General features: G+C 42.5%; 3 protein-coding genes across 8 annotated transcripts; all 3 read left to right on the top strand.

Moving 5' to 3' along the window:
- Window positions 1-2,626: 2,626 nt before the first annotated feature.
- Window positions 2,627-205,936, top strand: mgat4b (alpha-1,3-mannosyl-glycoprotein 4-beta-N-acetylglucosaminyltransferase B). The gene is made up of 15 exons (XM_029770807.1): window positions 2,627-2,961; window positions 105,752-105,931; window positions 109,737-109,880; window positions 114,338-114,471; window positions 122,403-122,449; window positions 125,184-125,297; window positions 144,848-144,923; window positions 163,978-164,092; window positions 184,084-184,214; window positions 186,469-186,576; window positions 191,574-191,767; window positions 192,350-192,428; window positions 197,845-197,932; window positions 203,442-203,554; window positions 203,810-205,936. Exons 1-15 carry the CDS (start codon window positions 2,865-2,867, stop codon window positions 203,831-203,833), a joined length of 1,644 nt encoding a protein of 547 aa, XP_029626667.1. The 5' UTR covers window positions 2,627-2,864; the 3' UTR covers window positions 203,834-205,936.
- A 1,197-nt stretch (window positions 205,937-207,133) lies between these two features.
- canx (calnexin) lies at window positions 207,134-230,357 on the top strand. 4 transcript variants are annotated; one of them, XM_029770811.1, is made up of 14 exons: window positions 207,134-207,215; window positions 215,999-216,226; window positions 217,064-217,137; window positions 217,483-217,541; window positions 217,784-218,007; window positions 218,214-218,406; window positions 218,620-218,809; window positions 219,003-219,116; window positions 219,804-219,960; window positions 220,322-220,537; window positions 226,732-226,851; window positions 226,983-227,097; window positions 227,264-227,402; window positions 227,575-230,357. In XM_029770811.1, the coding sequence occupies exons 2-13, from the start codon at window positions 216,002-216,004 to the stop codon at window positions 227,389-227,391; spliced, it is 1,815 nt and encodes a 604-aa protein (XP_029626671.1). In that variant the 5' UTR covers window positions 207,134-207,215; window positions 215,999-216,001; the 3' UTR covers window positions 227,392-227,402; window positions 227,575-230,357. The 4 variants fall into 4 exon arrangements, with proteins under 4 accessions (XP_029626671.1, XP_029626668.1, XP_029626672.1 ...); XM_029770808.1 differs by having other exon boundaries at window positions 227,264-227,376; XM_029770812.1 differs by having other exon boundaries at window positions 227,267-227,402.
- Window positions 230,358-236,055: 5,698 nt separating this feature from the next.
- On the top strand, window positions 236,056-265,976 carry maml1 (mastermind-like transcriptional coactivator 1). 3 transcript variants are annotated; one of them, XM_029770814.1, is made up of 5 exons: window positions 236,056-237,852; window positions 255,762-257,177; window positions 261,588-261,818; window positions 262,318-262,456; window positions 263,593-265,976. In XM_029770814.1, the coding sequence occupies exons 1-5, from the start codon at window positions 237,529-237,531 to the stop codon at window positions 264,660-264,662; spliced, it is 3,180 nt and encodes a 1,059-aa protein (XP_029626674.1). In that variant the 5' UTR covers window positions 236,056-237,528; the 3' UTR covers window positions 264,663-265,976. The 3 variants fall into 3 exon arrangements, with proteins under 3 accessions (XP_029626674.1, XP_029626675.1, XP_029626673.1); XM_029770815.1 differs by having other exon boundaries at window positions 255,768-257,177; window positions 261,585-261,818; XM_029770813.1 differs by having other exon boundaries at window positions 236,059-237,852; window positions 261,585-261,818.
- The last annotated feature ends 3,784 nt before the right edge of the window (window positions 265,977-269,760 follow it).

The raw sequence follows: 269,760 nt of genomic DNA on the forward strand, positions 1-269,760 counted from the left end.
ATGTATGTATGTATGTATGTATGTATGTATGTATGTGCAGCTGTAGAAGGATAAGTGTGTTGATGAACTATCTCACCCCAGGTTTAATGGAGTGAGATAGTTAGAGCATGGGGAGCTCAGCCTAGTAATACAGTACGATACAGGTTCTTAGATCTGGTGTGATCTCACACTGTTTCACCCAGGGAAGAGGCTGCGATTGGGAATAGCTTTCTGGAATTTGTTTCAGACAAACAGTATTAATTTCATCAACAATAAATTACACCGTTTGATTAAGCTGATCTGCCCGGCTCTCCAAGACAGCCCCTAGTCGGTCACTTCAGTCACTATATATTTTTTACTGGTGCGAACCCAAGTCCCAGGACACTTGACTTGTACCTAACCTCAACTAGAAACAATGTTTACTCGCACTCTTACTTTCATGTAGGCTATTTTCGATTTGATCACATCAGAAGCTCTATTTTCCTATGTGCTCATTCATCTGTGTGGCAGCTCTTGCACCGCGGTCCACAAATGCGAGTTGCGGTTGCTTTTTCCTATGGGAAAAACTGCTATTTGTTGATTTTTAGGAATACAGTAATACGTCTGGCATTTAGGGAAAGTGAAAATTCTCCCCTGTTCAAGAAACCATTTACCCCCCTTGATGATTATGATGGGGAGAAAATCAGATCTGTAAATTGTTTAAGCTGTAGCCATATGGTTAATTATGGCTGGCATTGGTAACAATATGCCACAATATCAATGTTGCCAACTAAGGTATATGAGAGGATAGCAGACCTAGTTGGACAAAGCTATCTGAGTGTATGTAACAGTGTAGGTTCCGTCCCTCTCTTCGCCCCAACCCGGGCTCGAACCAGGGACCCTTGCACACATCAACAACTGTCACCCACGAAGCATCGTTACCCATCGCGCCACAAAAGCCGCGGCCCTTGCAACGCAAGGGGAAACCCTACTTCAAGTCTCAGAGCGAGTGACGTCACCGATTGAAACACTATTAGCGCGCACCACCGCTAACTAGCTAGCCATTTCACATCGGTTACATGTACACATGATGGAAGTTTGAGGTAACCTAAATATTCATTATTTAATAGAAAAACTATTATGTGACAAATGGTTGTGACTTAAACTAGACTAAAATTGTCCAGAGTTTAAGTTGACTGATTAATTTTATGACATTCCCCCTGGGTTTTTATATTTTTATTGAACTGAAATAAAATATGCATAAAAATACATACATGACAAATCAAGGTACTATTATTTTGAAATTGGAAATAGCAGGATTTATTTTAGCATGACAAATCGAGGGACTTTTATTTTGAAATTGGAAATCGCTGGATTTTTATATTGGAATGATAAATTGAGGGACTCTTATTTTGAAGTGTTTCATCCAGCTCAGAGATACATCCAGCTGGATGTAACTCAGAGTCAGATGCTGGATATAACTCTGAGCTGGATGTTACTCAGCTCAGCTGGATGTACAGTTGAAGTCAGAAGTTTACATACACCTTAGCCAAGTACATTTAAAAACTCAGTTTTTCACAATTCCTGACATTTAATCTCCGTAAAAATTCCCTGTCTTAGGTCAGTTAGGATCACCACTTTATTTTAAGAATGTGAAATGTCAGAATAATTGTAGAGAGAATGATTTATTTCAGTATTTCTTTCTTTCATCACATTCCCATTGGGTTAGAAGTTTACATACACTCAATTAGTATTTGGTAGCATTGCCTTTACATTGTTTAACTTGGGTCAAACGTTTCAGGTATCCTTCCACAAGCTTCCCACAATGAGTTTGGTGAATGTTGGCCCATTCCTCCTGACAGAGCTGGTGTAACTGAGTCAGGTTTGTAGGCCTCCTTGCTCGCACAAGCTTTTTCAGTTCTGCCCACAAATGTTCTATAGGATTGAGGTCAGGAATTTGTGATGGCCACTCCAATACCTTGACTTGGTTGTCCTTAAGCCATTTTGCCACAACTTTGGAAGTATGCTTGGGGTCATTGTCCATTTGGAAGATCCATTTGAAAGACCCAATATATCCACATAATTTTCCTACCTCATGATGCCATCTATTTTGTGAAGTACACCAGTCCCTCCTGCAGCAAAGCACCCCCACAACATGATGCTGCCACCTCAGTGTTACAGCCCCTACTGCTAATTTGTGTAGCCTATAAAACAGGTGTTCCAGTCAGGTGTGGAGAGAGATGCACTGCTCCTGCTGGCCCTAAAATGGAAGTGGTAGTCAGAATCCCCTTTAACTGATTTGATTGTTATTATGGGCCTACGAAAAACCGTTGATTTAAGTTTATCTTTTCTTTCGGACAAATGTTCTAGGTACGCTAAATAACTCTATGGATTTGGGAATATGGTTTGCTTTCCATGTTATAGCAGAAGTCAAATGAAATGTAAAGATGCACTGTGCACCCCGTCAGGATCCGAATATGGAGAAGCAGTTGTAGGCTACCTCGGCACATATGCCATTCAATCCATGAGCGAAATCTGAAAATTCATGAACGGATATGAAGGTAAACCTGGAACTGCTGCCTCACACGTTTCAACGCCCACTAGCAGAGTCGCAACACTACATGGCATGCCTCTTAACCACTCCGTCCGCACTGACTCGAGGAGGATCAGAGAGAGAGAGAAAACACCCCCCTCCTCCTCTTTTCTGCCAACTCCTCCCCAAGCACTCCCTGCTTGTGCAAATGAGTAGTCAACCCGAGAGCAGAGCGCCGCGCAATAACAAACTCAGCCTCCGCTCTGACTGCCAGGCGTGAAGAGGCATTTCTATACTGGAAGTGCAGCAAACGAGCTGAGAGAGCCCAGATACCCCCGCACTCAAGTTCGGACATGAGCCCGGGGATCCGGAGATGAGGCTCCGAAATGGCACCTTCCTAACGGTCGTATTGTTCGGTTTATGCGGACTCATTTCGCTCTCCTGGTACACTGCATTCAGCAACTCCAAAGGTAAAGTAGCTGCTATATCACACCACGAGGCGGGGGAGTGTTGAGGCGATTTGGTAGATTTCGTCTGATGTTGGAGACGAACTACACAAAACATCGGTCTGATCTCGTGTAGCTGTGTTTGGAAATACGATTCTGGTGTTGGTGTTTGACATTTCAATTTCCTGTTATCCATCGACCATGAGGAATAGTCTGTTTTCACCGGGTGGCACCAGTCAGACCCCTCTACCTTTTGTCATGCGTTTATTTTGCAACATTTGCCTACATTGAACAGATTGTTGATAAATACATTTTAAAGGCCCCCAAGACATGCGTCTTTATATTCCTCAGCCTGCATGGACAGGGTCATTTTGGTATATTTTCCTCTGTATGAACATAATGTTGACATTATGAATCAGATGATTGCTCAAAGTGCGCATCTCTAGCAGCAATATTGAAACAAAGTAGCTGTAGATTATGATTGCTGATACAATGTTTGTGAGGAACTTGCAAAAATGTTACCTCAAGCTTCAAGTGCCAGTGCATGTAGGCTAAGGATGAATCTTTTCCCCTTGGTTTGAACATGTATGGTGCTTTGTGTTTTGAAGTTGCTGGGCAAGGAGACGTGCCCGTTCCAAGGCGGATAGGCTGCTGTTTACACAGGCATCCCAGCTGACAGGGCAGCCCAATTCTGATCTTTTGCCACTAAGTGGTCTTTTGACCGATCTTATCTTTTGCCAATAATTGGGCAAAAGATCAGAATTGGGCTGCCTGTGTAAATGCAGCCAGAATCCCTCAAAGTGCTGTCTGGTATACAGTATGTATTGACAGTTCACAGACAGGTCTTTCATCAAGCCCCAATAGTGTTGGGAGCCTTGCACTCCCCTTTGGTCCATGCCAAGTGTTGCATAAACAACGGGAGAATATCACAAATATTAATATATTCCTTTTTTTCCCTCATCCAATTCTGCACAGAAGACACTTGATTAAGTCTCTATACATATAAAGAGGGACTTTTCAAGCCACTGCCTCACAATGTTGTTGGGAACTCCAATGTATGATTAATGATTTAAACAAATCATGCAAATGTCTTAAAAAAAAAAAAAAAAGTTATGAGGAAAAATTCCTAATCGATTACTACAGTAGATCTGGAATTCAGTCGGTTGTCCTTATTATGATGCAGCTGCCAAATTCCCTGGACATTGGTGCCAAATTTCAGAGAAACTTGATAGGGTCATGACTCATGCCTATTTCTAGTTGGTTTCACACAGATTGTATAGACCCTTTAGAAAACCTGCAGACCCTTCTTCTCAGGAGCCAATACAAACGATTAGCACCACAATGGAAGTGCACCTTCACTGTGTTGGGTGTGTGCAGTGTGCCCCTGAGCTTTTTTTGAAACCTTTATTTAACTAGGCAAGTCAGTTAAGAACAAATTCTTATTTTCAACGACGGCCTAGGAACAATGGGTTAACTGCCTTGTTCAGGGGCAGAATGACAGATTTTTACCTTGTTAGCTCGGGGATTCAATCTTGCAACCTTTCGGTTACTCGTCCAACGCTCTAACCACTAGGCTACCTGCCTCCCCTTTGGATGCGTCTTCATTTTTTCATTCTGATAGGACCCTGCACATGAAGATTAAAGATGCAATATGCAGAAATCGCTCCGCCATTTCCTGGTGGCTGATATTCTAATAGTTTGCCAAATTTCAGTTTGTGACAAACAAGCAGTCATTGTGTAGAGAGTCATTGTACCATCTAAACCTCTTGTGAAATATCTATTCCAAAACCAAACATATTGTATATTCATCTATTTGAAGTTGGTGTTCAAAATTAAAATATTAAAAAACTAAACTTCAGAACGGGAATCATAGAAATGGCACACATAGAACAGATCTACTCCTTAGACTTTCTTTCAGCGAGAATGAAAGATCTATAACTCACCTTTCTATGTGAATTTGGTTGGGTCTCCCAAAAAGTTGCATATTGTAGCTTTAATGTTTGCCTATCAAACACATGCCTTGGGAAATGTTTTTGGACACACTGCACATTTACCTTAACAAATACCACAGTTAGGATGGCAGACTGAAGACAGCAGAGCAGAATGCCTCAAGATTAAAAACCTAATATTAAATATCTGTAAATCTGACTAAATATTAGCACTTCGTATACTCGTGGGCAATATGCTTAAATCTGGATAACAACACAAAACGAATTATAAGGCTAGAGAAATTTATCGACCAACACAATCAACACCAAACCAAAACAGCATGGAGAACCAATTCCCCAAAAGAAAACGAGACTCCTCGTCTGACACAGATGATTTATGCTTTTCACCACCTGAAATGGTAAGTGTAGAAACCCACTTACTAAAGAAGATAAATGGTAAATTGGGCATACTTGAACTAGTCAGTAAAGGAGTTGAAGGCAAGCCTTGAGATGAGTGTCGAAAAAGCCGCGTCAATGGAGAAAAAAGAAACAAGCTAAAAGGTACTGTCAATACTATTGAAACAGACGTTAAAGAACTTAAAAAAGATTACATGTTTCTGAGAGAAGCCTTACTTGAAATACAGACTAGATTTATGCGAGAAAATCTGGTACTTTTTACCGGTATTAAAGATAATGAGGGTCAAGATTCAGAGTGTGGTGAAAGATTTCCTGGTTAAAGCGCTACAGATCCCAGGCGACACTGTCGACCAAAATCAAACTCGAAAGTGTACATCGTTTCAGACAGCGATACGAGTGCCAAATTTGCATTCTTTTAAGGATAAAATAATGGTTAAAAGCCTGGGCAAAAGACTTGCTGGCACGAAAATAGTTATCAGTTCCCGAAGGAAATTGCAGAATGGCGCAAAGTTCTGAACCCACTCTTCAAAGTGAATAGATTAAAAGGGAAACGTGTAGCTCTCGTAGTCGATAAACTGTACATTGATAACCGACTGTTCCGAGACTACTCCATGACTATTCTAAATATTACAAAGTTCCCATAGAGGAGTCGAATAATGGAACACCCAATACAATCCATGGTGGGGATTGTAATAAAAAAGGGAAAACGATCAAATACAACTGTAAATACACTATACCATTCAAGATAGGGAATGTTGTAAAATAATTTGTATTGGACTTTCTATTTATAGCAGTAGAAGAAATTATTGAAATAATACATCTTCAAATATAAGTAACTGGAACACAAAAGTACTTAAAAGCTCGAAATTAGGTAGGAATCAACATGGTAGAGATAAACAGAGGACATTGAAGGCACAGTGTGTGTGTGGGGGGGAGTGTGGTTGTGATGGAAGATGGGGGTGTGTGTTTTTGTGATTGGAAAAGTGTGGTGAGTTACAGTGCATTTGGAAAGTATTCAGACCCCTTCACTTTTTCCAAATTTCGTTACGTTACAGCCTTATTCTAAAATTGATTAAATCGTTTTTTCCCCCATCAATCAACACACAATACCCCATAATGACACTGCAAAAACTGTTTTTGTGACATTTTTGGAAATTGAAATATCACATTTACATAAGTATTCAGACCCTTTACTCCGTACTTTGTTGAAGCACCTTAAGCTGCACGGCTATTTTCTGGTCTCCCCAGAGATGTTCGATCGGGTTCAAGTCCGGGCTCTGGCTGGGCCACTCAAGGGCATTCAGAGACTTCTCCCGAAGCCACTCTTGGCTGTGTGATTAGGGTCGTTGTTCTGTTGGAAGGTGAACCTTCGCCCCAGTCAAAAGTATGGACACAATACAATACAAGGCAAAGGGTGGCTACTTTGTTTAACAATTTTTTTGGTTACTACATGATTCCATACGTTTTATTTAATAATTTTGATGTCTTCACTATTATTCTACAATATAGTAAAAATAAAAACCCTTGAATGAGTAGATGTGTCCAAATTTGATAGAAGCCGCAATCTATTTGCAATGTTGAAGCTGATCCACCCCTAAAAGATTATCTAATAATAGCAGTCCAAATATCACAGTTTGGCAATTTATCCTGGGGTCTTTACACTTTCCAGATGGCTATGTTTAGGTTGTGCTACAGAGAGGATACATTAGGTTCAGAGACTAAAGCATAGACTAATGTGAAGAAAGCTGTATTCTGTATTCTGAAATCAATCAACTCCAACACATTCACTGCATCATATCACAATATTTACATGTATTCCCCAACAACTCTATGATTACCAGGGGAGGGGGGAGGGGGTGTTATTAAGACTGAGAACATGCCTCCTATTCTGACTTAATTGTTGAATAACTGCGGCTCCTCTCTGTAACCCCCCCCCCTGCTATTTCCTGCCAAGACATCATCCTCATTCTCTCCTCAGTGTCATCATCATCATCATTATTATTACCAGTTTCCTCTTGAAGGCCTTGTTTCTGGCTTGTGCATCCTGTCTACTGTCATGTGCGGTTGACTGGAGTGTGTGTGTCTTCGATATTGACTCCCAGACTGATGGCAATTACCTCGGGAGCGAAACGGGGAGAGAGAGAGAGAGTGTGTGTGTGTGTGTGTGTGTCAGTATTCCTTGACGTGCCCCTCTGAGCCAGCCAGCACTCTAGCAAATTAATTCAGTCAAGCAAACAGCTAAACGTGATTGCAGAAGCTTGTTTGATACATTTATTCCAATGGGGGCTGAGGGCTGTTTCAATCTATCTGAGATGGCCGAATAACACTGCACCTTGCCACTCAGCAGATGCCAATTTAATATCAACAGTGTTAGGTCAATGTTCCCCAGCAATGAACGGATTGAATAAGAAATGATTATTGATAAACAAATGCATGAATCAGTTGGTAGATCGATCTCACAGGAGAGAGTGTATGAACACATTAGGTAATGGGAAAGTGGTCGATTGACTCAAGATGAAGTCAAGGGCTTCTCTCCTTATAAAGCTAGTTAGGTAGATCTGAATTTATTCTTATGAACAGACATCTTTCCCCAGAAAATTCTGGAGAATCTTTCGTTTTCTTTTTCAAACACCAATTCCCTGTTTAGTTCCTCAGTGGCTTTCTGTCTGATGCGACTTGGCTCACGGAATTCCCTGGAGCACGGTGACTCTTGGGAGATGTGAAAGTTGGTTTGTCACTGCTGGGCTACCACACACACACACACACACACACAAAAGATACACACATACCCACTCCAGGTCACACACATGCGCACAAAATCACAGCGGGCATACAGCTCATACAGTAGTTTCTTGGTGACTCATGTCCAGCACACACACACACACACACACACACACGAACTGTTCGCTGCCTGTTAGACTTCCTTGCAGTCCCGTGCTCTGTTTTACTTTTGTTGTGGTTTTGTATAGCCTAATCTAATTTGGTGTGCAAATTGAGTGTTTCAGAAAACAGAGACTGGTCTTATAAAGGTTAGTGTCGTTTTCCAAGCTGTAGTGCACGCATAATGTGTGCTCTGTGTCATCCACACCGCTATCAAGTGTACACTTGCCTTTGTCCACTCTTAAGCACACACAGATGAGGGATGATTCCGAGAGCGATGGAAATCATTGTCTCTCCTCTTTTTCTCTCTCGTTCCAGTGGGATGCTGAAGGTCATATACCACGTTGCTCTGTACATCTGAGGAGACACTTATAATCCTCCACTTCCTTTAGAGGTCCCACACAGAGTCCATGCCTAGATAAGAGAGGGGGACACAAACGTGTGTGTGTGTGTGTGTGTGTGTGCACACGCGCGCACACAAACACTGCCTGCAGGGAGAGATGGGGGTTTTCTTTTGGGAAACTGGGTAACCAGTTTCCCATGTCTGTCAGTTTCATCAATATTGGGAAAACAGATAGCAAAATAACAATTTCTCTCTCTGTGGGTGTGTGTAAGCAAGCTTCCAAATGAAGAAGCCTTAAATGGGGGGGGGGACAGACGACAACAGTAAGAGTCTTGGTGGTTGTCGCTTTTGGAAGTGTCCTAATGCTGTATCATTAACACATTTACCTGCCTTTTGATACAAAAATGTCTATCTGGTTTCAAGTATTCACCATGGTTTCATGTGCTTGAAGTCCTTTGGAGAAAAAGAATGATGGAATGAAAAGGGAGAAACTGAAACACCTGTTATGGAGGAGGACGAGGCGTTGTTCTTTAGTGTGGGATGTTAAGGCTAGTGACCAGGTAAGTTCTTTTCCCAGCTGGTCTCAAACACTCTGGGCCCGGTTTCCCAAAAGCATCTTAAGGCCAAGTTAATCTTTAGAACCTTCGTAGGAGCATCGTTTGAGCTGTTTCCCAAAACTGTCGTTGTTAACGTTGCACTTAAAACGCTTGTTATTCACAGACTGCCTCAGACTACTCGTAGAACAGCGAGGTGTGTCGTTTGATGCTTATTTTTGCCCTCCCACGTCAATTTATACACAGAAGGTCTATGCTAAACATGGTTTCTGTCTCGCTGTGACAGCCGATTAACTTCATAACAACATTTACTACAAATACAAAGTTGTTAATGCCTTTGCAATTGATACAAACAAGCAACGTATAAAAAAAGATGCTTCAAATGAAAACTGAGATGACTGCATTAAAATATAAACAGTAGGCTATAGGCCTATTTCAATCATATTGACATACATTTCATGATTAAGAAATTATATTTTGCTACTTATAGGCTACTGTCTAATTTTGTCTCAATATACACAGTGTACAAAACATAAGGAACACCTTCCTAATATTGAGTTTCACCCCCTTTTGCCCTCAGAACAGCCTGAATTTGTCGGTGCATGGACTCTACAAGGTGTCAAGCTTTCCACAGGGATGCTGGCCCATGTTGAATCCAATGCATCCTACAGTTGTGTGAAGTTGGCTGGATGTCCTTTGGGTGGTGGACCATTCTTGATACACACGGGAAACTGTTGCGCGTGAAAAACCAGCAGCATTGCAGTTTTTGACACAAACCGGTGCGCCTGGCATCTACTACCATACCGTGTTCAAAGGCACTTAAATCTTTTGTCTTGCCCATTCACCCTCTGAATGGTACACAATCCACTTCTCAATTGTCTCAAGGCTTAAAAATCCTTCTTTAATCTGTCTCCTCTCCTTCATCTACACTGATTGAAGTGGATTTAACAAGTAACTTCAATAAGAAATAGCTTTCACCTGGTCAGTCTGTCATGGAAAGAGCAGCTGTTCCTAATGTGTTTTTTACACTAAGTGTATTTCATGATGTGCAGCCTAACGTGCAAAATCAGTGATTTAGTACATTTTTATTGGGTAAGTATTAGAATAAGCCACCTCAATATTTGCAGCCATAGTTGATAATATTGCTCTAGGAGCTGATCCATCATCAGTATTGTGAAGTAATTCTAATGTTCTAAGGTGAGATGTGAATTGAGAAAGCTGATCCGAGAGCAGTGATGCCTTTCTTTCGATCCTATCAGTATCGACACGTACTCCCAACGACGCACTTAGCGACTGTTTTTTTCTCTGCGTGGTGTTTTGGGAAACGCGTGTGACTTCTTCGGCGGGTTGTAGGAAAGATGCATCGTTAAAACCACATGCAAACCGAAGTTCCATCACTATTGGGAAACCTGAGTCTCCAAAAAAGACAGAACACAGGACAAGTAGGCTTTTGTGTTCCCACTGTTTTCTCTATACACAGTCTAGGGAATATGGGTGACGGTTTGGTCAGTCACATGAAGGTTAGTCTTGTGTGTTGTTATGGCTTTATTTAGACCTAGAATCGTATGGTCTGTAAATGAACGTCTTTGCATGACCTTCAATTGTCTGTCATTCACACAAACACACCAAGCTGGGTGTCAGGATGGTCAGGGGTTGATATCACACAGCAGTTGGTGAGTCTGTCTTTTGGCTTGCCACACACACTGCATAAGTGGCATTGTTTACTAACAAAGCTGGCAAGGATCTAATTGGCAGGATTTGGACAACCTGCATACCCTTGCCAAGCCCTGCCCCTAACTCACAGCCTGCCCACATCAGAGAACCAGACAAGGGGAGGGGAAGGGAAATGTTTTCAAAATGTGTGCATAATGGCTGGGTAGTATCATTCTCATGTCAGTCCATACATCATTGAATTCCTTAAATGAGCGTGCTAAAATTCACACTTAGTAGTTTTTATCAGAGCACCTCTCAAAGTCTTTGGGCTTTGGCTTTCAATGTATTGTTTTGAGCAAGTTTGACTGTGAATATTGATGTCCCATGAGTTGTAGATTCTACTGTCTTGACTTGGAAGAAGGTTCGAGTTTGAATTATGTGTTTTGGGCTCTTGGTGTAATTTTGTGGTGGAGTTGGTCCGATTTTTGCCTATGTTCTTAGTTCTTTCCCCCCCTGGTCATAGTTGATGTGAAAGACTGAGACAGGAAGTGCTGTTTTTAGGCGCCACCATCTCCTCTGCCACACTCACACACAGGCCTGTGTGTGTCAGCCCTCCATGTCCCCAACCCCTTGCTTGCGTGCAAACTGCAGTGGTAACCTTGACAATTACTCTGGCCTTGGGGGGTGGGTGGCCCTCTACATACACATGCAAAGTCTGACGCTGTTGGCCATTGTCATGGCACTAGTCATAAAAACATGCCCCATGGGTGGGTTTACGGGATGTAGTGCAGTAAGGGGGGGATCAGGTAAGAGGAAAGGGGTTGTTTCCTCTGTGCATTTAACAGGTTATATTTACTGAGCTTTTGTGCACTAAACGGTGTCTAATTTGTGGCAATGCATCAAGGTAATTTACTAATTAGAAAGCTGTCATCTGAAATGGATTCCCTATTGTTCGGGGACAAAATGAAACTGTGGTTTTGGTGTTATACTTTGTATTGCATGTTATAGAGGGGCTTCTCAGGAAAACCAAAAACTCTATTTCATGAGGATGGGACTTACTATTGCTTAGATCTTATTTTCAAGGGATTGACCTGTCCGCAATATTTTTGACCTTTTTCAATGTTAATCCCTTGTCCATAAGGCACCAAATCACCTGTCTTTTTTCTTAAATTCAATACTTTTTGTCCAATAACTCAAGATAGGGTAGTCATAATATTATGAAATTCTCAGGGTTGATGATTCACAGAGATGATTCAAATATAATTGTATTTATGGAATGACAATTCTATATTATGCAAATTGGGCACTTAATATGCAAATTGGCAGTATGGTATTCAATTACAGTAATTTAAGATCAATAATTTAAAGGAGTGTGGTCATTAACAAATCTTCATGCTCTATGAAATTAGAATACAATTATTTATACTGAATGCAAATTAGATAGTTAATATGCTAATTTGTCTGTACGAACCAAAAAATACAGCATGTTAAGCCCATTAGTTTAAGGTAAGGTGGTCATATTTTTTATTATTATAAAAAAATTTGTTTAACTGCTGTATTGAATGTTTCAAACACAATACACTTGCAGTGAAGCCGCTCAACAACTACACTACCGTTCAAAAGTTTGGGGTCACCTAGAAATGTCCTTTTTTTTTTAAAGAAAAGCACCTTTTTTTGGTCCATCACAATAATACCAAATTGATCAGAAATACAGTGTTAATGTTGTAAATGACTATTGTAGCTGGAAATGGCTGCTTTTTAATGGAATATCTACATAGGCATACAGAGGCCCATTATCAGTAACCATCACTCCTGTGTTCCAATGACACGTTGTGTTAGCTAATCCAAGTTTATAATTTCAAAAGGCTGATTGATCATTAGAAAACCCTTTTGTAATTATGTTAGCACAGCTGAAACTATTGTTCTGATTTAAAAAAAGCAATAAAATGGACCTTCTTTAGACTAGTTGAGTATCTGGAGCATCAGCATTTGTGGTTTCGATTAAAGGTTCAAAATGGCCAGAAACATAGCACTTTCTTCTGAAACTCGCCAGAAACTTAGTCTGAAACTTCAATGCGAGAAATTGCCAAGAAACTGAAGATCTCGTACAATGCTGTGTACTACTCACTTCACAGAACAGTGCAAACTGGCTCTAACCAGAATATAAAGAGTGGGAGGCCCCGGTGCAGAACTGAGCAAGAGGACAAGTACATTAGTGTCTAGTTTGAGAAAAGGATGCCTCAAGTCCTCAACTGGCAGCTTCATTAACCTTTTACGGCTAGGAGTTACGCTAGCGGAATGTTTCGACAACATCAGGTGAAATGGCAGAGCGCAAAATTTCCAAAACATTATTAGAAATATTTAACTTTCATACATTCACAAGTGCAATACACCAAATTAAAGCTTAACTTCTTGTTAATCTGGCCACCGTGTCAGATTTCAAATAGGCTTTACGGCGAAAGCAAACCATGCTATTATCTGAGGACAGCACCCCATCAAACAAACACATGACAATCATAATTCAACCCACCAAGCGTGACACCAAACTCAGAAATAATGATATAATTCCTGCCTTACCTTTGAAGATCTTCTTCTGTTGGCACTCCAATATGTCACAAACATCATAAATGGTCCTTTTTGTTCGATAAATTCGTTGTTATATCTCCAAAATGTCCATTTATTTGACGCGTTTGATTCAGAAAAACACCGGTTCCAACTCGCGCAACATGACTACAAAATATCTAAGTTACCTGTAATCTTGATCCAGACATTTCAAACAACTTTCCTAATACAACTTCGTGTATTTTTTTTACGTAAATAATAGATAAAATTTAAGACGGGATAAACTGTTCAATACCGGACGAAAACAAAGTGGAGCGAGCTTTCAGATCACGCGCCCCAACCACAACAGTACACTAGACTCGACCCTCGTTCTGAACAGCCATACTTCTTCATTACTCAAAAGAAAAACATCAGCCAATTTCTAAAGACTGACATCCAGTGGAAGCGATAGGAACTGCAAGCAAGTGCCTTAGAAATCTAGATCCGCATAGAAATGCCATTTTAAAACACTCACCTCAACAAACAAAAAAATCCTGGATGGTTTGTCCTCGGGGTTTCGCCTGCCAAATAAGTTCTGTTATACTCAGACATAATTCTAACAGTTTTAGAAACTTTAGAGTGTTTTCTATCCAAATCTACCAATTATATGCAAATTAAAGCTTCTGGGCCTGAGTAGCAGGCAGTTTATTTTGGCCACGCTTCTCATCCAAAATTCCGAATGCTGCCCCCTATCCTAAAAAAGCAAAATATTACCCGCAAAACACAAGTCTCAATGTCAACAGTGAAGAGGCGACTCCGGGATGCTGGCCTTCTAGGCGGAGTTGCAAAGAAAAAGCCATATCTCAGTCTGGCTAATAAAAAGATTAAGATGGGGGGAAAAAGAACACAGACATTGGACAGTGGAACTCTGCCTAGAAGCCCAGCATCCCGGAGTTGCCTATTCACTGTTGATCACTAGAAAACATCAATCAGCCTTTTAAAATGATAAACATGGATTAGCTAAGACAATGTGCCATTGGAACACAGGAGTGATGGTTGCTGATAATGTGCCTCTGTACGCCTATTTTTATTTATTCCATAAAAAAACTGCAGTTTCCTGCTACAATAGTCATTTACAACATTAACAATGTCTACACTGTATTTCTGATCAATTTGATGTTTTTTTTGTCCATTAAAATGTAGCTTTTCTTTCAAAAACAAGGACATTTCTAAGTGACCCCAAACTTTTGAACGGTAGTGAACAGTTGTGCCCAAAAGTTTTGAATAACACAAATATACATTTTCACAATGTCTGCTGCCTCAGTTTGTATGATGGCAATTTGCATATACTCCAGAATGTTATGAAGAGTGATCAGATGAATTGCGATTAATTGCAAAGTCCCTCTTTGCAATGCAAATGAACTGAATCCCCCAAAAACATTTCCACTGCATTTCAGCCCTACCACAAAAGGACCAGCTGACATCATGTCAGTGATTCTCTCGTTAACACAGGTGTGAGTGTTGACGAGGACAAGGCTGGAGATCACTCGGTCATGCTGATTGAGTTTGAATTACAGACTGGAAGCTTCAAAAGGAGGGTGGTGCTTGGAATCATTGTTCTTCCTCTGTCAACCATGGTTACCTGCAAGGAAACACGTGCCGTCATCATTGCTTTGCACAAAAAGGGCTTCACGGGCAAGGATATTGCTGCCAGTAAGATTGTACCTGAATCCACCATTTATCGGATCATCAAGAACTTCAAGGAGAGCGGTTCAATTGTTGTGAAGAAGGCTTCAGGGCACCAAAAAAGTCCAGCAAGCGCCAGGACTGTCTCCTAAAGTTGATTCAGCTAAGGGATCGGGGCACCACCAGTACAGAGCTTGCTCAGGAATGGCAGCAGGCAGGTGTGAGTGCATCTGCACGCACAGTGAGGCGAAGACTTTTGGAGGATAGCCTGGTGTCAAGAAGGGCAGCAAAGAAGCCACTTCTCTCAAGGAAAAACATCAGGGACAGACTGATATTCTGCAAAAGGTACAGGGATTGGACTGCTGAAGACTGGGGTAAAGTCATTTTCTCTGATATATCCCCTTTCCGATTGTTTGGGGCATCCGGAAAAAAGCTTGTCCGGAGAAGACAAGGTGAGCGCTACCATCAGTGCTGTGTCATGCCAACAGTAAAGCATCCTGAGACCATTCATGTGTGGGGTTGCTGCCTGCTAGCTAGCTGCACAGAAATGGGACACATTTTCAATTCACTGGTAGTTAGCTACGTTTTTAATCAATTTATATGGTTGTAGCAACTGAATTGTCGTTTTTACTTGAAAGAATAAAACCATCAATCACAAAAAAAATCACCATTGGCACAATACAGCCAATGACGCACAGCGGTGCCTCTCGCTCGGCTCGTTGCCTCAGCGATCAGCGTCAAGCACTCCCACACAACTAGCAAGCTAGCACTCGTCATGGAAATGGGGGTGTCAGAATGTGAATTAGACCAATCCCTGACAACCCATACATCAAAACTTAGCTACGAAGCTCTACTTTGTAACCTGCTAGTTTTTTTTTGTGTGTGTCTCTGAAACATTTTAATGACAGAGCCGAAATGTTTTGCCTGATATTTCAGTCCAAGGATGTCTGATGACCGTAAAACACACTCAGGACTTTCCCATACTTCATGGTAATACAATGTTACATCGATCATACTCTGGTAGATAGAGGAATACCTTCCGCTAAGAGGAAATTTGAGCACACCGATTTTTGCGGGTTTCACTAAAAGAATTTAACATTGTTAGTACGGCACTTGCTTTAAATTTGGGCTCATATCGCGTAAATATAATGTACAGTATTGCAATTTTGCAACTGCCACATTGTTTTCAATGATTTATGTTTTTTGACATTTAGTGAGAACTGATTTGTTTACTAAAGTGTTGTTTTTTTTAAGACTTCTCGCATAGCGTCAATTGTTGCGTTACCTAAGGCTCTACTATTGTGCTTAATGGTACACAGATTAACACAAAGGATCACTATTAAATAACTTTAAAGTGTTACTAACTAGACCAGGATTTCTCAAACTCAAATAATCAACTAATCATCAAGCTTTGATCATTTTTATCCGCTGTGTAGTGTTGGGGCAAAAAAACAAAAATGTTCACCCCTTGGGGTCCCGAAGACTGAGTTTGGGAAACGCTGGTCTATAACTTGGGTCAGTTCATTCTCTACTTTCAACAACTTAAGCTTGAGAAAATGTATTCATAAATTAACCTTACAATTTAGTATACGCGATTTAGCGTTTTGAGAGAAAAGATTAGCATAATACGCTCTTCATTTTGAAAAATAATTGTTCAGCTGAAGTACCTGAGGATAATGTTAGCTAAGCTGGACATAGTTTTCCCTGTCATGTTTTTTTTTATGTACAATGGTGACTCCAGTGAATTAAATCATTATAAATAATGAGTAATGCATGATGCAGCCACTGGAATATGTTGCCGGCTAAGATGATTCTCCCCATTTGATGATTTGATCAGATTGTTGTTAAACATTGACATAATACCGCCAAGATATTCAGGACTTGATTAGGGAACAGTTTAATCATTGATACTGGACTTGTCAACCTGTCTCTCCGGACAGCCTTCAAACTGACTAGCCGTCTAGATTGTGTGTGCAAGAGTCTCTGACTGTGTACGTCTGTGTGTGTGTGTGTGTGTGTGCACGTGCCAGGGGCGTAGGAGCGACTGACATTGGGGTCGACACATTTTGCCTACGGGGGACCGGGAGTATGCGTCTGGATTTTTGTTGTTGAAAAACAGGTTTTATATGCTCATTTCTGGTGACTTCTAAGAAAAGGATGCATACAAATCTTAATTTCCAAATTGGCTAATTTACAATGTTTAGGGGGACCTTGTAGAGGGGCATTAATCTAGTACTGTCCAATCAGTCTTAAGGCCATTGCCATTCATACTGTACTGAATACCAGTGTGACTGTTAAAGTGGATAAATTCGATTAATAAGCATTTTGTACTCTCAGTTATTGTATGATTTTAATTTCGTAGTGTTTCTCACTTCTCCTTTTTCAGGTTGTTACTACTGCTGCTCTACATACTCTATGGTTTGAAACTTAACGTACAGTTATTATACTGTAATAACCAGCAACATACACAGTTGAACTGTTAATAATACATTTTAAAAAAGTAGGCATGAAAGTTAGATTAATTTCAGTTTTATCTCCACTACACAACTATCAAAAACAAAATATAATCATAGCTGCTACTCTCCTGCATGAAGTTCTAGGCACTTCTCGCTATCTTACCTGTTGGTTTGTGGCCGCTCTCTCTCTCTCTGCCTGTCTCTGTTCATGGCTGTCACTCTCCTACCATGATCCGATAGCACCAAACAAAGTCTTTATACATGGAACACACATGGACATTCCTGCAGTGATCATGCTAATCGCAGACTCCGTCAAAACTTGAGACATTTGTGGCATTGTGGGACAAAACTGCACATTTTAGAGTGGCCTTTTGTTGTCCCCAGTACAATGTGCACCTGTGTAATGATCATGCTGTTTAATCAGCTTCTTGATATGCCACACTTGTCAGGTGGATGGATTATCTTGGCATAGGAAAAATGCCCACTAACAGGGATGTAAATACGTTTTTTGTGTATATGGAACATTTCTGGGATCTTTTTCAGCTCATGAAACATCAAACTCAAACTTTACATCTTGTGTTTGTTTGTTCAGTATTCAGTGCATACGGGAAGTATTCAGGCCCTCTTCAACTTTTCCACCTTTTGTTACATTACAGCCTTATTCTAAAATTGATTAAATTGTTTTTTTCCCCCTCATTCATCAATCTACACACAATACCCCATAATGACAAAGCAAAAACTGGTTTCGATTTTTTAGCCAAAAAAGAGAGAAAAATAACTCAATTTTACATAAGTATTCAGACCCTTTACTCAGTACTTTGTTGAAGCACCTTTTGGCAGAGATATTACAGCCTTGAGACTTCTTGGGTAGGAATGCTACAAGCTTGGCACACCTGCATTTGGGGAGTTTCTCTCATTCTTCTCTGCAGATCCTCTCAAGCTCTGCCAGGTTGGAAGTTGAGCGTTGCTGCACATCTATTTTCCAGAGATGTTCAATCGGGTTCAAGTCTGGGCTCTGGCTAGGCAAATCAATGACATTCAGAGACTTGTCCCGAAGCCACTCCTGCGTTGTCTTGGCTGTTTGCTTAGGGTCGTTGTTTTGTTGGAAGGTGAACCTTCGCCCCAGTCTGATGTCCTGAGTGCTCTGGAGCAGGTTTTTCATCAATGATCTCTCTCTGTACTTTGCTCCAGTCATCTTTCCCTCAATCCTGACTAGTCTCCCAGTCCCTGCCACTGATAAACATCCCCACGGCATGGTGCTGCTACCACCATGCTTCACCGAAAGGATGGTATTGGCTAGGTGATGAGCGGTGCCAGGTTTCCTCCAGACGTGATGCTTGGCATTCAGGCCGAAGAGTTCAATCTTGGTTTCATCAGACCAGAGAATCTTATGTATCATGGTCTGAGAATCCTTTAGGTGCTTTTTGGCAAACTCCAAGTGGGCTGTCATGTGCCTTTTACTGAGGAGTGGCTTCCGTAATGGCCACTCTACCATAATGGCCTGATTTGGTGGAGAGCTGCAGAGATGGTTGTCCTTCTGGAAGGTTCTCCCATCTCCACAGAGTAACTCTGGAGCTCTGTCAGAGTGACCATTGGATTCTTGGTCACCTCCCTGACCAAGGCCCTTCTCCTATGATTGCTCAGTTTGGCCGGGCGTAGGAAGAGTCTTGGTGGTTCCAAACTTCTTCCATTTAAGAATGATGGAGGCCACTGTGTTCTTGGGAACTTTAAATGCTGCAGACATTTTTTGGTACCCTTCACCAGATCTGTGCCAACACATTCCTGTCTCCGAGCTATACAGACAATTCCTTCGACCTCCTGGCCTGGTTTTTGCTTTGACATGCACTGCCAACTGTGGGACCTTTTTTATATAGACAGGTGTGTGCCTTTCCAAATCATGTCCAATCAATTAAATTTACCACAGGTGGACTCCAATCAAGTTGTAGAAACATCTCAAGCATGATCAATGGAAACAAGATGCACCTGAACTCAATTTTGAGTCTCATTGTGAAGGGTCTGAATGCTTATGTAAATAAGGTATCTGTTTTGTATTTTTAATACATTTGCAAAATTTAATTTTTTATTTGTTTATTTTGTCATTATGGGGTATAGTGTGTTGATTGATGAGGATATATTGGCACGGTTTGCCAGCCCTCGACGAACAACACCCATGCCATTATATCCTCAACACCAGCTTCCAGGGCAGTATTACTTAAATATACACAGAGTATACAAAAAGTATGAGTATAAGAAAACCTGCTCTTTCCATAACATAGAATGAACAGGTGAACCCAGGTGAAAGGTATGATCCCATATTGATGTCTCTTGTTAAATTCACTTCAATCAGTGTAGATGAAGTGGAGGATGATTTTTAAGCCTTCAGACAATTGAGACATGCATTGTATATGTGCCATTCAGAGAGTGAATGGGCAAGACAAAATATTTAAGTACCTTTGAACGGGGTATGGCAGTAGGTGCCAGGCGCAACGGTTGGTGTCAAGAACTACAACGTTGCTGGGTTTTTCACGCTCAACAGTTTCCCGTGTGTATCAAGAATGGTCCACCACCCAAAGGACATCCAGCCACAACTGTGGGAAGCATTCGAGTCAACATGGGCCAGCATAGCTGTGGAACGCTTTTGACACCTTGTAGAGTCCATGCCCCTACGAATTGAGGCTGTTCTGGTGGCATTGCGGGCAGGTGCTAAAAGCCTTACTTGCACTCCTTTGAAAAAAATGTACTCTAATGTACTCTTAATTTTTAGATATTTTTTTTACTACTGGCACATCCATTGCTAACTTGCCGACCCTATGATGAAGACTAAGACAGTGATTGTGCAAGTCATTCTGTAGCTAGCAAGTATGCTTGGCTTCAAAACATTGACTATCAGTTTTTCACACAGCCAGCTAGTTCGATAAAACCTGACACCGCTAAAAATGACTACTGTAAAGCTAACTAGCTTCTAGCCAGGAGAAAGCTTATAGTTGCTCACATTCATTGTAACGTATACATTCATACTTACTACTTAAAATTACTTTGTTGTTGCCAACTAGAAGTTGACAGGGGAACAGGACTCCTGCGGGATTCTGTCAGGAATGGGAGGGAAGTTCTAGAATCAAGTTCGGGACAGGATCAACAGACCACAGGACCAGGCAGTATAGGATTAGTAAAACTGAGTTTTTGAGATGGAAATATGTTGTGGAGCATTTAATAAAAACGACTGTAAGCTAGGCCTAATGTAGTTTACTTAATAAAAAGCTATTAAAAAAGTCATTTTTCCCCGCCTTCCATCTCCTCAATCTTGCGCCTCACTCCAGTTGTAGCCAGTTACTTGGCTACCTCAGGTTGTCAACCTATGTCGGTAGGCTAACTGATGAAGCCTTCAATAAAGGAATTGCAACAACTTTACCATTAAGCCCAATTGTTAGCGTATTTAACTAAACCGGTGCCATCTGAGGTGAAGAGTGAAATAAAAATAGATTGACCTCTGCAGTACTGCTGCTCAAGTATTTATTTTTTATGTTCATGTTGTAAATTGTATGTGCGCAGTGCTCAGCAGTAGGGTAGTTTTATGCTGGTGCTGTGCTGAGCAGACCATTCTGCCGGGGTCTCTGTCCTCATCCTCCAGCCTTAATCGATCTACATTTAACTAATTTATAATACGCTTTTATCCAGAGCAATTTAGGACTACGGTCAGTGCCTTTTAACTAAAATAGGTAAGACAACCACATATCACAGACGCATTACTGAAATGATTTTCAATACAAACACATTAGCCTACATATTTCTGACCGCAAAAATGAGCACGGGACAGGAAAGTTCTGGGGATCTAGAACTATTGCGGGATCAGGACAGTACAGGGGAAAAAATGACTGCACAAGACGGGACAGGAATTTTCACACAACCTCTATTGCCTACTTTACCTGGTGTGGTGCTGCACAGTGCTTTTTCTCACAATCACACACTGCTTGTAACAACTGAGAGTGAGAACAATGCAGTCATGTGGGCGGGGGACGTGATGGAGCGCTTTTCAAAACAAAAGTCCCTCAACGAATCTGGTGACTCGTTTTTCAAAATAAGTCTTGCAGATTTTTTTTGGGGGGGGGGGGGCATTTTACCTACTTCTAACATTGGGGGGACATTTCCCCTCTGTCCCCCAGGCTCATACACTCTTGGTGTGTTTTTTTTCCCTGAAAAATGCTGAGCCTTCAAGCCGAACCAAAACTTCAGACGTGTTAAAAGACATGGTTACTTATTCATCAGTGAAGTGGCCTGTGTCGCCCGTTTCACAACAATTGAGGAACGTTAGTACGGCAATAGAAGACTGGGAAGCGGATGTTTTATTAACGTGAGCCTCCTAACCTACCCCAAACCCCTACCGGCTGCTCCCCGGGGCGCCAATAAATAAAGCATTTTATTTAAATATTTCATAAAAAGATTTTGTATGGGATAAAAAAACCCTTGAGGTAAAATATCATTTTTTCAACAGGGACACAATGGTAGAACAATGACTCATACAGAAGATCATACCAAGGAACCAATAAACCACTCAATGCATACAGAAGTTAATTGCCCACAAACGGAAATTCAATTTTTTTTCACCAGAAAAACGATGATGTTGCACAACGATTTTAAGTCAAGTATTCGTTTTAGTCAAAGTAGGATATATTTAGGGTTGAAGTGGGAAATCCAAAATGGTAACTTCTGATATTTTCTGTGCCAGTGCTGTGTGTTTCCCAAATGCTATGATGTGCTAATACTTTTTGGTCTGTTTTCGGTCTCTTTTCAGGACTGGGTTCTATTTGAATGTTAACACCTACCAGCATGGCATTGTTTATTAATCAGAAACATCTGGAGTTCTTCCTCTTCAGGAGTCGCGACTGAGCTGAGCGATCGCCTACGCTTGGCCGTCTGAGCCAAATTCAAATTGTGGTTGTAAACTTGTGTTTTTGCACCTCCACTTTTTTTAACAGAAAATTATCCAAATCCTTTGGAACCCCGTACCCTTCGTCGCCCTAAGATGTTTTTGACCACGCTCCACTGCTTTGATTGGTGCAGCTAGAAATCACAGGTCTTGTTTATCTATTTTGTGCTGTTACATTTGTGTTGGTGTTTCGTTTAGTGTCCGATGCGCTTGGGGTGTTTATATATCATTTGCGGCATTTATCATGAACAAGGTCATTGTAACCATTTCACTTCCCCTAGCTGTGAGAACCATAGCATGAGCACGGGCTGACTTGGCGTTGCTGTAGTGCAGCCGAATAGTCAGCCAGCAGCCTACCAAACGTTGCATCATGTCCATTACACTGTAGAAAAACACGTCTCTAGTCCAAACCATTCAATAGTTCGGCTATCCATATTACCGGAGCTTCATCTTATTCTTTCTATTTCTATGGCAGATTCCGCAATTTATTTAAAATGCCAAAACTTTGGAGGTAACAATAGGTGGCAAAGTCAAAGATATGCTGACTTGTTTTCCCTAACTTATGAGAAATCCAGCTCCAGAACCAGACATACCCAGCTGGCTAATCTTTTGAATACGTTTTTAGCTACAACAGATACCATTATCAAGCTAGATAAGGTTAGGATGCTAGCTAGCTACACTCACAGCTGTCAATAACTTGTTATTTCTCCACTCTACGTGGAAATCACCACAATGTTTCCACCCCCAAATTGTGAATATGTATTAGCAGCCTGCGTCATTCTTCGGAGATGGAACCTAAATGAGAATGTCTGCTATATGACTGGAATTATGTTGATATAGAGGCCTGCCCTCTGGTGGGGCCCTTTTTAAGAAAAACCATAGCAACCATGGCAAAACAGAAAGATGTTTTGTCGACACCTTGCAGACCGTATCACCTCTTGCAAGGGCACACAAGTTACCATGGAACTTCCACCATCATGGACTAAGCGGTGTTATGGGATTTTGTGCCTGTGGGCAGCTGGAATAGATTACCATGTGACCTTACGTCAATGACTAATTTCATGGCTTCCTTTTTAAACTCGCACTGTGCAGAGTAAGCCTTGTCTGACTGTCATGCTCTTGTGAGCTAACATTGTGTTTCGCTACATGGATTCACAATGAGGTGAAGTGAAACGAAATCAGAGTGTCGCGGTCAGGATAGTGGATCAAGCTAGAGTAGGCCTTGGGTCAATTTTGCATTTCCCCCTGTAATGGTTAAGGTTAGGATTCGGGAGGGGGAAGCAGATCCTAAATTCACCCCAGAGCTGCAATTTATAAGCAGGAAAAAGATAGCAGTTGATGCAAGGTTGACTGCAGCAGATGGGTACGTTTTGCTGATAGAAAAAGCAACAAGGTGAGAAATGACTGCTGCAACCTGATTGATGGTGCGTGTTGTCTATCTCCTAGCTGCCTTTTACACCAGCCAGTCTTTGATGAGCAACACTTGCAGCATCTGTACCACATTCGCAGTGAAGAGTAATATCTTGAGTCTGGGAACATCCGACTCACTCGGATGACACATCCGGTGCTTGGGAGACATATGACTTCCTTGAAGGGTGTCATGAGGTAATTTGGTGGTGCGAGATCTAGCTAAAGGAGTAAAGAATCGAGTCACGCTCTCTTGCCCCATAGCGTTAATGATTTGATAATTGCTGCAACGTTGATATAACATTTTCGTCAGGGTTTCCCAGACGACATTGGAACATGGTTTAAAATTGTTTCTTTATCGTCATAAGTGGGTAGGGGGGCCTGGCTCCCAAGGCAGAAACCTACTTGTCCCTCCTAATTTAGCCACAATGTCGCACATCATCGGGTCTGCTGTGTTTGTCTCTCATTATGCGAGCTGGAACGTGGCCAAAGGCCATATTATGCAACACACGCACGCTTGATATCCATATGAATAAAAACATCTATGCGTGTGCGTGCACTCCACCACACACATAAAAAGCACATGGAAGGACAAACTCTGTGTGAACAATTTCAGGACATGCGTTTGTCTGCAAAACTTGTGATCAGGAACTTTCGTGTCTGTGAAGCAGTATGCTAATTTGCAATGCGTATTGATGAAGTGAGCCTATTTCTGTGTGAGGGAATCTCTCTCTCTACTATATTGGGTTATGATAGTGTGACTGTGTGGGTCATTGAGTCATAGTCCTGTAAGTGCAGGTTTCTCATCGAAGCACGAGGTGTTCAGTGTGTGGTCCATAACACTGCCAGGTGTGTGTGTGTGTGTGTGTGTGTGTGTGTGTGTGTGTGTCACACTACAGCTTGCTGCCAGAGATGTCAGGAGGAAAGCATGTGACTACATGGGATAGCATGTGATGCTTCTGTCTCCTCACTCTCTCTCGCTCTCTATCACTCTTCTTCAGACCTAAAGGTCTAGTAGGTGGATAGCTTGTTGCTGAACCCCAGGAAGAGCAGCAGCTAATGGGGATCCTTAATAAATACAAATATAAACAGTCCTGTGTAGGACACAGTAGCCTGTCTCCTGGGTGTCTTTCTGGAAAATGTGTGTTCCTCCCTGTCACTGACACGCAATGGCATCCCCTCCCTCATCTCCAAGCACCAACTACAGCACTGTTGGCATTAATGAAGGATAATTAAAATGACAGAACAAATACAGAAGAAAATTCAGAAAGTATTCATACCCCTTGGTTTATTCCACGTTTTTTTGTTACAGCCTGAATTCAAAATTTGATTAAATGGATTTACCCCATAATGACAGTGGAAATAGGTTTTTAGACATTTTAGCAAAATTGATTGAAAATGAAAAACTTTCTCTCATTCTTCCTTGTGGATTTTCTCAAGCTCTTAAATTAGATTGCAGTCCCCAATCTTCAAGTCTTTCCACAGATTTTCAATGGGATTCAAGTCTGGGTTTTGGCTGGGCCACTCAAGGACTTTCACATTCTTGTTATGAAGCCATTCCAGCATTGCTTTGGCTGTGCTTGGGGTCATTGTCTTGTTGGAACGTACATCTTTGCCCCAGTCTGTTGTTTGCACTATGAAGCCGGTTCTCATCAAGAATTTGCCTGTATTTGGCACCATTCATTGTTCCCTCTACCATATCCAGTCTCCCAGTCCCTGCCACTGAAAAGCATCCCAATAACATGATGCTGCCAGCACTATGCTTCATGGTAGGGATGGTGTTAGACGGGTGATGAGCTGTGCCTGGTTTTCTCCAGACATAGCGCTTTTCATTCAGACCACAGAATCTTTTGCTTTATGCTCTGTCATCCACAAATCCATTTTTGCAAATTCCAGGCGTACTGTCATGTGCCTTTTTCTCAGAAGTGGCTTCCACTTGGCCACTCTCCCAATAAGCCCAGATTGGTGAAGTGCTGTAGAGACTGTTGTCCTTCTGGCAGCTTCTCCCATCTCAGCAAAGGAACTCTAGTTTTGTCAGTGGTCATTGGGTTCTTGGTCACCTCCCTGACCGAGGTCCTCCTTGCCGGTTTCTCAGTTTGGATGGACAGTTCAAGGCAGAGTCTGGGTAATTCCCTATTTTTTTCAATTTCCCAATGATGGAGAGCACTGTGCTCTTGGAAACTTTCATCATTCTAGAAGTTGTTTCATACCCTTCCCCAGATATGTTTCATCACAATTCTGTCTCAGAGATCTCCAGACAGTTCCTTGGACTACATGGTTTCATTTCTGCTCTGACATGCATGGTCAACTGTGGGACCTTTATATAGAAAGTTGTTTCTTTCTGACTCATGTCCAAACAATTGAATTGGCCACAGGTGGAGTCCTATCAAGTTATAGTGACATCTCAAGGATGATCAAAGGACATGTGATACACCTGAGCTCAATTTGGAGTGTCATAGGAAAGGGATGTGAATACTTAAGTAAATTGGATATTTCTGTATTTAATTTTCAATACATTTGCAAACATTTCTAAACATTTTTTCACTTTGCCATTATGGGGTATTCTGTGTACATTAGGTGAGATCTGGAGCTCTGTCAGAGTGACCATCGGATTCTTGTTTTGTAAAGTGGTTGTTCTACTGGATATTATAGGTGAATGCACCAATTTGTAAGTCGCTCTGGATAAGAGCGTCTGCTAAATGACTTAAATGTAAATGTAAATTGGTCACCTCCCTGACCAAGGTTTGGTCGGCCAGCTCTAGGAAGAGTCTTGGTGGTTCCAAACTTCTTCCATTTTAAGAATGATGGAGGCCACTGTGTTCTTGGGAACATTCAATGCTGCATAAATGTTATGGTACCCTTCCCCAGATTTGTGCCTCGACACTATCTTGTCTCGGATCTCTACGAACAATTCCTTCGACCTCAAGGCTTGGTTTTTGCTCTGACATGCACTGTCAACTGTGAGACCTTATATAGACAGGTGTGAGCCTTTCCAAGGATCTGAATACTTATATAAATAAGGTATTTCTGTGTTTTTATTTTTACATTTTCACCCAAATAATCAAATCCTGTTTTCCCTTAGTCATTATGGGGTATTGTGTGTAGATTGATGAGGAGTTGTTTTTATTTAATCCATTTTAGAATAAGTCTGTAGCGTAACAAAATGTCCTCTCTCACACATCGATGTTATTCAGCCTGGCATTAGCTCGCTGACCCCTAATCAATATGATCAGATTGACTCCTCCCACTGTCACGCTACACAAGAACCCATTGCATGTACTGTTGATGACCCTCTATTTACACGTTTCACCGATCCTAATCTCAGACACGCAGAACTAAAAACGTGTTATTTCTTCAGATGCTCGATTCGGTTCTTGGGGCAGACGTGTTAGAAAAGAGTAGAACGAGGAGCGGAAACGGAACGAGGAGCTCCACCCCCTCTCTTTGCAAGGGCTGGGTGTTTAGCAACAAAACGGACGGGTGCGCAGCTAAGGGCCAAAACAGATGGGGTTGGCTTAGACTGTTGACAACATGTAAACTGTATTTTTTTTCTCCAAATGTTTATTGAAAACATAAAGATATTTTCACAATGAGCTATTGTTGTATCATACATCGTTACAGATAGCTAGCGAATGTTAGCCATATTATAATAGACATGACATCAGTCAAAATACCTCAAAACAAGACATGGTATCAATAACAAGATACAACGAGCTGAAACGAGCCACCTACGATTCCCCACATGCCAGCATCTTGTCATTGTTGCTTGCTATTTGATTGTTCAGAATCATAACAACACACATCTTCTGGCCACATCGATGCACGCTCATCATTTTCATGATGTTGTCAGCCAACCCGGCTATGGGCCAAAAGTCCCCTCCCCTTCCGAAATTCAGAATATGCTGACACCTGCAAAATAATGATTTGTCAAAATAACCAGTGAGAAATCTGCGCACCCAAACAAAATTCCTTGTTAGCTGTCACATCTGTCTGTTGACAGATGCTGCGATACCAGTTATGTTACGTGCATCTGTCCACGAGAGATTACACAGATCTTAACATCACCTGTATTGGTTAAATCCAATCAAGCCTAGCACATGTACATTAATGGAATCGTGCAGCAACGATTTCACTGCAATGTACGTGAAAGTTGATTCCTATAACAATCATGGATTGGCCACAGTTAACGGAGAGCGCACAGGCTTCCTTCACGTCAGTGTAAAGTTTGGTCTTGTCATCTGTTGATTGTGGGTTATCTTGGCAGCGGTGACAGAAATGAGTGATTTGTCAGGGGGTAGAGAGTGGGGCTGGATCAGACCAGTGGTGCAGAGATGCAATTATTCCTGGTTCCCCTCAGTGTGCTAGCCATCTGCTGCTGGAAAACTGTTGTTCCACTCTGACAGTTTGCGGAGAGTCAAGGATGAGTGTCTGAGGGAGTGACTGATTGAAGAGGTGATGGGTGTGTAATTGCTTATGACGCTCAGAGAGGTTGGGATATGTTGGCTCAGCTTGTCTATGCTGGGCTTTTTATGGCACTTTGAGAGTTTGGGATAGTTTTGACTGTGTGTGCACATGTGTAAATGTGCACATTACTTATTTTGTCTTCCTTGTAGGCTTGGGCGGTATAGCTTCTTCCAAAATCAAGTTTTGCTTGGTAACAGCAGAGAATCCCCTCCTGGATCAAAGAGCCTTGTTGTCTAACATTTGTTTTGTGTGTGCAGAAAACTGTGGTTAGCATTTTTATATTATGAGCTGGGATGTCTGTCCTGCAAATACTTCAGAGACTGTATAAGATGTTCGAAATGCACTCCTTAGCATTTAGTTAACATTCTCTATGGGATTGTACTTGTTAGCATTGCTATCCTTCGGATTACAATAGCACCCCTTGTGCTCAGTGCCGGTATTACGGATATCCCGGTATGGCACAAGGTCGGTTTGACAATCTGGATACCGCCAAGGCCTACTTCATTACTATGTCTCTTTTCCCTAAAAGTACATAACTGTATATTCTTTCCAATACTTCCCAGTTTTCCTCTCCACCTCCTTCACCGTAGCTGTCTTCACAGGTCCAACAGACCTGAAATTCCATGATCCAACCCGGGACCTAAAGGGTCCGGGTCCTAAATTCTGACTTTTGTCTTGGACCTGGGTCAGGTCTGATATAATTGCCACGTGTCTCGGGTATGTGCAATTAACAAGTATTTACCGACTGGACCCGATTGGACCAGTCTTCTGTTAATTTACTGTTTGTGTGACGAGAACTGCGCGAGCTTGTCATCTGCGTCAGCCAATTGCAACTCAATGAAATGTATAGCTAATGTCCAGCTGAAACTGGTTCCAGCTGCTCACCTCATGTGTGCCTGCTGCTGGGGGGAGGGAGAAGGAGTAAAAGGAGCCTTGTCCTAGGCTACTGTTGATTACGAAGATGGAGTTATTTTTCATTTAAGTTAAATGAAAGTTAGAGGAGTATAGTGAAAATAAGCTGACAAGGGGAATGTCCTCGAGGATTCTACAAGGTGTCGAAAGTGTTCCACAGGAATGCTGGCCTATGTTGACTCGAATGCTTCCCACTGTTGTGTCAAGTTGGCTGGATGTCCTTTGGGTGGTGGACGATTCTTGGTACACACGGGAAACTGTTGCGCGTGGAAAAACCCAGCAGCGTTGTAGTTCTTGACACCAACCATTGCGCCTGGCACCTACTACCATACCCCGTTCAAAGGCACTTATCTTTTGTCTTGCCCATTCACCCTCTGAATGGCACATATACAATACATGTCTCAAGGCTTAAAAATCATTTTTTAACCTGTCTCCTCCACTTCATCTACACTGATTGAAGTGAATTTAACAAGTGACATCAATATGGGATCATACCTTTCACCTGTTAATTTCTTGTTACTTACAACCTCATGCTAATTGCATTACCTCAATCGTCCCGTGGAAGGGACACCGATCCCAAAGAAGAGTGACATCAATAAAGGATCATACCTTTCACCTGGTCAGTCTGTCATGGAAAGGAAAGGGGGATACCTAGTCAGTTGTACAACTGAAATGTGTCTTCCACATTTAACCCAACCCATCTGATTCAGAGACGTGCGGGGGTCTCCCATAATCGGCATCCACGTCTTCGGCGCCGGGGAACAGTGGGTTAACGGCCTTGCTAAGAGCACGAGTTCCTAATGTTTGTACACTCAGTGGAAACCTGATTTTAAAACTTTTTTGAACGTTTCATTCTGTTGAGCCATTTTCGTTGGTCAACTTAGTTTCCAGCTGTAATGTTGTGTATGCCGCAATATAATAGAATTACCGGTAGGCCTACTATGCTACTCACACTCAAACCATGAAAAGAAAAAACCAAAGAGAGCAAGATGCAAAACTTTATTTAATGCTGAAAAATATAACCGGTTTTATTTTCCCTATAAACAATGACTTGACATACTTTTGATATTACCTTAATAAAGGTAAGCAAATATTTGTGAAGGTTTGGTATAGTATTGCTATTATTAGGCTTAGCCACTGCAGGGCTATGAAGGCAGTGCACACCGGCACTCCAAGTTACTCCAGCAGTGGAACTTGAGGTGAGGAATAATGTTTTAGGCATACCAGAGTTACTCCTTTAATCTATCAATATAATGTGTGTCTTTATTACAAGTATTCTGATCGAAGATGAACTACCGTAATTTCCGGACTATTTAGCGCACCTGAATATAAGCCGCACCAACTGAATTTGAAAAAATATATTATTTTGAACATAAATAAGCCGCACACGTCTATAAGCCGCAGGCGCCTACCGGTACATTGAAACAAATGAACTTTACACAGGCTTTAATGAAACACGGCTTGTAACAAAAATAAATAGGCTTTAACGAAACATGGCTTGTAACAAAAAATAAAAAATTAGCAGTAAACAGTAGCCTACCAAGAAAGTCATTGCTCCAGACCAAGCTCCCGTGCAGCAGCCAGATCAATCGCCTTCAACTTGAAAGCTGCATCATATGCATTTCTCCGTGTCTTTGCCATGATGAGGGTGACAAAATGACTACCGTAATCAGAATGATGGGAAGTTTGAGCGCGCTCGATTTAATCTAAACAGTAAACAAAAAAGCTGTTTGACCTTAACCCGTTTGGCAATTTCATTGGTCTAATGAAAGCTTTATGCCGCCAAAAAACTGAGCACGTCACAATGTGTTTTTTTTATTTTTAATTTGAAAGCGGGAAAAATCCATATATTAGCCGTTTAAGCCACGAGGTGGGAAAAAAGTAGTGGCTTATAGTCCGGAAATTACGGTAATTAACCTCCTGTACGCAGCTATCTGTACTACTGCTATCTGACGAGTATAAAGAAATCCATGTCAATGTCGGGAACATGGCTCTGGCATATCTCTATATTTCTCTAGGGCTAGGCCTAAGCTTCTCGCCCTTAATATATATATTTTTAAATATGAATATCATGCAGTGGACGCCTATGCCTATATGCATGCAATTCTCTGATGCATTTAGTGCTTAAATCTCCAACAGATTAAAACCGTGAGGTACACAATTATTGTTTTAGGAAAGTAAAAACCAGTTAAACAATAGACTGTAAAGTTTTTAATATGCTACACATCATAACACAACGGATAGTTTTTTGGTGATTTGTTATTGTCAGTTTACGGACACAACTGTGGATCATTTGGACAATATTGCAGCGCCCAGTTGGAGGCTTTTTTTCTACTCTCGGATCTGAACAGGTCTTTCGGATCTGAACCAGCACGGGTCTGTTTGGGTCTGTTTTCCACAGTCCTTTTCAGAAGGGGTCTGATTGTCCTCGGGTCCAGTTGTAACGGATCTCCGTAAAATATATATATATATATATATGCAATGCTGTTTTGAGATTGAATAAAAGTAGAGACTCAGAGCTAGAAAATGGTATATCATACGCTGCAGTTGTGGAACAAAGGGAAAGTAATTCTGCTTTGAAAGTTGATCAACTTGTAACCCCACTTTTGAGAAAATGGCCCTTGAATGTTTTGGTACACCTACTGGAGAGCTCTTCTTTGTCTACATCCATTCAGCGTCGTTCACACCCTCTTAAGACTTAGCCCAACCCATGTCTTTAAGGATTCAAATGTGAGGTCATGTGCTACACACAGTGAGTAGTTTAGTAAACAACCAAAGATTTCAAGACTAAAGTGGGTAAAATTAGTAGCCTACAGTAAGGAAAACCTCCAGGTAAAAATGCACTTTATCCTTGGCCTATATCCTAATCTGACTTTGGTGCAGGTCATGTTGTTCTTCACATTACCATCTCTGGTAAAAACACACTATATAAAATAAAGTCTAAGTTTGTGTCACATGCACAGGATACAGAAGATGTAAACAGTAGAGTGAAATGGTTACTTGCATAGTAGCAATATCAAAATGAAGTGTCCAGATGATAAAAAAATATTTAATAATTATTAGATGATGCTTACCAGGCACACTTGTCAAAATTGATGGGTCATGTGAAGGAAATGCTATAACCCCCCCCCCCCCAGCCACATCTAGCTAAGTGGATGGGTCACTATTGTCTGCACATATTCATGAAATACAATAGATGGCCGTAATCACCCCCAGACACACCTGGCTAACTTGATAGGACATGTTGTCATCTGGTGTAGTGGAGTCTTTTGTTTAGACATGTAGGTAGCTAGCTCGCTAAACAATGAAACGGCATATTCCCAACTCATACTACTACCAATACAAACATTTTCTTAGCTGCAATATGAACCTGCAGGTAGCTAAAGAGCTAACCAACTAGGTTCAATGTTTGCTAGTTATAGCCTAATGTTAGCTAGCTATGAAAATGGATTTCTGATTCCAATAATATTACTACACAGATCATCAGTGGTGCAAAAAGTACTCAATTGTCATACTTGAGTAAAAGTAAAGATAACTTGGTAGAAAATGACTCAAGTAAAATACTACCTAGTAAAAGTCAGTGTTTGGTTTTAAAAATACTTAAGTATCAAAAGTAAATGGAATTGCTCAAATATATTTTAAGTATTACATGTAAAAGTATAAATAATTTCAAATTCCTTATATTAAGCAAACCAGATGGCACAATTGTTATTATTTTTTATTTTAGATTGATAGCCATGGGCATACTCCAACACTCAGACATTATTTACAAAGGAAGTATTTGTGTTTAGTGAGTCCGCCAGATCAGAGGCAGTAGGGATAACCAGGGATATTCTCTTGATAAGTGCATGAATTGGACCATTTTCCTGTCAAAATGTAACGAATACTTTTGGAGTAAAAAGTACAAAAAGTATTTTCTTCAGGAAGGTAGTGAAGGAAAAGTTGGTAAAAATATAAATAGTAAAGCAAAGTACAGATACCCCAAAAAACTAGTTAAGTAGTACTTTAATGTATTTTTACTTAAGTTCTTTGCACCACTGCAGATCATACATGTAATGTTAGCTAACAGTACGCTTTAACATGCAATGAATATGACTTTATGACAATTTGAAACTTATATTTGAAAGTGTAGCTACTCCCTTACCCTGATACATGGATGGACGCTTCAAGGCAGAGTGGAACCATTTTATCTCCATTTTGTTTGTAGCTACATCTTGTTTGGTCAGTGTTGTGTCAAGTCACTTCGGTTCACACTGACCGTAGCATGTGCAGAAAGTAGCCCATCGTTTTTTTCCAACTGATCTGTTGATAGCACCTGCTAAATTCAGGGTATCAATGTTGTTGGGAAAAGTGGCAAAAAAATGTAGGTCTCGATGGCTAACATTTATATCTTTCAAACGGCGCGGTAGAAAGGACTATCAACACATACTGAGCAGCTCGCGTTCTAGACAGAAGCATGCTACGTGACAGACCAATCCAAACTCAGCTCCCGGCATGTCCAGCCCATTCAATCATAGCTAGCGGGAAGGTTCCTTCCTTTTTCTGTGGCTAAACCAAGTAGGCTCATAATTGAACAATTTTATTTGTATTTACAGATTAAATAGAATTTTTATTAAAGCACATGAAAGTTCATGTTCCAGAAGGCATTTCTGCCAAAAAACACATTTTGATAAAAAATAAATGTTTACTTTCAAATGCCTCTCCTGTGAAGTAGTGACGTGTGACATACACCAAGTTTCATGAAACAAATCACATGTCGGGTGTGAAAGCCATGGATCCATTTCGCAACGGGTCCAACTTTTTGGATCCGTGAAGATCTCTACTTCACCGTAGAGGAGTTACGTAATTGGAGTGAGGTGAGACCCCCTCATTATCCTCTTTGTGATCCGCTCTCTCCTATCTGACAATGAACCTAGATCCATAACTGGAAATGGTTAGCTTTTGTGTAACTGCTGAAAAACATGGTTTCTCCCACTTGCTAGCTTTCTCTCGCTCTTTCCCTCTCACTTTTACGCTCAATGTCCCACTCTCTCATTCTCTCTCACACTCAATCTCCAGCTCTCCTCTCTCCCTCTTATTCCCTCTTTCGTTCCCTCTCCCCATCCTGCTGGTTTTGTGGGCCTCAATTACCGCTGTTTCCCCACACTGAGACAACCATCTGCTACCAGTGGACTGTCATTCTGACACACTCAGTTAGTGGGAAATTGGTTGTGTGTGTCCTACTGTGTATGTTGTTGAATGGTGCTCTGTATGAGTGTGTAGGTGGTCTTTGTTGGCACCATCAGTAAAGAGGACCTGCCATGTTCAGTCATGTGAGCTCGACTGTACATTAAATGCATTTTGGGCTAGACGCCTACTTATGCACTGTATGGCATTTGTGATCCACTGTCTCTCACACACACTATGGTTTGGTTGGCACATGTAAATACACACACCCTCTCAGTATAAAAATGGACAAGTCGGTAATTTCTCAGGTTTTTCCTCACAACACCATAACACACACACACACACACACACTCTACTCCAACCACGAAGACACAGGTACTGGTTATCCTGTGCATTGGTTCGCGAGTCCTGGGAGGGACAGTGACATCTTAGACGAGTCTAGACATGCTTTTGCCAGAGGTATTTATATCACCCTGTCTCCTGTGTGTAATCACCTGTTGTGGGCGCACTCAGCCATTGTCATCCCCATGCTCATAACACCTAGTTGACTCTGCGCCAGCTTAAAAACAGTGCAACTGAGCCAAAATAGATTCCATTGTATCATCTTGCTTGCTACATTGTCTCAAAGCCAACATAGATAGGCTGAAGACGAGAGCAACAGAGCCTAAATGGATGCCATACCCGTTGACTCGGAGCCCTGCTAGACCCAGTGCGAGGCAGACATTGTCATCCTCATCCACCTAAAACCTCATTAACTCGAGGCCAAGAACCTGCAAATGGACACCACGAGAGACTTTCAGGACAATCACGACTGACCTAAAGCAACACGGCTAAACTTTAAGCCCCAATCTTGACAAGTACTCTATGTAGTGACATGCTGAGCCAAAAATGGCTTCTCCATTGACACCTCCAGTGGCTTTGTACCAACTTGCTGATTTCAACAGCAATTGTAAGACATTTTTTCTGGGCATCAGCTGAGAGCAGGCGCAGCATAGACCCACCATTCTCTACAAGAGTGATTCATCTATCAAGGGGGAAAACTGTTAAACATTTAAGACGATTTATAGTGTGGTGATATGTAGATCTCCAGCGCGCTAGCTAGCTAGCCCACTCCCCCAATGCATGTGAGTGAGCAGTCTGTCTCAATCACAAATAGATGTTACTCTAAATGACAGAAACGCATGAAACCCCAGCCATTTCACATCATCGTCTCCCTTAGCCAGTATTGTGTTTTCAACGTGGACTACTCCAATGAATTCCTCTGCTTACACGTGTAAGAGCTACCTCAACCCGAAGTGGCCGAATTCAAAGTCCACTGCTACTCCTATGACTCCCTTAGTTTCTTTTCATCATATTCTGGGCTCGCCGACGCAATCTATCATCCTTCAAGCCGTCAGTGGGCTAATGTAGGCTCTAAAAGGAGCATGGTTGGATTGCTCTGTGTTCGAGGTGAGAGAGAGAGAGAGAGCGAGAGCACTCTTCTCTTTAGCCGCCGCGAGACGACAGGTACGTTAATGACACCTCGGGCACTCACGAGCACCGATAATAAGGTCTGAGTCACTGACCGCTCATCCCACACTCTCTAAATGGGGAAAAAGAGGGAGGGGAGGGAGAGAGGAGGGGAAAGTGGAACTATGCGAAATTAGGGTGGGGAGGGAGAGAGAAATTGGGAGAGAGGGGTAAAGAGAGCAGTAGGGAGGTGGAGAAAGAAAGAGGGAGGGAGGCTAAGGATAGTAAACCTGAGGGAAGGAGGAATGGGAGTGAGGCAGAAAGGGGAATCTGTAAGAATGAGAAGGGGGAGAGGTTTAAAAGAGTGACAGAAAGAGACAGGCAGAGGCAGACCGATAATGATAGAGAGAGGGGGAGAGAGGCTGACATTCATTCTTACCTACTCCTGCTAATCACACTGAGCTGCTACAAAAGGAGAGCAACATCCTGTTTAGAACCACTCATGGGAGCTCTCGCCCTAAGGCAGCAATGCACTGTGGGATTGAGGAAGTAGTCAGCCGCTGTCTTTGTAGGCTGCTGGTCTCATCGCCACAAACCTGACCCTTGACCCTGCAATATACTAAGAGGCTTTCTAACAGTATGTGCTCTGAAAAAACACTGCACTTGTCGAATGGAGTGGGATAAAATGGAATTGGATGAAGTGGAAGAGCCTACCGCATGGAATGTTATTGAACGTGCCAATATCAGATGAGATAATTATTGTGATACCCATAGCATACACATGTGTATGGTATTGTACATGTTTGAGCCATAGAACAGTGTTTTCTCATGTCATGAACAGAGGACAACAGTGGACACTGTACACCGTTTGTGACCCATCCATGTTTTCTAAATACCCCGTCTCATTTGGCGCTGCATTAACTGCGGTTGCGACAGTTTTAATGGTGGTTTTATGACTGCATCGTCTATCGACGATGTTTAACAGCCAAACGATGGTTTAGCATATGGACTTGACTGCACCGCCAAAGTCTGGCAGTGCACAGCAGGGCAGCACAGTGAGCACACAGCAGGGTGACATGCCAAAAGGCCTATTCCCTTATTGCCATAGCCGAAATTGTCAATACATATGTGGTAGTTGGACTATTAACATAATGCAAGAGAACAAAGTAGATGTTGAAAGGGCGGAGAGCATCAAAGCAGCACAAAATGTCAGATGTGGCCTAACGTGATCATAGGCCTTTTGCAGCGGACCAAAGCTTTACTTGACCAAAGTAAATTGTGCCGCCCGAAAATCCCTCCTTGCAAACCAAACAGCCAATAATATAGGCCTACACATAGGCTACTGTCAATAAAAGGTGCAGTAAACGTTACTTTGACAAGTTAAACTTATAAGCTAATATTTATATTGTCAAATCAAAGTGTTTATTAATGACCTTGAATTGCGCAACGGGCAAAAGCTCTAGCAGAAGCACTTTCAATAACTGGGAACCAAAAATAAATGAACGAGTCGGTGTCGGAGTTGTCTCACAAAAACTTTATTTTGAATAGCTTACAAATTGTGCATTTTATATAAAAGTCAACAACAATCCGATAAAACAAATGATTAGTTAGCCTATAACATTCTTTATAACACTTGAATGAACATTGTCTTAGCCTAAAATCAAACAGGCCGATTATCCATAGGCTATGCCTTTTGCCAATCCTAAATATACAATCAGATGAAACCAAATGATTATTTCTAACATTCTTTATAACAAGGAACACCACCATGTTCACCCCCAGAGTATTGAACTCAGCAGGATGATGGAGGTTTGCAGTCTGTCCATCCTTTGCCCTGATAATCTTTTTGCGTATTCTGCAAGTGACTGCTGGCTCACATTTATCATTCGGCCTGAAACCGAAGAACTGCCACAGGCGAAGAAGTGCTCTTCTTTCCCATCAATTTCTGATTTAGATAAGCTGGCTATACTATAATTACTAAGTGAAATCCTGTTAATTCCTCTCTTTTTTCTGTCTGAAACTGTCAGAAAGTAGCCTAAAGGAAGAACAAATGTTTCAAATGTGCTAACCCAGATGATCTAGATAGAATAACAATAGACTACACTAGATACAGCAATAATATTTGTTTTTAAAAGGTAGACTAATATATCAGAATTTTTATGGACAAGGGAAACATAGCCCTACCAATTTGAAAATCCTTCTGCAGCCGGGACTAGATACAAAATAACTAGGCCTAACAATGTTTTGTTTTCAACAATGATTTTGTAGCTTTTTCAGCATAATAAGAAGAGTGACATTATGCACCAAATCATACTTCTGGTATAACCAATGTGTCCTTTTTATATTGCGCTCTTCCCGCCAATTGACCCCTCCGTGCATAACTTCCCCCTCCCGAAGAAGAAAATAGACTACAATCGTATATCAATGATGTTTGGACAGGACGATGTGTCAATCCAGACATCGGCCAACCCTATTGGCTACTATAAATAGCTGTTTTTAGACGGCCAGTGTCAGGTTAGGTTTAGTTTGAGGAGCTGTGTGAACGTGCCTTTTGTGTACTAGTTTTGAAGTGTCCGTGTTTGCATGCGTGCGTCTTTGCATGCGCGGCATGTTTGCGTTTGCGTGTGAGTTGTTGATTTGTGTGTGCCCTATATATTTGTGGCGGGTCCTGACCACATCTTGGAATCTTTAATATTCCATGTGTGTGCGCAGCTCCACTGCAACACATTAGGGGGAAGGAGACGTGTGTGTGTGTGTGTGTGTGTGTGTGTGTGTGTGTGTGTGTGTGTGTGTGTGACAGGCCGGGACCCTCAGACACACACTCTATATGTAGAAACACACCCCAACTAACCTCCATACAACTCTACCTCCACTATTGGCTCTGGATCACTGCTGGCCATACCATCACGCACACTTCTCAATCTCTCGCTCGCTTCTTGTTTGTTTCTCTAACAAAGCAACAAAACATTGTGTTTTTATAGTAAACCTAATGGTTATGGGTATGACTGTGTTATTGTCTGTGCGTGTGTCTGTGTGCGTTTGTGTCTGTGTACATGTGATACATCTGTCTATTTTTGAGGGAGTCAGACAATAGCTTTATGTTTTTTATTATTGATCTCACCATAGCAACAAGACATTCTCAAAGCGGGTTTGAGTAGTCTGGACTGTCTCGATAACTGAAATAGCACACATTAGACACAACAAAATGTGGACTAAGTCAAGGACATCCAGTGAACAGCCCCTTTCCTGAACCTGCAAAGTATTATGATTTGGGGTCTGAATATTGACAGATATATTTAGCATAGTTTCAATGTACTTCTGTCTCGTCAATAGACCCAATGATGACACAGTTCATTTTCTGTCCTCAAACAGCGGAGGCTTTGAAGTTCAAACAGAATGTCTCTCCTTTTTGCCAGTGTTGAAATTCCTGTGTGCAGTCTCCTCTCTACTGTGAATATGCATAGGAGCCAAATCAGGCTCAGAGGAATGTGGGCACATCATTTAGACTAGCTTCAGCCCGGGCATGATTTTCTGGATCCAGTGCTATTAATTCCAGCTATGTGACTGCCACTCCTCTCTCCCCCTCCCTTTCTCCCTCAACCACCACCACACACTTGTTCTGTCTTGAATCCTAATGTGAAGAGGCTTCACATGAAGTGTTACCCAGCTCTCACTCAATCCACTTTCTTCCCTGGGTTGTTATTGGACAAGTTCAGGTAGTCCCTCCCTGTTTCAGTACCTAATGAATACCTCCCTGGTCCTAGTCAGAATGTCACCATTGTGTACAGTCCGTTCCCCCTCCCCCCTCTACTTGTCCAAGGCGGTGCTGGTTAAATAGGTTGGTATTTAAGTGGCCCTCCAGACCTGACCTCCGTCTTAAATGGCTGCTTTGTGTCATGTCAATACCAGAAGCGTCCTGGACAGGGGCTTGGCTAAGGGAGGGAAGGAGGAGGCAGCTCCCTGTATTACACAATTCCAGCCATTCACCAAAGGTAACTGTTACCTGAACTGTTACCCCTCAACTTGATCTCAGATGGGGGAGGGATAGAGATAACGAGGGGTGAAGTTTCCGCTTGACATTGATATCAGGACAAGCGTTGCGGTTTTCCTAATGGTTAATATTTGTCAATGGGGAAACTTCTATCCTGAGGGAGGAAAGAGAGAGGGGGGAGAGAGGGAGGGAACACCAAAGTGTCAGTCTGCAAAGACCTCTTTTAAAATGCTCTGAGATCGGTTTGCCGTCTCGACAATTGAGCATCCTGTCTGTCAAATGTGGGTTCCCACGGAAACAATGATTCCCCTGTTCCCAGCCTCGCCCTTGAAAGAGCTTCAAAGTTTGTCTGATAAGTTCAAGCTATTCTCGTGGCTCCAGGGTATGTATGTATGTGTGTGTTTGTTTGCATGGTACCAGTCAACCCAGCCAGCCAAACTTTTAGCTGTTTCTCATTCAGCTGCACACCTGTATCATTGTTAAGCAACAGCGTAATTGGTTCAAGGGGCACAGTTAAATCAATCATGTCAGAGAGAATATACAACACTTTTCATCAAAACTGATAAACCTCAGGACAATCCCATATCATATGTTTGTATGTGCTAAGTGTATTGCGGTTACGTAGGTCACAGTATGGGCTTTGAGCCTTGTTTTGCATGAAATCTTACAAGTGGTGTCCAATACGATCTATGACAAAGTTTCAAATGAATTAATTGATGGTTTGGGTTCTTTGATGAGTGAAATGTATTCTCCCAATCAATAGCCTCATCATCGACAGCCAAATCATTTACCCATGCTTTAACCATTGAAAGATCTTTTTGCTTTAATCGTTGAAGATGAGAATAAATAGCAGACACAAAACCTCTGGTCTCCGGGTGCCTTTCCAAACTTGTACCCCATGGGACCCAATAGGTAGTGGCGCTGACCGTAGTCTAAGATATAGAAAGAATGACGACCCTGGCAAATCAAAACGAAGACGAAAACAGTTGAGTTGAATATATGCCCTAGATTATTAACCCCTTTTGCAGACCAGGCTCTAGATTCAAAAGGTTCTGTTTGTGCATTTTGAGTCGCCATATTCCAGTATACACTTTCTTAAAATAGTCAGAATTAATCTAAGATAACTCAAGAAGTCTGTCATAAATTGACGTTTTTGCCACTATTTTTCAATAAATAAATGTGCATGAAAACAAGTCGTCTCTAATTGACTGACATCAAAGACTTTATTGAAGAATCCCTACTGTTGACCAATCACCGACAAAGACCATAAAAAAATTGGTGGGCAAAAACGTCACCAAATGTCGTCATAATATATGCACAAACTCTACTGACCTATTTCGGCTGGGAAGCATGCGGACGCCTTTACCTTACCCCCATAGGTACATACATTACATGACCAAGAGTATGTGGACACCTGCACATTGAACATCTCATTCCAAAATCATGGGTAATAATATGGAGTTGGTCCCCCCCCCTTTGCTGCTATAATAGCCTCCACTCTTCTGGGAAGGTTTTCCATTAGATGTTGGAACATTGCTGCTGGGACTTGATTCCATTTAGCCACGAACATGAGTGAGGTCGGGCACTGATGTTGGGCGATTAGCCCTGGCTCGCAGTCGGCCTTCCAATTCATCCCAAAGGTGTTCGGTCAGGCCAGTCATGTTCTTCCACACCGATCTCGACAAACCATTTCTGTATGGACCTCGCTTTGTGCATTGTAATGCTGAAACAGAAAAGGGCCTTCCCCAGACTTGCAATAAAGTTGGAAGCACAGAATCGTCTAGAATGTCATTGCATGCTGTAGCATTAAGATTTCCCTTCCCTGGAACTAAGGGGCCTAGCCTGAACCATGAAAAACAGCCCCAGACCATTATTCCTCCTCCACCAAACTTTACAGTTGGCAGTGTGTATTCGGGCAGGTAGCATTCTCCTGGAATCTGCCAAACTCAGATTCATCCGTCGGACTGCCAGATGGTGAAGCATGATTCATCACTCCAGAGAACGCGTTTCCACTGCTCCAATGGGGGCGAGCTTTACACCACTCCAGCCGTTTCATGAAAAGCCATTTCATGAAAAGCTCCAGACGAACAGTTCTTGTGCTGACGTTGCTTCTAGAGGTAGTTTGGAACTCGGTAGTGAGTATTTCAACCGAGGACAGACAATTTTACCCACTACGCGCTTCAGCACTCGCCGGTCTCGTTCTGTGAGGTGCGGCCTACCACTTCACGACTGAGACATTGTTGCTCCTAGATGTTTCCACTTCACAATGACAGCACTTACAGTTGACCGGGGCAGCTCTAGCAGGGCAGAAATTTGATGAACTGACTTGTTGGAAAGGTGGTATTTTATCACAGTGCCACATTCAAAGTCACTGAGCTCTTCAGTAAGGCCATCGTTTCCGTGTGTGTGTTCCGGTGCCCCAATGGGCCATTGACAGTAGAACATCTGGATCTTTTGAAATTGTTAAATTGTTTGAATTAAGCAAGTTGTTAGTGAGATTAATAAGTGCAGGGAGGACAGATGGAGAGAGAAAGGAGGCCCTCTGTAGTGGACAGATGCAAGCCCACCTACAGAGAGAAAACACACACACAATTATCTATGTTGACATTGCTGCACGAGCTCACACACACACACATACAGTACACCATTGTAAATATACACTCATACTGTGAATACATAATCATACTCCCTCATGCGTTCTATCTGCCACACACACACAGCAGCAAAGTTACGACCTTCTGAATGAAGGTACAGTGGTGGTGTTTTTGGAGAGAGCCTGAGCTCTGATCTGGGTATACCCTCGGTGAACCTGGCACACAGGACAGAGCATGTACCAGTCCTCTGGCCAGCCCACACAGCTGGGGGGGTGTAACAGTGGGGCTGCTGAAGTTCATACACTCACTCTTCTCTTCTGTCTCTCTCAATTCAATTTAAGGGCTTTATTGGCATGGGAAACGTATGTTTATATTGCCAAAGCAAGTGAAATAGATAATAAACAACAACAAAAAATGACAGTAAACATTACACTTCCAAAAGTTCCAAAAGAATAAAGACAATTCAAATGTCATTATGTGTGTATATATAGTGTTGTAATGATGTGCAAAAAGGGAAAATAAATAAATATAGATTGTATTTACAATGGTCTTTGTTTTTCACTGGTTGTCCTTTTCTTGTGGCAACAGGTCACGAATCTTGCTACTGTGATTGCACGCTGTGGTATTTCACCCAATAGATATGGGAGTTATCAAAATTTGATTTGTTTTTTAGAGTTCTTTGTGGGTCTGTGTAATCTGAGGGAAATATGTGTCATACATTTGGCAGGAGGTTTGGAAGTGCAGCTCAGTTTCCACCTCATTTTGTGGGCATTGTGCACAAAGGCAGACCTGGCTCTCAAGAGAAGACGGGCTTCGGCGGACTTTCTCAATAGCAAGGCTATGCTCACTGAGTCTGTACATAGTCAACGATTTCCTTAATTTTGGGTCAGTCACAGTGGTCAGGTATTCTGCCAGAGCAAACTAGGATGCTATTTGGCCCAAAACAGAGAGTACACAGTGGCAGAATACCTGACCACTGTGACTGACCCAAAATTAAGGAAATCTTTGACTATGTACAGACTCAGCGAGCATAGCCTTGCCATTGAGAAAGGCTGTCGAAGGTAGACCTGGCTCCCAAGAAAAGACAGGCTATGTGCACACTGCCCAAAACATGAGGTGGAAACTGAGCTGCACTTCCTAACCTCCTGCCAAATGTGCAGTCGTGGTACCTTGGTGTGTTCAGTAGTGGGGAGTGACTATCCTCGTCTGCAGGACAGTTAGAAGAGGTTCACCGAGAACTTTTCCTGCTGTGCTCTCTCTTTGATCCCATAAAAGTCCTGCTGGAACTGCATGAGGATGCCCTGCACCATTACTGTACCAGATTTGTGAAGGTTGACAGAGGTTGTTTAATTTCCTCAACGTCTAGTATTCTAAGTTTCCACCCTGGGCCAATACCCTCTCTCTTGACATAGGGGTAGTGTGCTCTTATAGCACTGTGCCATGCCAGGGGATGGTCTGTGTGGGAAATTAAGTTGCTTACGTTCACCTCTTTGTAGCATTCCGCAAACAGTGTCTCTGGATTGTCGTTGAGGTGCTTTTTTTTGTAGTTATTCCTTGCGGTGTTATTTTTAATATCTATGGAGTACTGTATTCTACTAACCTCTACATTTGGTTTGGGGGGGGGGGTTGTAGAACTCTCTTGCCATTGTTAGGCTCAAGAGTTTTCACACCTCTCACTTAAGTGCTTATTGATCAGGTCAGTTTCTTTCCTAGCAGCTTGGTGCTTTGTAGCCTTATTTATTAAGCTTTATATAACAAAATTCCCGAGAGATTTTCTTTTACTTTTAGCCTTCGGAAATAGGTTCAGACTGAACTTTACTCACTCAGTGTTGTTGCGGATGGTATTTCCAGGTTTCGCTGTGTTTCTTCTGCAGGTTTTGGTTTGTTTGAATTTTTTTTCTTGATAGTCTTTGGTTGTAATAGTCCATTAAGGTAATTTTGTCCGAAATCAAGGTTTTAGGTATGGAATTGTGATTTGGATTGGATTGGAATGTGAACAAACATTCTCTCTCTGTCTCTCTCTGTCTCTCTCTGTCTCTCTCTGTCTCTCTCTGTCTCTCTCTGTCTCTCTGTGTCTCTCTGTGTCTCTCTCTCTCTCTCTCTCTCTCTCTCTCTCTCTCTCTCTCTCTCTCTCTCTCTCTCTCTCTCTCTCTCCTCTCGTTGTCCTCTCTCTCTTCTCTTCTTACTCTCTCTCTCTCTCTCTCTCTCTCGCTCTCTCTCTATCTCTCTCTCTCTGTTGTCTTCCTCTCTCTCTCTCTGTTGTCTCTCTCTCCTCTCCTCATGTGTCTCCTCTCTCTCTCTCTCTGCTCGGTCTCTCTCTCTCTCTCTCGTGTCTCTATCTCTCTCTCTCTATGTCTCTCTTCTCTCTCTCTGTGTTCTCTCTCTCTCTCTCTCTGTGTCTCTCTCTCTCTCTACTCTGCTCTCTCTCATCTTCTTCCTCTCTCTCGTGCTCTCTCGCTCTGTCTGCTGTCTCTCTCTCTCTCTCTCTGCTGTCTCTCTCTCTCTCTCTCTCCTCTCTCTCTCTCTCTCTCTCTCTCTCTGTGTCTCTCTCTCTCTGTCTCTCTCTTGTCTCTCTCTCGCTCTCTGTGTCTCTCTCTCTCTCTCGCTCTCTGTGTCTCTCTCTTCTCTCTCTCTCTCTCTCTCTCTCTCTCTCTCTCTCTTCATCGTGTCTCTACTCTCTCTCTCTCTCTCTCTCTGTGTCTCTCTCTCTGTCTCTCTCTCTCTCTCTCTCTCTCTGTGTCTCTCTCTCTGTCTCTCTCTCTCTCTCTCTCTCTCTCTGTGTCTCTCTCTCTGTCTCTCTCTCTCTCTCTCTCTCTCTGTGTCTCTCTCTGTGTCTCTCTCTCTCTCTCTCTCTCTCTCTCTCTCTCTGTGTCTCTCTCTGTGTCTCTCTCTCTCTCTCAAGAAAACTATAGACTATTACACTTATTTAACATTACCACAATTCAGACTATAAGTGTAGGCCTAATGAGAATCTCAGAATGTCATTTACAGTACACGTTTAGTTGTTTTTAACAGATGTCTCTTTCCATTCATCAAACAACACACTGTTTGGATGCTGGACTTATTGTGTGAGTGGACTAATGTGCGCGGGCAGCTTACAGGAGCACTTTTTAGAAGTGATTATTTGGCAATCAGATGAAAACAATGACCGGCACATCTGATTGCCTTTGCTCTATAACCAAGACTAGGCTTCTGTTGCGTATCTGCACACTAACTAAGGAGAAAAGAGTCCCCGTATCAGCAAAAATCTTGAACAGCAGAGTACAGAGGAGCGAGTGAAGCAAATTGCCATTCATAATTTTTTTAATCATTTTCAGGGGCCTAAATGTTCTCAGAATTAGAAAGAGCCTTGCTCAGAATGTCCTGCTGTGTGTAATGAGTAAAATACTGTCAGTTACATTACTGTCTTGGTCCCTCTTGTTCAGTTCTATTTCTTTCAATTCGATATGTTATTTTCCTCATTGACATTGCCAAAATCAATTCATTGTTTGATTAGGTTGAGCAGAAATGTAACGGAGAGAGCTTTAAAAGAACACTGTAACTGTCATTATAAAAGTATGCATGTCCCTCCTTCCCTTTTATAGTACATACAGTAGCATCACGAAAGAAAATTATTTCAAACCCTCGTCATGATTAATGGTGTCCTATCGACACCTGCCTCTCTCACACTGTCCTGTGTCAGCAGCATGATATATGTGTGTGAACAGCCCCTCAGGTCCTCTGCAGTAGTTATATCTTTATGGAAATTTGCTCTCACAGGCTTTGAGTAGAGGACGGGATGGGGAGGGGGTGAAATGTCCACTCTGGTCACCGCAGCACTCTGGGTTCAATCTGCATCGACCGTCTAGCGTCTGTGGTCATCTGCGGTCCCCGGCAGGGTCAAGTGGTTCTGAGCTCTGACAAAACCACAAGATGTGAACCCTGACCCCATCATCCGGGATCAGCCTCTCTCCCAGACTGCCATCGCCGCTGCTGTCTGTCAGCACTTTTCTTTTTTCTCTTGCTCTTTGTCATACATTGTTTTTCTGTATCTGTCTCTCACTTGCTTCTTTTCTCTCTCGATCACTCAATTGCTGTTTCTCACTCACTCGTTTTCAAATCAAATCAAACTTTATTTGCCACATGCGCCGAATACAACAAGTGTAGACCATACCGTTAAATGCTTACTTTACAAGCCCTTAACCAACATTGCAGTTCAAGAAGAGTTAAGAAAATATTTACCAAATAAACTAAAGTAACACAATAACAAGGCTATATACAGGGGGTACCGGTACCAAGTCAGTGTGCGGGGGTACAAGTTAGAGGTAATTTGTACATGTAGGTAGGGGTGAAGTGAAACTGCATAGATAATAAACAGCGAGTAGCAGCAGTGTACAAAACAAATTGGGGGGCGGAATGTAATAGTCCGGTGGCCATTTGATTAATTGTTCAGCAGTCTTATGGCTTGGGGGTAAAAGCTGTTAATGTCTTATGGGCAGGTGGGATGGTGGCATCCCACCTGGCCAACATCCGGTGAAATTGCAGAGCGCGAAATTCAAAAATACCAAATTCAAATATTTAACATTCTTGAAAATATATGTGTTATACATCAAATTAAAGCTTACCTTCTTGTTAATCCAGCCGCGGTGTCAGATTTCAAAAAGGCTTTACGGCGAAAGCAAACCATGTGATTATCTGAGGACAGCGCCCCGCATACAAACACATGAAAATCATATTTCAACCAGGCAGGTGCGCCACAAGTCAGAAATAGCGATATAATTCATGCCTTACCTTTTGAAGATCTTCTTCTGTTGGCACTCCAAAATGTCGCAGAAACATCACAAATGTTCCTTTTGTTCAATAATGTCCTTCTTTATGTCCCAAAAATGTCAGAAATACACCAGTGTCAACTCGCCCAACATGCCTACAAAGTATCTAATAAGTTACCTGTAAACTTGGTCCAAACATTTCAAACAAAGTTCCGAATCCAACCTCAGGTACCCTAAAACGTAAATAATCGATACAATTTAAGACGTAATGAATTGTTTCCAATACCGGATAAAAACAACGTGTTCACGCGCTCCAGTTCACGCGCATCACAACAGTAGAGTCCACCTGGAGTGACATTTACAAAGAATAACACTACTTCATTTCTCAAAAGAAAAAAATCGAACAATTTCTAAAGACTGTTGCCATTTAGTGGAAGCCATAGGAACTGCAACCAGGTTTCTAATAATAAGGGTATCCCATAGAAAACAAATGGAATAGCCTATGACCTAAAAATAAAAATTCCCTGGATGGTTTGTCCTTGGGGTTTCGCCTGCCGTATTAGTTCTGTTATACCCACGGACATTATTTTAACCGTTTTAGAAACTTTAGAGTGTTTTCTATCCAAATCTGTGGATATGTGGTAGCAGAGAAAACAGTCTATGATTTGGGTGACTGGAGTCTCTGACAATTTTATGGGCTTTCCTCTGACACCGCCTATTATATAGATCCTGGATTGCAGGAAGCTTGGCCCCAGTGATGTACTGGGCCGTACGCACTACCCTCTGTAGCGCCTTACGGTCAGATGCCGTGCAGTTGCCATACCAGGCGGTGATGCAACCGGTCAGGATGCTCTCGATGGTGCAGCTGTAGACCTTTTTGAGGATCTGGGGACCCATGCCAAATCTTTTCAGTCTCCTGAGAGGGAAAAGGTTTTGTCATGCCATCTTCACGACTGACTTGGTGTGTTTGGACCATGATAGATCGATGGTGATGTGGACACCAAGGAACTTGAAACTCTCGACCCTCTCCACTACAGCCCCGTTGATGTTAATGGGGGCCTGTTCGGCCTGCCTTTTCCTGTAGTCCATGATCAGCTCCTTTTTCTTGCTCATATTGAAGGAGAGGTTGTTGTCCTGGCACCACACTGCCAGTTCTGACTTCCTCCCTATAGGCTGTCTCCTCGTTGTTGGTGTTCAAGCCTACCACTGTTGTATCGTCAGCAAACTAAATGATGGTGTTGGAGTCGTGTTTGGCCATGCAGTCGTGGGTGAATAGGGAGCACAGGAGGGGACTAAGTACACACTTCTGAGGGGCCCCAGTGTTGAGGATCAGCATGGCAGATGTGTTGTTGCCTACCCTTACCACCTGGGGGCGCTCTGTCAGGAAGTCCAGGTTCCAGTTGCAGGGGGAGGTGTTTAATCCCAGGGCCCTTAGCTTATTGATGAGCTTCGTGGGCACTATGGTGTTGAACGCTGAGCTGTAGTCAATGAACAGAATTCTCACATAGGTGTTCCTTTTGTCCAGGTGGGAAAGGGCAGTGTGGAGTGCGATTGGTGAGTGGGTTTGTGAATTGGAGTGGGTCTAGGGTATACGGCAGGATGCTGTTGTGAGCCATGACCAGCCTTTCAAAACACTTCATGGCTACCGACGTGAGTGTTACAAGGCGGCAATCATTTAGGCAGGTTACCTTTCCTTCCCTGGGCACAGGGACTATGGTGGTTTGCTTAAAACATGTAGGTATTACACTCGGTCAGGGAGAGGTTGAAAATGTCAGTGAAGACACTTGCCAGTTGAGTACATATCCTGGTAATCCATCTGGCCCTGTGGCTTTGTGAATGTTGACCTGTTTAACGGTCTTGCTCACATTGTTTACCGAGAGCATTATCACACAGTCATCCAGAACAGCTGGTGCTCTCGTGCATGCTTCAGTGTTGCTTGCCTCAAAGTGAGCATAAAATGCATTTAGCTCGTCTGGTAGGCTCACATCACTGGGCAGCTCGCGTCTGGGTTTCCCTTTGTTGTCCGTAATAGTTTTCAAGCCCTGCCACATCTGACGAGCATCAGAGCACGGTGTAATAGGATTCAATCTTAATCCTGTATTGACGCTTTGCTTGTTTGATGGTTCATCTGAGGGCATAGCGGGATTTTTTATGGGTGTCCGGATTAGTGTCCCGCTCCTTGAAAGCGGCACCTCTAGCCTTTAGCTCGATGCAGATGTTGCCTGTAATCCATGGGTTCTGGTTGGTATATGTACGTACGGTCACTGTGGGGACTACGTCGTGGATGCACTTATTGATGAAGCCGGTGACTGAGGTGGTATACTCCTCAATGCCATTGGATGAATCCCGGAAAATATTCCAGTCTGCGTTAGCAAAACAGTCCTGTAGCGTAGCATCCGTGTCATCTGACCACTAGTTTTTGCTTGTAAGCAGGAATCAGGAGGATAGAATTATGGTCAGATTTGCCAAATGAAGGGCGGGGGAGAGCTTCGTATGCATCTCTCTGTGTGGAGTAAAGGTGGTCTAGAGTATTTTTTTTCTATGGTTGCCCATGTGACATGCTGGTAAAACTGATTTAAGTTTGCCTGTATTAAAGTCCCCAGCCACTAGGAGCACCGCTTCTGAGTGAGCATTTTCTTGTTTGCTTATGGCCTTATTGAGTTGGTTGAGTGCGGTCTTAGTGCCAGCATCGGTCTGTGGTGGTAAATAGATGGCTACGGATAATATAGATGAGAACTGTCTTGGTAGATAGTGTGGTCTACAGCTTATCATAAGGTACTCTACCTCAGGTGAGCAATACCTTGAGACTTCTTTAATATTAGACATCGCTCCCCAGCTGTTATTGACAAAAAGACAAACAACCCTACCACTCGTCTTACTTTCTGCCGGTGCATTGAATATCCCTACAGCTCTATATTATCCGTGTCGTCATTCAGCCACGACTCGGTGAAACAACATAAGATATTACAGTTGTTAATGTCCTGTCGGTAGGATAATCGTAGGTCATACATTTTATTTTCCAATCATTGCATGTTAGCAAGTAGAATTGATGGTAGTGGGAGTTTACTTGCTCGCCTACGGATTCTCAGAAGGCAGCCTGATCTGTGTCCTCTTTTCCTCCGTCTTTTCTTCACGCAAATGACTGGGATCTAGGCCTGTTCCCGGGAGAGCAGTATATCGTTCTCGTCGGACTCGTTAAAGGAAAAAGCTTCTTCCAGTTCGTGGTAAGTTATCCCAGTTCTGATGTCCAGAAGTTATTTTCGGTCATAAGAGATGGTAGCAGGAACATTATGCACAAATTAGTACAAAAATAAGTTACAAACAATGCAAAAAAACAAACCTTGTTCTGTTCTCCACATTGTGCAGTAGCTGACAGCAGGTAATGTTCCTTTAGTGGAGAGGTTGATGTGGAACTAACATCGGTTTAGCAACATTAAATCAGATGTTTTTGTTTTACAGTTTCTGACAAGCGAGCACTTAGATATGGGCATTTTCAAGTGTTCATAAATTCATAGAATGTTTGGGAACGACATATAGTACGGAATTTGTGATTTTAGTTTTTAGTAATATAGAGTGTGAAAGCGGCCGTGTGTTTGGACAACTAATAGACACCGCAGTAAATAAAAACCTAACAAAAACATCTGTCTGGACCAGGATCGGAGTCTACGCATACCTGTGCGCCATGGCCAATCGGTGCTTAATCTCTCTAGGGTAGGGGGCAGTATTTGCACGGCCGGATAAAAAACGTACCCGATTTAATCTGTTTATTACTACTGCCCAGAAACTAGAATATGCATATAATTGTTTGATTTGGATAGAAAACACCCTAAAGTTTCTAAAACTGTTTGAATGGTGTCTGTGAGTATAACAGAACTCATATGGCAGGCAAAAACCTGAGAAGATTCCTTACAGGAAGTACCCTCTCTGACCATTTCTTGGCCTTCTACACTCTCTTTATTGAAAACTGAGGATCTCTGCTGTAACGTGACACTTCCTACGGCTCCCATAGGCTCTCAGAAGGCGGCAGAATGTTGAATGATGACTTTGCAGCCCATTGCTGAAAAACAGTAGCGCATTTGGATAGTGGTCGATCAGAGAACAATGAGACTGGGGGCGCGTGCACGAGACGACTCCATGTTTTTATTTTTTTGTCTTTGAACGAAAACAGGGTTTCCCGGTCGGAATATAATCGCTTTTTTACGAGAAAAATCGCATAAAATTGATTTTAAACAGCAGTTGACATGCTTCGAAGTACGGTAATGGAATATTTAGACATTTTTGGTCACGAAACGCGTCGGGCGCGTCACCCTTCGGATAGTGTCTTGAACGCACGAACAAAACAGAGGATATTTGAACATAACTATGGATTATTTTGAACCAAACCAACATTTGTTATTGAAGTAGAAGTCCTGGGAGTGCATTCTGACGAAGAATAGCAAAGGTAATCCAATTTTTCTTATAGTAAATCTGAGTTTGGTGAGTGCCAAACTTGGTGGGTGTCAAAATAGCTAGCCCGTGATGGCGAGCTATCTACTCAGAATATTGCAAAATGTGCTTTTGCCGAAAAGCTATTTTAAAATCGGACACCGCGATTGCATAAAGGAGTTCTGTATCTATAATTCTTAAAATAATTATGTTTTTGTGAAAGTTTATCGTGAGTAATTTAGTAAATTCACCGGAAGTTTGCGGTGGGTATGCTAGTTCTGAACGTCACATGCTAATGTAAAAAGCTGGTTTTTGATATAAATATGAACTTGATTGAACAAAACATGCATGTATTGTATAACATAATGTCCTAGGAGTGTCATCTGATGAAGATCATCAAAGGTTAGTGCTGCATTTAGCTGTGGTTTGGGTTTATGTGACATTATATACTAGCTTGAAAAAAAGGGTGTCTGATTATTTCTGGCTGGGTACTCTGCTGACATAATCTAATGTTTTGCTTTTTGAAATCGGACAGCGTGGTTAGATTAACGAGAGTCTTGTCTTTAAAATGGTGTAAAATAGTAATATGTTTGAGAAATTGAAGTAATAGCATTTCTATGGTATTTGAATATCGCGCCACGGGATTCCACTGGCTGTTGAGTAGGTGGGACGATTTCGTCCCACATACCCTAGAGAGGTTAACTAGACCTATATGCAAACAAGCCATTTGCCATTTCACTTTGAACTGGATTGTGTGTTTACAGGCAGTAGCGTGACTTTAGATCATTAGAATGCATTCGCCAAAATCCACAAAATACACCTGAGTGGACTCTGCAAATATCTAAATACCACAGGAGTCCTCTTATATTTGGGAACTTCACAGTCCTATTGATCAAAAAACCATGAAAAAGGCTTTCTCTCCCTCAGTTGCCTATGCACATTAGCAATAACAAGATCAACAACTAATGCTAGCCAGAGCGAGATGAGACAAAATCTAACAAGGGAACATTGGATAAATCCTCTCAAACTTTTTAAAGCTAGTTGGCTGTTAAAATTGCATTGAAACGATGGGGAATAGTAGCCTGCTCGTCCTTCTGCCGCTTGCCTGCCAAAGCAGTTAGCTAGCTTGCAAAGCAATTCACATTTCTTGCTAGCTAACAAAATGACACATGCATCACCAAAAAACAATGAGGGGAAAAAATTGGTCACTCACTCACCCACTCCTCCAATGACATGACATACTCCTAGCTAGTTAGCTAAGTAAATAGCTAGCTACATAAATAGATATGCTAGCCCATGGGGTGTCAAACTCAATCAGCACATGGGCCATATTGAAAAAACACAACACATTTGTGGGCCAGCCAAAAAAAAATGGCAACTGTGACCCAAACTGGCCATTGTTTTATTAGAAAAAAATATGGTATTTTATAATGTCCACTTCTGTACATAAGATGCTGTAGCATTTTAACATATTAAAACTAAAGAAGATATACATAATATTATACCAGCCTTTGCTGCTATGCTTGCAGATGTGCATAATATGCTGCGATCCTAATCAAAAAGTATTTAATAACTCCAAATAACAAATGTAGCTATAGGTTTGTTGTAACATTTAAACTTAACATGTTTTTTTTATTTTTTATAATCACTGCATGGATCACCGGTGCAGTTGAATGCAGCATTGCTGTATGGTGCACTCAAAATGTATTATAGTGAAGTAGCCAGCCTAGGCTACTGCTCAAATGTTGCTGCAATAGGCCGACATGTTTCTCCTTTGCATGATGTTTTGTTGCAGGTTTTGTTTTTTGGTTATTCATTGACAAGCTTTAAACAATGCCAGACTGCAACATTTTAGTAGCCTAGCTAGGAATGTGACACGTGTCTGTACACTTTACCTCGGCTGCGTGCTGTATACTGTACTGTCACACGAAAGCAGCACAATAGAAGTTGAATTGACCTATGCGAGCGCATCAAGCTGTAATTTCATGAAGTAGATTACTCAATTGTTGACTCATTTATACTTGCTTGTGTGTCCTATTCGGCCCGTGGGCCTTGTTTGTCACATGTCTATTAGCCACGTTATGACTGACTTGTGATCACTGCCCATGCTAGTTTGATTGTATTGACATCCCCAACCTTAGGTACAGCTGTCTGTTTTTATTCAAAATATTGAGTCATTGAAACTGAAACAGTGCACCCCGAATGGGTGGATGCAGCAAACAATGTACCAGGCCAGCTGTGATTTACAACCTGGTGGCAATATCTTTTGGACTACCAAGAAACATATTGGTGAATTATATTAGTCATGCATTGTACTGCATCCATCTAGTCTGCTACCAAGGCATTACTGTACGGCATGGAATTTTGAGTCAAATAGAACCTCATTTTAAAACATCTTATAAACTCTTATTTACAATGACAGCCTAGGAACAGTGGGTTAACTGCCTTGTTCAGGGGCAGAACGATAGATTTTTACCTTGTCTGCTCGGGGAATTGATCTAGCAACCTTTCGGTTACTGGCCCAACGCTCTAACTATTAGGCTACCTGCCACCCCTATTAACAGCCTCCACTCTTCTGGGAAGGCTTTCCACTAGATGTTGGAACATTGCTGCGGGGACTTGCTTCCATTCAGCTTCAAGAGCGTTAGTGAGGGAAACCATTTCTTTATGGACCTCGCTTTGCTCACGGAGGCATTGTCATGCTGAAATAGGAAAGGGCCTTCCCCAAACTGTTGCCCAAAGTTGGAAGCACAGAATCATCTAGAATGTCATTGTATGCTGTAGCATTAAGGTTTCCCTTCACTGGAATAAGCAGCCTAGCCCGAACCATTAAAAACAGCCCCAGACCATTATTCCTCCTCCACCAAACTTTACAGTTGGCACTGTGCATTCGGGCAGGTAGCTTTCTCCTGGCATCTGCCAAACCCAGATTCATCCGTCGGACTGCCAGATGGTGAAGCATGATTCATCACTCCAGAGAACGCGTTTCCACTGCTCCAGAGTCCAATGGCGGCAAGCTTTATAACACTCCAGCCGACGCTTGGCATTGTGCATGGTGATCTTAGGCTTGTGTGCAGCTGCTTGGCATTGGAAACCCATTTCATGAAGCTCCCGATGAACAGTTCTTGTCTTGCTTCCAGCGACAGTTTGGAACTCGGTAGTAAGTGTTGCAACTGAGGACAGAGAGCTTGTTTGGCCTACCACTTTCCGGCTGAGCTGTTGTTGCTCCTAGACATTTTCACTTCACAATAACAGCACTTACAGTTCACCGGGGCAGCTCTAGCAGCAATTTGATGAACTGACTTGTTGGAAAGATGGCATCCTATGACGGTGCCACGTTGAAAGTCAATGAGCTCTTCAGTACGTTTGTCTATGGAGATTGCATGGCGGTGTGCTCGATTCTATACACCAGTCAGCAACGGGTGTGGCTGAAATAGCCAAATCCACTAATTTGATGGGGTGACCACATACTTTTGGCCGTGTAGCATATTAATCATGCATTGAACTGCATCCATCTATTCTGCCAACAATGCCTTACTGTGCATCATGGAATTTTGAGTCAAATAGAACCTATTTTTAAAAACATTTAAAACCGTTTTGTTGCATAAACTAGGAATTTGATATTTTTACTGATATTATGATTGTCTGTTTGTTATATATCTGCAAAGTAGTTAAAATGCTGTCAGTTCCACTTTAACGGTTTAACTAAAGGCTTAATGGTTCACACTTTACTGGTCATGAATTGCATGAAGATGTTGTGTGTGTGGAGGCGTTAACCCATCGTTGTTTAGGTACTGTCGAATCAGTACATTTAGTTTTAGATGACATCTACTCTCTAAAAGTTAATGATATCTCTCTTTCCTGGTAGAAAGTAACTATACGTTGCTCTGCAGGCATTACATGTTCACCTGACTCACTTTGGGACCCTGAACTTCCAAAGTTTACCCTTATATTGTCTCCTACCTCACCTGGGGTATTTGTCTGTCCCTCTTTCTCCTCTATTCCTCCATCCATTATTTACTGTTGCTCTGATGGCATGTTGCCAGATCATCTGTAGTGTCCATATGCACTCTTATTGGTCCCATCGCCCCCTGGCTAAGGCTCTGATTGGTTCCATTGGGTCTCCGTAATGGCTGTGTGTTGCCATGGGTTGTAAGTTGTGGATGAGTCTGTCTGAGACCACTGTGCTGGTCGTAAAGTACATACGTGCTTTTCCACTTAACATTCGTCCTGCGTGTTTTAGGGCCTTTAGGGCTCTCAAGCATTTCACACACACAAACTAACACAACAAACCTTTACACAAGCCATTGCTGTCTAGCAGTTGTCTAGCAGCATCGGCAAATAATGCAATACGAAGCTTGGGGAGGTACTTGTTCTACTACTGTAGTTGTCTGGTCTTCCCTGGTATCAGATGATGTCTAAAGGGAAGGCTATGCTTCTGGTGAATCTACTGCATCTGTCAATCACTTTCATTGGCGCCTTTCATCTGTTGCATCTGCCTTGACGAAGAAGCCTAGCAGTATGGTTCCCTTTCAGCGCCCTCAGCTTCCCGACTGGAGATGTCTGCCATGCACACTGGTGTCAGAGGTGGGATTAGTGGAAAGCTTGGTGTCATTCAATGATAAGGCCAGACAGACACAGGCATGACAACGACAATGACGGGCTATACCATGTGGACACTCTCAGGAGGTGGTTTTGGAAGAAGCTGTGTGGCAAACAAGAAGGAATGACCCACAGGTCAACAGCAAGCTGTCGGCGATAGTAGTACGCCAGTGCTCTTTTCAACATCCTGTGTGCTTTTCACCTCTGACTACAGGGCTCCTGTCCATTTGTTCTGACAGGAAATGTCAGTTGGAGTTATTTTTATTTTTATAACAGCCAAGTAGAGAACACGGCTCCAGATATTAGCTTGCGGGAACTGCCATCCATGCCTGTGTAGCTTGGCCCTTGTTTACGTTGCGTAATTTGTGCATATTTGGTAATGAGGACTCGCAGGTCTGCTGAAAAGTCCTGTTTGGAGAGGCTGACTTCATAGGCCTCCCTGAGCACACATGGCCAACTCTGTTCAAACTCTGTTCAAACGTTCTGGAGAGTTCACTTTCACACCTGAGCCAAACAAGATTAATGCTCTAGACAGATGGTTTTTGACTCACAAAAGCACTGCAAAAGCTCCTTTGTGAGCATTTTGAAGTGTTGTATGAAATAATTCTCTCATTGTGTAAATACTGAGTAACTCCAAGGTTGGATAGACAGCCTTGATGCAAATCTGTTTTGGTATTTCCATATAGGGATTGTATCAACAGTGACTCAACAACAGACTGGTAGATAACTTGTCTGATTTATCATCTGTCTATAGCTATCAGAAACAAGACAAAACTCAGACTCTTCAGAAAACACTTAAAACACAGTTTATAAGAACACCACACGAACAGACTTCATCATAACAGAATAACATGGACAACGTAACAGCCTCACCATTGACTTACTACTATCGTTCCACTCTATAGTTTGACCTGTCGTTGACCTCAACTGTGGTGGTTGCTGGGAATCTGTGTCTCAGTTGGCTGTGGATCCCCATACCCGGACCAATTTAGACATGCAGGCGATTTAGACATAAAGACACAGCCCATATTGAGAGACAACAGTTCTGAGCTATGGTGTCACAATCAATATGGACTCAGAGTAGCGAGGCAAATGCCAATATGTCCAAATAGTTTGGTTCTGTTTTTACATCTTAACTATGACGGTTGTTGCCTTGCATGGCATCCATATCAGTCATCAGCTTGGTCAGGGGTGCCTGATATTGGACAACACCAAGTCTTGTGGCCTAATGGCCCAGTTTCTGGGATGAAAATGACCATTAGAGGCCTGGCGATTGATGTACTTGATATGATACCGGTGTCGGGATTTGTCCCAGTTGTTTATAACATTATGTTTCTCCCTACTGAGTTTGTGGGCCATAAACAGGGTTTAGGGGACGTTGGGATCGGCCTATAATGTTGCCCCAGCTAATGCGTGGTTCCTTGGTAAGCAGAACTGTCAGCGGTGTTACACCATCCAGTCACGCAAAGAATACGGGTTGGACTGTGTTTGTTTGACTCTGACTCTGCCCCCCTGGTGTTGACTGACTGAATACTAGATACAAAACATGTTTTTTACACCTCTACTTTGGCAGCATTGTCTGTTTGCTGTGCCTCGTACTATCACGTAACAGTGAACCTGTGTCCGTGCGCTGTCTTGAGAATGAGAGAGGGCGAGAGCTCACGTCATCCATTCCAGACAGAATCATCACACTATAAAGAATAAGGGTTCCCTGCATCAACATCAATTCCATGCATCCCTGATCCTTCATGTCTGTCAAGGTTGTAGAAATGAAACGGCAGCATAGAATCCTGCACGCACGCAAGCACACACACTCGCATGTGAAGCATATTCGCTCTTCACGCATGGTCAGCCCACAGAGTCAGTGGAAACAGCACCCCTGTCTGTCTCAGTCCCTCAGTCCCTGCGGTGAGGGCTTATGACAACGACATCCTGTCGAAAAGGAAGCCTAGTTACCTCCTCCGAGGCACAGCAACCCATCTAAATGTACTGTCCCAGGGTATGCCCAACAAACTCTGTGACCTGAGGAAGTGAAAAAGAATGGATAAAACTGCCTGGTCGAGCATTTTTTACACTCCATTTATCAGAATGGGTCTTAGAGGAAAACACCCACAAGTCATAATTAAGAACAGCAAACCCCCTTGATACCATAGAGCAATGGATTTCTCCACAGATAAGTGACCACAACAAGCAAGTCTAACTAACTCGCCCCTTTGAAAGGAAACGGTGGCTCTATTTTCCTTTTAGCATTTGTCTGAGCTTGCATTCTTCTTATCTTCATGGTTTGTGTAGTCTGTCTCTGAGGAGAGTACAAACAACAACACCGTAAACAGGAAGTAGGCCTATAAGCCCAGGCTCAATCATCTGCCACCTTTGCTTCCAGTGGGAATTCTAGGAAACTGAGTTTGACCCCCCCCCCCAATGTGTTTCCCTCCCACTCTCTCGTCCTTTATGTTCAATTAGCACCAATTATAGACTTGGTATGTTTACGTTACCGCTCGCTGTATGTTAAATTCTAAATGGCGGACTAATTATGGAATGGAAAAGGTGTAACGCATAAGCAATTGTTTACTACTTAGGGAAAAGCAGTGGAAAGAGGTTAATAATCACAAACACGATATGAGCTAATTAATGGGAGGTATCCATAAACACAATTGTTTTTAAAAGGGCACATGATACACTTACGCTATCATGGGAGTATTTTGGGTGGAGGAAGCCTGAAGCTAAATGTCTTTTGCAAAGACCTTTTAGATAGTCTGTAACTTCAGGAGAATTCAGTTATTCTAGCTCAGTTTGTACATTAACGTCAGGTAAGGTACAGTTGTTGAATTTGGGAAAAGAGATTCGCTTTATGTTGAGTTGCATATTATATCTACAAGGAGGACATTTTCGCCCATTCATTATTTTTGGTTGAGGCCGAGCCTAGGGAGCTCTGACAGTTTGAGTGACTGACAGACGCCACTTTGGGAAACCAGAAGGGGGAGCTCATTGGAGGAAGATGGAGTCTGTCAGGCAGTCGCTGCTAGTCAATCAGTCACTTAGAGTGGATTTACATTGACTCAGATTGGGACGATTATTATGCATCTGTGAGATTTGTGGTTGTTTTTATTGTGTATTGAAAGTGGACTATCAAAATAAAGGCTGTATAAGATTAAATAAAGGCTAATCCTGTGCACAAGTTGTCCTTTCATACTGCCAGTCCCTTTTGTAATACGGTTATAAACTGTTTTCACATGGGGTGATATGATGGGGAAAACAGGGTTTGATGACCTCTCATTGGGTGGGACCGCCAGTCCCTTCCAGCCATTTCCTCATGTTACCCCATGCTACCCAATGCAGCTCTTTTCAACCTTTACCTCAAAGGCCTTTTATTGGGGTAAAATAGTCAGGGCTATGATTGACATGATAACCTGGCCCATTATGGGGCACTGAACCCTAATTCCACCCCTATTGCTCTATCAACAACTGTAATTGAGTGCATTTAAACATGTCTCATTGGAGCTGCTATGGCCGCCATAGAGCTGTTAAGCGATGCGCCATCACCATTAGATCAGGTTCCAGGCATTTCCATTTTGGAGGCACGCCCGCTCTCTCCATTTCGTAGAGTCGAGCTGTTGTTTGCCAGAGGAGCAGGTGGGTTGCCAGAGGGCTTCAGTGCCAACCAAGCCAATGCCACCTGCAACCAGCATGCAAAACTGGCCTGCTCCCATTCAAATGTGTATCTTTCATGCTTGTTTGACGCCCCCCCCCCCCCCCCGTGAAATACAGTGCATTCGGAAAGTATTCAGACCCCTTGACTTTTTCCACATTATGTTACAGCCATATTCTAAAATCGATTAAAAATCCTAATTATTCTCATCAATCTACACACAATACCACATAATGACAAGTGAAAACAGGTTTTTCGAAATGTTGGCAAATGTATTAAAAATTTAAAAACAGAAACCTTATTTACATAAGTATTCAGACCTTTTGCTATAAGACTTGAAATTGAGCTCAGGTGCATCCTGTTTCCATTGAGCATCCTTGAGATGTTTCTACAACTTGATTGGAGTCCACCTGTGGTATATTCAATTGATATGACATGATTTGGAAAGGCACACACCTGTCTATAAAATGTCCCGGAGTTGACAGTGCATGTCAGAGCAAAAACCAAGCCATGAGGTGGAAGGAAATGTCTGTAGAGCTCCAAGATTAGCACTGATATCACATCAAGATGGCGTCGATGGAGATGGCAGCTTCGCTTCTAGTCCTTAGGAAACTGTGCAGTATTTCATTTGTTATGTATTATTTTTCACATTGTTAGCCCAGAAAACCTTAAGTGTTATTACATGCATACATTTCACGGAAACATGGCTAGCTGGTGACGTGCTGTCGGAGTCAGTACAGCCAATGGGGTTTTCAGTGCAGGAATAAACATCTCTCCGGTAAGAAGGGCGGGGATGTATGTTTCATGATTCGTGACTCATGGTGTAATTGTAACAACATACAGGAACTCATGTCCTTTTGTTCACCTGACCTAGAATTACTCACAATCAAATGCCGACCGTAGACAATAACAATGACCTATGCGCGGACTCTGTGTGCGAGTTTATAAGGAAGTGTATAGAAGATGTTTTACCCACTGTGACTATTAAAACCTTCCCTAACCAGAAATTGTGGATTGATTGCAGCGTTCGCGCAAAACTGAAAGCTAGTTGCATTTAATCATGGCAAGGCAACTCGGAATATGGCCAAATACAAACACTGTAGTTATTCCCTCCGTACGGCAATCAAACAAGCAAAGCGTCAGTATAGAAACAAAGTGGCGTCCCAATTCAATGTCTCAAACACGAGACGTATGTGGCAGGTTCTACAGACAATCACAGATTACAAAAAGAAAACCAGCCACATCGTGGACATCGACGTCTTGCTTCCAGAAAAATTAAACAACTTCTTTGTGCCACCGATGCGAATCGCTGGCAAAGACTGTGGGCTCTCCTCCTCCGTGGCCGAAGTCAGTAAAACATTTAAACGTGTTAACCCTCGCAAGGCTGCCGGCCCAGACGGCAGCCACGTTCTCAGAGCATGCGCAGACCAGCTGGCTGGTGTGTTTACGGACATATTCAATTAATCCCTATCCCAGTCTGCTGTCCCCACATGCTTCAAGATGGCCACCATTGTTCCTGTTCCCAAGAAAGCCAAGGTAACTGAACTTAATGACTATCGCCACGTAGCACTCACTTTTGTCATCAGGAAGTGCTTTGAGAGACTAGTCAAGGATCATATCACCTCCAGCTTACCTGTCACCCTAGACCCACTTCAATTTGCTTACCGCCCCAATAGGTCCACAGACGATGCAATCGCCATCACGCTGCACACTGCCCTATCCCATCTGGACAAGAGGAATACCTATGTAAGAATGGTGTTCATTGACTACAGCTCAGCATTCAACACCATAGTACCCTCCAAACTCATCATTAAGCTTGAGACCCTGGGTCTCGACCCTCGCCTTGTGCAACTGGGTCCTGGACTTCCTGACGGGCCATCCCCAGGTGGTGAAGATAGGAAACAGCATCTCCACTCCGTTGACCATCAACACTGGGGCCCCACAAGGGTGTGTTCTCAGCCCCCTCCTGTACTCCCTGTTCACCCATGACTGCGTGGCCATGCACGGTTCCAACTCAATCATCAAGATTGCAGACGACACTACAGTGGTAGGCTTGATTACCAACAACAACGAGACGGTCTACAGGGAGGAGGTGAGGGCCCTCGGAGTGTGGTGTCAGGAGAATAACCTCTCACTCAATGTCAGCAAAACAAAAGAGATGATCGTGGACATCAGGAAACAGCAAAGGGAGCACCCCCCTATCCACATCGACGGGACAGCAGTGGAGAAGGTGGGAAGTTTACATATCAGTGCCTCTTCAAACTCAGGAGGCTGAAAAAATGTGGCTTGTCACCAAAAACCCTCACTAACTTTTACAGGTGAACAATTGAGAGCATCCTGTTGGGCTGTATCACCGCCTGGTAAGGCAACCGCACTGCCCACAAACGCAAGGCTCTCCAGAGGGTGGTGCGGTCTGCACAACTCATCACCGAGGGCAAACTACCTGCCCTCCAAGACTCCTACACCACCCGATGTCACAGGAAGGCAAAATGATCATCAAGGGTAATAACCACCCAAGCCACTGCCTGTTCACCCCGCTTCCATCCAGAATGCGAGGTCAGTAGAGATGCAACAAAGCTGGGACAGAGAGATTGGAAAAACAGCTTCTATCGCAAGGCCATCAGATTGTTAAACAGCCACCACTTTAAAAATTGAACACTAGTCACTAATAATGCCACTTTAAGAATTTTTTTACATATCTCACATTTACTTATCTCAAATGTATATACTGTATACTACACTATCTATTGCATCTTAGCCGCTCTCACTGCTCATCCATATATTCTTATCCCATTTCTTTTACTAGATTGTGTGTATTAGGTTCTGTTGTGGAATTGTTAGATACAGCTGCGCTGTTGGATCTAGAAGCATAAGCATTTCACTACACTTGCATTAACATCTGCTAACCATGTGTATGTGACCAATAACAATTTGATTTGAGACAGGATTTTGTTGTGGCACAGATCTGGGGAAGGGTACCAAAACATTTCTGCAGCATTGAAGGTCCTCAAGAACACAGCATTCTGAATGGAAGAAGATTAGAACCACCAAGACTCTTCCTAGAGCTGGTCGCCCCTGCCAAACTGGGCAATCCGGGGAGAAGGGCCTTGGTCAGGGGGATGATGGTCCAGAGTTCCTCTTTGGAGATGGAAGTTCCTCTTTGGAGATGGAATAAGAACCTTCCAATAGGACAACCATCTCTGCAGCACTCCACCAATTAGGCCTTTTATGATTGAGTGGCCAGACGGAAGCCACTCCTCAGTACAAGGCACATTACAGCCCACATGGAGTTAGGCAAAAGGCACCTAAAGGACTCTGACCATGAGAAACAAGATTCTCTGGTCTGATGACACCAAGATTGAAAATTCTTTGGCCAGAATGCCAGGTGTCACATCTGGAGGAAACCTGGCACCATCCCTACGGTGAAGCAAGGTGGTGCCAGCATGATGCTGTGGAGATGTTTTTCAGCGTCAGGGACTGGGAAACTAGTCAGGATTGAGGGAAAGATGAAATCTTGCTCCAGACCACTCTGGACCTCAGACTGGGGCGACGGTTCACCTTCCAAACAGGACAACGACCCTAAGCACATAGCCAAGACAATGCAGGAGTGGCTTCGGGACAAATCTCTAAATGTCCTTGAGTGGCCCAGCCAGAGCCCAGACTTGAACCCGATCGAACGTCTCTGGAGAGACCTGAAAATAGCTGTTCAGCGATGCTCCCCATTCAAACTGACAGAGCTGTAGAGAAGAATGGGCGAAACTCCCCAAATACAGGTGTGCCAAGCTTGTAGTGTCATACCCAAGAAAACTCAAGGCTGTAATCACTGCCAAAGGTGCTTCATCAAAGTACTGAGTGAAGGGTCTGACTAATAATGTTAAAATAAATGTATAAACTAGTTAACATTTCTAAAAACCTGTTTTTGTTTTGTCATTATGGGGTATTGTGTGTGTAGATTGATGAGGGGGGAAAAACCTTTTTCATCCATTTTCAAATAATTCTGTTACTTAGCAAAAGGTGAAAAAGGTCAAGGGGTCTGAATACTTTCCGAATGCACTGAATGTGGAATAGTGCTGAGCAATTCACTGAAATGTCGGTTATATTTTCATTTTTTAACAACTGACAGTTCGGTTCAATTATTTAAATTACATTTTTGTTCTGTTTTATCAGTGATCTAAATTCACACATTGCGCCATTTCTCTAGCGATGAATCGGATCAAACCGAACAGTGCGGTGTAGGTGAGGTTTTCCACAGGCCAATATTCTTCATAATTACCACGTTTTTTCTGTGTTAAACTAACTACAATGACCATAATCCATTGTGCACCTACTTGTCTGGTCTGTGTGTTTATTTTATACCTGCTACATTAGGTTCAGCCTGGTCTCATAGACTTGACGTAACATAGTTAAAGTAAATCCAGAACACTCAAATCAGTATGATATGTTGCTTTTGGTATGGCTACATAATACAGGCGGATACTTAAGGCAGCATAGGCAGCAACTCTATAGAGATGAGATGATGACTTAGAATAAACTAATGAAATAAAACAAATGTAATATTCACAACAAATGTGAATAAATGGTGATTAGTAAGTGATGACCAGTAATGGGTCACTACCATCATGGGACTTTTATTCATTGTTTTATTCTGTGTTGCAGCATTCCACCCACATAATGCACAGTGCATGTAAGGTGTAAAATTATCAAAATCGAAAAACGTAAACTTTAATAATCGAACTGAAACTGTACCGACCTCAAAAAGCACAAATCGCTCAGCGCTAATGTGGGATGGATCGGTACTTTTCAAACGTCTAGGATTGGGCATTAGGGTCTTACCACAAAGCCACTCTGTGGGGGTGATGACAAAGACAGTGATAGAGTTTTGTACTTGGTTATGTATTGCCAATTTTAGACTTAAGTTTGGATGTAATACTACACTTACAGGGGGTTATAGGGAAAAGAGAAAGGTAGCCAACCACCGAGCACTTCAACGGGCTATAAAAGATGACGGCATAAGGTTGTTAATTTTATTACAGGGGGGGGAGTATACAGAGCCAGCAAAAAGTATTTAAATGTATAATCGCCACAAAATACAAGCATGCAGTTTGGTTTCACCTTGCTGAAAATAGGCAGACGATTACCCTTGACATTTTTGTGTCCGCTGAAGTGCAAACTAAAGCTGTGTCCAGTTATTTTTGGTGCAGTGTGCACTTAGTTGTAACTTCCAAAATCGTGTCTGTGGTTTCCAACGTTGTTTAGAAATATCTTGATGATTAACTGAATCAGGTGTGTTTGTGCTGGGCTGGCACTAAAGCCTGCACACACTGCAGACCTTGACGATCAGGATTGGACGGTTTCATAGCTTTGGGTCAGATTTTGGGTTGGGGGAACAGGCAAATACAGGTTACATAGGGTTTATGTAGGATTATGTAGCGTTTATGTACTGTAGGTCCAGGTGTATTGAAGTGAGACCTTTTTAAAGTGTGAACTGTACTTTACCCTAATCTTATCGCCACAGCTTTCGTGTGATATTCTTGTCAGTCTCCACCAATCCTTTATAAGCTCTAAGACACACACACACAAAATTGGGAATGAGGCTTCCCTTTATAGTAGCTTGTTTGTTGGAGGCTTTGTGATGGCTTAATACATACTGTCCTTTATTCTCCTTTGACTTCCTTTTTCATCAATCACCCATCCATTCTTCCTCTTCTGTAATACTATTCCATCTCGTATCCTCTCTCTAACTCTCTCTCTCTCTCTCTCTCTCTCTCTCTCTCTCTCTCTCTCTCTCTCTCTCTCTCTCTCTCTCTCTCTCTCTCTCTCTCTCTCTCTCTCGTGTCTACTCTTCATCAGAATTCCTTCCTCTCATAGTTAACTGCCTCTGTCATCTCTCTGAAATGAGGGAGAGGGAAAGAACGCGAGGGAGGGACGAGTTAGCGCTAACCCCCGGCTTCTCCTCACTTTGTCCAACCACAAGACCACGAGCAGCCACTCCCACAGCGGAAGAGACAAGCCATTGTCAAAGCCCTTCTGCCTCCTGAAGCTCTAATTGCTGCTCCAATAACATTAACTGTCTGCTTTTTATTGAGTCTGGCCTGCCTCTGTCTTCTCTCATCTGTGCCGATGGGTCGCTCCCGTAAGCGCGTATTAGCCCCGGCCCATAAAGAAAATTAAATGTAATCTCTTTTAACTGAGGGAGGGAACACATTTTGGGAGGAAGAGTAGAAGCGATTTGAGAGAAGAGAAGGGGATTAGAGAGGGTATGTTGTGATGAGGGAGTGAAAAGTGGGGGAGAGGGAGAAAGGGGAGAGTGACGGAGAGAGGGAAAGAGTGATTGTAATGGGAGATCTGGTTTCTAAATGGGTTTTTCATGGTCTGTCTGGAGGACGGAGGGGTGGAGGGATGGAGTGGAGGATTGTGGACCCCCAAAACCCTTCTCGCCCCCTCCCACTCTAGTCAGTCATTACTCATACACACAGATCTATATAGGATCAGTGTACCCTCCCAAAATCCATACCTTAACCTGGTAACAAAACACACTTTAGATCAGTGTCTGGGAGCAACGTCTTACTACCAACCCTCCACAAAACAGGCCCCTCGACAGTAGTAGCAGAGGAAGGCTTCGTCGTATGAGACAGAAATCGGACCGCAATCCCTAAATATTGTTCTACCCATAGTTATTTTTATGTGCTCCATGTCATTACGCACAGCCTTTTATCCACGACAAGTCCATTTGGTGGAAAACCTTCTCTGGTGGGAAAATTAGCATAATGTTTTTATGCAGAGCTTTGAATATTCGTGTGAAAATCTGTCGCCAATTGAATGTAAACCTAGCTAGTGAGCTGGAAAAATAGCCCGCAGTTTTCTCTATTCCTCTTTTTTCTGTCTGTCTGTCGCCCATTCTTTACCCAATGTCAAGCAGAAATACTTGAAAACGATGAAACATCGGCTCTAAGCCGAAAGTAGGTTAAAAAAAAGATAGGAAATTAAAATGTTTGACAAAATAGTGAAGGACGGGAGGGGAGCACTAAAGGGGTGTTGTAATTACGGTGTGGTATTGAAATGGCGTTTCACCGCAGTTACGCTACACTTCACCCAGGCCACACAGCACAGGACTGAAGTCCCATGAGGCACTGGGGGGAAACTGTGCCTTTGCTACCTGCCTACTGCCTTGTGCAGGGAACCGCAGCGTTGCCTTGCCACCGGCCACCTGTGATTCCAACACACACACACACACACACACACTCACTCACTGACTCACTGTGTGTATAAAACATTAGGAACACCTTCCTAATGTTGAGTTGCACCAGCCTCTTTTGCCCTCAGAACAGCCTAAGTTCGTCGGGGCATGGACTCAACAAGGTGTCGAAAGCGTTCCACAGGGATGCTGGCCCATGTTGTGTCAAGTTGGCTGGATGTCCTTTGGCTGGTGGACCCTTCTTGATACACACATGAAACTGATGAGCGTGAAAAACCCAGCAGCATTGCAGTTCTTGACGCAAGCTGGTGTGCCTGGCACTTACTACTATACCCTGTTCAAAGGCACTTAACTTTTGTCTTGCCCATTCATCATCTGAATGGCACACATACACAATCCAAGTCTCAAGGCTTAGAAAATCCTTCTTTAACCTGTCTCCTCCCCTTCATCTACACTGATTTTGAAGTGGATTTAACAAATTACATCAATAAGGGAAATGCTTACTTACAAATCCTTGTGTAATAACAATATGTTTGTCAGTCATACAGTGTGCATAGAGTATTATTTTGACCCTGAACAGCCATGACCTGTCATTGATCTCTTAACCTTAAGAACCCACCAATAGGTTTTGAGGGGAGTTGAGAAAAAAAAATCCTATTGATTATTCCCCAATGCGGAACAGAACTAGGGCAGAAGAATGTCAGCATTGTTTTTCATTATCTCTCTCGGGGCCTGTATGGAACGGGAAGGAGTTTGTATACAGACCAACTGTACCGTGGACAGGAGAGGAGAGAACAGAGACTCTAGTCTACCTTTCTATCAACTAATCTCCTATCTTGGCAGCTGTATAGTCCCTCTGTGACTGTGGTTTGTATTCTACTGAGCTCAATCTGTTTGACATTAAAGGTGCACTGTGGACCTTTTCTACCTGCATTTCTGTAGTCAACAAGGAATAAAATTCATTGAGGGGAAAAATGCCATGTTTGTTTACTTTATTCCAAGTTTTTTAAGCTATATTCTTATTTTTCTTTGAAGTTATCCTTAAAAAGCTGCATAGTCAAACTTTACCTAACCAGTAAGAGACCCTTTGCGTTAGGCAATTGGTTTTTCTTCATGACCTTTGTCTTTAGAATAGGATTTATTTAGCCATGTCAACATACATTCTTCCTTGACTGCCTCATAGTTGAATGCCTTGTAAAGGGACTCTAATAATCAATTTATATCCTTTCATTTCTCATTCACTCCGTTCTATCATTTCCCATTCATTCAGTTCAGGGAAGCGACAACAAGGAAGGACACCGATGATTTGAAAGATGAACCGCAAGTCATTATACTGCACCCAGCCAGATGAATGCCCCTCTTCAGCCTCTCTCCCTTTCCTTATACCCACTATCCCCTTTTTTCATAAACCGCAGTCGCGCGTCTCGATGTTTGCACTGTTTTGGATCATGTTTACATTTCCTGTAGTGTGTCCACATTCATGTTATTCGTTTTCTGAGAAAGGAGTACGACATTTTTGGTGTTGTTAATTTGCCTAAGATACAGGCGTATCTGTGATGGCTTGGTTTATTTGCATTATACTACACAGGTCGTTACTAACTTGAAGTGATTAGATCAAGGTCAGTTTGAACAGAGCCGTACAGCCTCCCACTCAAGGACACAACGGCAGTAGGCCTACAGTATTTGTCCCGTATGAACCCGGTTTGAGTTAAATAACGAGTTCCTACTGTTTCCGGGTTGTCCTCTACGGATGTTTCACACATGCCCAGACTAATACAGACTGCCCATATGATTTGTTAATGGTTAACTGGCACTCTGTTGACATGGAGTAACATGCTTACTAACCATGTATCATGGTACATGTTATAGCTAACTATCTTTAGCTACAAAACTACAAATGTAGTAGTTGCAGTTGACCATCAAACTGAAATCACGTGTTCAGTTAGTTGAACACCTATAGATAATTTGTAGGAAACAAACAGAAAACAAAAAACCGTTTAGTTATACAGTTTTCCAAAACTCCACTTCCCACGATGCATCACTCAGCCTTATGGAGGAGCAAGGGTTAAGTAGATTCCGTCCAAGCCCTTTCATGTCCCAGACTTCTAAAGGAATGACATTGTCTAACAAGAACAAGATGTGAGGCCAGGTCATTCTAAATGGGACCGAGGTTCACGAAGGAGAGTTAACGAACGCAGTCATAAGGCTCAGACAGTCACCCGAACGAGAGTATAATTAATGAACTCCATTAACAGAAGCCCAAAAAAGTATTTTAATTAAAACGAGAGACATAACTTACCTGGAGTCTCAGATAGTGACACACAAGCTACGCTTGCTCTTTCACACTATTTCTCCACAGCCCCTCAAATGTGTCTCACTCCATTGCTTCCTGTCTCTCTCTCTCTTCCTGGTTATGATGTATTGGACCTAGCAGTAGTTTCTCAGAAGTGTGTGTGTGTGTGTGTGTGTGTGTGTGTGTGTGTGTGTATTCACAAGCAAACCTGTGCATGCACATGCAATCGTGTGCTTGTGTGTGCATGTGCAGATTTCTGCTTGTGGTCGTGCACGTAAGGGTGTGCCTGTGTACATACCTGCCTGCACCACACACTGTTCCCATGTCTTCATTTGGCAGCATTCCCAGTGATGGTCTGTGTCATCTCAAGCCCCTCAGAGTATTGTTCTAATGTGTAAATCAAGGGACAATGAAATACGGAGCACTCAGACATATTTGACTCTGATTGACTTAACTATTAGCAATGCAAATTATATCCTTCTTTACTCATAAGTACTGATGGAGGAAATTACACTTTTGAACCCCGTGATTGGCTGGCATATCATGAACTGCCAATCAGTGACCCATGAACTAACTCAGTGACCCAATGAGAGCGGTAGAGATGCTCTCAAAGATCGGCTATGAAAAAGCCAACTGACACTCTTGTGTTACTGACTTGTTGCACCCTCAACAACTACTATGATTATTATTATTATTTGACCATGCTGGTCATTTATGAACATTTGAACATCTAGGCCATGTGCTGTTATAATCTCCACCCGGCACAGCCAGAAGAGGACTGGCCACCCCTCATAGCCTGGTTCCTCTCTAGGTTTCTTCCTAGGTTTTGGCCTTTCTCTGGAGTTTTTCCTAGCCACCGTGCTTCTACACCTGCATTGCTTGCTGTTTGGGGTTTTAGGCTGGGTTTCTGTACAGCACTTTGAGATATCAGCTAATGTAAGAAGGGCTATATAAATACATTTGATTTGTTAGCTATTAGAAGTTTCCATTGGCCCATATCCATTTGATTGACAGCTCATAGAAATCCTATATAGGCCTGTCTACATGTACCATTAGTTAGATTCAGAGGCCTCATTATCCTTTTCATTATTCATGACCACACAGCACTTCACTGCTGGTTATAAAGTTATTGCTATTAATATGGTTAACCTTTGAACCTTAAGCATACAGTACCAGTCAAAAGTTTGGACACACCTACGCATTCCAGGGTTTTTCTTTATTTCTACTATTTTCTACATTGTAGAATAATAGTGAAGACATCAAAACTATGAAATAACACATGGAATCATGTAGTAACCAAAAAAGTGTTAAACAAATCAAAATATATTTTAGATCCTTCATAGTAGCCACCCTTTTCATTGATGACAGCTTTGCACACTCTTGGCATTCTCTCAGCCAGCTTCATGAGGTAGTTACCTGGAATGGATAACAATTAACAGGTGTGCCTTGTTAAAAGTTAATTTCTTTCCTTAATGCGTTTGAGCCAATCAGTTCTGTTGTGACAAGGTAGGGTTGGTATACAGAAGATAGCCCTATTTGGTAAAAAAACAGTCCATATTATGGCAAGAACAGCTCAAATAAGCAAAAAGAAATGACAGTCGATCACTAGTTTAAGACATGAAGGTCAGTCAATATCGAACATTTCAAGAACTTTGAAAGTTTCTTCTAGTGCAGTCGCAAAAACCATCAAGCGCTATGATGAAACTGGCTCTCATGAGGACCGCCACAGGAAAGGAAGACCCAGAGTTACCACTACTGCAGCGGATACGTTCATTAGAGTTATCAGCCTCAGAAATTGCTGCCCAAATAAATGCTCCACAGAATTCAAGTAACAGACACATCTCAACATCAACTGTTCAGAGGAGACTACGTGAAACAGGCCATGGTCGAATTGCTGCAAAGGAACCACTACTAAAGAACACCAATAAGAAGAAGAGACTTGGTTGGGCCAAGAAACACGAGCAATGGACATTAGAACGGTGGAAATCTGTCCCTTTTGGTCTGAGTCCAAATTTTTGATTTTTAGTTCCAACCGCTGTGTCTTCGTGAGACGCAGAGTAGGTGAACAGATGATCTCCACGTGTGGTTCCCACCGTGAAGCATGGAGGAGGAGGTGTGATGGTGTGGGGGTGCTTTGCTGGTGACACTGTCTGTGATTTATTTAGAATTCAAGGCACACTTAACCAGCATGGGTACCACAGCATTCTGCAGCGATACACCATCCCATCTGGTTTGCGTTTAGTGGGATTATCATTTGTTTTTCAACAGGACAATGGCCCAAAACTCACCTCCAGGCTGTGTAAGGGCTATTTCACCAAGAAGGGGTGCTTTGCTGGTGACACTGTCTGTGATTCATTTAGAATTCAAAGCACACTTAACCAGCATGGCTGGCTACCATGGCTACCATTCTGCAGCGATACGCCACCCAATCTGGTTTGCGCTTAGTGGGACTATCATTTGTTTTTCAACAGGACAATGACGCAACACATCTCCAGGCTGAGTAAAGGCTATTTTACCAAGAAGGAGAGTGATGGAGTGCTGCATCAGATGGCCCTGCCTCCACAATCACCTGACCTCAAACCAATTGAGATGGTTTGGGATGAGTTGGACCGCAGAGTGAAGGAAAAGCAGCCAATAAGTGCTCAGCATATGTGGGAACTCCTTCAAGACTGTTGGAAAAGGATTCCTCATGAAGCTGGTTGATGGAATGCCAAGAGTGTGCAAAGCTGTCATCAAGGCAAAAAGGGTGGCTACAAATATAAAATATATTTTGTTTTGTATAACACTTTTATTGTTTACTACATGATTCCATATGTGAGATTTCATAGTAAAAATAAAGAAAAAATGTAAGTGAAGGAGTGTGTCCAAACTTTTGACTGGTACTGTACGTTATATCATTTTTCATTGAATACTTTCAGAACTAGAAATCTAGGATCCCATATCCTCTCAACTCTGAACCTATAACCGTTTCTTATTGAAATCCCCCAATCCAAACCTTAACCAGTAGGCAAAACAGAAAACGGGTTTTGGATCAGTGTCTAGGGGGAAACTTAATGTATTTCTGTCCTACTGTGGAAAAAACAGAGCTAGGTTGTGGTCAGGGCTGTAGATGAATGGTTGTGTTCATCTCAGGTTGTGAGTTATCGGAGCGTAGTGCTACAGTGTTTTTATCTGGGAGTGTGGCGGGGACCAGGGGAGATAGCAGGGGGGAATAAGGACATGCGTTGGAGTCTAGAGGACATCTCACCGCTTGCAGAGAGAGAGAGAGGGCGAGAGAGATGAGGTTACTAATGCACATGGTTGTCTTGGATACCCTAATAAAAAATAGAGGATACAGGCTAATTGAAATCTTTTTTGAGAGCTTACTGTCAATGACATGATAACATTGTTCTCTGTACACCACGTAGCCTCTTTTTAAAATGCATTTCAAGTCATTTGTGGGCTTGGAAAAAAATGGGGCCCGACATATCGCATCTTGCCATAGTGTGTTGGACTTGCTAATGAAAGTGCTATCATTTAGAACAAGAGCATGTGCATCCATAGCCACTAATACACACATTACAGCCAAGTGAGCTGCAGTGAAATCCTGTTAAATGTTTTGGTCAGTATAAATTGGTAGTACAAATTGAGAATGGTCTCGCTTATACCCAGAAACAACGGAAGATGAGGTGATTGACAGAAAGTAATGAATTATGCTTTGTTAATTTCAGTATTGTGTTATGACATAAGCTTGATGTCTTGTATGTGAATCCATACATTTTACAATGTTATTAAAGAATACTTGAGTCAGATAAACATTTTAAATAGGAAAATCACAGGTCGAATGTGAGGTACATATAGAATATGCTTATAAGATCAATATTACCACACTACACTTGTATATGGACCACCAGTCACAGACCACCAGCTTGTTATCTTAATAGTTTGTGTGTGTGTCTTCCTGCATCTGTGTGTGTTTGTGTTTGTGTTTGTGTGTCTTGAGCCTATTAAACTGCTCTTAGTAGTCCTCTCCCCCACAGTGACGCTCTCACTGTGAAACATAAACACTTCAGTCAGAGTGCAGTTTTTTTACCCTGTCAAGCTAGGGATGTGAACTGTTCAGTGTGTCACAGTAGAATCCGATCTACGCACGGTGTGTGACTGTGTGGTTTAGTAGAACTAGGACTAGAGTTGTCCTCTGTTCTGACTGATGATAACGGTCCCAGTGTTCAGTGAGGTGTGTGGTGGCACCTCACTGCTCTATAAGGAAGGGGAAATCCCCCTGCGGCAAGGGAACTACAAAAGAGGGAAGGAGTATTGAAAGAGGGATGGAGACTGGGGGAAAAAAAGGGAGTGAGGGTTCAAAAGGAGATATGGTGCTGGTTCATGGGGAGAGATGGTGAAGGAGAGAGACAAGATTCAAGAGGATAGACCAAGAGAGACTGTCAGAGAGAGAGAGGCGGTTTCAAAAAGAGAGTGGGGATTTAGTTGCTAAGTGTATTTGGGAAGAGGGAATGTTCAAGAGAAGAAAGGGAAAAGGAAAGCATTGCCCACATTGACTGTGACTGCGGTGTTGATCCAGCTGGATCTCTCCAAACCAATCAGAACCCCCCATTTCCTTCATCTCTGTCATCCTGGCCAAAAGCTGTGGTTTTCCTCCACACCATGGGGCTCCGGGTAGAAGTTGTCCTTAGGCACAGATCTCGGATCAGATTACTCTCTCCATTTGCTAGCTGCAACCACAAGGGATTGAAAATGGGCCTTTGTGACTGGTGGTCCATATACAAGTGTAGTGTGGTAATATTGATCTTATAAGCATATTCTATATGTACCTCACATTCGACCTGTGATTTTCCTATTTAAAATGTTTATCTGACTCAAGTATTCTTTAATAACATTGTAAAATGTATGGATTCACATACAAGACATCAAGCTTATGTCATAACACAATACTGAAATTAACAAAGCATAGTTCTAGGCATATTGATCCTAAGGTTAACTTACAGGACAAAGCATGAAGAGATGCCTACTAGGCCAGAAGCCTAGGTAATTAGAAAATATCATACAACCTTAATCCAATGGACACGATAAGAGAGAGAATAACAGGCCTTCATTCCATTTCTACCAGATCTGACTTGTTTGTATCCAAAATCAATTGTTGACCAATCCATAGACCAAACCAAAGGTAGTAAAACTAAGATATCCAATCAAACCAGCCAACATCCTCTGGGAAGGGCGTCACATCTATGTGGGGTGGGCTGGGTACAATGGAGATAATACCACATTCCTTAGAGGACAATTGCATACAATGTTGTCAAAGTTCACTCTGAACAACTACAAGTAACCACAGAGATCATCCATCCATATATACTGAACAAAAATATAAACACGTATAGTGTTGGTCCCATGTTTCATGACCTGAAATAAAAGATCCCAGAAATGTTCCATTTGTACAAAAAGCTTATTTCTCTAAAATGTTGTGCACTAATTTGTTTACATCCCTGTTCGTGAGCATTTCTACACCCGCAATAACAGCTGCTAAATATGTTCCTGCGACCAATAAAATGTTCAAGATAATCCGTTTTAAGAAGCTGATTAAACAGCATGATCATTACACAGGTGCACCTTGTGCTGGGGACAATTAAAGGCCACTAAAATGTGCAGTTTTTTCACACAACACAATGCCACAGATTTTTCAAGTTTTGAGGGAGTGTGCAATTAGCATGCTGACTTTAGAAATGTCGACCAGAGCTGTTGCCAGAGACTTGAATGTTAATTTCTCTACCATATGCCACCTCTAACATTGTTTTAGATAATTTGGCAGTACGTCCAACCGGCCTCACAACCACAGACCACGTCTAACCACGCCAACCCAGGACCTTCACATCCGGCTTCTTCACCTGCAGGATTGTCTGAGACCAGTCACCCGGTTAGCTGATGAAACTGTGGGATTGACCAACTGAACATTTTCTGCACAAACTGTCAGAAACCGTCTCAGTGAAACTCATCTGTGTGCTCGTCATCCTCACCAGGGTCTTGACCTGACTGTAGTTTGGTGTTGCAAACGACTTCAATGGGCAAATGCTCACCATCGATGGCCACTGGCACGCTGGAGAAATGTGGTCTTCACGGCTGGATCCCGGTTTAAACTGTACCAGGCAGATGGCAGACGTGTGGCGTCGTGTGGGCAAGCGGTTTGCTGATGTCAACATTGTGAACAGAGTGCCCCATGGTGGCGGTGAGGTTATGGTATGGGCAAGAATGAGCAACAGACAACGAATACAATTGCATTTTATCAATGACAATTTTAATGCACAGAGATACATTGACGAGATCCTTAGGCCCATTCATCTGCCGCCATCACCTCACGTTTCAGCATGAAAATGCACGCCCACATGTCCCACGGATTTGTAAACAATTCCTTGAAGCTGAAAATGTCCCAATTCTTCCATGATCTGCATACTCACCAGACATGTCACCTATTGAGCATGTTTGGAATGTTCTGGAACGACGTATGACACCGTGTTCCTGTTCCCGCCAATATCCAGCAACTTCGCACAGCCATTGAGGAGGGATGAGACAATGTTCCACAGTCAATAGCCGATCAACTCAGTGCAAAGGAGATGAGCATGACTGAATTTAAATAGGCAAGTCAGTCTTGTTTACCAATACGGCCTAGGAAGAGTGGATTAACTGCCTTGTTCAGGGGCAGAGCGACAGAGTTTTACCTTGTCAGCTTGGGGATTCGATCTAGCAACCTTTCGTTTACTGGCCCAACGCTCTAACCACTAGGCTACCTGCCACCCCACCGCATCATTTGGATGAGGCAAATGGTGGTCACACCAGATACTGACTGGTTCTTTTATCCACACCCCTACTTTAAAGAAAAAAGTTATCTGTGACCGACAGATGCATAACTGTATTCCCAGTCGTGTGAAATCTATAGATTATAGATTAAATTGACTGATTTCCTTATATGAACTGTAACTCTGTGAACTCTGAAATTGTTGCATGTTTCGCATTTTATATTTTTGTTCAGTGTAGATGGCATAAACGTTCTCCTCCAGAGGACGAGTTTTAGATACCATACGTGGGAACTATATAATAATTCTATCACCCATTCAATAGTCAGTCCTCTGGATACTGTAACAGAGATATCATGTAGTGTATGTGGACACCTGCTCATCAAATATCTCATCTTAATATGGAGTTGGTCCCTCCTTTGCTGCTATAACAGCCTTCACTATTCTGGGGCCTAGCCCGAAGCATGAAAAACAGCCCCAGACCATTATTCCTCCTCCACCAAACTTTACAGTTCGCACTATGCATTGGGGCAGGTAGCGTATCTGCCAAACCCCAGATTTGCCCGTCGGACTGCCAGATGGTGAATCGTGATTCATCACTCCAGAGAGCGCATTTCCACTGGCGGTGAGCTTTACACCACTCCAGCGGACGCTTGGCTATGCACATGGTGATTTTAGGCTTGTGTGCAGCTGCTCAGCCATGGAAACCCATTTCATGAATCCCGCGACAAACATTTATTGTGCTAACATTGCTTTCAGAGGCAGTTTGGAACTCGTTAGTGAGTGTTGCAACCGAGGACAGTCGATTTCTACACACTTCAGCACTCGGCGGTCCTGTTCTTTGAGCTTGTGTGGCCTACTACTTTGCCGCTGAGCCATTGTTGGTCATAGACGTTTCCACTTCCAATAATAACACTAACAGTTGACTGGGGCAGCTCTAGCAGGGCAGAAATTTGATAAACTGACTTGTTGGAAAGGTGGTATCCTATGACGGTGCCACGTTAAAAGTCACTGATCTCTTCATTAAGGCCATTCTACTGCTAATGTTTGTCTATGGAGATTGCATGGCTGTGTGCTTGATTTTCTACACCTGTCAGTAACGGGTATAGCTGAAATGGCCGAATCCACTAATTTGAATTAGTGTCCACATACTTTTGTATATATAGCCTTCCCTGTAGCTCAGTTGGTAGAGCATGGTGTTTGCAACACCAGGGTTGTGGGTTCGATTCCCCCGGGGGGCCAGCACAGAAAAATAAATAAATAAATAATGTATGAAATGTATGCATTCACTACTGTAAGTCACTCTGGATAAGAGCGTCTGCTAAATGACGTAAATGTAAAATGTATAGTGTACATTTTGGGGCTGAGTGGTCCCTGGGCATTGTCTTGAGCAATTTGCTATGCAGACGGTGGTGACAGAAAGCACAATTTGGGGCTGAGCCTACACAAGGATGGACGGCTTTTTACAAACTCGTTCTTCTGAGCTTCTCACAAGTGCCTCGTCTCTGTCTCTCTGTCTCTCTGTCTGTCTGTCTGTCTGTCTGTCTGTCTGTCTGTCTGTCTGTCTGTCTGTCTGTCTGTCTGTCTGTCTGTCTGTCTGGTGTCCAGTTAGTGTCTACTCTTCATCAGAATTCCTTCCTCTCATAGTTAACTGCCTCTGTCATCTCTCTGAAATGAAGGAAGAGGGAAAGAAAGAGGGAGGGGGGAAGAGGGAGTTAGAGCTAACCCGCACCTGCTCCTCCTCTCTCTCTCTCTCTCTCTCTCTCTCTCTCTCTCTCTCTCTCTCTCTCTCTCTCTCTCTCTCTCTCCACTATCTTCTCTGGTTGCCCTCTTTTCCCCTTCTATCCATTTTTCTCTGTTTAGTTGAGGCAGTGTTCTCTCTCTGTGTGTGTGTGTGTGTGTGTGTGTGTGTGTGTGTGTGTGTGTGTGTGTGTGTGTGTGTATGTGTGTTTACGTCCTTTTTTGTGTGTGAGGTGAGTAGGCCTGGCTGGCAGACTGGGGCGGGGTTTTGTGGTCTCTGAGGAATAGCATCTCCAGTGTGTTGAACTTTCCTGGACACAGACTAGAGGAACCGTACTGTAGGCCCCAGAACCAGACTGTAGGAAAACAGAAAGGGACTGTCTGTACTAGTTGGTGGAATGTTCTGGACTTGACTGAAATTATTTCTTAGGCTACAGCACTTGTGGTGAATGTCTTTTGAATTAAATTACCTTAATGTTAGGGAATTATTTTCATATTGAGGGCGACATGTTCAAAGTGCAAAAGAACACCGATTTGTGCCAAACAATATTGTAAACCTCATAATCTGGCAGCGTGATTCCGTATGAATGTTTGCACCACGAAAATGTCGCCCAATGTCCAGTGTATGGACGTAATTCATACTTTTACCCATAAATACCACCCAACAAGGTCCATCAACGGATACATATACGCTGAGTGTACAAAACGTAAGGAACACCTTCCTAATATTCAGTTGCAACCTCTTTTGCCCTCAAAACCGCCTTAATTCGTCGGCCATGGACTCTTCAAGGTGTCGAAAGCAGTTCCACAGGGATGCTGGGCCATGTTGACTCCAATGCATCCCACAGTTGTGTCAAGTTGTCTGGATGTTTTTTGGGTGGTGGACCATTCTTGATACACACGGGAAACTGTTGAGCTTGAAAACCCAGCAGCGTTGCAGTTCGACACACTCAAACCGGTGCGCCAGGCACCTACTACCATACCCCGTTCAAAGGTACTTAAATATTTTGTCTTGACCGTTCACTCTCTGAATGGCACACACACACAATCCATGTCTCAATTGTCTCAAGGCTTAAAAGTCCTTCTTTAACCTGTCTCCGCCCCTTCGTCTACACTGATTGAATTGGATTTAAGAAGTGGTATCAATAAGGGATAATAGCTTTCACCTGGATTCACCTGGTCAGTCTATGCCATGGAAAGAGCAGGTGTTCCTAATGCTTTGTGCACTAAGTGTATATTTCTTTAGTTATTTGTTCTGAGCTTAGTTTTTATATATATATATATATATATATATATATATATATATATATATATATACTTTGTTTTTACTGAGGAACAGAAAGAAAGGACAAATAAAGTAAAGTAAAATAACAACAAAAAAGATCTGGTGGTTACAGTGCACGTCATAACTTCATCATATTAGTTACATTGACATCTTTGAATTATACCTTTTCCAAGTACGAAACCCATTTTTACCAGTGTTCCTGACCCCTCTTCTCTTGTGTTCTTAAAGCAAAGGTCATACGCTCCATGTGGTGTATTTCTTTTACGATGTCTATCCATTGTGTCACTGTGGGAGGGTCTTTTTGTAGCCATTTCCTAGTGATAGCCTTTTTACTGGCTGCCAGTAGGACCTTCAAGAGGTACTTTTCTCTATTGTGTAAGTTGTCAGGTATTTCACCCAAGTGCAAAGAAATGAGTGTTTGTTCTATGTCAAATCCCATTATTTTTCCAATGTTAGATCTTATTTCTCCCCAGTATGTTTCGATTGCGGGGCATGTCCAAAAGATATGAGAGTGATCCAGACAGCCAGTCTGTTTTGATTTCAGTTTAGGTGTTATGAAGAAACGTACAACATTCTTCCAAAATAATTCTCTGAATGACCTTGAGTTTGTGGCGCTTTGTTGAGTCTCTAATATGTTCAACCATGTTTCATCAGTTATTTCAATGTTAAGTTCCTCCTAATATAGTTTGTAGAATGTTTCTTTGAGGATTGAATACCCAAGTAGAGATTTGAAATAGTTTTTTGTTACTCCCCAAGTTGTATGCGTTAGTGAATACTTTGATACATTTTTGAGGTGCTCGAGGGTCAATCACTTTTATCTCCCTTAAGAAATAGTGTCGAACTTGTAGGTATCTGTAAAAATCGTGTTTATCCAAGCCATGTTTTTTACTCAGGTCCTGGAAGTTATCTAGGTCCCCATTCCTTATAATTGTACGGAATGATGTGATGCCTTTCTGCGTCCATTGTTTAAATCTGCTGTCCTGAGTTGCAGGGATGAAGCTGGGATCGTATGTGGGCCAACTCAGCAGTTTGATCTCTCTGTCTAAATGATTTTGCTTAACTACCCTAAACCATGTCTTTAGAGAGAAATTAATCCACAGATTTTTTCTACTGTATATTTCTATTACCATTTCCTTATTTCCCAAAACTGACTGTATGGGTGTCTCTGTCAAAGTAGTCTCGATGTCTTTCCATTTGGGTTCGTATTCTGAATTGCACCAACACACCAGAGGTCTCAACTGGGCTGACACATAATAATCTTTTAGGTTTGGTAAGGCCATACCCCCACAGTGTTTTGGTAATTGTAATGTTGTATATCTCGTTATTGGTCTCTTACTGTTCCAGATAAACCTTGATATCTGTTTATCCCTAAACTCTTTAGGCGGGATTTCTATGGGCAGTGATTGTAACAAATACAGTAACCTCGGCAGGATGTTCATTTTGATTGTTTCAATTCTACTACTGAGATCTAAGGGAAGTGAATTCCACCTGTCTAGGTCACCATATATTTTCTAGTTGATTTTATCGTAATTCATGCAATAAAGTTTGGGTGTATCTTTTGGTAGATATACTCCAAGATATTTAATGGATGAAGTGGTCCAGTGGAAGTTATACCTACTCTTCAGCTCTTCCTGTGGGGTATAATTATATACTAGGGCTTGGGTCTTGTGTACGTTAAGCCCATACCCTGAATATGTTCCAAATGAATGTAAAACATCCATCAATCTAGGTCCACTTGAGCCTGGGTCTTTAAGGAATAACAGAACGTCCTCAGCATACATGCACATCTTATGTTCACTGACTCTTATTGTTATTTCCTCTAAGGTTGGGTCCTGTCTTATTGCCTGCGCTAATGGTTCGAGGTACAAGGAGAAGAGCGTGGGTGAAAGATTACAGCCTTGTCTTGCCCCTCGCTCTAATTTTAGCGTTCGTGACAAATGTCCATTTATCTTTTATTCTAGCGGTCGGACATGAACACAGTGTTTTGATGCACTGTATCAAATAAAATGTATTTATATAGCCCTTCTTACATCAGCTGATATCTCAAAGTGCTGTACAGAAACCCAGCCTAAAACCCCAAACAGCAAGCAATGCAGGTGTAGAAGCACTTCTTTATTGAAACCAAATCTTTCCATAACTTGGAATAGGTAAACCCATTCCACTGAATCAAATTCTTTTTCTGCATCTAGACTGATTCATATTGCACTTGTCTTATTCTGAGTAATGTGGTCCATGACATGTAGTGTTCTCCTTATATTGTCCTGTGTCTGCCTATTTTTTTATGGAACTAGTTTAATCTCGGTCAGTCAATTCTGGGATTATGTTCTCCATTCTTTTCGCTATTATTGATGCATATAGTTTATAATCCGTGTTAAGAATTGCGATAGGTCTACATGAACTGCATTCCTTCTTATCTTTACCCTCTTTTGGGATTATAGATATGATGGCCTCTCTCCATGACGGTGGGAGACGCCCCCTCCCGCAGAGTCCAGTTAAAACAGGCCTTAAGTAGAGGTGTTAGTTGTTCTCTGAAGGTCTTGAACCATTCTGAAGGGAAGCCATCAGTGCCTGGAGACTTGTTGTTTGCCTGGATACTTCCCCGTTATCGTTCTTCTCCAGATAGATGTTCAAGTATGTTTTTATTGATTCCTTGAATGCTGGATCATTCAGCATGCTTCTATTAAGTCTCCATAGAGTATTTCTTGGTTTGCTATCAAGGTTTAGAGTAAGGTAAACTCCATTATGATCTGATAAATCGATCTGCTCGATCCTACAATCCTTAATCCTGTGTCTATCTGCATTGTACATGAAAAAGTAGTCTAACCTGGAGTATTCAGTGTGGCGGGCTAAGTAAAAAGTATATTCCTTATCTGTCTTGTGGATGTCACGCCATACATCGAGCAATCCTAGATTCTGCAATATCCTATTGATCTTTTTAGCAACTAGACTCATTTTCCTATTTGACTGAGTTGAGTTTTGTATGTGTTTCACCAAGTGTTAGTTTTGTAGATGACAGCATTTGAAAGTATATTCAATGAACGTTTGACGCAGGTCTTGTCTCCATGGAAACCGGACTGATAAAGATGCTCGGCCAGACAGACCCACACACGCACAGTCTTGTACAGCTAACCTTGTGGGGACACACAATTCAGTCCCATTCAAAATCCTATTTTCCCTAACCCTAACCCGTACTCTTACTGTTAACCTGACCCTAACCTTAACCCAAAACCTAACCTAACCCTAGCGCCTAACCCTGACCGTTAATGTAATTCTAACACTAATTCTAACCTTAACCCCTTAGAAATACCATTTGACCTCATGAGGATAAACAAAATGTCCCCAGTTGGTCACATTTTGTTTACTATTCTTGTGGGGACTTCTGGTTAAACATGTCCACACACACACACTACCAGTCTGGGAATCAATTTGGCCCAGAGTAGACATTTTCACATCTCTCTAACTCAATTTGACCTTGTCACAATGAAAAGAGTAAAAGCAAAGGGAGTGTTAAAAAAAACCCCACAGGTGGGTGAAAAAATTGTTCATTGACAAGCTCAAAGAGGCTAGTCTTGTCCTAAATCCACCTGACGACTGGCCAAAACAAATCCATTTAGGATCTCAAATAAGGCTTGATTTTGTGCCAGTTTTCACACTCTTGCCTTATTCCCAACCTTGTAAATGTGGGAAGAACAATACGCAGCCCATTTTATTAAAATGCCCAGGCCTACATTTGACATCTGTGTTACAGTAGTTTCCCCTTGGTTTTAAAAATGGAATTGGTGTTTTTTTTAATGAGCGTTTTGGCCTTTCTAAAAGTCTTTCATGGGTACGCTCTCAAACTCTTCTCTCGCTCTCTGTTCAATGAGCTTTATTAGAACAAATGTTGTAAATATTGGCAATGCAGTTTTACACATGCATTGTTTCTCTCTCCCTCCTTCGGTTTGACACAGTCTAAGGGGCTGAGGGAGAATTTGAGTGCTGCTAAGCTTTCCCCCAGCGTTGGTCATTAGAGAGAACAGACCGAAACTCTCAGATTGTTAAAGCAGCCGGGAGTTAGTCCCCCCCCCCCCCCCCCGCCCCCCGGCTATCCCATTAGGTTTTATTAAATTGGAAGCAGATAACTCCTTCCATTATTTTGTCCTCTACACTGTTCTGATTTGAATGGGGTTAGTTGGGATATTGCAATTTAGTCCATAACTTTTTTCTTTTTTCTCTCCTTTTTTCCATTTTCTCAGCTTTCCGTCAGTCTCTTAGCTCTGTCCGTCTCCATCTTGCTTTCTCTCGTCTTCGTCTCTGTCTCTCACTGCTTTGTCCGCCCATCTCTCTCACTCTCTTAATTTCTTGAGCATTCTATGCAATCATATATACCAAAACATATAAAACTTTAGGGGTTGAGGAGTTTGATGGATGATGGCACAACTAGAAGCTGCTGTTAGGTTTGTATGGGAGGGCTCTATATCTGCACCTATTCATGTAGGGGGGCTAATACTGGCCATTTAGTGTGTGTGTGTTGTCAGCCTATTTGTTCCCGCTTCTTCCTCACTCGTTTTCTGAAAATGTCACTGAGGGGTTTCTGGCCTGCTCCGATGACCTTCCCACTGATTCTTATTACCCTGTTCAATGGGTTCTGACTTGGGTTCCCTGGAGCATCAAACCACCCAACAATATTAAAGGCTAGGATGGATTTTATGAAGCATTTATAAAATGCTTTAAGGGTTGATTGGTGTACATTAAACTTCCTCAATTTCCGTAGAAAGAACAGGCGTTGTTGACATTTTGAGCGAATGTGATCAGTGTTTCTTTTGAAGGAGAGCTTGTTGTCGATTATGGTTCCTATGGTATTCGCTCAATGATCTGTCCGTTGATCTCTAATGCTGGGATGGTAGGTTGGTCTCTTCTGAAGTCAATGACCAGGTCTTTGGTTTTGGTTGCATTGAGGTCCAGGTAGTTTTGACCATAGTGAAAACATCTGAGTTGCCTGCTGTTTCCAAAATTACTGTGTCATCCTAGTGCTTAATGAACATCATCTCTGGGTCTGAGCTCCTGCAGTCGTCAGTGTTCAGGGTGAATAACACACACGCGAGATGGCAGAGCCATGTGGTGATCCTGTAGAGATGAGCTGCAGTGACCATTGAATCTGACCAGCAGGACTCTATTTGTCAAGAAGGAGAGAACCCAGAGAATCAGATGTGGCTTGACATTCATGTTCTGCCGCTTTTGACCCATTGAGTCTGGACTGTAGAAAAATCCACACATACCATTGTGAAGTAGAGTACCAGTCAAAAGTTTGGACACACTTACTCATTCCAGGGTTTTTCTTTATTTTTTACATTTGTAGAATAATAGTGAAGACATCAAAACTATGAAATAACACATATGGAATCATGTAGTAACAAAAGAAGTGTTAAACATATCAAAATATACACTGCTCAAAAAAATAAAGGGAACACTAAAATAACACATCCTAGATCTGAATGAATGAAATAATCTTATTAAATACTTTTTTCTTTACATAGTTGAATGTGCTGACAACAAAATCACACAAAAATAATCAATGGAAATCCAATTTAACAACCCATGGAGGTCTGGATTTGGAGTCCCACTCAAAATTAAAGTGGAAAACCACACTACAGGCTGATTCAACTTTGATGTAATGTCCTTAAAACAAGTCAAAATGAGGCTCAGTAGTGTGTGTGGCCTCCACGTGCCTGTATGACCTCCCTACAACGCCTGGGCATGCTCCTGATGAGGTGGCGGATGGTCTCCTGAGGGATCTCCTCCCAGACCTGGACTAAAGCATCCGCCAACTCCTGGACAGTCTGTGGTGCAACGTGGCGTTGGTGTATGGAGCGAGACATGATGTCCCAGATGTGCTCAATTGGATTCAGGTCTGGGGAACGGGCAGGCCAGTCCATAGCATCAATGCCTTCCTCTTGCAGGAACTGCTGACACACACACATTGTCTTGCATTAGGAGGAACCCAGGGCCAACCGCACCAGCATATGGTCTCACAAGGGGTCTGAGGATCTCATCTCGGTACCTAATGGCAGTCAGGCTACCTCTGGCGAGCACATGGAGGGCTGTGCGGCCCCCCAAAGAAATGCCACCCCACACCATGACTGACCCACCGCCAAACCGGTCATGCTGGAGGATGTTGCAGGCAGCAGAACGTTCTCCACGGCGTCTCCAGACTCTGTCACGTCTGTCACGTGCTCAGTGTGAACCTGCTTTCATCTGTGAAGAGCACAGGGCGCCAGTGGCAAATTTGCCAATCTTGGTGTTCTCTGGCAAATGCCAAACGTCCTGCACGGTGTTGGGCTGTAAACACAACCCCCATCTGTGGATGCCGGGCCCTCATACCACCCTCATGGAGTCTGTTTCTGACCGTTTGAGCAGACACATGCACATTTGTGGCCTGCTGGAGGTCATTTTGCAGGGCTCTGGCAGTGCTCCTCCTGCTCCTCATTGCACAAAGGCGGAGGTAGCGGTCCTGCTGCTGGGTTGTTGCCCTCCTACGGCCTCCTCCACGTCTCCTGATGTACTGGCCTGTCTCCTGGTAGCGCCTCCATGCTCTGGACACTACGCTGACAGACACAGCAAACCTTCTTGCCACAGCTCGCATTGATGTGCCATCCTGGATGAGCTGCACTACCTGAGCCACTTGTGTGGGTTGTAGACTCAGTCTCATGTTACCAGTAGAGTGAAAGCACCGCCAGCATTCAAAAGTGACCAAAACATTAGCCAGGAAGCATAGGAACTGAGAAGTGGTCTGTGGTCACCACCTGCAGAACCACTCCTTTATTGGGGGTGTCTTGCTAATTGCCTATAATTTCCACCTGTTGTCTATTCCATTTGCACAACAGCATGTGAAATTTATTGTCAATCAGTGTTGCTTCCTAAGTGGACAGTTTGATTTCACAGAAGTGGGATTGACTTGGAGTTACATTGTGTTGTTTAAGTGTTCCCTTTATTTTTTTGAGCAGTGTATTTTATATTTGAGATTCTTCAAAGTAGCCACCCTTTGCCTTGATGACAGCTTTGCATTCTCTTGGCATTCTCTCAACCAGCTTCACCTGGTATGCTTTTCCAACAGTCTTGAAGGAGTTCCCACATATGCTGAGCACTTGATGGCTGCTTTTCCTTTACCCTGGGGTCCAACTCATCACAGACCATTTCAGTTGGCTTGAGGTCGGGTGATTGTGGAGGCCAGGTCATCTGATGCAGCCCTCCATCACTCTCCTTCATGGTCAAATAGCCCTTACACAGCCTGGAGGTGTGTTGGGTCATTGTCCTGTTGAAAAATAAATGATAGTCCCACTAAGCGCAAACCAGATGGAATGGCGTATCACTGCAGAATGCTATGGTAGCCATGCTGGTTAAGTATGCCTTGAATTCTAAATAAAATCGTTGAGTGTCATCAGCAAAGCACCCCCACACCATCTCCTCCATGCTTCACTGTGGAAACCACACATGCAGAGATCATCCATTCACCTACTCTGCGTCTCACAAACAAATGCATTCCAGGTGACTACCTCATGAAGCTGGTTGAGAGAATGCCAAGAGTGTGAAAAGCTGTCATCAAGGCAAAGGGTGGCTACTTTGACAAATCTCAAGTATTACATATATTTAGATTTGTTTTAACACTTTTTTTGGTTACTACATCATTCCATATGTGTCATTTCATAGTTTTGATGTCTTCAATGTTATTGTACAATGTAGAAAATAGTAAAAATAAAGAAAAAACCTGGAATGAGTAGGTGTGTCCTAACTTTTGACTGGTACTGTATGTCTTTGGCTTCTCCAGGTGGGTGTTGGCAGAGTGCAGTAGAGACAGAACCGCATAATCAACACCCCTGTCCTGCTTTAGGTAAACTGGAGTGGGTCTGTATAAGAGCATACCAGCTTATGTAGCTGGGGGACAATCAGTCTTTCAAAACTCTTCATCACTAAATGCTAAAGCTACAGGGCGGTGGTAGTCAATGTATCAGGATGGGTTGCTCTTTTTAGGTATTGGGCATATGGTGTTTTGCCAGAGCGTTTAAAAATCTCACAGAAAACACTTCATAGTTGGTTATGGCAAACCTTTAATTGACAATCACTAATGTTGTCTGGCCCAGGTGATTTTTGTTTTGATTTGTCGTTTAAATGCAGCTTCCACATCTTTTGGTTGCACCGCAACATTTGTTACAGTTTGTGACATGTTAGGTCAGAGTTCAGCTCCTCCCTTTCATTCGCAAAGGTCAAGTTTACAATAAAAACAGATTGCTACGTTCTACTGAATGATTTTTACTTTCTCTCTGTCTCAGGAGACTGCTATGAGCTTTGTATTACGCCATGCTCTTAGATGCCCATGGCAGCTCTCAGTAAAGTATACAGACCTCATTCAAGAGGTAGTGGCACTTTAACTGAAACCTGTCCCAGCAATTGATTTAAGCCGCCACTTTCAATTCTAGTATCACTATAGTTACTAGATTCTCTACTATAGGATACTTCATTGGCGTTTCTGAGCCCATTTGAGTTACATTTCAGATAGAATGGACAGACACTGACAAATGGAGGGCCCCAAACCTTTGTTAGAGGTTGGAAAAATCTACCATTGCTTTTCCCCTTACAATTTCCTAATGGACTCTGCACAACTCCCGTCCCCAAGTGCTATTCTCAACACACTTTTGTTATTGTCGGTCTTTCTGTCTGTCTATCTGGAAAGCAATCTGTTAATGTCCATAACAGCCTCTAGGTATGTGATCTCACAGACTTCGAGAGAAGGAAGAATGGCCCTTTGTGTTATTCTCATTCAGTTCTGTAGTCGTTTTAAATGTTTTGTTCATCATTTGTTCAGCCATTTGGCTGAATGTTATCCCCTCCATCTGGTTTCATTCTGGTGGCTAGCGGTGCTTCTGTAGTGTCTGTGATTTCTGTGTACTTCTTCAATTAGGTGTTAACAATAAAGGGCTTTTTAAGATGTGTGGTTGAGCTAAGGCTTCTAAGGTGGTTTTTGCCTGAAAACAGTGGGGAGCCTATGGCCCGCACTAGTTTAGCAGCGCTAGCTGGAAGCGTGAATGCCAGCGAGCAACGGTTCACTCTAGTTCAGGCTTTACTGCCGCGGGAAGAGATGGAGCCCAGATGTGTAATTACAGTAGCGCTGCTGCTTCAATCCACACTACAGAATATCTGCCCTGGTACTATGACAGAGATGGGGATAGAGATGGAGGTAAAAAAGGGGGGGGGGTGGAGAGGGAGGTAGAGATAAATAGAGAGAGAAGGGGAAAGAGGGAAAGAGAGGGAGAGAAGAGAGAGTGTTAACGTGTGTATGCGTGTCTGCTATTTTTCTATTCTCTGATGTGCTTACCACCTCATTTGAGCTTGATGACAGCTTGATGGAGGATGGACACCTTTCTCACTTTCACCTCTTTCCCTCGCCTTTCGTCCTTCTCCCTCCTCTCTCTCTCTCCTCTCATTGACCTTGTAAAGGGATGAGCTCACCAAGGCAGCTCTGCTGACGTCATCCCCAACCTGCGATCGCTAGATACCACAACCCCCTGATGCCTTCAGCTTCAATAATCACATCACTCTCCTTAGAATCAACCACTCACAGTGCTTCACTCCAACTCCAGGGAAGATAAGGGAGGCTTTCTTCCGCAGCTAGCACATAACGTTCTGAGAACCATATGTTTTTTCGAGCTTGACGAGAGCGCAGTTTTCCTATGGTTATTTTGCATCCAACCTTCCCACAATTATCTGGGAAAATGGTGCACAATACTTGCTAGGCTTTGGAAAATTCTCAGCACATTTAAGAATATATTTTTTTAATTGGTATTTCATTACTTTAACAGCAGGCTTCCTAAAAGTTCAAACATGGTTACATTTAATTCTAGGAATGTTTTCCTACTGGTTTGACGTCGGGAATGTTCTCAAAAAGTTCGGAGAACATTTAAAAAAAAAAAAGTTATCCTTTGGGAATTTCAGTACTTCAGTGAAACGTTTCCTCTTGGTTCTATTTAGTCATGTTATTAAATTATTCCAAGAATGTTAAGAAAACTTTACATAAAAGCCACAAGAAATCTTAAGTAACATTCAGAGAATGTTCTAAGAATGTTATTTAAAAACATACATTCCATTCCCAGCATCAACAAAACTCTCTCTATCCTCTATTTTGCTGCGCGTTCAGGTGTTGGCTGCGCCCACTAAATGGCCACACACTGAAGCAATTAGCGGTTTCAACAAGAGATCTTCCAAGTACCTCAAATTTCTTCGAAGAACGGGGTTCTTGGCACTGAAAATGGCCCCCAAAAGGTTCTTCCAAGAACCCCATAGAAGGTGGAGTTCATCGAGGAACCTCCTTGGTTGGTGGGGGTTCTTGCAGGAACCTAACTGCCCAACTTAAACATTTCAATTTGAAAGGACATCAGGTGCAGGCACTTAACTGAAAAATGTCAAGTTCTCCTCAATTTGAGGTAAGGTTTGTCCCTTGTATGATCTACATTCATATTGTTGTATGATGATGCCATCTATATTTTCATATTTGTGACAATCTTTCTAAAACAGAAAATGGACACAATTCAATGGATATCAATCAACAACAAGGTAAGAATATGTAGGCTATAAGAATATGTTGAAGGCAAGCTCTATTGCGTGCAGATGACTGAACTGCTCACTTTTTTGTCTGTAGTTCTACAGACGGGGAGGCACACAAAGGTATGTCATTTGGTATTGGTATGGTATGCAGGTCACAGATCACAAGGAATGTGAATGAACACCATTATCAATACTTTTTTTTCCATTCACATTCTCCACAAAAAGCAAGGTATGAATTCTGCGTGTGCATGTTTTGTTAATCATCTGTATAATTACTATTTTTGGGATTCACAGAATTCACCCTCCCTACACCACTGCAAAATCATCCTGGCTATGGATATGGAGAACATCAACACATTAACATCAACACGCCAGAGGATATAACCATTGGACTTGGGGCTCTGCTGGGAGTTAACCTCATTTAGATTTTATTTCTTCTGTGTTTGCCACTAAAAGCATAATAACCACTGAGAACTAAAATAGTGACTTATTGTTATGCATATTAATAGTATTATTAATAATAATAATAAAGGGGGGGGTAGTTAACACATTTACCCCATAAGGTTCTTCAAAAGGTTCTTTGAGGATCCATTAAAATAGGTTCTGTGAAGAACTTTTAGGGGTTCCTCTACAGTTTCAGTTTGAAGAACCCCTAAAGGATACTCCAGGAAGTTTTTCTTTTTTAGAGTGCACCTGATCATAATGAGTGCTTGTTTCATTTGAAATGGGGTCTGTTTGAATAGACAAACATTTATAACTGTGTCTGCATTAAAAAAACATGGCACGCTATCAGTGGACTAGTTCCATGGATAGAGAACAAAATATTATAGGTTTGAATCGCACTGATGCTGTGTCACAATAAAAAAATATATGATTAATGCCTAAGGAATTACATTTACATGTGTCCTATCTGTGCTTGTAGTTCAAAAATGTAACCCCCCCCCATTTTTTTTTTTGTAATATTATTGAAAAATTCAAAAACCTCCAAATAACCTAATAATTTCCTTTCTCGGAGCGTAAGTTAAACCTCCCAGGAAAACTTTCTGGGAACCATAATAAAACGTTCTCCGAACTTTGTTCCCAGAACAGGTGAAATGTTAACTTTCGTTCTCACAACGTTTAGTTCTTTCTTTTATTTCCTTCTCTTTCTTCGTTCCATCTTCTTCCGTTCTCTCCGTCTTTCACTCCGTCTCTCTGTCTGGCCTGTTGTCTTCTCCACACTAGGGCCATGTGTTGTGGAGATCAAGGCCTGTTAGCAAGATTGAGGAGTGATCCAGAAGTTTCCGAGTCTGGTGTGTGTCTCTCATTTACACATACACACATGGGTGCACACACACACACTGAGACCCCTTTTTCTGGTGGCAACCAGAGCATTGACCTCAGAGTTCCACATTGCTGAATGCAACAGTTGTTATTTTAGGGGTTTAGGGGCTCTGAAGTCCCTCTGTCTGCCATTTAGCTGATCTTAGATCTGTGCCATTGCAGTGGATCATACTCCAGGCTCTCACTAGTCTCGTTAAAAGTTAGGGCACAGGGTGGTCATCACCTGCTTGTCTGACTATGTTCATGGGTTGCACCTCCGTTCTACAGATGCCACAGCCATATTGGTGCCCAAAAGTCCAGTGATGCCCAGTCATTCTGAACAGGGGGCTAATGACCGTTTCATCAAATATAACACTATAGTCGCTTGGAAATACAATGACATGGGCAAATATTTAGTAGGAATCAACTTTGCCAGCATTATCATGTCATCAAATTTACTTTAGACAGATGGCAATGTTTTCATTAGCTAGCAAAGTTTGTCAAAAATATCAAGCAATGCTAAAAATCTGATGGTCTCCCCTCAATCTTGGCTAGCTAGCATTATACTGCATCTAAAGTCAATCTGGTGACATCACAATGATGACAAAAGTTTTTCCTACTAATTATTTTCCTCCTTTAGAAATGTAATTGTATTTCCAAGCCACTGTAATGCACTTTTAATGAAATCTTCATCAGCGCCCATTGACAACGCACCGAGTAGAACGCTCAGTCGGGCGTCAGTCCTAAAATTATTGTTCAAAACAGGTTGTACGTTTTGTCACAATTCTATGAATAGTGTTGTGTGCCATCTCGCGTTGTCATCCCATTTCGTGTGTCTGTGTGTGTTTTTCTATCTGCCTGTGTGTCTGTCTATGTATGTGCACAAGAGATATGGACTTCTCAGCCATCTGCAGACGTCAGTTTAGGTGGACCTGCAGCAGCCACTGGAGCTCCTATGCCTTGTTAGCGCGATATGCTATTAATTAAAGCTGTGGAGTGGGCCTCAAGCTACAGAGAGAGAGAGAGAGGTGAAAGAGGATGAGGAAAGGGGAGGAGGAAGAGGGGAGCGGTTGATGAGTGTGTTTGTATCAAAGTCACGCCGTGCTGTGACGCAAAAAACCTTTGGTCTAATTCTCAGGTGCTGCATGAGTTAAAACAAATACACTTTATTTGGATAGTCCACGTTAGATGCAGTAACACGTGAATGACGAGTGCATTTCTGTTGACTTGCATGACTTGATGTCAAGCTTATTTTCCAAAGACTGTCCAGTTAAATACAACAGAATTCAACTATTGGGATTTATTTACCCAAAAAGTGACGTTTTTGTTAACTGGCTCCTCTTCAGTACGTGCCAACACACTTTATTCTCACCTCACTCTCTCCATCGTCTATCAATCAATTTCCCTCATTTTCCCCATCAACTCCCTTCCTGTATTGTCCGTGCAGCCTTTACATCTCTCTTGCTAGTTAGTATTCTCGACTTCCAACTCCTCCTCTTTTTCTCATTTGCACAGATGGGGTGTGAAATTCCCAGCGCACTAACTTAGCATCTCGCTCTCTCAATTTAAGGGCTTTATTGGCATGGGAAACATATGTTGACATTGCCAAGGCAAGTGAAATAGATAATAAACAATAAAAAAATGAACAGTAAACATTACGCTCACAAAAGTTCCAAAATAATAGGTGTTTCAAATGTCATGTCTGTCTAAAGTGTTGTGATGTGCAAAAAGGGAAAATAAATATAGGTGGTATTTACAATGGTGTTTGTTCTTTACTGGTTGCCCTTTTCTTGTGGCAACAGGTTCACAAGTCTTGCTGCTGTGACTGTGGTATTTCACCCAATAGATATGGGAGTTTATCAAAATTGGATTTGTTTTCCAATTCTTTATGGGTCTGTGTAATCTGAGGGAAATATGTGTCTCTAATATGCTCATTCTCTCTCATTCTTACTTAGTAGACATGCCTCATTTACACACACACACACACCCTTACTTTACTACTAAAGCCTTACAGATGTAGGATCTTAATTTGAGCCAGTTTGCTACAGCAGGAAAATAATCTCTGCAGCAATAGGAAATGTGAAGCTTTTTTTAACCTGAAATGCACTATGTTTAAAATGTCACCTGTAATGGGGATCCTTGAGTACTCTGCTATCCAGATCTAAGCCATACTTTCCATTATTTGGGGCTTCCATAGCTTAGTGTTTTTTATTTTCACTAGTAGCCAGGTTGTTCCATTAGATTTCAATCACTTTTTTAATTTAATGCTTTGTACACTCAGTGTACATGGCCTTAGGCTAGCCTCTTCTCCACGTTGTTCTATGAGAATCACCACTCCTAGATCAGTCTTCTAAGTTAAGCCTTTCTGAAGGTCCATTAGAACACATTATGCACAATTAGTTTGAAGCAAGAGCTACAAGAAGCTCTTTTGATTTGAACAAAATCTTCCTTACATTTTTGCCCATGGTAGAAGGGGTCAGAAAGTGGCTTTTTGGACCTGAATGCCATAACATTCAGGAGATTGAGGTGCCCAAAGTTGACCAACCATGAGATATACATGTGGTCATCTATAGAAAATAAACGGTTGAGTTTAATATAATTTCAAAGTGAATAAAATCAAATGGAACAACCCAGCTGCTAGCCACACAGCTTCTGTTAGCTTCTTAGTGCTTCTTGTAGCTCTTGCTTCAAACTAAATGTGCATAATGTGTTCTAATGGACCTTCAGAAAGGCTTAACTTAGAAGACTGATCTAGGAGTGGTGATTCTCATAGAACAACATGGAGAAGAGGCTAGCCTAGGGCCATGTACACTGAGTGTACAAAGCATTAAATTAAGGTTAAATAAAATGCAATTAAGAACACCTGCTCTTTCCATTACATAGATTGACCAGGTGAAAGCTATGATCCCTTATTGATATCACTTGTTAAATCCACTTCAATTAGTGTAGATGAAGGGGAGGAGACAGGGTAAAGAAGGATTTTTAAATGGTTTGATGAGCATGACGACGATGTAAACCATATGCCATGGCTGTCTAGTTCACATACCTCAACCCAATTGAACGCTTATGGGAGATTCTGGAGCGGCGCCTGAGCATTTTCCACCACAGTCAACAAAACACCAATTGCTGGAATTTCTCAAGAAAGAGTGGCGTCGCATCCCTCTAATAGCTGCAGACACTTGTAGGATCTATACTAAGGCGCATTGAAGCTGTTTTGGCTCATGGTGGCCCAACACTGACACTTTATGATGGTGTTTCTTTTATTTTGGAAGTTACCTGTATATCCCGATGGTTCACTCACACAAACACCAATATAGACTAGGTCCTGTTCAGTTATTTCCCAGAAGCGTCTTTGTGCCTGGGAACCACAGACTGTTAGTATTTGTCCAGGAGTAGGAGATGAAAGGAAGAGGAAAGAGCGAGAGAGAAAATGAAAGGATGAGATGAGAGGGCACCGCGGGCCCTAGGGATAATACCGGCCAGTCTGCTCTTCCTCTCCAGATTACAGTCAGGTTTAATTTAACACTGGGGACCTGAGGCTTCCCAGGTAATTCTGCCATTAGGTTTCCCCTAGATAGAGACTTTTTCCTAACACTACTGTAGCTTCTTGGATGGATTTTAATGGCTGGAGGCAAAAGAAACACACCTGTTTTGGTGAGGTGCTGGCTAGTGGAGTAGAACACACAAAAAAGGAGAGCTACTTTAGGAGCTCAGATGCAATCATTTTATAACCAACGTTTCGACAGCCAAGCTGTCTTCATCAGGGTATAATGTCAGCAGTTAGAAGACACGTTGGGCGATAGGTCAGGATATCCATTTTGCGGTCCATGCTAACTACACCGGGCACGCACATGTTGATTTTTGTCCGTCCACACCAGACGCGATCAGGACACGCAGGTTGAAATATCAAAACTAACTCTGAACCAACTATATTCATTTGGGGAACAGGTCAAAACTCATGAAACATTCATGGACATTTAGCTAGCTAGCTTGCTGTTGCTAGCTAATTTGTCCTGGGATATAAACATTGGGTTGTTATTTTACCTGAAATGTACAACGTCCTTTTTTTTTTTCTGGATCTTTCTATATATTTTTTTACAATTTTGAGTCAGAAAACAATGTGTGTTCTCTACACCGACAAGTAATCCACAGATTAAAGGGGACATTAATTTGTAAGTCGCTCTGGATAGGAGCGTCTGCTAAATGACGTAAATGTAAAAAAAAAAAAAAAAGTTGAATTAGTTTCAAGTACCTCCTTCAGTAGTAGTCCTGTTTTTGTTCTTCTTTTGTGGACTTTATATGGCGGTTGGCAACCAACTTTAAGGTGCATTACCACCACCAACTGGACTGGAGTGTGGACCTCAGTTCATCTTTCAATCACTGACGAGGGTATGTGCTCCTATAAACCAATGAGGAGATGGGAGAGGCGGGACTTGCAGCGTGTTAAGCATCAAAAATAGAACCAAGTTCGATTTTAGTGCCTGGCTACGCATACGCTTGTTGACACGCTAGCGGTTTAGATGAAATTATCGAATAACATGTATGTATGTATGTATGTGCACATTTATTTTGCAACGCTCGCGCATGCAATGTGAGCGGTGTGGTCAGCATGTGAGCCCAACTTCTTTGGAAGTCTTGGGCAACATCTGAATAGTCTAAAGTGGCTTCCTCTCCTTGTCTTCAGTCCTTCTTGAGCAATGATAGTGTACAGACTTCAAGAATTTCCATTAATTAGTTTTTAGCTAATAACGTCTACACTTGGCCACACTTACCTTAAGTGCATGACCAACTTCTAGGACTAGGAAAACTCATGATTGACTAAACGTAAACCACACCAACCCAATAGTCTTATGTATGATGATGTTAACTGTGGTTGTTGCAGGAAATGAGTTCTGGTTTATAAGGATGTGATTTCTGATAAATGCGGAGATTAGGCTGTGGCTGCAGTAATGGGATGGCATCCAACTGGCACCATTGGTCTGGCACCGAAGGCACAGCTGGCACCAGTCTACCCAGACACACTCGGAGACTAGGATCTGGATAATTACTGCTCTCTTGTGGAGTGTGTGTGTGTGTGTGTGTGTGTGTGTGTGTGTGTGTGTGTGGTGCAATGGGGCGCGCGCATACACAGACACACATAGACACTTTATCTCTCGCAAACATAAACATACTCTTGCATATGCACCGCACCCACATAGGCACTCATATACACAAACATGCAACACTCATTACATTACTCATACACTCACCTCCTCAAATTGCACATTCACTTTTCAGCTTCAACTTCCCTGTTATGCAAAACAAAACTATTAGTCAGTACAAACACATTTCCACAAACCAACATGTCATTTCACAATGCAATTCAATTGTGCTGAATCCTGTTTGCTGGAAAGCACCTACTGTTGGCTTATCTCTCGTGTGGGTCAATGACTGTATATGTTAATGGTCAAAGCCATTGATCACGTGACAACATTCCTATGTGAAGTCAAAAAGCACATTGAAGCCAAATGAAGTCTGTTTAAGATGGTAAATGTTAAGACATAGTCTGTCAAGACTTAGCATGCGCAGTTTGAGCTACACCAGGAAGTGACGTTGCAGGCTAGCTTAGCGCTGCCCCCTCTCATTGACCAACTCAATTTGACGACCAACCGGGGTACTGCAGGCTGCCATTTTAAAATAATTGAGTATATTAGAAGCAATTATTGGTGTCATGATTGTCTTCCAAAATGTATTTTATTTAGTCGACGATTGACCATGAAGAGCGTCATTTTTCCATTCACTATAATGGTGGACCTTGTTTTCTGCTTACAATGCCTGCTTTACCGCGTTCAACCTTAAACATCCGTGGCTTCAAAGAGAGGGGGCAGTCATTCTCCCCCGGTGTTTTTTACATCCCGCCTGCCCTATAGTAACCCCTCCTGCTCTCTGTCTCCCAGGCATGGCCTGTTGACTCTGATAACTCCATTTCCTATCCTCTCATCTCCTCTCGTTTATTGCAAATTGCACTTTTGCTCCAAACAAATTCATTTTTCACCGTAAAGTGGTAGTGGTGGTGGATGGTTATCTATTCTGGTCTTGGTCGGCCTCTGTTACCGCAGATCTATGTAACTTTATTTCTTTTTTCTTTCCTGTTACCTTCACTCTGTCTCTCGCGCTCTCTTTTTCTCTCCCACTCACACACACACACACAGACTCTCCCCCCCTCTGTCCCATCTCTCTCGCGTTTTGCTCTCTGTCTCTCACACAAACGCCCACATCGCCCCTGACCCTGTATTCAAGGAGACCCCCTAGCAGCTGAACAAATGGAGAGAGGCAGAGGGACTGAGTGAGCACCATATGCCGTAGGCCTCGTTAAGGGATACTTGATAGGGGACACTCGTTGGGGACACTCGTTAGGGACAGCCAGTTAGCCAGGTCAATCTGTGACCATGTGAGGAAGCAAAGCCATGGGGATGGAAATGTGGACATGGTGGGCGTGTTTGTTGGGGGGGTGCGCTCTTTCCTTCTCTTATCCGTGTGCTCTATCAGTCTGCCCTAGGATAATTTGATTCCCCACTTCCTACCTTCCTTGACTCCACCCCTATGCACCGTCCCCCCTCCCCTCTATACCTCTATCTCCCTCCAGGGAAAGGTATTGATCCCTCCATCCAGGATGCCTGTGCAGAAATGTGATGCAAGGATAACAGGCCTAATGGCATTATTCAGGAGCCACCATGGCCCCTTTTTCTCACCACAAACACGCACGCACGCACACACCACTGAGACTCGTAGGCTCTGTGTTGGCTTTGTCAAAGTGAATGTAACTTCAGGGTGTCAATAAGCATTTGGCTGTACGGTCACAGTGTGTTTTTTTTTAGGAGGTCTTTGTTTACTTGTTTGTATGTTTTTGACAGATGTGTGCTTGTGTCCATGTGAGTGAGTGAGTGAGAGAGAGTGCAGGTGCGGACAATTTAGCTGGACAGGCTGCAGACTCTGTAAGAGTGGTGTATAATAGCATTAGTGTCCCATTACAGTTCTAGTCTGTTCTGAATGTGTCCTGTATCATGTTCTCTCTCTCTCAAACACACACACACACACACACACACACACACTCTCTCAAACACACAGACACACACACTCTCAAACACACAGACACACACACTCTCAAACACACACACACACACACACACACACACACACACACACACACACACACACACACACACAGTATTCTCTTACGCCTGGAAGTAAAACCACACCACAGGCATCTGCAGTGCAATCACAAAGTCCATTTGGAGTAGGGGGAGAGACTTTGTGTGTTTGTGCGTGTGCTTGCATCCGTCCATGTGTGTGTTTGTGTGTGCCACTTGGTGCTCTATTCTCTATGTCTAAATGGATGGGGGACACACACACAATTCTCTTTTCGGATGGATCTTAACCATGTCATGTGGAAACTTGAGGAATATGCAACAGGACACCAGATTCCAATGGCAACCAAACACTTACCCTTCCTCCCACCCTTGCCTTATCATTGGCCTTGACAAGACTCTTTCATAGTCCAAGCCCCCTCTTTGCAACATTCATTTATACCCTGACTTTCACGAGGGTGAAAAGTCATTCACTCACTCACTCACTCACTCACTCACTCACTCACTCACTCACTCACTCACTCTCTCTCACACACACACACACACACACACACACACACACACACACACACACACACACACACACACACACACACACACACACACACACACACACACACACACATCCTCGAAGCTCAGAGGGGTAGACTTCACAAGACTCTTCCTCTCAAGTGAGGAAGAGGATGAGGAAGGCTTTGATCAGAGTAGCTTGGTGGGCCATGATCCGACAGCGCACCGACACTCCCTTTATTCATATTCGCTCTCCCACAAGTGGCGGGGAGATGGACTGCATTCACACCCAGGCACATTCACAGGCATTTCCAATCCGCTTCCTTACGGGAAGAATGTTCCAGGGGACAAAGGATTACTGTGACAGTGTGTGACGTGGGGTGCAGTATTCAGGCAACAGATTTTGGTGTGTGTGCGTGTGTGTTAGATGGCTGTTCTTTTAGTCAGTGACTGAGCCAGGATTAGGTATGGCTGTGTTTCTTGGCTCAGAACCCCGAGGTTGGGGTTGGTTGGTTCTTCTATCCTTGTGGGGGCCGAAAATCTCAAGTCCCCACAAGGATAGTTAGACAAAGAAAATTCTCCTTGGTGGGGACATTTCCCACTCACTCATTAAGTTTAGGGGTTAGGTTTAGGGTTAGAATTATGGTAATGGATTAGGGAAAATATAATTTTTTATGGAAATCAATGTTTGTTCCCCATGATGAAAAAAGAACGAAGTGTGTGTGTGCTTGTGAGTGAAAGTGCAAAGTTGAGTGGGTTTGGGTGCTTTAGTATTGTGTGGGTTCGGTTAAGTGTTATTCTGAGTTGAACATGTTGGGGTAGGTCTATGCCTTTGCCGAGTGGGTTATGTGACATCAGTCTTTGTTGATATGTGTGTTTTATGGACCACTAATCTAGGATTAGTGTGTAATTAGAGTATCAGGCTGAGTACATAGTGACTTAGTTTGTCGCTTTGTTGGTGTAAGTGTTTCAATAGCAAAGCTTTCAGATGATTAAGGTCTTTCAACCATGCTATGACTATTCGTCCATGTCTTTTTGAAATCATCAGTTATAGGTCTGTGTGTAAACGCAACTGTTGTCTTTTAAAATGTGAACAACAGGAACAGGAGAGACGGGTTTTAGAGCACTACGCCGATCTCACCGCACATCATCGCTACCAGGCTCATGTTACTGTTCGACATACACATTCCATGTCCTGAAATGTGACTCTCTCTTACTACCTTGGCATGATGTGTCAGTCCTAACGTCGATACGTGTGGCCTCTGGTACTCCTAGTTTCAAGTAGTTTATGGTTGGTTTGGTTTTCAGTTTTTTTTTCTAATTTTAGCAAACTACTGGGTTTTGATGGACAATCCTCATGAATTCAGAGGATTTTACTGCTCGGATCCAATGGGAAAAGAGGCGGGACAAATGTCTCAAGTCTTCATAAATCTCTTTTGGTATTCAGTGAATATTGCATATATCGACCTGATCTGTTGAATATAGAGAGAAAGCATGCCCAAAGCTTGACACTCCCCAATGTAGTGGTGTGTATGCACTATGCTGTAGATTGTATGTACACATTTGACCTGATGTGGATGCTGACATCAGTTGCTTAGTGATTTATATAATTTGGATGATTGATTGTCTATGGTGAAGAAAGTATGCATATTAGCTGATAGGGTCCTATTGTGGACGGCTTTTGGCGAGGTCTTTAAATTCTAGTCACTGCATGCACAGGCGTGCACACACACACACACACACACACAGACCACGTCCATACATACACAGCTATAGTTCAAACTGTTCTCAACTGAAATATCACATTTACATAAGTATTCAGACCCTTTACTCAGTACTTTGCCTATGCACCTTTGGCAGCGTTTACAGCCTCGAGTCTTCTTGGGTATGGCACTACAAGCTCGGCACACCTATATTTAGGGAGTTTCTCCCATTCTTCTCTGCAGATCCTCTCAAGCTCTGTCAGATTGGATGGGGAGTGCCGCTTCACAGCTATTTGATGAATGATGGAGGCCACTGTGTTCTTGGGGACCTTCAATGATGCAGACATTTTTGGTACCCTTCCCCAGATCATTGCCTCGACACAATCCTGTCTCGGAGCTCTACGGACAATTCCTTCGACCTCATGGCTTGGTTTTTGCTCTGACATGTACTTTCAACTGTGGGACCTGATATAGACAGGTGTGTGCCTTTCCAAATCACGTCCAATCATTTGAAGTTACCACAGGTGGACTCCAATCAAGTTCTAGAAACATCTCAAGGATGATCAATGGAAACAGGATGCACCTGAGCTCAATTTCAAGTCTCGTAGCAAAGGGTCTGAATACTTATGTAAAAAGGGTATTTCTGTATTTAATTTTTTATACATTAGCTTTGTCATTGTGGGGTATTGTGTGTAGATTGATGAGGAAAAACATTTATTTAATACATTTTAGAAAAAGGCTGTAATGTAACAAAATGTCGAAAAAGTCCAGGGGTGTTAATACTTCCCGAATGCACTGTATATATGCTCTGACCCCTCACGCCCCACAGTTTGGGAACTACTGCTTTTAAGGCGCCAGACCTGAAAACCATCAGATATGGGAAAGTAATCATCTCTGCTTGAATGACGCACAATCACAAGCTTATATATGCATAGACACATGCATGCACACACATACACAATCACATAATATGTGTAACATAATGCATACACACACACCTACAAAATAACACGCATAGTGCATTTACACACATTCTCGCTCTTTCGCTCTCCCTCACACACATACAAGCAAACAAAACAGGTCTTGATGAGGTTGGCCCTTTTCATAATGCAATATTCCATAGCCATGTATTATGCATTATGCGATTTTGTTTTGTTTTGCAGCAATGCAGCATGCAGCCTCCCATCTAGATGGGCTCTGTAATCAGTTAATACACAACCGTCCAGTGATTTAAATAATTAAGCTAACGGAGATAAGCTATTCTGCAGAATGATAATTAAAACTCCACATTAGGAAGGGGAAAGTGTGTGTTTGTGTGTCGGTGGGGGGGAAGATTGTGTGTGTGTTTAGACTGGGAAGTGCTGTAGCATTTTTGATCAGCCAAGCAGACGTGACCGGGGAACTATTGTGTCTCGCTAATGAGTGTCGTAAAAATAAACATGCCATAGACCCAGGCATAAGTGTGTGTGTTTGCTTCCTCTGTCTTTCCATCTGTCTGTATCTGCATCTACACAACAGACACACAACCCAAAATCAGTAAGAATTAGGACAAGAAATGAAAACTTACTCTGTCACACACACACACACACACACACACACACACACACACACACACACACACACACACACACACACACACACACACACACACACACACACACACACACACACCTTCCTTTAGGATCCCTCATAGTTGAGTATGATTCCCTGCCAGGTATCACGGGTCCAGGGTGTGGGTCTGGCTGACACACACACACACACACAAGTACTCACTCTTCTTCACCATACCACATTTGGGCAAGACCTTCTTCTTTGAGTGACCACGCATGCTGTTTCTTTGGTGGTGTGCCACACTTGAGAAAAGGGGGAAAAGGAGACCTCCGATGGAGAGGGGAAAAGGAGACCTCCGATGGAGAGGGGAAAAGGAGACCTCCGATGGAGAGGGGAAAAGGAAACCTATTCCCCCTCAGGAGACTGAAAAGATTTGGCATGGGTCCTCAGATCCTCAGAAGGTTCTACAGCTGCACATCCTAACTGGTTGCATCACTGCCTGGTATGGCAACTGCTCAGCCTCCAACCGCAAGGCACTACAGAGTGTAGTGCGAATGGCCCAGTACATCACTGGGGCCAAGCTTCCTGCCATCCAGGACCTCTATACCAGGCGGTGTCAGATGAAGGCTCCCCCCCCGGTTCCTTTTTCGCCAGAGCTGAAGATCCGAATCACGTTCGGCGCATGCGTTTCTCTACCTCTACTTTACGCACACCTTTTTGCAGTCCTCCCGTCACATCGCTCACTATCAGTCGGGAAGTTTTACCGTGAAACGTCCATGCAGCATCTGCATGCCAACCATTTGATCTCAATCAGTTTCAGGGGAGTATGCAAGAACTTATTGAGGTATATAGCCTAAAGTGTTTTGAATTAATTTGAACGATTTTTAGAGCAGATGGTGTTAACAAACTATAGCACACCTGTGTTTTGTTTCAATCAAAGCACATGCAGTTTGGGACTGTATCAACAGTGGGCTAATGAAACAAATGTCAAAGGATAGTTTTTGAGCGGAATTTTCCTTTTAAGGTCTCAAAATAGCCTAGAACCCTCAAATTCAACTCTAGACTTTGAAGCCAGTTCCACTGCTTTTTTTCCTGGTTCTGGGTCTGATTTAGACCTGGGACACCAGGTGTGTGCAATGAATTATCAGGTAGAACAACAACAAAAAACAGCAGGCTCTGAACCTCGTAAGAGTTGAATACCCCTGTCCTAGAACATACTGTATCAATGGTAAATGAATAAGCACACAACACAGGATGTCTAAGGAAATGTATTTGACCGTTTTATTAACAAACTGTTGTAAAACAGCTGTTGCAAGAACGTGAGAAACAGTTTTAATACAAATGTTTTGCTAATGTTGTTAACCTCGCAAACTTGAACTTATCATAAAACGGGGAGATGTAGCCGACACACTGGCCAGACCGGACAGTTTTTCTCTAGTGTATTTTTATTCCTTCATGACTACTGATGTGTGATTGAGGTAAAAACTATTACACCTTTAAAAGTCTCCAGTGCTTCAGTCTTTCAACCGCAGACTATTTTCAGACTTTGCTTTGTTTGTCGCCACTTTTACTGGGCCTTTAAGGGTAGTAATCCTTAAAACATGATGGGACAGTTCAGCGGAATTATGAATTCAGATATTTGTTTCCTTTCCTCTTAAGCAGTCTATGGACTGCTGTAACGGGTCACTGCAATCCACACTTTGGTTTTGGTAGAAAAGCCACTGCGAAACAAACGCTAACGTTAGCCTTTTTTCCAACCAAAAACATTACTTTACTCAGCATACAGTGTCTGAAGTTACACATCACACTAATACAACAGTGTGACTGTTTTGGATTAACATGTTCAATATATTTCCTTAAAAATACTCTATTATGTGCTTATTGTTTAACCATTGATATGTTCTCGACCATTTTGAGACCTTAAGGAACATTGGGTACTGCTGGAATATCTACGATCTTATGAGTCATTATTACATACTTTTAAAAGTTGTTTATAAATGTGTGCGAAACTAGCTTACTAGCATTTACAAATTTGGGAGTAATGATTCATAAATGATGAATAAACTATTTACTAATCCAGTGGTTCCCTAGGACCCCTGGGGGTTCTTGGGGGAAGTCATGTGGCCAAAGGCCTACTGGTAAAATGCACATGAGGAGGTACTTCAGGGGTATCCCGGGCAGAGCAAAACTCAACTGGTGGTACAGTAAGCGAAAAAGGTTGGAAACCACTATACTAATCCATTGTAAATGTTTTATTACTAGGTGTTTATTATAAAGTGCTTCCCTCGTTGGGTTTGTGTTAAGCTTTAGTCCAGATGCTGTCAGTAGATATTGCATTGTCCTTGTGCCTTTTCACCTTTCTACCTTTCCAGTTATGCAATATTAAAAGTGCCTGCTGTCAGATGTATCCGTCTCTAGTCCTGGGTTGCTTTAAGGCTAACGTTTTGTGTATCAGGGCTAGGTGCTATCAGGGATTACACCGGGATTTGGGTTCAGATAGCATTAGTGAAACAGGAGTCCCATGTTGTTTCCTGGGATTTAGCTTTTTTCCGAACTCGCTCCCACCTGCTTCGATGTGACGCGATGTCCAGAACTGTGTGTGTGCGCCCTTATGCAAGTGTGTGTGTGTGTGTGTGTGTGTGTGTGTGTGTGTGTGTGTGTGTGTGTGTGTGTGTGTCCATTCCAAGGTGTGTATGTGCATGTATTTTTTTCCCCTCTGTAGAGCTTAGAGAACTCTGTAATGAAAAGCGCTGTACAAATAAAACGTATTTTTATGTTCCGCACTGTGTATCCATGGGTTGGCATGTGCATAGCCTACAATGTGTGTGATTGCATGTATGTGCCAAGTCGGTCCGCAGTGTGTGTGTCCGTATAAATATAATCCTGTGAAAAACAAATCCAGGGACAGTGTTTTTCTCTTTTACTGGAGAGCAGTGGGAAGAGGAAGAAGGAGAGCAGTGGGAAGAGGAAGCAGTGGGAAGAGGAAGAGGAAGAGAAAGAAAGGAGGAATGGAGGTGGGGAGGAATATCAGGCAGAGCATCTTAGAGAGGGGTCAGTGACCTGGAAATACCTGCACTCTGTCCCAAATGGGCGGCAGATAGCCTAGCGGTTAGAGTGTTGGGCCAGTGACTGGAAGGTTGCTGGTTCGAATCCCTGAGCCAAATAGGGGGGGAAATCTGTACATGTTCCCTTGAGCAAGGCACTGGTCAAATATAGTGCGCTATGTAGGGAACAGGGGGCTATTTGGGATTCAGCTCTGGCCTGTCCCTAGCAGATTTATAACACGCAGAGAAATGAACCTGTTGTTCCCAGACTATCCCTACAACATACATGTACGTCCATAGTAGTTGGCAAAACGGCACAAACAGATCTGGGACCAGGCTACTGTCGATTTCGTCCAACAATCTATGGGTTAAGTGGGGTGATTCGTCCACTAGGGTCGATGCATATCAGTCCACAGCATAGTGCCTATTGATCAAGCTGTTAAGAAGGGTAATGACTTGAAAAGTGCTCCACGCAAACCACGGTAAATCACTCCTTTTAAATTCACCAAGGACGGACTACCTATGTGCTGTATCTGTTCTGTCTGTGTTCCTCATAAAGACCATGTCAAGATGCTGTAGAGTGACATTTATGTTTATGGTGTGTAGTTGATGTGTTTGTGTTAAATTACTTTGTCATCCTGTGTCCCTCTGTAACGGTCCGCTCTTTCTTCCCTCTCGCTCTCATGTCTTCCTCTCTCTCTCTTCTTATTCTCTCTCTCTCCCTCTCGCCATCATTCCCTCTCCCCCTCTCAAATTAAAATTTGAACATACCTTATTGGCATGAAACGAGCAATGAATGTATTGCCCTTCAAGCAGTTGAAACCATGCAATACTATGCAAAATAGCAAATCACAGAAGAAAGTTATTAAGACTCAAGATAACTGTTAAGACTTTCACAAACCTCTCTCTTCTCTGTAGGTGATGTGGTGGACATTTACCAGCGGGAGTTTCTGGGCCTGAGGGAGCGTCTGCACTCTGCCGAGCAGGAAAACCTGAAGCGCTCCAAGGAGCTCAACCTGGTGCTGGACGAGATCAAGAGGGCCATCGCCGAGAAGCAGGCCCTCAGGGACATCAACCGCACCTGGGCCAGCCTCTCCGGTTAGACCAACAGACTGGAGGGAGGAAAAACTAGTTAGAACCAGTCCGAACTAGTCAGAACCAATTACAACCAGTCAGAATGAATCAGTCAATAAGGTTGCTAGATTTTACAACAATCAGTTACAGTTTAAGTAACTGTAAAGCCACGTCTACAGTGCCTTCAGAAAGTATTCATATCCCTTGACTTATTTCACATTTTGTTGTGTTACAGCCTGAATTCAAAATGGATTCATTTGTTTTTTTTCTTAGCCATCTACACACAATACCCCATAATGACAAAGTGAAAACATGTTTTCAGAAATTTCTGCTAATGTATTGAAAATTAAATACAGAAATATACCATTTACATAAGTATTTACATCCTTGAGTCAATACTTTGTAGAAGCAGCTTTGGTGGTGATTACAGTGGTGAGTCTTTTTGGCATGTCTGTATCAGCTTTGGGGATCTTCTCCCATTCTTTGCAGATTTTCTCAAGCTTTGTTAGGTTAGATGAGGAGTGGTGGTGAGCAACAATCTTCAAGTCTTTCAACCGATTTTCAATGGGATTCAAGTCTGGGCTTTGGCTGGGCCACACAAGGACTTTCACATTCTTGTTCTGAAGCCATTCTAGAATAGCTTTGGCTGTATGCTTGGAGTCAGTGTCCTGTTGGAATGTAAATCTTTGCCCCAGTCTGTTGTTTGTATTCTGAAGCAGCTTCTCATCAAGAATTTGCATGTATTTGCCTCCATTCATTGTTTGTTCTATCCTTACCAGTCTCCCAGTCCCTGCCGCTGAAATGCATCCTCATAGCATGAATCCACCACCACCATGGTGATGAGCTGTGTGTGTCATGGCGCTTTGCATTGAGGCCAAAGAGTAAAATGTTTGTCTCATCAGACCACAGAATATTTAGCCTTATTATCTTAGTCCTTCACATGCCTTTTTGCAAACTCCAGGCATGCTATCACGTGCCTGTTTCTCAGGAGTGGCTTCCGTCTGGCCAGATTGGTGAAGTGCTGTAGAAACTGTTATCCTTCCCGTCTCAGCCAAGGAAATCTGTAGTTCTGTCAGAGTGGTTATTGGGTTCTTGATCACCTCCATGACCAAGGTCCTTCTTGCCCGGTCGCTCAGTTTGATTGAACAGCCAGCTCAAAGCAGAGTCTGGGTAATAACATATTTTTTCTGTGTATCATTGATGGAGACCACTGTACTCTTGGAAACTTTCAACACTCTAGAAATAGTTTTATACCCTTCCCCAGCTCTATATGCCTCATCACAATTCTATCTCGGAGATCTAAGGGCAGTTTGTTGGACATGGTATAGTTCTTACTCATGCACTGTCAACGGTGGGACCTTGTATACACAGGTGTGTTTCTTTCTAAATCATATCCAAACAATTGAATTGGCCACAGGTGGACTCCAAAAGTTGTATTGACATCTCAAGGATGATCAAAGGAAATTGTATGCACCAGAGCACAATTTGGAGTGTCGTAGCAAAGGGGTGTGAATACTTATGTAAATGAGATTTCTGTATTTAATTTTCAATAAATGTTAAAACATGTTTTCACTTTGTCTTTATGGTGTGTGTGTGTGTGTGTGTGTAGATGGCTGGGGAAAAAATATATTTAATCCATTTTGAATTCAGGCTGTAACACAACAAAATGTGTCAAGGGGTATAAATACTTTCTGAAGGTGCTGTATAAAAACACCATACACTGTTTTTAAACTATTGCATAATTTTACGACTCTCTGTAAGGGTGGATGGTCCAGAATATGTGGGCGCCACTATTTGGGTGAACCTCACAAGAGTATCTAACCATTCAGAAAGATGGGTTGCACTCTAAATGAACCTCTCTGTAATCATTAAGCAATGTACTGTGGGTAGTAATGATATAACTAATACATGAGAATGGAGGGCAAATTGGCTATATATATACAGTTGAAGGCAGAACTTTACATACTTAGGTTGGAGTCATTAAAACGAATTTTTCAATCATTCCACAAATTTCTTCTTAACAAACTATAGTTTTGGCAAGTCGGTTAGGACTACTTTTTTCCAACAATTATTTACAGACAGATTAATTCACTTATAATTCAATGTATCACAATTCCAGTGGGTCAGAAGTTTACATACACTAAGTTGACTGTGCCTTTAAACAGCTTGGAAAATTCCATAAAATGATGTCATGGCTTTAGAAGCTTCTGATAGTCTAATTGACATAATTTGAGTCAATTGGAGGTGTACCTGTGGATGTATTTCAAGGCCTACCTTCAAACTCAGTGCCTCTTTGCTTGACATCATGGGAAAATCAAAAGAAATCAGCCAAAAATGGTGGACCTCCACAAGTCTGGTTCATCCTTGGGAGCAATTTCCAAACGCCTGAAGAACCACGTTCATCTGTACAAACAATAGTACGCAAGTATAAAAACCATGGGACCACGCAGCTTTCATACCGCTTAGGAAGGAGACGCGTTCTGTCTCCTAGAGATGAACGTACTTTGGTGCGAAAAGTGCAAATCAATCCCAGAACAACAGCAAAGGACTTTGTGAAGATGCTGGAGGAAACGGGTACAAAAGTATCTATATCCACAGTAAAACAAGTCCTATATCGACATAACCTGAAAGGCCGCTCCACAAGGAAGAAGCCACTGCTCCAAAACCAACATACAAAAAGCCAGACTATGGTTTGCAACTGCACATGGGGACAAAGATTGTAATTTTTGGAGAAATGTCCTCTGGTCTGATGAAACAAAAATAGTACTGTTTGGCCATAATGACCATCGTTATGTTTGGAGAAAAAAAGGGGATGCTTGCAAGCCGGAGAACACCATCCCAACCGTAAAGCACGGGGGTGGCAGTGTCATGTTGTGGGGGTGCTTTGCTGCAGGAGGGACTGGTGCACTTCACAAAATAGATGGCATCATGTATTACTATATTATGGACTGTATGTTTTGTTTATTCTATGTGTAAGTCTGTGTTGTTGTATGTGTCGAATTGCTACGCTTTATCTTGGCCAGGTCGCAGTTGCAAATGAGAACTTGTTCTCAACCAGCCTACCTGGTTAAATAAAGGGGAAATAAAATAAATAAAATAAAAAATCATGAGGGAGGAAAGTATGTGGATATATTGAAGCAACATCTCAAGATATCAGTCAGGAAGTTAAAGCTTGGTCACAAGTGGGTCTTCCAAATGGACAGTGACCCCAAGCATTCTTCCAAAGTTGTGGCAAAATGTCTTAAGGACAACAAAGTCAAGGTATTGGAGTGGCCATCACAAAGCCCTGACCTCAATCCTATAGAAAATTTGTGGGCAGAACTGAAAAAGTGTGTGCAAGGAAGGAGGCCTACAAACCTGACTCAGTTACACCGGCTCTGTCAGGAGGAATGGGCCAAAATTCACCCAACTTATTGTGGGAAGCTTGTGGAAGGCTACACGAAACGTTTGACCCAAGTTAAACCATTTAAAGGCAATGCTACCAATTACTAATTGAGTGTATGCAAACTTCTGACCCACTGGGAATGTGATGAAAGAAATAAAAGCTGAAATAAATCATTCTCTCTACTATTATTCTGAAATTTCAGTAAGGATTAGGTTGAATTATATATGAATGGTATATCCAGTCAGTAAGAACAGATTGCTACTCAAATATACTGTACATGAATGACCCCTTTTAGTAGCATCCATTCTATTTTTTATCCACAATAATAATAATAATGTGTGACTTCTGATAAAACATTTTAATCTCCTTCTGACCCCTGTGTGTGTGTGTGCTCCGTGTCTGTGTGCATGCATTCTTCCGTGTGTGTGTGTGTGTGTGTGACAGACGAGACCAAGCTGAAGCTGTGGAATGTGACGACCAATAAGAATGTGCTCCAGCTGCCCAGTATCTTCCACCACCTGCCCCATCTCCTGGCCAAGGAGAGCAGCCTGCAGCCCGCTGTGCACGTGGGCCAGGGACGCACCGGGGGTCAGCACGCGCACACACACACACACACACTTAGGAGCATACTACACACACAGACAAGCACAGCCACGCATGGACGCAGACACACGCACACATTCTCTCTCTCTCTCTCTCTTTCTCTCTTTTATCTCCATCCTTTCTTACTTCCACCTCTTCCCTCCCCTCAGAACAGTAATAGTGTCTTCTGTCCAGACCATTTTTTTCATCCTCAACCTCCCCTCTGGCTCTCTGCCCCACTGTGGCTGTGCCAGTAGCCCATTTAGACTTCACCCTCTGTCGGGAGCTAGCCCCCCCCCCTAAACCTCCACCCCCCTGGAGAGGACATCCAGACTCTCCAGACAGCCAGCTAGACTCTCAGAGGAGCTATTAACCAGTGTGTGGGTGAGTGTGTGTGCGTGCGTGTGCTGACACTTGTGCTTTTGTGTGTGTGTGTGTGTGTGTGTGTGTGTGTGCGTGCGTGTGAGATTTATGTTCAGGCCACTGAAACCCCTCTAAATCAATTCCTCGGGCCACGTCCGTGAGGGTACCTCATAGAGCACTAGCCAGGACGCTACCCCTAGCTCCCCTCTAGTAATCAGAGTATGTTTTATGGGCGTATTAAATGGAGAAGATAGCCGCTAAGGTCTGCTTATGTTAGCTGACAATGGGAGAGGAAGGAATGGTGAGGACGAGTACAGGGTACTATAATCAACTGTTGCTGCAGAAACACTGCTATTGATGTGGACTTCCTCCCTATGGGAATGGGAAGTTGGTAAAAAAAAATACCTGAATTGTAATTCAGCCTTGACAATGTATTCTTCTCTTTCTTTCCATCACTCACCACCATCATTCATTTACAGGGCATTGTATTTTTATTGTGTTGACAAGATTGTCCTTGTAAGTCATTCCACTATCCACCCCTGCCATATATACACTCCACAGCCTTTCTCTCTGTACTTCTCTCTCTCCTCATCTATTTAATCTTACCATCTCTTCTACCCGATCTTCAGAAAACAAGTTATTCTGTCTCTGTCGTGAACAATAAGGCCACACAGGAAAGTTACATTTTCAACGGAAGTGGGGTACGGAAGCAATCTTTCCCTATTGAAAAAGTTCAGCCAGGCCTGAATTCAAGCAATACCGACACACACTCTGCACATGTTGAACAAAAAAAAAGTATTATAACTGGATTATAGCTCCCGTCCAAATGTTGTAAATGATATATATTCATGTAATAGTCACCAGTCATCTCCAACTCAAAAGTTACTTCATCTTCAACCAGTGAATGCTAGCAATGGCTAGCTGTGTTAGCTATTCTACCAATCTGTCTTAATGAGTGTTATCATGCTAATGGCACACCCTGCACATGAAAATGTATATTTTTAAGGGATAGGCAAATCAAATAAAAAATGAAATCAAATTTTTATTGGTCACATACACATGGTTAGCAGATGTTATTGCGAGTGTAGCGAAATGCTTATGCTTCTAGATCCAACAGTGCAACAGTATCTAACAGGTAATATCTAACAATTCCACAACAAAAGCTAATACATACAATCTAGTAAAGGAATGGGATAAGAATATATAAATATAAAATATATGGATGAGCAATGACAGAGCAGCTAAGATGCAATAGATAGTAAAGAATAGATAGTGAAGAATATGAATAATGCGAGATATGTAAACATTCTTAAAGTGGCATTATTAAAGTGACTAGTGTTCCATTTATTAAAGTTGCCAATAACATCAAGTCTTTAAGTATGGAGCCGCCTCTCTGTGCTAGTGGTGGCTGTTTAACAATCTGATGGCCTTGAGATAGAAGCTGTTTTTCAATCTCTCTGTCCCAGCTTTGATGCACCTTGTACTGACCTCGCCTTCTGGATGGAAGCAGGGTGAACTGGCAGTGGCTCAAGTGGTTATTGTCCGTGATTATCTTTTTTGCCTTCCTGTGACATCGGATGTTGTAGGTGTCCAGGAGGGCAGGTAGTTTGCCCCCAGTGATGCATTGTGCAGACCGCACCACTCTCTGGAGAGCCCTGTGGTTGTGGGCAGTGCAGTTGTCGTACCAGGCGGTGATACAGCCCGACAGTATGCTCTCAATTGTGCACCTGTAAAAGTTAGTGAGTGTTTTCGGTGACAAGCCACATTTTCTTAGCATCCTGAACAGTGCCTTCTTCAACACACTGTCTGTGTAGGTGGACCATTTCAGTTTGTCGGTGATATGTACACTGAGGAACTTAGAACTTTCCACTTTCTCCACTGCTGTCCCGTCGATGTGGATAGGGTGGTGCTCCCTTTGCTGTTTCCTGAAGTCCACGATCATCTCTTTTGTTTTGCTGACATTGAGTGAGAGGTTATTTTCCTGACACCACACTCCGAGGGTCCTCAGCTCCTCCCTGTAGGCTGTCTCGTCGGTGTTGGTAATCAAGCCTACCACTGTAGTGTCGTCTGCAAACTTGATGATTGAGTTGTAGGTGTGCATGGGCAAGGGGTCGTGGTTGAACAGGGAGTACAGGAGGGGGCTGAGAACGCACTCCTGAGGGGCCCCTGTGTTGAGGATCAGCGTGGCAGATGTTTTGTTGCCTACCCTTACCACCTGGGGGCGGCCCGTCAGGAAGTCCAGGACCCAGTTGCACAGGGCGGGGTCGAGACCCAGGGTCTCTAGCTTTATGATGAGTTTGGACGGTACTAGGATGTTGAATGCTGAGCTGTAGTCAATGCACAGCATTCTTACATAGCTATTCCTCTTGTCCAGATGGGATAGGGCAGTGTGCAGTGTGATGGCGATTGCATCGTCTGTTGACCTATTGGGGCGGTAAGAAAATTGGAGTGAGTCTAGTGTGGCAGGTAGAGTGGAGGTGATATGATCCTTGACTAGTCTCTCATAGCACTTCATGATGACAGAGGTGAGTGCTACGGGGTGATAGTCATTTAGTTCAGTTACCTTAGCTTTCTTGGGAACAGGAACAATGGTGGTCATTTTGAAGCATGTGGGGACAGCAGACTGGGATAGGGATTGATTGAATATGTCCGTAAACACACCAGCCAGCTGGTCTGCCCAAGCTCTGAGGATGCAGCTAGGATTGCCGTCTGGGACGGCAGCCTTGCGAGGTTTCACACGTTTAAATGTTTGACCATGACGTTTTACTGACATCGGTTTTAGTTTCTGCCAATAGGAGGGGAGCAACAAGATGGAGTCATGGTCGGATTTGCCAAAAGGAGGGCGGGGGAGCGCCTTGTATGCATTGCGGAAGTTAGAGTAGCAATGGTCGTGCGTGTTACTCGCTCATGTACTGCAATCGATATGCTGATAGATTTTAGGTAGCCTTGTCCTCAAATTTGCTTTGTTAAAATCCCCAGATACAATAAATGCAGCCTCAGGATATATGGTTTCCAGATTGCATAAAGTCCAGTGAAGTTCCTTGATGGCCGTCTTGGTATCCGCTTGCGGGGGGATATACATGGCTGTGACGATAACGGAGGAGAGTTTTATTGGGAGATAATACGGTCGGCATTTGATTGTGAGTAATTCTAGGTCAGGTGAACAAAAGGACCTGAGTTATTGTATGTTGTTACAATTACACCATAAGTCATTAATCATGAAACATACACCCCCCCCCCCCCCTTCTTACCGGAGAGATGTTTATTCCTGTCGGCACGATGCACTGAAAGTCCCATTGGCTGTATGGACTCCGACAGCATGTCACCAGCTATCCATGTTTCCGTGAAACGGAGTATGTTGCAATCCCGGATATCTCTTTGGAAAGCAAGTCTTGCCCTGATTTCGGCGACTTTGTTAACTAGCGACTGGACATAAGCGAGTAATATACTCAGAAGCGGTGGGTGGTCCGAAGCCTCACTAGAAGACCGCTCCGGCACCCTCTCCTCCGGCGGCGTTGTTTTGTGTCGGCCTCTGGAATTAGTTCAAATGTCCTGGGAGGTGCAGACAAATGATCCGCTTTGGGAAAGTGGTGTTCCTGGCCGTAGTGCTGGTTGTGCTGGTAAGTTGACGTCTCTATGATATCCAATAGTTCTTCCCGGCAATATGTAATAACACTTAAGGGTTTCTGGGCTAACAATGTAAGAAATAATACATTAAAAAACAAAATACTGCACAGTTTCCTAAGGACTAGAAGTGAAGCTGCCATCTCTATCTAAACCATCTTGCAGTTAGGTTATTGACAATGTCACCAATGTATGTTTTATCGGACATTTCAACAACATTCCCAGCTAATGAGAAAACAGTCATGGTATTTAATTTAAGAGAATGAACAAGACCTAGCAAGGCAACCTTGAGGCTAATTTGAATGCATGCCAATGGTGGAATTTGAGGGATTTTTCTCATCCGTACCCACGTGTCCGCAGTGAAATGTCACTCCGTAATAAGTTCTATTGACTGGCTCATTCCACACAATCTAGCATGTCGTTGGTTCTTTCTCTCCCTGTACTGACTGTGATTGGTCTGTGTGTGTCCCCGTCAGTGTCGATCGTGATGGGCGTGCCCAGTGTGAAGAGGGAGGTCCACTCCTACCTGACGGACACCCTCAGTTCTCTGATGACAGAGCTCAGTGCCGCAGAGAAGGAGGACTGCGTCATCGTGGTATTCATCGCTGAGGTAAGATACTATAGAATGAGAGTGTGTGTGTGTGTGTGGTCTGCTATGTGTCCCGAACCTCTCTGATCATGGCTTTTGAAGTGAGTCCGTGAACTCTCTATGCGTGAATGCGCGTGAGTGTGTGTATGGGTCCGCTTGTGTGCTTGTGAGTGTATATGTACTGTGTCTATAAAAGGTCAGTGATCTGAAGAGCTAATGAGTGATGCTACCCCAGGCTACTGCCACTAGCACACACATCCCCTACTGCTCCGCTAATAGCCTAGACGCTATCCATCGCTAACTTGTCTGACCCTTATTAACTCCCTAAGGTCGATGTCCGCCTATGTAACATTTCCGCATCTGCAGTGAAAGGTGAGAGCTAGAGCGGTTTTTGTCAGACCATGAGACATCCTGAAAATCGGTCTTCTCACAAAATCATCTGTAGTGTCCGAATGGTTTGGCCTATTATGACCCCTCTATGGAAAGATGAGACTCTCCGTTTTGCTCTACTACCCCCACAAGCATCTTGGGACTCGTCTAAAGTCGATACAACTTCTGTCTGTAGAGTCTGAGCAGTTTGCGCTACACACTATGACCTTTCTGTGTAAAGGTGTAATAGGACTCCCACAGGCCTCAAAACACTCATCTGAAGGTCCCCCGGTACCAGTTGAAACAATTTATTGAAGTACTGTATCAAATAAAATAAATTGTTATTTGTCAACCGTGAAATTCTTTACAGCCTTATTTAACAAGCCCTTTAACCAGCAATGCAGTTTTAAGAAAATATTTGCTGAATAATGAGGCTATATACAGGGGGGTACCGGTGCGGGGGTACAGATTAGTCGAGGTAATTTGTACATGTAGGTTGGGGTATAGTGACTATGCATAGATAATAAACAGTGAGTAGCAGCAGTGTAAAAGCAAAGGGGGGGTCAATGCAAATAATCTTGTAGAACTTTTTGAGGATCTGGGGACCCATGCCAAATCTTCTCAGTCTCCTGAGGGGGAAAATGTGTTGTCGTGCCCTCTTCATGACTTTCTTGGTGTTTTTGGACCATGACAGTTTGTTGGTGATGTGAACACCAAGGAACTTGAAACTGTCGACCCGCTCCACTACAGCCCGGTCAATGTGAATGGTGGCAAGTTCGGACCCCCTTTTCCTTTGTCTTGCTCTTGTTGAGGTAGAGATTGTTGTCCTGGCACCACAATGCCAGGTCTCTGATATCCTCCCTATAGGCTGTCTCATCGTTGTCGGTGATCAGGCCTACCACTGTTGTGTCGTCAGCAAACTTGATGATGGTCTTCGAGTCGTGCTTGGCCAAGTAGCCGTGGGTGAACAGGGAGCACAGGAGGGGACTAAGAACGCACTCCTGAGGGGCCCCTGTGTTGAGGAACAGCGTGGCAGATGTGTTGTTGGCTACCCTTACCACCTGGGAGAGGCCTGTCAGGAAGTCCAGGATCCAGTTGCAGAGGGAGGTGTTTAGTCCCAGGGTCCTTAGCTTAGTGATGAGCTTTGTGGGCACTATGGTGTCGAACGCTGAGCTGTAGTCAATGAACAGAATTCTCACATAGGTGTTCCTTTTGTCCAGGTGGGAAAGGGCAGGGTGGAGTGCGATTGAGATTGCGTCATCTGTGGATCTGTTGGGGCGGTTTGCGATTTGAAGTTGTTGTGCCTTTAATTTAATTAATCTGGACTGTTATTTATCTAATCAAGATAAATATGTTTAATTGTTACCGATTTCAAATGAATTGTTTACCTTGTGTCAAATGTTTCGGGTAACCTTCCACAAGCTTCCCACAATAAGTTGGGTGAATTTTGGCCCATTCCTCCAGACAGCTGGTATAACTGAGTCAGGTGTGGAGGCCTCCTTGCTCGCACACGCTTTTCAGTTCTGCCCACACGTTTTCTATGGGACTGAGGTCAGGGCTTTGTGATGGCCACTCCAATACCTTGACTTTGTTGTCCTTAAGCCATTTTGCCACAACTTTGGGTTATTGCTCATTTGGAATAACCATTTGCGACCAAGCTTTAACTTCCTGACTGATGTCTTGAGATGTTGCTTCAATGTATCCACATCATTTTCCTCCCTCATCTATTTTGCCATCTATTTTGTGAAGTGCACCAGTCCCTCCTGCAGCAAAGCACCCCCACAACATGATTCTGCCACCCCCGTGCTTCACGGTTGGGATGGTGTTCTCCGGCTTGCAAGCATCCCATTTTTTCCTCCAAACATAACGATGGTCATTATGGCCAAACAGTTCTATTTTTGTTTCATCAGACCAGAGGACATTTCTCCAAAAATTGAGATCTTTGTCCCCATATGCGTAGTCTAGCTTTTTTATGCTGGTTTTGGCTTCTTCTACGGTGGATATAGATATTTTTGTACCTGTTATCTCCAGCATCTTCACAAGGTCCTTTGCTGTTGTTCTGGGATTGATTTGCACTTTTCGCACCAAAGTACGTTCATCTCTAGGAGACAGTATGCGTCTCCTTCCTGAGCGGTATGACGACTGCATGGTCCCATGGTGTTTATACTTGCGTACTATTGTTTGTACAGATGATTGTGGTACCTTCAGGCGTTATGGAAATTGCTCCCAAGGATGAACCGGACTTGTAGAGGTCTACATTTATTTTCTGAGGTCTTGGCTTATTTCTTTAGATTTTCCCATGATGTCAAGCAAAGAGGCACTGAGTTTGAAGGTAGGCCTTCAAATACATCCACAGGAACACCTCCAATTGTCTCAAATGATGTTAATGAGCCTATCAGAAGCTTCTAAAGCCATGACATCATTTTCTGGAATTTTCAAAGCTTTTTAAAGGCACAGTCAACTTAGTGTATGTAAACTTCTGACCCACTGGAATTGTGATACAGTGAATTATAAGTGAAATAATCTGTCTGTAAACAATTGTTGGAAAAATTACTTGTGTCATGCACAAAGTAGATGTCTTAAACGACTTGCCAAAATAGTTTGTTAACAAGAAATTTGTGGAGTGGTTGAAAAACGAGTTTTAATGACTCCAACCTAAGTCGATGTAAACTTCCGACTTCAACTGTATGTACACTACCGTTCAAAAGTTTGGGGTCACTTAGAAATGTCCTTATTTTTTAAAGAAAAGCACATTTTTTGTCCGTTGAAATAACATCAAATTGATCAGAAATACAGTGTAGACATTGTTAATGTTGGTTATGACTATTGTAGCAGGAAATATCTACATAGGAATATCTACATAGGCGTACAGAGGCCCATTAATGGAATATCTACATAGGTGTACAGAGGCCCATTATCAGCAACCATCACTCCTGTGTTCCAATGGCACGTCGTTAGCTAATCCAAGTTTATCATTTAAAAAGGCTAATTGGTCATTAGAAACCCCTTTTGCAATTATGTTGGCACAGCTGAAACCTGTTGTGCTGATTTAAAGAAGCAATAAAACTGTCCTTCTTTAGACTAGTTTAGTATCTGGACCATCCACATTTGTGGGTTCGATTACAGGCTCAAAAAAGCCTGAAACAAAGACTTTCTTCTGAAACTCGTCCGTCTTTTCTTGTTCTGAGAAATGGAGGCTATTCCATGTGAGAAATTGCCAATGAAAGCTTCAGAAGAAAGTTCTTTGTTTCTGGCCATTTTGAGCCTGTAATCGAACCCACAAATGCTGATGCTCCAGATACTCAACTAGTTAAAGAAGTCCAGTTTTATTGCTTTTTATTGATATTCCATAAAATAAATCAGCTGTTTCAACCGTTTCCAGCTGCAAAAGTCATTTACATAAACATACATACATACATACATACATACATACATACATACATACATACATACATACATACATACATACTGTAAAAATCATAAAATATATATATATATATATATATATACTTTTTTCTACATTGTAGAATAATAGTGAAGACAAGAAAACTATGAAACAACACATGGAATCATGTAGCAACCAAAAAAGTGTTAAACAAATGTGTGTTTTTTATATTTAATACATTTGTAAAAAAAATCTAAACCTGTTTTCACTTTATTATGGGGTATTGTGTGTAGATTTTTTTTATATTCCATTTTAGAATAAGTCTGTAATTGGTAAATTGGGAAAAAGGGATGGGGTTGGAATACTTTGTGAATGCACTATATATATGTATGTGTATATGCAGTATATATTGATTACAGGCGCATGGGCCAACAGAGCTTGTGGGCCCCACCGCCTTATTGGGGTTGTGTGGGGTGTCCAGTACACCAGTGGGGCGGCAGGTAAGCCTAGTTATTAGAGCATTGGGCCACTAACCGAAAGGTTACTGGATCGAATCCCTGAGCTGACAAGGTAAAAATCTGTAATTCTGCCCCTGAGCAAGGCAGTTAACTCACTGTTCCCCGGGCACTGATGTTGATTAAGGCAGCCCCCCACACCTCTCTGATTCAGAGGGGTTGGGTTAAATGCGGAAGACACATTTAAGTTGAACGCATTCAGTTGTACAACTGACTAGGTATCCCCCTTTCCCCTCTCGCCTGCTTAGTGTTGCAGTGGCGAACAGGCTAGCCGCGCTGATAGGCCTGTGTTTGTTCACTGGAATCGATTGTGAAGAAACCCTAATCATGTAAAAGGGTTGTTTAAGTCCAAAGGACCCTGTGGTGATGGATGATTATGTGTGTGGGCGTGCATGTGAATGTAAGGCGTGCAACAGCATGAATAGTTCATGTGTAACCAAAATGTGTTTATTTCTGTGTGTGTGTGTGTGTGTGTGTGTGTGTGTGTGTGTGCGCCTGTGCCCCTCCCAGTGTATTGCTTTCCCCTGCTGTAATAGCATAATGTAAGGGCAGACTGACTAATGGTGTAGCTGACTGGCCAGCCGGAAAGGTCACGAGGAAGCGAGATGCTTATAGAACTGTGTGATTAAGCCATGCACCATGCGTCAAGTTACTATCACCAGCATTAGTCAATCACACACACAGACGCACACCCACCACACACGGATTTTGCGTGGGTGTGTGTTAGTGCGTGCCTGTGTGTATGCGTGTGTGTCTCGTAGCGCCTTGTGGTATGTGTGTGTGTGCGTGCGTCCATGTGCGTCTCTGCATGTGTCTGTATATGTCTTGCTGCGGTGTGTGTGTGTGTGTGTGTGTGTGTGTGTGTGTGTGTGTGTGTGTGTGTGTGTGGTGTTGAGTCCCAGTCTGTCTGTGTTACAGTCCCCAGAGTGGCTATAGTTAAAAGGCAGTGAATGACATCTGCATTAGTTAACACTTTCCGATGGCTGGCAGGCCTCTCTCTCTCCCGCTCTCTCTTTTTCCCTTTCTCACTCTTTCTTTCTCTATCTTCCCCTCTCTTTCTCCACCTTGTTTCTCTTTGTGTACTTCTCTTTTCTTTGTATTTATTTCTCTCTCGCTCGCTCATCCCCCCCCCCCCCCTCTTGTGTTTCCATCCCTCTCCTTCTCCTGAATGTGTCTTAGGTTATGCCATCTCTCATTTTTATTAACCAAGCCTATATAGGGGCATCTGAAGAGCACGGAAGTAGCAGCTCTCTCTGAGTCTCTCTTTCTCTTTTTCCATCCCTCTTTCCCTCCCAAACATGTGCCACACCCCCTTTCTCTCTTCAACTATCCATCGGTCTGTCCCTCTCTCTCCATCCCTCTCTTTCCCTCACGTCTCCCTCTGTCAGTGTGTGTGACCATAAGCAAATACAACACAGAACTAAACAAATACGATGCAAACAATTTGCTTCCGTTGTCTAGGTAACTACATGTTGGAACAGGACTAGAACAGTAGGTTCATGGATTAGTTGGGATAGTATTGTCCATGGCCTTGGTCCCCTGGTTAGATAGTAGTAACCTTGCTGTACTGCATCGGATTTTACTTGACTGTTGCAAATTGATTGGCTACAGTTTAGGGCTGTGTGTGACATATGAAACAATGGTTCTATGAAACGCATACACTAAAACCCACATGACGCGTTGGCTGAACACATGAACAAGTCATGATACACGCATGTTCCTCAAGTGCATTCCATGTCCAGGACCAAGGGTGCCAGGTTGTCGAGCAAGGCTTGAGGTACTAGACCACCAACGCAATGTGGAGAGGTCGTTTTCTGACTGTCATTCTTTTTAAGCTTGTTCCTTGACAGTCCTGTCAATTGAAGTCGCAAGCCTCTCTTAACGGACTCTGCAGCAGACATTGTCACCTCTGAGGTCCTGTTTCTCACCTCTGGGGTCAAGGTACATTCCACCAGACTCAGAGCTGAGGGCGCCACTCCACTAGCTCATCAGCCGTGGGGGGGGGGGGGGGTCTGGTGTTGAAGGGGGCCTAATATAGCACACACCAGCCCCTTGGAGAGATGAAAACAGTCTGGTGTTCCTGCTGTTTTTCCATTTTCTCTCTCTGTCTTCTTGTCTCTCTCTCAATCTCTTCTCTCTCACTTCTATCTCTTTCCCTAGTCCTTTTCAGCCTCCTGCCAGAGGAAACCCGATTTTGGGCTAAAATGTCCTGGTACTGGGTGAAGTTCATGATTCTGTTGACCTTAACAAGGGTCGAGGACCATTGGAAGTAAAATAGCCCCATAATATCGATTCACCACCATATTTCACAGTCGGTATGGGGTTCTTTTCTGCTTATGCATTCTCATTTCGACGACAAACCCACCCCTGGTGTTCATGGCCAAAGAGTTCTATTTTCATGGAGGAATGGTCTAAGATCCTTCCCAATGTGTTCTCCAACTCGTATAACATTTTAGGAAAAGGCTCGTTGCCGTTATCTTTGCAAGGTGAGGTATTGAAAGGTATTGAAAACAAAAGTGTCAATAATTGGGACCCTTATCTTTTTGCAAAAAAAAGTATTACTTGTTAAGTGAATTTCTTTCCCTGAGCAATTGTATTAGTATAAAATAATATAATTTCCCAATTATTTTAGCATACAATTCATCTCAGTATTTGAATTATTTATTTTATACAGTCATTTTTGCTCATCTTTATTAAGGGTGTCAATAATTACTGGGTTCGCCTGTTTACAAGATAATGTTTTTCATAGCTGGTACTTAGGGTGGAAATTTGACAGGATATTTTGTATTTCCCTTGTGATAGTCTCCATCCCCTCCTTTCCTCCCTCCCTCTATTCCTCTCTCGTCCGGGTACTTTGAGGAGCGAAGGATGCGATCAGTGATCCCAGGTGTTTCCTGTTAGACGTCTGATCCCTTGCTTCTCTCTCTCCACCTACAATGCTCCTCCATCTTTCTCTCCATCTGTCAGCCTTTTGGGATGGAGATACATAGTCAGGGAATTTGGAATAATTTGTTGTTTAATGGCCAAGAAATTTCTGAGGAATGTTTTGGAGTTAGCCCTCCAGAAGGGCATGGCTAGTCTGAACAACAAGCAAAGAAAGATGGCGTCAGCTGTTAGTTATACAATTAATAATTAGTATTGCATAATGTTACTGTGCATTACTTTTTTGAGGCAAACCCCCTTGAACAAGCATGATTTTGGTTTTGACTGTGGGTTTATATGGAAGTCGTGAAGAAAACTTGGCCAGTGGATGAATACGTGTGTACATGTTATCCTCTCCTTGACCTCATCACAGTACTGGATGCCGGATTTATACAAAGCCAGATAATTACACCATCAAGCTGGTGCTTCCACTTGGGACGAAACTGGAACAGCCCGCAATCTCCACTGTGGCTATCTTGGAACACTATTGATGCATTGCACAATTACTGTGACGTTGTGATAGAAAACCAATTTATTTGTGCTTTTTATTTTATAACTAGGGCAGATTGTAACTGACAAAGGCAAAAGTCTTGTAGACAAATTGTTCTTTGTGTACAGTAGTGCAGTGCACATGGGAACAGTGTCTACATCATGTACAGGTTTTCTTTCTGCAGCCATACCATCTCTTAATGGAACAGAAAACTGCATTGACATTGGATTTTATTTGTATTTTTTTTATTAATAAGTTTCTCGTTTTGCAGACGGACCAACAGTATGCCAACAGCGTGGCTGACAACCTCAAGCGCCTGTAAGTACCGCGGTATGCTGTTTCCATGGAGACCTGCCTCTCCATGGAGAGGACTTTTGTCACTTTCTATTCGGGCTCAGTGTGTGTTGGGTGGACCTGTGGAATAAGGTGTTTGTGTGTGTGGTATTTTTTAATTATTTCATTATTGTGTGTGTTTGCTACCTGCGTTTGATGTTTGCGTGTTCATGTTCATGTGCTTTGTGTGTGCGTGATGTATTCACTCTACTTGTACCTAATATGTCACTTTTGGTCTCTGCTTGTCTGTTTAAGTCTTGGATCTATTCCACACGTGTACACATCTCTTCTTTGACGTGTGTGTGCATAGTGTATTTCTATTTGAATGCATGTTTGTTTATGTGTGTTGTGTGCATTTCACTGTATCCTGTTTACCTTCCATCATGCGCACACACACACACACACAAAGTCTTGTATAACTAACCTTGTGGGGACACACAATTCAGTGCCATTCAAAATCCTATATTCCCTAACATTAACCCCAAGACCTAACCCATCCTCCTAGCCACTTCCCTAGATCGACAGTATCCCCCTCACAAAATGCCCACTGTGCAGGTTTAAGAACCTGCTATTTTAGACTGTCGTGTTTGTCAGTGGGAGATTGAGCCAGAGCTTTTTCCTGTCGAGGTGGCCATTTTGACCCAAGATAATACCAGTGGTCACTCCGTCACTGTCACTCCCCTAAGTCCCCCAGCAGTGTCACCTCGGGGGAAATGGGCTGCGTCTCAAATGGCAGCATATTCCCTAAAGTACACTGCTTTTGACCAGAGCCTGATGGGCCCTGGGGAAAAGTAGTGTACTACATAAGGAATAGGGTGTCATTTGGGACACAGACATGGTTGGAGATGGCTATGGGGATGGACGGAAGGAAGGGGGGAGTGGAGAGGTATGGAGGGAAGAGAAGAGGGGAGGAGGGAGGTTGAATGTGCCCCCTGTCACCTTGTCGTTCTCTCAGTGAGATTGGAAACACAGGAGAGAGAGAGTGGTGAGTTAGTTAGAGTTAGTGTGTGTCCGTGTGAGTTCCTAAGGGGCAGCTTTTCCTGTCCTGTGTGATTGGCAGGGTTAGTGATACACACTTGACCCCTGGCTCTCTCGTGATTGGATACTCTCTCTCTTAGTACGTCCTTATCTGAATTTAATTAAATTCAAACATTGAATTTGAATTGGCCACACCCCACATGAAGCAGAATTGGAAGGAAGTAAAATGTAATTGAAACCAATTCAACTGAGATGTGAAACATGAAAGTCTAATTTGTTTGTCAAATCTTTTATCAAAAGAATATGCCACTTATTGATGCAAATATTACACATACCATTTCATTAGTTTGATTATAACTCAAAGATATTTTTGTGTTTTTCTTTGTCATGAGATGTTACATTGTTCCCTTCCATACTGCAGTGTTTGATCTAATGCATTCTGGGAAATGTAATTTTTCTAATATTTAAAAACATTAAGGGAATTATTAAATTTACAACCCACAACATGATTTTAAAATATTTCTAGACCACTGTAATTATTCAAAATTGTTATCGGAGAACGAGTTTCAAAAATGAAATGTTTCAAGCTTATGCTACATGGTATTTATAACCATACATTATGTCAAAATAAACATTACTATGGTGTTAAATAAGCCATTTGAATTGTATTGAATTAAATTCTACTTCCTTTAATTAAAATCCTGCTTCCTGTTGGGTGTGACCAATTCAAATTCAAGCATTCGGAACTCAAGCAATTCACAACTCAGTTCGAAATTGACCCCAACCCCGGTGTTCATACACAAATAAAATGTTCAGCATCCAGTTGCATGTGTTGGTTACGTAATGGAGTAATCGGTTTCAATAATACAATGTTCTAATACATACATGCACGTGGAGACAAACTAGTGATGCGCGGGTTGACTCATAACCTGTAGGCCCTGCGGTAATATCCAAGGGTCGGGCGGGATTAGGGTCATGAAATATTGTGTGGATGAAGGGTGGGTGGCGGGCGTGTTGAATAAAGAGAAAAAAATGCAAAATAAAATCCATAAATGTTTAAATATTATGCAATTCCTATCTATAGGCTACATTGAGGTTTTTCTTTCATTCTTTTTATCTGGCATTAGTGCGTAAGTCTGCTCAACGTGTGTTTTATTGTTTTACTTTTTTTCACAAAAGCATGCGCAAAGTGTCAATTTAGGCTGTTTGAAATGTTATGTTTAAGCAACAAATGTGGCTACTGTTGAGTAGGCCTAAATATTCAATAAGTAAATGAAGAAACTTTGAAGAAAAACTGAATTGTTAAGTAAATGTTCAATGAAAAAAAGGAACTGTTATGCCAATAGCGCATTTTCTATATCATTTCGATATATTATCATATATAGTCAGGCGGTTGTGAATGGGTTATAAGCAATTGCGGGTGAAGAAACAAATACAAATGCATTTCAGTGTATTTTTTGCTGTGTGTTTGTGTGTGTGTGTGTGCGTGCGATCCTGTCAGGCATTTGAATAACCTGACAAGAGAGGAAGTGATAATGCACAGGGTGGGAGGGACCAACATGCTGTCGTGTCTGTCTGTCCGTCTGTCTGTCTGTTTGTCTCTCTGTCTATCCTAACAGGGCTGTGTCTGTATGATAATTGTAGAAAATAAAATGTATAGTTGATATCTCTCTCCTCTCTCTCTCTCTCTCTTTACCCTCCTCCTCCTCTCTCTTTCCACTCCTCTTTCTCTCTCTTTCAGATTTCCAGTTGAGATCCAGTCAGGTCTTCTAGAGATCATCTCTCCATCAGTCCACTTCTACCCCGATTTCTCCCGTCTCAAAGAGTCCTTCGGAGACCCCAAGGAGAGGGTCAGGTAAGACGGCAGCCTTCCCAGCAGATTGCGGCAGCTTTCACAACTGTCTGAGCAACCCGCTGCAGTTCAGTACAGGAGACGAGTTTAAATTCAAGTCTTGTCTTGAACCGTGGCCCGTTGTTTCATATGAGGACGCTGTGACGATTCGTTGTTGTGTGCGCCCGCGTGCGTGTGTGTGGAATACCATCAGGTTGAGTCTGAGTTGAGGACACTCTCCACTGCTCTGTTCTTGTGTGACTTGATGACATCACCTCAGTGTCGCCCCTTCTCTCGTCACTTATTTAGTACCCCGCTGTGTGTGAATGACATTGTGTGTGACATTCCAACGTCGAGACTGTTGTCTTCTTTTATTTAGCACTCTTCTGCATGTGTGAATATGTAATGGTCATGACTATGCGTGCATAAATGTGTGTATGAGAGTGTCTGTCTGTCTGTCTGATTAGCTATCTAGCTCTGTGTCTAACTCGCTACTTGTCTACCTAAGTGCCTGTCTGTGTATGTGTTGATGTGTGTGAGTATTTACAGTCAGGTCAAAAAAAATTTGCCACCCTTGATAAAGACGAGCAAAAAAGACTGTATAAAATAAATAATACAAATACTAAGCTATATTTTATACTCAATTTATTGATTTATTTTATACTAATACAATTGCTCAGAGAAAGAGATTTTGTTTAACAAGTTATATTTTTTTTATCATAAAACCCTTTCATGCTCGAGTTCCAAATATCTAACGGTCGCCCCAGCGTGAGTTTTATTATGCACGTGATGTTATAACGTTCTCTCCGTTCCACAGTTTGTGATTGTTACACGACAGTACATTTAATCCGCGCTGCCCTCAAACCAAGGCACTTAGCCTGTTTTTATTTATAGGCTGCTTCAACTTCAATTTCAAAATAACAAATAATTAACAAGTTGTTATTTTCTAAGAACAGTTTGAATTGAGGTGTGTTCCACCTCCTCATTCATTCACATAAAAAAATTGTCATTTTTACTTTTGCGGACAATTCATTTTTGGGACATTTCTGACCCGGACAAAATTCCCCAAGCACTTGCCAATTGTTTTCATGCATTCCGATTCTTGCATATACCTTTTTTATTTCCCCTTTATTTAACCAGGTAGGCTAGTTGAGAACAAGTTCTCATTTACAACTGCGACCTGGCCAAGATAAAGCAAAGCAGTGCGACACAAACAACAACACAGAGTTACACATGAAATAAACAAACATAGTCAATAATACAATAGAGAAAAATTCTATATACAGTGTGTGCGCAAAAGAGGTAAGGTTGTGGCATAGATTTGTAATGGGCATATATTATGTGTGTAAAATATTTTTTTGATGGTTGTACTGATTATGATGAGCTAAGCTAATTCCAGCTGTGTGTAGCCATGTTTGTTGACACACAATGCATTCTGGGTTTCACGTAATCGTCTGTTGGACCAAAGACGTTATAACAAAATGAGGTGATTAAGGGTTCACTCATTTTTTGAGGACTTCCGGAAATGAATGGCGGGATGTGAACGATGGTGGACGACACCTCCCTCCTTGAACATGCATACTATAAACAGACCAAACTCATCTTGTCTCCTCTTATTATCTTTAGTTTCTGTAAGGTTACGAATCTACCCATCGTCGGATTACTTTCGATTTTATAGAGTGGTTTACTCAATTGTTTCGATCAATGGTGAGCTCACCCGTGATGTGATTAATTATAAATAGTAATTTATATTAGCTAATTCATATTGTAGTTTGTCAGCGAGAGTTACACAAATATGACCGCTTGTGTTATGTCAATCTTTCCTCAGTTAGCGCTAGGACAAATGTAGCCAGCATTTTTCCGGTTTGGATGATTGTGTTATGCTGTAGATACTTCTGTGAATGTCTGAACATTGCATCCAAAAATAAACTGCTCACATTCTGGACATAACGTTGTAAGGACTGTGTTTGTGCAAAATGTTTAAAATGCTGATTGTTGCGTCAATCGAAACTGGCCGTACTAAATCAGCGTTCTAATCACACCGGGACCACTGTAGAATGATCACACCCGTGTGTTGGTACTTGTGAAAAAGACAGCTGCCCCTCAACCATCCGAGACCCCCACAAACCTCTCCCGCCAGTCCCAAACCTGAGACCAGAAACAGGCTACCTGAGGGCAATACCAGAACAAATGGTCTATTGATTCTGTATCCTTACAACAAAATCTGCAGAGGTGGGATGATTGTATGCCCCAAATATTCAACATTTTGTTGGTGGCAAGAATTCGGTACAATACGTTTAGCTGCAAAGCACGAAGTCTTGAATCAATCCATACACCCTGTGCCATGGAATCGGTGCATAAAAAATCTCTTCCCATCTATTTTGCAATCTGTATGGCACTGCTGTCAACATCCTGGTCCTCAAATAAAACTGGTATACTTTCCTATGCTATTTTTGTTCCTCTGCCAGTTTTGATCCTTTATATTGGGCAGACCAGTTCCCTACCTCCTGCCGCTGCCACCTGCCTGCTCCATTTTTGGGGTAATGCTGTAATCAATTGGTTGTAATATTGGATTGAGCAGACCTTCCCATACAATTCGGATAACTCCATGAGAGACAACTCTACAATTCAAATTTACAATATAATTAAAAAACAAAATACCCTTTTCAAACATCTTTTCCATAAATGCAGGTCTTTTATCAAACAGCACATTTAAATTCAAGCATAATATTTCTTGTAATATTTGTTCTATATTTTCTGTGGGATGAAATTGAAATTGTAACCAGCTCTGCAATGCTTGTTTGAAAAAGAGAGATACTTTGAACAATTCATCGAAAATGAGGTATGGCAGTCTGCACAAAGGCAAAAAATACATTTTTAAACGATTTTATGATTTTGTATGTGACGATTTTAGAGAGAGGTTTAGTGCTTTTATATTTAATCATCTCAGTCCACCCAGTTCATATTTGTTATATAGATAGGGATGTTTTACCTTGTCTGGTTTAGCATCCCAGATGAAGCCGGAAAAAAAAAAGTGCTCATATGATTTGAAAAACAAATCATCAGGAGTAGGTAGCGCCATAAGTAAATGACTTAACTGAAATATGACCTAGGACTTAATCAGTGTAATTTTTCCACAAATAGACAAGTATTTACCTCTCCATGGTTGCAGGATCTTGTCTATTTTGACTAGTTTTCTATGGAAATTCATTGTGGAAAGCTCATTTATATATTTTGTGATATGAATACCAAGTATGTCTACTTCACCGTCAGCCCATACAGAATCTTTCCAGATCCTTGATATCCTTCATCTTTGCTTATGGACTGCCCTCTTTAATTCAAACTACAGGTTTTCAATGGTGTTCAAGTCCATAGACTGAGTTATGTTGAATGTTCATTTTGTGGTGATGTAATAATTTGTGGATTTTTGTGTGTGCTTGGGGTTATTGTCTTGCGGGGAGATTCACTTCTGGCCAAGTTTCAGCCTCCTGGCAGAGGCAACCAGGTTTTGGGCTAAAATGTCCTGGTACTGGGTAAAGTTCATGATGCTGATGACCTTAACAAGGGTCCCAGGACCATTGGAAGCAAAATAGCCACATAACATAAATGATCCAACACCATTTTATTATTTTTTCAAATGTAAGCCCCTGGGAGTTTATTAACCTGTTAGGGCTAGGGGGCAGTATTTTCACGGCCGGATAAAAAACGTACCCGATTTAATCTGGTTACTACTCCTGCCCAGTAACTAGAATATGCATATAATTATTGGCTTTGGATAGAAAACACCCTAAAGTTTCTAAAACTGTTTGAATGGTGTCTGTGAGTATAACAGAACTCATATGGCAGGCGAAAACCTGAGAAGATTCCATGCAGGAAGTGGCCTGTCTGACAAGTTGTTGTTCTTCTTGCCTCTGTTTGTTGAAGACTGAGGATCTTTGCTGTAACGTGACACTTCCTACGGCTCCCATAGGCTCTCAGAGCCCGGGAAAAAGCTGAACAATATCGAGGCAGCCCCAGGCTGAAACACATTATCGCTTTTGACAAGTGGCCGATCAGAGGACAATGGGCTTAGGCGCGTGCCCGAGTCGACCCCATGCTTTATTTTCTTTTGTCTGTTTACCTAATTGCAGATTCCCGGTCGGAATATTATCGCTTTTTTACGAGAAAAATGGCATAAAAATAGATTTTAAACAGCGGTTGACATGCTTCGAAGTACGGTAATAGAATATTTAGAATTGTTTTGTCACGAAATGCGCTGTGCTCGTAACCCTTATTTACCATTCGGATAGTGTCTTGAACGCACGAACAAAATGCCGCTGTTTGTAAATAACTATGGATTATTTGGGACCAAACCAACATTTGTTATTGAAGTAGAAGTCCTGGGAGTGCAATCTGACGAAGAACACCAAAGGTAATCAAACTTTTCTAATAGTAAATCGGAGTTTGGTGAAGGCTAAACTTGCTGGGTGTCTAAATAGCTAGCCCTGTGATGCCGGGCTATCTACTTAGAATATTGTAAAATGTGCTTTCACCAAAAAGCTATTTTAAAATCGGACATATCGAGTGCATAGAGGAGTTCTGTATCTATAATTCTTAAAATAATTGTTATGCTTTTTGTGAACGTTTATCGTGAGTAATTTAGTAAATTGTTAGTAAATTCGCCGGAGGTTTGCGGGGGGTATGCTAGTTCTGAACGTCACATGCTAATGTAAAAAGCTGTTTTTTGATATAAATATGAACTTGATTGAACAAAACATGCATGTAGTGTATAACATAATGTCCTAGGTGTGTCATCTGATGAAGATCATCAAAGGTTAGTGCTGCATTTAGCGGTCTTCTGGGTTTTTGTGACATTATATGCTAGCTTGAAAAATGTGTGTCTCATTATTTCTGGCTGGGTACTGTGCTGACAATCTAATGTTTTTCTTTCGTTGTAAAGTCTTTTTGAAATCGGACAGTGTGGTTAGATTAACGAGAGTCTTTAAAATGCTGTAAAATAGTCATATGTTTGAGAAATTGAAGTAATAGCATTTCTAAGGTATTTGAATAACGCGCCACAGGATTCCACTGGCTGTTACGTAGGTGGGACGATTTGGTGCCACCTACCCTAGAGAGGTTTATTAAACGGCATTGGCACTTGGATTGGAACCGGTGCTATGGTCAGATTACATGAAAATATAGCTCTGTGGCCACGCACACCATTGGTGGGTTTGGTGTCAAAATAAGGATACATAAGCAGAAAATACCTGCTGTAAAATATGGTGGTGGATCTTTGATGTTATGGAGCTATTTTGCTTTCACTGGTCCTGGGGCCTGTGCTAAGGTCAACGGCATCATTAACTTTAGCCACCACAAGGGCATTTTCACTAAAGACCTGGTTGCCTCTTCCAGGAGCCTGAAACTTGGACCTGACTGGATGTGCCTAAGTATGTTTGCCTTTCTTTGTTTATTTGTGCGTTAGTCTGGCTGTACGTCTCTGAGTGTGGGGTTGTGTGTGGTGATCCTTCCTGCGAGCAGTCAGTCTGCTCTTTGTTTTATTTAGCGCTTGGCTGCATGTTTTTTTTGAAGATGAGACTTGCTGTAGGCGGCTGGCTTTGCGAAGTCAAGTCAGCCACGTGTGTCTGTGCTGCTGTTCATAGCTCTTCTATTCCTAACTCAGCCATGGTTATCGAATTACCAAGGCAAAGTAATCCATAGACTCAATTTACCTCTCGCCCCACAACCCTAAAAAAAACTCATAGAATAGTCACAGTTTTAATAAACTCCTGCTTAGTTTACTTATAACTGCTTTGGCTACTTTGTAGCTCGTTTACATAGCCTGCTTAATATATGCTTTATGATAGAAATACAGAAGGATAAAATCAAGTTGTTGAAAGGTGTAGTACAAGTGAAGTTTCCCTCCTGCTGTCTCTCCTCTCCTCCGTGGGCGTGCCAGGCTCTCGCTTTCACCTGTGTGTGTAATCGGGGGAGATTTGTTCAGATTAGCGGTTTAGGACGGGCTCACTCTGATATGATTACTCATCTGGGAAAGGGAGGGCACAACTCTCCTCAATCACAATCCTGCCACGTACAAACATTCATCCCCATACTCACACACACCTGCACATAACTTGTGCCCACATGCTCAGTGTGTGTGTGTGTGTGTGTGTGTGTGTGTGTGTGTGTGTGTGTGTGGATGGGGGAGAGAAAAAGAGAGAGGGAGAATTAGTCCCTGCCTGTCCAGGTGTTGAGTGTGGTGTTGAGCTATGGTATTGAACACAGACATTCTGCCCCAGCTCTTTGTGATTATTACCGCTACATTAGCCAGGTGTATCGTGTTAGTGTTAGCAGGTGCACTGCCCGTACCACCACATCCACAGTGGGTGTGTGTAGGATGTTTATCCTTTGTCTTTTCATTTGCTTGCATGTCTGGGTGTGTGTGTCTGTGCAGTCGTGACTGTGTGTGTGTGTAAAGTATGTGTAGTAATTTTAGTGTGCGTGTGTTTCTGTGTGTGTTTAGTTCCGTATGTGTCTCTCTGCACGCATGCTTAGTTTAACGCGCGTGCGTGTTCGTGTGTGCGTCTGTGCACATGCATGTGTGGTGATTTATGTGCTGCAGTAATGAGTGTGAGCAGGGAGAATGGCTCCCTGGGCTGCTACAGGCCACTGCCATTGTTTATTCATGAGGAGCACTTAAGACAGGGGCCCATGTCTCGCTGAAGTATTTAACTAGTCACACACACATAACCAACCACACAGGCAAACGCACACGCATGCAAAACACCTGCATACTCATGCAAAACACCTGCACACTCATGCAAAACACCTGCATACTTTTACAAATGCACCTACTCAAAAACACAACTACACACACATACCGTCAAACTCGTACACACACATCGTCAAACTTCCACTCTGTTTAGATTGGCAGGCCAGGGCCAGTAATAACTGTGGTTGTCACAAGTTCTGGGTGAGAGCATCTTCTAACAGGACAGACCTCTCTCTAAGAGAACACACACCACTGTTCCATACACATCATTTCTGATGCCTCGAGCTATTGGAACTGTGTCAGGGTGTGTGGTTAAAATTGGCAAAAAACACACATTTCTTTCCACAAGGCTGTGGGGTGACATTCAGAGACTTGTCCCGAAGCCACTCCTGCATTGTCTTGGCTGTGTGCTTAGGGTCGTTGTCCTGTTGGAAGGTGAACCTTCGCCCCAGTCTGAGGTCCTGAGCACTTTGGAGCAGGTTTTCATCAAGGATCTCTCTGTACTTTGCTCTATTCATCTTTCCCTCGATCCTGACTAGTCTCCCAGTCCCTGCCGCTGAAAAACATCCCCACAGCATGATGCTGCCACCACCATGCTTCACCGTAGAGATGGTGCCAGGTTTCCTCCAGACGTCACGCTTGGCCATTCAGGCCAAAGAGTTCAATCTTGGTTTCATCAGACCAGAGAATCTTGTTTCTCATGGTCTGAGAGTCCTTTAGGTGCCTTTTGGCAAACTCCAAGCGGGCTGTCATGTGCCTTTTACCTGATTGGTGGAGTGCTGCAGAGATGGTTGTCCTTCTGGAAGGTTTTGCCATCTCCACAGAGGAACTCTGGATCTCTGTCAGAGTGACTATCTGGTTCTTGGTGACCTCCCTGAGCAAGGCCCTTCTCCCCCGATTGCTCAGTTTGGCCAGGCAGCCAGCTCTAGCAAGAGTCTTGGTGGTTCCAAACGTCTTCCATTCAAGAATGATGGAGGCCACTGTGTTCTTGGGGACCTTCAATGCTGCAGAAATGTTTTGGTACCCTTCCCCAGATCTGTGCCTTGACACAATCCTGTCTTGGATCTCTACGGACAATTCCTTTAACCCCATGGCTTGGACCTCATGTCCAATCAATTGAATTTACTACAGGTGGACTCCAATCAAGTTGTAGTAACATCTCAAGGATAATCTCCCGAGTGGCGCAGCGGTCTAAGGCACTGCATCTCAGTGCTTGAGGCGCCACTACAGACACCCTAGTTCGAATCCAGGCTGTATCGCAACCGGCCGTGATTGGGAGTCCCATAGGGCGGCGCACAATTGGCCCAGTGTCGTCTGCGTTTGGCCGGTGTAGGCCGTCATTGTAAATAAGAATTTGTTCTTAAATGACTTGCCTAGTTAGTCCTGAGCTCAATTTCGAGTCTCATAGCAAAGGGTCTGAATACTTATGTAAATAAAGTATTTCTGTTTTTATTTTTAATACATTTGAAAAAATGTCTAAATCTGTTTTCGCTTTGTCATTATTGGGTATTGTGTGCAGATTGATGAGTGACATTTTTTAGAAATCAATTTTAAAATAAGGCTGTAACGTAACAAAATGTGGAAAAAGTGAAGGGGTCTGAAAACTTTCCGAAGGCACTGTATATCAACGAATTGGTGAGGGCACTAGAACAGTTTGCAGCATCCGGCCTCACCCTAATAGAATCTGTAGTCAAATGTCTACTGTTTGCTGATGATCTTGTTCTTCTGTCCCCAACCAAGGCGGGCCTACAGCAGCACCTAGATCTTCTGCACAGATTCTGTCAGACCGTGGCCCTGACAGTAAATCTCAGTAAGACAAAAATAATGGTGTTCCAAAAAAGGTCCAGTTGCCAGGACCACAAATACAAATTCCATCTAGACACCGTTGCCCTAGACCAGGGGTTCTTAAACTTTTTCAGCCTGGGACCCAAATGCGAAATTCTGTCTTTTCCTGGGACCCAAGCTTAGGAAAATATGCAACTATATGTAAATATCAGTACATGTCATTGCCCTTATGCCTAAACAAAAATGCAATATAGACAAAAACAAATAACAATGAAATACCCATAAATATATTTTCATGTTTATTTTTCCCCATTAAAAACACTGTTACATATCGGTCTAGGTTGGAACTGTTGCTGTTAAATACAATAAATAATTTCATTCTGAACTGGAATGAACGGATTGATCACATCACACAGATGTATAACAGAACACACACACACACACAGGCTTTTTGGTCGTGCAACCCTAAGTAACAGTACAGATAAAAAATGATCCGAAGTTTTCAACAAGCATGTCAATTCTGGGTTTAGATTTTGCCAGTACAACACTGAGGTGATGCTCAACATTGACACTGTTTCTGTGCTTGAGAACCCTGACCTGCATAGGTATGTGGTGCCAAGCTGGATCAGAACATCTACTGCTTTCTCAGTCATGCAGGAGACCGCTTCCTGCTGCAGATGAGCAACCCAGAACTGTGTGTGTGTGTTTGTCTCAAAAAGCATCTTGCTTCAATCAGTTTATTCCAGTTCAGACTAAAAAGTATTACTTGTAACAGCAACAGTTCCAACCTAGACTTGTTTTCAACAATCATTTCTACAGTAAAATGTACAGTAGGCCTGCTAATTTTTCATCTTCATCTGTACTGTTTCTTGGGGTTGCACTAGTTAGCTTGCTTTGGCTAACGTTAGCTATTAGCTGTGTAACGTTACAAGGCCAGGGGATTGTTTGAAAGAGAAACTCGCATCTACTGCTATGAGAGATAGTACTCCCTTATTTCTGCATATCATCACCTGTTATAAAATGACAACAATGCCTTGCTAGTTGACTTACTTTTCCACTGTCGAAGCACTGTTTCCTGAAGCATTCTGCCCTGTTCTTAAAGAACTCCCTGGGTTTACCGTCATGTTGTGCCTGGATGTTTGGTCAGGACGTGTCGTTTTATTCATTTGTTTGTTTTGAGAGACTCATTACTAAGCACTTCCCCACACAAAACACATTGTGGGCGCACCTCGTTATTTCTCAAAGTTTGTATGAAAGAGACTAAATGTCATCACTGTATTTGCGTTTCATGACAATTGAGTCAGAACATGTGGCTAGCATGAGTCCATTTCATGACAGCGGTGAGTGGTGGCTTGAACGACAGCGCTGCAGAAAAAAGATCAGGTAAACAGCGAAGCACACGGGCATCTCCCTCCACCTTTCCCACTCGCGCAGCTGCCAAACTGAGCAGAGACCGCTGATAAGCAGAGAGCGCACTGAACCGAGAGCGCAGTTACACTTGGCCAAATCAATTCCTGTAATTAATGAAATAATTATTAATTTACGACCCACCATTAACAGGTTTGGGTCGCGATCCATACTTTAAGAAACGCTGCCCTGGAGCACACAAAACACTATACATACCTCGGCATAAACATCAGCGCCACAGGTAACTTCAACAAAGCTGTGAACGATCCGAGAGGCATGAAGGGCCTTCTTTGCCATCAAAATAAAAATAAAATTTGACCTACCAAATCAACATAAAAATACTTGAATCAGCTATAGAACCCATTGCCCTTTATGGTTGTGAGGTCTGGGGTCCGCACACCAACTAATTATTCACAAAATGGGACCAACACCAAATTGAAGCTGCATGCAGAATTCTTCAAAAATATCCTCAGTGTACAATATAAAACACCAAATAATGCATGGCCCTGAACAGAGAGTACACAGTAGCAGAATACCTGACCGCTGTGACTGACCCAAACTTAAGGAAACCTTTGACTATTTACAGACTCGGTGAGCATACCATTGCTATTGAGAAAGGCCGCCGTAGGCAGACCTGGCTCTCAAGAGACAACAGGCCATCACAGCAGCAAGATTTCTGTAATCTGTTGCCAGAAGAAAATATGACATTTGAAATGTCTTTATTCTTTTGGAGCTTTTGTTAGTGTAATGTTTACTGTTATTACATTTTTTTATTATTCATTTAACTTTTGTTGTATCTATTTGACTTGCTTTGGCAATGTAAACATATAGACATGAAAAGAGCAAGAGAGAATGAGGGAGAGGGAATGAGCAGGCCAGAGAGGAAGGGTGAGGGAATGAGCAGGACGGAGAGGGAGGGAGGGAGAGAGAGGGAAAGAGCAGAACAGAGAGAGAGGGAGGGAGAGGTAAAGTGAGAAGAAGCGAGAGACTGAACCAAATACAATGGGAGGTAACCAGAGCTAGAGCGAGAGAGACAGTTAAGATGTGTGATCGAATCACAATAAGATGAAATGGATAAAGGAAAGGGAAGATGTCAGAGAAAAGGAGTGGCTAAGATTGATGATAAAGTGAGGGAGATGGAATGTGTGTGTGTGTTAGAGAGAGACACTTCCAGATGACTGAGCTGTGAACAGGACTAGAAGTGGATCACGGCCAATGAGACAGACAGGACAAGGTGTCACTCTCAGGTCACCATGGCGACTAGGGCAATGTCACACACACGGTTCATCAACTGCCCCCGGTCCGTCTGCCTCTCGTGTTGTGTTGTCTTAGTGGTAGTTCTCTTTGGTCATGCAATCTGGCTCTGGTCCAATATCCACACTAGTGTTGTTGATGGCTAAGCCTAAGTGCAATGCATCTGTTCTCCTAAGACCTAGGTAGTATTGTCCCGTTGCTTATTGAGTACGCTGTGTTACGATGCAGAGATTCTTTGAGTTTGCAACCAGGTTGGGGTGGAATTAATCTGTCACGCTAGCGTACCATTTAGAATAAAGAAATGTATTCGACTCGCTGTCCTCTATAGCCTATTGCAGTGTTTAGTCTAAATGTCATGATTTTCACCAGTGATATACTGTAATATACAGTTATATTATTGATTATATTTTAGCTTGTAAAGTAAAAATGCAGTGGTAAGCTAAATCCCAAAAGTAAAATGTAAGTGCAGTGGATGTTTTAAGGCTGCTGCCAGGATATATTGAATTCAAAGTAAATTAACTTAATCTTGAAAGAGAAAGGAGGGAGGGGGGAGGAAGGGAAGAAGTAATGCAGAGTTAAAGACATTTAAGGAGGAATGGAGTGTGTGTGTGCGCGTTGACATGTGTTCTGCTCTCTGTGTGTGTGGGACTGCGAGGGAGTTAGAGAGGGAGGGAGAAAGTAGCATAGGGAGAGGCAGCGAGAGATAATTGGTGTGTTAATTCATTCATTGGCCAGATAGGCCAGTCTACTTCTCTCCTTCTCCATATAATCCATCATCCTCTCCTCCTCTCCTTCTTCTCTTGGGTCCATGAGGACAGTACCAAGCTCAGTTTCTGTCAAAGCTGATGGGGCCCTAGAGGCCCCCCTTGCCTCACCTCCTTCCTCTCCCGCCCTCTATCCCCTTTTCTTTGGGGGAGTCAGCCCATCATGAGACCCTGGGAGATGAACTGTGACTGATTAAATATCAACCGCATACACTCTCATTGGGGACCGCCTTGCAAACAGTCAGCCTGTGGTGCTCTGCAGGGAGTGGAGGAGGGTGAGATGAATGGTTGGGTTTTTTAAATATTTATTAGGATCCCCATTAGCTGTTGCGAAAGCAGCAGCTACTCTTCCTGGGGTCCACACAAAGCATGAAACATGACATAATACAGAACATTATTAAACAAGAAAAGCTCAAGGACAGAACTACATGCATTTAAAAACGGCAACACAGCCTACATATTAATACATACACACAACATCTAGGTCAAATAGGGGAGAGGAGTTGTGCCATGAGGTGTTGCTTCATCTGTTTTTAAAAACCAGGTTTGCTGTTTATTTGAGCATTGTGAGATGGAAGGGAGTTCCATGCAATAATGGCTCTAAATAATACTGTATGTTTTCTTGACTTTGTTCTGGATTTGGGGACTGTGAAAAGACCCCTGGTGGCATGTCTGGTGGGGTAAGTGTGTGTCAGAGCTGTGTGTAAGTTGACTATGCAACAGTTTTGAATTTTCAACACATTGTTTCTTATAAAAACAAGGGATGCAGTCAATCTCTCCTCAACTCTTAGCCTAGAGAGACTGGCAAGCATAGTATTAATATTAGCCCGCTGATTACAATGAAGAGCAAGACGTGCCACTCTGTTCTGGGCCAGCTGCAGCTTAACTAGGTCTTTCTTTGCCGCACTTGACCACATGCCTGGACAATAATCAAGATACAGTAAGACAAAACTGGAGTCTGCAGTGTGGTGTCAAAAAATCAGAGCATGTCTTTATTGGGTGGGTGGATGGATGCAGATAGATGAAGAGCCAACCCCCCTCCCCCCAACACACACACACACACACACTCTCACCAGCTCTCCAGTTCATTAGAATGCAACTTGACAGATAACTTATTTATTCTCTTTACATCTTAACTCAATATTATAAAGCTTGAAGTTTAGTATTTTACAGCAAAGAGTGCAGATTTCCCCCTAAAGAAACTCATGGGTGAGCAGGCTGATGGACTAAATCGTTCCCAGGTAATCCAGACTGAGTAAATCAATGTCAGATCAACCAGGCGGACGAATCAATCCCACATCTACCAGACAGACGGACAGAGTGACAGACAAATCGATATCAAATCAGCCCAGACAGTCTAATCTATTATTGTCACATACCCAATCTGTCTGTAAGACGAGACTGTAGGCCTATTTAATTTCATTATGTCGTATAGTTATTAGTTTGCATAGGGTAAACGTTTAATTTGATAGTTTGGCTGGTGATTTGGATAGGATCATGTGTCTTATGTGGAGGTCCGTGCTTTGATTGGTTGTTAAGTTCTGAGGGAGACATTGTGTCACGGTTGTTGTAAGAGACGGACAAAGGCACAGCGTTTGTTGAGTTCCACATATTTATTTAAAGTGAAACTTCCTTAACCAAAACAATAAACAAGCACCAACACAAACAATATCCCACAAACACAGGTGGGAAAAATGGCTACCTAAATATGATCTCCAATTAGAGGCAACGATTACCAGCTGCCTCTAATTGGGAACCATACAAAACACCAACATAGAAATGTTGAACTAGAACACCCCCTAGTCACGCCCTGACCTACTAGGGTGTCAGGGTGTGACACATTGATGTGACACAATTCATTTTCAGTTGGACTGATTAAGTTCTAATCAACGTCATGCCTTAGCTGTACACTGCAAGTAGCATTTATAATGTTAGCGCTCCATCGTCTTCCGTAGTCTTTTGCAGTATCACTCTGAAGCTGACTCCGCAAATGGAAGACATTGTTAGTGTTGGGCTGTACTTACCTAGAAAATCTCCTGGAGTAGCCTGATTTATCACTGCACCACTGCGGTCCCAATGGCACTCTATTCCCTACATGGTGCACTACTTTTGACCAGAGCCCTGCTTCAAAGTAGTGCAGCAAATAGGGAATAGGCTGCCATTCCGGAAGCAATCTATCACTGGGCTGGTAGCGTATCCGGGACGGTTGCGTGGGAGCCGCACAATAGAAGAAGTGATTTGATGACACAACCAGTCTATTGAGATTAAAGGCAGCCTACCCGGCCCGCTTAATCAAAGCCCCCTCGATCGATTCGCGCCAGGAGCCATGACTTACTCACCTCTCATCCTCTCTCTCCCTCCCCCCCTTTCTCCTCTCTCACTATCTCTTTCTCGCTCTCCTCCCTGTAGCGTTCTACTCTCTTTCTCTCTTCTCTCTCCTCCCTCTATCATCTATCGTTTGAGAGTCCCAGGCTTGGCCAAGGAGAATGAGACAATGTTCCCTATCGATTAACCAAGCGGCCTTGTACCCTGGGGGGACTGCAGGATGGATAGGCTGCCTATAGGGTGGTGTGTTTGTGTGTGTGCACGCACAAGTTTGTGCTTACATGCGTGCATGTGGTGGACATTCTGTACTGCAATATTTCATCACTAAGTGCAAATGTGTGTAATTGTCTGTGTGTCAGCTCAAATTCAGTACAAAACAGACTGCATTTAAAATCTTGCTCCTTGGCCTGTATTTTGAGAGAGGCAGGGGAAACTAGGTCTCTGTGGTGAGACTTGTTTCATAATGCATGAGGAGGAGAGGACCGGGCTGAGCAGGTAAACATCCCTCACATCAAATGGAGTGAGAAAAGATAAGAGGGGAGAAAGGAAGAAAGAGTGAGGAAAGATGGAGAGAGGAGGAGACAGGATGCCGACTCTTTCCTTACCTTATACCTAGAATGCCCGGGGCTAGGTTGAAAAAGGATTGTATTTAGGAAGCACTTGGATAATAATATTTGTGTGGCTTAGAATGAATGCTTGTGGTCTATACATAGGCTACAAATGAATGCTTACAGTAAAGCTATAGGAAAAACATGCAAACATCTGAATATAACAGAGACATAAAGTAGATAAGTATTCAGTGTATAGAATTAGATGTAATAATTAAACACAGTAAAAAATATAAATATAGCACCTGTCAAAAGTTTACACACCTACTCATTCAAGGGTTTTTCATTATTTTGACTATTTTCTACATTGTAGAATAATAGTGAAGACATGAAAACGATGAAATAACACATATGGAATCATGTTGTAACCCAAAAAGTGTTAGTGTTAAACAAAGCATTTATTTGCAGCCCAAATAAATGCTTCACAGAGTTCAAGTAACAGACATATATTTTCGATTTTATATTCTTCAAAGTAGCCACCCTTTTCCTTGACAGCTTTGGACACTCTTGGCATTCTCTCAACCCTGGTGTGCGTGCGTGTGTGTGTGCGCTTTCCGTCTGTGTGTTTATGTACGTGCTATATGTTTTGTGTTTATAGGCATGCTCCCCCATTTATCACATACAGCTGCATATGTGTATGTTTATCAGTGTATGGTCATGTTGCGTGCTTGAGTTTTCGTGTGTGTGCAGGCTTCCCTGTTAACCCACACAGCTAGGAACACACAGCTGAGATCTGAGAAAGTTTTACATTTGTTAAGTAACATTTGAGTCTTTGTTTTTCTGGGTGTTACATCTCAGACAGTTTGTCAATATGCTGTGTTTATGCTGTAAAGAATATTGTGGCTGCTGCCTGTCTGGTCTGATGCAGTTTAGTGTGTAGAAGGTAGTCTGCCATCGCAAAGTGCTGAGTTATCCTAGTCGGGGCTACAGAGGCACAGAAAGGTACACACAGAGCACTCGGAAAGTATTCAGACCCCTTCCCTTTTTCCACATTTTGTTACATTATAGCCTTATTCTAAAAATGATTCAATAAGAAAATCCTCATCAATCACACACAAAACCTCATATTGACAATGCAAAAACATGTTTTTAGAAATGTTTCCATATGTATGTATGTGTGTATATATTTTTTTTTCAGACCTTTTGCTACGAGACTTGAAATTGAGTTCAGGTGCATCCTGTTTTCATTGATCATTTACATTTACATTTTAGTCATTTAGCAGACGCTCTTATCCAGAGCGACTTACAGTAGTGAATGCATACATTTCATACATTTTCTCCAATAAGTCAGTTGGTCAAATTTCTGCCCTGCTAGAGCTGCCCCGGTCAGCTGTATGTTCATTATTGTGAAGTGGAAACCTCTAGGAGCAATAACGGCTCAGCTGCGAATTGGCAGGCCACACAAGCTCACAGAACGGGACCGCCGAGTGCTGAAGCACGTAACGTGTAAAAATTGTCTGTCTTTGGTTGCAACACTCAATACAGAGTTCCAAACTGCCTCTGGAAGCAACGTCAGCACAAGAACTGTTCTTCTGGAGCTTCATGAAATGGGTTTCAATAACCGAGCAGCTGAACACAGGCTTAAGATCACCATGCGCAATGCCAAGCGTTGGCTGGAGGGGTATAAAGCTCTGGAGCAGTCAAAATGCGTTCTCTGGCGTGATGAATCACGCCTCACCATCTGGCAGTCCGATGGGTGCATCAGGGTTCGGTGGATGCCAGGAGAAATCTACCTGTCCCAATGCATAGTGCCAACTGTAAAGTTTGGTGGAGGAGGAATAATCGTCTGGGGCTTTTTCATGGTTCAGGCTAGGCCCCTTATTCCAGTGAAGGGAAACCTTAATGCTACAGCATTCAATGACATTCTAGACGCTTCTGTGCTTCCAGCTTTGTGGCAACAGTTTGGGGAAGGCCCTTTCCTATTTCAGTATGACAAGGCCCCCATGCACAAAGCGAGGTCCATACAGAAATGGTTTGCTGAGATCGGTGTGGAAGAAGTTGGCTGGCCTGCACAGAGCCCTGACCTCAACCCCATTGAACACCTTTGGGATGAATTGGAAGGCCGACTGCGAGCCAGGCCTAATCGCCCAACATCAGTGCCCGACCTCACTCAGGATGTTGTGGCTGAATGGAAACAAGTCCCCGCAGCAATGTTCCAACATCTAGTGGAAAGTCTTCCCAGAAGAGTGGAGGCTGTTCCAGCAGCCAAGGGGGGATCAACTCCATATTAATGTGCATGATTTTGGAATGAGATATTCGACGAGCAGGTGTTAACATACTTTGATCATATAGTGTACTTGTGTGCCTTATCCACATTGACTTAAATCAAACAAATCAAATCACACTTTGTTACATGCGCCGAATACGACAAGTGTAGACCTTACCGTGAAATGCTTACTTACAAGCCCTTAACCAACAGTGCAGTTCAAGAAGAGCAAAGAAAATATTTACCAAGTAGACTAAAGTAAAAATGTATAATAAAAAGTAACACAATAAGAATAACGAGGCTATATACAGGGGGCACCGCTACCGAGTCAGTGTGCGGGGGTACAGGTTAGGTAATTTGTACATGTAGGTAGGGGTGAAGTGACTATGCATAGATAATAAACAGTGAGTAGCAGCAAGTGTACAAAAGGGATGGGTGAGGGTTAATGTAAATTGTCCGGTGGCGATTTTATTAATTGTTCAGCAGTCTTATTGCTTGGGGGTAGAAGCTTTTGAGGAGCCTTTTGGTCCTAGACTTGGCGCTCCGGTACTGCTTGCCGTGCGGTAGCAGAGAAAACGGTCTATGACTTGGGTGACTGGAGTCTTTGACAATTTTATGGGCTTTCCTCTAACATCGCCTATTATATAGGTCCTGGATGGCAGGAAGCTTGGACCAGTGATGTACTGGGCTGTTCGCACTACCCTCTGTAGCGCCTTATGGTCAGATGCCGAGCAGTTGCCATACCAGGCTGTGATGCAACCGGTCAGGATGCTCTCGATGGTTCAGGGACATTACACATTCAATAAAAGTTTGTTAGGAGTTTTCAAACCTCTAAAGTAGCTTAATATCAAGACATTTGTTGTGTAAATCCATCTATATGCCTCCACCGCAAATGTATATAAAGATTAACACAAAATCAAAGCAGGAAAACCAGAAAGTAATTTTGGGTTGGAGGCATATAGCTGGATTTATACACCCAATTTCATGTAACGTGGTTTCATCTTGGCATTAGTCTACTTTTGATGTCTGAAAAAACATAATCTTACCCATTTTCGTTTATGAGTGTAATGTCCCTTTAATAAAACATGGAACGGGGGAAGTAACTCCCCCAGATAATCTTATTCAATTTGAGATGGAGTTAAAGTGCTTTTGTATCACTATCATGAACATCACTCATTTGACCTTTCACATCCTAATGGCACGTTAGGGGACAACACTGACGATTTGTTGAAACACAGCGGTACCGATAGCTTAGGGGTGGTAGGGTAGAAATGGGCTTCCTTGTGTCCTATCATGTGCCTCCTCATGGTGAATGTATCATCTATTTACCAGATGTGAATACAGGCTTTAGGGGAGAGAACCTCATAATCTTTATTGTGCATGTGATGTGGTTCGTCACCAAGCCTATCTCCCGGCACAGCTGAGATTCATGAAGCTTATCAAGCAGTTAGAAAGAGAGTAAATATTTTGATTTAAATATTTACACGGCGTTCTTCAGGAAATGACTGTTTGCATATCGTAATCTTTCAGAATTGATCTCTAATCAAGCATAATTGTGTTGTTTTCTGTGTTTTCAGTGTGTACTCTGCATACAAGCTTTGATGTAGGCCTAGGCTACACGGATACAATTTGCTCCTTGTTTGCCTCAAACAATTGCTTTATCTTTATATAGCCACAATATACATGATTTAGGCTACTATTTCCGTCTAGCAAAGGATTACGTATGTCTCAATCCGTTGCACGTGTTATTGTGAAGTAAGATTTGAACGGGCAAACAGATCATAGGAACGGCGCTGCCGGAGGGCCATCTTTTATTGGATGAAACGTTGCATTGAGGGGCATTCTTCTCCTGGTGTAGTAGTTGCTGTATGGCTGCTCTAATCAGTGTTTTGTTATTTTTCCCTTCCCATGTTATCGATGCCTATTTTCATCACAGTGTGTTTATACAAGCTACTCTGTGTCTTGTCCAAAAGTGTGTGTGCGTGTGTGTTAGAGGTTCTTTTATTTGGTTCCCATAGGCATAGCTAATCGAATCGTACGTGAGTACGTTTGTGAGACAGTAACTTGGCAAAGAGTTGTTTTTCCTCCTCTCCGTTTTCAACATCTCATTGATATCCAGTGACAAAGGCAACCGCATGTTCTGCTCGTCATCGGAACCAGGAGCCACTAATCCACCTCCAGCTTCTCCTCGCTCTCCTCTTAGACAGGAAGATAGAGGACCAGGAGCACTGCCCCGCTTAGACAAGAAGCTTATTGTTTCCATTTATTGACTCTTACGACATACAGTTCCTACATTATGTGTCTGAGTTATAACAAAGTGAGTTATGCCAAAGTGAGACACTGGCTCGTGTACCCAGGCCCGAATGTCAATGAAATAGTAGTATGTCGGATGACAGGTTTGGATGTGGATCGTGTGTGTTTGTGTTTGGGTTTGTGAATCTAATCGCATCCTCTGTCATACTCCTCTTTCTCCCCAGATGGCGGACAAAACAGAATTTGGATTACTGCTTCCTCATGATGTACGCCCAGTCCAAAGGGACCTACTATGTGCAGGTACGAAACCTCAAGCCTCTTGCAGCATGCATCTGTTTACAGTGTTTTCTGTAAAGACTGAAGAAATTTGTATATTCTGCATTGTGAAATGAGAATCTTAGAAGTGTGTAAACACTTTGAACTGTTTGTTCTGGGAAAATTTGTTCTGACATGTCTGTGCTTGGAACTGCATTGCTCACAGGGCAGCCATTTCACATAACCTTTGGACAGGTGGCACTCAACAACAGCTATAGTCCTACAGAAGCAATCTAGAAAGCTATCGTGAGGGTGACACAGCAATAATGTTTGCCCCAGTCGTTTCCCGCTGCTGAGGCTGCATTCATGAGAGCCGAGGAGCGGCTGCCATTTCGATTTTAGATTTATTAGGATCCCCGTTAGCCAACGCCAATGGCGGCAGCTAGTCTTACTGGGATCCGAAACATAGTAAAAAATGTATTACAGACAAAATACATTTAAAAACATGAACATGTAGTGTGTGTGTGTGCGCGCATCTATCAGTTACACATACACACAACAAGTAGGTCACATAGGGTAGAGGCGTTGTTGCGTGAGGTGTTGCTTTATTTGTTTTTTGAAACCAGGTTTGCTGTTCACTTGCACTATGTGAGATGGAAAAGAGTTCCATGCAATCATGGCTCTGTATAATACTGTACATTTACTTGAATTTGTTCTGGACCTGGGGACTGAAAAGACCCCTGGTGGCATGTCTAGTGGCATAAGTGTGTGTGTAAGTTGACTATGCAAACAATTTGGAATTTCCAACACTAATGCTTGTTATAAAAACAAGAAGTGATGCAGTCAGTCGTTCCTCAACTCTTAGCCGAGAGAGACTGGCATGCATAGTATTAATGTTAGCCCTCTGATTACAATGAAGAGCAAGACATGCTCTAAAAAACATTGTGCAGGTGTTGTTGGAAGCCGAAGGGCTTATATGAAGACCACGCCACAAAAAAAACAATATGCATTACATAAGTACAAAAAAAAAGGGTTGTTAAAACAGATAACAAAATCAACTCATTGTAAATGATTTGATCAGTAATCACGGAGAAAAGAAAGAACAATACTTTGTTTAAGTGTGTGTGTGTGCATGAGCGTTAGGGTATATGGAGGAGATTACTGAGTAGTTTGGTTCATCAGGCTGACCCCCAGTCTTCGCTTAAAGTTATTGAGGGATGATGAGGTTTTGGCAATGTGAAGATAAGAATTCCAAAGTATGGTACCTATGTATCTGATTGAGAATTGCCTATGTGATGTGTGGCAGTAGGGAGGGTGAAGGTTATCTCAGTGTCTTGTGTTTTATAGATGGATTTCAGAATTTACCTGGAAATCCATAGTAGGGTTTAGGTAAGCTGTCTGGGAGGTATGATGATGTTGTAGAGGAAAGTGCATAATTGCCGTACATTAATATCGTAAATAGACAAGATGTTGAGTTTCTTAAACGAAGATGCAGATGGAGCCAGGTAATTAGAATAGGTGGCTAGTCTTCCAAGTGTATTTTGTATGATGAGTAATTTGTGTAGACAATATTACAGTAAATTAGATATGGTTGAATGAATCTATAGTATAGAGTTAGGAAGTAAGCCTCATGAACCAAACCACTAGTCTTTGTGATGATACCAATAGATTTCATCACTTTACTGCAGACAAATTGAATGTCTTTCCAGGATAACTTTTCATAAATTAAAACTCAGAGGAATCTAGTGGATGTGACTTGTTCCATTTCATTCCCACCAAGTGAGACTCTGGCTCGTTTTTTTAAAACCATATTCCTTATTCTTACTAGTGAATACAATAAAGTTGGATTTTTTTAACATTGAAAGATAATGTGTTTATCTGGAACCGTACAGAAAATGTGGCCATGCTTGAGTTGGCTTCATTAATTAGTGAATCAAAATTCTTGTGTGATAAAATCAAATTGGTGTCATCGCCAAAGAGGAAGTACGGTAGAAGACACAGCAGCAAGGTCATTGATATAGATTACGAAAAACAAAGGTCCAATTATCCAACCCTGTGGCACACCACAGGATATCTTGGCCCTGATAGAGGCACACCCATTTGCATAAACAAATCGTTCTCTATCATGAAAATAACTATATAGACAATTATGTGTATAATCATGAAAACCGTAAAAATGCAATTTAGAAAGTAATATTTTATGATCAAACTATGTCAAACACTTTGTATAAATGTAAAAAGATGCCAGGTGCGTGTGTTCATTGTTGTTCAGGGCTGTAGAGATTTTATCCATAAGTTGCAAAAGAGACATATCTGGAGTACTTTTTACGAAAACCATATCGGTGTTGATTTAAATGTTTCAATATTCTCTTATATACAATTTTTTCCTAGGATTTTAGAAAAACATGGTAGTAAAGTTATTGGGTGATAATTTGTAAAATACTGTATATTGGATCCCCAGATTGATAGAAGGGGATAACTTTGGTAATTTTTATGCAAATATGCAAGTAACCATTTTACTGTACTACACCTTTTGTATTCTATGCATGTGACAAATAGACATATATTTTATTTGATATAGTGTGTGTTTACCAGAGACGGTAATGTGAAGAACAACAGGACCTGCACCAGAGTCAGATTAGGATATAGGTCAATGACTAGATAGTGTATTTTTAGATGAAGTTTTTCTTTATTGTATGCTACTACTACTTTTACCACTTTTAGTCTTGAAATATTTGGTTATTTACTATACACTCTATTTAGCACATGGCCTCACATGATGCTGACAAAGAAGAGCTCTGCAGTAGGTGACCAAAACATTCAAGGGCCATTTCTCAAAAGTGGGGTGACATGTTTATCAACTTTCGAGGCAGAATTTCTTTCCCATTTTTCCCTAACTGCAGTGTATTATATACACATTTCTAGCTCTGAGTCTCTACTTTTATCCTTTGTAAAATAAACAGCATTTCAAATTTTGCTACATAGGACCGAATCCAGGTGGTCGGTCACATTTAGTCTCAACTTGTTCCACAGCCACACCCTTTATTACCAGATTCAGCAGAGGTCTAGAATTTAAGGAATGATTTGTACCAAATACAATGCTCTTACAGTGAGGGGAAAAAAAGTATTTGATCCCCTGCTGATTTTGTACGTTTGCCCACTGACAAAGAAATTATCAGTCTATAATTTTAATGGTAGGTTTATTTGAACAGTGAGAGACAGAATAACAACAAAAAAATCCAGAAGAACAATAGTACATCTATATCTTTTGGGGGGGGGGGGTTAGAAGGATTATTTAATCCTATCCCAGGTATTCCTTGAAGAGGTGGGGATTCAGGTGTCTCCGGAAGGTGGTGATTGACTCCGCTGTCCTGGCGTCGTGAGGGAGCTTGTTCCACCATTGGGGTGCCAGAGCAGCGAACAGTTTTGACTGGGCTGAGCGGGAACTGTGCTTCCGCAGAGGTAGGAAGGCGAGCAGGCCAGAGGTGGATGAACGCAGTGCCCTTCTTTGGGTGTAGGGACTGATCAGAGCCTGAAGGTACGGAGGTGCCGTTCCCCTCACAGCTCCGTAGGCAAGCACCATGGGCTTGTAGCAGATGCGAGCTTCAACTGGAAGCCAGTGGAGTGTGCGGAGGAGCGGGGTGACGTGAGAGAACTTGGGAAGGTTGAACACCAGACGGGCTGCGGCGTTCTGGATGAGTTGTAGTAGTTTAATGGCACAGGCAGGGAGCGCCGCCAACAGCGAGTTGCAGTAATCCAGACGGGAGATGACAAGTGCCTGGATTAGGACCTGCGCCGCTTCCTGTGTGAGGCAGGGTCGTACTCTGCGAATGTTGTAGAGTGTGAACCTACAGGATCGGGTCACCGCCTTGATGTTAGCAGAGAACGACAGGGTGTTGTCCAGGGTCACGCCAAGGCTCTTAGCACTCTGGGAGGAGGACACAATGGAGTTGTCAACTGTGATGGCGAGATCATGGAACGGGCAGTCCTTCCCCGGGAGGAAGAGCAGCTCCGTCTTGCCGAGGTTCAGCTTGAGGTGGTGATCCGTCATCCACACTGATATGTCTGCCAGACATGCAGAGATGCGATTCGCCACCTGGTTATCAGAAGGGGGAAAGGAGAAGATGAATTGTGTGTCGTCTGCGTAGCAATGATAGGAGAGACCATGTGAGGATATGACAGAGCCAAGTGACTTGGTGTATAGCGAGAATAGGAGAGGGCCTAGAACTGAGCCCTGGGGGACACCAGTGGTGAGAGCACGTGGTGCGGAGACGGATTCTCGCCATGCCACCTGGTAGGAGCGACCTGTCAGGTAGGACGCAATCCAAGAGTGAGCCGCGCCAGAGATGCCCAACTCAGAGAGTTGGCTAGAAAGAAGCTTGTCAGGCAACTTTTCTCTCTGTAATTGATTATGGTGACTTGTTGTATATGCATGCAGCCTCGTTTGTCTTACAGAGACTGGACTCTGTTTATCATGCATCCTTGCGCTTTATTACAAATGCCAAGTCACTCACCCACCATTGCACCTTGTACCAAATGATAGATTGGACCTCACTTTATATGCACAGAAAGATACATTTGTATGTGTTCATCTACAAAGTCCTTTTGGGTAAACTCCCTCTTTACCTCTGTAGTCTGGTCTCCTTCACCAGCAGTTACCATGTCCGGTCTGCTAGGTGGTTGCTACTTAAAGGACATTCACAGTATTAGGCAAGACTGCGTTCTCTTCTTGTGCACCAGATGCATGGAATAGTCCACTGAATTAATTGAAAATATTGATGGGAGACTGTTACGGAGGAGTGTAAATGCTTTTTTTAGGCTGGATCATGTTGTATTGTAGTATGTTTTAATTATGTAATGTATTGATTGTTGCTGGCTTACATTTACATTTACATTTAAGTCATTTAGCAGACGCTCTTATCCAGAGCGACTTACAAATTGGTGCATTCACCTATAATATCCAGTAGAACAACCACTTTACAATAGTGCATCTAAATCATTTAAAGGGGGGGGGGGGGGGTTAGAAGGATTACTTTATCCTATCCCAGGTATTCCTTAAAGAGGTGGGGTTTCAGGTGTCTCCGGAAGGTGGTGATTGACTCCGCTGTCCTGGCATCGTGAGGGAGCTTGTTCCACCATTGGGGTGCCAGAGCAGCGAACAGTTTTGACTGGGCTGAGCGGGAACTGTGCTTCCTCAGAGGTAGGGAGGCGAGCAGGCCAGAGGTGGATGAACGCAGTGCCCTTGTTTGGGTGTAGGGCCTGATCAGAGCCTGAAGGTACGGAGGTGCCGTTCCCCTCACAGCTCCGTAGGCAAGCACCATGGTCTTGTAGCGGATGCGAGCTTCAACTGGAAGCCAGTGGAGAGAGCGGAGGAGCGGGGTGACGTGAGAGAACTTGGGAAGGTTGAACACCAGACGGGCTGCGGCGTTCTGGATGAGTTGTAGGGGTTTGATGGCACAGGCAGGGAGCCCAGCCAACAGCGAGTTGCAGTAATCCAGATGGGAGATGACAAGTGCCTGGATTAGGACCTGCGCCGCTTCCTGTGTGAGGCAGGGTCGTACTCTGCGAATGTTGTAGAGCATGAACCTACAGGATCGGGTCACCGCCTTGATGTTAGTGGAGAACGACAGGGTGTTGTCCAGGATCACGCCAAGGTTCTTAGCACTCTGGGAGGAGGACACAAGGGAGTTGTCAACCGTGATGGCGAGATCATGGAACGGGCAGTCCTTCCCCGGGAGGAAGAGCAGCTCCGTCTTGCCGAGGTTCAGCTTGAGGTGGTGATCCGTCATCCACACTGATATGTCTGCCAGACATGCAGAGATGCGATTCGCCACCTGGTTGTCAGAAGGGGGAAAGGAGAAGATTAATTGTGTGTCGTCTGCATAGCAATGATAGGAGAGACCGTGTGAGGATATGACAGAGCCAAGTGACTTGGTGTATAGCGAGAATAGGAGAGGGCCTAGAACAGAGCCCTGGGGGACACCAGTGGTGAGAACACGTGGTGCAGAGACAGATTCTCGCCACGCCACCTGGTAGGAGCGACCTGTCAGGTAGGACGCAATCCAAGCGTGGGCCGCGCCGGAGATGCCCAGCTCGGAGAGGGTGGAGAGGAGGATCTGATGGTTCACAGTATCAAAGGCAGCAGATAGGTCTAGAAGAATGAGAGCAGAGGAGAGAGAGTTAGCTTTAGCAGTGCGGAGAGCCTCCGTGACACAGAGAAGAGCAGTCTCAGTTGAATGCCCAGTCTTGAAACCTGACTGATTAGGATCAAGAAGGTCGTTCTGAGAGAGATAGCAGGAGAGCTGGCCAAGGACGGCACGTTCAAGAGTTTTGGAGAGAAAAGAAAGAAGGGATACTGGTCTGTAGTTGTTGACATCAGAGGGATCGAGTGTAGGTTTTTTCAGAAGGGGTGCAACTCTCGCTCTCTTGAAGACGGAAGGGACGTAGCCAGCGGTCAAGGATGAGTTGATGAGCGAGGTGAGGTAGGGGAGAAGGTCTCCGGAAATGGTCTGGAGAAGAGAGGAGGGGATAGGGTCAAGTGGGCAGGTTGTTGGGCGGCCGGCCGTCACAAGACGCGAGATTTCATCTGGAGAGAGAGGGGAGAAAGAGGTCAAAGCACAGGGTAGGGCAGTGTGAGCAGGACCAGCGGTGTCGCTTGACTTAGCAAACGAGGATCGGATGTCGTCAACCTTCTTTTCAAAATGGTTGACGAAGTCATCCGCAGTGAGGGAGGAGGGGGGGAGGGGGAGGAGGATTCAGGAGGGAGGAGAAGGTAGCAAAAAGCTTCCTAGGGTTAGAGGCAGATGCTTGGAATTTAGAGTGGTAGAAAGTGGCTTTAGCAGCAGAGACAGAAGAGGAAAATGTAGAGAGGAGGGAGTGAAAGGATGCCAGGTCCGCAGGGAGGCGAGTTTTCCTCCATTTCCGCTCGGCTGCCCGGAGCCCTGTTCTGTGAGCTCGTAGTGAGTCGTCGAGCCACGGAGCAGGAGGGGAGGACCGAGCCGGCCTGGAGGATAGGGGACAGAGAAAATCAAAGGATGCAGAGAGGGAGGAGAGGAGGGTTGAGGAGGCAGAATCAGGAGATAGGTTGGAGAAGGTTTGAGCAGAGGGAAGAGATGATAGGATGTAAGAGGAGAGAGTAGCGGGAGAGAGAGAGCGAAGGTTGGGACGGCGCAATACCATCCGAGTAGGGGCAGAGTGAGAAGTTTTTGATGAGAGCGAGAGGGAAAAGGATACAAGGTAGTGGTCGGAGACTTGGAGGGGAGTTGCAATGAGATTAGTGGAAAAACAGCATCTAGTAAAGATGAGGTCAAGCGTATTGCCTGCCTTGTGAGTAGGGGGGGAAGGTGAGAGGGTGAGGTCAAAGAGTAGAGGAGTGGAAAGAAGGAGGCAGAGAGGAATGAGTCGAAGGTAGACGTGGGGAGGTTAAAGTCACCCAGAACTGTGAGAGGTGAGCCATCCTCAGGAAAGGAACTTATCAAGGCGTCAAGCTCATTGATGAACTCTCCAAGGGAACCTGGAGGGCGATAAATGATGAGGATGTTAAGCTTGAAAGGGCTGGTAACTGTGACAGCATGGAATTCAAATGAGGAGATTCACAGATGGGTCAGGGGAGAAAGAGAGAATGTCGACTTGGGAGAGATGAGGATTCCAGTGCCCCCACCCCGCTGGCTCGATGCTCTAGGGGTATGCGAGAACACGTGGGCAGACGAGGAGAGAGCAGTAGGAGTAGCAGTGTTATCTGTGGTGATCCATGTTTCCGTCAGCGCCAGGAAGTCTAGGGACTGGAGGGTAGCATAGGCTGAGATGAACTCAGCCTTGTTGGCCGCAGACCAGCAGTTCCAGAGGCTGCCGGAGACCTGGAACTCCACGTGGGTCGTGCGCGCTGGGACCACCAGGTTAGAGTGGCAGCGGCCACGCGGTGTGGAGCGGAGGGGAGAGAACAGGGATAGACAGACACATAGTTGACAAGCTACAGAAGAGGCTACGCTAATGCAAAGGAGATTGGAATGACAAGTGGACTACACATCTCGAATGTTCAGAAAGTTAAGCTTACTTTGCAAAATATCTTATTGACTAAAATGACGAAAATGATACAGTACTGCTGGCTGGTGGAGTAGGCTAGCTAGCAGTGGCTGCGTTGTTGACTTTGTTTGAACGTGTAGCTGGCTAGGTGTAGCTGGCTAGGTGACCTCGATAGTTTCAGTACTACACCTTGTCATGATACAAAAGCAACTTTGTAGCTAGCTAACATAACACTAATCAAGACGTTCCTTTGTAATGTATTTAGTTTCTACAGTGTTACTCGTCGGTAATAGTTGGCTGGGTTTGGAAAAATGGCGTCGCGGGGGACGGCAATAGCTGGCTAGCTAACCTCGGTAATTACTAAACTACACAATTATCAAGCTATGACAAAGACAACTATGTAGCTAGCTAGCCAACACTGCACTAGTCAAATCGTTCCGTTGTAAAGTATTAGTATCAACAGCGCTGCTAGTCGGTAACGGTTGGCTAGCTGTTGGCTAGCTAGCTAGCAGTGGGTTAATGATGACTAGGTGTGTTGACTACGTCTGGCGTCGCGGCTGGCTAGTTACTAATAATTACTCTAGACTACACAATTATCTTAGATGCAAAGACAGCAAAGACAACTATGTAGCTGGCTCACTAACACTACACTAATCAAGTCTTTCCGTTGTAAAGTATTAGTGTCTACAGCGCTGCTAGTCGGTAACGGTTGGCTAGCTAGCTAGCAGTGGGTTAATGAAGACTAGGTGTGTTGACTAAGTCTGGCGTCGCGGCGCGGCTGGCTAGTTACTAATAATTACTCTAAACTACACAATTATCTTAGATGCAAAGACAGCAAAGACAACTATGTAGCTGGCTCACTAACACTACACTAGTCAAGTCGTTCCGTTGTAATGTAATAGATTCTACAGTGCTGCTAGTCGGTGGAAGTTGGCTGGTTGGCTAGCTAGCAGTGTTGACTAGCTAGCTAGCAGTGATGACTACGTTAGGAGGACGAAGATAGCTAACTTCGATAATTACTCTAAGCTACACGATTATCTTTGATACAAAGACGGCTATGTCAAAGACGGCTATGTTAGAAAAAATTGCTCAGATCAAACAAATCAAACCGTTGTAATGTAGTGAAGTGTAATATTACCTGTGGAGTGAAGCGTAGTGCGACTGCTCGCTCCAAACCAGGTCTCCCTTGAAAAAGAGACTCTGTCTCAATGGGCTTTTCCTGGTTAAATAAAGGTTAAATAAACATTTTAAAACAGGTTTGCCAAGCTTGTAGCGTCATACTCAAGAAATCTCGAAGCTGTAATCGCTGCAAAAGGTGTTTCAACAAAGTAAAGGGTCTGAATACTTATGTAAATGTGATATTTCCGTTTTGTATTTTTAATACATTTGCAAAGAAAATTATACAAACCTTTTTGCTTTGTCATTATAGGGTATTGTGTGTAGATTGATGAGGGGGGGAAAGAAACTATTTCATCTGTTTTAGAGTATGGCTGTAACGTAACAAAATGTGGAAAAAGTCAAGGGGCCTGAATACTTTCCGAATGCACTGTATATGGTTGCATCATCATACATAGACACACATGCTTTGTTTGTTGCATGTGGCAGGTCATTGGTAAAAATAGAAAAGAGTAGAGAGCTGCCCCTTGGTACACCACACTTTACATGTTTGACATTAGAGAAGCTTCCGTTACAGAAAACCCTTTGAGTTTTATTAGATAGATAGCTCTGAATCCACGATATGGCAGAGGTTGAAAAGCCATAACACATACATTTTTTTTCAACCACAGTTTATGGTCAGTAATATAGTTTCAAAGGCTGCACTGAAATCGGACAGTACAGCTCCTACAATTGTCTTATCAATTTCTTTCAACCAATCATCAGTCATTTGTGTCTGTGCAGTACGTGTTGAGTGCCCTTCTCTATAAGCACGCTGAAAGTATGTTGTTAATTTGTTTACAGAGAAATAGAATGGCGCCGGAGGAGATGGCTGCTGTTTCACGGGCTCCTAACCAATTATGTAATTGTGTTTGTTTTTTCACGTTATTTGTAACTTGTTTTGTACATATTGTTTCTGCCGCCGTCTCTTTTGACCGAAAAGAGCTTCTGGTTATCTGAACTGCGTTTACTCACCTCGTACCGGACGAAGATTTGTTTTCTATAACGAGTCAGACGCGAAGGATTTACTTCAGACTCCGGACAAGTCCCAAATCCTGTCATTCGCATGAAGAAGAGACAGAGATATAGGGGACGTAGGTCTGGGTGCCTTGTAAAGGATCCAACGGCGAGTGGGTAATCTGCCTCTACCATCCGTCCTGTTGGCCAACGTGCAATCATTGGATAATAAACTGGATGAGCTCCGATCAAGACTATCCTACCAACGGGACATTAAAAACTGTAATATCTTATGTTTCACAGACTCGTGGCTGAACGACGACATGGATAACATACAGCTTTCTGGGTTTTCCATGCATCGGCAAGATAGAACAGCTGCCTCCGGTAAGACAAGGGGTGGCGGTCTTTGTCTATTTGTCAATAACAGCTGGTGCACGAAATCTAATATTAAGGAAGTCTCAAGGTTTTGCTCGCCTGAGGTAGATTATCTCATTATAAGCTGTAAGACCACACTGTTTCCAAGAGAGATTTCATCTATATTTTTCAAAGCTGTTTATTTACCATCACAAACCGTTGCTGGCACTAAGACAGCACTCAACAAGCTGTATAAGGCCATAAGCAAACAAGAAAATGCTCATCCAGAAGCGGCGCTCCTAGTGGCCGGGAACTTTAATACATCAGTCATCCCCCTTCCCTACCTCAACTGTATGAGGATATGTTGACACACCACTAGGCCTGCTCCGTCAGTGTTTTTGGAACAAGAAGACGATCTGTTTCCATTGAAGATGAGACTGAGGAAATCCAACGCATGTGTACCATATGGTTCAGACGCCAACGCTTGTTCCATGTGACATTTTGTACTTTGATGAGAGTACAGAAACATTCGGTCCTTTGTTCGTCAGACATACTGTCTAAATAATTCCCGTCCCCTGGAGAGATCCTTCAGATTTGTTCATAATGTGCCATTGTACTCATTAGAGGAACCAGGAGAACATGTTAATATGGCTGTAAAATCAGGTTCACATTGTTTTAAAAAAAAAATGGATTTACAAAATACAGCCACACATGTGGATATAGTAGAATGCCATTAAAATCACTGAGGATGACACAAAAAAGTGAAACGTATTTCCATTGTGATCCTCATGAAAATACATAAGCAAAATATACACAAGATTATAACATGAAAACAAAATACATCTCATCAATAAGGAGGAAACCGTAAAAGGAATAAAATAGGTTACCAAGTAACGTTCATTGAAACCATTATACTTTCTTTAATGGGTAGGTGGGACGAAATTGTCCCGCACTATTCAACAGCCAGTGACACATCAGAGCGCCAAATTTAAAACCACAAAATGTCATAATTCAAAGTTCTCAAACATAGGACTATTTTACACCATTTGAAAGACAAGACTCTCGTTAATCTAACGACACTGTCCGATTTCAAAAAGGCTTTACAGCGAAAGCAAAACATTAGATTATGTCAGCAGAGTACCCAGCCAGAAATAACCACACAGCCATTTTTCAAGCAGGCATATATGTCACAAAAACCAAAAACACAGCTAAATGCAGCACTAACCTTTGATGATCTTCATCAGATGACACTCCTAGGACATTATGTTATACAATACATGCATGTTTTGTTCAATCAAGTCCATATTTATATCAAAAAACAGCTTTTACATTAGCATGTGATGTTCAGAACTAGCAACTAGCATACACACCGCAAACCTCCGGTGAATTTACTAAATTACTCACGATTAACGTTCACAAAATACATAACAATTATTTTAAGAATTATGCAATCATGGTGTCAGATTTTAAAATAGCTTTTCGACGAAAGTGCATTTTGCAATATTCTGAGTAGATAGCCCGGCCATCACGGCTAGCTAATTTGACACCCACCAAGTTTGGCCCTCACCAAACTCAGATTTACTATAAGAAAAATTGGATTACCTTTGCTGTTCTTCGTCAGAATGCACTCCCAGGACTTGTACTTCAACAACAAATGTCATTTTGGTTCGAAATAATCCATAGTTATATTGAAATAGCTCCGTTTTGTTCGTGCGTTCAGGTCACAATCCGAAGGGTGACGCGCGAGCGCATTTCGTGACAAAAAAAATCAAAATATTCCATTACCGTACTTCGAAGCATGTCAAACGCTGTTTAAAATAAATTTTAATGCGATTTTTCTCGTAAAATAGCGATAATATTCCAACTGGGCGACGTTGTATTCATTCAAAGACTGAAAGAACAAAATGGAGAATTCACATGAACGCGCATCTCCAGTGTCACTGTCCCCAGGCAGGCCAGTAACAAACAGAGCTGCTGTACTTAGCCCAGAGACTGCAGACATCTCATTACACTTTCTGGCGCCTTCTGAGAGCCAATGGAAGCCTTAGAAAATGTCACGTTACAGCACAGATGCTGTATTTTCGATAGAGAGGCTACAGAAGGACAATAAATTGTCAGACAGGGCACTTCCTGTATGGAATCTTCTCAGGTTTTGGCCTGCCATATGTGTTCTGTTATTCTCACAGACACCATTCAAACAGTTTTAGAAACATTCGAGTGTTTTCTATCCAAATCTACTAATTATATGCATATTCTCGTTTCTGGGCAAGAGTAGTAACCAGTTTAAATCGGGTACGTTTTTTATCCGGCCGTGCAAATACTGCCCCCTAGCCCCAACAGGTTAAGCCTCTGCAGTTTTAAAGCATTTTGCCCATCATCCATTTCTTAAGGTTTATCTTAAAACTCACTAGTGTAGGGATGGATTTCATATGGTTTGGTACCCCATTCAATTCTTCTACAGCTGTGTTAAGGAAATAGCTTTTTCCAGCCATGCTCCTATAGCGCAGCGGTCTGATATTGGCAACACTGGATCTGGTGTGATGGCTGTGAGTGTCTCTAATGAAATTAAAATAACCAGACAGATGACTGAGGGCAAGGTCATTTATAGCATTAAAAACCATCAACCGTTTGATCTGCACCACCCGGACCTCAACTGGAAGCCAGTTCAATTCACCTGAAATTATTAGGGCTGAGCTTGAGTATAATTCTCATTAGTTTGTTTTGGGCTGTTTAAAGTTTGTCCTTCAGATTGTATGCCACTGAACCATGAGATACAAGCATAGTCATAGTGGCACTGTATCAGAGATGCCAGGGTCCTCATAGTCTCTGTATCCAGGAACTTGGCTACCACAGGAACTTTGTCCTGGAGTGAACCTTCCCAATGTCCTTCAGAGCCATGAGTTTACCTGTCATGTGTTGGCTCAGTTCACATTCCAAGCATGTAACAAAGCATTTCTCCTTCACCACTACACCATTACACTTCACCGAGAAGTTGGAAGAGTATCTCACTTTGTGTTTAGAACCAAACAGGGTACATTCTGTCTTGCCTAAATGCAGAGACGGTTTGTTGTCGGATAACCACTTAGTCAGTTCGCTGCTTAGGGTCTTTTCAACAGTCTCCTTATTCTTTTGTGAAACCAAGAGGGCAGAATCATCCGCATATAGGAACAGCGGTCATGAAGAGGCAGAGTCCATGTCTTTTATGTAGAGCAAAAAAAGCAATGGCCCCAAAATGCTCCCATGCAGGAGGCACCACAGTTTATCTCCTTAGTATCGGACAGTGTCACACCTACATCCACCCTTTGGACCCTGTTAGTTAGGTATGACTTTTCACATAATAAGGAGTTGGTGCCAAATCTTTGTAGGTCAAGCATCACCATACTACAGAAGTTTCCCTTGTCAATTTCTTGCTAGCTAAAATCTCTCAAGTATAGTAAACAAGTGTCGGTAGAATAGGAATGTCTAAAACCGGACCGAAAGTTATATAAAATGACATCACACAAGATTGGCACTGTTCTGTAGTTCCCTTGTTCAACTTAGCTTCCTTTCTTGTATAAAGGAACAACTCTTGCATGTTTCAACTCTTGTTGTACCTTACCATGTGGATTGGAAAGGTTGATGATGTGTGTTACATAAAATCCAATACGATCAGCAGCATCACTCAGGAATCTAGCTGGGATGTTATCCAGTGCTGTGGCTTTCTGTTTGTCAAGATCTTTAAGCATATTTGTAACATCTAAAGTTGAAACCTGGGGAAATGCTAACTGTCCTTCGGAGACGCCCTTAACTGAATAATAGATTTCAATATGATGGTTTCCAAAGGTGCCAGAGTATTCTGGGTGTTGATCAACAAGGTTGCTGGCAATGGTGTTGAAAAACCAATTGAACTCATTTATCAGCCACCTGTGCTCTGTAAAAGGTAACATTACCATTGATGTTCAGTCTAATGCTGTTTGACTTTGTTTTTTGCTTGTTGCTAGGTCCTTGAGTCTTCCAAAGTCCCCTGGGATCTTTATATTGTCCTGGATCTTGCTCTTGTAGAAGGACAGTTTTGCTTCGTCAACCAGCCTTTGAACTGTGTTCCTTAGGTGTTTGTATTGAGTGAAGGAATCTGGCAATTTTGACGTCAGTCTTTTCGAGCATTGTTTCTCAAGGTGATGGAAGGAAGGATTTCCCTACTGATCCAGGATTTTGGCCTTTGTTTGATCCTCATCACTTTTAGGGGTGCCAGCTTGTCCACAGTACTGACTGACAAATGTACCTTCCCATGCTCTATCCACACCCTCACTTTCCATAACATCAGACCTGTCAGACTGTCCTAGCAATTCATTAAATCATTTTTTTGTCATAGTTTTTGAGGGATCTTGTCCTGATGGTTTTGTGGCAATTTTCCAGTTCCCCCCTTCACTTTCCTAGTGCGGTGTATTAAGAAATGGTCACTAATTCTATTTGCAATTATACCACTTTTGGATGTCTTGTGTTATACAATAATGAGATCAATGTCAGACTGACTGGTGTCACAGATTCTTATAGGCTCATTTATCAACCGAGTCAAACAGAACGTTTTGCAGAAGTTAGACAAGGCCTTATACAGGGTCAGCTCATGTTCACTACATCAGCATTTGCATCACTCAGTAGAATCACTTCAGAGTTTAGAAAGTCACAGTGGGCAGTACACACATTTTCATGGATCTCATAAAAGTAACTCCTGTCTGGAGGTCTATACAATGCCCCTGTAAAGATTGGTTTGCTTTTAGGTAATAATATATCCAGCCAAACTGCTTCCATGCAATCATGATTTAAATCTGTTTTCATATTAAAACCAATGTCTGCTCTGACATTAATGTACACACCCCCTCCTCTCCGATTTCTTTCCTTTCGGGTAATTAGGAAGTTTTCTATTTCTGAGTCTTTGACGGAAGGATCTAGCCAAGTCTCTGTGAAACATAAAACCCCTGCATTACTCTTTTTGGCAGGCAAATCTCTATTTTTGGCAGTATACTATGTACATTAAGATATAAACAATGCAAAACCTCTGGAGGCGAGGGGCTTGAAAGAGTCTACCTCAGGATGTTCCGTTTAGGTGATATGTTCTCCTCATCACCAAGGAAGGCTGCTGACACAATTGATTGTGGGAGAGCAGACGGAGGACCAAAGGGTTAAACTCTGTCCATCTTCATGCAGCGTTGGGCCTCCGCCTCGGATGATAGTAACTGTGTAAGGAAACATTAAAACACAAACACAATCCAACATGCAGGTAACTGACAAAATAATGGAAACACTTCAGTAAATGAGGGATACAAAGTATATTTAAAGCAGGTGCTTCCACACAATTGTGGTTCCTGAGTTAATTAAGCTGTTAACATCCCATCATGCTTAGGGTCATGTATAAAAATGCTGGTCAGGCCATTATTTTGCCCATTATTTTGGCTATGCCCCCATAGGATGGCAATGCCCCCATAGGATGGCAATGCCCCCATCCACAGGGCACGAGTGGTCACTGAATGGTTTGATGAGAATGAAAACGATGTAAACCATATGCCATGGCCGTCTCAGTCTGATCTCAACCCAACGCTTTCCACCACCACCATCAACAAAACACCAAATGATGGAATTTCTCGTGGAAGAATAGTGTTGCATCCCTCCAATTAAGTTCCAGACACTTGTAGAATCAGTTACCTGTATCTGCAACTTCAAAAGGGTGCCCGCTACTTGACCCTAAAACACAGACAGGTTAAACAAGCAAACAGACAAACAAACAAAACAGGTGTATATGCTTAAACACACGCGCTCCTCGTTACCAGGCAGACTTTAGCCACTCGGATGGAAACATGTACCTTCAGGCTATACTCAAACCTTACACCCCAACCTGAGCACTCCATTCTGCCACCTCTGCTCTCTTGGCCCTCCCACCCTTACGGGGGTCAACTTCCGCTCAGCCCAGTCAAAGCTCTTCTCTGTCCTGGCACCCTATTGGTGGAATGAGCTTACCTCTGACGTTAGGACAGCAGAGTCCCTGCCCATCTTCCAAAAATGCCTGAAACCCTACCTCCTCACGGATTATCTTGATTATTCCCACAGCTTTATTGCGTAAAAATGTTCTTACTATGACTGAGATATGTGATTGTCTCCCAAGCTATCTAAAGATGAATGCACTAACTGTCAGTCGCTCTGGATAAGAGCTTCTGCTAAATGACTAAAATGTCAATGGAAAATGGAAACCGATGGAAACAGGCATGTTTATTCCGCCACCGCCTGGGAATAGGATAACGGCCATCTGTTGCAGCCCAATGTACAGTATCACCCTCGCTCTGCGTCCAACTCGCAAAACATGTATCCAGGCTGTCTCCACCTCGGTCCCCACATGCAGCAGGAGAACAGGGGGTGAGAGGGAAGCGCGTGAGATGGGAAGTGACAGGGGTTGCGTGGGCCCAGTGCTGGAGCCTTGCCTCAGATAGGAGAGGAGAGCATTATGCCACAGTTTATTCCTTCCTAATCACCTCATCTGTTTAGTGACACGCAGAGCAGCCGTCACTTCTCTCAACATGGCTGTCGAGCTGTCTTTTTTTCTTTTTGTTTTCTCTTTTTGTTTTTGCGTTAATTAGTTGTAGTTTAGAGTCGGAGTCTACACCTGTTGTTTACAAAGCATGTGACAAATAACATTTATTTGATTGAGTTTGCGGTCGTGTGTCATCTCCTGTTCAAGTCTATTGAAGTTTTATTTTTTTTTTCTTTACATTTCCAAACAGTCCATTTATATTTTCTAACGGGGCTACACATTTGGGTAAGTTTTCTTTCTTGCCTGAGTAGCCTCGTTTCATTGCCAAAAATAAAATTAAACCTTCTAGTGTTCAGCGAAATAACAACACAATGTCAAATACAGGTAGCCTAGTCAAATAATTAACATCCAATCACATCAACCGTTACTCTCTTACGGGAATTCCACTAATGGTCCGTATGTAGACAAACGTAGCTGCTGCTCATGTTGGTATCTGTACTGATGGCGCGAACGCCATGACAGGGAGACATAGTGGAGTGGGAACGCGTGTGCAAGCAGTTGCTCCCGACGCCACTTGGGTACACTGCAGCATCCATCGAGGCGCTCTTACTGCAAAAGGAAATGCCTGACAGCTTGAAAAACTACAGTGAAAATGGTTAACTTTGTTAAAGCAAGGCCCCTGAACTCTCATATTTTCTGCACTATGCATTGAAATGGGCAACGCTTTTACAACATACAGAAGTGCGCAGGTTATCAAGGGGCAAAGTATTGACACGTTTGTCTTTACTGACCATAATTTTCACTTGTCTGACCGCTTGCATGATGACGAGTTTATCACAAAACTGGCCTATCTGGGTGATGTTTTTTCTCACCTGAATGATCTGAATCTAGGATTACAAGGGACTCTCCGCAACTATATTCAATGTGCGGGACAAAATTGAAGCTATGACTAAGAAGTTGGAGCTCTTCTCTGTCTGCATTAACAAGGAAAACACACAGGTCTTTCCATCATTGTATGATTTTGTGTGCAAATGAACTCAAGCCTACGGACAATGTCAAATGTGATATAGCAAAGCACCTGAGTGAGTTAGGTTTGCAGTTACGCAGGTACTTTCCTCGAAACGAATGACATAAACAACTGGATTCGTTATCCCTTTCATGCCCTGCCTCCAGTCCACTTACCGATATCTGAACAAGAGAGCCTCATCAAAAATGCAACAAGCAGTTCTGTGAAAATGTTATTTAATCAGAAGCCACTGCCAGATTTCTGGATTTGGCTGTGCTCAGAGTCTCCTGCCTTGGCAAATCGCGCTGTTAAGACTGTGATGCCCTTTGCAACCACGTACCTATGTTAGAGTGAATTCTTGGCCCTCACTAACATGAAAACTAAATACAGGCACAGACTGTGTGGAAAATGATTTAAGACTGAGACTTTCCCCAATACAACCCAACATTGCAGAGTTATGGGCATCCTTTCAAGCACACCCTTCTCATTAACCTGTGGTGAGTTATTCATCATTTTTGATGAACAAATAAGATTTTATATGTAAGATGGTTAAATAAAGAGCAAAATTATTGATTATTATTATATTATTATTTGTGCCCTGGTCCTATGAGAGCTCTTTGTCACGTCCCACAAGCCGGGTTGTGATAAAAACTCATTATTTTGTTTAATAAATGTATCGTATAGTGTGTGTGTGTGTGTGTGTGTGTGTGGGGCAGGCTTACAATGATGGTAAAAAACAACATTTGAGAGTGCGCTGACCCTGGTGCTAGAGGGGGTACGCAGCTGGAAGTTGAATGTCTGAAGGGGTATGGGACTATATAAAGTTTGGGAACCACTGTACTAGACAATATGTTGAGTCATACAAATGTGTAATACAGCTTAATTTCACATTGTCATTCATGATGTGTAATGTTTTCAACCCCTTCCAGAGTTATTGAATAGTCATGGCCATATGGCTGCAATCACAAAACCCCATTGCTACAAATTACACCAATTAGTATTTAATTAAACGTAATGACTGGGAATTGTCACGTTAATGAGAGAAATAAGCACAGAACAGAATGTTTGTCTTTATTTCCCGTTTTTCTTCTCTCACTTTCTCTTAGCTGGAGGATGACATTGTGGCCCGTCCGAATTACTTCACCACGATGAAGAACTTTGCCCTGCAGCAGCCTTCTGAGGAGTGGATGATCTTGGAGTTCTCCCAGCTGGGCTTCATCGGTAAGCCTCAGCCCATGCCAAAATAGCTAGCATAGCGCTACTGTTGAGTGTGTGAGTTAACGAGCGATGACTCAGTGTGTCACCAAGGCAACAGCCAGAAGAGCTAGCCCTACGCGCTGCTGTTGAGTGCCTATGTGTGGTAAAGAGCCATGTCACTAACGTACTACAGCCAGAAGAACTAGCCTATAGTGCTCTAATACTGAATCTGTGAGTTAAAGATTTACGACTTAAGATTTTTACCAAGGCAGCCCCGAAATAGGGACTAACAATGAACCCCTAATTAGGACACTGATATTTGAACATAGGGCAAGACACAAACTTGAAAGCCGCTCGGCTATTCAAAGACATAATCCTGAGTAATGGCAAAGGTAAGCTATTTTAGTCAGAAGGTTATGATCAAATCTACAGCTTGGCAGGAAAGTTGTTCCTAAGCTCCCTCCAACTCGTCAGAACTCAATTTAAAAGTACCCACTTTGAATTAAAGCCGCCAAAATTAATTGAAGCGTCAACCTCCATTTGATCTCTGCTGTAATTATACTGTCGAGAGTAATCAATTACTTATATCTTCCGCAATCTATCAGTGTTGGGTAGCTGGCATGTGAAAATACAGCACTTGAATGGGGCTGAAGTACATTTTAGAGTCAAGGCCACAGTCTCGGTTTGTGAGAGCAGTTCCAACTTTCAAGTAAAGTGAGCTGGAGGGGACAAAATGCGGTCAAAGCTTTTCAGTTGTCGCGTTATATTCGGGGAGAAAATGGGGAACAAGCGGTGTGTTTTCAGGGCTCGTAGGGAGCTAGTTGATTTTAACCCAAAGTAAAGAGGTTTTGACAGCCAGCGCAGGGCCTGGTCCCAAGGTAAACTGAACCAAAGAATCCCCTAGTGTTGTTTCTGCAGGGTTTGACACGTGCTAGACACAGACAGACCCCATTGAAGTCAAGCATTCTAACGACACACACAGACTCACTGTCAGAGTCAATCGTTTTTTTTTTTTATGAAAATGAATAGTGATATACATCATCCTTACCACTCAGCACTCATCTATGACTGAACCAAAAAATATGGCACCGATTGATTTGAAATTATGAGCGGAAAATACCCAAATGAACCCTTCTCTGATGGTGTGTTTTTGTCATGGGACTCATAATAGTCTGGCTGAAGCTGAATTCCACTTTCTTATGATTGTGGCCTTTTGACATTTCTAACTTTTCCATTCAGACATCTAAGAGGGGGTCTGGTGTCTTGTGACTCTCTGCTGATCAGTAAAGAACAAATGACAGCAGCCACTTAAAGGCCATTAAGCGGCCACAGCTGTCACACATATACCCAAGCCATTGTGTGCCTCTGTGTCGTGTGTGTGTGTGTGTTCACACAAGTGACAACTGAGAGCATTTTTTTTCTCTCTGAGAAATGGAAAAGAAAAGTATTGGAAGAAGCGTCAGTGAAGTGATTGCCATGGACCAAGCATTATGAAGACACTACACTAATTAGCTGAGTGTCATCCACCCCTTTACAAGGGTGACATTTGACCAAAACACTTTCTTCTCTTCCTTTCTCTCTCTGACACACACACACACACACACACACACACACACACACACACACACACACACACACACACACACACACACACATATATATATATATATATATATATATATATATATATATATATATATATATATATATATATATATATATACAGAATCCCCCTCATTTACACACAATTACACTGCATGCAGCATGCTCTTTCTCATGAGCTTCTGCTGCTGCACTTTACTCTAATAGGTCCCTGAGCGCTGTTCGGGGCCCAACTTAACCAGTGATTGATGCCCACTCTCCTCTCCTTCCACTCCATCTCTCCAGCCCCATCTCCCCCAGCAAGACCTCCCTCATTACTGGGCCCTGTCTATAGAGGCTGTCAAACAACATGTGTTGTATTCTCCCTCTAGCTATAGGACCAGTAGGATGTATAGGGACTAGGGAGTGATACTGATCTAAGGTCAGTTTTGCGCTTAAGGGTAAGCATGGGATTGGGTGAGGGCAAGCTGATCTGAGATCTGGCAACTTCTACCTATTGGGGAATAGTCTATTGGGAGCCCATTGACTAATAAAACAATACATTTAGGTGCAATATGTTGCTGCTGGTAGAACAAAAGTTGTCTCCAAGGACTATCTCCCATGGGGGGAAAACAATGCTGAGATTACTATTCACTTTCAATTGAGTAGAAATCTTAGCCTGAGATTGCTTGACGTGGGCCTTCTCCTATTCCACTTATCAAACATATAAAGTTAAAGCTTCTGACGGATAACGTAGCTGCTGCTGTCACTCGCTGTGCTTATCTAAGCGTATTGAGTGCCTGTCAGTTTAGTGTGTGGATCCGATTGCAGGCTTCCCGTGAAGGAGATGGGGCTGAGGCGTCACTTTCTCTTTCTCCCTGTTTCTCTCTCTCTCTCTCTCTCTCTCTCTCTCTCGCTCTGTATCACCCCTATATCTCTCTCATCTTTCTCTCTCTCCTCTCTTTCTCCTTCCCCCTCTCCGTACACATTCAAGTTGAGCGCATGGTCCTCGCGTGTAGCTCGGTCCGACAACCGTGACCGGCCCGGAGTTCTGATAAGCCTACCGCCGCCGAGCGGTCAACAGCATTGGTCACAGAAAAGACACCGACCTCGATTCTGCATTGCTTGTTTTCAGTCTGAGGACTAGGAGAGAGGGAGCGGGGAAGAGAATGAGATCTAGATTTAGAATCACTGAGCGTTTGAACTTGTTCAAAGTTGTCACCTTTTTAGAGATTTTAAACGGACGAGGTACAGTAGTTAAAAGGAGGAATAGCTATACGGTTGAGTAATGATACTCTCACATTTTTGCTTCTTCCTTTTCCCTAAAGATGAAGAAAGTAGCCTAGACAACAAGATTTACCAAAAATCAACTCCCATTCTCATCATGCGCTATTACGCAGTCAGAGAGCTGCACAGCCTCTGTATTAGGCTTAGTCCAGTCAGCGTTTGTTGTCAATGGGCTTTAAAACACAATTACATAACATAATTAGTCATCGTCGTGACGATAATGATCCGAGACAAACCATAACAATATTCCCCATAACAATATTCCGCCATGCGGCGCTAAATACATAATTCCCACAAAGCAGTGGGGAGGCTTTGTGAGCAGTAATCCGATGGGCTGTGCTCTGACTTGGCTCTCTCAGGTGTTTTTAGGCGCTCTAGCTAGTGGTTAGCGACTGTTAGTGACTCTCTCCCTTCCGCTCTCATTAGGATTCTGAGGCTAACCGGCCCGACAGGGCTAGCAGCGAGCACAATCAGGGAGAATCAGGAAACAGCCATCTGAATGTGTGGATATGCATATGAGTGCAAGGAAATAGGGGGTAGAGAGAGGTCATGTCTTCCGGATGACTGAGCATTGAACAGGACTAGAAGTGGATCACGACTACTGAGACAGACAGGACAGGGTGTCTCACTCAGAGTGTTGATTCATGAAGATTAGTAAGGCAAAGGTGGGGGGGGGGGGGTAGATCTCATTTGAATGAGTGAGGGGAAAAAAAGACTATCAACTGATAGAAAAGAAGGGGAAAACACAGTACGGAGTATCCTACATCAATGAAACAGATAGCTCTCAATAGCCTACAAAGATAAATAAAGATATGCATGCTCCAAGAAACTAGAACCTGATTCAATTAAAATAAAACAGAAGACTTAAAATTGTAATTTACTCCGAGCCTTATCTGCTGAAATATCACTTATGTTATAACAAATGACACATTTTATTAAAAATCATCTATCATCTTGAACGCGCTTCATGGCAAACAATCAATTATGCTATCATTTTGCAGCACCTCTCGCCGCCACGTGCACAAATTATTATTAGCGCCCAAGGGATCATGTAGGGATGGAGAGAAATGGGATTTGTCAGTTTAATTTAGACTGCAGTGCTCAACAGTGGGTTTGGCAGTCCAGGGGTGCATCTCAATACTCTAGAGTGGCTTCCTCTCCTCATTTCCTCGCCTTCATCTGCACTAATTTGAAAAACTGGACTGTTGAAAGTAAAGATCTGGATGCCAGTCACCATATTGCTTTCAAATTAGTGCAGAATGAAGAGAAAAGTAGGTCACTTAAGAGTATTGCGATGCACCCCAAGTCCTGCATTCGGTACTTATTCATTATTCAGCAGTCAGCGATTCATAGCATATGTAAGCACCACATTGTTCTTACACTTTATTCATAGCAGCTTGTTGGTGACAAGGCCAGAGAAAAGCATCTCTCCTAAGTCACAATCCTAATATAATGCTGCGTTTTCAGCCCAGAAGTAAATTCCACCTCTGTATCCCTTCACGCAAGCATTCTCCTGAGTCAGCATTCACTAGCATTACAGCCTTCACCTTCTCCCATGAGTTCATGTAATTTAGATGCATGACAACTAATGCAATACGGTTGTTATATACACACACACACACACACATATACAGTGCATTCGGAAAGTATTCAGACCCTTGACTTTTTCATCATTTCTTTATTTTACAGCCTTATTCTGTAATTGGTTAAATTGTTTTTTTTCCCTCATCATGACAAAGCCATTTTTTGCTGAAATATCAAATTTACATAAGTATTCAGACCATTTATTCAGTACTTTGTTGAAGCACCTTTGGCAGTGAATACAGACTTCTTGGGTATGACACTACAAGCTTGGCACACCTGTATTTGAGGAGATTCTCCCGTTCTTCTCTGCAGATCCTCTCAAGCTCTGTCAGGTTTGATGGGGAGTGTCACTGCACAGCTATTTTCAGGTCTCTCCAGACATGTTTGATTGCGTTCAAGTCTGGGCTCTGGCTAGGCCACTCAAGGTCATTCAGATAATTGTTTACGAAGCCACTCCTGCGTAGTCTTGGCTGTGTGCTTAGGGTTGTTGTCCTGTTGGAAGGTGAACCTTCACCCCAGTCTGAGGTCCTGAGCTCTCTCAAGAAGGTTTTCATCAAGGAACTCTCTCTACTTTGCTCTGTTCATCTTTCCCTCAGTCCTGACAAGTCTCCCAGTCCCTGCCACTGAAAAACATCCCCACAGCATGATGCTGCCACCACCATGCTTCACCGTAGGGATGGTATTGGCCAGGTGATGAGCTCTGCCTGGTTTCCTCCAGATGTGATGCTGGGCATTCAGGCCAAAGAGTTCAATCTTGGTTTCATCAGACCGGAGAATCTTGTTTATCATGGTCTGAGAGTCCTTTAGGTGCCTTTTGGCAAACTCATGTGCCTTTTATTGAGGAGTGGCTTCAGTCTGGCCAATCTACCATAAAGGCCTGATTGGTGGAGTGCTGCAGAGATGATTGTCCTTCTGAAAGGTTCTTCCAACTCTACAGAGGAACTCTGGAGCTCTGTCAGAGTGACCATCACCTCCCTGACCAAAGACATTCTCCCCCGATTGCTCAGTTTGGCCGGGCAGCCAGCTCTAGAAAGAGTCTTGGTGGTCCCAAACTTCTTCCATTTAAGAATGATAGAGGCCACTGTGTTCTTGGGCATCTTCAATGCTGCAGACATTTTTTGGTACCATTCCCTGATGTATGCCTCGGCACAATCCTGTCTCTGAGCTTTACGGACAATTCCTTCAACCTCATGACTTGGTTTTTGCTCTGACATGCACTGACAACTGTGGGATCTTATATAGACAGGTGTGTGCCTTTCCGAATCATGTTCAATCACTTGAATTTACCACAGGTGGACTCCAATTAAGTTGTAGAAACATCTCAAGGATGAGCTCAATTTCGAATCTCATAGCAAAGGGTCTGAATACTTATGTAAATAAAGTAATTTTATTTTTTATATATTTGCAAAATATTCTAAAAACCTGTTTTTCTTTGTCATTATGGGTTAGTGTGTGTAGATTGATGAGGGGAAAAAACGATTTGGTCAATTTTAGAATAATGCCGTAACATAACAAAATGTGTGAAAAGTAAAGGGGTCTGAATACTTTCCGAATGCATTGTACATTGTCTTCACTGACCACGAGAATCCATATATGTCAGATCAGGTTTGCAATGAATAACTTCAATCATACCCCCTTTCACCAGTAGAAGGGGGAGGAAAGAACTAGTGGAGTTGACACTCACGTCCTGTAGTAAATCAAGGGAGATGATCCAGGTCTGTGCTCTCCAAATTCACCAAATGAATGTGCTTTGTCTCAACAGACCTTTTCCCGCTGAAACTCTAACACATTCAAAAGCGAATACTGGAACAATATTTCGAACTTAGAACGTGGGGAATGGTCAGAGGCGATCTATAGAACACTAATATAATTGTGTTTATTTTGTGATGTTTCAAGGAAATACTGTAACTTGGAAAGTATACCCACTACAAACAGTACCAGTCAAAAGTTTGGATACACCTACTCATTCAAAGGTTTTTCTTTATTTTTACTAGTTTCTACATTGTAGAATAATAGTGAAGACATGAAAATTATGAAATAACATATGGAATCATGTAGTAACCCAAAAAGTGTTAGTGTTTAACAAAGCATTTATTTGCAGCCCAAATAAATGCTTCACAGAGTTCAAGTAACAGACACATCTCAACATCAACTGTTCAGAGGAGACCGCGTGAATCAGGCCTTCATGGTCAAATTGCTGCAAAGAAAACACTACTAAAGGACACCAATAAGAAGAAGATACTTGCTTGGGCCAAGAAACACGAGAAATGGACATTAGACCGGTGGAACTATGTCCTTTTGTCTGATGAGTCCAAATTTGAAATTTTTGGTTCCAACCTCCATGTCTTTGTGAGACGCAGAGTAGGTGAACGGATGATCTCTGCATGTGTGGTTCCCACCGTGAAGCATGGAGGAGGAGGTGTGATGGTGTGGGGGTGCTTTGCTGGTGACACTGTCAGTGATTTATTTAGAATTCAAGGCACACTTAACCAGCATGGCTACCACAGCATTCTGCAGTGATACGCCATCCCATCTGGTTTGCGCTTAGTGGGACTATCACTTGTTTTTCCACAGGACAATGACCCAACACACCTCCATTTGACCAAGAAGGAGAGTGATGGCGTGCTGCATCAGATGACCTGGCCTTCACAATCACCCGACCTCAACCCAATGGAGATGGTTTGGAATGAGTTGGACCGCAGAGTGAAAGAAAAGCAGCCAACAAGTGCTCAGCGTATGTGGGAACTCCTTCAAGACTGTTGGAAAAGCATTCCAGGTGAAGCTGGTTGAGAGAATGCCAAGCGTGTACAAATCTGTCATCAAGGCTACTTTGAAGAATCTAAAATCAAAAATAAATTGTGGCATACAGCAGGTTAGCCACCAGGGAGAGACTCGTCGAGGCCTGGTGACAGACGGAGTCTACATCATGCTGCGATGGCTTCCTCTGCTGAACGTGCCAGGTCTCGACTGGCTCTCCGGCCAGGACTAATTGGGGCTGATTGTGGTTGGTGAATAATCAAGGGGCTGATTGCTCACCAGCTGGACGAGTCCCATAAAGCTGCCAGAAGGGCAGCACACGGGGGTGGGGACTGGGGGAAGAGAGGTTACTCCCGTATAGTCGTGCTCAGGACCAGAGATAATGGAGGGAACTTGTTTTTGTTCCCCACAGGATACAGCAAGACTCCGGACCCCAGAAGACGCTATCCCGGAGGAGACCTATTCTTTTCTTTTTGTTTGTTATTTAATAAACACCCTTGAAACCGAGCTAATACAATTCTGTCCGTGTCTGATCTGTGTAAATGTCTTGACCAAACCCCCTAGTCTGACATTTTGATTTGTTTAACACTTTTTTGGTTACTACATGATTCCATATGTGTTTTTTCATAGTTTTCATGTCTTCACTATTATTCTACAATGTAGAAAATAGTAAAAATAAAGAAAAACCCTTAAATGAGTAGGTGTGTCCAAACTTTTGACTGGTACTGTAGATGAAGTTTCCATACTATGGGTTGTTCCTGTAATATGAACAGTTATTGAAGTGTTTTTGTTAAGAGAGGGATGTGATTTGAGAAGTTATACTTGTTTTGCATAACTTTGCATAGTGAGTAATCACCGCCCCGAAGTGAAGTCAGGGAGCGTGCCAGCCTGCCGGAACCACCCCTTTCGAGCAAAAGATATGAATGATGGGTTAATAAATTAACACATTATACCAGGAAAGTGTGAAGCTGCATATGCATGTGTTTAAAATGGTCTGAACTTTGAATCTCAACACGAGGTGGAGACGATAAACTCACCTCCCGGACAATCACTGGTACGGCTGATTAGCTGTGCTAAGTAAAGTATCTTTGAAAGCGAATTAAGTAGGACCATCCTGTTACTCCGTTCAAACCATCGTATTACGCTACTCTCATCACCCCACTGGGGAACCATTGATACGGCTGGCTAGACTATCTTCAAAGAAGCATCTTCAAGAGCGAATGGAAGGAAAATAAAGTCTGTAGTTCTGTTCAGGACTACACGACAATGCACCGGATACCGGACAACTACAAAGAAGGACAACAGGAGAAGAGTTGTTGGAAACATTTTGGACAATCAGAGCCTTACAATTGTGCCACGAAAGGGCCAAACCCCTTTCCAAGGCTGCCCCGTTCACCGAGAGATCCCAGGCATATGTAAATACATTCATTCATGATTTCTTGCTCAAAGTGGGCTGTGGTTTGTGTGCAAAATATATGGTTATTGTAGGTGAGAGTAGTTTCTGAATGTGGCAATTTTATGTCTCTGTCCCTCTCTCTCCATCGCCATCTCTTCTTTAACAAGCATCCGTGTTGTTGTCATTCCGCCTGGGACCTGTTCTCAGCGTATTAAGTCTCCAGTCAATAACTGGTCCAGAGTGTGTGTTTATCCTGTGTTCCCATTTAATTAGCTAGTAAATAAATAAACACATTTGTGTAGTACTGAATCATAAATAAGGCTCAGGTTTTTGTAGATGCAAGGAGGTTACGACTGTTCAGAATGGTGATATGATACGAGTTTATGATTAATAAGTTGACTGTTTATAGACGTGATAGGTAAAGACCTTTTAGAGTTTAATTTAAAGAATCGCTCTCGTGGTGCCCCAGATCCTAATGAGTTAATTGTTACATTATTAATTTAATTGGGTAACAATTAAACATAGTTAATTAGACAGTCTTCAGATTAATGTTAAAGACAAGCCACGACAACATACACACACACACACACACACACACCAAAAGAAAGCCTACTACACAGGGCACCCTCATCTAATTACACATTGTCCCTTGTTACTGTTGACAAGCCCATCAAGGCCATGATTGGTGAATCACTGATCCATTTCCAGCTCTTTGTCTGTTGGCAATGTTAGGGACACAAACACACAAACAGTACTTTTAACATGGCGTTTTCAACTTACATATTTGACGTACATGATTGCTTTGTGTGTGCTTATTTACACAGTAATTATTATTGAACATGTCCTGGGATTAGAGCTAACGAATTTGTCTAAAACATCCCAATGCCGACAAAACAAAATGGGCAAGACAAGGTGGGATAATCTTTTGGGGCCAATTGCGGTGGAAATGCTTTTATACACAAATATTGATATAAAACCCATCCTATTGCTGGAAACTTGGAGTCACCCAATTTTGTATTTTGTTTTATCACCACGATGTGGAAAAGCATGCAGAGTTTATAGGCACATGAAATATGTTTTGATGAGCTTTGTAACTTATTTCATAACTAAATAATCGATGGCGGTTAAGTGCACGGCGATGAGCTTCATGCAAATTTCCACTAAATATCAAGGGTAGGCTATTATTTTAATAATGCTGCTGACAATGATCAAATATAAATGATCTGTCTGTTATCCATACATCATCAGCAATTTTGCTATATTATCGCAACAGAAAGCCATCGGTAGAGTTGAAAATGTGATGAAAATGTAACTTAAAAAAATATATATATTTGATGCATTTGAATTGAACCACAAAAGTCATTTGTATTTGCGCTATGTCATCACATACAGCTTTTTATCCACAACAAGTCAGTTTGATGGAAACACCCCTATGGTGGAATATGTGGATTTTGTTTTTATGCAGATTTGAGGATATTTGCATGAAAATCTGTCGCCAATTGGATGGAAACTTGTTCTACACTTTGCACATCAAAGTGAATTTCGGCTCAGTTAAAAATACACTCAAGAAAAACGTTTTTATTTATCAATAATCCCCACCTACATTAGACAACTATACAGAAAACCTTCAAATTGCTGAAATAAGTCAAGTTAGATAAACTGATAACTAGAATAGCAGTGCAGATGGCACGTGCAGAGATGCATTATAGATATTGAATGTGTAGGGGACCTATGAGAATGCTACAGACTTTGTGGTGCAACAGAAAGATCCACACACTCCAAATCCAGAGGTTGTGAGTTCAAATCCCTTTTATTTTACCTTTATTTAACTAGGCAAGTCAGTTAAGAACAAATTCTTATTTTCAATGACGGCCTAGGAACAATGGGTTAGCTGTCTTGTTCAGGGGCAGAACGACAGATTTTTTTACCTTGTCAGCTCGGGGATTCGATCTTGCAACCTTTCGGTTACTAGTCCAAAGCTCTAACCACTAGGCTACCTGCCGCCCCGAAAAGTAAGTACTAAGAGATTTTTGCAGAACATAGTACCACTTACCTTAAAACCAGAGAACGTTCCCTGTGTTTCGGGTCACCACATATCCAGATTGGATGCATTAGTTTGTATTCATGAAGCTTCCCATATCGGCACAGTTGACCAAGAAGGAATAACGCCATGTCAAGGAGGTCCGATAGTTTTTTTTTTATATACTGTATTTATACTCCAGACTCCGACATTGCTCGTCCAAATATGATATATTTCTTAATACGATTTTTGTACTTTTATATTTGTGTGTATTGTTGTGAATTGTTACAGTAGATATTACTGCACAAGCATTTCACTATACCCGCAATAACATCTGCTAAATATGTGTATGCGACCAATAAAATGTGATTTGATTTGAGATGAATACTTATGCAATGACTGTATTTGAGGTATTTCATTTTTAGGACTCTTTGACATTGGAGTATTTTGTGTAGATTTTTGACCCAAAAATATACTATTAAATCAATTTGAATCCCCCTTTGTAACACAACAAAATGTGAAAAAATCAAAGGGGTCTGAATATGTGTGCATGTGTGCCTGTCTGCTTTCCTGCTTCTGGATGCGAGTATGTGCACACACATAAGTGTCCTTGTCTTTTTTAAGTGTGTGTTCCCCTGTCTGAAAGTGCAAGAGTGCGTGTCTGTGTGTGCGTATGCATGCAATAGATGGATGGAGGGAGAGGTGCGAGATGAGGGGAAACGAGGTAGTGAGGGAGTCATTTGGAGGCAGTGGAGGGTGAATAAGCAGATAGGTGAATACTGATGATAAACTCATCTAGTGGCCACTCACTCTTTACCCAAGATGCACCTGGGTGCATATCTTACCAGTGCACCCTGTGGACTACCTCGCCGTCTGTCTCTCTCTCTCTCTCCATTTCCCTCTCCCACCCCTCTCTCTCCTTCTCTATATCCCTTTCCTCTGTATGTCTCTCTCCCTCTAGCCTCTCTCTCCCCCTCTTTCATCCTCTTGCTTGCTCTCTCCTTTTTCCCCTCTCTCTCTCTTCTATTCACTCTACATCTCTCTCTATCTCTTTCCCCTTTACTCTGTGTTTCTCTCTCAGTAGCTGTGTAACTAACAGATACATCTGGTACGTGTATCTACTAAATATGAGATAACAGCCCTAAAACTTCCTAGAAATGGAATGGTTGTTTTATGCCAGTGGTCTTCAACCTTTTCTTGCCAAGGGACATTTTTGTAGAATTTTTTTTGTTGAGCTTGTGATGTATCACAATGCATCTTTGAGAATGATCTACGACATGCTTAATGAATACAACACAGCTTTGGTGAAACCCCCGTCTGAAAAACAAACGTTTTTTTACCGCTTCGAACTCTCGGAAATGAAGCTTCTCCCCCCAACCGTGCCGTTCTGCTTGTAAAATGATTACTATCTTTACCCACTTCATATAAAAATAGAAAACTGCTGTTTGGTAAACTATATTTATTGAGTAAACTCCTAAAATGAATGTATTATGATGAATATTACATGATAATTCTGCCAGCTCTACTCCAAACACATGGTCGCTAATAGCAGCTCTTTAGCTGATTACCCCATAATGACAACGCAAAAACAGGTTTTTAGAATTCTTTGCACATTTATTAAACATTTAAAACAGATACCTTATTTACATACAGTTGAAGTCAGAGGTGTACATACACCTTAGCCAAATACATTTAAACTCAGTTTTTCACTAAAAATGTCAGAATAGTAGCAGAGAGAATGATTTATTTCAGCTTTTATTTCTTTCATCGCATTCCCAGTGGGTCAGAAGTTTACATACACTCAATTAGTATTTGGTAGCATTGCCTTTAAATTGTTTAACTTCGGTCAAATGTTTCGGGTAGCCTTCCACAAGTTTCCCAGAATAGGTTTTCAGAAGCTTCTAAAGCCATGACATAATTTTCTGGAATTTCCCAAGCTGTTTAAAGGCACAGTCAACTTAGTGTATGTAAACTTCTGACCCGCTGGAATTGTGATATAGTGAATTATAAGTGAAATAATCTGTAAACAATTGTTGGAAAAATTACTTGTTTCATGCGCAAAGTAGATGTCCTAACCGACTTGCCAAAACTATAGTTTGTTAACAAGAAATTTGTGGATTGGTTGAAAAACGAGTTTTAATGACTCCAACCTAAGTCTATGTAAACTTCTGGCTTCAACTGTAAGTATTCAGACCCTTTGCTATGAGACCAAAATTGAGCTCAGGTGCATCCTGTTTCCATTGATCATCCTTGAAATCTTTCTACAACTTGGTTGTAGTTCACCTGTGGTAAATTCAATTGATTGGTATTGATTTGAAAAGGCACACACCTGTCTATATAAGGTCCCACATTTGACACTGCATGTCAGAGTAAAAACCAAGCCATGAATTTGAAGGAATTGTCCGTAGAGCTCCGAGACAAGACTGTGTCGAGGCACAGATCTGGTGAAGGGTACATACCACCAAGACTCTTCTTAGAGCTGGCCGCCTGGCCAAACTGAGCAAACGGTGGAGAAGGTCCTTGGTCAGGGAGGTGACCAAGAAACAAATGGTCACTCAGACAGAGCTCCAGAGTTCCTCTGTGGATAGGAAAACCTTTCAGAAGGACAGCCATCTCTGCAGAACTCCACCAATCAGGCCTTTACGGTAGAGTGCCCAGACGGAAGCCACTCCTCAGTTAAAAGGCACATGACAACTCGCTTGGAGTTTGACAAAAGACACCTAAAGGAGAAACAGGAGTCTGATGAAACCAAGATTGAACTCTATGGCCTGAATGCCAAGCGTCACGTCAGAACAAAACCTGGCACCACATCCCTACGGTGAAGCATGGTGGTGGCAGAATCATGTTGTGGGGATGTTTTTCAGCGGCATAGACTGGGAGATTAGTCAGGAATGAGGGAAATATGAACGGAGCAAAGTACAGAGAGACCCTAAGCACACAGCCAAGACACCACAGAAGTGAATGTCCTTGAGTGGCCCAGCCAGAGCCCGAACTTGAACCCGATCGATCACCTCTGGTGAGACCTGAAAACAGCTGTGCAGCGACGCTCCCCATCCAACCTGACAGAGCTTGAGAGGATCTGCAGAGAATAATGGGTGAAACTCCCCACATACAGGTGTTTCAAGCTTGTAGCATTATACCCAAGAAGACTCGAGGCTGTAATCACTGCCAAAGGTGCTTCAACAAAGTACTGAGTAAAGGTTCTGAATATTTTTGTAGATGCGATATTAATTTTTTTTATTTGTATACATTTGCTAAAAAAAAAGTTTTGTGTGTAGATTGATGAGGAAAATGTTTTATTTAATCCATTTTAAAATAAGGCTGTAACGTAACAATGTGCAAAAAGTTAAGGGGTCTGAATACTTTCCGAAGGTGCAAGTGTGATTTGCTCAATATTAGGAGTTGAGAAATAAAGTTTATATCATTAGAAAGAGGATATTGCCCTATTTTTTTTATACTGTAGGTAGGTATTAATAATTGGTTTAGTCTGTTGTTACAAGAGATATTCATAAAAACATTTAAATAAATAAAAAAGTGTTTATATGGCACTGGTGCTCTTTCTACAGACCACACACACACACAGTAATTCAAGCCCACACACTATATGTTTTGCTATCCTCCTGAGGACCTAAAGTCTATTTTGCATTCAAAATCACATTTTTCCTTACCCTAACATACTGTCTAGACCGGGCACTCGCTTGCGCCATCTCGCAAATGTTGATTTGTTCATCCACACCAGACACGATCCAGACACGCAGGTTGAAATATCAAAACTCTGAACCAACTATATTAATTTGGAGACAGGTTGGAACTCAATAAACATTCATGGACATTTAGCTAGCTAGCTTGCTGTTGCTAGGTAATTGTCCTGGGATATAAACATTGGGTTGTTATTTTACCTGAAATACACAAGGTCCTTTTGTCGGCATCTTTGTAGAATTCTGACCCGTTATGAGGGTGCAGGAAAATGTTATGTTGGTGCTTTTCTAATAACCCATTCGACTGGGTTCATGCATGTCACTGATTGATCGTGCCTGGGAGGAATCCTCACTATTAGTATCTGTAATTTGGCAGTAGGCCCAGAACATTGTTTTGAGAACCGAAAGGGGTGTCTCAGTTTCAAGGTCTCAGCTTGGCGAGAAGAGGCCACGTGAGGTATTGGTCGGTCACATGCATGAACCAAAAGTGAATGATTTATTAATTATGAATAAAGAATAATGTAAATCATGCAAATATAACTTGTCTGTATAAGCAGTATATGAGAGTACTAATGGGACTACCCCAACAGTCCCACTTCAGACCGGTACTTTATGCATCTAAGTTTGACTGGAAGCTCTCCAGCTTGCTGATAATAAAGAATGATTCAATTTAATATTGACGTCAGGTGTCTCTCGTGGTAATTTCCACGATATGAGTCACACAAAATTGTGTGTTCTCTACGCCGACATCCACAAATAATATGGGAAACTAATTGGTTCTAGTTATTTCTCCTCCTTCAGTAGTAGTCTTCTTCTTTTTCTGTGTACTTTATATCTCGGTTGGCAACCAACTTTAAGGTGCATTACCACCACCAACTTGACTGGAGTGTGGACCTCAGTTCATCCTTCAATCACCCATGTGGCTATATGCTCCTAAAAACCAATGCGGAGATAGGAGAGGCGGAACTTGGAGCGCGCCAAGCGTCAAAAATAGAACCAAGTTGTATTTTAGAGCCTGGCTACGCAGACGCGCGTGAGCAGTGTAGAGAGTTTAGATGAAATGATTGAATAACATGTATGTGTACATTCACTTTGCAATGCTTGCGCACACAATGCGAGTGGTGTGGTCAGCATGTAACTCCTAAACCTAACCACTAAGCTTAAAATAGCCTTTGTCCTAGTGGGGATGTGGGAAATGTCCCCACAAGAGAGAACTTTCACTGTTTTACTATCCTTGTGGGGACTTTTTCAATTTTCTACAATATTGGCTTCAATTCAACTGTATCATTGACTGGGTCTGGACATTTCACTGTCGAGACTGGTGTGTGTGCGTGAGTACATGTGGGTTTTTATTACTATCCTCGTGGCTACGGGAAATCCCCAAGAGGACAGATTGTTAAATGGCTCTCTATAAAATGGAAATTGAATGTTATGCTTTTATCATTTAACCTTATGCATTGTCTTATAAGACCGCATTCACAGGCCATTTTGTACAACTCAGCATTGAAGTTATGGTGTGTGCCTATAGAGGTTATCCCCGTATGCAGGCTGTAGGGCTGTAGTGGAGCGGGTCGACAGTTTCAAGTTCTTTTGTGTCCACATCACCAACAAACTATCATGGTCCAAAAACACCAAGAAACGCCTTTTCCCCTAAGGAGACTGAAAAGTTTTGGCATTGGTCCCTAGATCCAAAAAAAATTCCACAGCGACACCATTGAGAGGTGTATGGCAACTGTTCGGAATCCGACCATAAGGCGCCACAGAGGGTAGTGCGTACAGCCCAGTACATCACTGGGGCCAAGCTTCCTGCCATCGAGGACCTACAGTTGAAGTCGGAAGTTTACATACACCTTAGCCAAATTTAAACTCAGTTTTTCACAATTCCTGACATTTAATCCTAGTAAAAATTCCCTGTCTTAGGTCAATTAGGATCACCACTTTATTGTAAGAATGTGAAATGTCAGAATAGTAGCAGAGAGAATGATTTATTTCAGCTTTTATTTCTTTCATTGCATTCCCAGTGGGTCAGAAGTTAACATGCACTCATTTAGTTTTTGGTAGCATTGCCTTTACATTGTTTAACTTGGGTCAAACGTTTTGAGTAGCCTTCCACAATAAGTTGGGTGAATTTTGGCCCATTCCTCCAGACAGAGCTGGTGTAACTGAGTCAGGTTTGTAGGCCTCCTTGCTCGCACACACTTTTTCGGTTCTGCCCACCAATGTTCTGTAGGACTGAGGTCAGGGCTTTGTGATGGCCACCTTGACTTTGTTGTCCTTAAGCCATTTTGCCACAACTTTAGAAGTATGCTTGGGGTCATTGTCCATTTGGAAGACCCATTTACGACCAAGCTTTAACATCCTGACTGATGTTTTGAGATGTTGCTTCAATATATCCACATAATTTTCCTCCCTCATGATGCCATCTATTTTGTGAAGTGCACCAGTCCCTCCTGCAGCAAAGCACCCCCACAACATGATGCTGCCACCCCCGTGCTTTACGGTTGGGAAGGTGTTCTTCGGCTTGCAAGCGTCCCCCTTTTTCCTCCAAACATAACGATGGTCATTATGGCCAAATAGTTCTATTTTTATCAAACCAGAGGACATTTTTCCAAAATGTACAATCTTTGTCCCCATGTGCAGTTGCAAACCGTAGTCTGGCTTTTATATGGCAGTTTTAGAGCAGTGGTTTCTTCCTTGCTGAGCGGCCTTTCAGATTAGGTTGATATAGGACTAGTTTTACTGTGGATATAGATTATTTTGTACTTGTTTCCTCCAGCATCTTCACAAGGTATTTTGCTGTTCTGGAATTGATGTGTACTTTTCACAATAAAGTACAGTCATCTCTAGGAGACAGAATGCTTCTCCTTCCTTTTTTTACCGTTATTTTACCAGGTATGTTGACTGAGAACACATTCTCATTTACAGCAATGACTTGGGGAATAGTTTCAGGGGAGAGGAGGGGGATGGATGAGCCAATTGTAAGCTGGGGATGATTAGACAGCTGTGATGGTATGAGGGCCAGATTGGGAATTTAGCCAGGACACCGGGGTTAACACCCTACTCTTACGATAAGTGCAATGGGATCTTTAATGACCTCAGAGAGTCAGGACACCCGTTTAATGTCCCATCCGTAAGACAGCACCCTATATTTCCCTCATTAAAATGCAAATCAATTTATAACATTTCTGACATGCGTTTTTCTGGATATTTTTGTTGTTATTCTGTCTCTCACTGTTCAAATAAACCTACCATTAAAATTATAGACTGATCCTTTCTTCGTCAGTGGGCAAACGTACAAAATCAGCAGGGGATCGAATACTTTTATCCCCCACTGTATGTAAACTTCCGACTTCAACTGTATATACTAGGCGGTGTCACCCAAGTCCTACCACACGAGAAGCGTTACCGGAGCACCAAGTCTATGTCCAAAAGGCTCCTTAACAGCTTCTACCCCCAAGCCGTAAGATTGCTTAACAATTAATCAAATGGCGACCTGGACTATTTGCATTGACCCCACCCCCTGCTGCTGCCACTCGATAAGCTGTACCCCCGCACATTGACTCGGTACAGGTACCCCCTGTATATAGCCTCAGTATTGTTATTTTAATTAGTTTTTTTATTTTCATTTTTTACTTTAGCTTATTTAGTAAATATTTTTTTAACTCTATTCTCTTAAAACAGCATTGTTTGTTAAGGGCTTTAAAGTAAGCATTTCCGGTAAGGTCTGTTGTATTCGGCGCATGTGACAAATACATTTGATTTGACTTTGTTCTCTAGTCTTTCTATTTCTCATTCATTCACTCTCACCCCCCTCACCCCCTTCACCACAAGCATGCACCTTTCTTACAGCATCCCACCTCCCTTCTCTCCCCCCTCAGCAGGCCAGTAATGAATGTTAGCCACATCTTTTTGTCTCTCTCTCTCTCTCTCTCTCTCTACTTATCTTTCTCTATCTCTCCACTCCCCCTCTCCCCCAGCAGGTCCTAACTCCTCTCACGTGACCACCTGACCGGTCACCCTCTCTTTCCCCCTGTCTCTACCCATCTCTCTCTCCCTCCTCCCACTCATCCCCATTCTCTATTCCTCTCTCTCGCTCTCTCCATCCTTTCCTCCATTTCTCAGCAAGATTTCTAATGAGTTGTTAGATAGCATATATCCTTCCCTTACTCGAGCCCTGACATTTCACACTTTCACTCTCTACCCCAACCATCCCCGCTCACACCTGTCTCTCCCTCCTTCCCTCCCTCTTTCAGTGGGGTCTATAATGAGTTATTGCATACCTCCTTCCCTTATGCGAGTGCTCAACCTCTCACCCTCTTGCCCTTTCTCTCTCTTGGTTTCTACCCATCTCTCTCTCCCTCCTCCCCTTTCTGCCTCGCCTCCCTCCCTTCCACACCTCTTTCTCTCTCTCGTTCTCGGTGGGATTCTAAATGAGTTGTAACTCCTCCTTCACTCGAACGCTCTACCCCTCGACCTCTCTCTCATAAACCCATAGTCTGTGGCATTGTAACCCTCACAATGGCAACGGCCCTGGTCCTGGAGTGTGGGCCCAGAAAGAGAGGACTGTAACCATGAGAAGACCGTAACCATTTAATTGTTTTTAATTTAGCAGATGCTCTTATCCAGAGCGACTTAAAGTAGTGAGTGCATACATTTTCATACTTTTTCATATTGGGGGGAAGAGAAGGATGGAGGATGAATGCTACAGCTCAGCCAAGGAAAGAGTGTTTATCTCAGTCGAGATGGTGTAACGAGAGGGTGGGGGAGAAGATGTACGGAGAGAGGTGAGAAGGTATAAAGAAGAGTGAGGGGGAGATGAGAGGGAGTAAGTACTCTTCTGTTGTGTTGTAATAGGCAAGGAAGAGAGAGACGAAGGAGATGTGTCTTCGAGTTGAGGGATCGGTGTTGTCTGAACAGAGGTTCCCATTGTCACTTTTTTACTTCAGTGTGTGCATGCATGGGTGGCTGAGTGTGTATTTTATTGGATTATGTTTCGTATGAGGACAAAACAAGACCATACATGATGTTCTTATACTCCAGGAAAAAGAAGATATTTTTGATCTTGTGATTGGTTAAATGGTATCTTCTGTCTTTGTGGTGACTAGCTGTTAAAACATTGTGGTGGAAAGTGCTTCAAAGCATTACAATAAAACGCCTGTAAAATAATCTCATTCCAGACCGCAAGCGACCTTGTTTTGACCAAAAAATATTTGTTCTTGTAACCCACTTGGTGACTTTGTGAAATTGACTCCAATGTATTAATCTGACAATTATGTTAAATTTAAATTCAGCGCTCAAGGGTCTGTGTGCAATTTATATGTCATTCAGATTTAATTTCAGAGCACACTGGCTAAGTTTAGCCTCCGTTCTAGGTCGTTGTAACTTGCTACACTCTACTTTATACTTCCTTTTTACCCAATTCCAAATCGACCCCCTAAGCATTTCTAATAAATCTGAAAGGGCAAGGTAGTTACTACCATATTTCTAAAACCTGTTCAATCCCTTCATATCTTCACAAAGGGCCAGGGGATAATAGCTAAGGACCATTTTGAAATTGGGAACCCAAGTAGTGTTCCATAGATTCAAGATATGATTAAACATTTTGAAACAGACATGGTACTACCTGAACAACCTTTGGCGATATCTGATGATGTCACGCATTGGAATTGAGTTGTATATCCTCTCTCCTCAGGTAAGATGTTCAAGTCCCTTGACCTGTCGCTGATTGTGGAGTTTATGCTAATGTTTTACAAGGACAAGCCCATTGACTGGTTGCTGGACCACATCATGTGGGTCAAGGTGTGCAACCCAGAGAAGGACGCGGTAAGTGTGGTAACCACTGTCTTAAAACAAGTTTTTCTTTGGACTCAGTCATGTTCAATCAGTGATTACTTCCAGGGAGGGAGGAAAGAAGGATGTATTGCAGATTATCCAAGCAGGGAGCAACAGGTTACTGCAAAAATAAAGTGAACGCTTTAGTAAATGAGTCTGTATAGCACACTGTATTACTTATACAACTAATATAAGGACAGGACATGAGACGGGAGTAGAAATTAACGTGGGCATTGTTTAATGCGTTTCACAGGAAGAACATTCCAAGCATTTCAATGTAGGTAAGCAAGGGGGGGGGGGGGGGGGTTACAGGTGCCCTAAAGGGACAAAACTAGAATATCAATACACAACAATGAGGGATACAAAGGCTGCGTTGACACAGGCAACCCAATTCTGATATTCTTTTCACTAAGCTGATCTGATTGGGCAAAAGACCAATTAGTGAAAACAATATCAGAATTGGTCTGTCGGTGTAAACGCAGCCAAAGTATATTGAAAATAGGTGCTTCCAAACAGGTGGGGTTCCTGAGTTAATTAAGCAATTAACATCCCATCATGGTTGCAGTCATTATAAAAATACCTATTTCACCAATATTTTGGCTACCACGGCTAAAAGAAGAGATCTCAGTGAATTTGAAAGAGTGTTCTCAAAGGAGCATAGGTGATTTAAAGGATGTGTTTGTGTATCACCAGATCTCAACCCAATTGAACACTTATGGGGGATTCTGGAATGGCGCCTGAGAAGGCATTTTCCACCACCATCAACAAAACACCCAATTATAGAATTTCTCATGGAAGAATGGTGTTTGCATCCCAGACACTTTTAGAATCTATGCCAAGGTGCATTGAAGCTGTTTTGGTGGCACGTTGTTGCCAATCACCCTATTAAGACACCTGATGTTGGGGTTTCCTTTATTTTGGCAGTTACCTGTACATATACTACATGACCCAAAGTATGTGGACGTTGAACATCTCATTCCAAAATCATGGGCATTAATATGGAGTTGGTCCTTCCTGCTGTTATAACAGCCTCCACTCTTCTTGGAAGGTTTTCCACTAGATGTTGGAAACTTGTTGCGGGGACTTGCTTCCATTCAGCCACGAGCATTAGTGAGGTTGGGCACTGATGTTGACGATTAGGCCTGGAGTTCAGGTCAGGGCTCTGTGAAGGTCAGTCAAGCTCTTCCACACCGGTCCATTTCTGTATGGACCTCGCTTTGTGCACGGGGGCAATGTAATGTTGAAACAGGAAAGGGCCTTTCCCAAACTGTTGCAAAAAGTTGGAAGCACAGAATCGCCAAGAATGTCATTGTATGCTTTAGCGTTAAGATTTCCCTTCACTGGAATTAAGGAGCCTGAACTATTAAAAACAGCCCCAGACCATTATTCTTCCTCCTTCACAAACTTTACAGTTGGCACTATGCATTGGGGCAGGTCGTGTTCTCCTGGCATCCTCCAAATCCAGATTCGTCCATAGGACTGCCAGATGGTGAAGCGGGATTTATCACTCCAGAGAATGCGTTTCAACTGCTCCAGAGTCCAATGGCGGCGACCTTAACACCACTCCAGCCAACACTTGGCATTGCTCATGGTGATCTTAGGCTTGTGTGCGGCTGTGCGGCCATGGAAACCCATTTCTTGAAGCTCCTGACAAAGTTATTGTGCTGACGTATTTGTATTTATTATTAATCCCCATTAGCTGCTGCCAAGAGGTTGCTTCCAGAGGCAGTTGGGAACTCTGTAGTGACTTGTTGCAACCGAGAACAAACGATTTTTTTGCGCTTCAGCACTCGGCAGTCTCGTTACGTGAGCTTGTGTGGCTTACCACTTCACGGCTGAGCCATTGTTGCTCCTAGACGTTTCCACAATAACAGTACTTACAGTTGACCGGGGCAGCTCTAGCAGGGCAGATGTTTGACGAACTGACTGGTTGGAAAGGTGGCATCCTATGACGGTGCCACGTTAAAAGACACAGAGCTCTTCAGTAAGGCCATTCTAATGCTAACGTTTGTCTATGGAGATAGCATGTCTGTGTGCTCGATTTTATACACCTGTCAGTAATGGGTGTGGCTGAAATAGCCGAATCCACTAATTTGAAGGTGTAGCCACATGCTTTTGGCCATGTAGTGTATAAATACTAATGGTCTCAGTCTCAGAAAATTGTGGAACTCCCACACACTCCTACTCTCTTTCTCTCTCCCTGCTCTTCTCTCTTTCTCAACTCTCCCGTCTGCCACACACACAGAAACACTGCGACAGGCAGAAGGCCAACCTGAGGATTCGCTTCAAACCCTCACTCTTCCAGCATGTGGGCACCCACTCCTCCCTGGCCGGAAAGATCCAGAAACTCAAGGTATGTACGTCGCGAGCATTGTGTGTTTCTGTATCCCACTGACTCGCTAGCCAATCAATACATTTTGTATACTCTAGCATCCTTTCACTGTGCATGTCAGCTTATCTTATCTTATCTGAATATGATATTAGCTTTCATGTCTCTGAGCACTGCAGCACTGATATACATTTCAAGTCACCACACAAATTCCAGATTTTTTACTACAAAGTAAAGAATACTGTGTTTTAATGTCTCCGATTGTTAAGATCAGTGGATATCAGCCTGAAGACTGCTACTGCAATCTAACCCAATCAATTCATTATCAATACGCCCAGCACTTTCTCAAAGTAGAGATTCTCCACCAAGCAGGCATGGCCTCCACCACTGAAATGAATAGTATTTTATCAGTGCTTACAACTCTCACGCAATGAGCGTGAGACACACGCATTTGACCCTCTTCACACACCACACGTTTCTCCACATTTCTCACGCATTGAAAAAAGTAACACTTTTATTTTTCGAATTAATCCAGTGTATATTCAGTGGGTTAACTGTCTCCAAATTGTTTGGAAATTGGAGCATGTGCGCCTGCAGATCTACATCACAAGCATTGTAACTGAGGCAGCTTCACAAGGGAGATCCATAATTGTTCTACCACATCAGATTGAAGCGCGTGATTGGTTTAGTAAGGGTAAGGGACCAAGGCGGTTGGATGCGCGTTTGTAAAGAAATGCCCCTCATGATTTGTTCTTTGTGCTGATCAAAGTTTATGAACTTTTCCCACATTTTGTTACGTTACAGCCTTATTCTAATATGGATTCAAAAATATAATATCCTCAGCAATCTACACACAATACCCCATAACGACAAAACAAAAACAGGTTTGTAGAAATGTTTGCAAATGTATTAAAAATAACAAGCAGAAATATCTTATTTACATAAGTCTCGAAATTGAGCTCAGGTGCATCTTGTTTCCATTGATCATCCTTGAGATGTTTCTACAACTTGATTGGAGTCTACCTGTGGCAAATTCAATTGATTTGGACATGATTTGGAAAGGCACACACCTGTTTATATAAGGTCCCACAGTTGACAGTGCATGTCTGAATGAATGAAAACCAAGCCATGAGGTCAAAGGAATTGTCCATAGGGCTCCGAGACAGGATTGTGTCGAAGCATTGATCTGGGAAAGGGTACCAAAATATTTCTGCAGCATTGAAGGTCCCCAAGAACACAGTGGCCTCCATCATTCTGCAGTGATACACCATCCCATCTGGTTTGCGCTTAGTAGGACTATAATTTGTTTTTCAACAGGACAATGACCCAACACACCTCCAGGCTGTGTAAGGGCTATTTTACCAAGAAGGAGAGTAATGGGAGTGCTGCATCAGATGACCTGGCCTCCACAATCACCCGACCTCAACCCAATTGAGATGGTTTGGGGTGAATTGGACCGCAGAGTGAAGGAAAAGCAACCAACAATTGCTCAGCATATGTGGGAACTCCTTCAAGACTGTTGGAAAAGCATTCCTCATAAAGCTACTTGAGAGAATGCCAAGTGTGTGCAAAGCTGTCAAGGCAAAGGGTGACTACTTTGAAAAATCTAAAATCTATTTTGATTTGTTTAACACTTTTTTTTATTTACTACATGATTCCATATGTGTTATTTTATAGTTTTGATATCTTCACAATTATTCTACAATGTAGAAAATTGTCCAAATAATGAAAAATCCTTGAATGAGTAGGTGTGTCCAAACTTTTGACTGGTACTGTGTGTGTGTGTGTGTGTGTGTGTGTGTGTGTGTGTGTGTGTGTGTGTGTGCGCAGTTGAAGTCGGACGTTTACATACACCTTAGCCAAATACATTTAAACTCAGTTTTTCACAATTCCTGACATTTAATCCTAGTAAAATTCCCTGTTTTAGGTCAGTTAGGATCACCACTTTATTTTAAGAATGTGAAATGTCAGAATAATAGTAGAGAGAATGATTTTTCAGATTTTATTTATTTTATCACGTTCCCAATGGGTCAGAAGTTTACATACACTCAATTAGTATTTGGTAGCATTGCCCTTAAGTTGTTTAACTTGGGTCAAGCGTTTCGGGTAGCCTTTCACAAGCTTCTCACAATAAGTTGGGTGAATTCTGGCCCATTCTGACAGAGCTGGTGTAACTGAGTCAGGTTTGTAGGCCTCCTTGCTCGCACACGCTTTTTCAGTTCTGCCAACAACTTTTCTATAGGATTTGTGGTCTTTGTGATGGCCACTCCAATACCTTGACTTTGTTGTCCTTAAGCCATTTTCCACAACTTTGGAAGTATGCTTGGGGTCATTGTCCATTTGGAAGACCCATTTGCGACCAAGCTTTAACTTCCTGACTGATGTTTTGAGATGTTGCTTCAATATATACACAACATTTTTTTCCTCATGATGCCATCTATTTTGTGAAGTGCACCAGTCCCTCCTGCAGCAAAGCACCCCCACAACATGCTTCACGGTTGGGATGGTGTTCTTCAGCTTACAAGCATCCTCCTATTTCCTCCAAACATAACAATAGTCATTATGGTCAAACAGTTCTATTTTTGTTTCATCAGACCAGAGGACATTTCTCCAAAAAGTATGATCTTTGTCCCCATGTGCAGTTGCAAACAGTAGTCTGGCTTTTCTATGGCAGTTTTGGAGCAGTGGCTTCTTCCTTGCTGAGCGGCATTTCAAGTTATGTCGGTATAAGACACGTTTTACTGTGGATATAAATACTTTTGTACTTGTTTCCTCCAGCATCTTCACAAGGTCCTTTGCTGTTGTTCTGGGATTGATTTGTACTTTTCGCACCAAAGTACGGACATTGCAATGTATTGCCCTGGCCACATCTGCAGTCCTCATGCCTACTTGCAGGTTACCTAAGTCACGTTCACGCAGATGAGCAGGGACCCTGGGCATATTTTGGTGTTTTTCAGAGTCAGTAGAAAGGCCTCTTTAGTGTCCTAAGTTGTCATAACTGTGACCTTAATTGCCTACCGTCTCTAAGCTGTTAGTGTCTTAACAACCGTTCCACAGGTGCATGTTCATTAATTGTTTATGGTTCATTGAACAAGCATGAGAAACAGTGTTTAAACCCTTTACAATGAAGATCTGTGAAGTGCTGTGAAGAGCTTCATTAAATAGTACCTGCAAAACACCAGTCTCAACGTCAACAATGAAGAGGCGACTCTGGAATGCTGGCCTTCTAGGCAGAGTTTCTCTGTCCAGTGTCTGTTATTTTGCCCATCTTAATCTTTTATTTTTATTGGCCAGTCTGAGATATGTCTTTTTCTTTGCAACTCTGCCTAGAAGGCCAGCATCCCAGAGTCACCTCTTCACTGTTAACATTGAGACTGGTGTTTTGCGGGTACTAGGACTTGTGAGGCATCTGTTTCTCAAACTAGACACTAATGTACTTGTCCTCTTGGTCAGTTGTGCACCGGGGCCTCCCACTCCTCTTTCTATTCTGGTTAGTGCCAGTTTGCGCTGTTCTGTGAAGGGAGTAGTACACAGTATTGTACGAGATCTTCAGTTTCTTGACAATTTCTCACATGGAATAGTCTTCATTTCTCAGAACAAGAATAGACTGACAAGTTTCAGAAGAACGTTCTTTGTTTCTGGCCATTATGAGCCTGTAATCGAACCCACAAATGCTGATGCTCCAGATACTCAACTGGTCTAAAGAAGGACAGTTTTATTGCTTCTTTAATCAGAACAGTTTTCAGCTGTGCTAACATAATTGCAGAAGGGTTTTCTAATGATCAATTAGCCTTTTAAAATGATCAACTTGGATTAGTTAACACAACGTGCCATTGGAACACAGGAGTCATGGTTGCTGATAATGGGCCTATGTAGATATTCCATTAAAAATCTGCGGTTTCCATCTACAATAGTCATTTACAACATTAACAATGTCTATACTGTATTTCTGATCAATTTGATGTTATTTTAATGGACAAAACATTTGCTTTTCTTTCAAAAACAAGGACATTTCTAAGTGACCCCAAACTTTTGAATGGTAGCGTGTGTGTGTGTGTGTGTGTGTGTGTGTGTGTGTGTGTGTGCGTATATTTATTTTCATTATTTCATTCAATCATATTCCTAACCAAAAACAAATTTAATTCAATGTCCCCCAGTTAGCATACTCTAAATGTCATGTACAAATAATCTCAAAGTAACACTAATTTATTTAAATAGTTCTAATTGTATGGATCCCTATGACAAATTGATAAAGATTTGCATATATTTGATGCACCATCATCATTATCGTATGAATTTGAAGTACAGTACATTTGCATAGGCCTAAAAGGAAGCTAAAAATATGTACATTGTTATAAGTCATCTCACAGAGATTTGATGTGACATCCAGTGTTAGGAATATACAATTCTCTGTTGTGATGACGTTGCATGAACTCCATGTGAGATTGCATCATTTTTGCCAACAATAAGAGAGCATGACTTGCGTTCATTTTCAAGTAAATCATGTAAACTGAATAACTCAGTTCCTCGAGGATTCTGCAACATAATTATTTTTGCTAAATCAACAATTCCCTGCATATTATGCGAAGTTGGCAAATTTGGCTCATCACGGCACTATTTCCGCGTAAAACAGTCAAATCATCACAATATTATCGCATAAAACTGACCCATCACCGCAGTACAAGAAGAGGGCTCGCATTTTCAACCAATAAACACACATTTAAAGCACAATATGGTTATATCAAGCCATACGTCAACAGACTTTGTCCCTGATCAGCGCATTGTCACGACAAATTGGATCAGGTCATTGCATAATGCCATGCAAAATGTCAGAATTGCCACAGCAAAATCAAGGATCAAGAAAAATCAAGAGTTGTCACGCTCCCAAATATAAAGTTAGAATTCATCCCTGTGTCTTTAGCTAACTGCACCCTCAAAGTCAATATGAGAGCTTAGTGATAGAAACAATTCTATCTCTCCCCTCTCTGACCCCCCTCCTATGGTCTAATGGTTTGCTTCAGGACAAGGACTTTGGCAAGCAGACCCTGCACAAGGGCCACGCCAACCCGCTGGCAGAGGTGACCACCAGCCTAAAGACATACCAGCACTTCACCCTGGAGAAGGCCTACCTGGGAGAGGACTTCTTCTGGGCTTTCACCCCCGTGGCTGGAGACTTCATCCGCATCCGTTTCTTCACACCTGTCCGCATCGAAAGGTGTGTGTGTGTGTGCACTCACATGCTCGGATACACACATACATGGCATGCTTGAATACAGACACATATATGGACACACACACGTGTGTATGCATGGACATAAACACTTACACACATGCGGGCGCACACACACACACACATACACACACAGATTTTTGTGCACATGCACACATTTCACACAAACTGTCTCTCTCTCTCTCACACATTTCACCCAAACTGTCTCTCTCTCTCCTTCTCTCCACTAGGCCCATATGAATAATATTTCTTCCCATTACTGTCAGGGCAGATGGTCTATCTACTCTGGACCCTCTAACTGTTAATGACTAATGACCATGCTGTGGCTCTTTGGTCACCCCTGTTACCTCAGAGGCGCTTTTGGGGGTAGCGGACGGTTCAGGCTGCTGTTAGGTACTTGGTGGCACATGCATTTATAGAAAGCAAATGGAGATAGAGATTGAACTTGGTGACTTCCTGGCTGGCTGACTGATGATGATGATAATAATGGTGGATCAATTTTTGTTGAATATCAAATTGACATCCCCCCCATTTGTTATCCTCTCTTATCTTTCTCTTTCTCTCTAGGTATTTCTTCCGGAGCGGGAACATTGAGCACCCAGGGGACAAGCTGTTCAACACCTCTGTGGAGGTGCTGCCTTTTGACGTGAGTCTCATCACTATTCACCCGATTCATTCCCAGCACATTATTATCGGTTTCATTTTACATAACCTTTTATACCAAATATTATATTTTAATACAAAGCTCGCCGCTATAAGCCTGATTCATCTTGCCTCGAGGGGCGGCAGGTAGCCTATTGGTTATAGCGTTGGGCCAGTAACCGAAAGGTTGGTGGAGGTGGCTTATTGTTGGAGGTGGCTTATGATCGTGAAATGAACATTCAGTTCTCTGGCAACAGCTCTGGTGGACATTCCTGCAGTCAGCATGCCAATTGTACGCTCCCTCAAAATTTGAGAAATGTATTTTTGGGGGGTTTGTATCATTTGAATTACACAACATGCCTACCAATTTGAAGACAAACAAGAAATAACACCAAAAAAACAGGAAAATTGAGCGTGCATAATTATTCACCCCCCCAAAGTCAATACTTTGCAGAGCCACCTTTTGCAGCAATTACAGCTGCAAGTCTCTTGTGGTATGTCTCTATAAGCTTGGCACATCTAGCCACTGGGATTTTTGCCCATTCTTCAAGGCAAAACTGATCCAGCTCCTTCAAGTTGGATGGGTTCTGCTGGTGTACAGCAATCTTTAAGTCATATCACAGATTCTCAATTGGATTGAGGTCTGGGATTTCACTAGGCCATTCCAAGACATTTAAATGTTTCCCCTTAAACCACTCAAGTGTTGCTTTAGCAGTATGATTAGGGTCATATTTTCTTCTGCTGAAGCCATTCTGTTTTTGATTTACTTCAGTGTTTTGGGTCGTTGTCCTGTTGCGTCACCCAACTTCTGTTGTGCGTCAATTGGCGGACAGATAGCCTAATATTTTCCTGCAAAATGTCTTGATAAACTTAGAAATTAATTTTTTCCGTTGGTGATAGCAAGCTTTCCAGGACCTGAGGCAGCAAAGCAGCCCCAAACCATGATGCTCCCTCCACCATAGTTTACAGTTGGGATGAGATTTTGATGTTGGTGTGCTGTGCCTTTTTTTCTCCACCTCTAGTGTTGTGTGTTCTTTCCAAACAACTCAACTGTAGTTTCATCTGTCCACAGAATATTTTGCCAGTAGCGCTGTGGAACATCCAGGTGCACTTTTGGAAACTTCAAACGTGCAGCAATGTTTTTTTTTGGACAGCAGTGGCTTCTTCCGTGGTGTCCTCCCAAGTGTTTTACGTATCTTAGACTCGTCAACAGAGATGTTAGCATGTTCCAGAGATTTCTGTAAGTCTTTAGCTGACACTCTAGGATTCTTCTTAACCTCATTGAGCATTCTGCACTGTGCTCTTGCAGTCTTCTTTACAGGATGGCCACTCCTAGGGAGAGTAGCTGAACTGCTTTCTCCATTCATAGACAATTTGTCTTACCGTGGACTGATGAACAGAAAATGCTTTTAGGGATACTTTTGTGTAACCCTTTCCAGCTTTATGCAAATCAACAACTCTTAATCCTCTTCTGAGATCTATTTTGTTCAAGGCATGGTTCACATCAGGCAATGCTTCTTGTGAATAGCAAACTCACATTTTGTGAGTGTTTTTTATAGGGCAAGGCAGCTCTAACCAACATCTCCAATCTTCTCTCATTGATTGACTCCAGGTTAGCTGACTCCTGACTCCAATTAGCTTTTGAGAAGTCATTAGCCTAGGGGTTCACATACTTTTTCTTGCCACTGTATACAGTACCTGTCAAAAGTTTACTTTATAATAGTGAAAACATCAGAACTGTTAAATAACACATATTGAATCATGTAGTAAACAAAAAAGGGTTAAACAAATCAAAATCTATTTTATATTTGTAGCCACCCTTGGCCTTTGACAGCTTTGCACACTCTTGGCGTTCTCTCAACCAGCTTCATGAGGTAGTCACCTGGAATGCATTTCAAAATTTGTGCCTTGTTAAAAGTTCATTTGTGGAATTTCTTTCCTTAACACGTTTGAGCCACTCAGTTGTGTTGTAACATGGTAGGGTTGGTAAACAGAAGATAGCCCTATTTGGTAAAAGATTAAGTCCATATTATGGCAAGAACTGCTCAAATAAGCAAAGAGAAACAACAGTCCATCATTACTTTAAGACATGAAGGTCAGTCAATGCGGAAAATGTATTTGAACTTTGAAAGTTCCTTCAAGTGCAGTCGCAAAAACCATCATGCGCTATGGTGAAACTTGTTCTCATGAGGACCGGCACAGGAAAGGAAGACAGAGTTACCTCTGCTGCAGAGGATAAGTTCATTAGATTTACCAACCTCAGAATTTGCAGCCTAAATAAATGCTTCACAGAGTTCAAGTAACAGACACATCTCAACATCAACTGTTCAGAGGAGACTGGGTGAATCAGGCCTTCATGGTCAAATTTCTGCAAAGAAACCACTACTAAAGGACACCAATAAGATGAGTCTTGCTTGAGCCAAGAAACACGAACAATGGACATTAGACCAGTGGAAATCTGTCAATTGGTCTTAATCCAAATTTTAGATTTTTGGTTCCAATCACTGTGTCTTTGTGAGAAGCTGAATAGGTGAATGGATGACCTCTGCATGTGTGGTTCAAAACAAGATTCATGACGAGAAACGCTAACCTGCCTAAGATCCCTCCCAACGTGTTCTCCAATCGCAAAAAACAGGTTGTTAACCTACTAAGGGGAGGGTGCTAGAGTGCTGAAAACAGGGGTGCCAATCATTTCGACCTGTATCTTTTTTTTAATATATATTACTTATTAAACCAAAAAAATTCTCTGAGCGGTATAAGTATATTTTTGGGGAGCATGCAATGTAGCTCAGTATTTATATTATTTATTTTATAGTCTTTTTTGCTCATCTTTATCAAGGGTACCAATAGTTATGGACTGTAATTCTCTCAAGTGGAAAGACATATGACGTCAACTTCCATCTTGTTGACATAGGAGCACATAAGCCATGTTGAAAGGCGAGCACCCACAGTGTTAAGCCCCAGAGGCTACAGAGAGAGAGAGAGGTGAAGAAAAATAGATGAGAAATTACTCAAGACAGAGCAAGGTTTCTCTCTCAGAAAAAGAGCGAGAACGAGAATGTTGAGGAGAAAGAAAAAGAGGACTCCCGGGCGGTGGTAATCAGATCTGTCTCCCGCCAGCTACTGTTCGAGAGCCTTTGCCTTAAAATGATATTTCATCCGGCAGGAGGGCTAGGCGAGGCGGGGATTTCAGATTATGCCCTGCAAACCACCGCTCTCCACGACAGATTAATAGCTGGATTTTGCAGAGGCTCGAGCAAGATATTCATCTCCTCCTGTCTCTCCTCCCTCGCTCTCGGTCTCTATCTCGCTTATATTCTTTCTTCTCCTCCCTCCTGCACTCATTCGATCTACACTTCAACCTGATTGTCATTGAGACCCTGTAATGGTGCTAGAGAAAAGGGGGATTTCGGGAAGAGAGCAAATAGGGTGGAGGTGTTGCTGTTTTTGTTGTTGTTGTTCCTCCTACAGTATGGGAAGAATACAGTGCATTTGGAAAGTATTCAGACCCTTGGCTTTTTCCACATTTTGTTACGTTACTGATACTGTAAATATTCAGACCCTTTGCCATGATACTTGAAATTGAGCACAGGTGCATCCTGTTTCCATTGATCATCCTTGACATGTTTCTGCAAATTGATTTGAGTCCACCTGTGGTAAATTAAATTGATTGGATATGATTTGGAAAGGCACACACCTGTTTATATAAGATCCCACAGTTGACGGTGCATGTCAGAGCAAAAACCAAGCCTTGAGGTCGAAGGAATTGTCCGTAGGTCACCGAGACAGGATAATGTCGAGGCACAGATCGGGGGAAGGGTACCAAAATATTTCTGCAGCATTGAAGGTCCCCAAGAACACAGTGGCCTCCATCATTCTTAAATGGAAGAAGTTTGGAACCACCAAGACTGTTCCTAGAGCTGGCCGCCCGGCCGAAGTGAGTAATCAGGGGAGAAGGGCTTTTGTCAGGGAGGTGACCAAGAATCCAATGGTCATTCTGTGGAGATGGGAGAACCTTCCAGAAGGACAACCACCTCTGTAGCACTCCACCAATCAGGCATTTATTGTAGATTGGCCAGATGGAAGCCACTCTTCAGTAAAAGGCACATGACAGCCCGCTTGGAGTTTGCCAAAATGCACCTAAAGGACTCTCAGTCCATGAGAAAGACCATCCCTACGGTTAAGCATGCTGGTGGCAGCATCATGCTGTGGGGATGTTTTTCGTTGGCAGGGACTGGGAGACTAGTCAGGATCGAGGGAATGATGAATGGAGCAAAGTACAGAAAGATTCTTAATGAAAACCTGCTCCAGAGCGCTCAGGACCTCTGATAAAGTTCACCTTCCAACAGGATAACGACCCTAAGCACACAGCCAAGACAACGCAGGAGTGGCTTCGGGACACGTCTTTGAATGTCCTCAAGTGGCCCAGCCAGAGCCCAGACTTGAACCCGATCGAACATCTCTGGAGAGACCTGAAAATAACTGTGCAGCGATGCTCCCCATCCAACCTGACAGAGCTTGAGAAGAATGGGAGAAACTTCTCAAATACAGGTGTGCCAAGCTTGTAGAATCATACCCAAGAAGACTCTATGCTTTAATCGCTGCCAAAGTGCTTCAGCAAAGTACTGAGTTAAGGGTCTGAGTATTTATGTAAATGTGATATTTCCGTTTATAAAAATCTGTTTATGAAATTGTAAAAAACCTGTTTTTGCTTTTTTCGTTATGGGGTATTGTGTGTAGATTAATGAGGATTTTTTCTTATTTAATCAATTTTAGAAAAAGGCTGTAACGTAACAAAATGTGGAAAATGTCACTATGTGCTAATGGAAGTGTTGCATGTCTTTAGACCCATGACAAGTTGAGAGAGAGAGAGAGAGAACCTCGCTGTCAGGTGCAGTTCAACGGTGGGTGGGAAATGTAATATTTTGACTACCATAATCACTTGTGTGGTCATCCCGCATTGATTTCTATTTAGAGCAACAGAATAGGAAAAACCTCTTTAAAAGATCAGCTTATTTTTCCTCTTTCCGTCCTCCCGTCCTTTCTCCTTCATTGCTTTAGGTAAACAAGTCAAACCGATACTGTATTTCTCCAACAGTCAGATTGGATATGACACAGCAGCAACACTAGAGTCCCGCTTCCTTCGGCTCCCTTTACTATGAAGACTCATTGATATCTCTACTCTTTTATTATGTTGTGAAACAGAGAGATCGTAGATAGGTTGGATCTGAGCTCATGGCTAGTGCTGTGAGGTGAAAAGAGGACAATAGAGTAGAGTTTGCTGTTCTGAATGCATTGGTTGATGATGTATAGATTGAAGCTGTGATCTGAGTGCAGATCAGGGTTGCTGCCTGCATCGATCTTGGTGTATTGTGCGTACCTGTATTGTGTTCCTCACACACCTATCTCTTCTCCTACAGAATATCCAGTCTGAGAAAGAGGCCTTGAAAGAGGGGAGAGAGAAAACACCAAAATACCACAGAACAGAGGACGGCTTTATCAGAATAGGTGAGTATTAGTATGAAAAACGGCTTTGCCTGGGTCATGTACGCAAGGAAGGAATACATGGATTCGTCCAATTAGAAACATGTTTTTGTTTTCCGTTGCAAAACACTTTGTTACAGTACGTTCTAATGAAAACGTCCCAGAATTCAATTAGCACCATGCTACCGAGGACATGTTTCAATAGGTGGTAATTAGTACTGGGTATTTATTTACCAGTGGTGTTAAGAACTAGTACTGCAGACAGGATCACCCAAAGCCAACACTATTCTCCCTGCCAAAATATCCCTCAATGTCTTTCCCTATTGTTTTCATCTATCCATCCATCAATTCTCTCCTCCGTCTAACAAAAACCTTGTGGCAGATACACCAGCAAACAGGGACAGTTCACACAGACTGAGACAGGTCCTGACAAAAAACACACACAGGCCTCTGACTGTTAATTTTATTAGGATCCCCATTAGCCAACGCCAATTATCGAGGGCTCCAACGGTACCGATTGGTTGCTGCACAATCTAGCACTTTTACAGGATGATGGGTCAGTGGTAGGAGTGGATAAGAGCTAACTTCACAGTTTGAGTAGACCTTAGGTGCTCTTTCTGAAATTGTATGAAGTGCAAGGAAAGTGTTGCGCCGGTGTGCTTTAAAATGATAGCATTGTGCTCATTGAAGAGAACGGATGAAATTACATTACAATGTTCATATCATGTTGAAATAGGAAGACAGGTTAAAATGTTGTTAAAATATGGTGGGAAAAAGGGTTTGAGGTGAATTCCGTTACAACTGATGCAGTAACAAGTGTTACATACTTTATGGTTCCTTCCTTAATTACAGATCAGAGAGGGGTGGATTTGGTCAATGCAATAGGGTAGAAACCTTGCTTTCATTACAGTATTATCCAATGACATACAGATGATTGATTAATTCAATTAAGGAAGGAAGTAAGGGAGGAGGAAGCAAGTGAGGATGTATTCTTTCAGTTTTTAAGCAGGGCCCCGTGCCTGTCATTCAAGTCTCTGAAACACAGCCACAATGACCTCTTGTTCTCCGCACTAGCTTTTATCCCATTGAATATGGAACTCCTTATGACATTAGGGCTGGGAATTGCCAGGGACCTCATGATACAGTATCATCACAATACTTACAGCGCCTTCAGAAGATATTCACACCTCTTGACTTTTTCCACATTTTGTTGTGTTACAAAGTGGGATTAAATTTGTTTTTTAACGAGCGACACAAAAATACTCTTTCAAAGTAGAAGAAACATTATTATAATTGTTTTTATTAATTGAAAATAAAAACTAATATTTGGATTAGATAAGAATTTAACCCCCTGAGTCAATACGTGTTAGAATCAACTTTGGCAGTGATTACAGCTGTGAGTCTTTCTGGGTAAATTTCTAAGAGTTTTGCAAACCTGGATTATACAATATTTGCCCATTTATTCTTTTAGAAATTCTTCAAGCTCTGTCAAGTTACTTTTTGATCGTTGCTTGACAGCCATTTTCAAGTCTTGTCATAGATTTTCAAGCTTATTTAAGTCAAAACTGTAACTAGGGCACTCGGGAACATTCAAAGTCATCTTGGTAAGCTACTCCAGTGTATATTTCGCCTTGCGTTTTAGGTTATTGTCCTGCTGAAAGGTGGATTTGTCTCCCAGTGTCTGTTGGAAAGCACACTGAACCAGGTTTTCCTCTAGGACTTTGCTTGTGCTTAGCTCTATTCCTTTTCTTTTTATTAACAAAAAAACTCCATAGTCCTTGCCGATGACAAGCATACCCATAACATGATGCAGCCACCACCATGCTTGAAAATATGAAGAGTGCTCCTCAGTGATGTTGTTTTGGATTTGCCCCGAACATAATGCTTTGTATTTAGGACACATTTTTTGATGTTTTACTTTAGTGCCTTATTGCAAACAGGATGCATGTTTTGGAATATTTCTATTCTGTACAGGTGTGCTTCTTTTCACTTTGTCATTTAGGTTAGTAACTACAATATTGTTGATCCATTCTATCACAGCCATTTAACTCTTTAAATGGTTTAAAATCACCATTGGTGAAATTCCTGAGTGTTTTCCTTCCTCACCGTCAACTGAGTTACAAAGGGCGCCTTATCTTTGTAGTGAGTGGGTGTATTTATACACCATCCAAAGTGTAATTAATAACTTCACCAAGCTCAAAGGAATATTCAATGTCTGTTTTTTTTTACCCATGTACCAATCAGTGCCTTTTTTTTGCGAGGCATTGGAAAACCTTCCTGGTCTTTGTGGTTGAATCTGTGCTTAAAATGTATTGCTCGACTGAGGGACCTTACAGATACGGTAATTGTATGTGTGGGTTGAACACCTTTATTGCACACAGAGTTAGTCCATGCAACGTATTATGTGACTTGTTACGCACATTTTTACGCCTGAAGTTATTTAGGCCTGCCATAACAATGGTCTTGAATACTTATTGACTCAAGACAAAACAGTTTTTCATTTTTATTAATTTGTAAACATTTCTAAAAACATAATTCTTACATTATGGAGTATTGTGTGTAGATCAGTGACACAAAAACTACATTTAATACATTTTAAATTCTGTCAGTAACACATCAAAATGTGGAAAAGGTCAAGGGATGTGAATACTTTCTGAAGACACTGTAGGTGCTGGTACGGTATGTATTGTGGTTATCGCGATTCTATGTATTGCAATTCGATACTGTGTTTTTATTGCACTTTGATATGTTAACCATATTGCTCACTAAATGTCTGTTGCATAGAGATGAGAGCATGAGAAAATTCCTTTTGATCATTTGTGGAATAAAGTGCTGAAAACATTTTCGCTCACTATTAAAAAAGATGGAGAACAAGCTATAGGATGAAAAATACCAGAGGTTTGTTGCAGGTAGAGCTTACTAGCGCTAGCTAACTCTGCTTAGTATTGGTATAATATTGTCCAAAATAATATTGGGAGATGTAACTGTATCGATTTCCCCCTCCCCCCATCCTTATGACATCAATTAAATTATTACAAGCGCTCCCACTCATTCATTATTAGTTCGTGCAGGAATGAATATCAATCTGGCACAGCAGTTCACGTTTGGACCAAATAAATGAATTGTGTGATATTGCGATCAAATGTTCATCAGGTTATATTTCTCCTTCCAGCTCCACTCAGTAGAATATTAGCTTTCAGGTGTAGTGTAACCTAAAGCACAACTCACTCTATCCTCCCCATGTTTGATTTGATACTCTACGTTGTGGAACTAGATTTATAGGAGAGAGAATTTATTTTGTATAGGTAGCATTTCTGTAGTAGAGCGCAGTGGCGATTTTAGCATGTAAATCTTGGTGGGGCAAAAATAAATAAATGTGGGATGCATGCCAGCAAAGCCACTACACAACACAACACTAAACAGTACATTAATTGCACTATAACGGTGACAAACGGTTGCCCACGAACTGTTAGGGCCTACATAAAGCTGTCCCAACAGCAGTCCCAAAATCTTACCACTGCTAAACCTGGCTTTCAGTGGAGCTTGTCTGTCAGCGGAAAAGTTCATTCAGACTCATTTACTGCCTTTTAAAAAACATAGCTGATATGGCTGACTTGCTTAAACAAATGTGGTTTCTACTGACAATTGAGATGTACAAACTATGGCATAAGGAGACGACATGTGGATAATTGAAATTACGGATTGCCTCTTAAAACATTAATGAGCGAGCTAGGACGGACGTAGTCAATATAACTATTTGTTCAGCACTTTTGAAATGTACAGCAACAGAATTCAGAACACGGGCCATTCTTATAGTGTTCTCCCTGTACACCTTGTCAGAACCATAGGATAAATAAAGGGGGCATATAACCAGACAATGAAAGCTCTTACAATATTCGATGATTACATTTCTCAAAGACAGGTTATAATCTACATGTGCACCACCAAGTCAGAACAGTAGACGAAAATAGACAAAATTATTAGGGTGAGGCAACATATTGTGTAAGTATTCCTTTCTTAGCTACAGTATACATATCTCCCTGGCATATTACATAATTTATGCAGCAGCATACAATACATTTTTGGACCTTGTTGTGCTGTGCTCACTTGAACAGGAAGGTGTCGCGACGGTCCTTTGGGGGCAAATTTTGTCATCAAAGTCTGGCATTCTCTGGATTTATGGTGCTTTCAAGACAACTGGGAACTCGAGAGAAGAAGGGAAAAAAAGTGGAATCATGATGACATCAGTGATCTACAGGTCATAGCTCTAGAAAGAGGCCCGAGTTGGATGAAAGTTCAAAACTTATTTTCCCAGCCGAAGCTAGTTTTTCCCAAGTTCCCAGTTTTCTTGAACTCACTAAAATCCGATTTTGCAATTCCGAGTTAACAGTTGTTTTTGAGCGTGGCACAAATCATGCTTCATTTGACAGCATGGTCAATGTTGAATGTTTATAATTTTAAACTAGGAAAAGAGACACTTAATCTTAGACTTGGGACCACACAGCCACTCCACTGAATTGCAGGCTAATGATTGCTTTGCAATGCTTGCAGTTAACCACTGATTCCTTCCAAACCACTCATTGTTGAATTAGCGATTTCCAACTTGTTGTGTATTGTATGTGCAATGGCCGATGAGCATCAATACGTTTTATCTATAATTTCTCTTCATTATTTCTCTTCATATGACAAGGATTAAAAAGGATTTGCCAGTAGACTGTGGACTTGATTCATGATGATGACTGCTAGCTAAGATTTTGAAAGTATGATGTTGACATGAACAGTCCAATCAAAGCTACTGTAGATTATAATGTGATTTGATGTCACTTTATTTGTGGCCAATGACCTTGAACCTTCTTGGATGGGCACTTCTAATGTAACTATATGGCAGCACAGAAGGGACTTGCATTTTCTAGCTCTACCCTTAGAATTGGTGGTGACGTAGTGTCCCCATGAGTGACAGAACATTGAGCCAATCACGATGCAACGCTCTGTATTTTCTGCCCGGCTTGCCCCACCATCACAAAAAAGTACTGAGCTAGGCTGAAACACATGCATTTTGGAGCTGCCTTACTGAAGATAACATAAAAGAGACCATGTTTGTATGCGGCTTTATTAACTCAATGATATTTTGATTTTTTTTTACATTGTTTGCAAACTGCTATATATGTGACAGGTATTAATGCCAAAATAACATACAAAACAGGAAAGCCCCCCTCCCCCCAAAAAAAGAAAATGTGGGGCTGAATGTGCCCTGAATGACGGGTCGCCACTGGTAGAGCGAGAAAGAAATGAAAGCAAAGCATGTTATGGTCGTATTTGATACAACCTCTTTGGCTTGAACCAATTGAAATGTCAACACAACATATCTTGACTTACATATCTTGACTCTGTTATAATTTCAGAGCTTGAAGTACAAATGCAATACAATGCTGCATCATGACTATGGTGTTTATTGAGGAAGTCAATAGATTTCCAGCCACAGTCCATTAGTTATATTGGTTTGATATATTGATCCTCTCTCTCTGTCCTCTAGGAGTGTTTCATAATGGGATCGCCGAGGGGGAGGTAGACCCCACGTTTGGGCCCCTGGAGGCTCTTCGTCTCTCTGTGATCACAGACTGCCCCGTCTGGGTGATCCTGAGTGAGGTAAGCCGGCCCAGCCATCACCCATTCAACACAGAGCCTTGGGCGCATTGTCTCATAAAGAACCGCTTGAATTTTAGTTAACTTAAAGTGATAGCTACCTGAAAATTCTTAGTTGGTCAGATGTTTTCAGGCCTCAAAAGTGGTCTAATGTCAAGTTTAATCTATTAATCCATTCAAAGCTATCCTTTGTGCAGGTAAATGTTTTAAACAGATGCCTAGGATTTTGTCTCAAATGCCATGTCTATTGCACTTCAGATATTCATCAAGAAAGCAGAGTGAACTTCAACACCCCGCAGCAATACCTCAGTCATCTGTTTATCCGTTCCGCAGAGGAACATAGCCTTCACAAGCCATACTCATTCCTTGGCTTTTGGCAATGAGTTTCTCGAGCGCGATCAGAGTGCGCCATCTTCTGACGCGATCTTGCCATCGCAGGGTACTACTGAGACCGTCAGCCCAATTCACGGTTGACAGACCTCATAGGAAGATCTGCCCAGACGCGAAATCGGAGAACGTGCGGCTCCGCGTGGACGACACACAGACTACGCTGTATTTAGGAAACTGTATTTATGTGTACATAAAGGTTTATGTTTTAAATAACTGTAATTACACTGGTAATTGTCAAATAGCTGGCGAGATTGCCTCTCCCCTTTTGATGACAATATGACAATAAAATATTGCTGCTTCAGAATCAAAGACTTGGCAACACAGTCACCCAGATATGACAAAATTGTGCAACTTCAATATCATTTAATCATGTATGACAAATGTTCCTGGTTTTACCCAAATATATACATAAAATACCTATGTATGTGGATATAGGCCTAATATGCATATTTATGTAACACAATCATATGAATGATCTCTGTTGTGTGTTGATATGTATATACAGTGAGTGAATGTCCACAAAAGTCCGTCAGAAAAGTAGCCTAGGCTTATACAGTGTAGAAGGAAATTGAACTTTAGCTAAAAAGTACATACTTGTCTGTTTGAATAAAATGTATTTATATGGTCAATTCTAAAGCCAGAAGTCAATGTAGGAACACTATGATTATGGTTCGAACATCTGTTTGTTGTTTATTTCATGAACCATCATTGCTTACATACACCCCCCCCCCCCCCCCCCCTCCGCCTATCAATTTGCCTTAATGTGACATGGAGTAAACCCGGTTGTTGGGATAAATCAATGTAAGCCATGGCCAGACATGAGCTCCTCTATTGCATTAGCTAGGAAACCAGAAAAGACAGCTGTCTCAATAATACAGGAAACATACTGTATATCTGGCTTCGCTGTTGGATTTGCTCCGTCTGCCAAATATCAGATACATGTAGTTAGTTGTATCCAGGGGGCCACTGGAGATGCACGTGGCTACAGAGTAATTGTTTGGACTGGTCGGATGTAAGAGAAATATGTAGCTCTAACCAATGCATGAAGAATCATCTTTACTGTCAATTGGATCTTTGTTTCTCATAATGACCATGAAGAAGTCAAGGAAAGACCCCTCTGTCTGATTTAAGTTCCACTCAAGTGAGGTCTGAAAGAGAGAAACTGTCCAATATGACAACCCCTCTCTTTCCACATAGTCTGCACTACTATTACATTGAGTTGGAAGTCGAACTTATACAAGGACTGTAATTGTCCCGACACCAGACTTATACAGTACATCTTCCAAATAGGCTCTGTAAATGCAGGGGCTACACTCAACTTTTATGCATTACTACGATGCAAAGGGTATATAGCAGTAAAGGGACACATTCATTTGCTTTTGTATACTTGGATCCACATACTATTTTTTTTCCCCAGAGCCCTACCACAAAACCATTGAAAGCTCTTGATCGAAAATCTAAAAGAGTTGTGTCGGCAAAGAACAATATTATGGGATTTCAGCCAATACACGTGTCCTGAACAATAATACGCTGGGAACTTATAGCAGCTTCGAGGCCGCTTTCCTATCGAATACCGACAGGCAACAGTTGCTAATTCTGTTCAACATCAACACAGTTTCTCAGCGACGACAGAAATAAACTGGTTTTCCGTTCATTGAGGTGTGCACTCCAGGGTCAGTCAGCGCAAACTGGAGGTTGTGCCAAAAACGATTTGTCTTAGCAGCCCCATCAATGTTGTTGGTATGGCCGCTATACAATAGCAGGTGCACGGTTGCATTAAATCAACGGAGGGCAATGGACAGACAAATCTGAACTGTACCCAATGACTCTGACCGGCCCTGTGCTAAGAAGGAGAAATTGTTTTATTTTCTTGTAAGAGCCACTGGAATGCATTGCTATTATACGTTGTATTTTGTATTGTTTAGATAAAATATATTTAATGACGTTATCTTCTATCCAATCTGTGAATTGTAATAAAGACAGAATTTCAATTGACTTGGCTTTGTTTTTGTTTTTTCAAAGTTAATCTCTTGTCAATTCAATGCAAATCTGAGTATGCTAATCTCACCTATATGTGGATTAGTTTGCTGTTATGAATGTGCAAGGGTCACATTCCTTGCATACGTCATCAATGGACCAGCAATGTCCCATTTATTGCAGTAGGTTGGATGCAAGAGAGTATGTGTAGTTATTACTATGTGACAATCTTTTGTGATGTTTTGTAGGGTAGACTATTTAATATTTTCATTTAGCTGCATACAGTCAGTGGACTTCAGAATAACAATGTATAGAATACAGCATTTATTTTGAAACATTATCCGTTACTATGGGGCTCGAACACACCTACATTTGGCCAGGAGGGGGACATGCAATATGAATTTGGTGGTTTTTGATAATCATGGTGAGGAAAAAGAGTGGTATTCTAATTAATTGTACCTTATTGAATAAGTATCCACCATATTCACTACCAGGTAGCCTAATGGTTAGAGCATTGGACTAGTAACTGAAAGGTTACAAGATCAAATCCCTGAGCTGACAAGGTAAAAAATCTGTCATTCTGCCCCTGAACAAGGCACTGTTCCTAAGCTGTCATTGAAAATAAGAATTTGTTTTTAAATAAAGGTTAAAAAATCTAATTCAATAGACCTAACATTCAGAAACATCAAATCAGTGCTTTAGTTGATCAATTATTTACACTTTACTGTTTCACTCACACCTCTTCTTTCTCTTTGCTTCAGCTCTAGCCAACTTCACAAAGTGCATACATCATTAATTGATGATACATTACAAAATGTCATCAATCATCAGTAAATGCTGTCCCTGCTGCATTATAATTTGTTTTTCCCTGTTTTATGGTCGTCACTTATTAACACTAGTTAACACAGCCACAAAATCATAATTATGGCTCACCTTATTCCTAACCCTAACCTCACATTTTCTTGTTGCCCATTCAGACTTTGTGGCTATGGAATCTTACTTTGTGGCTGTGTTATCTAGTGTAAACCCTGTCGTACTAAAACCAATCAGCATACATTTCCTCTTACAGTTGGACAAATCATCGCCGTCCACGGGGTTCGGATTGGGGGCGGAGACCATTTACTATGATTGACATGTAGCACAAGCAATCCAATTCTTAAAATTCCCGGAAAACGTCAACGTTTTCACTTCAGCAACCAATAAACAATTGGAGAAGGTGTGGCTACTAATCCAAAGTGCATGCCCCAAAGTCACACGTGATCCTACTGTAGTTCAAGGTGTCACATCGAAGCAGGAGGTACGTAATGACGAACAAATGTCACTTCTTTCAAATATAGCTACTTCGCTTAATTATTCTTTCAGTCTACATTTACCCAGCTCGTTCAGTTGCATGCAATTCTGTCCAGTATCTTTTAACTGTTTTTATCATAATGAATAAGCTCGAGAAACGGTGCGTGGTCTTAGCTTGGACTGGCTAACGTTAGTAGCTGACAGAGGCCAGCTATTTAGTAGGCTAATTTAGCTAACGTTAGTAAAATAAAGATATCTACTGTTATCCAACAAATGAACGTTGAAATGTTCTGTTAGTAGCACACAGTTGCTCGTGTGTCCCTTTGCCGTCTTTTTTCATTGTGCAACGTTAGTTAGCCAAGACATTTTGAAAGTGTATTAGTCAGCTAACGTTAGCTACTGTAGGCAAGGATACATTGTGGCATGCATCTAATGTCAGCAATTAAGTGGTTAAATAAAAACCCGCCTCGAGCTGAAGTAAGGAAATTGACAAGTATTTCCTTGGTGTGCACATGTCTGAACGTTTGTGTAACAAAAATCACGTAGGTATATTATCAGAAAGAAATGTAAGTCATGATGGAGTAGTCGATGTGTCATGGTGAGAAACTAATGTATAGTGATTAATTTGCCATGGCTATTTAAATCTCGAGCACAAGGAAATTAACGAATGGATTAATGTAACATTGTGCCCTAACGTTAATTACCTATCGGTATGTCCTTTTTAGTTTGGTCATTGTTATCTCTTTGGCTGTGTTGGATATTAGTGGGTGACAAGACCTACGCACTTCAAATGGGGGGTTATCAAGTGAGGAGTTAGCTACAGGTAGTTATTGTATCTGAAATAATTTCCCTTAAGACGTACATGAACCTGCTTGTAGGAATGGCCACATGGAAACGGGTATTGCTGGTAGGGATGAAACGCGTTGAAGTCTGACCAGTTTTTCAAACCCACTTCCTCTTGATGCATTCGACACCCTCTTGGAAATGTAGCTTTGAAAGTTAACACATCTGAACAAAGGACTTGGCCTGTGTTATCTTATGGAATGGTTGACACATTCTTTAGCTATCTGAGAAATGGAAATGGCCTTCCAGAGTTGAATGGAAAATATTTATTTATATGAATGGGAAGTTGGACGTTTTATTGTTTACCCATGGTTATATAACAACTTCTAATTTCTGGTGGGTAATATTTATGGTCACAGGAGAAGCTGTTACATTTTGTGTACATTGACAAGATGATTGCACCTTTAACCCACTCTCTTGTTGACCTAATCTAGCAACTAATGTTGAATGGTACAATAGACTTGCATGTTTTTAAAATATTTTTGCTTTTATTTAGTCTTAAGTCTTTTCCATTCTCTCTTTGAGACAGTCAAGGCACATGAGGGTCATTGGGTCCTTATCCTTCCTATCTGCTTAAACCCACCGCACACCCACACTTAAATCCCTACAGTATGATCTAGACTGGACTTCATAGCACAGATTAGTCTATCCATTATCAGAGGCTGAATGTTGCTTATCCATGAGGGGATACACTGAGAAAGCACTGTGCAACGTCTTGCGCAAGATGTCTGTTTCTGTAGTAGATGGCACTGTTTTTCCCCAAATACCGAGTGAACTGAATGGAATGAATTCAGAAGACTGGCTGGCTGATAATAGTCTTTGGTGTGTTGATTGAGCACTGATTGATTATACTGTCCCCTCCCCCTCCTTGTATCTCCTCTGTCCCCTCACTTGAATGCATGTGACCACTGAGGCATGACATGAATGGGGGAATGGTGTCCACTTGGCAGCATAACAAGGCCTCCCAGGTCTCCCCTCCAGTGTGGTGGTTTGTTTTGTTTAGCCCCATGACTTCTTCAGCCTGTGGTGAGAAAGTGAAATTTGCCACTCCTCTCACGTTTATCCATCCGTCCCTCCCCCCCACCACCCCTGGCCTACAAGGTACCTCGACTTTTCCCTAGCCCCCCCGGACGGCAGCCACCCTTCCAGCTCCTATCTCCCACAAAAGAGAGAGGAATCTGGGCCTAGCTAGTCAACAACAACTCCTTTGCCTTACCCACCCCAATAAGACCTGTATCTCACCCCTCACGCTCACACTCAGTCAGTTGATTGTCAAGTTACATGCATGGTGCTTTTTGGTGGTGAGCTCCCCTCTGGTTATCCCCTCTTTGTTGGCAGCCTGACTTGTTGCAGGGGAACACGCTAGTCACAGTGTACAAACAGACACATGGCAGAATCCTTTATTGAAGAACACACCAGCACTGTCACCGGGCTTGGAGCTGTTCAATGAAAAGTTGTGAAGTTTTAGGTTAATTTCTCCTCCGACACTGGCATGACAAACCCATGTGGTCACTGTGAAGTTTGTCTCATTTATGTGTATTGTCAATGTGCTCAATATATATTAGCTTACATATAACCTACCTAGATATATTAATGCATAGCCTTTTTGCGAAGGTAAAACCTTAACTGTGTTAGCCTACTGAAATAGATATGACACTGAAATGGGCTACTACTTTACTTTATTCCCTGATGGCTTTTCCTTACGATAGTCTGCATCAGGCTGTGTACACACACACACACGTTGTGTTTGCAGCTCCTCCTCAGGACACTCCCTAGGGGACCTGGCTCTAGAGGTGACATATCCCTTGGTGGTAGTGCCCTGGTTACAATTCCTGAAAGGGGGGGGGGGATTTCTCCACCCTTACCTTATAGGCTACTCCAGTGACCACAGTCCCTTAGGAAGACCCTGTGATCTGTAGAACAAGCTCAACGTAGGCTTATAGATCAGGGTTTCTGTTAGGAAAATGTGGTGCCGGACACTTGGACTGGCAGCATTTTAATTGGAGACATTTGAGAAATGTCCCGGACCCATATGCATTGGTTGCGTAACCTGATTAGGGTGTACACCACAATTCACAGAATGACAGAAAACCATATTCGAAATGTGATATGTCTTAACAGAACATGCAACTCAAGGATGCAACTGCGTGTTTCCTTACTGAATTCCAATGCAAACTTTTACCATTTTACAACTGCCACATTTACTGTTCCTCAGCCAACAAGATGAGTAACAAATAGCAAAATCACTAGCCTATGCCAATCTAATATCCCCCATAAAAGTTTACCTATTCTATTGGTCAGCTTGTCGTTCTGCACGAGAAAGAAATGACCTTTTCCAAACAGACTCTGGGACAGTTGTGGGAGATAAAAATACACTTTAAAAAGCAATGAGGTTGATGCAACAGATCAGAACGTTTAGCTTAGGAAGTTAACTATTTATTCACATAAGGACAGCAATGCGCACAAGGAAGTAGGCTATGTGTGAATTTTTGTTTCATAACGCAATTAGCGGGAAAAACACTTGTCAAAGCTCACCACACAGAGATTAAAATATTTGAGAGGGGTTATCTAAAGATGCAGCAACTAGCATGGGTTGCTAATATGACTAAGATTGTGCCTTTGGCTACCGGACAATGAAACAAAGTTGATTTGAGAACCAATAGAACATGACAGAAATAGACTACTGGTTTCAATGGCATATGGAAGTCTTTGTAAAATAATTGCCTCCACGTTTCTATGGTTGGCTTTTACTTTGAAGCTAGGAAAGACGTGCCTTATTTAGATTTTACCATTATTTAACTAGGCAAGTTGGTTAAGAACAAATTCTTATTTTCAATGACGACCTAGGAACAGTGGGTTATAACTGCCTTGTTCAGGGGCAGAACAACAGATTTTTACCTTGTCAGCTCGGGGATTCGATCTTGCAACCTTTCGGTTACTAGTCCAACGCTCTAACCACTAGGCTACCTGCCACCTTATAATACGAAGTATAATGTCCAGGTTTAAAACAAGTCCTTTTTTTTTTTTTTTTTACCAAAATGCGTTCTGCCTCCAGCTCATTGCAAAGGTGTGTGTGACACGCTGAAGCCTGCCTACCGTTGCACTTGACTGGCGAATGGGAAGCATCCTTCAATTACCAGTTGACAAATAGAAGTAGTAGCCCCTTACACTTCAGTGTTGTGATGCAAAATGTATAGTGCATAGAATTTTAAAAGGTTTTGTCGGACATTATTCATTCTAATCAGACATTTACATTTTACATTTACATTTTAGCCATCTAGCAGACGCTCTTATCCAGAGCGACTTACAGTAGTGAATGCATACATTTCATGCATTTTTTGTACTGGCCCCCCGTGGGAATCAAACCCACAACCCTGGCGTTGCACACACCATGCTGGCGTTGCAAACACCATGCTCTACCAACTGAGCCACAGGGAAGGCTATTTTTATATACATCTTTTTTTTTTTTACATGGTCGATACATTAGGCAGGTACTGGAAAAAATAGAACACTAATGTAAATCTGGGAAACCAGGCCTGCTATTCATAGCTGACTTTGAAAAGGCTTTTGATCAAGTACGACTGGAGTTTATATATAAATGCCTGTAACATTTCAATTTTGGAGTATGTCTTATCAAATGGGTTAAAATCATGTAACCCTAGGTGTAAAATAGTAAATAATGGCTACTTCTCAAGTTTTAAACTGTCAATAGGAGTAAATCAAGGTTGTCCACTATCAGCATATCTATTTACTATGCCCATCAAAATGTTGATTGTTAAAATCAGATTCAACAATAATATTAAGGGATTAGAAATCCAGGGCTTAAAAACAAAGGTGTCATTGTACGCTGATGATGAATGTTTTCTTTTAAATCCACAACTTGGATCCCTCCACAGCCTCATAGAGGATCGAGATACTTTTTCAAACCTTTCAGGATTAAAACGAAATGGTAAGTGTACTGTATTACGTAATCGATCACAAAAAAATGCTAATTTTAGAATTACTGTGTAGTTTACCTATATTATGGTCTGACGTGGATATACTTGTTATACATATCTGGGGGGGGGAGAATAACAAAATAAAAAACATTCCCCTGATTAACTCTTTAGTCGTAGCAAATAGGTAAACTGGGATAAGGGTCTTGCCTACACCTAGCGAACAGTTATATACATATATTTATTTATTTATTTTATTTGGAAACGGCAAGCCTGACAACATTTAAAAGGGCTTATTTATATAATGAATTCGGAGGGCAGAAATTATTCAATATTCAAGCATTAGACCTCTCACTAAAAGCTTCAGTTATACTTAAATTCAAACAGTTAATCTAGAAAATTTGTAAGAATGTCTCACCCTATGTTCAAGAATGGCCTTTTCCCTTTATTCAGATTACAATCTCTCACTTTCAGTTATTTGAAAAGGAAATCATCTCCCAAATATCGCTATTTTTAAAACAAGCCATAGGAAGTTGGCTGCAATTTCAATTTAATCCACCAGAAAAGACAGAACAAATAATACAACAAATATTGTTGTTAAACTGAAATATTTAAACTCATTTTGATTAAAAAATATATACCTTTATTAAACGTTTGTTAAAAAATTATCTTCATAAGTGATATCAAAATAGGACTGGTGGAGTTATGTCACACGTAGCATTACTGCAAAAATGGAAGTGGAAGGGGGAAAAGTAAGTAACTTGTCTGTCGGCCCTGCATTAAAGACCATAATTGGTTAAAGAAAATTGTGATGAATACAAAAGTATACCAGTTTCATTTAAGACCCAAAAAATTCACAGCCGTGCCATATATATTGCAAAATAGTTGGGAAGAGATTTTTCATCTGCTGATTCCATGGGACATGGTTTATGAACTGATATGCAAAAAGGCGCCGGATTCAAATGTTTTTGAATTTAAATTTAAAAATAAAAAATATTATCCAAAATTCTTGCAACCAATAGAATGTTATTAATATAGGGGATACTACCTTCCCAGCTCTGCAGATTTTGCTGCGACGAGACGGAATCATTAGATCCTTTGTTTTGGTACTTTCCATATGTAGCTTGTTTTTGGTCACAGGTCCAGGAATGGCTGAAGAATTGCAATATTTACCTGGAGCTAACCCTGCAGATGGCACTACTGGGTGATTTGAAAAGTCATAGTCAACTGATCAATAATATAATACTTTGAAAATATATTTTCAATGTACAATCTGTAGAAACAATGAGAATAGAAAGGTTCAGTACTTTTGTGAAGCATCACAGCACAGTTGAAAAATGTATGGCAAATAGAAATCCAAAATGGATGGTGTTAAGAGATAGATGGGAGGGGTTGAATGAAGCTGAAGGTTGGGACTAGATAACTAATGTAAAACATACTGTGTCCGTAAAACCTAATATAGGTTCAGAACTTGTGTGAAAGAGCACAGTTTTGAAAGATATGGCAAATAAAAATCAAACTGGATGGACATCAGAAATTGATGGGAGAGGTTGAGGGTAAAGGAAGGACGGGAGTAAAAATAGACAAAATTTAAATATTGTATAATAGACTGTATCCATAAAATGTAGATGGTATGTATAAGCTGGAAGTAGAGGCCTAAGCATTGTTGTTTACTCCAGTTAGGGGAAGGGTGGTAGGGTTAGAAAGTAATAAAGGGAAAGTTGTGTGTGTATATTTTATTTATTTGCAAAGAAAGATTGGGGGAATGGAAGTGATGCACATAATTACATTGATGGAAGCTACAATTTTATCAATAGTTATGTAGTTGCTCTTTTTAATAGTGGCCATCAGAACTGTTTTTAATATGCGATTGCGTTTTAGAATTGTTGTGCAATGGTGGGGCTTATGTTTCACTCCAGAGGCATCAAATTCGATTTTTGAAGAACTGTAGCAGCATCTGTCTCAACGATTTCCCCTCAAATATGCTATGCGTGTGGCACATAGACCAATGAAAATGCACAGTTCCACAAAATGTTAAGGTATTTTTTAAAGGACTGGGGCAGTCCCACTCTGAAAGCTTTCTATTGCTGGCGAATGGAAATCCTGCTATAGATATGCTACATTGTTAATCCAAATGCCAAGTGGGAAGTAGAGCATTATGGTCATCTTGGCCTGATAATAGCCACTCTGGTAAACTAGCATGACTGTGCTATGCTATGGGAAGCGTTAGACGGTGTGGCTACGGATGTTAATCCCGCGTGGGGTTAAACTCATTAATGGAACAGTCTGCTATGTGCATGGTATGTACAGTAATACGTGTGCAACTGCATGCTAGCATGTAGACACCGGTAATCTCATGACAAAAAGACAGTTGGGAACTTTGGTTAGTTTGTTAATAGACTTTGAGGCCCTCTAAATTATGAATTGATTTAAAATTAATTATAGTCATAAAATATGGCCTATATATCAGTTGTCTGCATATGGTAAGGTGGACCTAATAGTACTCTCACATCCCCCCTCACTCCGTACCCAGCCCCACTTATTTGGCTAATGGTATCAGAACATGTCGAGGGGTTGAGAATAGGATGGAATTATAACAGACTGCGATCTCATTGGCATTATCTGATTGGAGAAGACAAAGACCCAATCTCAAATCGATACTTGCCCCCTAGGTGTTTCGGAATATCTAAGTGGATTTTATAGGCTTAAGAAACATTGTAATTGTTCCACCTTGCCTTCTGATTAGGGGAGGGTTTACAAGTAGGCCGTCATTGCTAGTAAGAATTTGTTCTTAGCTGACTTGCCTAGTTAAATAAAAAATGATAGTTAGGCGGAAGATTTGCCTTATTGCTTAAACACCTACCCAGTCTTCTCAATTAGGTTTGGGATAGTGTTGGAGGAACCAATGTCTGTGTGCACACAGCCTGTCCTAAATTGTTTGTATGGTGTTGAGTAAATTGCCTGTGAATAATATGAAAGGTAAATATGTGTGTGTGTGTGTGTAAACTCCGTGTGTGTCTGTTACATGGTGTGCTAGTGTAATCTCATTAGGGGAAGGGGCTGAGGCTGCATATGCCTCAGGCTCGTCGCTATGGCAATGGGTGCCAGTGAGGCACTGGGTAACGGCATGGCGACCATATGCCTGGCAACAGTCGGAAGGAGTGTGCGTTCTGTAAGCATGAAAAGGATAAAATGTTTTTGAAAATTAGGAGGGAGCCCAGTTGTAGAACTAATGGTCAATCTAGTTCTCATAAGACCAGGTTTGTATTTTGATTCCTGCATGTACCGCCTCTACCAGTAGGCTTGCTCTAATAGGATAAGAAGCTGTAATTTAACCTAATGGCCACCTGCTCGGAAATTATCCCTTTTCTCCAGCTCAAATTATATGCTAGGTTGCATTGTCAGTCGCCCCCATATTTTTGTCTCTGTTAGACCGTGTCTCTCTTGTAGCCCAGTGACGCCCACCCATCTCTCTCTCTCTCCCCCCAGAAGCAGCCTCTCTTTTTCATATCTTATTCTCCTGTATCCCTCATCTCATTTAACCCCTTGTTTACGCTTTATTAAATGGCCACCTTCTCTACTCACTGCTGTCATTTTCCTTCCTCCCATAGCCTCTATTTTTCTTTCTCTTAACCACCGTTTGAAATCAGCCTCTACTCTTAGACGTTTTGATCTGAAAGGAATGGATGGGTGTAACTAAGTAATAATACTGTGGCTCCGCTGCTCCTCCCTAGCCGTCGGGGTAAGGTGGCTAGGAATCTGTATGCCATATGCAACAACTGAAACGGATAAGGAGGGGATTCAATAGGAATCTAAATGAATGTAGATGCAGACCGTAACAGATTCCCACTTGTTAATCAGTAATTAAGTAATTAGTGTGCTTGCGTCAGCGAGACCACTACTGTTATCCGCCATACTTCTTATTAAAACACTTTTGAACAGCTGACGAGCGAACACATTTTCTTCAAGAAATTGGCCTAGTGTATTAATTACTCTCTCTTCTCTCCCCTAGACTATGGAGCTGAAGGTGAGGTATGTTCTGCTGCTGGCCGTGGGACTGTGGTCAACACTGCTACTGACCACGGTGTCCGCCCACCAGGAGGAGGAGGACGAGCCTATCGTGGAGATGGGGGGCGACATGGATGTGGAAGACGACATGGAGGAGCTTGACCATGGGGAGGAGCTTCTGGACGGGGAGGTGGAGGCCGACATGCCCCCGGGACCACCTTCAGTCCCTAAAGTAAGTCTATCCTAGACCAGTGTGTGTAAGGTTATAGTTTCAGTGATTGAAATCTCAGTTTTGGTAGAAAGCGTGGCTCTTCTCTTCCCTTCTAGCATGCCCAGATTGTGACAGCCAAGGAGAAAAGGTTAGGCCTACGTGGCTGCTCACTGTTATACACAGATTCAAGCCAACCTACCCATATTCAGTAGTTAAATGTCTGTTGTGAAAGGGCTGTAGAGTGAGTGGGAGGTTTGAGCTCATTTCAAGGAATGAATGTGATTCGCACAACACCACAAATGATAGAGGCTAAGCCTGTGCTGGGACTGCTTAGTGTACTTCCTTTCTCCACTAGCTCTGATATGTAGAGATATGACCTATAGTTCAGAAGGGATGAGAAGTTGGTGAATTAGCCCTGACGACTCACACTAAATTCTTCCGACGCACTGTCGTTCGCAACATACTTTCGTCTGAGACTGCCATCATTGAAGTCGTCTGTGGTGACGAGGGGCATGGGGGGGTGTTGTACGGTTTGAGGAATTTACAAACCACCGCTTTACCCCCGTGTGTTCTGGCTCTGGCCCAATCCATCGTTTTCCAGACCAGTCAGACCTCCCCGAATGTGTTCGCATCTGTAAATGTTCGGGGAGGTACTCCGATCCAGACTCACTGCGGAAAATAAACTAACATCTGTGGGCATAGCATAGTGTTTGGCCAGAGCAAGGAGTCTGGGTAGCTAGGCAAGTGGTGAATAGCTCAGTAGCCTGACATCAGTAAAAAAACAGATGATGCGTTGATTAGCAAGGCAGTGGAAGAGCTGACCCAGTGATCCACTGACCCCTCTCTGCTCCTCTCTAGGTGACCTACAAAGCGCCCGAGCCCACGGGGGAACACTTCTTCGCCGAGTCCTTTGACATGGGGACCCTTGACAGGTGAGCACTCTGTTTTTTTTTTATTCAACTTCGAAATTAAAGCAGGCACCGTTATATATAATTTATTATACACATGAAGTCTATATCAGAGAAGATACGATATTCAAACATGCTGCCCTGAAACTAAATCGCCTAGGTGGTAGAAACTGTGTCTTGTCTTCTTTTCATGTGCCACAATGTGCTGGGTAAGTGCTCACCATAGGACCAGCTGCTATTTAGACTTTTTGTAAGGATAAACACGAACCCAGCGCCTAGGCTATTCCCCCGGCAGCTTCCCCTATGGTGTCCAGGGGCTACCATGTTTACTTGACTCTCAAGTCATCTCGCTTCTCCTGTTTATTTCAGCTGGGTCCTGTCAAAGGCCAAGAAGGAGGACATTGATGAGGATATCGCCAAGTATGACGGTAGGCACCAAGACAATTCCTCTCTGTCACATTAGAACATAAAGCATTCTTCTGGGTAGTATTCCTTAGGGCACAACTTAGCAAAACATTTTACAACTAGAATTTTGGACAAGTCGAGGTAGTCTTACATTTCAGTAAATGTTCTTCCGTTTAGTGCCTCATGAATAAGACCCTAGGTTAGGCTCCATTCAGACATTTATCAAGTGAGTACTCTACTTGCGTGTTCGACCTCCGTCTTGCAGGTAAATGGGAGGTGGAGGACATGAAGGACGGCAAGCTGCCCGGCGACAAGGGCCTGGTCCTCAAGTCCCGTGCCAAACATCACGCCATCTCAGCCCAGCTCCTCAGGCCCTTCATCTTCGACACCAAGCCCCTCATCGTCCAATATGAGGTCAACTTCCAGCAAGGGATCGACTGTGGCGGCGCCTACGTCAAACTGCTCTCCCAGACACCCGACCTTAACCTGGTAAGAACATGCACACCGTGGTATTTAAGATGGAAACATCAAGTACAACTGCAGACTTCCTTTGTACATGCTCCCAAAGGTCTTTGTTTTTAATAGATCATGTTTACACCCGAGCTGTGTCTTCATCAGTACAAACATATTTTTTACCCAATACATCTGCACGTAGACTGCCTCCTTGAGGTTAATGTAGTTCTTCTGCCCTTCAGGATGAGTTTGTTGACAAGACTCCCTACACCATCATGTTCGGACCAGACAAGTGCGGCGAGGATTACAAGCTGCACTTCATCTTCCGCCACAAGAACCCCAAGACTGGCGAGTACGAGGAGAAGCACGCCAAAAAGCCCGACGCAGACCTGCGCACCTACTACACCGACAAGAAGACCCACCTTTACACGCTGGGTAAGACATTTCAACATGTTCTACTCACGAGGCCTATATACTCTTTGATGGTCCACTAGTCTACACTGACAAGAAGACTCGCCTAGGGAGACAACACGGTCAACAAGACATTTTCACATGTTCTATGAATCAGGTATGCGAATTACATTTCCACTTGTATTCCTCTAAACATCTCTACCTACCTCTCTCCTCTTTCTCTCTCCTTCCTCCTAGTGGTGAACCCAGACAACAGCTTTGAGGTGCTGGTGGACCAGGCGGTGGTGAACAGTGGTAACCTGCTGACAGACATGACCCCCCCCATCAACCCGGCTGCCGAGATCGAGGACCCCGATGACCACAAGCCAGAGGACTGGGATGAGAGACCCAAGATCCAGGACCCTGACGCAGTCAAACCCGAGGACTGGTAAGTGTGCATATTTAAGTGTAGGTGAAAAAGGGGCTATTTCGCCAGGGTTTCTTGCATGTGCTTTTCAAATGTAGCTGTGGAAAATGTGTGTGTCAGCTGTCGACAGTTGTTGCTTTTTTTTCTCTTTCAGATGCCAGGTGTGCTTATGTGTGTTAGTGTGTGTACCCTCTGACTCTCCCCTGTCCCATAGGGATGAGGATGCACCGAAACAGATCCCGGATGAGGACGCAGTGAAGCCAGACGGCTGGCTGGATGATGAGTCCGAGTATACCAGCGACCCCGACGCGGTCAAGCCCGAGGACTGGTAACTACGATACCTTTACTCTCTCGTTCCGCTCATCCTTCCCCACATACCGTCCACCATGGTACTCCATCTCTTCTCTCGCTCTGCCCTCGTCTGCCACTCTATTCTTCGCCCCCTCCCTTTCATCTCTCCCCTTCTTTCTGCCCTTCATCTACCACTCTACTACCTCCCCTCTGTCTTTTCTGTCCCGTCGTGGTGTACCCTCATCTGGTTTAGCCCACTCATTTCTTGGAAGCTAATTGCTAGTGTTTGCGGCAGCTCCTCCTCTTCTCTGTGGAGAGAGCGGGCTTCCTGGTGAGAGTAGCTAATATCACACTGCGCGCTTTGCCTCAGGACAGCCAGGCCTGGTTTTTGGGCTCTGTAGAGCCGCCCCCCCCCCCCCCCCCCCCCCCCCCCCCCCCCCCGCTCTCACTGTCTTTGATGTCTCACTTCTGTGGCGGAAATTAAATTAGAGCCCCCAGAGAAGAGGAGGAATGGGGCACAGTGGATAAAGGGGATTTATAGAAAGGGAGGAAAAGGAGATGCTGTTATTTTTCACTTATGCCTTCATGTTCTCTCAATTGGATCTTTTTTATTTATTTTTTGGGGTCTTTTGCTTTCTCACACCTACAGTAACTTGTAACCATATATCATCTTGTTGAACACTATGGCTTTGTCTGTATTGTGATCTGTGATGTTTTTCTCCAGGGATGAGGATATGGATGGTGAGTGGGAGGCCCCTCAGGTCCCTAACGCCCTCTGTGAAACCGCCCCCGGCTGTGGTGCCTGGCAACGGCCCATGATTGACAACCCCAGCTACAAGGGCAAGTGGAAGGCCCCCATGATCGACAATCCCAACTACCAGGTAACCCTTCACACCTCCCAGCGTGTACCATATACCAAAGCATCAGCCGCTTTAGGAAAATGTTTTACCCCAGTGCAGTGTGAAGCCTAAATAACATACACACAATCGTTGCACTTGCTCTTTCCAATTCGGTATTTGTATTGATGAGAGCCTACTATTTGCGCTTTTTCTGATCTTGCATTGATGACGTTGTGTTCTTGTCTTTCCAAAAAAAATCTCCTACCTTTTTTTTTTTTTTTACTACTGAGCTCTCGTTGCAGAGAAATCCAAATGTATGTACTTACAAATGGCTCCCCAAAAGAATAGTTTATGAATGCAACTCTCACGATACTGTACACTCAACCCTCAATGTACCTCCCAGGGGGTGTGGAAGCCCAGGAAGATCGCCAACCCAGCCTTCTTTGAGGACCTCCATCCCTTCAGAATGACCCCCTTCAACGCCGTGGGCCTGGAGCTGTGGTCCATGTCCAGCGACATCTTCTTTGATAACTTCTTCATCACCAACGAGAGGCACACGGCCGATCACTGGGCCAACGATGGTTGGGGCCTGAAGAAAGCTGCTGAGGGAGCCCTTGAGGTGGGTGCAATAGTGCACACGCACACAGAGGGACGGGCACACAGAGGGACGGGCACACAGAGGGACGGGCACACAGAGGGACGGGCACACAGAGGGACGGGCACACAGAGGGACGGGCACACAGAGGGACGGGCACACAGAGACTCCTTGTGACTAGTTGATAAAACTTCTCATACATTTTTCACATAAAATATACAGACATTTGATAAGGAACGAATATGCAGTGCAATCATCTGACATTTCAAGCAGGTCCAGAAGATCTTTCTTCGCTCCATATCACACTTCTATCCTAACCATAGAACGAACGTTCAGCTTCTTATTTGCATGCGATTCCTCTTGCGTCTAAGATGTTCCCATTGGACAGTTTGTTTTGAAGCACCTAGAACCTATCCTTGTATCCAGAGACTTCTTCAAAACCTCTTCAGGGAGCAATGTGGATATTTGTAGCATTGCTGTTTTTAAATGATGCAAGCCTATAGTCTCTGGGGTAAGCAATCAAGTCAGATTAACTAGCGGTGACAAAAATATAAACACAACATCCAACAATTTCAACGATTTTACTGAGTTACAGTTAATATAAGGAAATCAGTCAATTAAAATAGTCATTAGGCCCTTATCTATGGATTTCACATGACTGGGCAGGGGCGCAGCCATGGGTGGGCCTCGGAGGGCATAGGCCCACCCACTTGGGAGCCAAGCCCACCCTCTGGGGAGTCAGGCCCAGCCAATCAGAATTAGTTTTTCCCCACAAAAGGGCTTTATTACAGACAGAAATACTCCTCAGTTTCATCAGCTGTCCCGGTGGCTGGTCTCAGACAATTCCGCCATTAAAGAAGCTGCACATTTTAGACTGGCCTTTTATTGTCCCCAGTACAAGGTGCACCTGTATAATAATCATGCTGTTTAGTCAGCTTCTTAATATGCCACACCTTTCAGGTGGATAGATTATCTTGTCAAATGTGAAATGCTCACTAACAGGGATGTACACAAATTTGTGCCCAAAAATTTAGATAATTTTTCCATTCGTACAAAAAGCTTTTATGGGATAATTTATTTCAGCTCATGAAACATGGGACCAACACTTTACATTTTGCGTTTTATATTTTTGTTCAATATACATGCCTAGGATCAGGGGCCGTATGTATCAAGTTTCTCAGAGTAGGGATGGGCACGGATAATTAAATATATCTGAACGAACGTTAGTATTCGATTACTTGAGTGAGTGTTCATTTTTGGAGAAACAAAATTGTGGGCCTATTTGTAAAATGCAAAAGCGTTGTCCAAATTTAAATTATCCTTGTGACATTTTTACCTCCAAGGATGTACCATGACTAGGGCCCTATAACATGGACGAAATAACAGAATGCAGACATTAAAACCGAGTTCAAAAATGTATTGAACTTAGTAGGCAATCAACTAAATGTATTGAACATTTTATAAATTCGCCCAGGTTGATCATAAGACATGAAACGAAGGCATCAGTGATTCGTATTTCCTGTGACTTTCTGAAGAAGCAATGAGAATCTCCCCAAGCTGTGTATGTGCGGTGCGCACGTTTACCACTTTGTGTAGCCGTTAGCGATGATGCTAGTGAAAACTTTTGGTAGATGGAAAGGCTTTCCCACAACCTTTTCAATTAAATGTTAACTACAATGTAGCCTATGCTTACCTTACAGAATGATATGATGATTATTTGCGTCAATTCAGTGGGTATTGGTGGTGTTAACTCTACCATCACATCTGCATTATAAAAAAAATGCTATACAGAAGCCTCTTGCTAAGTGCACATTAAATGGTATCAACATTTCAAGACATTTTCCCAGACCTCAGAAGTGGTCTCCTGATGTGGTTTAAGCATTGTTGTGGACTTAGAACATCCATTTGAGTTGTTTTTCTATTTGGGGGAAAAAAACTTTATTTAAAAAAAAATGTAAAGGGAAAACCTGAAAAAGCAGGGGAAAACTTGGAAAAGCAAAACGGAAAAAAACAAATTTAGGAAAATATACACGGAATCAGGCAAAAAAATATTTTATAGGGCCCTACATGACATTTGAAATTCAATAAAACAACAATCTTTAGAATGTAGCTTTTATAACGGTGTGTTGAACTACATCTGCGCTAGCCTACTGCTGCGCATTTAGTCCTTTAAAAAGAAGAAAAATATTGAACCTTTTAACTAAGACGGTCAGTTAAGAAGAAATTCTTATTTACAGTGGCAGCATACCACCGGCCAAACCTTAACACGGATGACGCTTGGCCAATTGTGCGCCACACTATGGGACTCCCAATCATGGCCGGTTGTGATACAGCCCAGGATCGAACCAGGGTCTGTCGTGACACTTCTTGCACTGAAATGTAGTGCCTTAGACCGCTGCGCCACTCGGGAGCCTTTAGGCTACCCTGACATCGGTATGCTATTTCCACTACTTTGAATAGCAATTACAACACCTGACACAGATCAATGCAAAACACACAACAGAAAAACTTTTTGTAATGGGATCAGTTCTGTCATGGTAAAAATTGGAACTTCTCTTTTGCTGTTGCTGTTAGCCAAACCACCGGAGAAAAGCAGTGTGTCCACTGTTTGTGCGGTTGTGTCATTCTGATTGGTCGAGAGTCAATAGCAATTTCTATTTATTGTTTTTCAACTATCAGGATATTGGAGTAAAGGTCATTATTTGAATAGTAAAATAATTACAAAATGCCCAGCTGATCTCTTCATTCCATTTAATCTTATTCATTATAATCTAAAATGCCTACCCCAATCCTTACTGTAACCATTAGGAAGGTAACAATTAGAAGGGGATGAGAAAATGTCTCTGTGTTAGTGGTGACTTCTCTGCCTGTGTCTTCTCATGGGGACTCCAGACCAGACACCCACACCCTTCAGAGGAATGCTGCTGGCAAGCCTGGCTCTGTGATATATGGAAAACCCTTCCCTGCCCCGCCCCTAAGTGGAAACAGACAACATGTGGAACCCAAGGGGGGGAGAGGCTGAGCAGTAACAGTGGAACAGTCATTGTCACCGTGCTCCAGCTGCTCCTCTGTATAATGAGTTAGCTTTAGTTGAAAAGCTTCTTGAGCTGGTCCAGCATGACTCGCTGGTGGTTGGCGCATATTTAAACCGCTAGAGTACACTGTTCCATAAAACCGAAGTTACAGCTGAAACTGTGGCACTATTGAGAAGCCATGGCCCTGCTTCACACACAAACGCACACATACGTCTTCTACTGAGGTCACCCTCTAAGTGATGGTTTCACTCGTTTGAGCTGTCATAAGTGTGTGTGTGTGGAGCAGTAGAGTTGTGGTGAGTCCAGGGGGATGATGGTGGCTCGTACCCAGGGATTAACGGACTAGCCGTTCGTTTGGCCGCCTCATCAAAATTCCTTCAGCCCCGGACCGATGCTGCCTTTTTTTCCTAAAGGTGAATTCCTGGGATGCCTGGCATGTTGGGCTTAATGGCCCTCTCTCTCTACACAGCTAGGCCGCTCACTCTCGCTTTCTCTCAGTTTTGAGCACTCTTGCTCATTTTCTGCTCCCCCTCTCTCCCTTGTTCTCTCAATTTTCTGTTCTCGCTGTTGCTCTGTTGCTGTCTAGTTTCCTCTCTCGCTCTCTTTGTCTCGCTCACTCTCTTCCTGGTGGACACGTTCTCTTACGCGCGCTTGACTGCATTTTCTCTTCTCGTCCTCTTTCTTGCTGTTCTCTTACACACATTCTCTCCATCAGAGCATCACACACACACACGGCCATACTAGCTTTAGGACCTGCAGAAAGTATTCAAACCCCTTGACTTTTTAAGCCTGAATTTAAAATAGATTTAAATTGCCTTTTTTCCCCACTGGCCTACACACAATACCCCATAATGTTAAAGTGGAAATATGTTTTTAAAATGTTGACAAATTCATTAAAAATGAAAAGCTGTAATGTCTTGCGTCAAGTATTCAACCCGTTTATGGCAAGCCTAAATAAGTTCAGGAGTAAAAATATGCTTAACACACATTAGTTGGATTCACTCTGTGCAATAATAGTTTTTAACATGTTTTGTGAATGACTACTTCATATCTGTATCCCACACATAGTTATATGAATCTCAGTGCTAGAGGCGTCACTACAGACGCCCTGGTTCGAATCCAGGCTGTATCACAATCGGCTGTGATTGGGAGTCCCATAGGGCGGCGCACAATTGGCCCAGCGTCGTTCCGGTGTAGGCCGTCATTGTAAATAAGAATTTGTTCTTAACTGACTTGCCTAGTTAAATGAATAAATAAATAAAATATTTAAGGTCCCTTAGTTGAGCAGTGAATTTCAAACAGATTGAAACTCAAAGACCAGGGATGTTTTCCAATGCTTCACAAAGAAGGGCACCTATTGGTAATTAAAAAAAAAAAGAATGCAGACATTGAATATCCCTTTGAGCATGGTGTAGTTATTAATTACACTTTGGATGGTGTATCAATTCACCCAGTCACTACAAAGATACAGGCCTCCTTCCTCACTCGGTTGCCGGAGAGGAAGGAAACCACTCAGGGATTTCACAATGAGCCCAATGGGGACTTGAAAACAGTTATAGTTTAATAGTTGTGATAGGAGAAAATTGTAGTTACTCCACAATATTAACCTAATTAACCCACAATATTAACCTAATATTAACCTAATTGACAGTGACAAGAAGGAATCCTGTACAAAATACAAATATTTAAACATTCATCGTGTTTGGAACAAGGCACTAAAGTAATACTGCAAACAATGTGGCAAAGCAATTAACTTTATGTCCTGAGTACAAAGTGTAATGTTTTGGGCAACTCCAATAAATACATTACTGACTACCGCTCTCCATATTTTCGAGCCTAGTGGTGGCTCCATCATGTTATGAATATGCTTATAACAGTTAATGACTGGGGAGTTTTTCCAGGATAATAAAGAAATAAAATGGAGCTAAGCACAGGCAAAATCCTGGAGGAAAACCTGGTTGTCTGCTTTCCACCAGACACTGGGAGACTAATTCACCTTTCAGCAGGACAATTACCTAAAACACAAGGCAAAATCTACACTGGAGTTGCCTACCAAGAAGACAGTGAATGTTCCTCAGTGGCAGAGTTAGTTTTGACTTAAATCTATGGCAAGACCTGAAAATGGTTGTCTAGCAGTGATCAACATCCAATTTGACAGAGCTTGAAGGATTTTGAAAATACTAATGGGCAAACGTTGCACAATCCAGTTGTGGAAAGCTCTTAGAGACTTACCCAGAAGCACTCACAGCTGTAATCGATGCCAAAGCTGCTTCTACAAGGTATTGACTTGGGGTGTGACTGCTTATGTAAATTTGATATTTCATTATCTATCAATTAGCAAAAATGTCTGAACATGTTTTCACATTGTCATTATGGGGCATTGTGTGTAGATGGGTAAAAAACAACAACATTGAATCCATGTTGAATTCAGGCTGTAACACATCAAGTAAGTTAAGGGGTATGAATATTTTCTGAAGGCACTACATACCACTCAGTGAACCACGGAGCTCGCTGAGAATTCCACTGGTTTCACAGCCTCATTGTTTGCTCTACGGATAATTTGGTTTTACACCGGTAGCACTGCCGGGGCAGTTGGCTGCCACTGTTAATATGGAAATGCTTGTCTCAGATCTGCCATTGCAGTATGCATGGAATTGGGGGACACAAACTCCTGTGCATTGTCACTGCTACAAACAGTCTGAGTAGACAAGACTTTAGTTAGTACTTAACTATTTAACTTAATGGTTTAACTAAGGGGGTTCTTTTGTGCTAGTTTCTTTGTTTAATAAGGTTTGCTGGTACACAAGTGTGTTGTGGTACTGGTACAGAGTAGTTTGTGGGGACTTCCGGAGATGCACTGTGAAACAGGAATTCCCCCAGCCCTTATAAGGACTTTCAGGAAGTGAGAGAGATGTGGGGAGAAACCCTCAGGCACTGGTTTTTCATAACACAATACACATTTTGGAGTGCATGTGAAAGATACAGGAGTGATGTTTTTCTTTTTTTGGCATATGTGTTCTGACCAGCGATGTTTTTACAAACTTGTTACAAGTAAAGATTTTCAACGGCATCCAATAGTGCAATCCGCAACCTGCTTTTGTGATGCAGTTGATGGTGGTTGGTTGTGGTCGATGGTTCCCAGATCTTGACAGTTGCGTGACCGTGTTCTCCCCTCTCCTCTAGCCCGGTCTGGTGAACCAGATGATGACCGCAGCAGACGAGCGTCCCTGGTTGTGGGTGGTCTACGTGCTGACCGTGGCCGTGCCCCTCGTCCTGATCATCGTCTTCTGCTGCACTGGAAAGGTGAGGGACCACACAGTGACCACACTGTGACCACAGACCATCAACGGTTGCATCTCAACAGTGCCCACACACACACATCATAGATAATGTTTTGATCTGTGTTAATGTGTATCTTTTCTCTGTCCCAACAGAAGACTGCTGCAGCCGACTACAAGAAGACAGACGAGCCCCAGCCAGACGTGATGGAGGAGGAAGTGGTGGAGAAGGCTGAGCCAGACCAAGTCAAGGAGGAGAAGAGCCAGCCAGGTAAGAACTGTCACCGTTTCTCCCCCCCTCTCCTGATGTAGGATCACAAATCTGTTGACAGTGTGTGTAATTGACATTTATTTTACAATGCGTGCTGTCTTGCATCACTCAATGCAAGAGCAACAAGTTAGCCCGTCTCAGTAAATGTTAACTTTGGTTTCCATAGCAGCAGCAGAGAAGAATAGTGATGCAGAAGACAGTCCTGCAGAGAAAGAGGAAGTAAATGAGGAGGAAGGGGAAGAGGACGAGGAGGAGGAGGAAGACGAGGTCAATGAAGAGGTACGGGAACAGTAAGGCATGACTTGGTGAGCATGATGTGGATCGTTGTGACTAGAAATCAAAGCTTGCACTGTAACAGCACTTTGACAACTGCTGATGTAAAAGGGGCTGTGTTGATGATGTACTTTATTGTTCAGAATAGAGACAATTATGGCTTGTGTGTAACCCAAAGCCCCCTCTCCTTTCTGCTCTCTCCAGAAACAAGAAGATGACCTCAGAAGGTCCCCCAGAAACAGGAAATTGAGAAAGGACTGATGTGGCTTTCACAACCCTGGATCTCTGATTAAAACCAACAGCCCTGACCCAGGGTCACTCCCTAACCCCACCCACCCTTCCAGTCGCCCCTATCTTTCTCCCCTGGGCCCTCCCTTTCCTCTCCCTCCCGGGGCGATGAAGCGAACCCAACTAGACCACCATCTCTCTTGTCAGGATCAACAGAAAACAATCATGACTGCCTCACAATATGGACGACGATGATTCCTCTATGGTGGTGATGAAGACTGATGCGTTGTTAGTGTAGAAAAGGTTTTTATTTAACAGTGAAGAAAAAAAGAGAATGAAAAAATGATTTTCCAATACCATTCTGTAACACTAACCTAGGAACCCCTTCTGTCTTCTCACTCAAACCTCCACCACCCTTTGCTCCCGCTAGTCAGACCCCCATCCATCCATCCCGCAGATCTAGACAGTATTTATCAACCTACTTTTCTGGGCAACACTACAGCTTGTAGGTTTTAGCCATTCTGCCTCTTGATGTCTTCTTGCTTGGTCCAGTTTAACAGTCCCATGCGTTTTGTATGTGTCATAGGGGTAGATGGACGTAGCATAAACGTTTCTGTTGAGGTTCGACAGAAAAAAAACATGGCATTTGGATGTCTTATTGTCTGCAGTTGTGTTTTGGGGGGGTTTCAAGAGACTCATTTTCCAATTGTGCACGGGTCTCAACGTTTCATTCCATGTGGCTTTCACCATGTTTTTTAAAGGTGTTTTGGTTGTAGGAAGACCCCTCTCAAGTTGTTCTTACTACGGTGTAGCTGGGAGTGGTGGGGGGGGATCCATTGCACATGCTCAGTTCCCCGCAGAACTGTGGGGCAGGCGAAGTTCGAAGCAGAGGGAGGGAGAGAGCCTAGTAAGTTGGCTTCAGTAGGTTAGAATACGCTGCCTTAGACAGTCCTAGAGAGCAAGGTTTTCTGAAATAGTTTTTTCTGTGAATGTACTGTGACCTTTTTTTAATACTATGTACATAACTTTTTATTTTATTTTTGATTCCATTAATGGTTTAGTTTTTTTCTTTGGTCTTGATAGATAATGTAAGGATGTACTGTACATGTACAGTAACGTGTGCGGGAGAAAAGAAAAGCTGGTACTCGGAGAGATGACGGTTGGTTGCCGGCAGGCTTCTAGAAGAGATGTCAAGGTTGTCCGACTGGTGGCCAGCTCGTGCAGCCTCCTCCCTCATTGGTGGGATGAATCAGTCTCCCGCCTAGCTATTGGTAGATGAATAAGCACATCCTATGACTGCATTTCCTGAGTCAAAAGCAGCAGCAACAGAATTTAACACATCTTTCAGAATTTTACTTTTTTTGTGTCTCATGACAGTCTGACTCTTTTACAAGTCGCTAAGAGTAATCTCAGGGTGTCAAATAAGCTTCCGGCCTCACTACTTTCTCATTGCATGATTCATTGATATCTTAAACTTACCCCATACAACATGAAAAAAGCGCTAAGGAGAAAACATTGAGACTGCTCATTAGCCGTTACCTATCTGTGAACTACAGTCTTTAAGTTCCTTATTTCTTACTTACGTTTTGGTGAACCTGCCCACTGTTTTTAGAACTTCCTAAAACACAGTGAAAGTCAAAAACCATTAGAGGTTTGCCCCATGTAAAAATAGTTGTCACTGTTCAAGGTAACAGACACACATACCAGGTAATTAGCTGTTGCTGTCTGTTTGCATGGATCCCATTTACAGTTTTGTGCTCTGACTCCTTGGTGGTGTCACTCAGTCGTGTTTGGAATGCCACAATTCTTTTGTGTGCCATGGTGTCTTTGAGTGACCAAGGTGAATGGGGATTGGTTCTCCCGACAAACCAAGCTGCGTGTGATTGGGTGATGAGTGTAGTAGGTTGATTCATCTATATCTACTACATTACATGTTGGAGGGGGGGGGGGGGCGAAGATGTAGAACTTGCTATGATGTTACTTACAAAACAGAAATAAAAAGATATTTGACTAAGAGATTGGAGGTGGGCAATGTTTTTCCTGTATTGGTCTCATGGTTTTGTGTGTGGGGGGGGAGATTGTCATCCCCTGAAATTGAGATGGCATGTACAGCTTCTGCCTCAAGAGGAAATGGAGGTCTTTCCCTAGAATTTCTCATTTTCTTTTTTCTTATTGTGGAAGATGACCTATGTCATAGGGTATGTGAGGTAGTTAGGTCCCACTGCACTGTAACCTAACTAGCCATTTCTTTCTCGTATTTTGTACTTTTGTTTGAAGAAAATGAAATGGTAAGAAAATGATCCTTTTGAAAATGTTAAGGACATGCATTTCTCCTTCACTCTTTCTGGCTTCAAAAAATATTTAATTTTTAGTCAACAAGGTTTTAATTGTGCTTTTCCCCTTTGGTTCTGCCTAGATAAGACTCCTAGACTGAACAGTGCACTGTACTGTGTACCTTACGTACCTCTGACAGCTTTCCTGTGTGTGAACTCGGTCTGATGGGTCACCGAAACGACAAGGTTTAACCTAACTTAATCCTGTACACTAGAGATGGAAGAACCTATACATTTTGGTTCAGATTTAATCTCCCATGAGTAATGATGAATGTTGATTAGTGGAGACTTTTTAAAAATACTGATCACGAATAGCCATTGTGTGAATAGGGACTGCTCCTTTGACCCATGTGTATTGTAAATGCAGTCATCTATGAATAGGGATGCCATTTGTTTTGATGAATAAAAAGGCCTAATAGAAACTGACTGGGGGCCCGAGTCTCATTGCTGCTTGTCACTGTATCTATCAATTGACGTTCCACAGAGCGGATATTATGCCCAAGGCCCGGGCAGATCAATGTCTGCTGCTGATTTGAGAAGAATATTTTTGCTCACGGCTCACCACATTTCCAATTTGTTGTATTTTAAATTTGCATGCGTGTGATTCATGTAATGAATGGAGGGAACAAGCGACAAATTCAGAAACGAGATACAACAAAAATAATTGTTCATTCTTGCACGGTGCACTATGCGATCAATTATCAGTGATTGGTTGAATCTAAAAAAAAGAATTCTTTATGCTGCCTGCATCATGATCCATTTAGCCTGCGCGCATATATAACAGACCATTGGTTGGCGCTAATGGCTGTATGTACAGTGCATTCGGAAGGTAATCAGACCCCTTCACTTTTTCTACATTTTACAATAAGGCTGTATCAGCTACACACACAATACTCAGTAAAGACAAAGCAAAAACAGGTTTTTAGAATATTTTGGCTTATTTATAAAAAAATAAATGTATCACATTTACGAAAGTACTCGGTGCTTTGAAGCACCTTTGCCAGCGATTACAGCCTCGTCTTCTTGGGTATGACGCTACAAGCTTGGCACACCTGCATTTGGGGAGTTTCTCCCATTCTTCTCTGCAGACCCTCAAGCTCTGTCAGGTTGGATGGGGCGCATCGCTGCACAGCTATATTCAGGTCTCCAGAGATGTTTGAGCGGTTTCAAGTCCAGCCTTTGGCTGAGCCACTCAAGGACATTCAGAGACTTGTCCCAAAGCCAGTCCTGCGTTGTCTTGGCTGTGTGCTTAGGGTTGTCGTCCTGTTGGAAGGTGAACCTTAACGCCATTCAGAGGTCCTGAGCACGGTGGAGCAGGTTTTCATCAAGGATCTGTCTGTACTTTGCTCCATTCATCTTTGCCTAGATCCTGACTAGTCTCCCAGTCCCTGCCGCTGAATACCATCCCCACAGCATGATCCTGCCACCGCCATAGGGATGGTACCAGGTTTCCTCCAGATGTCACGCTTGGCATTCGGGTCAGAGAATTGAATCTTGGTTTCATCAGACCAGAGAATCTTGTTTCTCATGGTCAGAGTCCTTTAGGTGCCTTTTGGCAAACTCCAAGCGGGCTGTCCTGTGCCTTCTACTGAGCAGTGGCTTCCATCTGGCCACTCTACCATAAAGGCCTGATTGGTAGAGTGCTGCAGAGATGGTTGTCCTTCTGGAAGGTTCTCCCATCTCCACAGAGACACTAGGTTGATCTGTCAGATTGACCATCGGGTTCTTGGTCACCTCCCTGACCAAGGCCCTTCTCCCCCAATTGCTCAGTTTGGCCAGGGGGCCAGCTCTATCAAGAATCTTGGTGGTTCTAAACTTATTCCATTTAAGAATGATGCAGGCCACTGTGTTCTTGGGGACCTTCAATGCTGCAGAAATGACAATTCCTTCGACCTCATGGCTTGGATTTTGCTCTGACCATAAACTGTCAGCTGTGGAACCTTAATATAGACAGGCGTGTGCCTTTCCAAATCATGTCCAATCAATTGTATTTACCACAGGTGGACTCCAATCAAGTTGTAGAAACATCTCAAGGATGATCAATGGAAACAGGATACACCTGAGCTCAATCTCTAAAAACCTGTTTTCACTTTGTCATTATTGGGTATTTTGTGTAGATTGATGAGGAAAAAATGTAATTAAATACATTTTAGAATAAGGCTGTAACTAACTAAATGTGGAAAAAGTCCATGGGTCTGAATACTTTCGGAGTGCACTGTATCTAGCTTACTCGTGTGTGTGTGTGTGTGTGTGGGTGTGTGTGTGGCTCATAGAAAGTTATAGAAACATGGGTAATACCTTTATTGGAATTCCTACACTGATAATGCATTCGGTGCAGGATGGTATCAGCAGTGGTGTAAAGTAGTACTTTAAAGTATTTTACTTAAGTCATTTTTTTTGTATCTGTAATTTACTATTTTATACAATTTATACTATACTACATTCCAAAGAAAATAATGTACTTTTTACTCCATACATTTTCCCTGACACTCAAAAGTACTTGTTACATTTTGAATGCTTAGCAGGACAGGAAAATGGTCCAATTTACACACTTATCAAGAGAACATCCCTGGTCATCTCTACTCCCTCTGATCTGGCTCACTCACAAAACACATGCTTTATTTGTAAAAGGTAAATAAAATAAATAAACAATACATTTTCTTAATATTAGGAATTTATAGTTATTTATACTTACTTTTGATACTTAAGTGTAATTGCTAAAATATACATTTACTTTTGATACTTAAGTATATTTAAAACCAAATACTTTTAGACTTTTCTCTCATGTATTTTACTTGGTTAGTTTCACTTGAGTCATTTTCTATTAAGGTTTCTTTACTTTTACTGAAGTATGACAATTGGGCACTTTTTCAACCACTGGGTATCAATGGACATTCTACAGAGCAGTCCACCTGGCCGTGCTGCTGCTCCAGTTTCAACTGTTCTGCCTGCGGCTATGGAACCCTGACCTGTTCACCGAACGTGCTACCTGTCCCAGACCTGCTGTTTTCAACTCTCTAGAGACAGCAGGAGCGGTAGAGATACTCTCAATGATCGGCTATGAAAAGCCAACTGACATTTACTCCCGAGGTGCTGACCTGTTGCACCCTCGACAACCACTGTGATTATTATTATTTGACCATGCTGGTCATTTATGAACATTTGAACATCTTGGCCATGTTGTTATAATCTACACCTGGCACTGCCAGAAGAGGACTGGCCACCCCTCATAGCCTGGTTCCTCTAGCCTCTCTAGGGTATGTGGGACGAAATCGTCCCACCTACTCAACAGCCAGTGGAATCGAGTGGCGCGATATTCAAATACCTTAGAAATGCTATTACTTCAATTTCTCAAACATATGACTATTTTACACCATTTTAAAGACAAGACTCTCGTTAATCTAACCACATTGTCCGATTTCAAAAAGGCTTTACAATGAAAACAAAACATTAGATTATGTCAGGAGAGTACCCAGCCAGAAATAATCACACACCCATTTTTCAAGCTAGCATATAATGTCACAAAAACCAAAACCACAGCTAAATGCAGCACTAACCTTTGATGATCTTCATCAGATGACACTCCTAGGACAATGTTATACAATACATGCATGTTTTGTTCAATCAAGTTCATATTTATATCAAAAACCAGCTTTTTACATTAGCATGTGACGTTCAGAACTAGCATACCCACCGCAAACTTCCGGTGAATTTACTAAATTACTCACGATAAACGTTCACAAAAAACATAATTATTTTAAGAATTATAGATACAGAACTCCTTTATGCAATCGGGGTGTCCGATTTTAAAATAGCTTTTCGGCAAAAGCACATTTTGCAATATTCTGAGTAGATAGCTCGCCATCACGGGCTAGCTATTTTGACACCCACCAAGTTTGGCACTCACCAAACTCAGATTTACTATAAGAAAAATTGGATTACCTTTGCTGTTCTTTGTCAGAATGCACTCCCAGGACTTCTACTTCATCCACAAATGTTGTTTTGGTTCAAAATAATCCATAGTTACTTTCAAATATCCTCTGTTTTGTTCTTGCGTTCAAGACACTATCCGAACAGTGACGCGCGGACGCGTATCGTGACAAAACATTTCAAAATATTCCATTACCGTACTTTGAAGCATGTCAAACGCTGTTTAAAATCAAATTTTATGCGATTTTTATCGTAAAATAGCGATAATATTCCGACCGGGAAACCCTGTTTTCGTTCAAAGACTCAAAGTTGAAAATGGAGTCGTCTCGTGCACGCGCGCCCCCGTCTCATTGTTCTCAGATCGACCACTTACCAAATGCGCTACTGTTTTTCAGCCTGGGACAGCAGAGTCATCATTCAATGTTCTGGCGCCTTCTGAGAGCCTATGGGAGCCTTAGAAAGTGTCACGTTACAGCAGAGATCCTCTGTTTTCAATAAAGAGAGTGTAGAAGGCCAAGAAATGGTCAGAGAGGGCACTTCCTGTACAGAATCTTCTCAGGTTTTGGCCTGCCATATGAGTTCTGTTATACTCACAGACACCATTCAAACAGTTTTAGAAACTTTAGGGTGTTTTCTATCCAAATCAAACAATTATATGCATATTCTAGTTTCTGGGCAGTAGTAATAACCAGATTAAATCGGGTACGTTTTTTATCCGGATGTGAAAATACTGCCCCCTACCCTAGAGAGGCTAGGTTTCTTCCTCGGTTCCGGCCTTTCTAGGGAGTTTTTTCTTGCCACCGTGCTTCTACACCTGCATTGCTTGCTGTTTGGGGTTTTAGGCTGGGTTTCTGTACAGCACGTTGAGATATTAGCTGATGTAAGAAGGGCTATATAAATAAATTTGATTTGATATTATGGCCCAGGCAGATCAATATCGATTTGATGCTACTCATTTTTGGTCACAATCAGAACGATTGGGAACTTGTTCACACTGGGAAGATTTTTACATGACACAGGTCAGCTCTAGCCAAGTCTTACATATAGGCTATGTCACAGCAGCACATTGTCAGATGTGCATAGGTGCCGTCAAAGATTGGGCCACCAACAAAAATACAGGAGCAAATGCAGCCCACAACATTTACACATATAGGTACCGTGACCATCTTTCAGGGTCCAGGCACGACCGCCCGTGCTTCCAATGTCCTCATTCCATCCCAATGTAGCGAACTGTGACACCGCTTGGGGGTTTTGAGCCCTGGTCTCCAAGTCCGTAGGCAAACTTCATGCTAACCCCAACTAGCTACATTATTTCATCCTTTCCAGAGAGCAATTCCTCACATGTTCCTCACAATTCCTCACGTTTCTCACATGAAATTCCTCACAGTCCCTCACATGTACATGCCTCTCCGATGGCCTCACATGTGTCATCCAACTTCTGACACCAATATAGTGATTTGGGGGGAGAGGTGTGAGGTTCTGAGGTGAGCCACAAACTGCATCCTGAGGACTGGAGGCAGACCTGTTAACACTGCTCCAAGAGAGCCTGCTCTCTTGGGGAAGTGGTAATCGTTCTTGTCAATGCCTATCAACAATATATCACCTCTGAAACGTCTATAGTGCTCAAGAAATGACATGATGATTTGAAGCTATATGCATCATGTGATAACATTTCTTGCCGGACAACAAAAACATTTATGCAGTGACAAAACTACAGTAACAGTACCTTTTAGTTACCTTTTAGAAACTAGATAGCACTTTATGACAACTACTGATCTAAAAATGGCTTTATATAATGGTTTTCATTGAAAGTTGTTGATACTTTTAAGTCTAACTAGGGCTCCCAAGTGGCGTAGGGGTCTTAGGCACTGCATCTCATTGCAAGAGGCGTCACTATAGTCTCTGGTTCAAATCCAGGCTATATCACATCTGGCTGTGATTGGGAGTCCCATAGGGTGGTGCACAATTTACCCAGCATCTTACAGATTTGACCGGGGTAGGCTGTCATTGTAAATAAGATTTAGTTCTTAGCTGACTTGCCTAATTAAATAAAGGTTAATTTAAAAAAAAAATCTGTCACATCACATTATTCCAACAAGGAGTGTGTATCATTAGTTGAGCTTACTTGAATTCTGATAACTTGTCAAAGGACACACGATGTTACAAATGTTACTGTAAATTCATATGCAAATTGTCTCTCTGTTGCTTGTTTTCACTGTCAATCATTAAAATGAGGTGGGGACCATTCCATTTCTATGGTGGGGAAAGAGACACGGCTGTCTGGTGGTGACGCCTCTTGGTGTCGGTGAAGCAAAGCAAAGGTTAGGGAAAAAAGGAGAGAAAAAAACTTGTTCCAAAATGGCGACGAAGATCTGTCTGTCCATTGGAAAACAATAGAAATAGCAAAGAGAGGCAGTTTGATTGTTTGTTGTCGCAATTAGTTTTTTTGTTTTGCAGTCGACCTAACTGATTCGGAGACGGGTTGTGTGTGTTCTATATGGACTACTTGTGAGAATTATTTTTGAAAGTAGTCTGGGTATCATGCTTTTGTTATAGTTAGCAGGCTATCAAGCTAGCTACATCCGTATCTTGTTGCAGTGTCTGCTAGCTATCAAGTCACATTACTGCGATCTACGCCGAGGATCAGCTGTTAGCCAGGGAGAACATAGGCAACATTACTTTAGCTAGCTAGTTGCAACGTAACTACTTTTGTTATTAGCGAGCTAACGTTCTTAGTGTTTTATATGTTGACGGTAATCGGTAACTTGACGTTTTATCCTGCCTAGTTAGCAGAAGTTATATTCTAGATAAATTTAGCTGACTAGTTTAGTAGAAACGAACTGAGCGTCACTTGCTTTAGCTAAGTTAGCTAACTTTCACCATGAGACAGGAGTGTTTGTTGTAGACAAAGTTAGCTTTAGCCAGCAAGCTAACCAGCTCCGTGAAGTTGGGTAAGTAACGTTAGTCAGCGAGATTTTAATACATTTATAGTTTACTAATGTAAACTAGTGCAATGTTATGTTTGTTCTCACTAATACAGTCCAGTTTAGCTAGTTAGAAGCTAACGTACAAGTTGAAGGTTTTTCTTACTCGAACTTTGGATATGTTTGACCAGAGGAATGTTATGGAGACCCATTGATTGAATACTATAGCATTTTAGTAAGCAACTACCTACTGTAACGTTAGTTAGCTACATCTAACTAGGCACGTTATTCGTCAAACTCATAATGCGTATTTTCCATCAAATGAATTGAGCTCGCCTATTTAATATACATTACTTTGTTTGTAGTTTCAACTTTTTTTCATGAAAAGAGGCTTGAATGAATTTATTTCGAATTTGGCTAGCTAGCCAATGCTGGGGCCTTTTGCTAGCCAGTTATTGCGATACTTTTTTTCACGATGCGACAGATAAGGTGCACTAAATACTTTGCTAGTTAGCTAGGCAGTTTAATAATATATCTCAATCGTATTTTACGCCTGTTTTCTTCTGGCTAGTGAGAGTAAATGCCAACATTAGCAAGCCAAAGGTAGACTCTATGGAAGCACTAACGTTAGTTGATTCTCAAAGGTAGTGGGTATAAACGCCCACACTAAAAAGGAACATATTAAGCATTTTATCCGGACTGTCGAAACCCGAGTCCAGAGTTTAAAAACACACTATTTATTGATGATGGCGGATTTTGTAGTGCCGCGACACAGTGCGGTGATGGAGCGTCTTCGCCGTCGAATCGAGCTCTTCAGGAGGCATCACACCAGCTGCGAGAACCGCTACGACAACACAGCTATGGAGCGGCTGGAGGTGGAACGGCAGCAGACCTTGGATTTGCACCAACGGTGCCTGCAAACCAAGGCCAAACGGTCGAGTAAGCACCGCCAGCCACCGCCAACCTCAGACCATTCGGCGCAGAGAGGGTCAGGGACCGGGGGCAACAACGCAGACCTAGTGGAGGGTGGAACGCCAGAGCAGAGCAGAAACAGCACTTTGATTGCGGTAAGTGACTTATTTCTGTAATACAGGGGGTGGATGCAAATGCACGACAAAGCTGATAACAGCTCATTGGCAGTCATTGGATTATCGCATTCCTGTAGTATTTTTGTTGTGTGTGGTGATGGCAAGTAAATTTGTCTATAAGGAAAGCGCATTGCAATCATGTGCTTTGTGCTCTGCACAGTGTGCTGTGATTAGAACGGAAGAGTTGTAGCCAGTAACGTGCGTGCTGGCTGGTTGCTGTCACCTGATCTCAGTGGGCAAGTTCGTTTGGCATGGCCCGGTGCCCCAGTTGGCTGGATATTTATATTAAGGACCATTGGAGTGGTCTAAAATGTGTTTGCTCCGCTCAGCAGGGGCACCGGGCAATGCAGAATGAACTCGTCCAATGTTGTAATGCTGTGTTTACTAGGCGGTCTTTGGCTTGCTCCATCCATTCAGCGAATTCCACAAATGTTTTTCTGTGGCCAAACATACATGTCATGCAAGTGGATATGGAAAGAATTTAGGTTTTACAACAAGGCATATACTGTCTGTTTGCTTTGGGGATCAGACACAGTCTAGGATTTTTCAGTGTTTGTTTCTGGAAATGGTGCTTTCAGGTCCTCTACAAGCTGGACTGTTGAATAAAATTACATATGAACGTACTCTACATGTTGTCTCTGTGGTTGGTCCTCTTGTGAGTAGGAATTTGAGACAATATATCTACACGATAGTATAATTAAACCAACTTCGTCAAAAGCGCTGGAAGTGCGTTCTGATTTCTCTCACCTGAGGCATGTGCAAGACCATGTAAACACGTGCATGAGCTCGTCAAGTATGCATGCATTACTTGCATGTACATCCTATGCGCATGATTCGGTTGATAAAAATCCGAATGCGCTGCAAGTGTTTTGAGGAAGTTGGTTTAATTATACTTTCCTCTGGATATATTGTCTTAAATTCCTACCCACAAAAGAACCAACCACACAGACAACTGGTAGAGTAAGTTCAAATGTAATTTTGTTCAATATTCTGGCTTGTAGAATACAATTTCCAGAATCAAACACTGAAAATCCCAGATGTAGATTTAGAAATTCAAATTCACTCTAGTCCCCAGGCAAGCTCTGTCAGTGAAGTTGTTCTGTGTCACACAGTGAGGTGTCTGCTAGTATAAGTGGTCCATGTATTGTTGGCACTCATGTTTAATCACATCCATTTTTGTCATGGATAGTGATGTGGCAGTCATGAAATTGCCAGCCGGTGATTGTCATGCAAATAACTGCCTGGTCACACTGCAATTGACCTTTTTAATTAACATGTTTAGCATCTCTGGCTTCCATGCATAGCCTACAAGACACTGATGTGGACCTTTTTTGGAACATCTACAATTTAAAGTCTCAATCCATTTAATATAGCCTACACCATCACAGTAAATCCATTTAGGCAGGTCTAAAGAAACATTATGATATTGGGGCGGCAGGTAGCCTAGTGGTAAGAGCGTTGGACTTGTAACTGAAAGGTTGCTGTATCAAATTCCCGAGCTGACAAGGTAAAAATCTGTTGTTCTGCCCCTGAACAGGGCAGTTAACCCACTGTTCATAGGCCGTCATTGAAAATAAGAATTTGTTCTTAACTGACTTGCCTAGTTAAGTAAAGGTAAAAAAAAAAAGAAATGAAGAAAATGTAGTTAGACACATTTCGTTGGACAACTGACTAGGTATCACCCTTTCCCTTATGTTAGTCCCTTCACTGGATATGCCATATGGCTGTGGTCTACACTAGTTTATTAACCTCTCTAGGGTAGGTGGGACGAAATCGTCCCACCTACTCAACAGCCAGTGGAATCCCGTGGCGCGTTATTCAAATACCTTAGAAATGCTATTACTTCAATTTCTCAAACATATGACTATTTTACACCATTTTAAAGACAAGACTCTCGTTAATCTAACCACACTGTCCGATTTCAAAAAGGCTTTACAACGAAAGCAAAACATTAGATTATGTCAGCAGAGTACCCAGCCAGAAATAATCAGACACCCATTTTTCAAGCTAGCATATAATGTCACATAAACCCAAACCAAAGCTAAATGCAGCACTAACCTTTGACCTTCATCACATGACAATCCTAGGACATTATGTTATACAATACATGCATGTTTTGTTAAATCAAGTTCATATTTATATCAAAAAACAGCTTTTTACATTAGCATGTGACGTTCAGAACTAGCATACCCACCGCAAACTTCCGGTGAATTTACCAAATTACTCACGATAAACGTTCACAAAAAAACATAACAATTATTTTAAGAATTATAGATACAGAACTCCTTTATGCAATCGCTATGTCCGATTTTAAAATAGCTTTTCGGTGAAAGCACATTTTGCAATATTCTGAGTAGATAGCCCAGCCATCACGGGCTAGCTATTTAGACACCCACCAAGTTTAGCCCTCACCAAAGTCAGATTTACTATAAGAAAAATGTTATTACCTTTGCTGTTCTTTGTCAAAATGCACTCCCAGGACTTCTACTTCAATAACAAATGTTGGTTTGGTTCAAAATAATCCATAGTTATGTTCACATATCCTCTGTTTTGTTCGTGCGTTCAAGACACTATCCGAAGGGTAAATAAGGGTGACGCGCCCGACGCGTTTCGTGACAAAACATTTCTAAATATTCCATTACCGTACTTCGAAGCATGTCAAACGCTGTTTAAAATCAATTTTTATGCAATTTTTCTCGTAAAAAAGCGATAATATTCCAACCGGGAGTCTTTGTTTTAGTTCAAAGACAGAGAAAATAAAAACATGGGGTCGCCTCGTGCACGCGCCTCAGTCTAATTGTCCTCTGATAGACCACTTACCAAAGGCGCTAATGTCTTTCAGCCAGGGGCTGCAAAGACATCATTCAGCTTTTTCCCGGGTTCTGAGAGCCTATGGGAGCCGTAGGAAGTGTCACGTTACAGCAAAGATCCTCAGTTTTCAATAAAGAGAGTGAAGAAGCTCAAGGAATGGTCAGACAGGCCACTTCCTGTAAGGAATCTTCTCAGGTTTTTGCCTGCCATATGAGTTCTGTTATACTCAGACACCATTCAAACAGTTTTAGAAACGTTAGGGTGTTTTCTATCCAAAGCCAATAATTATATGCATATTCTAGTTTCTGGGCAGTAGTAATAACCAGATTAAATCGGGTATGTTTTTTATCTGGCCGTGCAAATACTGCCCCCTACCCCCAACAGGTTAACATTTAGCAGGCAAGATTTGCTTATTCATGTGACATGATTTCATATTTTATAGTAAGAACAATACAATTTAACATAGCTGAGTAAAATAGAAAGTATATTTTTCCCAAACGATTTCCGAGGGAGTGCGCACCTGTGGCTATTCTGTGTTGGGCAGTTAACAAAGAAATGGGTCCTTCTATATCAGTCATTTAGAGTTGTTTATGCAACTGTAGTTGTGATATAAAGGTTACACGGAACCCAAACCGGCTGCGCGTGTGCGCCATCGTGCATAAATGTATTTTGTCCCCCCACACCAAACGCAATCACGACACGCAGGTTAAATTATCAAAACAAATTCTGAACCAATTACATTCATTTGGTTGACAGGTCGAAAAGCATTAAACATTTATGGCAATTTAGCTAGCTAGCTTGCACTTGCTAGCTAATTTGTCCTATTTAGCCAACTTGCTGTTGCTAGCTAATTTGTCATGGGATATAAAGAGTGAGTTGTTATTTTACCTGAAATGCACAAGGTCCTCTACTCCGCCAATTAATCCAAACATAACGGTCAACCAAATCGTTTCTAGTCATCTCTCCTCCTTCCAGGCTTTTTACATTTACATTACATTTAAGTCATTTAGCAGACGCTCTTATCCAGAGCGACTTACAAATTCTTCTCTTGACTTTTTATATTGCGATTGGCAACTTTCATAAATTAGGTGCATTACCTGTCACTGACCTCGTTCGTCTTTGTCACCCACGTGGGTATAACCAATGAGATGGCACCTGGGTACCTGCTTCTATAAACCAATGAGGAGATGGGAGAGGCAGGACTTGCAGCGCGATCTGCGTCACAAATAGAACTGACTTTTATTTTAGCCCTTGGCAACGCAGACGCTCATTGGCGCTCGCAAGCAGTGTGGGTGCAATAATTGAATAATATAGATTTCTACATTTTATTTCGCAGTGCACGTGACTGAGCGGTGTAGTCAGCCTGTAACACTCTGTTTTGATTCCAAATTCAGTCTAAGGCTACAAGATGTGACTAATGATGATTTGAAAAAGTTGCGTGAAAGTCAATCGCTCTGCTCTGTTTCTTGCGTAGGCTGCACACACTTCAAATCAAATTTTATTCGTCACATACACATGGTAGGCAGATGTTAATGCGAGTGTAGCGAATGCTTGTGCTTCTAGTTCCGACTAAGCAGTAATATCTAACAAATTCACAACAACTACCTTACACACACATGTAAAGGGATGAATAGAATATGTACATATAAATATATGGATTAGCGATGGCACGCGGCAAACTGTTTTCACACATGATTGTGCAATGTCTGGGCTCATAGCGAATTGTGGACTCTTTTCCCGCGGTTCTTTTTTATGCCAGCCAGGTAGGCTACTCTGGTTGTAAAGCAAAACAATGTGCTATAATATTAGGAAAGTTTAGAAAAAAATATAGTAGGCCTAGCCTATAGAAAGCTGATGGGATCCTCCTCTTTTCAATAAAGGCCATCAACTGTTTTCGTATTCAATTGCATATGCGATTGGAAATGTTGTGCATAGTAACCCTTATTTCATTCCATGCATCAACCAGCTATGAGGAGCTGTCTCTCTGCGCAACAGGTGATCCTTTTCTCCTCCAAGTCTTAATGTCAGGGCTCTCATTAAGTGTTTGATATGATTTTCAATTGCTTTTGCATTGACATCAGAGTGATTAGAGGGACAGGGTGCTGAGTTACCCACCATTAGCGACTGGCCTCTAGCAAGTTTAGTAGGCTACTAATGACTATCAGAGAGCACTTTTTGAGAAGTTGCCTTAACCGTTGAGTCACATCGAATTTAACTGCGGTCATGGTTCGTGACTGTGGTGTGGCAGTATATACAGTCATCATAACGACCCTCGTCATGGATTTCTAAATGATCAGAAGGCTGATAGCACAGCCAAAGTGGTACAAAGATACACACGTCTCATGAGACGGTCACATATTAAAAGATTCTGCTCCTTTTTCTTGTGACTCAAAAGTGGCACTCAAGTATTCAATGAGTTCTTACACTTCCAGAACATTCTTGTCTTTTTCTATTACACAATGAACAAAAATATGAACTCAAATTTCAAAGATTTTACTGAATTACAGTTCAAATAAGAATCTGTCAATTGTAATTAATTAATTAGGCCCTAATCTATGGATTTCATATGACTGGGAATTCAAATATGCATCTGTTGGTCACAGATACCTTTATTAAAAATGGGTGTGGATCATAAAACCAGTCAGTATCTGTAGTGACCACCATTTGCCTCATGCAGCGTGACACAACTCATTCGATTAGATTTGATCAGGCTGTTGATTGTGGCCTGTGGAATGTTGTCCCAATTCTCTTCAATGGCTGTGCAAAGTTGCTGGATATTGGCGGGAACTGGAACCCGCTGTCGTACACGTCGATCCAGAGCATCCCAAACATGCCCAAACAAATATTATTTGTCACATGCGCCGAATACAACAGGAGTAGACCTTACAGTGAAATTCTTACTTACAAGTCCTTAACTTTTTTGGGCTAGATGGGACGTGACCGCGGGACACACTATTCAACAGCCAGTGAAATAGCATGGCGCGAAATACAAAACAGCAAAAATCTGAATTTCATTTTCTCAAACAATCAACTATTTTACACCATTTTAAAGAAACTTCTCGTTAATCTAACCACATTGTCCGATTTCAAAAAGGCTTTACGGCGAAAGCATAAAATTAGATTATGTTAGGACATAAACTTCACAAGATAAACCATACAGCCATTTTCCAAGCAAGGACATGCATCACAAAAACCAAAGATACAGCTAAAATATTCACTAACCTTTGACGATCTTCATCAGATGACACTCCTAGGACTCAATGTTACACAATATGTATGTTTTGTTCGATAAAGTTCATATTTATATCCAAAAACCCCATTTTACATTGGCCCGTAATGTTCAGAAAATATTTTGCCTCCGAAAGAGCACAACAATTTACAAAAATACTCATCATAAATGTTGATAAAATATTAAACTGTTATTCAAAGAATTATAGATAAACATCTTTTTAATGCAACCGCTGTGACAGATTTCAAAAAAGCTTCACGGGGAAAGCACACTTTGCAATAATCTGAGTACAGCGCTCAGAAAACCACCATTTTGGAGTCATCTAAAATCATAAATAGCATTGTAAATATTAACTTACCTTTGATCTTCATCAGAAGGCACTTCCCAGGTCCAATCCCAGGTCCATAATAAATGTTGTTTTGTTCGATAAAGTCCATAATTTATATCCAAATACCTCCTTGTTGTTTGCGCGTTCAGTAAGCTACTCCAAATGTAGGAAGCGCGCCGAAAATGTCACTACGAAAACTCCAAAGAAGTTATATTTACGTTCGTAGAAACATGTCAAACGTTTTATAACATCAATCTTTAGGGCCTTTTTAACATAAAACTTCAATAATATTCCAACCGGACGATTCCAATGTCTTGAAAAACGTTATGGAACACAGCTACCTCATCACGTGAAAGCGCGCCAATGAACTCATGTCATTTTCTGAGTCACCAACTTCCCAGCTTTTTTTGTTTGCTCTCTGTTCACTGCAAAAGCCTGAAACAAGTTTCTAAAGACTAATGACATCCAGTGGAAGCCTTAGGAAGTGCAAAATGAACCCTAAGTCACTCTGTGTTAGATAGGCAATGACTTGAAAAGACTACAAGCATCAGATTTCCCACTTCCTGGTTGGATTTTTCTCAGGTTTTTGCCTGCAATATGAGTTCTGTTATACTCACAGACATCATTGAAACAGTTTTAGAAACGGCAGAGTGTTTTCTATCCAAATCTACTAATAGTATGCAAATATCTGACTCTGGGCCCGAGTATTAGGCAGTTTACTCTGTGCACGCTTTTCATCCGAAAATGACAATACAGCCCCCTATACTTCATGCGGATTAGTGGGACGCAAGCGTACCATTTCAAAAACTTCCGGTGAAATTGCAGAGCGCCAAATTCAAATTAAATTACTATAAATATTAAACTTTGATATTGCACTTATGATTTCATATCAAAATAAAGCTTAACTTGTTGTTAATCCAGCCGCCGTGTCAGGCTTTACGGTGAAAGCAAACCATACGATTATTTGAGGACAGCGCCCAGCACACAAATGCATAACAAATAATTTTCAACCAGGGAGTTGCGACACGAAAGTCAGAAATAGCGATATAATATATGCCTTACCTTTTGAAGATATTCTTCTGTTGGCACTCCAAAAGGTCCCAGTTACATTACAAATGGTCCATCTGTTCAATAAAGGGCTTTTTTATATCCATAAATATATCCTTCAAAATGCATACACAATTAATCCCAAACGTTAGCAATAAACTTATCCAAACAAGTCAATCAACGTTTATAATCAAACAATAGGTACCCTAATACGCAAATAAACATTTAAGACGGAGAATCGTTATTGTCTTTACCGGAGAAAAATACCAAAGAACAAGCTCTCATCCACGCGCTTGGAAACACTACAGCCAAAATGGGAACCACCTAGAAAAACTACAATTTCTGGCTCATTTTTCCAAAAACCAGTCTGAAACTCTTTCTAAAGACTGTTGACATCTAGTGGAAGCCCTAGGAACTGCAATCGGGCATGATTTCGCCCTATTATAAAAGTGCCAGCCATTGAAATCAGTGGTAGGATGAAAAAGTTTTTGGGTATGGTTTGTCCTTGGGGTTTCGCCTGCCATTTCAGATCTGTTATACTCAGACATTATTTTAACAGCTTTAGAAACGGCAGAGTGTTTTCTATCCAAATCTACCAATTATATGCATATCCTGCTTCTGGGCCAGAGTAGCAGGCAGTTTACTTTGGGTACGCTTTTCATCTGGACGTCAAAATACCGCCCCCTGTCCCAAAGAAGTTAACCAACAATGCAGTTTTAAGAAAAATACCTAAAAATAAAGTTACAAATAATTAAAGAGCATCAGTAAAATAACAATAGCAAGGCCATATACAGGGAAAATGGGTGATGTATCTGAGTATGTAGGCCATGAAAGAACTGGGACATTTTCAGCTTCCAGAAATTGTGTACAGATCCGTGCGTCATGGGGCCGAACATTATCATGTTGAAACACCAGGTGATGGCGGCGGATGACTGACATGATAATGGGCCTCAGGATCTCCTCATGGTATCTCTGTGTATTCAATTTGCCATCAATAAAATGCAATTGTGTTTGTTGTCCGTAGCTTATACCTGCCCATACATAACACTACCGCCACCATTGGGCACTCTGTTCACAATGTTGACATCAGCAAACCGGTTGTGCAAACTCAGTTTCATCAGCTATCTGGGTGGCTGGTCTCAGACGACCCCGAAGGTGAAAAAGCCAGTGGAGGTGGAGGTCCTGGGCTGTGCGAGGTTACACGTGATCTGCGGTTGTGATGCCGGTTAGACGCATTGCCAAATTCTCTAAAACGACGGAGGCGGCTTTTGGTAGAGAAATTAAGATTCAATTCTCTGGCAACAGCTCTGGTGGACATTCCTGCAGTCAACATGCCAGTTGCACTCTCCCACTTGAGAGATCTGTGATATTGTTACGAAACGGCACAATGGAGGAGAACCTCCATTGTTTTCAGTGCTGATTAACCTCTAGGGGCTATGTGGGACGCAAGCGTGCCACCCCTGGTACACCCTATCAACAACAGGTGAAATATCAAGAGTGCCAAATTTGAAAACAATTAAATGTCATAATTCAAATTTCTCAAACATACAACTATCTTACACCCTTTGAAAGATAAACATCTCCTTAATCTAACCACGTCGTCTGATTTCAAAAAGGCTTTACGGCGAAAGCATAAAGTTAGATTATGTTAGGAGAGTACATTGACAATAGCTGTGTGTAATGTTTTGTCAATTCAAAGACAGGCGTCACCAAAAGCAGAAAACCAGCTAAAATGATGCACTAACCTTTTACAATCTCCATCAGATGACACTCCTAGGACATTATGTTAGACAATACATGCATTTTTAGTTCTATCAAGTTCATATTTATATCCAAAATGTTCAGGAAATCGTTTCCCTCCAATAACCGCCAGTCAAATCAGCACAACAAATTAAATAATTACTATTCGACAATACATGCATTTTTAGTTCTATCAAGTTCATATTTATATTCAAAATGTTCAGGAAATCGTTTCCCTCCAATAACCGCCAGTCAAATCAGCACAACAAATTAAATAATTACTATTCGAAAACATTGGTAAAATATTGTATTGTCATTCAAAGAATTATAGATTAACATCTCTTGAACGCAACCGGCTTGCCAGATTTAAAAATAACCTTACTGGGAAATCACACTTTGCAATAATCTGAGCACTGCGCCCAGAAAAATACGCTTTGCGATACAGACTAACCGCCATGTTGGAGAGATCTAAAATAGAAAATACTATGTAAATAATCCATTACTTTTGATTCTCTTAAATAATCTATTTCCTTTGATTCTCTTTATCAGATGTCACTTCCAGGAATCCCAGGTCCATAACGAATGTAGTTTTGTTCGAAAAAGCTCATAATTTATGTCCAAAAAGCTCCGTGTTGTTAGCACATGATCTATGCCCGTCGGACTTCACTTCATGAACGAGGGGGAAAAAAATATTTACGTTCGTTCAAACATGTCAAACGTTGTATAGCATGAATCATTAGTGCCTTTTTTAACCAGAACATGAATAATATTCAAGGCGGACGATTGCATTCTCTTTTAAAATGTATTGGAACGAGAGTACCCAACATGAACTCGCGCGCCAGAGTCTAATCGGCCACCACCGTTCCATGGCTCTTGTTTGGTCAGATCTCACAGTATAAGACTCAAAACACTTTGTAAAGACTGGTGACATCTAGTGGAAGCCATAAGAAGTGCTCAAAGATTAATAAGCCCCTGTGTGTTTCAATGGCATAGGCTTAAAGGTAATTCAACACATCAGGTATCCACTTCCTGTCAGAATTTGTCTCAGGGTTTTGACTGCCATATGAGTTCTGTTATACTTACAGACACCATTCAAACAGTTTTAGAAAATTCAGTGTTTTCTATCCAAACCTGAACAATAATATGCATATTCTAGCTTCTGAGTTGGTGTAGGAGGCAGTTAAAAATGGGCACATATTTTTTTCAAAATTCTCAATACTGACCCCTAGCCCTAAGAAGTTTTAAAGGCTTCTGCATGCTTCCCAGCCAAAACATTTCTAAAGAGTTTGTGGATATATAATGAGAAGATTTTGTGACGTTTTTGTTCATTTTTTACTTTGGCAAGGTTTTTTTCAGCTGTTGGGGTGCATATTTTTTTTTACTGGAGGTAAGCAAAAGTTCGAAGCCGAAGTAGGGATGCACGATATATCGGTAAACATATCAGAATCAAACGATATTAGCTAATGTCAACATCGGTATCGACCCGACATCTAGTTTAACGGCGATGTGAAAAACCCATGTCAAAGCTGATGTGCATACCGATATGATATAATGACGCCATGTAAAATTTTGCACGAAACGTGCAACACAGCATTCCTAAAAGAACCCACAATGTTTGCTGTGTGGATCGAGCAGTCATTTCAAAGAGTAACACAATTTCAGCGAGACAATTCAAAGGCGAAATCCATTAAATCCAAGATAATGGAATTCATTGCCATGGTCAATCATCCGTTGTTTGTCGTGGGTTATGTTGGCTTTCGCCGACTGGTCGAGAATCGGTACACACAACCTAGTGTTCTGTTTTTCAGATGTAGCCCTACCGGAGTTACACAGTAATAGCGCTACTGCTGTGAGCTTCACGACATACATACTATGGAACGCCGTTTGGGTCTTTGCGTGTCAAAGATACAGTAGCGCTGTCAAAGCTGGAAAAAAAAAAATTCTGCAAACACCGGCCAGGACCGATGTGTTTACAATACCACGTTGGTAATAAAACATAATTTGTTCGACCGCAACTTCTGGGCTAGCTAGCTTTAGCTTGGTACCTAGCTAGCACCAATACAACCATCCTGAAAAAGATGACCAGTAGAAACTGCAGTCATTGATTTAGGAATCCTTGTAAGTATTACGTAGGTTGCCACTTGTTGTTAGCCTATTGAAGAAAAAAAATAGCTAGCCAGCTACTTAACCCTGTTGCCCAAAGCTAATGTTATAAGCAGCCTGCTAGCTTCATCTGTCTAGTGAGGCTCGACCGCACCGGTTTATGTGTTGTGAAGCTAGCCGCGATAAGGATTAGGTACAATAGTGGAATTTGTGGTTTGCCTTCAAAATAAAACTGTCATTGACAGTGATGCATAGGAATATAAATAGTAGAATTATGCAATACTTTTATTTTGAAGGGTAACTGCAAATTCCACTTGTGGCTAATCCTTATTGTGGCTAGCTTCACATAGATGGGTCCGACCATTAATCAAATAAGAAATGTTTTATAAGTTAGGGTTATTTTAGACGATGACACCTAGCTATATAGTTAGCTTACTAACTATATAGCTATTGAAACAGATTGTCGTTTTGCTATGTTTTTGGGGAAGAACATTGTTTACATCCGTGAGCTAGCTAGTTTTTTTTTTATGACCAGCACTGTATGTGCGCGAGACAATTTTACCAGCATCATAGCATACGTATCAATGAATCGTCGTGACATATGAAATACCAGTGATAGTTATTACACATCGATTACACTATGTACAAAAATATATGAACGTGTTAAATTATGTGACGTGCAGTCATATTCAGGTCAACAATCTTATTTGACACTTGAAATAGTGTTATTTTATTATTTGTTTTGACACTCCAAGACCCAGACGGCGTCCCATAGAAATCCTGGTTGAAAATGAAACGACTGAACAAATGAACAACGAAACAGCACAGCAAATAAGTGAAAGAAATAGGTTTTAATTATGATTTACTGGTAATGGGGACATATGTAAATGCCAACAAAATAACTTGTTGGTCAGTGTGGTGTGTAACCTTTATTTAACTAGGCAAGTCAGCTAAGAACAAATTCTTATTTACAGTGACTGCCTTCCCCGGCCAAACCCGGACAACGCTAGGCCATTTGTGCGCCGCCCCATGGGACTCCCAATCACGGCCGGATGTGATACAGCCTGGATTCGAACAAGGGACTGTAGTGACGCCTCTTTCACTGAGATGCAGTGCCTTAGGCTGCTGTGTGTGTTAACTATTTAACTGTACTAGAATGCTGAAAAGTCCGCAAAAAATGTAAATATTGGTTATCAGTAGTTTTTTTTTTGGCAAGGAAAATATCGGATATCGGTAGCGGCCAAAAATGTCATATCGGTGCATCACTAAGCCGAAGTCTAGACCCCCCCCCCCCCCCCCCCCCCCCCCTCGTCGGTGATTGGTCAACAGTAGAGATTCTTCAATAGTCATTTTTTGTGATTCAACGAGACTACTTTTTTCATTGACTAATTTGGCACCAAACATATTAGTTTGATGTGAAATTGCACGACTAAGATCTCCTAAGCAAAAACATACATTTATGACAGCCTTCTTGAGTTGGATTAATTCAGACTATTTTGATGTGTATACTGGCTACAGTGGCTCAAAATGGACAAACAGTACTATGTCCTCATTTTTCAAGCGAAGGTCTTTTAAGGGAGCACACTCATTAGGCTTGGCGCCAGACAAACTGAAGCATGCTGACGCATGCGGAGCCCTTTAAAATCAGGTCATTTTTACCCGCAAATTCCAAATGTTACGTTTTATTTAACAAAAATATATACAGTACCAGTCAAGTTTGGATACACCTGCTCATTCCAGGGGTTTCCTTTATTTTTTATATTTTCTACATTGTAGAATTATAGTGAAGACATGAACTATGAAATAACACACATGGAATCATGTAGTAACCAAAAAAAGTGTTTAAGGAAAGAAATTCCACAAGTTAACTTTTTAACGAAGCACACCTGTTAATTGTAATGCATTCCAGGTGACTACCTCGTGAAGCTGGTTGAGAGAATGCCAAGAGTGTGCAAAGCTGTCATGAAGGCAAAGGGTGGCTACTTTGAAGAATCTCAAGTATAAAATAAACAAATCAAAATAACACTTTCGGTTACTACATGATTTCATAAGTGTTATTAAGTTTTGATATCTTCACTATTATCCTACAATGTAGAAAATAGTAAAAATGAAGAAAAACCCTTGAATGAGTAGGTGTATCCAAACTTTTGACTGGTACTGTACATACACAGACCGTGTCGTTTCAGAAAGTTGCTGGAAATTACGAAGTACTGATGGATTTTGTTCATGTCTTTATGATTAACTTGGGCAAATGTAATATATGTTCTAAAGTTCAACACATTTTGTTGATTTCCTACTTAATGTCAATACTTTTTTTTTTTTTTTTAAATGTACATACTTGAATTACGCTTTAATTCCGTGATTGCTTCTGAGTTTTCTGCAACGCAGATTTTGTGGGTAAATATCTGTTTGCTCAAGTTGCCTCCATTGACCCTTTTGGAATGATCACTGGCATAATTTTTACTCGAGGGAAACGCTAGCCAATGATAAAAGTGAAAATTAACCATTTGTATTACATTAGGCATCTTACCAGCTGCCTTTTTGTTAATTTACCACTCACTTCCAGCCTTGTGTTGTGGAAATTGAGAATTTTGTGTTTGGCTTTTGCCTGACATAATGGGACCTATGTCATCCAAAAAGTTTACCAAAAATAGCACCTGGATGATCAAGACTCTTGGAAGAATGTCCTATGGACAGATGATTAAAAAGTGGAACTTTTTGGATGACATGGGTTACATTATGCCTGGTGAAAACCAAACCCTACATTCCACAGTAAGAAGCCAACGGTCAAGCATGGTAGTGGTTGTGTGATGCTTTGCTGCCTCAGTACCTGGACGACTTGCCTTAAAGAGCAGAATTAATGGTTCCTTCTATTATCAGAGAATTCTACAGGAGTATGTCAGGCCATTGGTCTGTCAGCTGAAGCGCGCTGGGTCATGCAGCGAGACGGTGATCCAAAACACAATCAAATCTACATGAAAATGGCTAAAAAGCAACACATTAAGTTTTGAAAGGCCTAGTCAAAGTCCAGACCTAATCTCAATTGAGATGTTGTGGCGGGACTTGAAATGATCAGTTCATGCTTGAAAACCCACAAATTGTCGCTGAGTTAGTAGTTCTGCATGGAATAGTGGGCCAAAATTCCTCTACAGCGATGTAAGAGACTGATCAACAACTAAAGGAAGCGTTTGGTTGGAGTCATTGCAGCTTAAAGTGCCACTGTTTTTCACACAGGGGTAGTGGGTGTTGCAGCACATTTGTTTATGAAAAAATGAAAAGTATTTAATTGTTCACTCAGGTTCCCTTTATCTAATACTAGGTTTTGGTTTAAGATCTGATAACATTCCGTATAAAACAATATGCGAAAGTAGAGAATTAGGAAGGAGCCAAATATTTTCACAGCGCTGTACATGTAAGTGGGTGTAATGACCCCACCTGAAGCATTTTGCCTCTGTGACCTCTTCAGTCTCTGAGAAACAAGTACTGTTTTTAAGCCACAACCCAGGCCTCAGTCACGGCCCAGTAGAAATTGGCCGCTACCCACCATTTGGGCCACAGCTGCAATAGGACAATGACAAGCCTCTGAATGATGACTCGGGGGTATTAAATCCAACTCCGCCCACTGCTCTGAGCCTCTGGCTCATCATTGCTCTCAGTGCCCATTCCGGATGCCATATAATGCCATATTTGAGCGCTTCCACTGGGGTGTGTATCAAGCCACTGGGCGGAACTTGACTCTTTTGCTGATGCACATCATAACCTAGGCATCATGTCAATTACTAAAACATGTCTAAATTCCCAGTGCTAACTAGCCTGCTCGTGGCACGATGCTAGCAAGCCAACTAGCCTGTCAGTCTGTCAGTAACCTATTAACAGGGCTCCGCTCCAGCCTGGCCAGTCAGTATGAGGTTAAACGCTTGTACTATAAATGCCCCCCCCCAGCCCTTAGTTAGACAGGCTCGCCGCTCTGTTCCGCACCTGCACAATCCAGGGAGGCCCATTGTGGCCATGCCGGTGACTTCAAAGGCAAAATGGGCACGCTGTCAGTGCTGGCCCCGGTGTTTGTAATTCAGCATGCTCCCCTCCATGGCCCTGGCGCTAGCTCTTTTGTTGTATGTCCTACTCCGCCTATACACATGCTAATTAGTTTCATGTGGATTCAGGTTGGTGGTGGTGGTGGTGGTTGCTCAGAAGAAGGTGGGGTGAGGGGGGGTCGGAGGGGAGCAGGGGGAAGACGGACCAGTTTTTCAGGTTCATAAAGCACTGGAATGAGTCACTAGACTAGCTTCTCTCTCCCTTTCTCTCCTCCGGGTGTGTGAGGGTGTTAGACGATGCCAGATCAGCGTGTGGCCTATGATTTCAGTGGCAGTGTTGCGCTAAAAAAGAGATGGGTAACTTTAGGGTTGGGCCTCATTGGCTTGTGTCTGTATACCACATGCAGTCAGAGCCGGCCCTAAGTTAAATTTTGTTTAACGGCGCTGCAGTTCTACACCTTTAGCCATGGGCAGAGAGAAATTTGTGGTTTTACGGCAAATTTCCTTCAATTCTACTCATTTGCCATAGGATGGAGCGAAATCATTGGGATCCCCCCAGTCGTTAATTTGATCATGATTACTACAAGTTTAGATAGATGACTAGACTAATTTGCCAATCTAAAAAATGTTGGCTGCCATGGGCTGATTTGACTGACAAGAGAAACTGATACACAACCAGATTTTGAAATTGCTCCTTGTGTATTCCAACTCTCAGCATTAAGTTGAGACACCGACTGTGTCGTCCCCCCCCCCCCCCCCCCCGCAAAAAAACGCATTACATTTTCCCTGTAAATTTACAGCATTATACTGGGGAACCACAGTCGCGAACTTAATAATGTAATTTTGCTTTACAGCAGAGATGCTGTAATGTTTTACAGTACTATTTTCTTACTGTAAAGACATTAGAGCACCTTGCTGTAAATTTACAGGGATGCTGTAATGTTTTACAGTAAGGAAAATGGTACAGTAAAGCAAAATTAAAGTATTAAGCTGGCAACTCTGGTGCCAGGATGATGCTGTAACTTTACAATAAAATTCTACCTGGAATCTGAATGTAAGAAAAACAATACTTTTGTACAGAAAATAAATTTTATTAAAAGTGTTAACAACATAAAGAATGACTGGACAGAATTGACAGTAGGAACATATGTAACCAAATAAGAGAATCATTACAACACTGATGTGGGGCAGCAGGTAGCCTAGTAGTTTGAGCGTTGGGCCAGTAACCGAAAGGTTGCTGGATCGAATCCCCGGGCTGACAAGGTAAAAATCTATCGTTCTGCCCCTGAACAAAGCAGTTAACCCACTTTCCCGGTTGGCCGTCATTTTAAATAAGAATTTGTTCTTAACTGACTTGCCTAGTTAAATAAAGGTTAAATAACAAACTATTAGCTGCACATATCACTCTCTGAAGCGCCTTGTGGTGTTGCCGTACCAGGCTGTGATGCAGCCCAATCTATGCTCCAGGGCAACTCTGTTTGGATTAAGGGGGTCTCTCTTTCCCTTCATGACTTACTTTATTTTGCTGATCAACATTTGCAAAGAAGGAACCTTAACGTCTCTTTTATAAAACTGCTGTCTCTTGAAAACCCTTTATCATTAACATAGTTCGAGACTTGAGCAAATATTATCTTAACTGGGAGATATGTAAGTTGGGGCGACTAGGTGTCACCAAAAACTTTATTCATTCAATCAGCTTTGAAATCAGAAATAGTTTGCGTTATCACCAACAAGGTACTAGAGTAGTGAATTTATGTTAGCTTCAGCTGTAAGCTAGCAAGGAAAGTTAGCCTGCAGAGGTGGAAGCTACCGGTATCTTCTTGCGTTCAAATCTAATCACATTTTATTGGTCGCATGCACATATTTAGCAGATGTTATTGCGAGTGTAGTGGAATTCTCACCTTGTTGTTTCCCCCCGCATTGTAAAGTGTTCTAGCCTGTGTTGCAAACGACAATTAAGTTTCAACATTTATGCTGTGTTGCATTATTCAAGTGGGTTAACGTCTGTACAGCATAATTGGTGATGCAGCCCAGACTCCGAGCGAGTGCAGTGGTTCCTCGGGATAGGCTAGAGCTACCAATGAGTAAGTGGTGCAGGCACGGTGTGCTATAGCTAAGGGGACATTGGCTGCGCTGACGGACTTGATCCTCTCGATCAGTAGATTATAATTTATATATTTTTTTTTACCTTCTATTTAACTAGGCAAGTTAGATGGCCTAGGAACAGTGGGTTAACTGCCTTGTTCAGGGGCAAAACAACAGATTTTTACATTGTCAGCTAGGGGATTCGATCTTGCAACCTTTCGGTTACTAGTCCAATGCTCTAACCACTAGGTTACCTGCCGCCCCGTGACACACACTTTACAGTACCCAAAAAATTCTAGATTTTTAGTTTTGGTATACCTTGCAACACTAGTGATGTTCCAGGACCATTAAGCATATCTTCATGTGTTCACCCAGGTATTTATATCTTAGCTTTATCTCCACTTTATTGATTAAACTTGGCCTCTGGCGACGATCTCAGTCAAGCAGTGTGGTAGTATTCAGCATGCATGTTGATTGTATGATACTAATGTTGTGTCGTTGTTTGCTCTAGTTGCAGGAGTCGGTGAAGAGGAAGCTGGAGAGCGCTAGCTCCCCTGTTCAAGTCAACGGCTTCAGCGATGGCTACCCCCCGTCCAAGAAGTCCTGCCTGGACAATGACCCATCCAACGGCGGCATCCCCACGCGCTCGCCTCTGGACTCCAAGCACGGCATCGGCGCTGACTCTCTCATACCCAACGGGATCCACCGGCTTGGTGGTGAGCCCGGTGGGGACTCCGCAGGTGAGCAGGAGTTCTTGCTCAAAGAGATGAAGCAGGAGCCCATGGATGACATCTTGCCCTGCATGCTGCCGTCAGGTGGCGGAGCCAGCAACAGCCTCTTCCCTGACCTCAACCTCAACGAGCAGGAGTGGATGGAGCTCATGGAGGAGCTCAACCGCTCTGTGGCCTATGAGGACATCCAGGACATCCTCAATGATGGCTTCGAGGATCGCAAGGACTCCCCTGAGCTGGCCGGACCCACCCCAGGGACAGGTGCACAGTCTGGGCGAGCAACGCAGGCAGGGGGAACCTCACAGGGAGGCCTCCTGCCTCCAGACCTGACCATCATTAAGACTGAGTTCTCCCCGGCCTCCGTTGCTTTCGAGCAAGACTCTGGCACCGGCTCGCCGCATGTTAGGCCCACGTCATCGGGGCCGCCCATGCAGCGCTCACCGGCAGCGGCTACCACCACTGCCTCCTCCCCGGCCCTGTCCCAACCCCTCAGCCAGCAGCCTCCCCCATCCAGGCAACTCCCTCCCCAGAACCACCACCTCCCCCCGGGGCCCGTCCCCAAAGACCTGTCCCCTGCCCAGCAGCTCCAACAGTTAGCCGCACATCAACAGAGAGCCCAGCAGATACAATCCCAGCTTCAACAGCAGCAACACGCTCAGAAACCGCAGCAAAACCAAAAACAACAGCAACAACCGCAGCAAGCACCCAAATTCCACCCAACTGGATCCCACCCTCCTTCTTGGCCCCCCCAGTCGGCCCCGTCTCACAGCCCCCTAAGGGGCTCCTACGGCCTGGAGAAGCCCACTAGCCCCTCCCTATACCCCCAGGACTTCCCCAACAAGCCCCAGCTGATGATACCCGTACAGCCCAACAAGGGCTCACCCAAAGCTGCAGCCGGCGGGTACCTGCAGCCCGGGGGCCCCCACCCCAACATGCTGGGCCACCCTGCCGCAGGACCAGGGGCCCTGCTCAGCCACCCTGCAGCAGCAGGCCCTGGGGGCCCGGGCTCTGCCATGCTCAACTACAGCAACACCATGCCCCTGTCCCACTATGACGTGGCGACCCAGGGGCCACCACGGGGCCCTCCTAGTGTCCAGAGCCAGAACAAGGCGGTGATGCTATCGCTTATCAGACAGCAGCAGCAGATGAAACAGAAGCAAGGCCTGCCCTTCAGACCACACCTACCCCACGGCCAGGTAAGACTGCAGCTCATCCTCTACAACGCACCATGGCCATTATCACAAGAGTTCTCATTTTTTAAACATTATTTCTGTTTGACTTGCTTTGATACCATGGTGTTGGCTTAAAATGTTTTCTATAGCAGAGTCAAACGCTTAGTGATAAGAGTCAAGGATCCAAATAGAAACATCAATATCAGCACTCTACTGCACACATTCTGGTTTTTCATTAAAAAATAATCTTCCATCCTATTTTTGGGAAGTTTTAGGCTTTCTCATAATGTTCAGGCTTTGCCATGGGGGTACAAAAATACCAATCCAATATTTTCTTTATCAGAGGGTATGATCCTAACAGCTCGATTAGGCTCCTTTGCCTGTAAATGTTGACAAAAAGGCCATTATTTTACATCACATTTTTCATTGAGCATGATATTATCCTGAAAAGGATCGGTATACTTCTTTAGAGGTTCCTACACAAGTACAGATAACTTGAATTTTTTTAAATTTAAACATGCAAAATAATTAAATGTATTGTACCCTTCATTCACACCATGCCCTCAGATTGCTTTGCTTCCTTAAAGAAGGTCCCTCCCCAATTGATACATCATAACTTCTGCACCTCATTGGATTGTTTAGACATGTCATCACATATTGTCATGTGTAGAAAATAAAACATTAACATTCAAGTCTTTGGCAACAGCTCTGGTGGACATTCTTGCAGTGAGCATGCCAATTGCACGCTCCCTCAACTTGAGACGTCTGTGGAGTTGTTGTGTGACACAACGCTTGGAGTCCCATGCAGGAAAAGCTAGATTTCAAGAGCTTTTTGGACATTTTTTGTTGTTGCATTTCTTATACCAATAGACTGTTGAAGAGGGAAGCAAGCTCTTTTTTGCTGAATGGTAAATATAGCAGCCAATAGAACTCACGGGTAGTTTGAAAGAAGAGTGAACGCATGATGGAGGTAGGCAGTTATTTATTCAGACCAATAACCATTCAATCTTAGTGAAGAGAAGTGTAAGCTTTCTGCGTCTAATTCTAGTCCTATATTATTCAACTGTCATTAGAATGATGAGGACAACTTAATTTAATTGAAGGCGATGAAGGGATGGACCAACAGAGGGAGATCGAGATGATAAGCTAATAATGGGAAATATTATGAAAGGTATATATGCGCCCGCCTACTAATTATACAAATAGGCCCCATTTTCAGAATTAAAATCAAATTTGCTAGCCTATACTTGTAACTTTGTAGGCTGCATGTGCTGTACCAGAACCATATGTCCTCTTCTGATGTATCATGGTTTGAACAATGTGCATAATTCCAGTCCGTATAATACAGTACAGTAATACAGTTCACACAAAACAAAGATTTAGCCTACTGGAGCTAGTTAAATTTATTTACCTATTTATGTTTTTCTGTTGTGTGTAATGTGCAGTACCATATATCATATGTATTGGATAATGGCACAATCATTTGGGCTTGGGCTCATTAAATGTTGTTAATGTAGGGCTCATAAAATATATTTAATATGTGGCTCATCAGGCTCCGGTAGCATCAGATTTGAATTTGTATACCGCTCTAATCAAATCTAGACATGTATGTTCTTTTGAATGACACTTCCGGGTTTGGCTGAAAATACCGGGTTACCCGGGAGAAGTGATTTATTCTCTGGTTGGAACAGGGGGATAATATTCAACTCTACTTGAGGGCAACGATGTGCAGTAGAGGGTTAGGCTATATTGGCATTCTGAATAACCGTTAAGCTAGATGTCAACAAGTGTATACGAAGGACTTGGACTTACATGACTTGGTTATGGTCATCACCCAAACTTAACATTAATTTCACACTGTGTGACTGGGAGAGTAGGAGCCATCCACATTCCCAACAAGGGAAAGGCTCAACGCATGTTTTATACTGACATCAGCAAATAGCATTACAACTGAGACATAAAGAACCTTCCAAGGCCGTGTTGTGTTCACACACTCCCCCAGTGCTACAATGCTGGTGTATGACGGAGTCTCATGTCGAAGCAAAACAATGGTAAACAATAAGGGCTTGTTAAAAATGAGCAATGGAGTTGTCTGGCTTGCCCTTACAGTTTTAAAAGAACGGCTCCAAAGAAAGACCTCGTGATTTCAACGTTTTCGCTTACGTAAAGAACCGCAGACCAATGGATTGCATTACATTTGGTAACTTATGATCAACACATAATCTGATTGTACTGTACATTTCTTGCATTCATTGCATTTTAAATGACTTACTGAAGTTGTAGGCCTCCTCGGCTAATTGTTTTTGACAACCTCGTGGATTAAGCGTACTGCATGTAGGCCTAGTTGATGGTGATTCTAGGCCCTAGAAGGGTTTTTATGTTAGTCAACAAACACAACCCCACACACTGTCCTTAGTTTTTGTTCTTACAAGTCTGGCACGGGCCCCATGGTTCGAAAGAACTGTGTGTGTGTCTGGGTCAAGCAGCTGGTTGCTAAGGCGCTGGCGTGCAGGCTCCCACGGGGGCATGGGTTGTGGTGGGGGGGACCGGGGAGGGGACAGCCATTACAAAGCAGCCTTTCATACATCCCTCCCTCCTTCCTCACTCATGTCCTCACTAGTGTATTTTAGGAGCAGCCCCCACCTTCCTCTCAGTACTCTCTCTCTATTTAAATATAGCTGCTGCTAACCCACTTGTATTTTTTCCTCTCTCGCGAGAGGGGACTCCGTTCCTCTCCCTTTCAAATCAAATGTATTTATATAGCCCTTCTTACATCAGCTGATATCTCAAAGTGCTATACAGAAACCCAGCCTAAAACCCCAAACAGCAAGCAATGCAGGTGTAGAAGCACGGTGTCTAGGAAAAACTCCCTAGAAAGGCCAAAACCTAGGAAGAAACCTAGAGAGGAACCAGGCTATGAAGGGTGGCCTCTTCTGGCTGTGCCGGGTGGAGATTATAACAGAACATGGCCAAGATGTTCAAATGACCAGCATGGTCAAATAATAATAGTCACAGTAGTTGTCGAGGGTGCAACAGGTCAGCACCTCAGGAGTAAATGTCAGTTGGCTTTTCATAGCCGATCATTGAGAGTATCTCTACCGCTCCTGCTGTCACTAGAGAGTTGAAAACAGCAGGTCTGGAACAGGTAGCACGTCCGGTGAACAGGTCAGGGTTCCATAGCCGCAGGCAGAACAGTTGAAACTGGAGCAGCAGCACGGCCAGGTGGACTGGGGACAGCAAGGAGTCATCATGCCAGGTAGTCCTGAGGCATGGTCCTAGGGCTCAGGTCCTCTGAGCGAGAGAGAGAGAATAAGAGAGAGCAGCCAGTGCCCTGTGCGGGCACTGGCTGCCTATGTGGAGTGGTCACAGTCAGTGAGAACAACAGACCAGCTCTGTGTCTGCTATGGTGAGAGAGTCCTGGGGGCTTGGTTATCAAAGCCGAGGCTCTATCACTGGATCATGGACATGATTACGATAGCATACCGCCTGGCTGGCAGGCCAGTGCTGGCTCATTCAACACGAGGTGTGGCTGCGTCCTGCGCTCTACTGAGAGGAGTGCCCCTTGCTGATATCTGTGCTGCGGCCAGCTGGGCTTCCTCTTGCACCTTTGCTAGTTAAATGTGCCACCTCCCTCTGCTGTTGGTTCAGCGGTCCTGGGCATTGCCTCCCCTTCCGGGGACTGTGCCAGGACCCCCCTTCCACATTGACGGTCTCGGTGCCGCGCTGGGACTTTGCCGCTGGCTGGCCAGGTCCCTCTAGCACCAACTAAATGTGTTAGGGGTATACCAATATGTTGGAGTGATCCAATATAGTGAAATATAAGGAAGGTTACGTATGTAACCACGGTTATGTGAGCTATATGGATCACTCCAATGGATTGAGGCGATTTGAGGCGCCATAGAGTTGCCAAACAACCAACCCATCTATATGGATACAATCAATTAGATTAATTTCTCAGATCAAATTATATCTCAACAAAATAATGTTTCAGGAATGCTAATCTTATGTTTCTAACAAACTGTTTCAGAACAGTCAGACGGTGGGTGTCGAAATCCTCTTGTGCTTTTTGAGTTGGAACAACCCACTGAAAATATGGAATTGTGGTACTAACAGCTGGTCAAGTGAAACTTATTTGAGGCCATACATTTTCAAACTGAAGTTACACAACCACATTCTTCATAAACAATTTTGATTAGCAAGTGTTTTAGGTAAAGCTTGAGTTTTGGTTTTAATGCTTTTTCCTCTGCTTTACATCCAATTGTGTTTATCCCCAATGCAAAGGACCAATTTTCCCCATGTTATTTCTGAACATATTCCCACCACTTGTTTGACTGTACCCAAAGCCTAACCTCAGACTCAACTCAATCACTCCCTGTCCTTCTGGTGGACATTAGGGGAATAACCACAACATTTCCCCCATTTTTCCTTCAGCAGGAGCAGAACACATACCCGACCACAACGCACGGCCCTGGACCCGGCAACGCCATGGCGCCTCAGCCGGGGGGGCCCGGCAATAGCATGGCAAGTAACCATGGCAACGCTGCCTACCTGTCGGGGCAGGCAGCAGTGGCGGCGGCGCTGAAGCAGCAACAGCAGCAGCAGCTGATAGAGCAGCAGAAACAGTTCATACTGGGCCAGAGGCAGCAGCAGATCATGGCCCAACAGGTAAATGCCTGGGGTCAAGGGTCATGTACTGCAGGTTCTTGGGTACTTAGTATGAATAATTTGGGTAAATAAAATGTAAAACACAGGCTTCGTGGCTTATTCACATAACTGGTTTCAACTTTTCCTATGACTACCAGCATGCTGAGTCAATACAGGATCTGTCTATTCTACCTGTCTGGACTTGCTAGTGCTGCATAGCCTCAAGTAAGCAGTGTTCTACATGGTATCAATTTCTAACATAAACACAAGGGGGAACCATTTGTCTGCATGACTTGTTAGATACAACTGCACTGTTGGAGCTAGGAACACAAGCATTTTGCTACACCTGCAATAATGTGTATGTGACCAATAAGATTTGTTTTGTAGAAGTGGCTTATGGCAGTTTCGTAGTAGGTGCTTTTATCTCTGATTTGTCTAAAATAGAATGTATGGGGAGGAATATCAGTCATGTGTATATGCATGCATGACATGTGCATTCTCTATGGTTTCTGTGTTTCAGGAGAAGCAGCGTCTGCAGCAGGAGCAGCAGCTCCAGAGGCACCTGACCCGGCCCCCTCCCCAGTACCAGGACCAACAGAACCAGCAACCTGGAACACAGAACAACCCCTTCCAGCAGCAGCAGGTCGCCCAGTTTACAGGTAAATAAGACCCCACGTCACCAGCCGTTACCCCTAATGTAGCATGGGCCCTCCAGCCCCATCAGACCTGGGCACTCCAACTCTGTTGCTGGAGAGCTACCCTCCAGTAGGTTTTCAATCAAACCCCAGTTGTAACGAACCTGATTCAGCTAATCAACCAGCTAATTATTACAGTCAGGTGCCCTAGATTAGGGTTGGTGTGTGAACCTACTGGACTGTAGCTCTCCAGGGACAGGATTGGAGAGCCCTGCCCCAAACAAGTGTGAACTCATTCCCTATCCTTTAGCTTTCAAACCATTGAGGTTTTGGAATGTTCCTGTGACCCAGCACAATAAACGGGCACAACCCAGTAACTTGCCATAGCCCAAAACAAATTGACCATGACCGATGTAAGATCCAGGACCCCAAGGGGTGCACATTTTGGTTTTTGCCTTAACACTACACAGCTGATTCAAATAATCTAATCATCAAGCTTTAATGATTTGAATCAGCTTTGTAGTGTTAGGGCAAAAACCAAAATGTGCACCCCTTGGGGTCTTGAAGACCAAGTTTGGGAAATGCTGGGTTAGGGATAAGAGGGTGATTTTTGGAACAGGTATACACCTCAGCCACAGCCAAACTCTACCAGTGCTTACACTTCCATTTCAATTGAATAGGAACCCTTTGGAAATGTTTGGTCGTGTGGGAGGTTTACTCAAATGATGTGACTCACACAGAACAACTTTGTTTGGCAGTAAACAAATAAACCTCACAAGTGCAAATGTTGCTTACCGTGAATCATTTGAATGGCAAATTAGTAATAGTGTGTCTAATGTGTTCGCTCGTCTCTAAATACATTTGCCAGTTTGTTCCGTGTCTTTTGACAGAACTGCTGTCTCAATGGTTGTTTTCCTTGCCTCCTTTGATTCTATAATGGCATGAAAATAATGTGGTAGACATTGTCGATTTGCTATCTGCATTGATGAAAGGATGGTGACGCAGACATGGAGCCATTTAAGAATATTGAGAGACAGATTTGGTCTTCTAAAATGAGCATATTGATTAAGATTGCATATTCCATAAGGATTACACATTTTTATAATTCAAAGGTTAAATTTTCTGTTTGTTTTATTGTGACTCTTCGCTTCTCCCTGCAGGCTCTTCTCAGCCAATGGTCAACGTTGGCTCGCTGGGGGGCCCTGCCCCCGTAGCTCAGCGAATGTTCCCCCAGACGCAACAAGGCATGATGGGCATGACCATGGGCCAACAGGGAGGTGGTGGCCCCACACCTGGCGCCCTCCCTGCTGCCAGCCAGGCCGACATGAGCCTCTCCTCTTGCGGGGGCGTTATGGACTCTGCCTTACAGCAGCAGGTACTCTACAGTAACATGAACATGCACCCCTCCCAGCAAAGTTCAATGCAGAGGCAGCCCGTAGGCAACATGGGCGCCCCCTACAGACAGAATATGCTAGCCCAACAGCAGCACCTCAAAAACCAACCCAACGCCGCCCTGCTGAAACAGCAGCAGCAGTTAGCCAGACTACCCGGCTCCATGCCCGGTAGCAACATGCCCAATGTTATGCCCAACACCATGCAGAGTGCCCAGAGCCAAGCCTGGCAGCAGCACCAGGTCATGCAGCAAGCCATGGGTGCCCAGCAAACGCCTTCCAGCAATGGAGGTCTGCCGCCCAATTCCTTTGTCAATTCCAACGCCTTCCACATGCAGCAGCAGACCCGCATGCCCAACAAGATGCCTGTTGGCAACACCCCCTTCGGCGCCAATGCCAATGGCAGGCCAATGGGCGCCATGAACCCTGCCCAACAACAGATGATGCAGCAGGCCCAGCAAAGGACTGCAGCCAACCCCCAAGTTTCCCTTGAGCAGCCCTTAGGGCAAGTCTTACCCAATCAGCAACAGACTCAGCAACAGCAAGGTTCCCAAGGCCAAGGGGTGTTACCGGACTTGGGGGCCTTCAGTCAGCTGCAGGGGGGGCGTTCGGTCAGCCAGGGGCTCCAGTGTAGCCAGCAGGGCTACCAGATCAACAGAACGGCCAACCAACAGCAGCAGCAGTTGCCATTTGGCTACAACACTGGATCAGGGGCTAGCAGTCTGCCCAGCTTCCCTGGGGAGGGTGACCTGGTGGATTCTCTGCTGAAAGGACAGAGCACACAGGAGTGGATGGACGATCTGGATGAGATCGTTCACCTTTTCCGGTCAGTAGATTAAGACTGAGAGGACAGAGAGCCACTTCAGACAATTGGGACTTCAGACGACGAGTTGAGAGGGTGAAAGTTGGTGTATTAGTTCCAAGCCAATTGCCAATGAAGTGCAATGAAATGCAGGAACAGCGAGGGTTAGTAATGGAATTCTGTTACTGTTCTGACACTGCTAGGAGACTGTAATTCTCAGTATTTTGTGTACTGTGTATATATGAGGCGTATATAATGTTAAGAGAATGAATGGATGGTAATGATGGTGTGCAGGGCCAAAACCTGTATTATTTCTATTGGAGTATATAATTTTTTCCCCCCCAGGACTCGAAGACGTATAGAGAACTCTACTACTACTGAACCTGTGGCTCAGTACTAAACCACTGAATCAAGGGTGAACCGAACGCTCCACACACACACACACACACACACACACACACACACACACACAGCCTCTTCTGCTTTGTTTGAAGTTGCGGCCTTGAATGCAAATATATGCTCGGCGTAGCAGAGGTGACCTAGTAATACATTCCACCCTATGTAAAAGGGTTGTGGTAATACACAAGAGTTTTTGTTCACGGTCTGCTCATAAACAGACCTGTGCCATTTCTCCTCTACTCTCAAACCAATGACTAGGTGAGCTAAAGAAACTCAACTGTGGTGGCCATATTCGTTCGGTTAGCCAGTGTCCGTTTGTTGCTAAGTGGGGACCCATATGTTGAACTGTCTGTAGTCTTTGATTTGGAGACGAGACTGTTTCTCTGTTTAGAGTTGTGCAATTACCCCCAATGTAGGTAGGTTTCAAAGGTAAAGTGACAAATGGGGACCTAGTCCCCACATCTCTCACATACACTTTTGAGTGATTCTTGTATCACGTTTCTAAAATGGTCTCCCTTTAGGTTCCTTACCATGTTTGACCAGGTTACACACTAAAATCACTGTCTTTATTAAACATCCAGTCCACTGTAATTTCAATAACCAAGCTAAAAGAGAAGATAATGTATGAATTTGTCTTTGGTCATGCAGCTTTTATTTTATATAAGTGGAAATCATTGCCTTAAGACACATTGCAGCCATTATTTTTGCCATACCCATGAATGACAATACAGCCTCTTGAGTTGGGATATTTGATTAACAAAAAATCATCCTCGTTTGTGTCAGGGGCTACTTGTAAATTTCTATTTTTTTTGTATGCATTTTCCTATTTTTGCCGAAGATATAGCTTATTTTTATATGTATATTGCAGCTGATTTTTGTAAGTATTTTATACTTTTAATATGGTTCTCTGTAAAACAAGAGTATTATGTGAATATAGTTCTTTAGAAACGGACTCTGCGTTTTGTCTTTGTATTTTTGTGCGTGTGTGAATTATAACTAGCTAGCAGTACAGTATTAGTATTAGGTGCCAACGTAAGGTGTGAGTAAAATCCTGTCCAACATTGGATTCACATTGTTATCACATTACAGTTAATAATGATGATGGTTGATTACTTTCTTCCATCTGTTTTCTTGTCCTTGTAATTATTTTTGCATCAAGTAGCACAGGAAAGGGGAGCTCCACTCTTCGGGGGCCTGACGGACGAGTCGACACACTTCCGCCCAAGTTGGGACACACCTGATTCCAAATATCAAAAGATCAATGTGTCCTGTTTAGAAAGTAGTACATTTAAACAGATGTAATGGCTAGGGCTGGGCTAACGTGTGACTGACACTAATCAGGCCCCTGAGGGCTACTCATCCCTGATATGGCATAGGATCTATGCTGATATCATAGCTAGACATGCAGTGGATTCGGAAAGTATTCGGACCCCTTGACTTTTTCCACATTTTGCTACGTTACAGCCTTATTCTAAAATTGATTAAATTGTCCCCCCCCCCCCCCCCCCCCCCCCCTCATCAAACTACTCTCAATACCCCCATAAAGACAAAGCAAAAACAGGTTTTTGAAATGTTTGCGGATGTATTAACTGATATCACATTTGTGAAACTATTTGTCCCAAAGCCCCTCCTGCGTTGTCTTGGCTGTGTGCTTAGTAGTTGTCCTGTTGGAAGGTGAACCTTCACCCCAGTCTGAGATCAGCTCTAGAGCAGGTTTTCATCAAGGATCTCTCTGTACTTTGCTCCGTTCACCTTTCCCTTGATCCTGACTAGTCTCCTAGTCCCTTTGGATGAAAATCATCCCCACAGCATGCTGCCACCACCATGCTTCACTGTAGGGATGGTGTCAGGTTTCCTCCTGACGTGATGCTTGGCATTCAGGCCAAAGAGTTACATTTTTAGGTGCCTTTTGGCAAACTCCAAGTGGGCTGTCAGGTGCCTTTTTTTTTACTGAGTGGCTTCCGTCTGGCCACTCTACCATAAAGGCCTTATTGGTGGAGTGCTGCAGAGATGGTTGTCCTTCTGGAAGGTTCTCCACAGTCTATCTCTGGAGCTCTGTCAGAGTGACCATAGGGTTCTTGGTCACCTCCCTGACCAAGGCCCTTCTATGATTGCTCAGTTTGGCCGGACGGCCAGCTCTAGGAAGAGTCTTGGTGGTTCCACACTTCTTCCATTTAAGAATGATGGAAGGCACTGTGATCTTGGGGACCTTCAATGCTGCAGACATTTTTTCGGTATCCTTCCCCAGATATGTGCCTCAACACAATCCTGTCTCGGAGCTCTACGGACAATTCCTTCGACCTCATGACTTGGTTTTTGCTCTGACGTGCACTGTCACCTGTGGGGCCTTATATGGACAGGTGTGTGCCTTTCCAAATCATGTCCAATCAATTGAGTTTATGACATGTGGAAGTTGTAGAAACATCAAGGATGATCAATGTAAACAGGATGCATCTGAGCTCAATTTCGAGTCTCATAGCAAAGGGTCTGAATACTTATGTAAACAAGGTATTTCTGTTTTTTTACTTTAAAACATTTGCAAAAACTTGTTTTCGCTTTTTGTTATGTGGTATTGTGTGTGTAGATTGAGGATTTTTATTTTGTCAATTTTAGAATAAGGCTGTAACAAAAAGTGGAACAAGTCATAGGGTCTGAATACTTTATGAATGCACTGTATGTAGACACATGAAACAGCCTGCTCCTGGACCATTGCACTTGCACAACATGCAATCCAATCATATATGGCTACCATGTGTGTCCAATTTTTCAAAAGTTAACTGATTTGGATTTTGGCAATCGGTTAGGATTAATTCTTAATTGGGTTTTTCAAAATTTAAAAATGAGATGCTGATCCTCTGGATAGGAATTCATATTTGGTTGTCTAATCTGAACTTTCAATCAGGATTAAAGGACGTTTTTGCATTTTTCAAAACTCAAGGTAGTGATTAGGATAGGTTTTGAAGCTGAAATTCAGGATTATCTTGATCCCACTTGAAGGGTGGACTTAGAAAGGTGAAAGGCACTACAACCAAGAAATATCTAACTAAAGTGAAGTTAAAAATATAAATACTTTCTTAGATCTGGAAACGAAATGTTCATTATGTTAAATTGACCGCAGTAGAAGTATGTGGTCAGTTGCTAGGCTACATTTGACAAGTTTCAAATGTGTGTACTTTTAAGTGATATACAGGCACTTTAAAAAAATAATAATCATCTAATTACCTTTATTCATGTAGTTTACTCTATCTTTCCCTATGACAGTGCAGAAGTCGTACCATAACCTGTCCGGTCGAGGGCAAGGTGTAGTCCTGTTCAAAGCTCTGAAAAGCTGTATTATGTGATGTTGATATTGTGGTATCTGGATCAGAATGAGACGATTTTATTTTCTGAAAAAGTCTTAACAGCCACATCGATCTGATCCTGGATAGCTTAAAAGAGGATTACAGAATCCAGATCATTCTGATCCAGAATAAAAGCTTTGAAAGATAAAAAATACAGTGGGGCAAAAGTATTTAGTCAGCCACCAATTGTGCAAGTTCTCCCACTTAAAAAGATGAGAGGCCTGTAATTTTCATCATAGGTACATGTCAACTATGACAGACAAAATGAGAAACAAAAATCAAGAAAATCACGTAGGATTTTTAATGAATGTATTTGCAAATTATGGTGGAAAATAAGTATTTGGTCACCTACAAACAAGCAAGATTTCTGGCTCTCACAGACCTGTAACTTCTTTTTTAAGATGCTCCTCTGTCCTCCACTCGTTACCTGTATTAATGGCACCTGTTTGAACTTGTTATCAGTATAAAAGACACCTGTCCACAACCTCAAACAGTCACACTCAACTCCACTATGGCCAAGACCAAAGAGCTGTCAAAGGACACCAGAAACAAAATTGTAGACCTGCACCAGGCTGGGAAGACTGAATCTGCAATAGGTAAGCAGCTTGGTTTGAAGAAATCAACTGTGGGAGCAATTATTAGGAAATGGAAGACATACAAGACCACTGATAATCTCCCTCGATCTGGGGCTCCACGCAAGATCTCACCCCGTGGGGTCAAAATGATCACAAGAACGGTGAGCAAAAATCCCAGAACCACACGGGGGGACCTAGTGAATGACCTGCAGAGAGCTGGGACCAAAGTAACAAAGCCTACCATCAGTAACACACTATGCCGCCAGGGACTCAAATCCTGCAGTGGCAGACGTGTCCCCCTGCTTAAGCCAGTACATGTCCAGGCCCGTCTGAAGTTTGCTAGAGAGCATTTGGATGATCCAGAAGAGGATTGGGAGAATGTCATATGGTCAGATGAAACCAAAATATAACTTTTTGGTAAAAACTCAACTCGTCGTGTTAGGAGGACAAAGAATGCTGAGTTGCATCCAAAGAACACCATACCTACTGTGAAGCATGGGGGTGGAAACATCATGCTTTGGGGCTGTTTTTCTGCAAAAGGACCAGGACGACTGATCCGTGTAAAGGAAAGAATGAATGGGGCCATGTATCGTGAGATTTTGAGTGAAAACCTCCATCAGCAAGGGCATTGAAGATGAAACGTGGCTGGGTCTTTCAGCATGACAATGATCCCAAACACACCGCCTGGGCAACGAAGGAGTGGCTTCGTAAGAAGCATTTTAAGGTCCTGGAGTGGCCTAGCCAGTCTCCAGATCTCAACCCCATAGAAAATCTTTGGAGGGAGTTGAAAGTCCGTGTTGCCCAGCGACAGCCCCAAAAC

Source organism: Salmo trutta, chromosome 13 (assembly GCF_901001165.1).
Source record: "Salmo trutta chromosome 13, fSalTru1.1, whole genome shotgun sequence".
Taxonomy (NCBI): Eukaryota; Metazoa; Chordata; class Actinopteri; order Salmoniformes; family Salmonidae; genus Salmo; species Salmo trutta.

Excerpts from the sequence above, each read along its gene's own strand:
- mgat4b (XM_029770807.1), top strand. The coding sequence starts at position 2,865 with ATGAGGCTCCGAAATGGCACCTTCCTAACGGTCGTATTGTTCGGTTTA. Across the intron at positions 109,881-114,337 it reads GGGCCAGGGACGCACCGGGG|TGTCGATCGTGATGGGCGTG; the intron begins GTCAGCACGCGC and ends TGTCCCCGTCAG. Across the intron at positions 114,472-122,402 it reads TCGTGGTATTCATCGCTGAG|ACGGACCAACAGTATGCCAA; the intron begins GTAAGATACTAT and ends CTCGTTTTGCAG.
- canx (XM_029770808.1), top strand. The coding sequence starts at position 216,002 with ATGGAGCTGAAGGTGAGGTATGTTCTGCTGCTGGCCGTGGGACTGTGG. Across the intron at positions 218,407-218,619 it reads GACCCACCTTTACACGCTGG|TGGTGAACCCAGACAACAGC; the intron begins GTAAGACATTTC and ends CCTTCCTCCTAG. Across the intron at positions 220,538-226,731 it reads CTGCTGAGGGAGCCCTTGAG|CCCGGTCTGGTGAACCAGAT; the intron begins GTGGGTGCAATA and ends CCTCTCCTCTAG.
- maml1 (XM_029770813.1), top strand. The coding sequence starts at position 237,529 with ATGATGGCGGATTTTGTAGTGCCGCGACACAGTGCGGTGATGGAGCGT. Across the intron at positions 257,178-261,584 it reads CACACCTACCCCACGGCCAG|CAGGAGCAGAACACATACCC; the intron begins GTAAGACTGCAG and ends TTTTTCCTTCAG. Across the intron at positions 261,819-262,317 it reads AGCAGATCATGGCCCAACAG|GAGAAGCAGCGTCTGCAGCA; the intron begins GTAAATGCCTGG and ends TCTGTGTTTCAG.